The 280,822-nt window shown below is 41.7% G+C and overlaps 3 protein-coding genes across 8 annotated transcripts; 1 reads left to right on the top strand and 2 right to left on the bottom strand.

The window, feature by feature from the left end:
• Positions 1 to 33,313: 33,313 nt before the first annotated feature.
• On the bottom strand, positions 33,314 to 96,851 carry capza1b (capping actin protein of muscle Z-line subunit alpha 1b). Its single transcript, XM_059950306.1, has 10 exons — positions 96,718 to 96,851; positions 76,108 to 76,171; positions 61,167 to 61,218; positions 53,957 to 54,020; positions 51,991 to 52,197; positions 49,382 to 49,461; positions 41,754 to 41,832; positions 41,604 to 41,675; positions 37,867 to 37,929; positions 33,314 to 35,477 (listed from the first exon to the last, which is right to left on the bottom strand). The coding sequence occupies exons 1-10, from the start codon at positions 96,754 to 96,756 to the stop codon at positions 35,337 to 35,339; spliced, it is 861 nt and encodes a 286-aa protein (XP_059806289.1). The 5' UTR covers positions 96,757 to 96,851; the 3' UTR covers positions 33,314 to 35,336.
• Positions 38,908 to 40,073, bottom strand: LOC132381282 (cytochrome b-c1 complex subunit 10-like). Its single transcript, XM_059950666.1, has one exon. The coding sequence runs from the start codon at positions 39,392 to 39,394 to the stop codon at positions 39,179 to 39,181; it is 216 nt and encodes a 71-aa protein (XP_059806649.1). The 5' UTR covers positions 39,395 to 40,073; the 3' UTR covers positions 38,908 to 39,178.
• Positions 96,852 to 136,282: 39,431 nt separating the features above from the next.
• On the top strand, positions 136,283 to 269,959 carry LOC132381096 (suppressor of tumorigenicity 7 protein homolog). 6 transcript variants are annotated; one of them, XM_059950299.1, is made up of 15 exons: positions 136,306 to 136,752; positions 182,092 to 182,174; positions 191,091 to 191,253; positions 194,527 to 194,581; positions 195,570 to 195,685; positions 198,630 to 198,708; positions 201,112 to 201,266; positions 203,717 to 203,814; positions 204,654 to 204,768; positions 206,405 to 206,477; positions 211,170 to 211,272; positions 233,506 to 233,656; positions 241,735 to 241,827; positions 251,440 to 251,579; positions 269,532 to 269,959. In XM_059950299.1, exons 1-15 carry the CDS (start codon positions 136,599 to 136,601, stop codon positions 269,625 to 269,627), a joined length of 1,674 nt encoding a protein of 557 aa, XP_059806282.1. In that variant the 5' UTR covers positions 136,306 to 136,598; the 3' UTR covers positions 269,628 to 269,959. The 6 variants fall into 6 exon arrangements, with proteins under 6 accessions (XP_059806284.1, XP_059806283.1, XP_059806282.1 ...); XM_059950298.1 differs by having other exon boundaries at positions 136,318 to 136,752; positions 191,085 to 191,253; XM_059950303.1 differs by lacking the exon at positions 136,306 to 136,752 and adding an exon at positions 157,497 to 157,707.
• The last annotated feature ends 10,863 nt before the right edge of the window (positions 269,960 to 280,822 follow it).

Below are 280,822 nucleotides of genomic sequence, written 5' to 3'. Positions count from 1 at the left end.
AGAATGTCAAATAGTCAAGGCACTTTTTATTGTCATTTCGACCATAACTGCTGGTCCAGTACACAGTAAAAATGAGAAAACATTTTTCAGGACCATGGTGCTGCATGAAACAGTACAAAAACTACACTGAAACTGCGTAAAACAACACAAAAACTACACTGGACTACAGACCTACACAGGACTGCATAAAGTGCACAAAACAGTGCAGGCAGTACAGTAACAACAATAGGCACAGTAGAGGGCAGTAAGTTCGTGTCAGTCCAGGCTCTGGATATTGAGGAGTCTGATAGCTTGGGGGAAAAAGCTGTTGCGCAGTCTGGTCATGAGAGCCCGAATGCTCCGGTGCCTTTTCCCAGACGGCAGAAGGGAGAAAAGTTTGTATGAGGGGTGTGTGGGGTCCATCATAATGCTGTTTGCTTTGCAGATGCAGTGTGTGGTGTAAATGTATGTAATGGTGGGAAGAGAGACCCCGATGATCTTCTCAGCTGACCTCACTATCTGCTGCAGGGTCTTGCAATCCGAGATAGTGCAATTTCCAGACCTGGCAGTGATGCAGCTGCTCAGGATGCTCTCAATACAATCTCTGTAGAATGTGGTGAGGATGGGGGGGGTGGGAGATGGACTTTTCTCAGCCTGCGCAGAAAATGGAGACACTGCTGGGCTTTCTTTGCTGTGGAGCTGGTGTTGAGGTATCAACGGTGATCAACCCAATGTAATGAAACAAGTACCACAGTTGATTCCACTCTTCCTTTATTAGTAGCAAGCTACGAGAGAGAACATTCCATCTGCACACTCAGAGTCAGACACTTGAAGTCTTTCTGTCTAAGGACAGAGATACAAAGTTTTTATACCAAACAACAACACACACAAAATGCTGGTGGAGCACAGCAGGACGGGCAGCATCTATAGGGAGAAGCGCTGTCGACGTTTCAGGCTGAGACTCTTCGTCAGGACTAACGAAAAGGAAAGATAGTAAGAGATTTGAAAGTAGTGGGAGGAGGGGGAAATGCAAAATGATAGGAGTCGACCGGACGGGGTGGGATGAAGCTAAGAGCTGGAAAGGTGATTGGCGAAAGTGATACAGAGCTGGAGAAGGGAAAGGATCATGGGATGGGAGGCCTCAGGAGAAAGAAAGGAGGGAAGGGAAGCACCAGAGGGAGATGGAGAACAGGCAAACAACTAAATATGTCAGGGATAGGGTAAGAAGGGGAGGAGGGGCATTAACAGAAGTTAAAGAAGTCAATGTTCATGCCATCAGGTTGGAGGCTACCCAGCCGGTATATAAGGTGTTGTTCCTCCAACCTGAGTTTGGATTCATTTTGACAATAGAGGAGGCCATGGATAGACATATCAGAATGGGAATGGGACGTGGAATTAAAATGTGTGGCCACTGGGAGATCCTGCTTTTTCTGGCGGACCGAGCGTAGGTGTTCCACGTAGGTGTCTGCGTCGGGTCTCGCCAATATATAAAAGGCCACACCGGGAGCACCGGATGCAGTATACCACACCAGCTGACTCACAGGTGAAGTGTCGCCTCACCTGGAAGGACTGTCTGGGTCTGTGAGTCGGCTGGTGTGGCACCCCTCCATAACTTCCGCCACCTTCTACGTAATCCCACCACCAGCCGCAGCTTCCCCTCCCCCCCACTATCGGCTTTCCGCAGGGATCGCTCCCTACGTGACTCCCTTGTCCATTCGTCCCCCCCATCCCTCCCCACCGAGCTCCTTCCGGGCACTCATCCCTGCAAACAGAAGAAGTGCTACACCTGACCCCACACTTCTTCCCTCACCACCATCCCAGGCCCCAGACAGTCCTTTCAGGTGAGGCACCACTTCACCTACGAGTCAACTGGGGTGATATACTGTATCTGGTGCTCCCGATGTGGCCATTTATACATTGGGGAGACTGTTTCGCCAAACACTGGTGCTCAGTCCTCCAGCAGTGGTGGGATCTCCCTGTGGCCACACAGTTCAATTCCACAGACCACTCCCACTCCGACATGTCTGTCCACGGCCTCCTCTACAGTCAAGATGAGGCCACACGCAGGTCAATGGAGCAATACCTTATCTCCCGCCTAGGTAGCCTCCTACCTGCCGGGCATGAACATTCAACACATGGACCTCCGTTGATACCCCTGCCCCCCCTTACCCCCATCCCAATCTATTATTTTAGTCTGGTTCTCTTTCTCTTTTTCCCCCCTCACTATAATCTCCCCCCAGCCCTAACTTTCTTTCTCTTTTATTTCCCATAATTTTCCACCTTCCCCCTAGCCCATTTCCCTCCAGCCTATCACTTCCTAGCTCTCTACTTTATCCCTCCCCCCACTTCTTATTCCCCCCTCGACCATCCCATGTTACTTCACTCCTGATGAAGGGTTTCGGCCTGAAATGTCATCACTACCTCCTCCCATAGATGCTGTCTGGCCTGCTGAGTTCTGCCAGCATTGTGTGTTTTTATGTATAGATTTCCTGTTGTTACATCCTGCAAGTAAGACAAGGAGTTGTCAGGACAAATTGATCCTTAACATCTCAATACAAAAGAACAATCAGACCCATAGACATTCCAGCCACTGAAATCGAGAAGAATTTAATAATTTAGATCAGAGACTTCATCAAAATTAAGAAAGGAATGTAAAGAATGTCCTGCCTTATCTCCACCTTTTGTCAGAACCATAAGGTGTGAAAAGTTAGGAGACATCTTCCTGTGGGTTTTATAAATTTATAATCCTTATTTTCACTCAAAGAAGCATCTGTGAGACATTATTCAAACAGACTGCAGTTACAGACATTGTCGGTATGTAAGTTGAAATTTCAACACAAAATCAAAAGGTGTGAAAAGTCCGGAGACAACAGCTGCTCAAACTGCATCCATTCTCAAAACCAGAATACAGAGTCAACCTTAACCATTATTTACAGGAATCTGAGACTCTCCAATTCCCTTAAAACTTTATCAGAGGGACCAGGTGAGATTCTCTGCCAGGAACAATCTGTACGGAGGAGTGGTTGATGTTCAGTGGAGAGTGGTCACTCCGTGCCCTCCTGAAGTCAACAACCCAATCTCTTTTGTTTTGATAAAGGAAGCTCAGACACCTTTAGTAGTAGGACCCTAAACTTCACAAGGGCAATAAACCATTACCCATATAAGAGGTGTCTATGACCAAAGGACATGGGTTAAAGGTAAGGAATAAGAGGTTTAGAGAAGATATAAGGAATAATTTTATATTCACCTATAGATGCTGGTTGGAGTTTGGAATGTGGTGCCCAAGAGGGTGGTAGATGCATGAATTCTCTTAACATTTAAAAGCTTCTAGAGAAGCACTTAAATTGCGAAGGAAGAGCTGGTTATGGGCCAACTGCTGTTCAGTAGAATAGATGGGTAAATGGTGATCAGCATGGGTCTAGTGGGCTGAATGGCCTGTTTTCTGTGCTATATGACTCAGAGTCAATAGTACCAAATATTTATGAGGATCTTGGCAGGGCTAGTGGGCCTGAGTTATTGGGACAGGTTGGCCAGGCTTCCTTAGAACAAGAGAATAAGGGACAACTTTGTAGAAATGTTTACAATTTCAAGAAGCATAGATAAGGTGGATGGCAACAGTCTTTTCCCCAGGTTTTGGGAGACCGAAGCTAGGGGACATGCCACTCTCACGTTGCTTTTACTAATGATCACCCCATCATGTGGACTTTGTCAAAAGCCTTGCTACAATCCACGTAGACTAAGTTAACATTCCCCTTCAAATGGACTCTCACATTATTTTATAGAAATGAGGCAAAATAGTTGTGAGGTCATCAACTGTATAGAGATTGGAGGAGATAGTACTTGCTACCTTGAGGCAGATTAGGGTGAATGAGTTCCCAGGCCCTGACAAGGTACTTCCTTGGATCTTGTGGGAGGCTAATGCAGGAAGTGCAGGAGCCCGAGCAGAGATACTTAAAATATGCTTACCAACAGATGAAGTGCCGGAGGATTGGCAGATATTTAATGTTTTTCCATCATTGAATAGAGGCTTTAACAATAAGCCAACGAGCCTGAAATTAGTAGTGGGTAAATGATTGGAAGATCTTCTAAATGACTGGATGTTTATACTGTACATATTTGGATAGACAGGGAGTGATCAACATGGCATTGTGTGTGTTAGGACCTGTTTGATCAGTCTTATAGTTTTTCAAGGAAATTACCTGGAATGCTGATGTAGGTAAGGTAGGGTAGTAGATGTTGTCTACATGGACTTTTAACAAGGACTTTGACAAGGTCCTGCCAGAGAGGTTGGTCTAGAAGTGGCATGACATTCAGTATGAGGTAGTAAATTGGATTAGACATTGACTTTGTGGGAGAAGACAAAGTGATAGTAGACTGCAGGGCTGTGACTAGTGGTGTACCGCTTATATCAGTGCTGGGCCAATTGTTGTTTGTCATCCATATCAATAATCTGGGTGATAGTGTCGTACACTGGAAGGCTGTCGTGGCTCACAGCAGGATCTGAGAAATGGCAGGTGGGATTTAATGCAGACAAGTGTGAGGTGTTGCAATTCGGTAGGACCAAGCAGAGCTGGTCTTACACAGTTAATGGTAATGCACTGAGAGGTACGGTAGAACAAAGGGATCTGGGAAAATAGGTCCACAATTTGTTGAAAGTGGCATCACAGGTAGATAGGGTCATAAAGAAAATTTCTAGCACATTGGCCTTCATAAATCAAAGTACTAAGCTCAAGTGATGGGATGTTATGGTGATGTTAGTGAGGACTAATTTGGAGTATTGTGTACAGTTTTGGTTACCTACCTACAGGAAAGATATAAATAAGGTTGAAAGAGTACAGAGAACATTTACAAGGATGTTGCTGGGTCTTGAAAACCCTAGTTATAAGGAAAGATTAAGCAGAGACTTGATAGAGGTATACAAAATTATGAGGGGTAAATGCAAGGTGGCTTTTTTCCACTGAGGTTGGGTGGGACCACAACCAGAGGTCATGGGCCTATAGGTGAAAGGTGAAAAGTTTAAGGGGAACATGAGGGGAAATTCCTTCACTCAAAGGGTCACGTGAGTGTAGAATGAGCTGCCAGCACAAGTGGTACATGCAAGATTGATTTCAATGTTTAAGAGAAGTTTGGATAGGTAGTAGGTGCAGGTCGATGGGAGTAGGCAGTTTAAATGGTTCAGCATGGACTAGATAGGCCAAATGGCCTTGTTTCTGTGCTGTACTTTTCTATGAATCTATGCATGGAAACAACTTCAATCGCTGTTCCCTGAGAAACAGTAAAGTGGAATTGGACTCCTATACAAAAAAGATTCTCTGAATTTTGTAAAATTAGAACTCTGTGTTTCTGATGTAGCGTGATGGGCCAAGTTGCCGATCTTACTCGAGGCAGGAAAATGCACCAGTGATCATTGACATAGATTGGATGAGGGATAGAAAAGATAATAGCATTGGACAGCAAAAAGGTCCAGGAAACAATCTCTGTTCATATGGTCCTACTCAAACAGACTAATAGAAACATAGAAAATAGGTGCAGGAGTAGGCCATTCGGCCCTTTGAGCCTGCTCCACCATTCAGTATGATCATCCAACTCAGAACCCTGTACCTGCTTTCTCTCCATACCCCCTGATCCCTTTAGCCACAAGGTCCATGTGCTGTCTTTACGACAGTTATTTAGTTTATAATATTTTTGCTTAGTAATTCATTCGATAGTATTTTCTAGTTAGAATTAGAAGTGTTTAAAGTATATTCATTGCATGTAAAATATATCGGCATGCGATGACGTCACATCCGGTTTCGCCGCGTCTTGTGGGAAAATACCGGTTTGAAATTAGCGCGAGGGTGGGGGCTCACCACGAGGCAGACCCGAGCAGAAGTTGTTTTGCAGGCATGAGAAATCACAGTGAGAGCAACGCTGTAAGTTAATAGATAATCGATATATTGAACTAAGATGTTAATGCCTGTTAGAAGTAACGACGGTAGATAATGTTTATGCTTTCGTTAGTTAAAGAGTCGCGGATAGTTTGCATGGAAGTGTATTTAAAGTAGTCAATGGAGCAGGTAAACTCTCCCTGTATACTGCACCTTAGTGTAATGTAGTTATAGTCACCTTTGCAAGTATTTACACTTGAAATGTGATATTAAGGAAGGAACAAATACTGTATCAATCTTGTATTGTTTTATCAACAGTTTTCACCATATGTTAATGTGAAGAGTGAACAGTAAATGGTTAATCTTGCTGCGATCTGGTTCTTATTAACTGTGGTTTATCTCGACGTTAAATTCGGCGTTCGTGACACGCGAAGGAGAACGTTACAGTGAAAAAGCGGCATTATCAGGTGTTTCAAGTGCTGCAATGTCAGCTCGATCCAGCATCAAGTTGACGCCGCCCAGCGACAAGGGCGGTAAACCGACATCAAGTAAGCCCACCCAGGCGTCATCAGGTGTTCCAAGTGCTGCAATGTCAGCTCGATCCGGGATCAAGTCGATGGCGCCCAGCGACAAGGGCAGTAGAACGACATCAAGTAAGTCCACACAGGCAAGAGCCAAGGCAGAAGCCGCCAAGGTGCGACTGCGTTACGCCAGACAAGAAGCAGTTTTGAAAATGAAACAGGCCACCAGAGAAGCCGAAATCCAGAAAGAAAGGGCCGCCAGAGAAGCCGAAACCCAGTTGGAAATGGCAAAAATGTCGACAGAGTTGCAAGTGCTGCAGCTAGAAAGAGAAGAAGAAGCTGCCATGGCGGAAGCAGAGTACATAGAAGAAGCTGAAGGGTCGTGTGATCTGACCGAAGCAAGATCTACTTTAGAAAGGACCAGACTGGAACGCACAAGCGACTATGTACAATCTCAAATAGACAGGCAGGCTTGTCTCCCCTCTCCATACGTATTCGATAACTTCCCCAGCTACGAGGAACCTCAGAGAGTCACGATTGCATCACATCCATACGAGGAAGGAAATTTACCCTCACGGCTCCGTGATGAAGTCAAGAATGAAAGAACCGACAACGCTCCTTCACCCCCAAAACAGGACGGCGGGGAGGGAGAGGTTCACTCCAGGACAACAATTGTCAGCTCGAACTGTACAGAAGTTTGCGGTCAAACTCAGTCAAGCCGTTCTTGTTCCAAGATCTGCCTCACTGAGGTGTACCCTAAAGAAGCACAACAAGACATTACCAAGCGTAAAGTAACCGACGAGACGCTAGGTCAGTCAGTTTTCGTTCAAACCGAGCACGGAAACAAACTTGCACAATCAGCTCAAGATACCATTTCTTTAAAACCCAAAGACACCAAGGTCTTCAGAGATGAAGCAAATAATGGGGTTGCCCCATTGCCTTTCAGAGAACCACGCCAGCGCTCACCAGATAACAAAGAGCAGGCAGTCAAACGGTTCACGTCCTTACGGAAAACCCGGAAAAGGAAACCTGAGATGCAGCAACACACCCGATTGGCCCACGAGGTACTGTGCACCCTAATGGCAGAGGTCACAGCCATTATAAACGCACAATCTCTCCTACCTGTGTCTTCTGACCCAGAAAACCCCTTTATACTTTCGCCATCAACGCTCCTTACGCAGAAAGCAGGAGCACCTCCTCCACCAGGAGACTTTTCAGACAAGGATTTGTACACAAAGCAATGGAGACAAGTCCAGGCTCTGGCAAATCAGTTCTGGCCTCACTGGAGACAAAAATATCTACCTTTGTTGCAACAGAGACAAAAGTGGACAGAACCCCACAGGAATCTTCAAGTTGGAGACTTAGTCCTGCTCAGGGACAAGCAAATCGTCCGCAACAGCTGGCCAACGGCCAGAATCACTGCTACATTCCCTAGCGGGGATGGACATGTCAGGAAGATCGAATTGAAGACTACCGACCAAGGCGATGTGAAAATCTACCAAGGGCCAGTTACAGAAGTTATTCTACTTCTACCCAATGACTGATTAAGAGACTAAGTTTGTACTCTGCTCATTGTGACCTTACGAAGGTCAAGCGGGGAGTGTGCTGTCTTTACGACAGTTATTTAGTTTATAATATTTTTGCTTAGTAATTCATTCGATAGTATTTTCTAGTTAGAATTAGAAGTGTTTAAAGTATATTCATTGCATGTAAAATATATCGGCATGCGATGACGTCACATCCGGTTTCGCCGCGTCTTGTGGGAAAATACCGGTTTGAAATTAGCGCGAGGGTGGGGGCTCACCACGAGGCAGACCCGAGCAGAAGTTGTTTTGCAGGCATGAGAAATCACAGTGAGAGCAACGCTGTAAGTTAATAGATAATCGATATATTGAACTAAGATGTTAATGCCAATCCTGTTAGAAGTAACGACGGTAGATAATGTTTATGCTTTCGTTAGTTAAAGAGTCGCGGATAGTTTGCATGGAAGTGTATTTAAAGTAGTCAATGGAGCAGGTAAACTCTCCCTGTATACTGCACCTTAGTGTAATGTAGTTATAGTCACCTTTGCAAGTATTTACACTTGAAATGTGATATTAAGGAAGGAACAAATACTGTATCAATCTTGTATTGTTTTATCAACAGTTTTCACCATATGTTAATGTGAAGAGTGAACAGTAAGTGGTTAATCTTGCTGCGATCTGGTTCTTATTAACTGTGGTTTATCTCGACGTTAAATTCGGCGTTCGTGACACGAGAAGGAGAACGTTACAGTCCATATTTAACTTCCTCTTAAATATAGCGAATGAACCGGCCTCAACTGTTTCCTGTGGCAGAGAATTCCACAGATTCACCACCTTCTGTGTGAAGAAGTTTTTCCTCATCTCGGTCCTAAAAGGCTTCCCCTTTATCCTTAAACTGTGACCCCTCTTTCTGGACTTCCCCAACATCGGAAACAATCTTCCTGCATCTAGCCTGTACAATCCATTTAGAATTTTATACGTTTCAATAAGATCCCCCCTCAATCTTCTAAATTCCAGTGAGTATAAGCCTAGTCGATCCAGTCTTTCTTCATCAAGTCCTGCCATCCCAGGAATCAATCCGGTGAACCTTCTCTGTACTCCCTCTATGGCAAGAATGTCTTTCCTCAGATTAGTGAACCAAAACTGCACACAATATTCTAGGTGCGGTCTCACCAAGGCCTTATCCAACTGCGGTAGAACCTCCCAGCTCCTGTACTCAAGCCCTTTTGCTATGAATGCCAACATACCATTGGCCTTTTTCACCGCCTGCTGTACCTGCATGCCCACTGTAACGTTCTCCTTCGGGTGTAACGAACGCCGAATTTAACGTCCGGATAAACCACAGTCAATGAAACCAGATCGCAGTAAGATTAACCATTTACTGTTCACTCTTCACATTAACATATGGTGAAAACTGTTGATAAAACAATACAAGATTGATACAGTATTTGTTCCTTCCTTAATATCACATTTCAAGTGTAAATACTTGCAAAGGTGACTATAACTACATTACACTAAGGTGCAGTATACAGGGAGAGTTTACCTGCTCCATTGACTACTTTAAATACACTTCCATGCAAACTATCCGCGACTCTTTAACTAACGAAAGCATAAACATTATCTACCGTCGTTACTTCTAACAGGATCGGCATTAACATCTTAGTTCAATATATCGATTATCTATTAACTTACAGCGTTGCTCTCACTGTGATTTCTCATGCCTGCAAAACTGCTTGTGCTCAGGTGTGCCTCGTGGAAAGCCCCCACCCTCGCGCTAATTTCAAACCGGTGTTTTCCCACAAGACGCGGAGAAACCGGATGTGACGTCATCACATGCCGATATATTTTACATGCAATGAATATACTTCAAACACTTCTAATTCTAGCTAGAAAATACTATTGAATGAATTACTAAGCAAAAATATTATAAGCTAAATAACTGTCGTAAAGACAGCACACCCACCTTCAATGACTGGTGTACAATTACACCCAGGTCTCATTGTATCTCCCCTTTTCCTAATCAGCCACTGTTCAGATAATAATCTGTTTTCCTGTTCTTGCAACCAAAGTGGGTAACCTCACATTTATCCACATTAAATTGCATCTGCCATGAATTTGCCCACTCACCTAACCTATCCAAGTCACTCTGCATCCTTTTAGCATCCTCCTCACAGCTACCACCGCCGCCCAGCTTCATGTCATCCACAAACTTGGAGATGCTGCATTTAATTCCCTCGTCTAAATCATTAATATATATTGTAAACAACTGGAGTCCCAGCACTGAGCCTTGCGGTACCCCACTAGTCACTGCCTGCCATTCTGAAAAGGTCCCATTTACTCCCACTCTTTGCTTCCTGTCTGCCAACCAATTCTCTATCCACATCAATAACATACCCCCAATACCGTGTGCTTTAAGTTTGCACACTAATCTCCTGTGTGGGACCTTGTCAAAAGCCTTTTGAAAATCTAGATATACCACATCCACTGGCTCTCCCCTATCCACTGTACTAGTTACATCTTCAAAAAATTCTATAAGATTCGTCAGACATGATTTTCTTTTCACAAATCCATGCTGACTTTGTCCGATGATTTCACCTCTTTCCAAATGTGCTGTTATCACATCTTTGATAACCGACTCTAGCATTTTCCCCACCACCGATGTCAGACTAACCGGTCTATAATTCCCCAGTTTCTCTCTCCCTCCTTTTTTAAAAAGTGGGGTTATATTAGCCACCCTCCAATCCTCAGGAACTAATCCAGAACCTAAGGAGTTTTGAAAAATTATCACTAATGCATCCACTATTTCTTGGGCTACTTCCTTAAGCACTCTGGGATGCAGACCATCTGGTCCTGGGGATTTATCTGCCTTTAATCCCTTCAATTTACCTAACACCACTTCCCTACTAACATGTATTTCCCTCAGTTCCTCCATCTCACTAGAACCTCGGTCCCTTACTATTTCTGGAAGATTATTTATGTCCTCCTTAGTGAAGACAGAACCAAAGTAGTTATTCAATTGGTCTGCCATGTCTTTGTTCCCTATGATCAATTTACCTGTTTCTGAATGTAAAGAACCTACATTTGTCTTGACCAATCTTTTTCTTTCCACGTATCTATAAAAGCTTTTACAGTCAGTTTTTATGTTCCCTGCCAGCTTTCTCTCATAATCTTTTTTTCCCTTTCCTAATTAAGCCCTATGTCCTCCTCTGCTGGTCTCTGAATTTCTCCCAGTCCTCAGGTGTGCTGCTTTTTTTTTGCTAATTTATATGCTTCTTCTTTGGACTTGATACTATCCCTAATTTCCCTTGTCAGCTACGGGTGCACTACCTTCCCTGGTTTATTCTTTTGCCAAACTGGGATGAACAATTGTTGTAGTTCATCCATGCGATCTTTAAATGCTTGCCATTGCATATCCACCATCAACCCTTTAAGTATCATTTGCCAGTCTATCTTAGCTAATTCACATCTCATACCTTCAAAGTTACCCTTCTTTAAGTTCAGAACCTTTGTTTCTGAATTAACTATGTCACTCTCCATTTTAATGAAGAATTCCACCATATTATGGTCACTCTTACCCAAGGGGCCTCGCACAACAAGATTGCTAACTAACCCTTCCTCATTGCTTAATACCCAATCTAGAATGGCCTGCTCTCTAGTTGGTTCCTCGACATGTTGGTTCAGAAAACCATCCCGCATACATTCCAAAAAATCCTCTTCCTCAGCACCTTTACCAATTTGGTTCACCCAATCTATATGTAGATTGAAGTCACCCATTATAACTACTGTTCCTTTATTGCACCATTCTAATTTCCTGTTTAATGCCATCCCCAACCTCACTACTACTGTTAGGTGGCCCATACACAACTCCCACCAGTGTTTTCTGCCCCTTAGTGTAATGCAGCTCTACCCATATCGATTCCACATCCTCCAGGCTAATGTCCTTCCTTTCTATTGAGTTAATCTCCTCTCTAACCAGCAATGCTACCCCACCTCCTTTTCTTTCCTGTCTATCCCTCCTGAATATTGAATATCCCTGGATGTTGAGCTCCCATCCTTGGTCACCCTGGAGCCATGTCTCTGTGATCCCAACTATATCATATTCATTAATAACTATCTGCACATTCAATTCATCCACCTTGTACGAATGCTCCTCGCATTGACACACAAAGCCTTCAGGGAAGAAGTTCCCCCTACACATTTCACCTTTCACCCTTAACCCATGGCCCTTGTTCTAGTCTCACCCAACCTCAGTGGAAGAAGCTTGTTTACATTTAACCTCATCTCATTCTCCTGTGCTCCAGGGAATAAAGTCCTGATCTATTCAACCTTTCCCCATAACTCACGTCCTCAAGCCCTGACAACATCCTTGTAAATATTCTCTGTACTCTTCAGTATTGTAGCAGTTAGCATGATGCTGTTACAGCTCAGAGAGTTCCAGAGTTTGGAGTTCAATTCTGGCGCCATTCCATGAGGAGTCTCTGTATATGCTCTTGGGGGAATTTGTGGGTTTTCTGCTGGTACTCCATTTTCCTCCGACAGTCCAAAGGTGTACTGGGTAAATCAATTTACAAAGAGAAATTGTCCAATAATTGGGTTGGGATTAATCAATTTTCTGGAATTGGTGGGGTGGCGTGGCTCAAAGGGCTGGAAGGGCCTACTCTGTGCTGTATCGCTAAATAAAATAAATAAATAGATATCTTTCTTCAGGTCGGTGACCATAACTGCACACAATGATCCAAATTAGTCTTATACAACTTGAACATAACATTCCAACTCCTGTACTCAGTACTTTGATTTATGAAAGCCTGAAACGGTCTCAGCTCGAAACATCGACTGTACTTCTTCCTATCGATGCTGCCTGGCCTGCTGCGTTCCACCAGCATTTTGTGTGTGTTGCTTATAAAGGGAAATTGTGTCTAACAAATGAAGGGAAGAATGATTAAAACTTTTGCATGCAGCTCTGATGGGAATCATTAAATATTCACCATTTAGTACTACTGCTGAAATCCACTGTCACAGCCATGGGCACTTCAGTAAGCAGCATCATTTTAAGACTTTGAAAAAATCTATCAATACTAAGAAAAAAAGATTCCCGGACTACAGATTCAGATTGTGAGTACAGTTCCCCTTTAGAAAGTCAAGTCACTTTTTATTGTCATTTTGACCATAACTGCTGGTACAGTACATAGTAAAAATGAGATGACATTTTTTCAGGGCCATGGTGTTATGTGACACAGTACAAAAACTAGACTGAACTACGTAAAAAACACAACACAGAAAAAAACTACACTAGACTACAGACCTACCCAGGACTGCTTAAAGTGCACAGAACCGTGCAGGCATTACAATAAATAATAAACAAGACAATAAGGCAGTAAGGTGTCAGTCCAGGCTCTGGGTATTGAGGAGTCTGATAGCTTGGGGGAAGAAACTGTTACATAGTCTGGTTGTGAGAGCCCGAATGCTTCGGAGCCTTTTCCCAGATGGCAGGAGGGAGAAGAGTTTGTATGAGGGGTGCATGGGGTCCTTCATAATGCTGTTTGCTTTGCAGATGCAGCGTGTAGTGTAAATGTCTGTAATGGCAAGAAGAGAGACCCCAATGATCTTCTCAGCTGACCTCACTATCCGCTGCAGGGTCTTGCGATCCAAGATGGTGCAATTTCCGAACCAGGCAGTGACGCAGCTGCTCAGGATGCTCTCAATACACCCCTGTAGAATGTGATGAGGATGGGGGGGGGAGGGGATGGACTTTCCTCAGCCTTTGCAGAAAGTAGAGACTCTGCTGGGCTTTCTTTGCTATGGAGCTGGTGCTGAGGGACCAGGTGAGATTCTCCACCAGGTGAACACCAAGAAATTTGGTGCTCTTAACGATCTGTACCAAGGGGCCGTCAATGTTCAGCAGGGAGCGGTCGCTCTGTGCCCTCCTAAAGTCAACAACCATCTCTTTTGTTTTGTTCACATTCAGACAGGTTGTTGGCTCTGCACCAGTTCATTAGCCACTGCACCTCCTCTCTGTAAGCTGACTCGTCGTTCTTGCTGATGAGACCCACCACGGTCGTGTCATTGGCGAACTCAATCGGCGAAACGGAAGCAGGGACAGCATGCTGGTTTACGGGTACAATTGAAATGCTGAGGCCTTAGACCCTCACTCCTATTTATCCTACTGATGAATGTACAGTCTCTGAGAGATAAAATTGAAAACCTCAGAGCAGGATTGCTGTACCAGAGGGACATTAGGGACTGCTGTCTACTTTATTTCACAGAAACATGGCTGTTGCCCACCATTTCAGACACAACACTGCAGCCCGACAGCTTCACTATTCTCTGCAAAGACAGGACAGCTCAGTTCTTTAAAGAGAGAGGAGGTGGAGTATGCTTTATGATTAACTCATCATGGTGCACAGATGAGGCAGTTTTGTCTCAGTCCTGCTCACCTGACTTGAAACATCTAGTGGTCAAATATCATCCTTTTTATCTGCCAAGGGGGTTTTCCACCATCATCCTGGTAGCAGTGTACATTCCAGCTTAGGCCAACGTCAGGTAGGCACTGGAGAAGCTGAGCAATAAAAATCAACAGGCACAAAACAGTGCAGCCCGTTGACCTCCCTATCATTGCGGGAAATTTCAACCAGGTCAGGTTGAAGGAATCTCTGAACATATCATCCGTGGAACCAGAAGAGCCAACAAAGTTGACCACTGTTATACCAGCATCAAGAATACTTACAGTCCCATCCCACACCCACACTTTGGAAAATCCAATCATGAGGCCATACTTCTCCTAGCGTATAGACAGGAACTAAAGACCACAGCACCAGTGGTCAGGACCAAGAAGGTATAGTCAAAGAAGGTGGAGGAGCACTTGTAGGACTGCGTTGAATTGGTGGACTGGACCATATTCAGGGGGATTCATCTTCGAATCGGAATGAATACAACACAGTTGTCATTGACTTCATTAAGCCCTGTGTGGATGAGTGTGTGCTTTTGAGAACATACCAGGCATACCCAAACCAAAATGCATGGATGAACCAGGAGATTCTTAGTCTGCTGAGGTCTAGATTTGTGTGATCCAGAACTGTACAAGAAGTACAGGTATGACCTACGGGAAGGCTATTTTATGAGTAAAAGAAAGAACCATTTTCTAAACGAGGTTGGAGATGGAATCAGATGCACGTCAGGTCTGGTAGGTACTCAAGGCCATTACCTCCTACAAAGCAAAACCTAATGTCACGAATAGCTGGGATGCTTCACTCCCAGAACATCTCAACACCTTTCATGCACTCTTTGAAATGGAGAATAAAACTACACCTGTGTGAATCCCTGTAGCATCTGGTGGCCCTGGGATCTCTGTCTCAGAGGGCAACATCAGGACATCTTTCAAGAGGGTGAACGCTCGCTAGGCATCTGGTCCTGATGGTGTCCCTGATGGGACTTGGAAATCCTGTGCTAACCAACTGGCAGGAGTGGTCAAGGACATCTTCAATCACACATAGCTGCATTGGGTGTTTCCACCTTCTTCAAAAGGGTGACAAATTCAATCATATCAGTGTCCAAGACAGTAGGGTGACTTGCCTGGACTGACATCAACTGGGATGAAGTGCTTTGAGAGGTACACCATGGCCAGAATCAACTTTTGTCTAAACAAGGACCTGGAACTACTGCATTTTGCCTATTGCAACAATTGGACTATTGTGGATGGAATCTCACTGGCTTTCCATTGAGCTTTGGGTCACCTGGGCAATAGCAATACCAACTACTTATTTATTGACCAGCTCAGCACACAACACAATCATGCCCCCAGTTCTAATCAACAAGCTCCAAAACCTGGGTCTCTGTACCTCTCTCTGCAGTTGGATCCTTGACTTCCTCACGGAGAGACCACTCTGTGCAGATCAGAAATAACATTTAATCCTCGCTGACAATTAAAACTGTTGCCCCTCAAGGATACTTGCTTAGCTCACTTAGCCTACTCTCTCTACACACACGTCTGTGTGGCTAGCCACAGCTCAAATGCCACCTGTAGGTTTGCTGACAACACAACTATTGTTGATAGAATATCATACGGTGACAAGGGGGCGTACAGGAGCAACAACAACCTCAATGTCAGTAAGACAAAAGAATTGATTCAGGAAGCAAAATTCAAGGGTACACAGACCAGTCCACTTTGAGGGATGAGCAGTTTCACGTTCCTGGGTGTCAGTATTTCTGAAGATCTATCCTGGGCCCAACGTATTGATACAATTACATAGAAGGCACAACAGTGGCTATTGTTCCATTAGGAGTTTGAAGAGACTTGGTATGTCACCAAAGACAATCTCAAATTTTGACAGATGTATAGTGAAGAGGATTCTTCCTGGTTGCATCACTGGTATGGTGGGGCTACTGCACAGGATCAAAATAAGCTGGCCAGCTCCATCATGGGGACTAGCTTCACCAGCAACCAGTTCACCTTCAAATGGCGATGCCTCAAAAAGGCAGCATCCATCATTAAGGACCCCCATCACCCAGGACATGCTCTCTTTTCATTGCTACTTTCAAAGCGATGGTACAGGAACCTGAAGAAACACACTTGACGTTTCATGAACAGCTTCTTCTCCTCCTGATTTAGGTTTCTGAATGTACATTGGATCTGTAAACAGTAACTCACAATTTTTTCCGCTTTTTTTTTGCTCTGCTTATTTAAATCACTTATTTATATAATTATTGTAATTTATAGTTTATTGAAATTATTATGTACGGTGGATTCTGGTTCATTGGGACCCATACATGTTGGCCCAGTTACGCGGTTGCCCCAGTTAACCAAAGGGGAGTTTGATTCATCTCTTCCATTTACAGAAAACACCAGGCAGGATGAGTGCATTGGTTTTTGAGGGTTTGGCATTTTTTTGATGGTTGGTGTTTACGTTGAATGTATTATCTTGAGAACAGCACACTTAAGTCTGGACATATGTGGCAGCTGCAAGAGGTTTTATATCTTGAATGTGCAGATGGTCCAAATGAGCATCATGATGGCAGCTGCAAGTCGCTAGTTTCATTTACTGACTTCAGACTGTCATGCCCACCATCACAGACTAGATCTATTTTGAGATGTTGTAAATCAATACAGGATGTGCTTTCAGAAAGAGCCACGTGCTGCCCACAACCTTACTAAGCAGACTGTTAGCTTTCTCCAGAAATGAGCATCTGCTACCCGAACCATTCTATTGGTGACTTCAGTTCTGCTTTGCCTCACAATAGGAAGGACATTTACCAGAATACTGTCTGGATTGGAGGGCATCTTTTATGAGGATAGGTTGAGCCAGCTAGAGCTTTTCTCTTTGGAGTGCAGCTGGATGAGGGGGACTTGATAGATGTGTACAAGATGATAAGAGGTATAGATTGAGCGGTGAGCCAGAGACGTTTTCCTAGAGTGGAAATGGCTAATACAAGGGGCATTATTATTAAGGCGATTGAACGAAAATATAGGGAGGATGTCCGAAGAAAGTTTGTTTATATGCACAGAGAGGTGGGTGTGTGGAATGCAGTGCCGGGATGGTGGTCAAGGCAGATTCATTACGGACTCTTAGATACATGGATAATAGAGAAATGGAAGGCAATGTATGAGGAGAAGTGTTAGATGCTGTTAGTTATCTACCTGAGGTTACAAGGTTGGCACAATGTTGTGGGTCGAAGGGCCTGTACTGTGGTGTAATGCTCTTTCCCCATGTCCTACTGTATGACTTGTATACAACAGGATGCAAGTCCACAGTTAATGACTGCATCCTCCACAAATCCTGGCAAAATGTGGAGTCTATCCTTGCTGGTACTTACTGAGGAGGAAGGGGGGGGGGGGGGAGGAAGGCGTCAAAGTTGAGGGCCTTTCCTCTTTGGGATTTTGAAGTCGCTTGTTCAGACTAGAATTTCACTATACATATCTTGAGTTCCCTACTCCAACACTTTAGGTGATTATTGTAATGTTTGGTTAAAAACAATAACAGAATCAAACATGCCCTTTAAAATTATGTCAATGTTAACTGATCAGCCTTAAGAATGGAACAAATAGGCCATTCAGCATTTCTAGTATCACCTCCAGTGATGATGAAAGACTTGTGATATATTTCAAAGTCACAATGATGGGTGTCTTGTAAGGAAACTTGCAAATGCTGGTGTTTCCACACACGTAGTGCACTTGTTCTACTTGGTGATAGAAGCTATGAGTTTAATAGATGCTGTTAGAGTTATCTAACTAAGAACTTGCACTGCTTTTCAAAAATGGTAGATACTGCAACTATGGAAGTAGAAGGAATTACTTTTCAGACTGATGAATGAGTGGTGGCATCCGTCGGTCTCGAGAGACCATGGATCTGCGCCTGGAGTTTCCAGGGTGCAGGCCTGCACAGGGTTGTATGGGAGACAGGCAGTTGCCCAAACTGCAAACCTTCCCCTCTCCACGCCACCGATGCTGTCCAAGGGAAGGGCACTGGGACCCATGCAGCTTGGCATCGGTGACGTCGCAGAGCAATGTGTTGTTAAGTGCCTTGCTCAAGGACACAACATGCTGCCTCAGCTGAGGCTCGAACCAGTGACCTTCAGGTTACTAGTCTGATGCCTTGCCCACTAGGCCACACGACAACACATGGTGAATACATGCCAATTCAACATGATGTTTCCTCCTAATTTCCATCCCCTCAGACCTCCTCGACTCGTAGCTCGGGACCACCCGAAGTGATCAACCAAGCACCCCCGGCACATCTGTCTTCGTCTCCTCTCCTCGCCGAACCTTCTGGCCTCGGACCCCCGCTTGGGGTCCGTCCCATTGCCCAGCTAACAGCATCGCGTCCTCTCTCTCTCACCCCCTCGCGCTGACTCCCCAAAATGCCCGCCAACAATCAGTTTACAGACCCAGAAGAAAGAATAACATTAATCCCAATTGGTTAACAAACGAATACAATTCACGATATCAGTAATTTTAACCTAAACAAAACTGCAAGAAAAGCACTTATCATAACAAAGAAGCATTCCTACTTTTAACAAAACAAAGAAGCCATTTTAATTAACATACGCAGTAACATAAAGAAACCCCCCAATAAATAAAGAAAACCCCCCAAGAAACCCCCTTACACTCTCCCCCCACCAAATTCAATCATGTCCTCATGACTGCTAAATAACTCACCTCCCTTCCTGCCAACACAAACCCTAACCCAGGCACAAACAGTGACATTGCTCCCCTCACAGAAAACCTCACGCCCTCAGGCGCTACATAGGTCAACTTATCTGGGAGTTTCGTAACCCTCTGAGGCCTCCGTACCCCCTCACCTAAACCCTCCAGGCTCGGACACAACTAGGGATACCTCGAGTCCGCTTGCCAACTCCTCTCTCAACCTCTCACTCATGCCCCCACTGCAACTCTGAGCCCCCTTCTGCCCACAGCTAACCCTCCCCACTACACCTGACTCAGTGGGAGAAGGGCCAAAGGTCTCTTCCTCAATTGAGGGGATGTTAGCAAAAGGCAGTATGTACCACTCATCCAGCACATCATTCTTCAAATTTGTATTCTTCCTCATTTCTGCGATCGGTAGCTGCTGTTTGATCTTCTCCAAACGGAAGTACGTGGCCTGCACTGCTCCTGCAGCCTCTTCAGCCTCCTGCAATCAAGACATCAGCTTCTTCTCTGACTCCTCCAACTCTCGACACAGGCTCAACAGTTCTGACTCATGCTTCCCAGCCATCTCAATCTGGGACACAGATACTCCACCAGCTTCTTCCACCCCGACATGAAAAGCAGCAGTCAAAGATTGGTCAGCCTCCAGTTCAGTATTAGGACAGGATTTTGGAGGTGCTTTGGAGTAGCCAATGCCAATAACTACAGTTGTTACTTGATAGACAATACCCAAATCTTGTCAAGGTAGGTGCAAATTTTGTTGGAGACTTTTTCCTAGGGTGAAAATAACTAATACAAGGGGACATTATATTAATGTTTGTTGGAGTTGCAAATAGAATTGAACATGAAACTCTCAGCAACCATCTCCACTTCCCATCTTATGGTGAAAGAAAGATCATTGACAAAGCAATCAAGACGTTGAGCCTCAGACACTACCCTGAGGAACTCCTGCAGTAATGTCCTGGTGCCAGGATGACTGGACTCCACAACCAGAGTCATTTTTCTAAGGCAAAACTCCAGCAATTGGAGCTTTCCCCACTGATATACATTAACTAGGACTCCATGATGCCACCTGCATCAAATTCTTCCTTCCGTGTTAACAAAGACAGCCACCCTCACCTTCTCACTGGATTAGAACTCTTCGGTCTATTTTGCCTTAGTGAAACTTAATTTGCTTTCCTGAGGAGATTTCCTTGTGCCCACCCAATTCAACTTTGCATTCTGATGTGCCAGTCCATTGTCTCTTTGACTGCTATGATGAGGTTAAACTCAGGTGGAGGCACAACATCTCATATTCCATCTGGGTAACCTCCATCCTGAAGGTAAGAACATTGATTTCACTTACTTCTAGTAATTTTTCCTTCCTCTCTCCTGTTGTTTTCCATTCCCCACTCTGGTTACCCCCTCATTCTTCTTCTCACCTCTGGTTCACCTTCTCCATCCATTCTCCCATGTCCGCTGCCTTCTCAGCCCTTTATCTCTTCCACCTACTACAAACCAGATTCTTACTTCATCCCACTCCCCCACCCACCTTCCCCATCATCTGATTTCACCTATCAGCAGCCAGATTGTACTTCTTCCCCTCCCCACCTCACTCTGGTTTCTATTCTCTTTCTTTCCAGCCCTGGTGATGGGGCTCACCCCAAAACATTGACTATTTATTTCCCTTGATTAGCCAGAAAGAATGGCAGTCTACAGATCAGTGAATTTGAATGAATCAGGGACAGTGGAAGCAGACAGACTAATTGTCTTCATTTTTGCTGCGTGCTTGGAGATGGAGACTGCCATTTTGTGAGGAAACTTTGTTCTCCATTTTGTGAGCTTGACATGCTTGGCTTGATCAAGGTTTTAATGTCACAATGAAACTTCAGGTAATCTGCTAGACTAGAGATAATTTCCAAATAGGAAGTTATTTGTGAGATGTTCTTTGGTTGGATATAACATGTAGGTTTGTGAATGTTGGGGTTGGTGCTGGCCTGGAGTGATTCGCGTTCATTGCTGATTGCAAAGACCATGAATTACCGACTTGTTACTTAATGGGAAGAGAGCAATAAATGGATGCTGGCTTGAAGCAGAGCCAATAACAAGGTGTTAAAGTTCGGACACATGACTTGTGGTCAATGACACTGGAATGCAATATTTGAATTGGTAAGAAATGGATGTAAAATTGGGTGCTTTGTGTGTGCTGGCAGTGGGAACTTTGAAGAATAACCATCATGCGTGAGCGACCCTGCGTGAAACGTGGCGATTGAATCAGGACCACGAGGAACTCCTGGCCAGTGTAGACTTCTTTGGCTGGGCAATACCTTTGCTATTCTTTGACTACTCAGGAGAGTCGGGGATACCTAGCAGGTGGACACCCAAGGCATTTAGTGGATGAATTCACATACTTGTTAGTTTAAACAATAAAGGTACTTGTCAGTAAATGCAGATCTGTGCCTCACTGAGCCTTGTTATAAGAGGTAATTCTTGCACCACCTTCATAGATACTGCCTGATTTGCTGTGCTCCTCCAGCATTTTGTGTGTTACCATTGACAACTCTTTCCTGGGTAATGATTGAGAATTATTCATTTAACAATGATTAGCTAAATCAGATTTACCCTAACCAGAAGATACTAAGGCCAATTTTCCATATTTATTATGTGGAAACCGATCTTGCAACTATACTAGAACAAGCTTGGATAGGAGCAGGGCTAGTTCTGGAGTTTAACCCTGCTACTGTTGTAATATTGTTTGGTTCCAAAATCCTTCTTACAAACCCATGGAAATGATTGGCTGAAGATTGATTTCTGTATAATGTTAATCTGAAAGCACATCAAGGTAGATGATCGATCTGATTCTTCCTGCTGAGGATGCTTGCCAATGAATCTACCTTGTTTTTAGCATTCTACTGCTGGTCTGCATCACTACTGAGGCTGGCAGTGATCTTTGCAGCCTCTTAGCTATCAGCCGTTTAATAATATGTCAGCGTTAGCTACCAGATATGGCAGCACTGGCAGCCTTTGTTCAGAACTTCAGGTTGTAAGATGGCCTAGCTCTGTCTGTTGCATGCTGTTTGTCATCTGTCCTGCAGTTTACTAGATTTGGACCTCTCTGGTGCAACGCCTGGCACCACTCCAAGAGTAGCACCAGGCACAAGGTCCAAGTCCTTCTACACTCCTCTTTAAACCATGGTCGATCCCCGGTTTGATTGTAATGCTAGAGTGAAGGATGTGCTTGCCATTGCTACAAATCACACTTGACTTTCTACCATCAGGCAGGAGACTCCGATGCATAAAGACAAGAACGGTCAGGATGCAAAACAACTTTTTCACTTAGACCATTATGCTTCTAAACTCCCTGCTGCACTGCATTCAAAGTGTCACCAGATAATTTGTACTGTGCCCTACAATATCTAATTTATGCACTTTACTTTGTGTAAATTATTTGTAGATTTAATACTAACTTCCCCAAGTTATTGTGTGTTATGTGTACTGCTGTGCATTACGCCCTGGACCAGAGAAGCACCACCTCATTCGATGGTATACATGTATATAGTTAAATGAAAATTGACTTGATGGTGTACTTGCTTGGTGGAAAGCTATTTCCTACTGAATGCAGAACAGTTCTGAAGGGTTAAAAACCATGAATAGCAGTCATGATAAAATAATCCATCATGATAGAAGAATCAGAGGTGGACTGTGGGTAATATTAGAACTATGCGGCTAAATAGGAGGATCTTGAGCTAAAAGCAAACTCAAGAAACTTGTCCTAGGTCATTAGTGAGGGATCCAAAATATGTCTGCTTCTATGCAGCTTTAGCATTAATGACCAACAATATGATCAATAGAGACATCACATGGCAAATTAAATTCAATGCAGTGTACATATAGATCCACATGGTGCAATAAACTTCTGTTGACAAAAAATAAAATCATTAGATGATAAGGATGTTACTGTGCAACCAGTCAGTTCAGAAAGATGTTAAAGCAGAAGGAGTAATTGAAAATACCAGGCAAATAAAGAAACAGATTCCATTTAGCTAAGGTTGAAGCATTTGCAGTAAGTATAGATTGTGCGTAGTATGTTTAGTAAACCTAACTAAACCAGAAAAACAAGAATGTTTTTATAAATGAACCAACTAGTTAAATGATACTCGGAAATATCAGGATTTAAGTTCTAATCCCAATGAAGAGTGAACCAATACAACAACGCATCATTATAATTAAAGTTAGGTTATTGTTGGGATTGTGGACAGCTGTCCACAGAAAAGCTAAATAACAAAAAACCTGCAAATGCTGGAAGTTTGAAATACAAGCACAGGAAATTGGAAACTAGCAAATCAGGTAATACCTCTTCCAACAAAAGATGCCTATGTCAACTATTTCCAGTATTTCCTTCATAAGTTGTCCATCCCTAGTTGCCTGAGAAGATGGTAAGCTATTTTAGTCACCCACCAGCTGAATGGTGTGATCAACCTGACCGAAGAAAACGTTTAATGATATTCTCCTTGACCAGTTGTCAATGAGAAAATGCTAACTGGTTACAAACATTGCCGTACCATTGTTTAAACCACACACATTTAGCACAAACTAGAGTTCTCAAACAATATGTACCACAGCCATATATGTATATTTACTTAACAATGGACATCACCTAATAATTGTAAAGCATTCAACAAACATAAAACACTCCTTTCTGACTTAACATTTTACCAAAGTTCACATGCAAATGAACACCTAGATCACATGCACGAGAACTTGTTTCGATTCACAGGTCCATGGGATGTGGACATCACTGGCAATATTCACCACCAATTATCTTGTACTATGCAGGCAGTCACTTTATGTAATAATTTTATTCCACTGAAACTGACTTTAAGAATCAAGTGCTGAAATTATCTCAAATGACAATCCCTTGAACAAAAAAGTAGAGTTATAAAGTAGCTTTCACTGCTCTAAAACGTTAAGTTAGTTTGAACCTTGCAATGTTCCACAATTATCAATAAATATGGCTTAAAATTTGGGAGGGTTGTAGGTCAATGGGACTTTTTGTGAATGAACATTTACCTGACAGGCACACTAAACTGATAAGAACAGAAAATGCCGGTGAAGCAGTATCTATGGAATGAGAAATAAGGCTAACATTGCAGATACTCGCCACCCTGCAAACTGCCTTTTCCTAAAAGTTCACTTCTGGAAAGTGCTAAAGGATTATTAAAACAAAAACTTCACACAATCTTAAAAGTTTCTTCCCCCAGGCAGTTTATCTGATCAACCATTTTAATTATTCCCCCCCCCCATCTATTTGTCACTCCACTGTAAATATTTTAAACCACTTCTTATAAATAAATACATTATGATACATTCTGGTATTTATGCATTTATACACAGTTTATTCCATATCCATATTTGAACCTCTAATTTTTTTATTTAGTTCTTAGCAATTGTTGAATATATTGCTTTTTGATGCATGTCACACCCCAACCAACACACCACAGGGTTAGGTTGAGTGTATTCAGGCAGTGAGCGAATCAGCCCTCTTGTGCTTTTTGATCTTGTCACTTGAGATCCAGTGTCACACAACCCTGCCATTTTGATCTGGCCCACGCCTTCACTAACCAGGTCCAACACTTGCCTTTCTTGAATCTTGCCCCTCCTAATACAGGTCAACGGGATGGTGGGGGTTTGGCCAGGGTTAATTGGGGTGTGCCTAGGGTTTATGGGGATGTGTGCCCCCTTGGACCTTAGGATCAGGTTTGAGTGTTGGGCTGGTGGATGTATATATGTGGCTGGGAGAGTTAAGGCTGCGGAGTTTTGAGTGGTGAGGTATGAGGTGCTGTGGCGGATAGGCCTGTGTGGTGAAGCCAGGTTAATCTGGCCCATGCCTTTCATTATCATGGTCCGACACCACTTGGTTCAACGAACTGGGTGTGCACTGGGACACATCCTCAGTAATGCATCCTCACATTACCAAATTCCTAATACTGTACATATAAAAATATATGGCAAATAAAGTTGTTACTTGATTTCATATCACTAGAGAAAGCCTCGCTCCAATAAAGCTTATACTTTTCCCCTGTGGCTGCTGATATGACCTCCAAATGATTCTATCCATCAATGTGCAGTCTGGATGGTAAAAGTGCACATTGCAATGTTTTACAATGCAAAACATACAAAATGCTGGAGGATCTCTGTAAATCAAGCAGCATCAAAGGGGAAAGAGTAACCAGTTGATGTCTTGGGCTGAGACCCTTCATCAGGACTGGAGAAAAAAGCTGAAGAGTCAGAATTAGGTGGTGGGGAGAGGGGAGGAAGAAGCACAAGGTGATTGGTGAAACCGGGAGGAGGGAGGGGTGAAGTAAAAAGGTTGGAAGTTGATTGGTGAAAGATATCGAGGACTGGAGAAAGGGGAATCTGATAGGAGAGGATAGATGGCCATGGAAGTAAGAAAAGCAGAAGGAGCAGCAGAGGGAGCTGTTGAGCAGGTAAGCACATAAGGTGAGAGAGAAATGGGAAGGAGGAATGGTGAAGTGGGTGGTGGGGGGACATTATCAGAAGTTCAGGAAATTGATGTTTGTGCCATCAGGTTGGAGGCTACCCAGACGGGATGTAAGGTGTTGCTCCTCCAACCTGAGTGTGGCCTCATCATGACAATAGAGGCTGTACACTGACATATCAGAATGGGAATGGTAAGTGGAATTAAAACGGATGGCCACTGGGAGATCCCGCTTGTTCTGGCAGATGGACCATAGGTGCTCGGCGAAGTGGGTTCCCAATCTTGGATCTCATCCATATACAGGAGGCCACATCAGGAGCACCAGATACCGTAGATGACCCCAATAGACTCTCAGGTGAAGTGTTGGCTCACCTGGAAGGACTGGCAGTGAGGAAGCTGGTGTAGGGACAGGTGTAGCACTTATTCTGCTTGCAAGGATAAGTGCCAGGAAGATCAGTGTGGATGGACGATTGGACAAGGGAGTTACGTAGGGAGTGATCCCTGCGGAAAGCAGGAAGTGGGAGGGTGGGAGGATAGATATGCTTGGTAGTGGGATCCCACTGGAGATAGCTGAAGTTGTGGAGAATTATGTGTTGGATGCAGAGGCTGGTGGGGTGGTAGGTGAAGACAAGGAGAACCCTATCCCTGATGGGATGGCGAGAGATGCGGTGAAGGCAGATGTGCATGAAATGGAAGCGATGCAGTTGAGGGCAGTGTAGATAGTGGAGGAAGGGAAGCACTTTCTTTGAAGAAGGACATCTCCTTCACTCTGGAATGAAAAGCCTCATCCTGACAGCAGATGTGGCAGAGACAGAGGAATTGAGAGAAGGGGGTGGGCATTTTTACAAGTAACAGTGAGGGAAGAGGCATAGTCCGGGTAGCTGTAAGAGTCAGTGGGTTTGCAGTAGCTTATCTACTGATGTCTGCCTCCAGAGACAGAGAAGTCGAGAAGGGGGTGGGAGGTGTTGGAAATGGACCAGGTAAATTTGAGGGCAGGGTGGAAGTTCAGGGCAAAGTATATGAAGTTGATTAGCCCTGCATGGGTGCAGGAAGCAGCACAATGCAATCGTCATTTAAGATAGGAAAAGTTGGGGAGTGATACTGGTGTAGGCTTGGCACATAGACTTTTCCACTTAGCTAACTAAAAGGCAGGCATAGCTGGCACCCACGTGAGTGCCCACGGCTATACCTTTTGTTTCAGGGAAGTGGGAGGAGCCAAAGGAGAAATGATTGTGAATGAGGATAAGTTTCACCAGGTGGAGGAGAGCGATAGTGGAGGGTAACTGGTTGGGTCTGGTGTCCAGAAAGAAACGGAGAGCTCTGAGGCCTTCCTGGTGGGGCATGGAGGTGTATGGGGACTGGACATCCATAGTGAAAACAAGATGCTTTGGGCTAGAGAACTTGAAACATTTAAAAAAAAATTGAGAGCTTGTGAAGTGTCACAGATGTAGGTAGGAAGGGACTGAACTGGGGGGAATAAAACTGAGTCAAGGCATGCAGATATGAGTTCAGTGGGGCAGGAACAAGCTGAAACAATGTGTCTACCTGGACAGGCAGGTTTGTGGATCTTGGGTAGTAGGTAGAAACTGGAGATGCGGGGTGAGGGAACTATGAGGTTGGTGATGGTGTGGGAGACAATGGCCCGGTGCTCCTTAGTGGGATCCTGTTTGAGGAGTAAGAAAGAGGTGTCTGACATTTGTCAGTTGAGCCTTAGCAAAGTAGAAGTCAATCTGCCAGACCACTGTTTAGTAGCTGAGCTCTGCTGATACAATTTTTTAAACTGTACTCCATATAACTTAGTAAGATCACAGGTTGTTTTGCTTCTGTACACTTTCAGGGAGAGAAAAAATTAGCAATCAGCCCATTTGCCAAAGGCCTTATCTTTAACAATTTCCACGTCTGCAACCCTTTCAATTATGGCCTCTTGCATGTCCCCATTTATGAATTGTTCCACAATAGGTCACATCCCATTCAGCTAATCAGGTACAAAGAGCTGGATTTCTTTCCCCTTTCATGGCATTACTTAACAGCTTAAAGTATAATTGACCAAGATAGTTCTTTTGAATCAATAATGTTGCTTAGTATTAAAACTGAATGTTCTCATTATGAGGCTTAGGGCATTTTATGTTAAGAGAGCATATCATTGTATATGATTCTTCATTTTATGTAAGACTATTAAGATATAGGAGCAGAATTAGAACTATTTAGCCCATCAAGTCTGCTCCACTATTTCATCATGGCTGATCCATTTCCCTCTCAGCTGGAATCTCCTGCATTCTCTCCACATCTCTTGAAGAATCTATTAACTTCTGCCTTAAGTATACCCAATGACTTTGCCTCCACAGCTGCCTGTGGCAACGAATTCCACAGATTCACTACTCTGGCTAAAGAAATTCCTCATCTCCATTCTAAAAGGTGGACCCTCTATTCTGAGGCTGTGTCCTTTGGCCTTACACTCCCACACCATAGGAGACAACCTCACACATCCCCTCGATCGAGGCCTTTCAACATTCAATAGGTTTCAATTAGATCCCCCCTCATTCTTCTGAATTCCAGTGAGTACAGGCCCAGAGCCCTCAAATGCTCCTCACTTGACATCCTTTCAATCCTGGAATCATTCTCGTGAATATCCTTTGAAATCTCTCCAATGTCAGCACATCCTTTCTTAGAAAATGGCTCACAATACTTCAAGTGAGGACTCATCAATGTCCTAATAAGCCTCAACATAACATAACATATTCTAGTCCTCTTGAAATGAATGCTAACATTGGAGTTGCCTTCCTCACCACTGACTCAACCTGTAAATTAACCTTCAGGGAATCCTTGAATTTTCTTTCCATTTAGAAAATAGTCTCCACTTTTATTTTATCTATCGAAGTGCATGGACATACACTTCCTGACATTGTATTCCATCTGCCAATTTGCCCATTTTCCTCATCCAAGTCCTTTTGCAGCCCCTCTGCTTCATCAAGACTACCTACCCCTCCACCTGTCTCTGTATTGTCTGCAAACTTAGCCACAAAGCCACAAATTCCATTATCCAAATCATTGACATATAACATAAAAAGAAGCGATCCCAACACAGAACTCCATGGAACACCACAAGTCACTGGCAGCCAACCAGAAAATGCTCCCGTCATTCCCACTCTTTGCCTCCTGCCAACCAGCCAATGCTCTATCCATGCCAATCATTTTTGTGATACCATAGGCTCTTATATTGTTAAGCAGCCTCCTGTATGGTCAAAAGCCTTCTGAAAATCCAAGTACACAGCATCCACTGATTCTCCTTTGTCTATCCTGATTATTTCTTCAAAGAATTTGTCAAAGATTTTCCTTTGTGGAAACCATGGTGACTATGGCCTATTTTGTCATGTACCTCCAAGTACCCTGAAATCAAATCCGTAACAATTGACTCCAACATCTTCCAAACACTGACATCCAACTAACTGGCCTATAGTTTCTTTTTTTCCCCGCCCTTGACACTCTTGAACTTCTGGCATACTGCCAGTGCCTTCCACAATGAAGACCAATGAATAATACTTAAGTTCATCCGTCATTTCCTTGTCCCCCATTCCTACCTCTCCTGCATCACTTTTTCAGTGTTCTGATGTCTAATCTCAGCTCCTTACACATAATATATCTGAAGGAACTTTTCATATCCTCATTAATATTATTGGCTAGCTTACTTTCATATTCTATCTTTTGCTTATAACTTAGTTGCCTACTGCTGGTTTTTAAAAGCTTCCCAACCTTCTCACTAGTTTTGCACTGTTATACGCCTTCTCTTTGGATTTTATGTTGGTTTTGACTTCATCAGCCACAGTTGTATCATCCTGCCTTTGGAATACTTGGTCTTTCGGAGGGGTGTATGGATTATCCAGGGAGGGGTAGCACTCTGGCAAAGGGGCTTGTAGTGTCCATTCTGCAGCAGCTCACCCACCTTTGGTCCCCACCAGACACCCAGCTCTCACCTGCAGCTCTAATTAGCTATTTGCAAGCAACAGCAGCTACATGCTGGTATATTATTTCAACAGGCAGGCTAAACCCGGTGAAGTTAGCCAGTGGCCTCGTACCCAGGTGAGCTAGGGACATGCCTGTCCCAGCATGCAAAGTCAGTTCTGATGGACTGGGCGCATGAGGCCTACAGTGAGATCCAATGGCCATGGCGGCAGTAATGCAACGTCCCATGGAGAGCAAAGGCACAGATGTCATAGTCATCCATTAAAGGCCCCAGCTTGTTATGCTTGTTTGTACCACTTAATGGACTTCTGAGATGGATAGAACTGCCCCAGTGCAATGGTTTTTGCACTTTAACAATTCTCCCACACAGGTTTCCTGTCACCAGACAACCACCACCACATCTTCCTTGGGATATATCTATCCCGCACCTTCTGAATTGCTCCCAGAAATTCCAGCCATTGCTGCTCTACTGTCATCCCTGCTAATGTTCCCTCCAATCAATTTTGGCCAGCTCCTCTCTCATGCCTCTGTAATTTTCTTTACTCCACTGTAGTATTGATACATCTGACTTTAACATCTCCTTCTCAAATTGCTGTGTGAATTCCATCATATTATGAACATTTTCTCCTAAGGGTTCCTTTACATTAAGCTCTGTAATCAATTCTAGTCCATTGCACAATATCCAATCCAAAATAGCTGATCCCCTGCTGGGCTCAACCACGAGCTACTCCAAGAAGCATCTCATAGCCATTGTGCAAATTCCCCCTCTTGGGACCCAGCACCAACCTGATTTTCCCCAATCTGCCTGCATTTTGAAATCGCCCATGACCGTCGTAACTGCCCTGAACAAGCTCATCTACTTTATTCTGTATACTGCCTGCATTCAAGTATAACACCTGCAGTCCTATATTCATCACCCTTATTGATTTTGCCCCTTTTAAATTGTAATTTATCCCGTAGCTATAATTTTGCAGTATCATCAGCCTCTCTTTGCTAGCAGTTGTATTACATGACCCCATCCTCAGCCCTATCACTGCTGTCCCAACCCTCCTGCCAAATTAGCTTAAACCCTCCCGAACAGCTCTAAAAAACCTATCTGTGAAGATATTGGTCCCCTTCAGGTTCAGGTGTAACCCATCCCTTTTTGTACAGGTTGTATCTTCCCCAGAGAAATTTGAACCCCTACCCACTGCACCAGTTCCTCAGTCATGCATTTTTCTGCCAAACATCCTATTTTTACTCTCACTGGTGTATGGCACAGGCACCTGTCCAGAGGTTGCTACCCTGGAGGTCCTGCTTTTCAGCTTTCTGCCTAGCTCCTTAAAATCTCTCTTTAGGATCTCCTCACTTTTTACCTATGTCATTGTTGCCAATACGTACCAAGATTTCTGGCTGCTCACCCTCCTCCTTGAGAATGCCGTGGACCCCATCCAAGACATCCCTGGCCCTGGCACCTGGGAGACAATGTACCGTTTGGGTGTTGCTATCACGTTCACAGAATCCTGTCTCTATTCCTCTGAATATGGAATCTCATCAGTATTGCCGTCCTCTTCACCTCTCTTCAATGCTGAGCCACAGCGCTAGACTCAGTGCAGGAGACATGGTGGTGGTGCCCCGCCCACAAGTAGCGGCATAGTTAGAACAAGAGAAATGGCCACAGTGGTATTCTGCACTGGCTGCCCATTTCCCTTCCTTCTCCCGATAGTCACCCAGTGACCTGCCTCCTGCAACCTAGGGGTGACTACTTCCCTGTTGTTCCTATCGCTTCCTCATTCTTGTGTGAGAGGCTGCAGTTCCATTTCCTTAACACGTTCTTTGAGGAGCTGCAGCTCGGCGCACCTGGTGTGGATGTGGTTATCTAGGAGACTGGAGGTTTCTCAGAATTCCTACATTTCATTTTCAGAATTCCCCCAGAACAAGACACTGCCCCTGGAGCCATTTTCATAGCACTAACTCTGCCCTAACAGACGAGGAATGAAAAATAAAGAAGGGGAAACTTACCAGATACTTACCTCGCCCAAGCCTGGTGAGCCAAAACCACTCCACCACTGGCCCACTCACACAATGGCCACCCTGCTTGCGCTGCCTTAATTTTTAGTCACCTTTACTAATGAATCAGTGATTGGGCGCAGTCGAACTCCAAAAACTGCCACGAAGCACTGATTTTTAAAAACTTCAGCCGTGGATCTAAGTGAAAATATTGCTTCATCTTGTGCTCCAGCTTACTGATTGGGTGTAGTTAAGGGGGTACATAAATGCAAATTCTTGTTCAGCCAAATAAAGTTAACATGTACTGCTTGAAGAGTAGGAATTGATTTAATACAGGAGGACAAACATGATAGTCTACCTACAAAATGGTAATGACGCAGAGGTTAGGCTACCTCATTCAACAGATTGGGAGATCCAAAATTAACATCAGCTCAACAGCTATTTTGGTTTGACTATCCTTTATCCCCTTCCATGCCTGTACTTCTGGGGCATTTCTTCCACTGATGTACAACAGATCCATTTTTCAACATGAGTTTAAGAGGCTATTCTAGGTGTGCAACATCTAGTTCTCATCAGGTTTCATTTAGGTTTTTTTTAAACCAGTAGGGTAGTTTGAAACTGGTGGTAGGACGAAGGTCCTGGGTCCATTCATTGTGGCCAGTGTGGTAGCATAATCCTGTTTCACCATGTCAGCTCGTGACACTGACTACATAGAAGGTTTATAATTTTAAAGTGGTACAGATCTCTTCTATCCCTGTGGGAAGTTGTTCAGTTGTCCAATGGCCACACTGACCCCAGTCTTCAAACGTGTAAACCGTATCTATCAGAGATTCTTCTCGGTGGTAGCAAGGGTGATAATGCATACTAGTGCTGTAAAGTGAAATCCACACCAACTGTCATTGTCTATAACAGTGACAGAATATAACCAGACAACAACCCACTTGTTTTCTTCCACATACCATTTCTTCCATTCCAGTCTCCATCATAATCCCCGAGGCCCAGCTAACTGTAGGCCTCCTTTGATGAATTTGTTAATGTCACTACAGAGCTGCTGGTCCGTGTGGATCAGAACAGTGCACAGTCTTCTGAAACAATTCTCAAAGACAAGCAGATACTCCCTCATCAGCATAGGAACAGGCTATTTGGCCACAATGTTTCTGTTGAAGATGGTGACGAATGGCTGCACATCAGTGAATTTTTAGACTACAAACCTTCATACTCGAAAATTTCTACAGATGTACCGTGGAGAGCATTTTAACTGGCTAACTGTATTACCGCATAGTATTGGGGGGGGGGCAGTGGTGCTACTGCATAGGATCGAAGTACGTTGCAGGGTGTTTTAAAATTAATCAGCTCCATCATGGGCACTAGCCTCCATTGTATCCATAGTATCTTCAAGGAGCAGTGCCTCAAAAAAGGTGGCATCCATCATTAGGGACCCCCATCACCTAGGACATGCCCTCTTCTCATTGTTACCATCAGGAAGAAAGTACAGAAGCCTGGAAGCACACACTCAGCAATTCAGGAACAGGTTCTTCCCCTCTGCCATCCGATTCCTAAATGGCCATTGAACCCATGAACAGTACCATTACTTTTTATTTCTATTTTTTTTGCACTACTTATTTAATTTAATTATTTTATATATATATATTTACTATAATTCACAGTAGTTTTTCCTGTATATTGCCATGTATTTCATCATTCTGCTCGCAAAGTTAACAAATTTTGTGACATATGCTGGTGATTTTGAAGCTGATTCCGATTTACACTTCAAATGTAGAAGCAATATACAACATTCTCCAAATGAACCTTTGCCTTATGACATATTTGAGATGCAAATAAAACAGCAAGAGAAAATGACAAATGTAAGTAATTTTACTAGATTCAAAATCAATTAAAAAAATTGCTCCACTTTTTGCAACTGCACAGTTACCCGTCAAGCAGAGAATCTTGCTGATTACAATTTCATTCTGGAGATCTATTAATCTTTAAGCTCACCACCATTGTTTTATCTGACACGTGATACACCACTTCCCTCCCTCAATTTTGAAATTCCACTGGCAGTGTACGACTAAAAAAATTGCATTGTAAATTTAATAAAAGCAAAATACAGTACAAAAAATCTATTTTAAAGATAAAAAGCAAAGCCTTTTGGAGATTAAGAGAAAGGGAGTTATGTAACTTTTTTTCTTTTTCTAAAAAAAATCTTAACAGCATAGAATTCTGTAAAAATATTGGTGTGGATAATACTAGACTGCCAAATGTTCCATTGACTTTGCTTTATATTTGTTTTGTGCAAGTTAATACAGTAGAAAAAAATGAACACCTAATAACCGCAATTTAATTTGCAGTGACCTTCCTCATGGCCTCTTTATGTATTACCTATCCTTTCCATCCAGGTATCCATTTACTGATAAAAGGTAACAGCAAGTGGTCAACGGATGGAAGATCTTAAGAACTTAACTTTGCACCAGCCAGTCCAAACAGAGGATAAATTCTCAAACTTTCCACTTCCTTCACCAGTCATAACTGTAGTGGCGTGCCTCTCTTTCGATAGTAGCTTTCAGGAATGCAGCAGAACTTGCTTCACTGCATGTTGTATTTCACTAGTTGCACCTTATAACTGAGGCGTGGAAGGTTACAATGGACTGAGGCAGGTGGTCAGAATGGCTGATCAAGATGTTGGCTGCCTCAAAATTCTCATCCCATTGTTTCTTCCTTCAACTGATCAACAGTATTTGGGTCCTTCAGTTATCATTTTGAAACATTTCTGCCTAAAGGAGCAAGTTACTATCCCTCTCTGCTGGTGCTTTGACAGCATTGGTTTAAGTACTCGTATATCAAAAAAAATGAGGTAAAACAAGTGTGAGAGGAAGATCAGTATATTGAATTGTCCATGTTTCCACTCCTCTGCCTCTCTAATCCCCCTTCAACAGAGCAACTTTCCAGTCTAATTTTCCAGTTTCTTGCTGTTTGCCAATATACTGAAAAAGCATGGGTTTGACCTTGAAGGCATTAATCAACCTGGTTTACATAATGGAACCCCCTGCTGATAAAAGAACGCACAATATAATGATTAAAGACACATGATAGACATTTTGAAGCGATTAGGTGAGGAAGTGGAGCAGAAGAGAGAAGTGACACTGAATGCTGTTGCTTCAAGCTTTCTTCAGACAAGCAGTACCTTTAAGCAGAGTTACCTCGGCTGATTTCTGGATTTTGTTTTAAAAAAAGGTGCTTGAACACTGCACCATTCTGCCTTTTTGGTGATGGCATGAGATGTGGCCTCACAAAAGGGGAAAACAAAGGAGAACAATAAAAAAAGAGTCAGGAGAAGCCTTGATTTGAATTTCTAAAGCTGCAAAGCTCTGAGAATCACCAGTTACTCTTTCAAAAAGCTTGATGACTTCAAGATGAATTCTCTTACTCAGCTGCTAAAGAAATGTTTTCAAGCTATTACCTGTTCTGCTAGCTACACTTCCAGAAAGCAAGTGTATTTTAACCGTAAGAGTTACCACAAAGTCAAAGGGAGACCCAAAAAAATAACAATTAGAATCTGACCCAATACATCAAAATATCCTTACACTTCATAAATGATCACCACATGGGCTGTTCACTCAGCCAAGTGACCAATTCCTTTTTTGTCTAAAAGACACACATATTAACTGAATGACACCTTATAAAATGGCAATTGCACTGTATCTTGTAACATTCTAGTTCCATTGCACAACATAGTCAAAGTTTCTGAGAGCTTGGGAAAAAGAGGGAGAAGGCAGAGCAGGAGAAAGTAGTTAACTGGAGAGTCAGTCCTCAAATTTCGTGAGACCACACCTTGCACTTTTTATATCCTGCACATTGACATTAAGCCTCTTTTATGTTGCTTTAAGCACTTTGCATTTCTTGACCAATCCTGTAGCTCATGATCTTGTTCCAATCGACCTTTGTGCGGGTTACTGGCAAGCTCCTGCGTAAGGCTTTGAAGGTGGTATCAGACATGGCATTGTAATTCTCACAGATTGCAGTCTGAAACAAGAAAGAATTGTTAAAACTCACTGGAATAACCTCAATAGGAAAATATTTTAAAAGTGCAGAGGAAAAAAATCATTAATCCCCTTCTGAGCAGTGTTAAAACTTTGGCAAAATCCACTGTATTTAAATGTTCACATCTTAATTTAGCCAAAACAAAATTCTACCTGTTTCTTCCAATTTATTCCTATGTCCCTGAAAAGCTTCCTTCACAGTTCCATCATCTTCCAAATGAGTTAAAGAGACATTGCCTCATCTGAGCTTCAGCCATTTATGTAGATTATAGTTCTTCTCATAATTAACCAAGACTCATTTCCTATCAATCTTAGAACACAAGAACATAAGAAATATGAGCAGAAATAGGCCATCTGGCTTGTTGAGCCTTCTCGGCCATTCAGTAAGATCATGGCTGATCTGACCATGGACTCATCTCATCTGCCTTTTCCTCATAACCTTATTTCCCATATTATGCAAAAATTTATCTATCTTAATTTTAAAAAAAATCTGTCTTAAATACATTCACTGAGAGAGCCTCCACTGCTTCACTGGTCTCCTCATGGTCTAACACCCTCATATCTGGAATCAACCTGGTGAACCTCCTCTGCACCTCCTCCGAAGCCAGTATATCCTTCTTCAAGTATGGAGACTAGAACTACACACAGAACTCCAAGTGCAGCCTCACCAGTACCCTATACAGTTGCAGCATAACCTTCCTACTCTTAAATTCAATCCCTCTAGCAATGAAGGCCAGTGTTCCATTTGTCTTCTCGATAACCTACTGCACCTGCAAACCAACCTTCTGTGATTCATGCACAAGCACTCCCAAGTCCCTCTGCACAGCAGCATGCTGCAATTTTTTACCACTTAAATAATCTGTTCTTTTATTTTCCCTTCCAAAGTGGATGACCTTGTATTTACCAACATTGTACTCCATCTGCCAGAGCCTTGTCCATTCACCTATCTAGATCTCTCGATGAACAATATCCTGACATATGAGGCATCATTTTATAGGTGGGACAGGATAGAGTGGAGGGCCAAGGCTTCAGGAAAGTGCATTGAGGTACTTTCTGTGATTAAACACTGCCAGGGAAAACCAGAAACCATTGCTGACTGCAGAGGTTTGTGCACTGCTAAGGGATCATGTTGTTGCCTTCAGATTGGGGGACAATTTTATACAATCCATTACCAGCCACTCAAAGCACTTAACGTTTGTTGAAGTCAGTACCACTGGACAGTAATCATTTCGGCTAGTTATCGTTGCTCCTTTGGGCACTGGAATGATACCGACTGCCTTGAAGCAGGGACAGTGGACCATTTCAGAGAGATTATCTGCCAAGACCTCTGCTAGCTGGGCTGTGGAGCCCATCAGCACCTGACCAGGTATACTGTCCGGCCCTGCAACTTTGCATGGTTTTCCCCTGGCTAGGGTCCTTTTCACTTTGGCTGTGGACAGACAGGGTGCTTGATCCTCAGGAACAGAGGGGACTTCCCTCGATGTCACATCATTCAATTGGTCAAATCGTGTCTAGAAAGCATTCAACCCATCAGGAAGGGAGGTGGTGTTGTCCCTGATGCACAAAGTGGACGTAATCAGTTACGGGTGAATACCTTGCCACATGCGCTGCATGTCCCTGGTGTCACAACAGTCTCTGTAGATTCTCTGTGCATACTCACGCTTCGCCTCCCTAACAGGAGCGCATCGCTCTTGCTGTCCTAAGGTTTGTCCTGTCCCCTGATCTGAAGGCAACAAATGCCCTGCTCTCTAAGGAGTGCACGAACCTCCGCAATCAACCATGGTTTCTGGTTTTCCCTGGCAGTGCAGTGTTTAATCATGGAAATGTCTTCAAAGTACTTCCCTAAATGGCCAGTCACCGATCGCACATAATCATTAATGATGACTGTGGGTAACCGCCTGCCTGAATATGCTCCAGTCCATGCTTTTGAAGCAGTTCAGCAGTGTTGAGGTGGCACATTTTGGCCAGGTCCTGATCTCCCTTGTGAACTGATTTGACTTGTTCAGCCAGTGGTCTGTGTGCAGGGTTTAGGAAAAAGGATTTTCCAGCAAAAGTGGTGGAGGAGGGTTTGATTTCAATATTTAAGTGAAGTTTTGATAAGTACATGGAAGGGAGGGGTATGGAGAACTATGGTCCAGGTACTGGTCAATGGAACCGGCAGATAGTTTAGCACAGACTAGATGGGCATAAGGGCTTGTTTCTGTGCTGTGCTCTATGACTATGCTGAGAGGTAGGTAAATGGATCAATCATTTACTAGCAGAGGAGGTGAAATTTCTTCAGACGACTGAATATGATGATTCCTTAGCACTGTGGGGGGGGGGAGGGGAAACCAAAATTTATTTAAAAAAAAACACAGAAGCCAGCTACATACCTGGTAACCACTCTCAGCCACTTCAATCAGTTTCACAAGCTCCTTTGCAGTTTGGGACTCATTCTATAGATGTAAAAAAAGAGTCAGGAATATAAAAATATTTTGAATAGCATTACATCAAGCATAAATATTAGGAAAAAAATAATAATAATTTTCTTTATAGAGCACTTTTCATACAGATGATGCAGTTTAAAGTGCTTTACAATGGGATAAAGTATAAACATGAAAATAAAATCAGAAAATAAGACAAAAAGACTCTAGTTAAAAGCAAGGTTAGATAAATAGGTTTTGAGCTGGCATTTAGAATTGTCAGCTGATCAGTTGTCAATTGTCATCTACATCCCTTATAGTTTTAGGTATTGAATTCCACAGTTTAGGAGCATAGTTCAAAAAAGTTGACCTGCCAATTATCTTTTGAGGGAAATTGCTTAAATTGAAGAGACCAGTGGAAGAAGACCTGAGAACTCAAGGATTATAAATACATGGGTATTAGATTGCACATAGAGCTGATATCACACACTAACTTAGAAAATTACAGGAATTGAACCATTTTAGTAACTAAAAATAAACTTGGAATAAATATTCACTTAGCCCAAATCAGCAAAGTTAGACAAAAAAAATCTTGAGCTCTGTTATCCACGCAGAGACTCGACCCATAACCTAGTTCACAAACCCAGTACTTACTGCATTGTACAGGCCTTCCCAGCCATAACTGGCATCACAAACAAGGCCTGCCATAGAACCACAGAACATTACAGCACAGAAACAGGCCTGTTTAGCCTTCTTGGTTGTGCCAAACCATTCTTCTGCCTAGTCCCACTGACTTGCACCTGGTCCATATCCCTCTATAAACCTCTCATCCATGTACCTGTCCAAGTTTTTCTTAAATGTTAAAAGTGAGCCCGCATTTACAACTACATCTGGTAGCTCATTCCACACTCCCACCACTCTCTGTGTGAAGCCCCCCCCACTGTTACCTTTAAACTTTCCCCCCTTCACCCTTAGCCCATGTCCTTTGTTTTTTTTCTCCCCTAGACTCAGTGGAAAAAGCCTGCTTGCATTTACTCTATCTATACCCATCATAATTTTATATACCTCTATCAAATCTCCCCTCATTCTTCTATGCTCCAGGGAATAAAGTCCTAACCTATTCAAACTTTCTCTGTAACTCAGTTTCTCAAGTCGCAGCAACATCCTTGTAAACCTTCTCTGCACTCTTTCAACCTTATTAATATCCTTCCTGTAATTTGGTGACTAAAACTGCACACAATCAGACTTGGTCAGTTTATACCCTTAAATCCGTTAATAATCTTCAATCACTCTTGAATTTTCTTTTTATGTATGGGATACAGCTAACTACAACTTTCCGATCTGTAGCGTAGACCAGCAGTACACCAGCTACAGCTCCCCATGTAGTGATAATTGGAATCCAATTTTTCAGCAGCTGCCTGTGTCTGGGCCCAAGAATTTGCTCCAACATCCTGGTGGCCGTTTGTCCCCTCCCGATCGACTGTCTGCCTGCCCACATGCCGACAGAAATATTTTGATAGCTAGTTAAGCCCTGTTCCCAAGTAACACCAACATTCAAAGCTGTAAACTAAATATCTTGTTTAACTTGCTCCCATGGCAAATGGTACAGTTATAAGATTCCTTGGTGCAACTGTTGAGGAACTGTAGAAAATAGATACTCCACATCTGCACCCTGTGAGGATTTCAGCATTAGTCAGGACGTTACTAGTGAACTGCTGGGGAGGTAAAGACCTTTCATATGCATATATGGAAAAGCAGAATCCAGAATTTTCCACTGGTTAAAGAGAGATATGCAAAAGGACCTAGTGCTTTCCCAGTGTACATGACGAATGAACTCTTCTTGGACTTCTAGCCAGGTACAGGTACGTGTTTAACCGACATTTTGATGACAAACTCTGTCATTTTCATCAGGGTTGATACCTGAGCATGTTCAGTCCGTTGGTATTTATACCTCCGTCATCCTTCTCTCCAGATTGGTTAGTCCTGATCCAATCAGGTTTCCATTGTTCCAACTTGATTACAATCAAATTCCAGTTCTCATGTAGAATTCTAACAGAAGTAGAACAGCAGAAACTTGATTGGATGAGGACTAAGTATTCAGGAGGGGCAGACAACAGGGGTACGAATACCACCAGATTAGACATACCCAGGCATAATCCCTGATGAAGATGGCAAAGTTTGTCATCGGAATGTCAGTTAAAATTGAAACCTGTACCCAGATGGAAACCAAGAAGAGTTTGAAGAAATGCACATGGAATTTTTTTTGGGGGGGGGGGGGGGGGAAATTCAGGCCGTAAATTTTGGGACCTCCAAACTGTCATTCTGCATATCCTGCCACTTTACCTACCTCTTACGACCTATAATATATTATATTCAAGTTTGAGAACTACTCAACTGTATTTTGATTCACCCTCTTTGGAAGTTTGCTGGCATCATCTTTCAAGATGCTTCCAATCTCTCCTGTAAATTTTATGTTCTGCTTGGGAAAGAAACAAATGGCACTGTGCTCAGATGCAGCAGCCACTCTGGGTCCAATCAAAGGTGTATTTGTTCTTCCTGTTTTTTTTAGTCACTGCTGGACACTAAGAACATCAAGCAGGAGTGCCCCATCAGCAAGTTGCCCTATAGCAATGAAGCTGGACTGTTGCCATACAGTTGTGCCTCGACAGTGCAAGTGATGGTCTTGGACAGTTCTGTTAGAATTGCAAGACCCTGGTGGACAGTAGTAATGTAGCATTCTGCAAGTCGGGTTCACTAGTGAGATTGATGGCGGGGAGCTGTGATGTGAAGCCCCTGGCTAGCCTGTTGCAGCCGCCTAGTTGATGAGACGCCAAGGCAGTGCAGGAAAGCCTCTGTGGGTGTGCTGGAATCTGTATTGGGTTGGAGCTGGCGCCTCCTATCAGTGCTGCTCTTTGGAATTAACTCAAAAGAAAAACAAGCTGGACCAGAATTACAGTCATGCCACTCAGGGACTTGAGCTATATTATTCCTTGTGACTTTTTTTTCCCGAAATCGTACCATATGTCCTATTTGTGCTATGTGTTGTTGGTAATGTGTGTTGCACCTTGGCCCTGGAGGAACTTGTAAAAGGTGTTTATTTCCAGTATGATGTGGAAATCCAGATATAAAATTGAGGGAGAGTCTCCTCACTTCATTGGAACAATGCTGAGCTCCATTTTATATTTATTGTTTCAAAATCCATGCAATTGTGTATTGATGGAGCCATTACAAAGATCTGCAGCTACTTCCAAATAACTTAATATCACTTCAATGATATTTAGGAATGCATGTTAAATTTTTCTTTCCAGCAATGCCCACATTCCACAAAAGGACTAGACAGATAACAAACACAAGAAAATCTGCAGATGCTGGAAATCCAAAGCAATACACACAAGATGCTGAAGGAACTCAGCAGCCCAGACATCATCTATGGAAAAGAGTAAACTGTCGATATTTTGGGCTGAGACCCTTCATCTGTCCTGATGAAGGATCTGGACAGATAATATTCTTTTAGCCACATTTTCACTGATCATGGATGCAGACAGGCACCTCCCTGCAGTTTTTGTTTATATTTCAAGTTATAGTATACAACAGATGAATTGAGAGCTGAACATTACAAAAAAGTACAAGTTAATCTCAGTTAAAACCAGTAAATTTTCTGCATCATTCTGAGAATGTGCATTAATCTTAAATAAACTTTGACTTACTGTGATTTGCAAGGATTCCTGGATGTCTTTATGACTCATCAGTTGAACATTACCATCTTCATAATAGTGAACCTTGAAAGACATTACATGTTTAATACAATTTGTTTGTTATAATTGAATTTGTACAAATACAATAACAGCAAGACACACCTGAATCTTCAAAACTCCAGTAAGCTGAGCTGATGGAGGAGTAATTGTGAACTTCCACTCCGATCGCCAACGTCCGTTCCTTTAATAAGTGGATTTTAAGAATGCACATAATTTAGTAACTGAAAAAATAGACTCGAAACAAACATTCACTTAGTCCAAATTGGCAAAGGAAGACAAAGAAAAGTATAAAGTATAAAGAAACAGAAAATACAGATGGGAGCAAATTAGCAAATAGTATCAAAACAGTTTATACACCTGTTGGCACTCAAAGGAACAGAAGAGCTAAAGTAAATATTAATCCCTTGGAGATGAGACTGCGGAACTAAATATGAGAAAAAAAAGTAGTAACAGATATTCTAACACTTCCAGTGATCCTTCATGATAGCTAACACGAAAAGCTCAGATGGGCACCACAGTACTGTACTGGTTAGTATGACACTATTACAGCTCGGGGAGTCAGAGCTCAGAGTTCAATTCTGGCATCCTATGAAAGAAAGCTTGTACATTCTTCCCGTGTAGGCCTGCGTATCCTTCAAGTATTCTGGTTTCCTCACACAGTTCAAAGATGTACTGGTTAGTAGGTTAAATGGTCATTGGAAACTGCCCTGTGATTAGGTGAAGGTTAAATTGGTGGGTTGCTGGGTGCTGTGGCTCGGTGGCCCAGAAGGGTCTGTTCCGCACTGTATCTCTAAATAATAAATTCAAAAGGTTTCAGACAAGATCTTAAAACAATCTTAACATGCCTTGATAAACTGATAAGATGAAGACCAACAGTCCTGTGCTGTTCTGTGTTCTATGTTCTACCAGTCCCTTAGATCTGAAAGCTTACATCCTGGAGTCTTAAAGAAAATGGTTGCAGAGAATAACATACATGTTGGTTGTAATCTGATAAAATTCTTTGAATTCTACAGAATTCCCACAGGATTAAAAAACCACAAACATATTTCAGGAAAGAAAGAAAACTGAAAGCAAGATACTACAGGTCACATAGGCTAACATAAGTAATTGGAGAAATGCTGCAATACATTGTTGAGGTTAAGGAAGGACATTTGAGAATTGTAAGCCAAATCTACATGGTTTACTTGGAATTCTTTGATGATATAACAAACAGAATGAATAAAGTCAAATCAAAACCTGGATTTCTGTTAAGAATAAGGTGTCACATAAAAGGTAACAGCATTGGTTAACAGCTCATGGGGATGGGGTAATATATTGGTACCTACTCCTGATTCTTGTGTTCTTATGCAAATCAGAAAATTAAACGCTGCTCTATCATTTTATTGCTCTGAATAGCCTGCAAATTTTCTATCTAACTTCCATAACCAACGCCTTTTCACCACATTCAACTGCCAAATGAAATGGTGTTAACTTCTGGAGTCATGTTAGGTATTTTGCAAACATAACTTTCATTCCTCCTTGCAACTGAGAATAAGTTCAAAGTTATGGATGATATATAGAATAAAACGGTCTTAAGGTGTCAACAAATAGTTTAAGAAGTATCAGACTGATTGGACCTTTATTCTAAAAAAAACTACCAATTTACAAGCAGCACCGTGAATAAAATCTTATGATTTACTTTTGATGTGTTGATTTATGGATAAATAATTTTAAGGACACCAGACAGAATGGCTTTTTTTTTGTTACAATATCACAGGTTTCTTTTATAGTCACATGTTAAATTAAAGGAACTCGTTTCAGGCGAGAGTCAACCCAGATTATACGTTTGAACCCACAGCCTAGCTCAAAGATGAATACACCACTCAAAGTAGCAATGATTAAACACAATTTCCTCCCATCTTCTTGGTACCAATTCTCTCACTGGTTCATCATTCCACTGGGATGTCTTTCAATGTTCATTCTTCATCATTAAGGATCGCCACCACCCAGGATGTTCTGTTTTATTATTACCAGAGAGGAGTGCAGGAACCACAAGACATGCACTCAACATTTTAAGACAACTTCTACCTCTCCGCCATCAGATTTCTGAACAGACAATGAACCTATGAACAATGCCTCACTGTTTTTGCATTACCTATTTAATTCATTTTTTAGATTTAATTCAGAGGTTCACAACGAACCTCTTGCTTAATCATATTGATCCCTGGTACAAAAAAAGGATGGGAACTCCTGATTTCATTCAAATTTTTTTAATACATCTCCTACTGTAATTCGTAGTATTTAATGTATTGTAGCGATGTGCTACACACAGCGCTAAAATAACGACGCGCAGTCGGTAAGTCGTTTCAAGATAAGTTTATTCAACCTTCGTGGCGCTGGCATTTAATCCCTAACGCCCGCCCTCTCCGGGCGGAAATGACGTCAGAGGTGCATTACCAAAGTCTCTCTCCGCGCGCTGGCTATTTGTGAGCCGGTTCGCCTGCGCAGAAAGTGGGTCGCCACATAATCCCACCCCAGAACCGGCGATACACCCCCTGATGTCCACAGTCTGGATCAGCCTCTGTTTGGGAAGATCTGCCTCTGCACCGCGGTGCCTGAACCTCAACCAGCTGCGCCAAGTCCACATGGGCTGGTTTGAGTCGGTCCACCGTGAAAACCTCCTCTCTCCCCCCAATGTCCAGAACGTACATGGACCCATTGTTGTTGATCACCTTGAACGGCCCCTCATACAGCCGCTGTAGCAGTGCCTGGTGTCCGCCCTTCGTACAAACACAAACTTACAGTTCTGCAGGTCTTTGGGTATATTAGTTGGGGTCTGTCTGTGCTGTGAAGTCGGTATGGGGGCCAGGTTGCCAAGCCTTTCGCGTAGCCTGTCCAGGACTGCTGCGGGTTCTTCCTCTTGCCCCCTTGGGGCAGGTATGAACTCTCCTGGACAGCCAGGGGTGTGCCGTACACCAACACTGCTGACGAGGCGTGCAGATCCTCTTTGGGCGCTGTGCGAATTCCAAGCAGGACCCAGGGAAGCTCATCCACCCAGTTAGGTCCTCTCAGGTGGGCCATGAGAGCCGACTTCAAGTGACGGTGGAAGCGTTCCACTAGTCCGTTTGACTGTGGGTGGTAGGCAATAGTGTGGTGTAGCTGCGTTCCCAACAGGCTGGCCACAGCCCACCACAGGCTGGAGGTGAACTGGGCACCTCTGTCGGAGGTAATGTGGGCCGGTACCGCGAAGCGTGCTACTCAGGTTGCGATCAGTGCTCAGGCGCAGGAATCAGCAGATGTGTTGGTGAGCGGGACCACCTCTGGCCACCTCGTGAACCGGTCTACCATAGTTAGGAGGTACCGCGCTCCTCGGGACACTGGTAGCGGGCCCATGATATCCACATGAATGCGGTCGAACCTCTGGTGGGTGGGTTCGAACTGCTGCGGCGGGGCTTTAGTGTGCCATTGCACCTTGTTTGGCACTGCACGCATGTTCTGGCCCATTCACTGACCTGCTTGCGAAGTCTGTGCCACGCTAACTTGCTGGAGACGAGCCGGACGGTTGTCCTGATAGATGGGTGCACCAAACCATGTATGGAGTTGAAAACTTGCCACCTCCAGGCTGCCGGGATGATGGGGCGAGGTTGGCCGGTAGCCATGTCACACAGGAGGGTCCTATCACCTGGGCCTACTAGAAAGTCTTGCAGATGCAAGCCCGAGACTGCGGTCCTGTAGCTGGGCATCTCTTCGTCTGCCTGTTGCGCTTCTGCCAGTGCTGCATAGTCTACCCCCAGGGACAGGGCCTGGACAGCTGGTCTGGAGAGTGCGTTCGCCATGACGTTGTCCTTCCCTGAGACATGCTGGATGTTCGTCCTGTACTCGGAGATGTAGGACAGATGTCGCTGCTGGCGAGCCGACCAGGGATCGGACACCTTCATGAACGCAAAGGTCAATGGTTTGTGGTCCATGAATGCGGTGAATGGCCTGCCTTCTAAGAAGTACCTGAAATGCCGGATTGCCAGATACAGTGCCAACAGCTCCCAGTCGAAAGCACTGTACTTGAGTTCGGGTGGCCGTAGGTGCTTGCTGAAGAACACCAAGGGTTGCCAGCGCCCCTCGATGAGCTGCTCCCGCACCCCACCGACTGATGTGTCAGATGCGTCCACCGTGAGTGCGGTCGGAACGTCCGTTCTGGGGTGCACCAACATTGCGGCATCTGCCAAGGCTTCCTTGGCTTTAACGAAAGCGGCCATGGCCTCCTCGTCCCAAGTAATGTCCTTGCCTTTACCCGACATCAGGTGTACAAAGGGCCCATGATATGTATGGGCTGCTGAGGGGAGGAAACAGTGGTAGAAGTTCACCATACCAATGAACTCCTGCAGGCCTTTGACTGTGTTGGGCCGGGCAAAGTGGCAGATCACGTCTACCTTGGCGGGCAGAGGTGTTGCCCCGTCTTTGGTAATCCTGTGGCTCAGGAAGTCGATGGTATCGAGACCGAACTGGCATTTGGCCAGGTTGATCATCAGGCCGAAATCACTCGGGTGGGAGTAGAGCTGGCGGAGGTGGGACAGATGCTCCTGACGACAACTGCTGGCTATAAGGATGTCGTCCAAATAGATGAATGCAAAATCTGGATCGCATCCCACCGCATCCATTAGCCACTGGAACATCTGTGCGGCATTCTTCAGGCCGAACGGCATTCGGAGGAACTCGAACAGGCCGAACGGGGTGATGAGTGCTGTTTTGGGGATGTCTTCAGGGTGCACCGGGATTTGATGGTATCCCCAGATGAGGTCTATTTTGGAAAAGATTCATGCCCGGTGCAGGTTTGCTGCAAAGTCCTGTAAATGCGGCACAGGGTAGCAGTCTGGAGTTGTAGCCTTGTTCAGTCTGCGGTAGCCGCCGCATGGTCTCCAACCCCCAGCTGCTTTGGGCATCATGTGCAGGGGGGAGGCCCATGGACTGTCGGACCTCCGTACTAACCCCAATTCCTCCATGCTCTTAAACTCCTCTTTTGCCAGGTGGAGCTTTTCCGGGGGGGGGGGGGGGGGGGAGCCTTCGAGCGCAGGTGTGGAAGGGTGGTCCCTGGGTCGAGATGTGGTGCTGTACCCTGTTACCCTGTGTCTGGGCATGGCTGCCGTGAACTGCGGTGCCAGAATCGATGGAAAGTCTGCCAGGATTCTGGTGAATTCGTTGTCCGACAGCGTGATGGAGTCCAGGTGTGGGGCCAGCAACTTGGCTTCACCCAGGGAGAACGTCTGGAAAGTCTCGGCATGTACCAGTCTTTTTCCTTGCAAGTCAACCAGCAGGCTGTGAGCTCGCAAGAAGTCCGCCCCCAGGAGTGGTTGGGCCACCGCGGCCAGTGTGAAGTCCCACGTGAACCAGCTGGTGCCGAACTGCAGCTGCACCGTGCGGGTGCCGTAGGTCCGTATCGTGCTGCTGTTTGCGGCCCTCAGGGTGGGTCCTGGCTTCCTGTTGCGGGTGTCGTACCCCGTCGGGGGCAAGACGCTGATCTCCGCTCCGGTGTCGACCAAGAAGCGGCGTCCCGACTGTTTGTCCCAGACGTACAAGAGGCTGTCCTGGTGGCCAGCCGCCATAGTTATTAGCGGCAGCTGGCCCTTGCAGGGCAGGCGACAACAGTGGGCTTTTGTGCCCCACCGCTGGTGATAGAAACACCACTGTTCGCTGGCCTCCTCACTCCTGCCTCTGTGTTGTGTGTGCCCCCCTGCCGGGCCTGGTCTGGTCCGCTGTTGGGCGCGTGGCCTGGTAACCTGACCGACCGAAGCCACGCTCTCCCTCTTGGCTTTTCACAGCATGTCTGCCCGGGAAGCCACCTTCCGGAGGTCACTGAAATCTGTGTCGGCCAGCAGCAGATGTATGTCCCCGGGCAGTTGCTCTAGGAACATTTGCTTGAACATGAGGCAGGGCTTGTGTCCGTCAGCCAGGGGCAGCATCTCGTTCATCAATGCTGACGGCAGTCTGTGTCCCAAACCGTCCAGGTGAAGCAGGTGGGCACCCTGCTCACGCCGTGAGAGGCCAAAGGTCTCAATGAGCAGCGCTTTGAATGCTTCATATTTGCCTTCTTCTGGGGGCAAATGTATGAAGTCCGCAACCTGGGCGGCCATCTCCTGGTCAAGGGCACTCACCACGTGATAGTAACGCATGGATATCTGCCGAATCTGGAACTGGGCTTCTGCTTGGCTAAACCACACGCGTGGTCGCAGCATCCAGAAAGTCGGCAGTTTTAGCGAAACTGCGTGAACAGATGAAGAGTCAGTCATCTTTGGTCCAAATCCTGTTTGGACCGTCGGGGTCACCAATGTAGCGATGTGCTACACACAGCGCTGAAATAACGACACGCAGTCGGTAAGTCATTTCGAGACTAGTTTATTCAAACTTTGCGGCGCTGGCATTTAATCCCTTGTGCCCACCCTCTCTGGGCGGAAATGACGTCAGAGGTGCATTACCAAAGTCTCACCCCGCGCGCTGGCTATTTGTGAGCCGGTTCCCCCGCACAGAAAGTGGGTCGCCACAGTATTACACTGTAATGTTGCTGTAAAATAACAAATTTCAACACATATCAGTAATATTAAATCTTATCCTGATTCAATATTCCATTCATAGAGAAATTCCCAGCAGGCATCAATATGCAGCTTAATCTATCCCTAATTACCAATGCACAAACACAGATCTTCCAGCAGACAAAAGTCATCAGCATCGAGAAAACTGCCTGAACCACTACTTCCTTATTGTCCTCATTTGAAACTCAAAATACATACAATCTTGTCACTAGGTTTGTGACAGGGATAGCTAACCATAAAACAGGTGTTGACGACGTGACCTCACTCTGCAGAAACAACCAGACTTACATCTGAAACCATAAGACGTAGTTGCAGAATTAGGCCATTTGGCCCAGTGAGACTGCTCCACTATTCCAAAGACTGATTATTGACTTCAGGAGAGGGAAAGCAGAGGTCCATAAGCCAGTGATCATTAACTTTAAATTCCTGAGTGTCAGTATCTCAGAGGACTTGTCCTGGACCCATCATGTAAATATGATTGCGAAGAAAGTATGACAGCACCTCCACTTCCTCAAGAGTCTGTGGAGGTTCGGCATGTCATTGAAAACCTTGGCCTTTGAGCGAAAAGTCCTACCAAAGATAGTGGATTCGGCCCAGTACATCACAGGTAAAAACCCTCCCTACCACTGAGCACATCTACATGAAACGTTGCTGTAGAAAAGCAACATCCAAAGACCCTCACCACCCAGGACATGCTCTTTTTTCGCTGCTACCATCAGGTAGAAGGTACAGGTACCTCAGAACTCACACCACCGGGTTCAAGAACAGTTACTACTCCTTAACCATCAGGCTCTTGAACAAAAGGGGATAGCTACACTCATTTAAGGACTGTTAAATTGTTATTTCATGCTCTATATTTGTTGCTATTATTATTATCTGCATTACAGTTTGTTTACAGTTTATAGTTAACTGATGTTTACAGTTTATAGTTACTGCTCTATAGATTTGCTAAGTATGTCTGCAGTAAAAGAATCTCAGGGTTGTATGTAGTGTCAAAATGTAATCTGATAATAGATTTTACATTGAATTTTGAAAATACAAAGCAAAAAAGACATCAGGAATGCTCCGTATTGCAACATCTGCAAAATTGACATGTGACTGAAATAATGAGCTTAAGTTCAGACATGGACATTGGAACTCTATTTACTCATCATTAAGAAAAACACTTACCAAAAATTACTTGGCTGAAACTGATGGTTTTCAATGCAAGCTATAATAGTCTGCTGGCCATTAAGCGTCTTACCATATATCTGCAAAATAAAGCAAGGCAGGAAAAAAGACTGTCAAGTTTCTGTTACAATTGATTTTGGTCTATTTCTTGTATTAGTATCTGTACTAGGCATTTAATTAGCTTCCACTTGTTCAGGAAAGCAAACTATGTTTTGTGTCTTTATTCATCAATGCTCTAAAATTGTGCAGTGGCAGAATGGGAAGATACTTTTTCCATAAATATATATCAGGACATGCCAGTACCTGTAGGGGAAAGAGAATGATGTTTTATGATGTACGTGGACATAATGAAACCTGATCTTTCTTACAGATACTAATCTCACCAATGCATAATACTCCCACATATATGCAGCTTGCTATTACAGTGGAAGATAAAGCTATCCCAGTATCACGTCTGAACACATTCAAGCAATGCTCTATAATGTAGAAATAGGAGAGAGGGATCTGAATAACTTGGGCATAAAGAAACAAGCTAAGGTTGGACAAGCAAAGTTCATTTAGGAGGAAAGGAGATGTTCATTTATAGGTGCTCCATTTGGATATTATCTGTGTTGTATACAAATACATCTGAACCAAAGAGTGGACCACCAGGTAAACAGCTGATAAAACAACAGTGACATCGGCTTCAGTGTACAGGTGTTATAGTGATTCCCCCGTCTCCAGAATTACCTGTTCTGAAATTTAATAAGCGTCAGCATGTTAGCTAAAAGGCCCCCTAAACCAAACTATTTGATAGCAGAACTTAATGCTTCTTTATCTCTACAGTTCTTTCATGCTTATCCCCTCCCCCTCCCCCCTTTATCTTTCCTCTGATTGGTTTTCCACCTGGCGCCTCTAGGTCCTACCCCCTCCCCTATCTCTATTACTGGGCTTCGGCCCTCTCTTCCCCCTATTCCTGATGAAGGGTCTCGGCCCGAAACGTTGGCTACTCTTTTCTCACGGATGTTGCCTGACCTGGTGAGTTCTTCCAGCGTTGTGTACGTATTTGATAGGTATAGTTCTGAATTTGACCTCAACTACATTTTTCTTGATTTTCATAAGTCTGGATTCCCCTATAGTCTAAAAACTACGACCAGTTCTCTCTTTGAACACTCTGACCACACGTTCCTCTCTCATCCGATGCTTGCGGACAAAGTCAACTGATTGTCTTGAGCAACATTCAGCCCATAAAACAACGATAGATTGGAAACAGGTCCTCCAGTGACCTTCTGTTGGAAAGTGTAAGTTAATGAGGAAGAACAGGGCTGAGTGGCACTACATAGCATTTTCATAGAGCCAGCACAGTGGTTTGACCAGTTTCCTTCACGTGACTTAGTTTCTGATGTCTGCCATGAGCCATATACATGTCATCCTTGTTAAATATTTTATTAATGCAAATATCTCTTTTTTTTAAATCAAGGGCCCACTCCTCACCCACCTCCTTTTGCAAATTTTGATTTAATCATTGCCTCTAACTTCCAACTCCTAAGTTTAAATGGCATTTGATATCCTAATGAAAGTAACTATCAAAGTCCTAACTGACTGCAAAAGTTGCCCCCAGGTATCCTTGATTTTTTTTTTAGAAACAAAACTGTTGGAGGAATTCAGTGGGTACATGTCTATGTTAAGAAATGGAGATCTAGCATTTTGGGTTGAGATCTATTATTGGACTGAGAGAGGACAGTATAAAGGTTCGAACAGAACAGTATCTCACATTCTGTCGGGGTACTCTGCAGTCTGGCAACATAAACTTCAAGTTCTTCATTTTCAGATTATCTGCTTCTCTATCCCTTTCTCTTCTTCTTTACAAGTCAGCCCCCGCCTTTCATTTTCTTCCTCCTCCCCCACCTACTGACTGTGCACATCACCTACACACACCACCCACTGGGTCTCTTCCTCCAAAAAGCTTCCATCTGTCCATTATGCCATGTTTATTTGGTTCTTCCTCACCTTTCACTCTTATGAGATTCCATAACCTAGTTCCTCAGTGATAATCTTTAGATGCCACTTGTCAGCCTCTGTTGCTATCTCCACCCTTTTCTCCCCAATCTGACCCCTCATCTGCCAATCAACCTGTCCTCAACTTGTTTCACAATGCTTGCTCCACTCCTCATTCTAATCTCTTTCTATAAGCTATCCCTCCCTCCATTCTTCCAGTCCAGATGATGGGTCACAATCTGAAATATCAACTGTCCATTTCCCTCCACAGACATTGTTTGACCCAATGAGTTCCTTCAGAGGATTGATTTTGCTCCAGCCTCTGTACTTTATATTCTATGTCCTTTCTTTTATCCTTATTCTCTGAATTTCAACTACATATTGAATGCAAGTTTTGATATTGTACGTGTTGTTTTCAGTTGATGGATCAAGCCCATACTTAATCTCACATTTATATGCATATACACAGGAGGCTAATAACATTTAGTAGGAACCCTACAGCCAGTTATCATCTCACGTGCATATACAAATCCAATGAAGAATTAACTAACAGATGTGAACTCTGCACTTGGTAGTTAGCAGCAACAAAAATTCAGTCACACAAATTGCATTGAATTTTCAAAAAACTTAACAGTGCAGATGCCGCAGGGATAGTGGTTTTTCATATATGCGCGCACAGCGGTGTCACAGGCACTCCGCCATGATTCTATTGCAGCCTCGCCTGCCATGGGCTGGATATCACTGCTTTCTTTCCTCATGTGATCATATTTGAAGGAGATTTGATTCTTTGGGTCTGCAAATCTTCCATTACCCAGATCGCCGTGCTCTGTAATCAGGACCTATAATACAAAATCCCACACTTTAATACTTGTAACGTTTAAGGATAAATACATGCATTTGTATTTACATCCACCAATTATAAATAACATATCTTTATACCACCCCTGTTAAAAATCATATTTTCAATCAGTATATATATCCATGGCCTCTTCTAAGGCACTGCATTTTAGCATAGGGTAAAGTACAGCAGAATGTATGTAGGCCTCCGTCAGTCTCGATAGACCATGGATTTGTGCCTAGAAAGCCTGGGCAAGGGTTTTTTTTATGGAAGACTAGCAGTTGCCCAAGCAGCAAGTCTCCCCTCTTCAAGCCACTGATGTTGTCCAACGGAAGGGCATTAGGACCCATACAGCTTGGCACCGGTGTCATCGCAATGTGTGGTTAAGTGCCTTGCTCAAGGACAGACACAGAACCTCAGTCAAGGCTCGAACTAGCGACCTTCAGATTACTAGACGAACGCCTTAACCACCTGGCCACGTGCCAACACAGCAGAATATATGAAATAGAAAGAGGAGTCACCCATCTGGCACATCAAGCCTGGCTGATCTGGCTGTGAACTCAGTTCCACTGACCTGCCTTTTCCTAATGTCCTCTAATTCCCCCGAGATGCAAAAATCAACCTAACTATGTCTTAAATATACTTAATGAGGCTGTCTCTACAGCTTCCCTGGGCAGAAAATTCCATTTTCACTCCTCTCTGGGAAAAGCAGCTTTTCTTCATCACCATCCTTTATCCAATGCCTGCTCCAGGCTTCATGCCTGTGCACTTTCATTCTGAATGCTATTGTTTACTTTTATTGTTTGCATGATGTGTTTTTCCCCCCTCTCCACATTGGGTGTTTGATGGTGTTCTTTTGAAAAGAAGGGAGCTTTGGGGTTCTGACGTTTCAGGTATTCATTCTTTGGGTTTTTTTCTCTATTTTGTGGATGTCTGAGAAGAATAATTTCAGGTTGTATACTGTACATATTCTCTGATATTAAACTGAACCCTTGAACCAAACTTTCTGTCTGCCCATCTGCACCATTACACAAGACCCAATGAAAGCTTGAGGAATAATACTTAATCTTCTATCTAGGGACACTGCACCTTCTGAAACAGTTATCAACTTCTCTGAATCTTGGCAGTTCACTCTTTCTTTCTACCTGTTTCAGAACTGAGCATTTCTGTCGACATAATGTTCGTATTTTTTCCTTTATTCTATTCAAGGAGTCTGGCCTACTGGGAACATCCCACCGCCCCACCATCTTCACTACATTGCAGACAAAGCAGCTTAGTGCACTGGTAAGTGCTCCCACTAAGTAATTTGAACTCACCCACAGCAATATTCCCTTTTTTTAAAAAAAATATTTTTCCTACATCATCTCTCTTACTGAAAAGTGACTTGAAAATACCCTTTCTCAGTTCTGATAAAATGCCTATGCCTAAAATGTTAACCATTTCTTGTTCCAGCCGATGCCAATATTGTTCAGCATTTCCAGCATTTTCTGAACTTAATGTATAAATATATAATTATCACTCTTCTGTCTACAGATTGGATATTCACAGAATTTCACTGAAACTGGTATATTGCCAACATACTTAGTTGTCATTATTCTTGATGCACCACCTATCCTGGGGTACAATTTCATCAACACCAACTGTTTTCTGCTACCATGTTTTCTCCATTAAAGCAAACTGTCCATTTATTCACCATTATTTTTTACAAACCTCCCCCCACCCCCGGCCCCCCAGCCCCTCTCCAACAGTTATCAAGTTACCTGCTCCTCATAGCCTTCTAGTTTCACAGGAGTGAACTGGTCCATGTTATACCGGGCAAAGGCACTGTGAGAAGAAAAGGCAGTTTATTTTTTTATTTTAGAGATTCAGCACAGTAACAGACCCTTCCAGTCCAAAGAGCCTGCGCTGCCCAATTACACCCATGTGTCTAATTCACTTACTAACCCATACGTCTTTGTAATGTGGGAGGAAACCAGAGAACCTGAAGGAAACCCAGAAGGTCACAGGGAGAACATACAAACTGCTTACCAATAGTGGCAATTGAACCCAAGTTGCTGGCACTCTAATAGCATCAATGCTAACTGCTACATTGCTAATGACAACCTGCCTTTCATAATTATGTTTTACATTGATTATAATTATCCTGGATGCATGACTATTTTAAACAGAATGTTGATCGATATTTTCTAACATTCACATTGATTAACTATTTTTCGAACTACAAAGAGATACACCACAGAAAGAGACCCTTCAGCCCACTGAATCCAATCTGATTATCAAAAATCAGACTCAGGTTTATTATCACTGGCATGTGTCCTGAAATTTGTTAACTTAGCAGCAGCAGAATAATGCAATACCTAATAATATATAAAAAGATCACAGTAAGTATATGTAAAATAGTTACATTAAAATAGTGCAAAATAGTTTGTGGTTTCAATGTCCATTTAGGAATTGTATGGTAGAAGAGAAGAAGCCGTTTCTGAATCGCTGAGTGTGAGCCTTCAAGCTTCTGTACCTCCTTCCCAATATTAACAATGAAAAGAGGGCATGTCCTAGGTGATGGGAGTCCTTAATGATGGACACCGCCTTTCTGAGGCACTGCTGCTTGAAGATGTCTTGGATACTAAAGAGGCTATTACCCAAGACAGGGCTGACCGATTTTACAACTTCCTGTTAACCTTTTGGTCCTGTGCAGTAGCGTACTCCCCCTCACAACTCCTCCCTCATATCAGATAGTGATGTAGCCTGTCAGAATGTTCTCCACAGTGCATTTACACATATTTGAGTGTTTTAGGTGAGAAACTAAATCTCATCAAACTCCTAACGAAATATAGCTGCTGTCTTGCTTTCTTTATAGCTGCATCGATATGTTGGGACCAGGTTAGATCCTCAGAGATCTTCACACCCGGGAACCTGAGATTGCTCACTCTCTCCACTTCTGATCCCTCTATGACGATTGATTCACATCCCCTTGCCTTACTCTTCCCAAAGTCCATGATCAGCTCTCTCATCTTACTGACATTGAATGCAAGGCTGTTGCCATGATACCACTCAACTAGCGAGTTTACCTCGCTCCTGTACCCCCTCTCATCACCATCTGAGCTTCTGCCAACAATGGTTGTAGTATCAGCAAATATATAGAAGGCATTTGCTGTAACTAGCCACACAGTCATGAATATAGAGGGACAAGAATAGTGCACCAAGCACACACCTGAGGTGCACCAGTGTTGATTGTTAATGAGGAGATATTATCACCAAATGCACAGATTGTGGTCTTCCGGTTAGGAAGTCAAGGATCCAATTGCACAGGGAGCTACAGAGGCCCAGGTTCTGTAGCTTATAAATTAGGAGTGTGGGAATGTTAAATGCTGAGTTATAGTCAACGAATAGCATCCTGACATAGGTGTTTGTATTGTCCAGGTGATCTAAGTGCATGTGCAGAACCATTGAGATTGAGTCTGGCGTAGACCTATTGCAGCAATTGTTAAGTTGTAGTGGGAGTACACCATCCATTTACAGTAGTAAGAAACACAAGTAGTATCAGGAGTAGGCCATTTGGCCCATCAAGCCTGCTCTGCCATTCAATATGACCATGGTTGATCTGGTCTTGGACTCAACTCTGCCTACCTGGCATCTACTGCTTCTTTGGTAATTAATCATTCCTTAATCTTGTTCCCCTTACATTCCTTGAAATAGAGTGTTGGGAACTGTATGATAAAGCATTTTGGTAAAAGGAACAATAGTGCAAACTATCTAAATGGGGAGAAGGTTCAAACATCAGAGATACAGAGGAACTTGGGAGTCTTTGTGCAAGACTTCCAGAAGATTAATTTAGCTAGGTCTGGGGTAAAGAAGGCAAATACAATGTTAGCATTTATTTCAAGGGGAATAGAATATACAAGCAAGGAGATAATGCTGAGCCTTTATAAGACACTAGTCAGGCTGCACTTGGAGTATTGTCAACAGTTTTGGTCCCCATGTCTCAGAAAGGATGTGTTGTCATTGGAGAGAGTCCAGAGGAGGTTCAGAAGAATGATTCTGGGAATGAAGGGGTTAACGCATGAGGAAAGTTTGGCAGCTCTGGGCCTGTACTCACTGGAATTCAGAAGAATGCAAGGGGGATCTCATGGAAACCTACCAAATGTTGAAAGGACTAGATAGGGTGGATGTGGAGTGGATGTTTCCTATGGTGAGGGCATCTAGAACTAGAGGGCAGAGCCTCAAAATTGAGTGGCAACCTTTTAGCATAGAGGTAAGCAGGAATATTTTTAGCCAGAGTAGTGAATCTGTGGAATGCTCTGCCACAGACTGCAGTGGAGGCCAAGTCCAGAGGTATATTTAAGGTGGAAGCTGATAGTTTCCTGATCGGTCAGTGCATTAAAGGATATGGCGAGAAGGCAGGTGTATGGGGCTTGAGTCAGATCCAAGATCAGCCATGATGGAATGGTGGAGCAGACTCAACGGGCTGAATGGCCTAACTCTGCTCCCATGTCTTACGGTCTTATCAACTGTCCCCAGATTCTATCATTCACCTACACACCAGAGCAATTTACTGTGAACAATTAACCTACCCATCCACAAAGGTTCAGGCTGTAAGAGGAAACTGGATCCTCAGGAGAAACTCACACAGCTACAGAAACATGTAGGTTCCCTGACAAGCAGTGCCGAGGTCTGGACTGAACCCAGGCCCCTGGAGCTGTGAGGCAGCAGCTCTGTTAACTGGACCACTGTGTTTAAGAGACATTAACATTCCTCTAATAAGGTCAAATAAGCTAATGATAACTGAAACACAAATGCATGTTTGTGATGGAGATGGGGGTTGGGTGAGATAACAACAATCGTTAATTTTACCCTTGCACTCAGTGGCCACTTTATTAGCTACCCTTGTACACTTGCTCATTAATGTAGGACTTGTGCAGGATTTCCCAAAGGGTAATTTGCAGGTTGTGTCAGTGGCAAGGAAGGCAAATGTAATGTTAGCATTCATTTCAAGAGGACAAGAATATAAAATCAATAAAGCAATACTGATGCTATATAAAGCATTGGTGGGGCCTCACTTAAGAGTATTGAGAGCAGTTTTGGGCCCCTTTTCTAAGAAAGGATGTGCTGACCTTGGAAAGGGTTCATAGGAAGTTCACAAAAATGATTCTGAGATTGAAAGGCTTGTTATATGAAAAGCGTTTGATAACTCTGGGCCTGTATTCACTGCAATTCAGAAGAGTGAGCGGTGACCTCACTAACCTATCGAATGTTGAAGGGCCTCAATAGAGTGGCTGTGAAAAGGATGTTTCCTTCAATGGGCAAGTCTAGGACCAGAGGACACAGTCTCAGAATAGAGGGATGGATTTTTAGAATGGCGATGAAGAGGAACTTCTTTAGCCAGATGATGGTGAATCTGTGGAATTTGTTGCCATAGGTGGCTGTGGAGGCCAAATCACTGGGTATATTTAAGGCAGAGGTTAATAGATTCTTGATTAGTCAGGAAGTGAAGGGATAGGGAAAGAAGGCAGGAGACTGGGGCTGAGAGGGAAGATGGATCAGCCATGATGAAAAGGTGGAGCAGACCCACTTGGCCAAATGACCTAATTCTGCTCCTATATCTCATGGTCTTATAGCTAATCAGCTAATCATGTGGCAACACTCAATGCATCAAAGCATGCAGACATGGTCATGAGGTTTGGCTGGTGTTCAGACCAAAAGCAGAATGGGGTTAGAAACATGATCTTAGTGACTTTGACCAGGAAATGATTGTTGGTGCCAGACATCGTGGCCTGAGGATCTCAAAAACTGCTGATCTCCTGGGATTTTCATGCACAACAGTTTATAGGCGATGGTGCGAGAAACAAGAAACATTTAGTGCGTGGCAGTTCTGTGGGTGGAAATGTCTTCTGAATGAGAGAGGCCAGAGGAGTATGGCCAGACTGGTTCAAGCTGATCTCAAGGTGACAGTAACTCGAAATCTACACATTATAACAATGGTGTACAGAAGAACCGCTTGAACAGACAACACGGTGACCTTGAAGTGGATGGGCTACAACAACAGAAGACAATGAACATACACAGTGGCCGTTGGTTGTACATCCCTCATTATATAATTTGTTGGGACTATCAGTGAGGAATCTGCTCTGACAAAAATTGAGGCATCAATCAAGATTATTTTTGTTAAACAAAAAGTAGACAATTTAACCACACTTCCCTCAGGATTATTTTTTCATATTTCTGGTAAAAATCTTGCCTTCTTTTTTAAAAAAAAACACAAACTGACAGCAGGGTTAGCAATGCAGACATTCAAGAAATGACAATAATAAATCTGTGAGCAGTTTTGGTTATAACAATTGTCTGAGCACAAACACTGATAAGGATGAAGGTATGGAGAATGTTTTGAGTTATAGCTTTTACAAACATTCGACAGCCAGGGCTGACTGTTTCCCACTGGGTGTAAACTATTTTGTATTTGACACTTATTTAGTCTATTCTCCCTGTCAAAGTTGAAGGAAAAAGTACTGTTGTCATCCTCTTCCCATCGCTAACTCCTCTAAGAGCAGCCACTCTTTGTGGGGATCTAATTCAAATCATTACTACACTTGAACCTAATAAATAAATGCAGAATTAATTACATGACTTAGCTCCTTACGCTTGATCTACCATTCAGTATGATTATGGCAAACACTCAGCAACCACACAAAATGCTGGAGGAACTCAGCAGACCAGGTAGCATCTATGGAAAAGTATAATTTCTGGCCAAGACCCTTCACCAGGACTGCTTGTCCAGAACACTATTACTTTCTTATCTCTTGTTAATCTCCTTGCTAATCAGGAAGGAGGTACAGAAGCCTGAAAGCACACATTCAGCGATTCAGGAACAGCTTCTTCCCCTCTGCCATCCGATTTCTAAATGGATATTGAACCCATGAATACTACCTCACTACATTTTTATTTCTGTTTTTTGTACTTATTTTAATTTAATTATTTAATAGACACACACACACACACACACACGGATACAGACACACACAGCTGTCCCCTGCTTTACAAATGTTCGCTTTACGCCACTTCACTTTTACAAAAGACCTACATTAGTAACCTGTTTTCACATTACAAAGAGGATTTTCGCTTTTACAGAAAATTTTCCCATATAAATTAATGGTTCTTCGCTTTACGCCATTTCGGCTTAAGAAAGGTTTCATAGGAACTCTCTACCAATGTGGGAGTGGGGGGAACACCCGTTTATACACACACATATACACAATTAGATTTATACAGAGATAGAGATATTTATACTTACTGTAATTTAGTTTTTTTTCTATGTTTATCATGTATTCCATTGTACTGCTGCCACAAATTTAACAAAGTTTCAAGACATCTGCCGATGATATTAACCCCAATACTGATCCAAAAACATCCTGCTTCACTACCTTTTCCACCAAATTGGACATCTTCACATTTCATAGCAGATGATATTTCACCCGCCATTCATTTCATATACCTATATCCCGCCAATGCAGGGGTTCCCAACCTTTCTCATGCCAGGTTGGGAACCCCAGCTCTAAAGGCTCCCTGCACCCTGCTACCTAGCTCTACATCATCAGCAAACTTGAAATATTACAACTGGTCCTCTCATCAAAATTCTTCATTAAGCATTGATCACTGCAGTGCTTATCTCAAAGACTTAAATGCTTTAGAAAAATTCACGATGAGTTTTTTAAGGCAATGGCATTTAAGAGGTGCAATGACGACAAAAATACAAGTGGAGCTATAAGAGAAAAAAGGGACAGAGCAACTACTGCAATGTAGTTAAAATGTCATTATAGCTCCTATCAACTTTTCTCACTGGCAATCTCATGCCCATATTTATGGTAAAGACTGCCTGTTAAAGCATTACATTGTAATTATATCCTTTAATTTGTGATGGAATTACTATTACTCAATTTTATTTCTCCCAGCTCTGAAAAAAATTCGACTTTTTTTTACCCTGGAACCAACTCCAGTTCTCTGCTTGGTTATGCATCAATCAAGGGAAGCATGCAACTCAAAACTAGAGATTAATTTATACTGCACAATCAATCAACTGAAATGACTCCTACATAAAAGCAGGCTTGAATTGAAATATTGTGACGAGCAACGAGCTCCTCTTTTGCAAAGGTTTCCACTGAGACACAAAGCTTTTCCCAAATCAAAATAATGCAAAGCAAACCTCCTGACATAAATTGTACATACAGCATAGAACTTAAATGGGGTTTTTATTCACAACTATCTATACTCCTCCAAGAGGACCACATCGTAGGGCTTGGAGGCTTGTGTGCTGAAGTTAGGGTTGTACGCTTTGGCTCTTGGTAGGGTTTTCCGTGCCAAACAGTTCAAAAGGTAGAGGACAGACTAAGCTCAGGGCTAACAACCCTGACTGGAAAAACAAAACTGTTAAGGAAACAGTAATGAAGAACCCTTCAACATCTGAGTGTGATGGTATTCCTGAGCCTCCACCCGGGACTTGCACAAATGACAGTCGTAAAAACTTAGCGGAAACTACTGACACAATGAAGGAAGCCCTGAACACCACCAGAAATGGAGAACCTTCACTGCTGCCTTAAGCACCAGTGGTGTAAGAGGCTGTAAGGCAAGTTGGGGTCTATACTTCTACCAGCTGGAAAACAAAGATGTGCTTCATGATGTTGATACTACACCCCACAAATTAAAGCACAGTTGGCCTATCACCTTGCCTTGGAAATGTTTTGAACTGAACACCTAGTGATAAAGTTCTCTAATAAAATAAATAAATGGAAACATCACCATTGGATAGTAAAAATACTTGAAGTTTGACAACATACACAATTATTCAACCACCAAAAATAAAAGGTATTGCAAATGATACGTTAAAAAAAGAAAACAACAACAAGTAGATCAGTGCCATCCCACACGCCAATGTGAACGTTTCATCTCAAAAATATGAAAAAGCATGAACTTAAGACTTACTGTGCAGTTGCTTCCTTGAGAAGGCTGTCATTATTCATTAGCACACGTACATCTGGAAATTGAAAACATTTTTTTTCAAGCCAGAACTGGTAATTTAAGCCAAATTAATTTAATCTCAAAATAGTGATGAATGTAACTATTAAAATTATGAATACAGTCAATACATGTTAATACAAAAGTGTCTAATTTAAATTTGTATGTTTTAAGTATCAAGAATGCTTTGAATTAAAAGGAACAGACTCTGATGTTGCCATTGCAAACTAATCTATTGGAAATTGGAAAGAAAAAGGGGAATGGATCTATTTACAAGTTTTGACTCTGAGATTCTTAAACGTTGCTACCTGAACAACCCACAGCACACCAAAGTTAAGAATGCTGATTATTTAGCACTGCATAGTTCAGACTGATATTAAGGCACAAATCTTGCAGTAAAACGACTATAAAAACATCAGTTAAATATTCACGAAATCCAGCACAATATCTTAATGGTAATTATGTCACTATTGATCAAAAAGGAAAGAATCTGCACATATAAGATGCAAAGAAAGAAAATGCACTTATGTTCAGTTTATATTCATATACAAGTGGGTGGAGTTTAGATGGTAACAATAGCTGCCTCTTCAATGTCACCTGCGTAAACAGCTTAAATTGCTCTCTTTTAATGTTTCTTTTTCTCTTTTCACGTGGCTGGGGTTCTATCGTCAACGTCACTTACACTGTAGTTTTTCATGGTGGGTAAGCTCCCGCTCCTGGAGCTCACTGACTGGCCATTTTCTCAAAGTGCGGCATGGAAGTTATGCCTCCAGGGTGTGGCCCTGCGCAGCCTTGTGGGCAACTGATTCCAGGCCGGTGCCACCAACTGAGACGTCACAGAAGGAACATCAGGATTTTGTGGCAGCGGATACGGCAGGCAGAGGTCTCTGTACTCAAGCAAGTACATCTCACTTTCGCTTTCTCGATGGTGGGGAGAGATGGCTGCCAATTCTCGAGCCAAAGAATCTCGGAATAGACTGTAACATCATAACAACTGTTGTTGGTCACCCCTTTCTCTGTGAAACAGGTGACAGCTTTCTCTTCCCTGTTAGTGAGAGACAGCCAGTGGCATATTCAACTGTCAGGTAAACAATAGCTCTTGTTGACTGCAGATCATTTGGGTGCTTTGCTTTTGCTTGCTTGGTGGGTGCTGGCCGCTGATGAGTTTTGCTGGAATGGGTATGGGGAGAGGGGGTTCTAGCATTTTTCTGTTGTTCATTCTCTTGGGGTTTTTCTGTTTTTCCTGGATGTCTGCAAAGACTAATTTCAGGCTGTATACATCCTCTGATAATAAATGGAAGCATTTAAAATATTTCTCTCAAAACAATAACCTGATGAAGCTTATTGTAATGTAATTAAATTGCAAGACTTAACATCATTAAGTCCTCATAAAGCACCTGTCTATTAAATGTCCCAAGGTGATTTATAAGTGGGAAATCAGGCAAAAATTAATACCAAGCAACCTAAAGACATACAGTGGATTCTGGTTAATTGGTTAATCAGTGGCAGCCACTTATCTGGGACAACTCTTAAAGAACAAAAACTAATCTAGAAAATAGCTGGGATTCCCTTTGTTTATTTGTGACACTATGCTGCTTAATTGGGACAGGGAACTATTATTGAACAATTTCTAATTAGCATGAATCCCGTGAACTTGTGTAGCTGTTAAGACACTATACCATACTTACAGCAAACAGTTTTTAAAATAGCAGTTGTGTGTATTGCATTCAAAAAAGCAGTCATTTTTGTCACTGTTAGTTGGTGAGAAATAAGCAAGACAATTTAGAATTATTTTGCACACTGCGGTTTCAAGCAAACAGCCGGGAGTGAAAAGGAAATGATTTTACTACTTCAACAAGTTAGGACTATGAAGAATTTGAAGGTATTAACAATAATCTTGAATATTACAATGGTAAAGAAAATTTGGAAGATGCAATGGTTGAAAGCATTGTATGAAGGGAGTCCATTATCTACACTAGGTGTCTGCACTAATTTTGTTCATTTACAATCAAAAGAACTTGGCAGCATTTTGGTTGGTTGTCTATTGCATCCTGATGATGACAGTGAAAATTGTGCAGGAGAGTTTTTAAAGTGGAAAAGCCATTACATTGGAACAATTCCACTCTCTTGGCCTCAGAAGTCCGGGTCCACGCTATGAGTAGTCATCACAAACTGGGGTTTTCCTTGGCTGCAGTGAATAATGATGATTTCTTCTCTGCCATGAAGCATTGCAGAACCGCCTTCTTGATCATTGGATCTCACTGTTCACTTCATCAGCCCAGTTCACCAGAGCTGATTTCATGTGATAGGGCAGGCATATTTCACCAGGACACAAGGTCCAGTGGCTAACCTGTCTGTCAAAGTGGTGTACCGCGCATAGCTGACAGATGAGAGCTGTGGGTCCAGTGGGGACCAAAGGTGAATAAGGTGCTCCAGAAAGGACAGGACAAGTCTTTCATTGAAGTGTTATCCCTGGGCACCCCATACATAACAGCGTACATTGGATGAATTCCTCTGTCAATAACTATTAGGAACTAGTTGTTTTATAGAGCTACTCCTCCCTTGGGCTTGTTGTGTTCCACCAAGGGGCAGCTCATCCATCTTTAGTTCACATCTGCTCCCCGCTCTCACCTGTGACTCCAAATAACTGTTTGCTTGTGACAGTGGCCACACCCCAGTACACTGTTCATCAGGTGGGTTAAACCAGGAGAAGGTAGCTGGGAACCTCCAATCCTACTGACCCCAGCATGCAAAGTCAGTTCTGGTTGACTGGGAGGACAAGATCAACTACAAGATCCAATGGCCAAGAAGGCAGACAAGGCACAGCTCTCATGGCTATCCACTGCAGCCAAGGAAGTCTGTAGTTTCTCATACCATTGGACCAAGATTTTTGAGGCCAAGAGAGTGGAACTGCCCCTATGCAATGGCTTTTCACTGTGGAACTCCTCTCCACACAGGTTATATCATAGTAGGAAACAATGGACAACCAACAAACTGTAGTAATATTGGTAGTGTTCTAATTTGTTCTGTAATATGGCGGCTATATTTCATTAGGAGTTTGAGTTTTGGAATGTCACCTAAAACATTTGAACATTTCTACAGATGTACTGTGGAGAGCATTCTAATTGGCTACATCACTGTCTGGTATGACGGGGGTGAGGGATTACTGCAAAGGATTGAAGTAAGCTGCAAAAAGTTGTAAAACTAGTCAGCTCCATCATGGGTACTAGACAGCACATCCAACACATCTTAAAGAAGCGGTGCCTCAAAAAGGCAGTGCCCATCATTAATGAGCCCCACCACCCAGGACATGTCCTCTTCACACAGCTACCATTGTGAGGGAGGTACAGAAGCCTGAAGGCGCACACTCAGCTATTCAGAAACAGCTTTTTTTCCCTCTGCCATCCAATTTCTGAATGGACATTGAAACAACAAACACTACCTCACTACATTTTTTCATTTATGTTTTTGCACTACTAATTTAACTATTTGATATACATACACATTTACTTTAATTCAGTTTTTCCTATATTACCATGTATTGCATTGGACTGCTGCTGCAAAGTTAAATTTCACAACATATGCTGGTGATATTAAACCTGATTCTGATTCAGTGAAATATTGAATTTGTTACTCAGTTAAATGGTAGTTTGTCTATATATATTTACATCTTTTTAAACTATTCCCATCAAGCTTCTGCTAATTAGGGCATGCTTAATTAGGCCAAATATACTGGTTTTAATGTGTCCCAATTAACCAGAATCCACTGTATTTGTGCAAAAAACGTGAGCTATTACAAATTTTAAGAGAGAAACTATGTTTAGAAAATTCCAAATGGAATCAGTGCCATGCAGTCAAAGGCACAGGCAGCAAAGGAAAAACAATTAAATCAGCTAAATTTAGGAAGATGTTGAAGTTGGGTATCATACTGGATTACCACGATGAAGGACACTGAGGCCACTGATGGATTTGAAAACAAGGATAATGACTTAAAATACAGTTAACTGTAGTTGCATGTCAGATAATAAGAGCTTTTATTATTCTTTAGGAGCTTCACGTGCAGAAAGCACAGCAACCAATGTGCATGCAAAAAGGCTGCATAAACAGGAAAAAATGAATCCCTGGACACTGCATTTCAAGAAGCATACAAGAGGAGGAAACTAACGAGGGCACCAACATAACTTGGTTACCTTTCATAAAGAAACAAACAAGATATTTGGTCTGAAAATGCAGAACCAATCCCGGGATCTTGTTTTAATGTTTCACAGGTCTCCAAAAATGCACCCTTCCAAAGATTATTGTGCCAAACTAATAATTATAGTTCATAACCTTTCATTTTTTAAAGAATCACTTTGCTTACAACATAGTTCCTAAATTAAATCTAGCAAACCAATTTAGTAACTGCCAGTACAGCATTATAATCCTGTGAATTAAAAAAACAGAATTTTTGACTGTGACAAGTATAGACAGTGTTCTACAACAACACACACAAAATGCTGGTGGAACACAGCAGGCCAGGCAGCACCTATAGGGAGAAGCACTGTCGACGTTTCGGGCCGAGACCCTTCATCAGGACTACCTGAAAGGAAAGATAGTAAGAGATTTGAAAGTAGTGGGGGGAGGGGGAAATGCGAAATGATAGGAGAAGACCGGAGGGGGTGGGATGAAGCTAACAGCTGGAAAGGTGATTGGTGAAAGTGATACAGAGCTGGAGAAGGGAAAGGATCATGGGACAGGAGCCCTCAGGAGAAAGAAAGGGGGGGGGGGAGCACCAGAGGGAGATGGAGAACAGGCAAACAACTAACTATGTCAGGGATGGGGTAAGAAGGGGAGGAGGGGCATTAACGGAAGTTAGAGAAGTCAATGTTCATGCCATCAGGTTGGAAGCTACCCAGCCGGTATATAAGGTGTTGTTCCTCCAACCTGAGTTTGGTTTCATTTTGACAATAGAGGAGGCCATGGATAGACATATCAGAATGAGAATGGGACGTGGAATTAAAATTAAAATGTGTGGCCACTGAAATATGTAGACAGTGTTCTGTTTACTGAAATGGAAAAGGAAGTGATCCTGAAACTTTCTCTCGAGATGATTGTAACATCTGAAATATTTGAACTCTTAAGTATACAGGACAATAGGGTTTGGAGTACAAAAGCAGTAACATCTAACCACAACTATACAAGGCAACAGCAGAATTTTGGTCCACAATTTATTATCAATTTATAGCTCAGAGGAGCTTCACCATGATTGTCCTGAATATGAAGGATTATATTGAGGAAAGGATAAACAGGTCGGGTCTGGATGCATTTGAGCTTAGAAGTATGACCAACCTAATGAAACAAGAATGATAGGGTGAATGATGGGAGGCTGTTTCCACTCTGGGAAGGACCGGAAAGAACAGTCACAAAATAAGGGGGGAACAAAGTGAACACTGAAATGAGGAAGAATTTATTCTCTCAATCAAATAAACAATCTTTGGAATTCCCTGCCCCAGAAAGCCTGGGGGCGGAATCCAAGAATGCATTCTAATAGAGGTACAGTCGGCCCTCTTCATCCGCGGGTTCCACGTGCGCGGATTCAACCAACAATGGATCAGGAAAACCCAGAAGTTCTCTCTCTACCACTTGTTTGAGTATGTACAGACTTTTTTTCTTGTCATTATTCTCTAAACAATACAATATAACAACTATTTACTTAGCATTTACATTGTATTAGGTATTATAAGTAATCTAGAGATTATTTAAAGTATACGGGAGGATGTGCATAGGTTACTGCGGATCTAAGTCGGAACAGGTACATCCGGTATTATTTACCGTCAGTTAGTCAAAAGTTTGTCTTAGTATATATTTTACCTTTCTATGCATATAAAACACTTAAGAAATGTATATATTTCAATAATTAAACCACTGCATTGCTTAGTAATAATTGCAGCTTTCATCAGGGCAGGGCCTTCACATGCTCCATTATTCTTACTTTATCCTTTAAAACTGATCCAATCATTGACCGACTGTAGCCTAACGCTTTTCCAATGACCAATGGCATTTCACCCTTACCGATCGTTTTATTATTTCCACTGTGGCGACCCATTTCCTGGCACAGCCAAACCGGCTCACAATTAGCCAGCGTTCCGGCTAAGGGAGATAGCCTATGGGGGTTTGTGAGTAAGTGTCTTTTGGAGCATCCGCGCCCACGGGGGGCGGGTTGAGGGAGGCTTAAAAGCAAGGCTGTGTAGTTCGAATAAAGTTATCTTTGATTGCAGTTCACCGACTCCGTGTTGTTATTTTAGCGCTGCGTGTAGCACACCGCTACAATTGGTGACCCCGACGGTCCAAACGATTTTTGGACCAGAGATGACCGACGCCGCCTCTGTTCATGCGGTTTCGTTGAAACTGCCCGGTTTCTGGATGCCACAACCTCACCTATGGTTCCAGCAAGCAGAAGCCCAATTCCACGTTCGGCAGATAACCTCAGAGGACACCCGTTACTACTACGTGGTGAGCTCCCTCGACCAGGACACAGCGGCCCAGGTCGCGGAATTCGTACAGTCTCCCCTGGTGGACGGCAAGTACACGGAATTCAAAGCCCTGCTCCTCAGGACTTTCGGACTCTCACGGCTCGAGCGGGCTGCCCGTTTACTGCGCCTCGATGGCTTGGGAGACAGACCTCCATCGGCTTTAATGAATGAGATGTTGTCTCTGGCTGACGGACACACACCCTGCCTCATGTTTGAGCAGGCATTCCTAGAGCAGCTGCCCGAGGACATACGCCTGCTGCTGTCCGACTCGGATTTCAGTGACCCCCGGAAGGTGGCAGCCCAGGCGGACTTGCTGTGGAACGCCAAGAAGGTGAGTGGGGCATTCATCGCACAGATCACCCGGCCACGCTCCCAGCAGCAAACCAGTCCAGGCCCGGCTGCAGAGCTCGCTAACCCCAGAGGCAGGGGTGGGGAGCCCAACGAACAATGGTGCTTCTACCACCAGCGGAGGGGCGCAGAAGCCCGCCGTTGTCGCCCGCCCTGCAAGTTCCTGGGAAACGCCAGGGCCAGCCGCCGCTGATGGCTACGGCGGCTGGCCATCGGGATAGCCTTCTGTATGTGTTGGACAAGCGGTCAGGACACCGCTTTTTGGTCGACATCGGTGCCAAGATCAGTATCTTACCTCCGACGAGTTACGACACCCGCAGCAGGGCACCGGATCCCCCCCGAGGGCCGTGAACGGCAGCACAGTAAGGACCTATGGCACCCGTCAGGTGCAGCTACAGTTCAGCTCCAGCCAGTTCACGTGGGACTTCACACTGGCCGCCATAGCCCAACCGCTTCTGGGTGCGGATTTTTTGCGGGCTCACAGCCTACTGGTCGACCTGCCCAGGAAGAGACTGGTCCACGCCGAGACCTTTCAGACGTTCTCCCTGGGTGCAGCCCAGTTGCCAGCCCCACACCTCGGCTCCATCACGCTGTCCGACAACGACTTCACCAGGGTCCTGGCGGATTTCCCTTCGGTTCTGGCACTGCAGTTCACAGTGGCCATGCCCCGACACGGCGTACAGCACCACATCCCGACCCAGGGACCACCCCTCCACGCCCATGCTCGGCGGCTTCCCCCGGACAAGCTCCGACTGGCGAAGGAGGAGTTCAAGAGGATGGAGGAATTGGGGATCATCCGGTGGTCTGACAGCCCATGGGCCTCCCCCCTGCACATGGTGCCCAAAGTGACAGGGGGCTGGAGACCGTGCGGCGACTACTGCAGGCTGAATGAGGCTACCACACCGGACCGCTACCCTGTGCCGCACATTCAGGACTTTGCAGCAAACCTGCACGGCGCACGGATCTTCTCCTCATCCGAGGGTACCATCAAATCCCGATGCATCCGGACGACGTCCCCAAAATGGCTCTCATCACCCTGTTTGGCCTTTTCGAGATTCTCCGCATGCCGTTCGGCCTGAAGAATGCCGCACAGACGTTCCAATGGTTAATGGACGCAGTGGGACGCGACCTGGACTTCGCGTTCATCTATTTGGACGACATCCTCATAGCCAGCAGCAGTCGTCAGGAGCATCTGTCCCACCTCCATCAACTCTATGCCCGGCTGAGTGACTACGGTCTAACGATCAACCCGGCCAAATGCCAGTTCGGGCTCGACACCATTGACTTCCTGGGCCACAGGATTACTAAAGATGGGGCATCCCCTCTGCCCGCTAAGGTAGATGTGGTCCGCCATTTCCCCTGACCCACCACGATCAAAGGCCTTCAGGAATTCGTAGGTATGGTCAATTTCTACCACCGCTTCCTCCCTTCAGCTGCCCGGATCATGCACCCCGTGTTCGCCCTGCTGTCGGGTCCGGGCAAGGAGATTACCTGGGACGAGGAGCCCGCCGCCGCTTTCACTCAAACGAAGGAAGCCTTGGTGAACACCACGATGCTAGTGCACCCCAGAATGGACGTCCCTACTGCCCTCACAGTGGACGCATCTAACACGGCAGTCGGTGGGGTACTGGAGCAACTCATCACGGGTCGCTGGCAACCCCTGGCGTTTTTCAGCAAACACCTGCAGCCACCCGAGCTCAAGTACAGTGCTTTTGACCGGGAACTGTTGGCGCTCTACCTGGCAATCTGGCATTTCAGGTACTTCCTAGAAGGTCGGCCCTTCACCGCGTTCACGGACCACAAACCGCTTACCTTTGCATTTACGAAAGCGTCCGACCCCTGGTTGTCCCGCCAGCAGCGCCATCTGTCCTACATCTCTGAATACACGACGGATGTCCGGCACGTCTCGGGTAAGGACAATGTCATGCCAGATGCGCTCTCTCGCCCTACCATTCATGCCCTTTCCCAAGGGGTAGACTTTGAGGCGCTGGCAGAGGTACAGCAGGCAGATGAGGAGATCCCGAGTTACAGAACCGCAGTCTCCGGATTACAGCTCCAGGACCTCCCCGTAGGCCCAGGTGAGAGGACCCTACTCTATGACGTCGCCACCGGTCAGCCCCGCCCCTTCGGCGACGCGTTTTCGACTCCATTCATAACTTGGCGCACCCCTCCATCAGGACAACTGTCCGGATGGTTTCCAGCAGGTTCGTTTGGCACGGACTCCGCAAACAGGTCAATGAATGGGCCAAAACGTGCATGCACTGCCAGACAGCCAAGGTGCAGCGGCACACCAAAGCTCTGCCGCAGCAGTTCCACCCCACCCACCGGCATTTCAACCACATTCATGTGGATATCGTGGGCCCCCTACCAGTGTCGCGTGGAGCGCAGCACCTCCTCACTATTGTGGACCGGTTCACAAGATGGCCAGAGGCGGTCCCGCTCACCGACACCACCTCCGAATCTTGCGCCCGGGCACTGATCGCCACCTGGGTGTCCCGCTTTGGTGTACCGGCCCACATTACCTCCGACAGAGGCGCCCAGTTCACATCCAGCCTGTGGTCTGCTATGGCCAGCCTTTTGGGGACTCAGCTGCACCACACCACTGCCTACCACCCACAGTCGAACGGGCTAGTGGAGCGTTTCCACTGTCACCTGAAGTCGGCTCTCATGGCCCGCCTGTGAGGAGCTAACTGGGCGGACAAGCTTCCCTGGGTCCTACTTGGCATCCACACGGCACCCAAAGACGATCTGCACGCCTCGTTGGCCGAGTTGGTGTACTGCGCGCCCCTGGTCGTCCCCAGGGAGTTCATACCAGCCCCAAGGGGGCAAGAGGAGGAACCTGCAGCAGTCCTGGGCCGACTACGCGAGAGGCTCGGTCACCTGGCCCCCGTACCCACTTCGCAGCATGGGCAGAACCCAACCTGCGTACCCAAAGACCTGCAGAACTGTAAGTTTGTGTTTGTACGAAGGGGCGGGCATCAGCCACTGCTGCAACGGCCCTACGAGGGGCCGTTTACGGTGCTCCGGAACAACACGTCCACGTTCGTGCTGGACGTTGGGGGGAGAGAGGAGGTTCTCACGGTGGACCAACTCGAACCGGCCCATGTGGACCTGGCACAACCAGTCGAGTTTCCGGCACTGCGGCGCAGAGGCCGACCTCCCAAACAGGTTCTGGCACAGACTGTGGACATTGGGGGGGTGTATCGCCGGTTCTGGGGGGGGGGGGGGGGTGTTATGTGGCGACCCATTTCCTGGCACATCCGAACCAGCTCACAATTAACCAGTGTTCCGGCTAAGGGAGATAGCCTACGGGGGTTTGTGAGTACGTGCCTTTTGGAGCATCCGCGCCCACGGGGGTCGGGTTGAGGGAGGCTTAAAAGCAAGGCTGTGTAGTTCGACTAAAGTTATCTTTGACTGCAGTTTACCGACACTGTGTCGTTATTTTAGCGCTGCGTGTAGCACACCGCTACACCACTTTATTTTCAATCCTGATTGTTTTCCGAAATAGAAACACTGCGGGTGGCGGGTTCCGAACTCTGCCGGGTCCTAAAATCCACCGACTTGAGCATCCACATTTTTTGGTATCTACAGGGGGTCCCGGAACTAATCCCCTGCGGATAAGGAGTGCTGACTGTACTGAAATGTTTAACTTTAAGGGTTTGATGGTAATGGAGATGGGGCAGGAAGATGGATGTTGGAAGTTGGATTAGACATTATGTCATTGAATGGTGGAGCAGGTTTGAGCAGTGGAATGGCTGTCTACTAACCCTGTTTCTTCCACTTTTCAGCTGCTTTATATGTTTTGCACTTCTTTCAATTACAGTTCTGCTTTTTAAACATTGTGACTTGCCCACTTGAGGTTGACCATACATATACCATCAGCAAACTTTAGTTGCTAAATTCCACAATGTTCAAAAACACCTGGAAAGTCACACTTTCAACAGAACAGGCTTAAGCTCACTCACAAAATGGGATTACAGTAAATAAATTGGCTTTCACATATACAAGATGTTACTTTATAAATAAGCATGAATTTGAGAAGCTACAGAGCACGCACAAATCTTCTAAACTGGAAAGAAGCTTGGTATTTGTGAGTTACTCTGTTTACAAAAATGACAACTAGACTGTACGAGTATGACTGGATAAATCAGATGAATTAGAGGAGGCACGCTCACTCAACTTTAAAAATGGAGCAGAGGAAGTGGAGGTGGTCACTTGTGCCAAATATCAGAAGGGTGTGGGATAGTGCACAGTGTGGTTATAATCACATCATACTGTTGGCAATTCTATGTTAGCAGAACGGGCAGCAGCCTACCTAAGGAGATGTGAAGACAGATTTGGAAAAAACACTAGCATGTATTGACAAAAGCATTAGACAAAATGGGCAGGGCAGTTTCTTTGAAACAAAGATGTGATTAACCAGTTGGCTTAGTTTTAAGGCAAAAACAGAGAAAATAGCTTTTTCATTTTAAGAGTATTGCAGGTCTGTAGCATACTGCCCGAAAGGGGTGTTTTCAGAGAGGGTTCTTGACCAAAGTGCTTAGATGAAACACTTGATGATTGAGATACAAGGTTATGCATTGAAAACTGGAAAATGGCATTATTCTGAACAGCACAAAATCAATGAATTATATGACCACTACCTGCTATAACTTTCTATGCTTTAGGATGAGCTAATTAATTCAAGTTCTGGAAACAAATACTGTAAATGGGCGAATAGCTAACTGGGACACAGAAGTAAAGTGAGTTTGATGAATGGTTGATGTCAGCACAACTGAAAGCAAGGAAAGGAACCAAAGGGATGCCCAATGGTGTGGAATAATGTCAAGACTGGAATAGAGTTATGGGAACAAGAGGTGGGTGTCAGGTAAGCCTGTAGAGTAGTGAACTGTTACACAAAAGATAGCATTGCTTCCTGATTCAACACTAACATTCAAAGGAGAGTTTGATAAATACTTGACAACAATAGACTTGCAAGCCTATAACACTAGTGACCGGGCAAGCTCTACAGAGAAAACAGAATCAGCTTTAATATCACAGGTACATGAAATTAGTTGTTCTGCAGCTGCATACATTGCAACACATTAAAAAAAATTTTAAATTAAGTTACAAAGAATATATATGTATAAAAATTACATTAAATCAGCAGTGCAAAAAGAGAGGAAAAAAAAGTAAGGTAGTGTTTATGGGTTCAATGTCCATCTAGAAATCTGATGGAGCAATGAGAAAATGACATACAGGTGGTCCCCGTTTATCCAACGTTCATGTAACGACAGCTCGCTGTTACGAAAGACCTACATTAGTACCTGTTTTCGCTAACCAGATAAATTTCGCTTTTACGAAAAAAGCTGCCCGCTTTATATGTGTATCTACCCCGAGAAAGACTACAATAACTGTGAAGCCTTCTGCGGGCAGTTGTTTGCGCATGCATGTGTGTGCCGATTTTTTTTCTCCAGATTGATTTTGGCTCTCTGTCTTCCTGAATTGGTAAGTGAAACTACACCATATGTACAATATTTCTACTTTATATAGGGTGTATATTTATCATATCATTCCTGCTTTTACTATATGTTAGTGCTATTTTAGGTTTTGTGTGTTATTTGGTTTGATTTGGTAGGTTATTTTTTGGGTCTGGGAAAGCTCAAAAATTTTTCCCATATAAATTAATAGTAATTGCTTCTTTGCTTTACAACATTTTGACTTACAAACGGTTTCATAGGAATGCTTTATCTTTGGATTGCGGGGGAAACTGGTACATTTATTTACTGAGGTACAGCACAAAATAGGCACTTCTGGCCCTTTGAACCACACCGCCCAGCATCCCGATTTAATCCAAGCCAATTCACAGTACAATTTACAATGACGAATTAACCTACCAACCAGCACATCTTTGGACAGTAGGACGAATCCAGAGTACCTAGAGGAGACCCATGCAGTCATGGGGAGAAAGTAAAAACTCCTTTTGGACAAAGGAGGGAATCGAACCCGAGTCACTGGTACTGTAAAATGTTGTGCTGACTGCTACGCTACCATGCCGTCCCTTGGGTGAAGGGGTTCCTTAATGATGGATGCTGCCTTTTTGAGGCATCACCTTTTGAAGATGTCCTGGATGCTGGGAAGGCTAGAGGCTATGATGGAGTTGGCTAGTGTTTACAACTTTCTGTAGTTTTTTCTGATCCTGTGCAGTGGCCCTCCACACCAGACGGTGATACAGCCAGTTAAAATGCTCTCCTTGATACATACCAGGTCTCCTCTAATGGAAAATAGCAGCTTTCATGCCTTCTTTGTGATTGCATCAATATGTTGGGCCCAGGATAGATCTTCTGAGATGCTGATATCCAGGAACTTGAAACTGCTCACCCTTTCCATTACTGATTCTTTAAAGATGACTGGTGTGTGTTCCCTTGACTTCCACATTCTGAAGTGCACAACCAATTCTTTGGTCTTACTGATGTTGAGTTCAAGGTTGTTGTTGTGAGATCACTCAACCAGCAAATCTCTCACACTTGTAAGCCTCATCACCATCTGAAATTCTGTCAACAACAGTTCTGTCATTGGCAAATTTAAAGAATGGAGCTTGAGCTGTGGATCGCCACACAATCTCGGATGCAGACAAGAGTATAGCAGTAAGGAGGAGATGTTATTTCCAATCCGCAGACTGTGGTCTCCCAGTGACCAAGTCAAGGATCCAGTTGCAGAGACCCAGGTTTTGGAGCTAGTCGACTGTGATGAATGTATCCAACCAACAGCAGCCTGATGTAAGTATTACTATTGTCCAGGTGATCCAAGGCAAAGTGGAGAGCCAGTGAGATTCCACCTGCTATGGACCTATTGGGTTTGTGGGCAAATTGCAGGTCCATGCAGCGGGAGTTGATACTAACCACGATCAACCTCTCAAAGCACTTCATCATAGTAGATGTTAGTGTCACTGGCCGATAGTCAATGAATGCAATTCTTGCACATTGGTGTGCAAGTTGCCCTTTTGAAGCAGCTGGGAACCATCAACTGCAATCATGAGAAACTGAAGATGTCCTTGAACAGTCCCACCAGTTGGTTTGCACAGCTTTTTATGGCCTTACCAGGTACACCATCAGGGTCTGGCATCCTAACATTGGCTTCCGAGACAGATTACAGGGTCTCCAGATGCTCCAGGGATTTGCACAGGTGTAGTTTTATTCTCCCTTTCAAAGTGTGCATAAAAAGGCTTTGAGCTCATCTGCAGTGAAACATCACAGCCATTCATTATGTTAGCAGAACCACATGAAGTTTTTTTTCTAAAACAGTGACTTGTAAAGATCTGAAAAGCATAGGCAGGTATTATAGTGGAGACAGATTAAATTGTAGCATTCAGAAATGACCTGGAAAAGAATTTGCAGAGCTATGGGGAGAAGGCAGGGGCTAGGGGTGTGGATCCAGGTAGAATGGTACAGAGTGGACAGAACAGCCTCTTACCATGCTGCAATTCAATGGCTCAACAAGCCTCCTATGGTGATAACTCCATGAATCTAATATGTCGTCAGTACATGAGATAACGGGAATGACTTAACAGCATGGATCACTCTAATTCAGACATTAAAAGCAGCTTAAACTGTACTGTAGATTATACGTATTCTGCCTATTATATAGCAAGACATTTGGTTGATTCCTGTTTCAGGCTACTAGTCTGCTGAATAAGATCAACTAATTCAATATAAACTGCAGATCTCGGTCATTAAGTTACTGACAAGTGCACTTATGGTCATCTGAACTGTTAATCATGGTCTGTTGGTACCAATGGTAATCCAAGAAACACGAACCTATTTCTCTTCAAATGATTTGGCTGAAGACATCCTGAAACTGCCTGCTTAATGGACAAAATCAATAGGCCAGCTAAAGAATGTAATGAATAAAAACATTTGTTCCAAATTCCACGGTAAGCAACCCTTCAGCTAATGAAGAATTCTTATAGTTGCCAAAGGCACACAGAAGATATGTACAACTGTGCATATCTTACAATCAAACTAGCAACTTAAAGTTTACAAAACCAAAGTACATCTTCATTGACTTACCATTAAATACTTCATTGAACTCTCCTGGTGGTGCATGAGTGATGAAATTGGTGGCAATTTGCACCTAAGATCAAACCAGAAATATGTGTTGTTAGTAATTCTACTTCATACAAGATAATAGACAACTCAAATTTTGTTTTGAAACCTTCTTCCCAACATCGTAGTTTAGCATTAAAGCCAAAAATCCTGAAAATACTCTGCAGGATGAATACATTTCACCTTTGACTTGAAACATTAATGCTGTTCATCTGCACATAGATGATGCCAGACCTACAGAATGCACACACTATTTCCTATATTTATTTCAGACTTTCAGCATCTGCACATTTCTGATTTTCATCATTCAAGTCAACAAATTGTAGCATACAATTCTGCACTATGTTCTTCAGTGCCTATTACTGAATTTGTTCGTCATCTCTCTCATCAGCCTCTCACTGGGTGATTTCTCTCTCTGCAAGTATCTGGCTAGCAAGTGGCATCATGACAAGTTTATCAATCAGTTGTCACTGATATGGATCAGATATGTTTATGGCTCACCTTCCATTCCCTCGAATTAATACAAAGCTTTGTAATCAATAAATTACTTTAGCAATGCACTCTACTATAGACAAATTGATTAGTAAATTAACCCTCCACTGCTGTCTGTGGCAATGAATTCACCACCCTCTGGCTAAAAAAAATTCCTCCTCATCTCTGTTCTAAAGGGATGGCACTCTACTCTATTCTACATAGGCTGTGTCAAGAATCCCCAGGAATAGCTACCTCCAAGAATGCAGCCGGGCCCTGCATCGTAATGCTGAGCAGCTGCTTGGCTTGCCCAAGCCTGCCCTCACAAGTGGTCCCAGCATGTTCCTCAGTGGTTTATTCCTCATTGAGTCATGCAGAGACGAGATCAATACTGAAGGTGCGTCAGTAGAGGTCAGGAATTCCTGGCACACCAACATACAATTTTACTTTTAAAAAGCGAGGCAGATATACATCAATAAGAGATTTGACTCCACTACTAAATGATGAGTCAATACTGAGTCCACTAAGCATGATAATTTTCAAAGGTTCATTTTATTGTCAAAACATGCATGTACAACTCTGATGTTTGTCTACTCCAGACAGCTAGTAAATACAGAAAGGCCACGGGTGTTGATGGAAGAAAAGACATCAACTATCAACACCTCCCCTAAAGCACGAAAAGGAACAAAACTTACAGACCCAAAAATTCCTCCTTACCACAATAACAAAAACAGCAACAATAACGATCACTGACCCCCTACATTCTTTTATTGTTTATAACTTGCATTGCAAAATGGCATCTTTTTCACAAATACAAAAGATTCTGCAGATGCTGGAAATCCAGGGTAACTGCGAGAGCTGGAGGAACTCAGGCAACATCTATGGAAAGGAATCAATGGTCAAAACTTTGGACTGAGACTAATCATCAGTCCTGACCTGTTGAGTTCCTCCAGCATATTTGTATGAGCTACTCAGCATTTTACATTTTACATACATTCAGTATGATTTGTTGCAAAGAAACCAATCTGTGGAGGAAGGGCGAATGGGGAGTGGGGGGGGGGGAGGGTTGGGTCAAGTTTTGAGCATGGGAACCACAGGTGGGGGGGGGGGTGAAGAAGAGCAAATAGAAGAGGAAATGGAGGGAAATCAATTGGAAAATATTCAGTATTCAAAACAGATTGACAGGTTGATTAGATTTCTTGAGTTCGATCTTGCTGAACATCACAGCACGGCTTGGGAGGCTACATGACCTACTCCCATAGTTACGTTTTTTTAAAGTGGATATAAAAGCTTTAAGGCATTATTTTGACAAAGAGCAAATGAATATTATTCCAGATTCTCACTAACCTTCCAAGAGGACCATGACCTTGTTGTGTTTAGAGGTTTGTATGCATCAATGACCGAGAGAGCTGCGTTGGCTGCAGTCAGGGCTTTATGCTTCAGCTCTTAGTAGGGTCACCCTTGCTAAACAAGTCAAAGGGTACAAACCAGATTAAGAGTGCCCACCAGTCCTCCAGGTTTGGGGGGGGGGGGGGGGTCAGCTCAGGGCTATCAACCCTGACTGGCAAAACAAAATTGTTATAGAAACAGCAATGAAGAATCCTTCTACATATGAGTATGATGATACTCCTGAGTATCCATTCAGAACTTGTGTGACTGACAGTACTGAAAACCAAGGAAGCTACTGACACAATGAAGGATACCCTGAACACTGCCAGAGAAGGAGGACCTTCATTGCTGCCCTAAACACCAGTGGGGTAATGGGCAGTAAGCAATCCTCACTAACAGCATATGCCTCAAAGTCACCACAAAAATAGCAAAAGTTACTATTGTATTATTTGTTGGACTTTACCAAAGCTGAAGTTGCTATATTATTCATATAGTTCCCCAATATTACCACACATTGATTACATCATTTTGGTTAAGCCCTTACCAGAGATAATGATTAAATTACCACCTCTCTGGAGATGCTACCAAACCTACAGAGTATTTCCTCTTTTTTCTATTTTCTTTGCAGCATGAGAAATGTCTACAACTGAGCATTCAACACCAATCACTCTTTCAAAATTCATCACTAAACTCCAAGACCTGGGCCTCAATACCTCCCTATACAACTGGATCTTCCATTTCCTCACTGGAAGACCTAACTTAGTACAGATTGGCAATGTCTCCTTCACACTTACCATTGGCACAAGTGTGCTTAGCCCCGGCTCTCCTCACTCCTACCTACGGTTGTGGCCAGTTCAGCTCCAATGCTGTATCTGAGTTTGCTGATAGCACCTCTGTTGTTGGCATATAAGAGGAAAATTGAAAACAACAACCAAACAGAACACCAGCAAAACCAAAGAACTACAGGAGGAAGAAGCCGGAGACCCACGAGCCTGACTTCATTAGGGGAATGGAGGTGGAGTCAGTCTGTAGCTTTAATTCTTTTTTTGGTGTTAACTTATCAAAGAATCTGTCCTGGAACCAGCACTTAAGTGTCATCAGAAACATGGCATGATAGCTTTCTTAGAAATATGCAGAGATTTGGCAGGTCACCAAAAACTGACAACTCTCTATAGTTACAAAGTGGAGAATATCCTAACTGGTTGTACCATGGTCTGGTATGGAAACAACAATGCCCAGGAATGAAGTCTAAAGAAAGTGTTGAATATATCCCAGTCTATCACAGCAAAGCCTAACCTACCATTCAACACATTTACAACAAGTTCTGCCACAAGAAAGCAGCATCCCCCACTCCAAGAAAGACCCCCCCACTCCAGCTATGCCCTTTTCTCCCTCCAAATGTCGGACAGGGGGTACAGAAGCCTCAAGTCCCACATCAGCAGGTTCAGGAACAGTTATCACAAACATCAGGTTCCTGAATCCGCATGGATAACATCATTCACCATTATTCTGGACCTACCGGCTCATTTTCAAAGACTCTTTACAACTCATGTTCTCAGTACTATTTTTATTCAAACAACTTGTCTTATTTTGCACATTGGCTGTCAGTTTTTGTATAGATTTTCATAATATTCGAATCCACTTCTTTTTTCCTGCAAATGCCAGCAAGAAAATGAATCTGAAGGTAGTACAGTCAGCCCTCCTTATCCGCGGGGCATTGGTTCCGAGACCCCCCCGCGGATACGAAAAAATGCAGATGACACCCTTATTTAACCTGTCTCAGTGCGGAGGTCTATAGGACCCAGCGGAACCCCGGACTTTATTTAACATGTCTCCGTGCAGTGGACATCAGGACCCGAAGTCGCAGCTCTGAATCCACAGTGCTTCTGTTCACGAAAGTAATCACGATTGAAAATAAGGTGGAAGTAATAAAGCGATTGGAAAGAGGTTAAATGCCATCGGCCATTGGAAAAGCGTTAGACTACAGTCGGCCAATGATCGGAACCATTTTAATGGAGCATTTGAAAGGCCCTGCCCCAATGAAAGCTACAATTATTACTAAGCGACACAGTGGTTTAATTATCGAAATATGTATGTTTCTTAAGTGTATTATATGCATAGAAAGGTAAAATATGTACTAGATACTAAGAAAAACATTTGATTTACGCAAAGTAATACCGGATGTACCTGTCCCGACTTCAAATCCGACTTAAAGATGGACTCAGGAATGGAACTCATTCATAACCCGGGGTCTGTCTGTACTTTAAAGACATTTCTAGATTACTTATAATACCTAATACAATGTAAATGCTATGTAAATAGTTGTTATACTGTATTGTTTAGGGAATTATGACAAGAAAAAATAGTCTGTACATGCTCAAACAATGAGTGCAGGAGAGAGAACTTCTGGGTTTTCCCGATCCGCGGTTGGTTGAAACCGCGCATGCGGAATCTGCGGATAAGGAGGGCTGACTGTATATAGCAACATACAAGTAATTTGATAATAAATTTACTCTGAACTTTAAAGTATAACACTGTCAATTGAACACTAGTGCTTCCCACTGCCAGTTCAGATGGCAGTACCCAGAATCACTCTATGAAAACAATTATCTTCCATCAATAAATTAATAAGTAAAAATTTTTCTCAATTATATTTCTATGCAAAATTATGTGAAAGAATATAGCCTGGAACACACGTGGGCATTGCAAGCATATTACTTGCATTTCTCCTTAATTTTGCAATGACTCGCTGAACAAGAAACACAGGTTACTTTACAAAGGGCAACCATTACTGAGGCTTATCACAGAAAGTCTGAATACTGAAATCAGAGGAAGGGGTATAGATTTCGTACACACGGGTTACGAAATGATTAAACTGAGCACAGGCTCTGTAATCCTTTTGAACTGATGTGGTTAACTGAGGTTCAGACAATGCAGAGGTAAGCTAAAGGAAAGAGTCTGAATTCACTTTACTCAACTTCTAATTGCATTTCTCAGCTTTTCAGTCTCACCAAGTCTTAAAGGTACCAATGCGCTTTCAAATTAGAAAACTGAATTTACAGGGGATCCTTTTAGCATTTCCTTTGCAGTCAGAATATGACAATACTCTACTCTCTGATGGTAATTTAATACAACTGAGAGAGCTGGTGTACAACTTTAATAGCCATTTTGTAACAATTTTCACATCAAATGCAGCCCCTGACAGTTATCGATAGCTTGAGTTTGTTAGTGAAACAGCTGGATATTTACAGTACTTGAATGGCTTCACAACCACTTACTGTTTATCAAGAAAATTCAATTTCTTCAAGCGGTATTATAGGGATCTGACCTCACACCTTCACATTACCAGCTCTGGCTTCAAGATTATAAATTCCCTAAGTCAATAACTAAAATATCTGACCCAGAATTTGCACAAGTCTTTGAAGAACATAATGGTGCTTAAAATGCTGAACTTGGTTACACAGCCATTTCCAGCTGACATCTGCACATTCGCTTCCCCAAATAACAGCTTTCATATTGGTCAAGCTATATCTGAATGGGGACCTCACCCGAAGGTTGCATACTTCAATTTGTAAATGGTACAACTGCAGAATTTTATTTTAATCATGGAGTTGGGGTCGTAGACCAGGCATAAAAAGAGCCAGGGTACAAGTTTAGCTACAATGACAAAGACAGCAGATTAAATAATGTCAGATTCTCAGTCACCTACCAGTCTCTTCCACAAGTTACTTGCACAGGCATAGCGTGAATGCCAAAAAACAATTCTGTATTCATTGAGCTTCTAACCCTGTCCTGACATGACTTTTCACGCTACAAGTGAATGATGTTTGAGCTAAATGATGCTAAAATCCTCCCATAATTAAACATACGTATGAGGCAAAATGACTGACAAGAAAAAATCCATTCATATTGTATCTCCTGTTGAAACTTGTTCACAGTTGGACTGTTTAATTCCTTATTTTGTCTATTTCATTTAGGGTCAGGTATATGCACCATAGTGCACAGGTTCCAAAGCAGAATGAGCTTTAGAATTGCTCATTTAATCAAGGTGAAGGTGGTGGTGGAAGCTAGGCCACTAAAATGATGATTGCAGACCAGTTCATTGTTGACAAAAACAGTTCCATGAAGACAGTGTTTTGCTGCAGTTTGCCGTAGCAGAACAAAAAGCAGACATATCATTCCATTCAATGAACTGACCTTCTCTTCCTCATCATCCACTTAGGGTGGCCAAGTCAATATCAACCCTTCTGAGTTTGTGGGCCATGGCAGCAAAGTAATGCTCAAGACCATCAAGAATGTGAGTTTTTCTGAAAGGGTGCTGACATTTTTGGTCTGAAACTTCATTTCAAACAACAGAAGATATCTGTGGCAATTTCTTTTAACAAGATGGACACGACACATCAATCGCCACACAATCTTGACAGACCAGGGTTAACAAGGCAGTCCATGTCACAGACCAGGCTCTGCTGCAGGAACTAACATACATGTCCATTTACACTCTAAACATATGTTGGCAGACTGTCATCATGCACACATGCTCATTCCTCTGTCTCTCTTTTTCCTTCCACCAATCCATCCTCAAGCCTTTACACATCCTTTCCTTCTCCAATCCCCTGCTCTCACCGTTCATGGTGCCATCACCCCACACCCTATTCTATCTCATTTTCTAGCTACCTGCTATTTACATGCTCATTCCTGCTCTCAAGTGTGATACTCTCCTCTCTGCCCATCACCCTTCTCTCTGCTCCCTACAACCAAAGCTACTTGATTATCTTTCCTTTATAAGTCCATACTGATGATTTTACACTAATAACAAAAAGTTACTTGTCATTCTTAACCCACTTAGGCTATGTCCACACGACACCGGATAAATCTGTAACCGAAGCTTTTTCTCTTCATTTTTAACCTCCATCCACACTAACACGGCGTTTTCGTCCCCCGAAACCGGAGCTTTTCAGAATCGCTTTCTAGGGTGGGTATTTTTGAAAACTCTACTCGGGCAGATCAGTGTGGACGGTGTAACCGGAGACTTTTGAAAATGCTATCAGACGACAGCACGCTATTTCATTGTTTTCTTGACACAGCCTAACAATTTCAGAACAGATGGCAATGAGACTGAAGCCAGAAGAGATAGAAATGTATTCACCAAATACTTTGATCCATAACTTACTGAATAAATAAGTATACTCACTTTGCTCTGTTTTCTGTCTGCTCATATGAAGGTGATTTACCTATTTATGCAAGTACTTCTCTGACAATAGATGTGTAACAGCCTAATGTAACATTGTATGGAAATACAAGGTAACACTGATGCAGACATGTTTTATACACTAACAAGGTGCTTTATTAATGCAACAGAGTTAGTCAGTTTTTCAATGTTCGTCGTCAGCCGGGTCAATCTGTCCGTGAACTCCCTGTCGGTTGCCTCCGTACGCTCCAGTATTTGTTTTTTTTTTACTTTTAAGTTCTCCTGCGCAAGAGCCAACAGCTGTCTGTTGTTTTAAGTTTTTCTAGTCTGTAACTACACAAACACACACTTTTACGGCGAGATTCGGCACCAAACATGCTGCTTATTTTCGATAGATGTGTCCTGTGCATGCACCATTTCAATGTGGATAGAGATATTTTCAAAAACGCACAGCGTGGACCCCTATTGTTCTTATGCGAAACCGGCGTTTTCAAAATTATCCAGTCTAGTATGGATGCAGCCTTAGTCTATGAACATTTTGTAGTGCTGTGCTTCTGTTTAATTTGTTGTTAATACCATTAGTTATGTGACCATCCTTACAGCTGCAGGACATTGAACTGCTTGTTAGGGCATACTTTGAAGTTGGGTTATATAGCAAAATGTTAACTTCAGCAACCAATCTTTAGACCTGAATGTGGACTGTAGATTAAATTAAAAATGCCGTCCTGGAGTTAATTGAAAACTAGACAATGCTGATTAGCTCTCACTTTGGGTGTCTGGACACAAAGTCAGAAGCAAAGGAGGAGGTGTGAAAATCATGTTATTCAAAGGAAGCATTGTATTTACATTTTAACTATAGAGTTGTCCTTTGATCTTTAAAATATGGGGCAGAGTAAAGTCAAGATGGCGCTAAACAACGACTCCTCTGCTTGCATCTTTGAAAACAGATCTATTTCTATCTTCAATATATATTCTTTTCCTTTTCAAGGTTCTTTTGAAGACCCTGACCTGAATTTACACTCTGAATGGAACCTGCTCTCACAACCGGCAGTTTTTTGATATCCCAAGGACACGGCCTGGAAGGCTAGCATGCCTTCAGGATGGTGGATTTTCCTGGCTCTGGAGACGGGCTGATTGAAGACCGGTGCTCCTGAGATGTCCTGGGAGAACAAGGAACATCAGGGGGGAGGGGGGGGAGGGGAGGGAGAAGCCTGTGGTACATCATTACCAGGTGCACAAGTAGTCTTTGGGGTACTGCAAGTCTGTGTCTTTATTGGTACTTTGCTGCATGCTTGAGTGCTCAGTGGAGGGTGCCGTTTTTTTGGTGGTAGGGGACAGCAGGGTGGGGTCTGTTGTCTTGCTGCTGCTTGTGCATAGGAGGGAAGAGCTTGGGGGCGGGGGCTTTGGGATTCTAATGTTTAACTGTTAATCATGCTTTGGGGCACTTGTTTTCGTAGATGTTTGCAAAAGTATTTCAGAATGTATATTGTATACATTTCTCTAACATTAAATGTACCTATTGATAAAATGTCATGCAACGTTGAGTTGAAAAGGTCCCTTCCACCAAGAGTGTCTCATTTTGTTGAGTAAAACACTTCAATATCCACTAGCTACAATATCTTTCTGGTGACTTTGTTTGCATTACAACACTGCTTAAACCTCCCTGTTAAGGCTATTGCACAGAGCAGATCCCTTCAGACTCTCTGCCCCAGTCAATGGGTCAGTGAGAGGGCGACACTAATTGGGATGTCTAGGAATCTCTTTATAACTATAGTGACACAAATTCCAGTCAAAATACGTTTTTATGTTCAAGTAGCATCGAGTACTTTTTAATAGGTGGCATGCTGTACACTTTCAATTTACATGAAAAACGGCACGAATCACGACCCTAAATAGCCCCTTTAAAATAATCGTACCCTCCTACACAGAAGTTATGAATAAACAATCCGCAATAGATTTTTCTTTCCTTCTCAAAGCATTTAGAGACAGTACTAATTCCAAAATCTGCAGCTGCATTTTCTGCAAATCCCTGTATGGGTTTTTACATTTGCCAAGGCCGTGAAACTAAATCAAAGCCACAAATTTTCTTGATAATCACAAAGGGTCATTTAAACATTCTCAACATTACACAAGAACAATTTCAGAACAGAAGTAGATCACTTGGCCTTTAAGATGTTGCCGTTATTCAACATGATTGTAGTTGACCAATCCCAGGCTTCAAATCCTCTTAGTAATCTCTTAGTATCTTTCCTTTCAGTTAGTCCTGACAAAGGTTCTCGGCCCGAAATGTCGACAGTGCTTCTCCCTATAGATGCTGCCTGGCCTGCTGTGTTCCACCAGCATTTTGTGTTTGTTCTTCAAATCCTCTGCCAGTTTCCCTTAGCCTTTAATTCCCTGATTTTTCAAAAATTATCTAACACCACTTTAAATACTGTATTTCAATTAACCTAGCCTCCACACCCATCCAGGGTAGAGAATTCCAAAAATTCACAACCCTCTGCAAACCTCTGCTTGAAATGACCAGTACCTTACCTTGTAAACATGTCTCCTCAATTCAGAATTTCCCAGTAGTGAAAACCGCTCTACGTCTGATCAATCATGCCCCTCAGGATTCTGTACATCTTGATGAGGTCACCTCTCTCTTGAAAACCCCAAAGAGTACAGACTCAACCTGGTTAACCTCTCAAGCAGGTTTGGGACCTTGAAATCACAGTCAATAGTCATGCTCCTGCTTTTGAAAATTAGCGATAACTTGATTGTTGCAGGTTTCAATAAGGTGTGACATTAATATATTTCACAGATTATACTCCTGTTGTTGAACATAAATGGTACAGACTGGTGGCATTTTACGCAATCAGTACCCAATGTGCACAACACAACACACAATCTGCATTGCTGTTTTCCACTCAACTAACAGTTTTGCACGAACTACTTGCTGATTATTGGAACTGTATTGCAAAGTGCTGCAAGGGCAGAAAGCACCTAGGTTTGTGATGGTTAAGTGGTAACAATATTTGTGTCCACATAATTGACCTTAGTTTTTTTTTTAATTTTCTATCTGCCCACCCATTCAATTTGAAGAGAGTTAATGATTTCAACTACTCTTTCTGAACACAGGCATTGTCAAAACACCCCAATAGTCAAGGTATTGGAAAAATTGCACGACTCACCAGCCTAAGAACCTTTTAAAAGAATCTTACCCATCTATACAGAAGATGATATTGGATTGTGTGCCAAGGTGTAGGAGCGTGTGGACCAGGGTTGGTGTGGACCAGGATTAGGTTTAGAGTTAGTGTAATTATGTGAGCAGTGGGAAAATTATGTGTTTCTTGATCACTTTACAGAAGGTTCAATGTAATTTGACCCTGCCACTTTGATCTGGCCCACGCCTCTCACTACCCAGCTTTATTAACCTGGAGTGCACTAAGACACATCAGTGTTGTAACCTGGGGTCTTGGGTGTTTCAGGTCTTTAAATAGAAGACACCCTCACTTAGGTGACCCAGCGAGAGTTGATTAAGCCCCAGCGCGTGTTCTTCAATGGAGTAAGATAATGAAAGGTATGTCACTTTGAGGGTTAGGGTTAGGATATTTTAGACCTCATTATTTGGTTTGAAGTGATAGATTTTTTTCTGGACTTACTCAATGGAGAAAGTCTCAATCTTATCACCTTTTCAACTATGTAAAATGACCTCTTAATTCTTTATATATAGTTTTAAGTCAAGAATTAATTGAATCAAGAGAAAAATAATTATAGGCCTTATACTACAAACCTCTACAACAGTAAGAACAGAACAATAAAGGTACAGATCCATGGGAAAACATGCAAATTCGAGTAAAATAGAAAAAAAACCAAAATGATTTAAAAATTCCAACCATATGCTTTGTTCCGTGGTTAAACAGATGTTATACAAGTCTGCTCAAACACATTTCACCATCTATAATGATTTGACACCAGTGAACTTCCTGCCATCTCTGCTGAAGCATTTGAATATGACCATTTCAGGTAACAAATGCAGCACACAGCAGAAGTCAACTTCCTTATTCATTCATGCAACTGACTTATTGCATTACTTGACTGAAACTTCACAAGCAACTGACAGCGGAAAAAAAATCTAGCAGCCATCATACCAAAAATCATAGAACAACGGAACTCAGAAAATGGCCATTTTCTCCATTGTTCCAGTTTTTTTTAAAAAAAGAAAAATGTCATATTCATCCTCTGCTAGTTCCCCATTGCACAAGTTCTTATCAAAGCTCCTTCCCCTTATTCTGTCAAACCCCTTTAGATTTTCAGTACTATTAAATCTTCTCTTACTTTTCCATGCTCTGACAGCAATGCTATTTACATATGAAATAGACAATAGACAGTAGGTGCAGGAGTAGGCCATTCGGCCCTTCTAGCCAGCACTGCCATTCACTGTGATCATGGCTGATCATACACAGTTCCAAATGAAATAGTTCCAAATATTTAAAAATTATTTTAATTTAAGTGGTCATTGAGCATGCCAGGGTATGTTGAACTTTCTAAATGTTGTACAGAATTTTTAGGTGAAATGTTTTTAGCCGAAGTATTTCACTAATGAAATCTGCAAATACAAACAATCTACACCTCCAGAGCAACACACTCTGAATGCTGGAAGAATACAGCAAGTCAGGCAGCATCTATGGAAAAGAGTAATGCTTCAGGCTGAGACGCTTCTCCAGGTCTGAGAAGGGAGGGAGAATATGCCAGTTCCTCCAGCATTTTGTGTGCTGCTTTGGATTTTCAAGATCTGCAGAAATTCTTGTGTTTATAATCATCTATATCTTCTCCTACACATATAATAGTCCTGTGATAAGCAAATCTCTGAAAAGGGACTAAATTTTCCAGAAAAAGGTGCAATGTAAATGCCTGAGCTTATTTCCTACAAAAAAAGCCATGTGGAAACTTCTACCCAAACTGGGGAGATGTATATTCATTATAATTAGCTAATATCTTCCAACAATTATAGTCAAAAGGATTCATTTAAAATTTTCCTATTTCTGTGTCTGAAGTTGAGTGAAGAATCCCCTCGGTTCAAGATCGTGATAGTTGCGGTGTAATAACTGTTCCGGAACCTGGTGGTGTAGGTCCCCCCCTTATCAAAACGACAAGGCCTGCCATATTTCCCTTATTACATTGCAGTCTGTAAACACAAAGCCAAGAGACTCTGCAGATGAAGGAAATCTAAAGCAATGCACACAAAATGCTGGAGGAACTCAGCAGGCAAGGTAAGACCTGATGAAGGGTCTCAATCTGAAATGCAGTCTGTTTATTCATCACCATGCTTGACCTGCAAATATAGATGCCAATCCTTAGCTTTTTCAATAATTGAATTAATCTGATCTGAAATGTATAAAGAGAGTACAACCTTTTAATGCTAATAGCTTTACTGATTTATCAACCGATTACAAAAACCATTATGAATTAGCAGGATTCTCACATTGTAACCAGCAGTCCTCCAAACAACCCCATGCCACAAAAAGGTATCGCCTTTCAAAACACACATCTTAATGAACATCAAACACAGAAGAGCATTAATTCATAAATTGAAATAAATTTTATGTGCCCTTTTATCAATTCAGCATTTCAACAGATGCCAACTCTGTAACAGAACCACCTTAGTACTGTTTTGAAAAAGCTCACCTAGATTCTGTGCTCTTCAGTGGAGCATAAACACACAGCTACCCCGTTCAGAAACAAAATCCAACTATTCATCAAACCATGCTTTATTAAACAGCCAAATAACATGAAGCATGTCCAATCCCTGGTTGGTCATGGTTAATACTATTATGTACGGGAACACAGCCAGTTTGAAATATCCTTACTACTAAATAGCCAGCTGTGACTCCTGCTATCAAAACTTTAAAGTTAGTAAATTTTATCAAAGTACATATATGACACCATATACAACACTGAGATTCACCTTCTTGCGGGTATACTCAACAAATATACAGAATAGTATCAATATCAGGATCAATGAAAGATCAACCACAGTGCAGAAGAAAACAAACTGTGCAAATGTAAATAAATAGCAATAAATAATGAGAACATGAGATAATGAGATAGAATCCTTACAGTGAGATAATTGGTAAAGAGTATTTTATTCAAGTGCCTGATATAGAGGGGTAGTAGCTGTTCATGAACTTTGTGGTGCAAGTCCTGAGGGTCTTGTTACTTTCTACCTGATGACAGCAACAAGAGCATGACCTGGGTGGTGGGGATCTCTGCTTTCCTATGACAGCATTTCATATAGATGTGCATTAATGACTGACACTTGAGTAACAAAATCTAGTGCATCTGAAATCCTATGTAGCAACTTTAACACCTTAGGAACAGAGGTCATAGTTATTAAAGTTATGGTTGAAATAGCTGCCCCTTATATTAACATTGTTATGGCTTTTTTGAACATGATGAACAGTAAAGGCTGATTTATACTTGTGCATACGGGCTACGACATAGCCCTGATTTTCACTTCTGTGTAGGCTCTACGCCATAGCTAGTATGTGTTGGTGTGCGCCAAAACACCAGTTGGTGGTGGGGTTTCTATGCCACTGTGTTGAGTTTCTTCATGAGACACATGGATGAGGAAATGTATTTCAAACATTTTTGCATGTCGGCAGGTAGATTTGATGATCTGCTTCATCTATTTCGCATCGGTGTACAGACATGGTGGAGAAGAAGCAAATGGAAATGCAAAGGTGGAATTGTGATGCTACCAAGCAGACCAATCACAGTTGTTGTGGTCTGCGTTGCCGCAACGCACGAGTTACTTTTTCGGCATCACCCTACGATGTAGGATACGCGGTATCTACAGTGTAGATGCGACACATGAGTATAAATCATCCTTAATTCATCAGGTAATAGAAGCTTGAACAAATTTTAATTTAGAATATGAGAGAATATTCTTAATTTTTTCTAGATTCTGTTCCACTTCAGTTTAGAGACACAAGAAATTCTGCACATGCAGGAAATCTTGAGCAACATACCCAAAATGCTGGAGGAACTCAACAAGTCAAGCAGCATCTACGGAGAGTTAAACGTTTCAGGCCTAGACCTTTCATCAGTCAAAAAAGAAAGGGGGTGGAAGCCAGAGTAAAGTGGGGAGGGGAGAGCTGAGGAGCACAAGCTGGCAGATGATAGGTTTATTTCCTTCTATAGATGCTGTTTAACTTGCTACGTTCTTCCATTACAGTTTATGTTTATATAGCATATTAACATATGGAAACTTTCTCAGACACTTGCGTTATACAAAGATTTACCCTGTGCTAAAGAAGAAATGTTGGCAGGGGTGGTGGGGGAAGGTGAGGCTGAAAGTTGAGTCTATAATGGTTTGCGGGAACATCTTAAACATGAACAGAGGGATGGAGGATTTTGGGAATGAAATGTACAATATATTTGGAAATTATTAGAACCTTTTAGAAAGAGCTACTGAAGTCATCTGGAAACAAAACTGTTTGTTAAATTACTACTGTGCATGAATATATAAAAGCAAGGATGTAATACTGAGGCTGTATAAAGCTCTAATGAGGCCCCACTTGGAATATTGTGAGCACCTTTGGGGCCCTTATCAGAATCACATCAAAGGCATGTCATGAAGTTTGTTAACTTTGCAACCGCAGTACAATGTAATACATTCATTACAAATATATTTTAAAACTGAATATGTATAACAAAAAGTTAAATCAGTACAAAAACAGAAATAAAAAAGTAGTGGGGTAGTGTTCCTGGGTTCAATGTCCATTTAGATGGCAGAGAGGAAGAAGCTGTTTCTGAATCACTGAGTGGGGTGCCTTCACGCTTCTGTACCTCCTTCCTGATGGCAACAATGAGAAGAGGACACGTCCTAGGTGATGGGCACTGCCTTTCTGAGTCTTTCTTATTGAAGAAATGATTTGTTGAGATTGGAGAGGGTTCACAGAAGGTTCACGAGAATTATTCTGGGAATGAAAGGGTGAAAGGGTTATCATATGAGCAGCAATTGAATGCTCTGGGCTTGTACTTGCTTGAATTTAGAAGAGGTGGTAAGATATCTCACTTAAACCTATCAAATATGGAAAGGCCTCAAACAGAGTGCATGTGAAAAGAATTTTCCTTTGGTGGTTGAGTCTCGGGCCAGCGGGCACGTACTCAGAATAGAGGGACATCCACTTAGAACAGAAATGAGGAGGAACTTCTTTGGCCAGAGGGTGGTGAATCGGTGGAATTCGCTGCCACGGGTGGCTGTAGAAGCCAGGTCACTGGGTGCATTTAAGGTGAAGATTGATAGTTTCTTGATTAGTCAGTGTGTGAATGATTATGGGGAGAATGAGGGCGAGAGGGAAATGGATCAGCCATGATGAAATGGCAGAGCAAACTCGACAGGCTGACTTGCCAACTTCTGCTCCCACCTCCCATCCCATTATTGGATGTATGGCAGTAGGAATGGATACACTAAGTAGTACATAACAGAAAAGACAATGAATGAAGTGCAAAGACAATGATATAGGCAGGCAGAGGAATAAGAGAGAAAAACAAGAGCTATACAATAATAATGATTACACAATTGGCAACCAGTGTATTTTTGGAATCCATCTCCAATCAAATTGTAACTAAATGCATCAAAACATTTTTTTCTACTTTAATTATGTAGCAGAAAGTCTTGGTTGGCAAGGGGCACTTTAATCCAGGTATTTATAAAGTGCTTTTGACAGCAAAGTATCCCAAGGCCCTTTACCAAAAACAATTCAGCAAATTTGATATGTCTTGAAGAGAATTTCTGGGGAAAGCAACAAATGAATCAGTGAGAGACAGGTTTAACAATAAAACATCTAGTAGGGGGAGAGAGAAAAAGAAGCAAACAACATAAGGAGTCAGCTCCAGTGCTTTGGTTCCAGTCTTTTGAAGATAAAGCTACCAAGGGCAGAGGAGCTCAAGGAAAATGAACAAAAGATGAGAACTCGAAATGCACAGGGATCAAAGGAATGTGGAGCAGGAGGAGGATAGGAGCAGGACAGGAACTGCAAGGCCGTGAAACAAGTTTAAACTAAGGCTGATAAATTTATAAAACAAAGGTACAAGAGCCAAATTTGTTCAGCAAAACCACAAGTAGTTAGTGAATATGGCTTAGTGTGACACAGAAGAGCACATGTAAATAAAAAGTCAAAATTAGAGGCCAGTCAGGAAAGTACAGGAAAATTGATTTCTAACAGTAATAAGGTTTTGAGATGTAAAAGGAGCTAAACCGCACAAAGGTATCAATCAAATGAAGCCACATCCTCTTAACAATAATTTTCTAAGTCACAGTAAAAGGCTCCATTTTCTGCTCACAACAGCTCATTGAGGCACCACTACAGGATGATGTAAAACTATGGTGCTGTAAGACACAGTTTTTTCAAACCACAATTATTTTATTTAAAAGTGTACTCGAAACTAGACTGTTGAAGAACAGTTTACTGCAGAGGATGGATGGGAAACCCACAAAAGGAACACCAGTTATGTTTTTAAGTTTTAAAAATTTGTTCTAAAAGGACTGGATTATTTTCAAAGCTCTGCTACTCATTGACAAAAGCATAAGTAATTGTATCTGAATCACCACTCCCTAGACAACATTACTTTGTAGCTTTCAGTGTCCTGATTCCACTTTACAATACAAGGAAGTAAAGAGTCACACTGGAACTCTGAAAAATCCAAAAGACGAAATTCGTCACCATCGTGCAAGGCAATGAGCTAACAGTTCCAGTTCCTTTCTCAAATAGAAGTCACTAGATTGAGATGTGCCTACTATAACATATGCAGTTAAATAGTAATGAGGGAAAAGAATTGACAGCAATGTTTCTATAAAATTACGATCTTTGACATTGTACATAACTTTTCAATACTCCATACATATCCATATCATAGAACATAATGCATACATTTTACCAATTATCAATTGTTGCCACAAACATCTCAATACAGTACGCAGGCCCAGGGATGTGGAGATAGGGACAGAGAATTTTGTGCACTTTGGGTGTCTGAAACCACATACATACATTTTTACAGCTCTATGATAGTACTGAACATCACATAGAAGCCCAACATCCTTGCTCTGGTCAATGTTTCCCCCCAATCTCCAACTGAACATTCAGAGTCTCACACATTTTGAATCATTCAAGACAAGGATAAATCAAGTTTATATCCGCAGAGGATAAAATACAGCTTCAAATAAAGTCAAATGTACAGAAGTATAAGGAAGTCATGTTAATCTTCTACTTCAATTTAAAGGCAGATTAATACAACAAAAGAAGTAGATATAGCAGAGAGAGAGAATAGGGTACTCTATCCTAATCCAATAAGCTATAAAAGAGGAATGGCAGAAACTTATCAGAAGCGCTAATTGGACTATTACATATCTGACATAAAAACCCACAAATGCTGTAATGTTTTCTTCTAGGGGTGAGCAGATATAAATCCTTGGCGGAAGGGAAACAGGGCTTCGACCCAGGGACAAGCTTGCACCAACACAGAAATGTGAGCAATGAAGCCTGTCAGTGCACCAAGTCTTCCAAATTAAAGAATCTACAGTATGTGCCTTGATATCTGCTGAGTACACACAATGCTCTTATGCAGTTTGAGCACTTTGGTTGGGTATGGACAGCAAGTAAATGCTGTTCCCTGGCTAAATCTGAGCACAGAGTGGGCACTATCCCCAGACGCACCCAAGCAATGAGCATGCACTGTTCTGGGCTGTTTAGGAAGCAATCATACATGGTGCCTGGCTGTGTGTGATCAATGTGAATACATTGTCCTCAGGTAGACTGCAAGAACTGTGTGTGGCCCCTGGCTATTTATGAACAACTTGTGGCATTACAGTAACAAGCGTGCACCATCCCCTGACTTTAAGAGCAACATGTACAGTATTTCTGGCCTTAACGTGAGAAACAAGTGTAAGCTGTCTTGGGTGTAAGAAACAAATACAGAATTCCCCAGGCCAAATGTCAGACAACTCCACTGTGAATGCAAGCTAAGCGTGCGCACTGTCCTGCAATGCAGTGAGTCTGCACTGTCTCCGGGCTGAATACGAGCAGTCAGTGTGAACTGCCCTGGGCTGTGGACAAAAAATGTGCAAGCACTATTAACAGACCAAGCATGAGCACTCTCCCCAGACTGAGTGTGACCAATGAGTGTGCAGTGCCCAAAGTTAAGGGTGAGCAAGTGTGCACTGTCACTAAGTAGAGGGTGAAGAATGAGAGTGCAATGCGTGAGCAACATATATTCACTGTATCCAGCCTGAGTGCAAGAAACAGGTTTGTACTGACAACTAGTTAAGCTTGAGCAATGTGTGTTCACTGTTCTTAGGCCAACAGTGAGCAGAGTGTGCATTGCTCCAAGTTGAATGTGAGCAATGAATGAGCACTAAGCTTGCACTGTCCTGGGATGTAAGTAATGAATTCACTGTCCCTCGTCCAAGTACAAACAATAAGTGTGTATTATCTCTGTGCACTATGCCCAGGTTGTAGGTGAGCAATAAGAGTGTGGCCCAAAGAGCAAGTGTTTGTTGTCAGGCTAAGTGTGAGCAGCATTTACAACATCAAATGAATGCGAGCAATGAATGTGTTCACACTAGGCCTCGAAGCTGTGTACTGCCCTCAAACGCAATATGAACACTGAGGATGTACCTTTGGAGTCAATGGGGACAATGGGTGTGCAATGTCCCCAGGCTGGGTGTGACCATTAAAACCACACTATCCCTGCCTAGAGGGCAAGGAACAGAAGAGAGCTGGGCAGAAGGGGAAGAACAAGTCCCTGGTCCAAGTGCAAACAAATATCCAACTGACTGAGGAACAAGACGTACTGTCACCATATGGGTGTGTGACTAACAAAACTGCATAGAACCAGGCCAAAGGACGAAGAACAAGTGTATACTGTCCCTAAACTGAGCATGAATAATGATTGTGCACTGACCGAGCTTCAGTGTGACCGATGAAACTGCACTATGCCTGGGCAGAAGCACGAGGGATTAGTGGGCACCGTCACTGGGCAGAAGGGCAGGGGATGTGGGCACTGTCACCGGGCAGAAGGGCGAGGGACCAGTGGGCACTGTCACTGGGCAGAAGGACGGGGGACCAGCGGGCACCGTCACTGGGCAGAAGGACGGGGGACCAGCGGGCACCGTCACTGGGCAGAAGGACGAGGGACCAGTGGGCACTGTCACCGGGCAGAAGGACGAGGGACCAGTGGGCACCGTCACCGGGCAGAAGGGCGAGGGACCAGTGGGCACCGTCACTGGGCAGAAGGGCGAGGGATCAGTGGGCACCGTCACCGGGCAGAAGGGCGAGGGACCAGTGGGCACCGTCACTGGGCAGAAGGACGAGGGATCAGTGGGTACAGTCACCGGGCAGAAGGACGAGGGACCAGTGGGCACCGTCACTGGGCAGAAGGACGAGGGATCAGTGGGCACCGTCACCGGGCAGAAGGGCGGGGACCAGTGGGCACGGTCACTGGGCAGAAGGGCGAGGGACCAGCGGGCACCGTCACTGAGCAGAAGGGCGGGGGATCACTGAGCACTGTCACCGGCAGAAGGACGAGGGACCAGCGGGCACCGTCACCGGGCAGAAGGACGAGGGACCAGCGGGCACCGTCACCGGGCAGAAGGACGAGGGACCAGCGGGCACCGTCACCGGGCAGAAGGACGAGGGACCAGTGGGCACCGTCACCGGGCAGAAGGGCGAGGGACCAGTGGGCACCGTCACCGGCAGAAGGGCGAGGGACCAGTGGGCACGGTCACCGGGCAGAAGGGCGAGGGACCAGTGGGCACCGTCACCGGGCAGAAGGGCGAGGGACCAGTGGGCACCGTCACCGGCAGAAGGGCGAGGGACCAGTGGGCACCGTCACCGGGCAGAAGGGCGGGGACCAGTGGGCACGGTCACTGGGCAGAAGGGCGAGGGACCAGCGGGCACCGTCACTGAGCAGAAGGGCGGGGGATCACTGAGCACTGTCACCGGCAGAAGGACGAGGGACCAGCGGGCACCGTCACCGGGCAGAAGGACGAGGGACCAGCGGGCACCGTCACCGGGCAGAAGGACGAGGGACCAGTGGGCACCGTCACCGGCAGAAGGGCGGGACCAGTGGGCACCGTCACCGGGCAAAAGGACGAGGGACGAGTGGGCACCGTCACCGGGCAGAAGGGCGAGGGACAAGCTGCGTGTGAGCAACGAGCGTGCCCTGACCACCGCTCGAGGGGGAGTTCCAGGGAAGTTCTGCTTACAACGGGGCAGGAAGTTGTGCGAAGGGTTCGAAGTTTAAGGCGGTGGCCCCGGAGAACCCAGGAACACCAGGGCAAAGCTCGGGCTGTGGCGGACCGGGGACCACTCTCCTAGGCTGGGCCGGCCGGCCGGGACAGCAGGAGTATTACTGAAGCCCGAGCGGCCTACAACGGGCCGCGAGCCCTCCTTCCCCGCGCTCCACACGCCTGTCAGCACCAGCACCGTTCGGTGTCAGTGATGCCGGCGGCTGCAAAGGTGCAGCCCGCCGTTCATTCTCACCTTCTCCCTCTCGGACACCTGCTCATCATAATCGCCCATCTTCAATCCAGCCCTTCACCGCCGAGCGCGCAGCATGCTGGGAGCAGCGCGGTACTGCAGCTCTCTCTGCTACCTGCGCTCTGCTGCGCCCCCTAGGCTCAGGGATGACTTGTCTCGCCTCTGTGTGCAGATCTTTCTCCCTTGACACATGATGATGCTTCCAGTTCAAGATTGCCTTGCGGTTACAATTAGTTTTCTGCCGGGTCACCTGAAACTAATCTTGAAAAATACCCAAGACTAGTAGAGAAGCCAAGAGAATGTTCAGAGGCTCTAACCATACAATATGGGCATTGTGGGTACTCCATGGCTGAGTTGGCTGGAAGGCATCAATCACACTGTGATGTAGAGTTTTCTTTGCAGGGTCTCTGAATCCTTCAACATTGATCTTCTTGTGAGGGTTTTTCTATTCCTGTGGCCATTGAGAAGTTCAGGTTGATGGAGATGGCAGAATGGATTAGGCAGCAGTTGTCAGCGCTGTGCAGGGGACTCCTTTCTTCCCTCAAAGGATAGGCTAACAATTTGATTGAGGGTGTTGGCATGACATCTTGTTTCTTTGACTAAACAAAGTGTTAGTTGTGAGTCTCACCAAGCCCTCCTCCTGAAAAGTTCTTGCAAATAGTGTTTGAATTAAGTAAAGATGATTTTTCTTTTCTTGCTGTCCTTCTACCTGCATACAGACAGAGGCTAAAGAGCAAAGTTCTAAAGGTAAGGGCCACAAAAAGATGGTTGTGAGAGGCAGAGAAGTGTCTACAGGATTGCTTAGAGTTGGTTAGCCATTTTCAAAGACTCATCAGAGGATCTGAATGAATACATCATGGTCATCAAGGATTTTATAATAACAGTTATAGATGAGTGTGTCCCCACAAAAGCATTCAGCATCTTCCCCAACCAGAGCCATGGATGAGACCTACAATGTGCTGAGGGCCAGATCAGTGGCATTCAGGCCTGATGACCATAAGGTCCAGGTATGATTTCCAGAAAGCCACTGCATGGGCAAAGTGGCAATTCTGGACCAAACTTGAAACACTGAAAGATGTTCAACAGCTGTAGCAGGGCTTGAATGCTATTACTGCTTAAAAAGTGAAACCAGGCAATGTAGGCGACAACAAGACTTCACTCTCAGATGAGCTCGATGCCTTTTATGTTCGCTTTGACCATTAAAACTTGTGTAACACTCGCTTCAACTAGCAGCTTAATATAGGGGGTGATAACCCCCTGCCTGGCCAAACTTAAGGAATCTCGTTTGGGTGGATGCTGCGCCATGTGTCCCCCATTACTCAAAAATAACAAACAGTACACAATATGAGATTAAACGATTAAGCTTTATAACTCTTACTTTAACTATATGGTTAGTAGAGAAACAAAATATAAAAGTAAAAGGGCCCAAATCATAAGCGTTAATAATAAACAGTCTGTGCACAACGTTGGAGCTCAGTCAGTAGTGCTTCTTCCAGCATCAGTCTCCTCTGAGCGTTCAGACCCCTGCTCCGAGTCCACCCCGTCCAGCAGTCTACCAAATCTCTCTTTTTGCGTCCTCTCTCTTCATCTCTCTCTCTCTCTCTTGCAAAAACCTGCAAAATCAACTGCTTCCAGAATCACAAGACAGTGCAACAAAATCCTGATTGGCCAACATGCATCCACAGTCTTGTTATCTCCAGCCATAACCCAAACGTTGCTACAACAGAGAAATCGTTACTTCAGCAGTGAACATTACGAAAAAACCATTACATTACCAGTGAACCCTTACAGCGCGTAACACTTAAAAGAACATTCACAAGCTCTCACGGCCCCTGATGACCCAGTGATTTCAGTCTCTGATACCAATGTGAGAGCATCCTTCAGGAGGGTGAACCCATGGAAAGCACCTGGCCGAGATCTGCTCGCTAGAGTGTTCACTGATATCTTCAACATCTTGTTTTGGCAGTCTGAGGTCTCCATTTGCTTCAAGCAAACTTCAGTTATACTGATGCCTAAGAAAAATATGGTAACCTTCTTAGATTATTGTCCAGAAGCAGTTACATCCACTGTGATGAAGTGCTCTGAAAGTTTGGTGATGAAGCATATCAACTCCTGCCTGAGAAATGATTTGGATCCTCATCAATTTTCCCACCAGTGCAACAAGTCCACGGCAGATGCCATTTCATTGGCTCTCCGCTCACCCCTGGAAACTCTGGACTGCAAAGATGCCTATATCAGGAATCTCTTTATCAACGACCGCTCAGTATTCAGTAAACTAATCAACAAGCTTCAAGACCTTGGGCTCAGTACCTCCTTGTGCAATTGGATCCTCAATTTCTTCACTTGCAGACCCCAGTCATTTCTGATTGGCAATAACATCTCCTCCACAATCTCTATCAGCACAGGTGCATCATAAGGCTGTGTGTTTAACCCCCTGCTCTATCTGCTTTACTGTTATGACTGACTGTGGGGCTAAACACATCTCCAATGCCATATATTGAGTTTGCTGATGTGGACTGTTGAGGGCCGAATCAAAGCTGGTGACGATTCAGTACATAGGAGTGAGGTTGCAAATCTGACTGAGCGGTGCCACAACAACGACTTTTCACTCATTGCTAGCAAGAACAACGAGCTGATTATTGACTTCAGAGCGAGGAAACCAGAGATCCATGAGCCAGTCCTCATGGTGGGAGGGGGGGGGGGTTGTCAGAGGTGGAGAATGTTTTGTATTTAATAGTTCAGTAATATTGTTTGATAAACCACTCTTTGTTGTTTACATAATGTACTTCTGGTTTTATGTAAAAGTACATAAATGGCTTCCGTCATGTTGCTATGTCACACATGCGCAACTTACTTAAAGTAAAAAAACAATGTTCTGTTCCTGGCTCCTTTGTTTTCTTTTCAATTAGTTTTTGTGTTTTGGAGTTACAAAATATAACAATGGCCATGAGGAAGTTTTAATCAGCCCAAGACGACTACCTACCGATTAAAGCACAGCGAAATGTTAGACTTTATAAAAAGCACAGTGGGATGTTTGAGTTAAAAAAAAAGCAGCACAGCATAAGTCCTCAGCAGGGAAGACAGGGTCAAGTTTTTAAAAAAAGCAAAAATAAAAGAAATATCACAAATGGGTTCGTAAACAGTAAATACTGGGTGATAATAATAATAAATTTTTTTAAAGCAGAAATGGCTGACTACATCGAAAAAATTGATGCATTCAATTGTGCAACAGACAACTGGAATTTGTATACTGAGAGAATTGAGTAGTGTTTTAAAAGCAAGTGGAACAGCCAATGAGAACCGGGTACCAGTTTTGCTGAATGCATTGGGTTTAAAGGCATACAGTATGGTTAGACATCTAACTGGTCCAACTAAACCAGCCGAAATGAGCTTTGCTGATGGATTTAGAATACTGAGAGAATTGAACAGTGTTTTAAAGGAAGTGGAATAGCCAATGATAAACAGGTGCCAGTTTTGCTGAATGCATTGGGTTTAAAGACATTCAGTTTGCTTAGGCAGTTAACTGCTCCAACCAACCCAGCTGAAATGAACCTTGGTGATATTAAGATAAAATGCAGGAACATTTAGAACCGAAGCTATTGTTGATTGCAAAACCCTTTAGGTTTCATAAGCGGAATCAAATGGAAGGGGAGTCCATTTCAGCATATGTGGCTGAAGTGAAGAGATTGTCTGAGCACTGTAAGTCTGTTTAGTAATAAATATCGAAAGCATGAGATGAAGAGACCCTGAAAGTGAGTCCAGTGGTTGTAGGAACATTTCAAAGATGGGGCAAGAGCAGTAGAGTGAAGTTATCCCCATTTGTCCAAGACCTTGATGGTTGAGGGGTAGTAACTGTTCCAGAACTTAGTGGTGCAAGTCCTGAGGCTCTTGTATCTTCTTCCTGATGGCAGCAGTGAAGAGAGAGCGTGTCCTAGGTGGTGGTGGTCTCTGATGATGGATGTGGCTTTCCTGCAACAGTGGATATGTTCACTAAACGGGAGGATTTTGCTCTTGATGGACTGGGCCGTGTCATTTACCTTTCGTAGGATTTTTTTATTCAAAGGCGTTGATGTTTCCATACCTGGCTGTGATGCAGCCAGTCATTATACTATCCACGACACATCTATAGAAGTTTATCAAAGCTTTAGATGTCACGCTGAATCTCCACAAACTCTTATGGAGGTAGAGGCACTGTCATGTTTCTTTCATAACTGCACTTGCATGCTGGGCCCAGGACAGATCCTCTGAAATAATAGCACTGTTGAATTTAAAGTTTCTGACCCTCTCCACCCCTGGTCCTCTGTTGAAGACTGGCTCATGGACCTCTGGTTTCCTTCTCCTGAACTCTATAATCTATCCCTTGGTCTTGCTGACATTGAGTGAAAGATTGTTGTTATGGCACCACCCAATGAGATTTTCAATCTCCTTCCTTTATGTTGATTCATCACCATCTTTGAATTGACCCATGACAGTGATGTCATCGGAAAACTTGAATGTAGCATTGGAGCTGTGCCTAACCATACAGTCGTAAGTGCAAAGTGAGTAGATCAGGGGACTAAGCACACAGCCTTGTGGTGCACCAATGCTGATGAAAATCATGGAGATGATGTTGTTGCCAATCCAAACTGACAGGGATCTGCAAGTGAGTAAATCCAGTATCCATTGTACAAGGAGGTGCTGATGCCAAGCTCTTGGAGCTTGTTGATCACTTTTAAGAGGATGATGATACTGAATACCAAGCTGTAGTTGATAAAGGGTATCCTGATGTATGCAGTTTTGCTGTCCAGATCATTTAATTTGTGAAATCTTACAAGAGAGCTTTAAAAAACAGCTCCAAACTGAAATACAACTTACATTTAAAAGAGCTATATCAATGGAAACAGCAGATAGAAATACCATTGAGTTGCAGTCAGGAATGAGAGTGAAGATGAACAAAGTTTCAACACCTAAACAGAAACCGGACTGGCCAAACAAATTGTGTTACTGTTGTGGCAGGGGCTCACACACACCGGACCAAGCCATGTTTAAAGGTGAACCTTGCAGAAAATGCCACAAAGTAAGATACATATAAAGAGCACGTTGGCTGAGAAAAATGCATGGACTGCACAGGAAAGATAAAAAGTCAAGTTGCAGTTTCAAGAAGAGCACTGATTTGCTGTTGTTGATGAAAAATCTGACAATGATAAGAGTGACACGGGATTGGGTAGCCTTGAGATTTACAATGTGAAAAGTAACAGGAGACAAGTGACACACACAAAATACTGGAGGGACTCAGCAGGCCAGGTAGCATCCATGGAAAAGAGCACAGTCGATCCTGAGGGGTACCGATCCAAAGTGTCGACTGTACTCTTTTCCATAGATGCTGTCTCGTTTGCTGATTTCCTCTAGCATTTTGTGTGTGGTGCTTGGATTTCCAGCATCTGCAGATGTTCTCTTGTTGTGAGGAGGCAAGCGATGTGACTTACAGCAGAAGTGAACGGCAAATTAATTAAAATGGAATTGGACACTGGCTCAGCTGTTTCAGTCATTCCACAAAATGAGTTTGAATGGCATTTCAAAGACACTGAACTGAAGCCTGCAGATATCCAACTAAGAACATATACTAAGGAAAAGATAACTCCTATGGGAATGACATTTGTAACAATGAAATACAACAACCAACAAGCCACATTGATCTTGAATGTTTTAAAAACAGGAGGGCCATTATTGTGGGGCCATGAGTGGCTGAGATAACTACAACTTGTTTGGAGAACCATACACAACTTGCGTGCTAGATTCCTTTCAATAGAGTCCACTGAAAGTGAATTAAGAACGGTACTTGATGAAGCCACAGCAATGTTTAAGGATGACATTGGAAAATTCCAACATATTAAGGGTAAAATAGTGCTAAATTATAATTCCACCCCCAGGTTTTGCAAAGCCCATCTGGTTCCTTATACTATCTGTGATTAAGTATCCAGTGAGCTGGATTGCATGAAGGCTGAAGGTACTCTTTCCAAGGTTGATTGGAACCCATGAGCAATGCTTGTGGTCCCAGTAGCCAAGAAGAATGGGTCTATCAGGATGTGTGGTGATCCTAAAGTCACCACTAACCCAATACTGAAAGTTGATTAATACCCTCTGCCCAGGACGAAGGATATTTTTGCAAATCTTTCAGGAGGAAAACACTTCATCAAAGTGGACTTAGCCGAGGCCTACTGACAGATGGAAATGGAAGAACAGTCCAAAGTACTCAAACACTCACAAAGGGCTTTCTCACTGTAATATTAGCTTTGCATTCTGGCAGAAAGCTATGAATTAGGTGCTGCAAAGCTGCCCAGGTACTCAGTGTGTCACCTGGATGACATCATTGTTAACGGTAAGGTTAACAAAGACCATCTCCAAAATCTCAAGATGGTGTTAAAAAGATTGGAAGATTATGGCCTCAGAGCACTGTGTAACAAGCGTGAAGCTGCGGCGGATGCCCCAGGGTCAAAAAACATGTTAAAGTTGTGGTCCTTTTTGAGTTTCTTCAACTAACATAACAGGTTCCTGCCAAATCTGAATACTGTGCTCCACTCCTTGAACTCATTACTTCAGATCAAGGAGAAATGGCAATGGCCAAAGCAGTGTGAGGTGACTTTCCAAAAGGTAAAGGAGATTCTGACGACAGACACTGTGCTCACACATTACAATCCAGATTGCCCAGTGAAGCTTGCTTGCCACGCACTGTTTAGATGCCAACACACCCAGAAGAAATGTATCCAGAGCTGTCAGAACCACTTCCTGCAGTCAGAACCACTGTTAACTCCTACAACCACCATGGAGGAAGTCCCAGAACGTGAGATTGTTTCACAGCCAGAAGTCTCACCTGCTAAGCAGAATGAAGCCCCATTGTCAGGAAAGACATTATTCCACAAGGGTAAGAAATCCTCCACACCAATTAAACCCTTTGGCTTGAATGAAACAATCTAAAATTTACGATGCCGAGTATGTCTTTACAGTGGTTGTATAATATATTAGCTGAGATGCGTTCCTTGTTGTTTACATAATTCGTTACAGGTTATATGTAAGAGTACACCAAGCCACCACGTCACTAAAGTTAGAGTTGCAGTCCTGGCTCCCTTGTTTTCCTTTCAATTAGTTTTTTTTGTTTTGGGATTAAAAAACAAAACAGAGAGAGTCAGCAACTTTAAATTCCCCAGTGTTTTCATTTCAGAGGATCCATCCTGGCCCCAGCAAGTAAGTGCCATTATGAAGAAAGCGCAGCAGCACCTTTACTTCCTTATAAGTTTGCAAAGATTCAGCACAATATCTAAAACTTTGATACACTTCTATATACGTGTGCCGGAGAGTATAATGGCTGGCTGTATCATAGTCTGGTATAGAAACACCTATACCCTTGAAAGGGAAATCCTACACAGCCCAGTTCTTCACGGGTAAAGCCCTCCCCACCATTGAGCACATCGACATGGAGTACTGTTGCAGGAAGATAGCATCCATCATCAGGGACTCCCACCACCCAGGCCATGCTCTCTGCTCGCTGCCACCATTGGGAAGGAGGTACAGAAGCCTCAGGACCCATAACACCAGGTTCAGGAACAGTCATTATTCCTCAACTTTCAGGCTCTTGAATCAGAGATTATAACTTCGCTTAACTTCACTCACCCCAATATTAAACTGTTCCATCACATACTGAACCAATCATAAACTATGGACTGTCATTCAAAGAGTCTTCATCTCACATCATTGATATTTATTGCTTCTTTATTTCTTTCTTCTATATATTTGCACAGTTTCTTCTCTTTTGCACATTGACTGTTTGTCCAGGGCATGGTTTTTCATTGATTGCATGGTGTTTCTTAGATTTGCTGTGTTTGCCCACAAGAAAATAAATCCCAGGGTTGTATATGAAGACATATATTGACTTTGATAATAAATTTACTTTGAACTTATACAAACGTACTTTCTAAAGGATTCAGATGGAGTTAGCCTTCCCTACCTCTGCTTTGCCAATCACACCTTTTGAATGTTTGCGTCATCACCGGCATTGATTAAGAATTACCTTGTGTCCTGTTAGGATACAGACTGGGTGTAGAATTCCTCCTTTGCTTCATCTGTTGCTTCCATGTTGTGGCTTGTGCATTGATGACCACCGAGTTTTGGTTTACGTTGGGTGATTACATACCAGTTCAACAAAGGCCCGGTAAGCAGTTTTTGGGGCTGTACCTGTACCTGAGGAAAGATGTACTGGCTTAATGTGTGCTGGGCGCTTAATGGCTCTGGGCCTGTACTCAATAGAGTTGAGAAAGATGAGGGTGGACCTGTTGAATTCTGAAAAGCCTGGACACTGTGGATGCAGAGAGGATGTTTCCATTCAGCGAAGAGTCTAGGATCCTGCGAAGCATACTCAGAAAAAAGGGACATCCTTTTAAGGCTGAGATGAGAGAGAATTTCGTCAGCCAGAGGGCATTGAATCTGTGGAATTTGTTGGTGGAGTCCAAGTCATTTGGTGTATTTAAGGCAACAATTGATAAGTTCCTGATTGGTAAAGGGGTTAAGGGTTATAAGGAGAAAGCAGGAAAAGAGGGTTGTTAAAAAATTAGCCACCAGTGGGCCAAGTGGCCTGATTTTGCTCCTGTATCTTATAGTCCCATGCCCACAGGAAACTTGATCAGCAACAGAACGAGACGTGACAAAAGGAAACACTATTTTACACAGTGAGCTGCAATCTTCTATACACCATTGGTGGCATGTTTCCAGTGCTCTGGGATGCCTGCTACAGGTAGTGCAGGAACAGGGTGAATGGAATGGTTCAGAGAGCCAGTTCAGGTTAGATGGGGCAAGTGCCTTCATTCCACACCATTTTTTTTGATTTAGTATTGGGTCAAGAGTTCAAGCAATTCCCTTTACCAGAACCAAAGTTCAAAATTCCAGATTATATTTATTATCAAAGTACGTATATGTCAACATATACTATCCGAAGATTCATTTTCTTGTGGGCATTCACGGTAGAGCAAAGAAACATGACAGAATCAATGACAAACTGCACACAAAATGACTGACAAACAACGAATGTGAAAAAGAAGACAAAAAGTCCAAATGCAAAAAAAATAATATTAAATAAATAGAAAGAGTTGTAGAATCTTGAAAGTGAGTCCATAGGTTGTGCAATCAGTTCAGAGTTGAGAGAAGTGAAATTATCTGTGCTGGTTCAGGAGCCTGATGGGTGAAGGGTAATGACTGCTCCCAAACTTGGTAACATGGCACCTGCACCTCTTTCTCGATGGCAGCATTGAGATGAGAGCATGGCCTGGATGTTTTGGAGGGGGGTGGGGTGGACAGGGTCCTCGATGATGGATGTTGCTTTCTTGTGGCAGCTCTCCTTGTGGATGAGGTCAATTATGTGGGGTGGTTTTCCTGTGATGGACTGGGCTCCATGCCAGAAATGCCACTCAGAGAAAGGAACTGCATTTTTATATGATTATATACTGGCAAAGAGCACCCCTTCTAACTGTGCAAATCAGATATCCACAGACACACTCATGGAACCCAGCTCTGCGAACCTGCCTCAACGTGGAATTTTAAATAAATTACAATGTTCTCTTGGCAAACAGAGGAAGTCAAATAACCAAGAAGATTTGCTATTCATTTATTGTGAAACCTAATTATAGCCAAGGCTCAAATAACACTAACAAGCCTTGCCAAATGTAACATCTAAAAGCCTAGTCTGAAAGAATGTACGAGAATACTTGCAAGTTTGCAAACAAGTGTTAAATAAGGTTCCTTCCACTTTAAATAAGGAAGTTTGCTTTTTTTTTACTTCCACAAAGTCCAAAGTAAACTTTTGTTTCAGTGTTGGTCAGTAGTTTGTTAGGAAGTTCTTACACTTCCCCATATGAAGCTTGCAGGCTTCAAATCTGCCTTGAAGACTTGAATCCCATTCAGCATAAGGGAATGCTGTATTTTCGGAGATGATATCTTTTGGATAAGATGTTCATCTCTCAACTCAGCACAGCAGAATCTATGGCTCTTTTTCAAAGGAGGGTATGTGTTTTTACAGAATGTCTTGGCCAGTGTTTATCCTTTATCTAGGATCACAGAAAAACATTGCCTTATTTTTATTACAGTTTTGTAGTGACGAGAGTCCCAGATGAGGATGGTTAGGACCTAATTTTTGGAGTATTTCAGACTAGAATCGAGACATGATACAAGACTTAAATGAAGTGAGGTTTCCAAACTAGACGCTAGCTGAGAACCAAAACTGAACTGATGATTGAGCAATAAACTTCAGTTCAGGTGCTCTTTTAATATTAAATCCTTGTGCCAAAACATGGCCACCATTTAGTGGGGTGGCCTGAATCTTTAAAGGGGCTGCACCACCTCTCCATATTCCGGAAGGTTAGAGCTTCTACACCCCGGAAGCTGGTGCAGTTGGGTACATGTCATAACAGGACCTCCTCCCCTACAACCAACTCCTGACGGCCCTGGCTGCTCAGAGAGATGGTGATGGTAGTCATGGATGAGAGCCAGATCCAATGTCTCCTTTTTCAGGAACATGGCACACTTCCTTGGGTCTGAATCCTTCCCAAGGAACTGCCAAACTCCTTGAACAGTTCGCGAGTACAAAATTCTCTCATGGTGAAGACTTGATCCCCATTGACAAACCTGGGTGGTGGCAGGACCTAATGATGATTGAGGATGTAATAAAACACATTGATAAAGGTAGAGCAGTGGATGTAGTGTATATATATTTCAGTAAGGCATTTGATAAGGTACCCCATGCAAGGCTCCTTAAGAAATTAAGGAGGCATGTGACCGAAGGAGACCTTGCTTTGTGGATCCAGAATTGGACTGCCCACAGAAGGCAAAAGGTGGATGTAGATGGTTCGTATTCTGCATGGAGGTCGGTGACCAGTGGTGTTCCACAGGGATCTGATCTGGGACCCCTCCTCTTTGTGATTTTTATAAATGACCTGGATGAAGAAGTAGAAGGGTGGGTTAGTGAGTTTGCTGACAACACAAAGGTTGGGGGTGTTGTGGATAGTCTGTCGGATTGTCAGAGGTTACAGAGGGATATCGATAGGATGCAGAACTGGGCTGAGAAGTGGCAAATGGACTTCAACCCAGGTAGTTGCAAAATGGTCCATTTTGGTAGGTCCAATTTGAAAATAGAATATAATATAAATGGTAAGACTCTTGGCAGTGTGGAGGATGAGTGAGATCTTGGGGTCCAAGTCGATAGGACCTTCAAAGCTGCTGCGCAGGTAGACAATGTTGTTAAGAAGGCGTATGGTGTGTTGGCATTTATCAATTGTGAGTTTAAGTTCAAGATCCATGAGGTAATGTTACAGCTATATAAGACCTTGGTCAGATCCCATTGGGAGAACTGTGTTCAGTTCTGGTCACCTCACTACAGGAAGGATGTGGATACTATAGAGAGAGTGCAGAGGAGATTTACAAGGAGATATACATGGATTGGAGGATGTACCTTATGAGAATAAGTTGAGTGTACTTGGCCTTTTCTCCTTGGAGCGACGGAGGATGAGAGGTGACCTGATAGAGGCGTATAAGATGATGAAGGACATTGATCATGTGGATAGTCAGAGGCTTTTCCCAGGGCTGAAATGGCTAACATGAGGGGGCACAGTTTTAAGGTGTTTGGAAATGGGTACCGAGGGGATGCCAGGGGCAAGTTTTTCACATGGAGAGTGGAGGGTGTGTGGAATGCATTGCATTGTGGAATCCAGGCTTTCAATACCCGTACCCTTTTTAAATCCTAAGTTCCCCCGTTTCTCCCAGGTACTCCTGGGCAACTCCCTTCCGGTGTAAACTCAACCCCGCGGGCTGAAACAACCTCATCTGCCAACCCAGCAGACTTCTTCGAGGTAAGGGCACCCTTTTCGTCTAGGGCTGCCCTCATTTCACTATCGAGAACACCTTTAGAAGTTTCAACTTCCTCAAACAGTTCTGCCAACCCAGACAGATCATCTATGTCCAACCCTGGACCTTTTAATCGCTCTATCGGTTCCGCATCTTTATTTTCTGCCTCTAGGACCTTTCTCCTCGCTAAGGGCAGGTCTACCTCCGCTCCCTTCTCCTCTATCACTTTACTACTCTTCGTTTTACCACCCTCTAAACCCTCGTGGTACAGGGTCGGTAGAAACGTCTCGGCCAAATCAAAACTGGCCCGATTTAAACTGCTCCCTTTCTCAGCTGCCTCTCTCGACAGGCTGCGAGTGACCGCGCTTGCAGGGTAGATTTGGGACTCTAGGGGCGGGGCCACCGCACTCACCGGCCGGCGTGTCGGCATCGTGGCTGCCCAAACCTTACCACCTGCTAAATCGTTACCGAGAAGGACGTCCGCGTCCCTATTTCAACGGGTCCAGACACCAGCTCACAATCCATAACGACCTCATGTAAAGCCACCATTTCTATTCTTTTGCCGATCCCCTCTACCTTTACCATGCCCGTTTTTCGACCAAATTCTAGTACCTTACTGCTGATCAACGATAGCTCAGCCCCCGTGTCTCTCCAGATTCGTACGGGAACGGGTGTGTCTCCCTCCCTCACAGACACGGTTCCGTGTGACAGACAAGTCTCAGAGCCTTCTCGTACTCTGTCTACCCGGGGCTCTCTGGTCGGGTTTCTGATTACCACGGCACACCCGATAGGGACTGTGGCTCTCCCTTTTCCTATCTCTTTCCTTGGAGTAAAGTATCAAGAGGCAATATGCCCTTCCTTCCCACAATTAAAACAGGTCAAACCCGGAAACCTCTGGCTGTCTTGCCTTTCCCCCTCAACCTTACTGCTAGCTCCCGGTGGGACCTCTGCCTCACTCGTCGGACTTTCTCGATCGTTCCCACGGTCTCTCTGGGAACTTTTATTCGAGGAAAACTTTGTCTTGTGGGTTAGGGCATATTCATCCGCGAACCTAGCAAATTCTGAAATGGACTTATTCGGCCTCTCATTCAAATACATCCGGATCTCCTCTGGAACACAACCTTTAAATTCCTCAATCAACAGTAACTCCCTGAGATGCCCATAATCCTCGTCCACTTTTTCCGCGGTGCACCAATGGTCCAAGAGCACCCCCTTCTCATAGGCAAACTCGGTATACGTCTGATTCCACCCTTTTCGTAAATTTCTGAACTTTTGTCTATATGCTTCAGCTACTAGCTTGTAACCCCGCAGAATGGCTGCCTTTACTTGGTCATATTTCTCTTCCCCTTCCCCCTCCATGGACAACGCCACATATGCCCGCTGGGCCTTCCCTCTTAACACACTTTGTAACAATTCCACCCACTGCTCTTTGGGCCACTTCTGATTCACTGCCACCTTTTCAAAAAGCAAGAAGTAACTATCAACATCCGTCTCCTCGAATGGGGGTACTAGCCTCAATGCCCAACTGACATCAAACCGCTCCTCTCGGTCCGACCCCGGACTTCATTGCTCTTGCCTTAACTTCTCCATCTCCAAGTCATGTTTCCTCTCCTTCTCCTTCTCAGCTGCTTCCAGCTCTTTTAGCTGAAGTTCATGTTCCCACCTTAATTTTTCCAACTCGAACGGAGCTGCCCCATTAGCTGGTGCCTTTTCAGGGATATTTTCCAATACCTCAGCTGAAAACACATTCTTCCCAATATAATACTGAGTTATTGCCCTTCGCACCTCCCGCTTTTTCATCAACAACCTCACCCCTTTGAAGTTTAACAACCTTCACCAATGTTATCAAGTCCGATTTGGAGGCCCCCTCCAACGCCTCCTGAGTCGGGTTTTCTATAAATTCCCCCACGTCCATCTTTGCTGGTTTCCCGTCTGGCTATTCGTGTAACCAGATCCAAGTTTTGGACCTACAAGCCCGATTCACTGGCCCTCCAATTTGGTGTCAAATCCTGAGACGAGAACCCCAACTGTTACGAAATCCCGTAACTGGATCACTTACCAGCAAAGTTAGAGAGGTCCGTTGAAGTCTGATGGTACTATTTTTAAAAGTCTTTATTTATGAAAGGGGCACAAACGTAAGATTAATACAAACACTCAAATATACGTAGTCACTACTTAATCTAAAAGCGCAGGTCTAATTAATAACCATTAATAAGAAACAGCTCGATCGTTTGTCTGGGGGATAATATAGTGTCTGATGGAAATATAAAAGTCACTCAAATTCCTGCAGGCTTCTGGCTTTCGGGGGGGGGGGGGGAACCGCTGGGTTTCCACTTGTTGGAGAGAGAGAGAGATTGGTGAGAAAAGAAAAACTTGCCCAGGTCTTTATGAAGCAAATCTGTTGAATCAGGGGAGCAGGCTTCCCCGTTGTTAGCTAAAAGCGGTTTTCCATGGTTCTAGCCACAGACTCCAGGCCCGGAATCTAACGCATGTGGCTTCCTTCAAAATGGCTTCCCGCTACGACGGGATCGCTAGCGTGTCTCCTGGTGCGTCTGAAGGGGTTGTCCCCCCCAGACCCTCCTTTGTCCTTCCTCACGGGGTCTCTGATGTCAATCAGGTTGGGATGATGCAATCTCTCTCTCAACCAGCCCACTTTGCCCGAGGGCTTTACATGTGGTCTCCATGAGACAATAGTCAATGTCGCCTTATTTTGCATCGCGGTGGAACGCGGTATTCGGCACGTCTCTCCTATTTCCTGGGTCTATTCGGCACGTCTCTCTCACTCCCACTTCCTGGGTTTACTGACACCCCCCCCCCCTCAACTAGTGCTCTTGCGATTCTCACAAAGGAGGGGGCTGCGGACATAACAGTGCACACTCTGCAAGTCCAGCTTCAAGGAAACTTGCCCTTGGAGAATCTCGAAGGCAGTGTTCATGAGCAGAAGGGGGTAATGATTCTTCACCATGATGCAATTCGGCCTTCTATAATCAATGCATGGTCGCAGGCTCCCGTCCTTTTTCTGTACGGTGAAGAAACCAGTGCCAGCTGGAGAGGTGTTGGGCTGAATGAGTCTCAGGTCAGAGCTTCCTTTATATACTTCTCCATATCTCCTCTGACTGGTCCTGAGAGTCCATATAATTGACCCCATGGAGGACAAGTACCAGGCAGTAGAGTCGTAGGGTCAGTGCGGTGGAAGAGTTAAGGCCTTTTCCTTATTGAAAACCTCTTCCAAATCCTTGTAGATGGAAGGGATTTCTCCACACGTGGGTGCTGCAATTATCCTCGATCCTTCCTCCGAGGATGACTCCTGAGGATCCTATGTTAGTGGGGGTGAATCGGCAGACTCCAGAGTTTCCTCCATAGGTTTCACAAAGAAAACAGAGGCCAAATCAAAGTCCAAGTCCTTGCCCGTTTCCTCAGACATCAACAGCGAGACCAGCAAGGTTCTTGTGCTTCTGGGACTAGGTGCCAAGGGTATCCATTTTGGAGCCTTTTCCTTAGATGGGACCTGGCAACTGGAGCTCTTTGGCTTAGTTGCTAGAGTTCCAGACTGCTTGGGCCTCTCCTTGGCTTGTTCCTGGGCCAGCGATCTAGTTCCAGTGCACTCCTGAGTGGACAGGGTCAGGACTTGCACAGTGTTTGCTCTCAAAGGCAGGGCTGGGTTTCCTGAAGGCTACAGGTTACCCCAGAGAGAAGTCTGCCCCCCTTGTTGGCTGCTGTTCTCAGGATTCGGAACACCAAGCCAAAAACATGCCTACTTGCAGTGACTGGACCATGATGTGAACCTTCATTCCTTCCAGTTCACTGAAGGGTTATTCTGCAACAGCCAAGGGTGCCCAAGGATCAGGGGAATGAGAGGAGACACAATGATATAGAGACTAGTGTCCTCCGCACGATCCTCTATCCTCATCCGCAAGACCAAGGTCTGCTGCCGGATCTGCCCACAACCAAGTGGTTGGTCATCCAGGACAGTTGTGGGCCTGGGCTGGCTCAATGCCTGCAGCGGTACATTGAGCTGACGGGCAGTCCCCAAGTCCAGGAAATTTCCAGCTGCCCCACAGTCCAAAAAAAACTTTAATCTCCTGTCAATTTTTACCCCTGGAGATCTCTGCCCTTGGCGTCTCACTAAAATCCGTCAGGCTGGGAGTAGTGGCAGCTACCGTCACTGTCCTCCCGATACTGGATGTTCGTAACAGTTCTTCCAACAGCCGAAGCTTCAGATATTCTGCCTGGAGGTGACCTGCTTCCTGGCAGTAACAGCAGCAACCTCAGCTCTGACACTGGAGCCTCTCATCAGTGGAGATTCACATGCGGCAGATTTGCGTGGGTTCAACAGGATCCTGTGTAGGAGACTGGCTGGTCATTGTCCGAGGTTGGGGCAATAAGTGATGCATTGAGACCGGGCTGGGGCTAGTGCCTTTTGACCTCTGAGGAAGCCCCACACTTGCTCTGCCAGGTGATTATCAAGCCAAATAGACTGAGCAATCTGAGCCTCTAAATCTTCCACCAGCTGCCCAAGACAAAGGCGTCCTTTAGTTCACCTCGGAGTCCGTGGTGGTATAGAGTGACGAAGGCCTCCCCGTTCCAGCCATTCTCTTGGGCCAAAGTCCAAAACTCACCGACTGCCCACCGACCGCCCCGATGCACCTTCATCAGGTGACCTGAGGCTCGGTTAGCTCCAGTGGGATGACGGAACACCCTCCTCATGGCGGCCGCGAATCGCTTTGTCCCTTTGAATCCGAGCAAGTCTCTGACCTCTGCTTCCAATGCATGGTGGCCCAGGCCAGGTTTTCCTAGGCAAGGGAGAGATCGTGAAGGCCACCTTCCAGGCCGGCTAGAGATCAAACACCAGTGAACATTGAGTAAGGAAGCCACGGCACAAGCCCAGGTCACCAGCGAACCTCTTGGGGGTCGGAAGGTAGACAGCCTCACCCGAGTGACTCTGGCTTCCCCTCCACGATAGCTGGCACACGGTGACCTGGAGGTCAGTCATACATCTACAGTCTTGAAACTTCCTTGCTGTTGCTGGCCACAGCTGACAAAATGCCCCGATCCCCTGCTGGGTCCATGTTGGCTCAATCATACTGTGACGAGAATCCCAGGTGAGGATGATGGGACCCAAGTGCTGGTGTATCTGAGACCAGAATTGAGGCACATTACAAGACTGAAATGACAAAGACAGGGCTCTAAACTAGATGCTGGGTGAGAATCCAAAACTGAGCAGACAATTGAGCACTGAACCTCTCTTCAGATGCTCTTTGAATATTAAATCCTAGTGCCAAAACATGGCTGCCAATTAGTGGGGCAGCTTGAATCTTTTATAGGGCCCCGCCAACTATCCATATTCCGGAGAATTAGAGCGTCTAAACCCTGGAAGCTGGCACGGTTGGGTGTGTGCTGTAACAGCTGTTGAGAAACTCTGCTGAGCCCTGCATTTCCCATGATACAACACTGACCACAAGATTGTTTTGTGATGCGTTAAAGTCATGGAAGTAGCCAAACATAAACATTGGCCTTGCAGGAAGAAACACTGAGTGGTGGTCATATGTGTATTCGGTTTTGAGCAGGAGATGAGTCTTATGAATTTGGTAAGTTTATGAAGAGATAGAAAAGAAAGATATATGTTTAAGGTTTAGGCAGTGTGGTGGTAATCGTAGGCTTGATGGAGAATGAAGGGGTGTTGTCAAGGCAACTGAATGGGTTGTTAATCTTAATGTTAATTGTCTGTGAGTTTTTCATCTTATTGCGAATGTTGAAGGTGGAGAGGGTTTCTAAGGAGATAGATGATATTGAAAAGAAAAGCCACAAATTATCATTTCATGTTAGGATAATTAAACTTGAGTCTCTTTGTTCTGACTGATTAATTCTCTGTTCTTGTTAGGCAGTCCCTTTGGAGAATTGAGGAAAGCTTGTTGCCACTCCAGTTCTTAGGATTCACAAGTGACTGTAACACGATCTGCTGCTTCTGCCACTGGTGTGAGTGGGACTGGTCAATGGCTTGGGTGGTTAGTTGGTTTGGGAGATTCTGTTCTCCTTCTGCCATTTCTGGTTGGCCTTGTCAACGAGACTTGAGATGCTCAGTTGCTTTCTCCACCTTCTCCATTATGAGTGGCCTGGAGGTTCCCTTGAGGCAGTGAAGCTGTTCTATTTTTTTTAACAGAGGCTTCAAGAAAATCTTCGAGGCCTGTTTCATTCTCCTGGAAATGCTTTACAGTGCCTGCTTTGGAAAGCTAGTGTCGGGTATGTGAGCAATGTGGCCTGCCAATCGACGTTTGTAACTAAAGCCTCGCCAGCAAGGGTGTTGATGTTTGTTTCCCTGCCAATGTTTCCCTCTCCAGTGTTTTGGGGTTCTGCTGTAGGAGGTTCATTTCTCCAAAGGATACAGGAGGGCAGGATGACTGTCTCCAAGGAGACTGAACCAGGGACAAGGTATGAGGTCCTGATCTTCAAATACTCTTCTTCTCCGACAGCTGAAGTCTGTACCGGCACAGTGGTGGTGAATTTTTCAGTAAACGTCTGCCTTCATTGAGAGGCCTCCGAGGTATGAAATGTAACCTACATTTTTTCCTGCGTCTCTGTATGGATTTTTATTTTCATTGTTGTGTAGTGAGTGTTGATTGGAGGAGGAGCTTTGTCAAGTGGTCATTTAATGTCATATAATTCAGTGAAGGAGTCAATGTTGACAAGCATGTATGCAAGCACTGTGTATTACACCTTAATGAATCATGTTGGATGAACCTTGGGTCCAGAGTGGAGATGCGTGAAGATTGAACAGCTTCCCATTTATCCTGTAGATTAGCTTCACCGAAGTGGGGAGCTTGTTAAAGTGCAACATTTTCACAAGAAGATAGAAGGTTTGGACGGGAAGAAAACCCTGTTTGACATCAGTCAGTGCTGGGATTTGTCTTTGGTGGTCCTGTTGGCTAAAATCATGCTTTTTGTTTCATCATCAAGCAAATAACGAAAGAAGCAATGTTTCTGAGTGCAGCCAAATCTGAGTAGGATTTTCCATAACCCCCAGCTTTGAGTACATCTGCATGGGGTGCTGCCACAAGAAAGCAGCTTCCATCATCCCCACTATCCAGACCAGGCTCCCTTCTCATTACAGATTTTGAACAGGAGGTACAGTAACCAGTTTCAGGAACAGTTATTACCCCTACAACTATCAGGCTCCTGAACCAGTGTGTACAACTTCATTCACCATTACTCTGAACTGATTCCACAACCTATGAACTCACTTTCAAAGACTCTACAGCTCATGTTCTCAATATTATCGTCTATCTACTGTATCTATGTAAAATTTGCACAATTTGTCTTTTGGACATTGGTTGTCTTTATTTTTGTATGGTTTTTCAAAAATTCTCTTGTATTTATTTCTTTTCCTGTAACTGCTGCAAGGAAATGCATCTCAAGTTAGTATATGGTGTCATAAATGCACTTTAATAATACATTTACTTCTTCGACTTCTAGTCGACAAAAAAGCAATTAAAAAGATTAACTTTATTTGCCACAAGTACATCAAAACATACAGAGAAATGAGTTGTATGTGTCAAAGACCAACACAGTCTGAGAATCTGCTCTGGACAGCCCACAAGTGTTGCTGTGCTCTTGGTGCCAACTGCCCACTAGTTACTAACCCATGAGCCGTATGTCTTTGGAAGGTGGGAGGAAAGTGGAATCAAAATCAGGTTTAATATCAATGGCATATTTGGTGAAATTCGTTGTTATGTGGCAGCAGTAAAATGCAATACATAATGATGGAAGAAAATGTGAATTATAGTCAGTATATATTTTAAATAGTTAAATTAAATAAGTAATGCAAAAATAGAAAGGAATAGTGAGAGTAAGGTACTGTTCATGGGTTCAATGTCCATTCAGAAATTGGATGGCAGAGGGGAAGAATCTGTTTGTGAATCGTTGGGTGTGTTCCTTCATGCTTCTATACCTCCTTCCTGTGGTAGCAATGAGAACCTGTGTGACAGGGGTCCTTAATGATGGATGCCACCTTTTTGAGGCATCGCTCCTTGAAGATGTCCTGCATACTATGGAGGCTAGTCCTCACAATGGAGCTGATTGAATTCACAACCCTGCAGCTTATTTCGATCCTGTGCGGTACCACCACCACCCCCATACCAGGCGGTGACGGAGCCAGTTAAAACGCTCTCTACAATACATCTGTAGAAATCTGTGTCTTTGGTGACATACCAAATCCTTCGTCTGCTCGGTCCTCCAGCAGCGGCGGGATCTCCCTGTGGCCGCACAGTTCAATTCCACAGACCACTCCCACTCCGACATGTCTGTCCGTGGCCTCCTCTACCGTCAAGATGAGGCCACACGCAGGTCAATGGAGCAATACCTTATCTCCTGCCTAGGTAGCCTCCTACCTGCCGGTATGAACATCCAACTCACAGACCTCTGTTGATACCCCTGCCCCCCCTTACCCCATCCCTAGCTATTATTTTAGTCTGGTTCTCTTTCTGTCTCTTTTCCCCCTTCACTATAATCTCCCCCCCAGCCCTACCTTTCTTTCTCTTTTATTTCCCATAATTCTCCACCTTCCCCCCCAGCCCATTTCCCACCAGCCTATCACTTCCTAGCTCTCTACTTTATCCCTCCCCGCACTTCTTATCCCCCCTCGACCATCCCATGTTACTTCACTCCTGATGAAGGGTTTCGGACCGAAACGTTGTCACTACCTCCTCCCATAGATGCTGTCTGGCCTGCTGAGTTCTGCCAGCATTTTGTGTTTTTATTTTTTCTTTACAGACAGTGATGGGAATTGAAAGCTGACCGCCAATCGCTTGCATTGTAAAACATTACGTTGTTAAGCTATGTTGCGTTCTGCATTTTTTATTAGTTCCAGCAAAAGCAGAAACAAATTGGATTTTCTAGCAGAGAGCATTAAATTTGACCTTACTTCCTGGACTGCACACTTCTTTTTTAACCGTGTCAGACTTTAGTGTCACATGGTTTACACAGGAACACAGCAGGTAGTTCTTTGAGAAAATCAGGGAAGTGGTTTTCTAACTAGCTGCTAGCTGTGTAAGAATCAGCATTCAAAGAAATACCATTCTTTCTCCCAATCATCAAACTACAAATCAGTATTATACACAAAATGCTGGTGGAACGCAGCAGGCCAGGCAGCGTCTATAGGAAGAAATGCTGTTGACGTTTCGGGCCGAGACCCTTCGTCAGGACCTCCTCATTTTTGACCTCCTCAAATTTCCTCATGTTTGCGTTTTAAAAATCAGTATTATTATTGATTTATTAATTATTTGCATGATTGTGTTCTTTTGCACGTTGTTTGTTTGTCAATCTTTGTAATTTACTCTTTTTCACAAATTCTATTGCAATTCTTTATTTTTGTACATGCCAGCGAGAAAAAGAATCTAAATACTGTAGTGCCATACATGTACTTCGATAATAACTTTGAACTTTTGAGTACAAGGCCTTCTTCAAGAAAATAGTCACTACAAACTTGTCCAAGAACATTCTGGAATGATATCATGCTGCTACAAATTGCACGAGATGATAATTTTCCTGTATGAAACCTGAAACTTATAAGCATAATCAGACCCTGAAATATTTGTCTAACTGGTCATCTAAGCTACTAGTGGTCGTGCTTCATGACAAAGAAATGTGCATCAGCAACCTCAATCAGGCGATTTCCTGAGGCACATGTGTTTCCCAGGAAAATAAAGTTGTTTCTTCCCCAGGACAAACTGCACTGAATGATATTTTGCCTTTAACATATGAATTCCTCTTATGGAGGTTTATACACATATGGCGGAAAAAGTAACTCCCGAGTCAAAGGAGAGGCTACAGGGGTGATTGCTTAAAACAATGCATTGAAAAAAATGAAAGAGAGAGAGGCAGAAGCTCAGTAATTTCCTTATAACTTAGTTTCTCCCCCATTTTAAGTGTTTGCAAAAACTAGCTCTTTGGCTACGTTTTCAGACCTATCTCCATTGTGATGCAATATTAATTGTTGTTTACTTACTGTCGTGAGAAGACTCTTGGGAGACAATATATTCTTATGTATACAATCTCAGGATTTTTTTGTTGTATGTTTTCCATCAAGGGCACAGTGTTATCATACAGGAAACATGAAGTCTGGAGGGAGAAGGATCTGATTTACAGCACTCTGCTGGAAAATTCAGGCTTTATTGCCAGAACTAGTCTAAATAAGAAGAACATGGACGTCAAAGCAGGCAACAGCTACAGAGAGAGGAAATGATCCTGTAAATGATCCCTAGGACAACAGGGTTAGTTAGAATGATGAGGTGAGGCTCAGGCAGGCCCAGCTCACTGCTCCATGACGTTCACTCATCTCTGTGCTGAGTTGAGGCTGTGGCCCGCAAATAACGGGCTCCTGGTTTAGCTGCGGCTGTGGACTCATTCTTCATGAACTTCAATTCTGAATGTTACTTGTTTATTCTTATTGTTTGCACGATATGTTTCTTCCCCTGCACCCTAGATGTTTGACAGTCGTTTTTAAATGGGATCTATTGGGTTTCTTTGTTTTGTGGCTGCCTGTGAGGAGACGAATCTCAAGATTGTATATCAAACATCTGCAGACACTGGAAATCCAAAACAACACACACAAATTGCTGGAGAAACTCAGCAGGCCAGGCAGCATCTATGGAAATGAATAAATTGTCGATGTTTTGGGCCAAGACCCTTCTTCAGGACTGTGAAGGAAGGGGGATGATACCCTTCTTTTTTAATAATTCTTCTCAATGTTCAGCACACAATGGCCACTATTGACTCTACATACACAGACCTATCAAGGTTTAAATACCTCCATGATGTTAAGATTTGTTTTCAAATGAAAATGGCAATACAGTAGTGCTTCTATTGTTCCCTCTAGTGGCCATGTGATGCAATGGAAGCGCAGGGATAAGTCATTGGTTCCTGAGCCATCTTTCAGGTGTATAATTCAGAAAAGGTTTAATAGCACTGGCATATGTCGTGAAACTTGTTAACTTTGCAGCAGTAATGCCATGCAATACATAATAACCAAGAGAAAAAAAAACTGTGAATTACAGAAAATATATATTAAATAGTTAAATTAAATAAGAAGTGCAAAAAAAAAGAAAATAAAGCAGAGGTAGTGTTCATGGGTTCAATGTTCATTCAGAAAGCGGATGGCAGAGGGCAAGAAGCTGTTCCTGAATCACTGTGTGTGTGCCTTCAGGCTTCTGTACCTCTTTCCTGATGGTAACATGCCCTGGGTGGTGGAATGTCCTTAATGATGGACAGTGCCTTTTAGAGACATCGCTCCTTTAAGATGTCCTGGATACTTCAGAGAGCAGTGCCCATGATAGAGCTAAGTTTACAACTCTCTGCAGCTTATTTTGATCTGGTGCAGTAGCCCCCCCCCCCCCATATACCAGAAGGTGATGAATCCAGTAAGAATGCTCCCCATGGTACATCTGTACATTTGCGAGTGTCACTGACATATGTCATGAAACCTATTGTTCTGAGGCAGCAGTACAGTGCAAGGCATATAAAAATAAATACTGTGACTTACAATAAATAAATAGTGCAAGAGAGAAATAGGGAGGAAGTGTTCATGGGTTTAAGGACCATTCGTAAATCTGATGCTGGAGGGGAAGCAACTGTTACTGAATTATTGAAGGTGCACCTCCTTGTTGATGGTAGTAATGAGAAAAGGGCATGTCCCAGATGCTGTGAGTCCTTAATGATGGATGCCCCCTTTCTGAGGCATTGTCTTTTGAAGATGTTGGGAGGCCTGTGCCAGTGACAGAACCAGCAGAGACCACATTGGCTGCAGCCTCTTTCAATCCTGTGCATCGGAGGTTCCGTACCAGGCAGTGATATAGTCAGAATGCTCTCAACTGGACATCTGTAGAAATTTGCAGAAGTCTTTGGTGGCATAGAAAACGAGTGGCAGCTTCACACTGAGGCAAAGGAACTGAAATTACATGTGACTGAGCCTGCTAATTGATCTGTTCATGAGCTATAGTATCAGCCTGTGTGAGTACGCCCCACCCTGTCTCAAGAAAAGCAAAACATATATACTGTACACCTTCACATTTGAGCCTATACACCACACAGCTCATTTCCTACAAATATAATCATTATACATTTGTAATTCTCCCCTCTGACATCAAGATGAGAAGGAACAAATTGTTCATGTGCGAGCATCAAGTTACAGAAGAACATGTGAACCTGACAGGGTCTGAGGAAAAGGAGTTCGGTCTGGGGAAGTGTGAACTCATCCAATTTAGCATTCAAAGAAATTGGTATATTTGGAAAATAGTGAACAATGCATAGCTTCAAAGTACAAAGTAAACTTATAATCAAAGTACACGTATACTGTTAGTCTCTGTCGGTCAGAGATGACCATGGATATTGCATCCTAGCTGTCTAGATATGCAAGCCTGGGCAGTATGATATGGAGAGCAAGCTGTTGCCCGTGTAACAAGCTTCCCCTCTGCACGCATCTGATGAACCCAAAGGAACGGCAGAGACTGATACAATTTGGTACCAGCACTGTCGCAGGAGTTGCCAGTCAGCATTGAACTCAATGTAGGACTACCTTAAGAACTCCAGCTCCGGATTTTTCCCTCAGGGTTTACTCCCGGAGCCTTCCCCACGAGTGGGTATAGCTGCTGAGATCAGCGTTTTCCTTTTCGTAGATGAGCTGCCAACCATAGCTGAAGAGCGTCATTTGTCCAAAGCGACTGATTTTAAGGCACCGGTAACCCGACTTTGCCCCTTCTCTGGTCAGTAGAAATGGTTCTGTTGGGCCTAGTGGCAAAGCCACACATGAAGGCCAGGAGATGGGCTTGGTTGTCAGAGGCTATTTGAGGTGCACACCATTGGGAGCATTTAATAGGTAGTGGGAGCTGGTCCCTATTACTACACCCAGCCATAACAACCTTAAGGAAGCATATGTATTGAATGTCACTATATACAACTCTGAGATTAGTTTTTTGTGGGTGTACTTAATAAACCAAAAATTAACTAAAAACCATGATAGAATCAATGAAAGACTGTACCAACTTGGGCTTTCAACCAGTGTGCAAAAGACAACAAACGATGCAAATACAAAAAGAAAGATATAATAATACTAAATAAATTAACAATTTAACATCTGCCGGACGATGCTGAGGATGTTCTATGAGTCTGTGGTGGCCAGTGCTATCATGTTTGCTGTTGTGTGGTGGGGAAGCAGGCTGAGGGTAGCAGACATCAACAGAATCAACAAACTCATTCGTAAGGCCAGTGATGTTGTGGGGGTGGAACTGGACTCTCTGATGGTGGTGTCTGAAAAGAGGATGCTGTCCAAGTTGCATGCCATCTTGGACAATGTCTCCCATCCACTCCATAATGTACTGGTTAGGCACAGGAGTACATTCAGCCAGAGACTCATTCCACCAAGGTGCAACACTGAGTGTCATAGGAAGTCATTCCTACCTGTGGCCATCAAACTTTACAACACCTCCCTTGGAGTGTCAGACAGCCTGAGCCAATAGGCTGGACTTACTTCCACTTGGAATAATTTACTAATTATTATTATTTAATTATTTATGGTTTTATATTGCTATATTTCTACACGATCCTTGGTTGGTGCGACTGTAACAAAACCCAGTTTCCCTCGGGATCAATAAAGTATGTCTCTCTGTCTGTCTGTAATATTGAAACCTGATTCAAATGAGGCAAAGAGTCCTTGAAAGTGGGTCTACAGGTTGTGGGAACATTTCAATGAAGGGGCTAGTGCAGTTGAGTGAAGTTACTCCTTTGGTTCAAGATGGCTGAGGAGCAATAACTGCTCTTGAACCTAATGGTGCGAGTCCTGAGGCTCCTGTTCCTCCTTCCTGATGGCAGCAGCGTGAAGAGAGCATGACCTGGGTAAGGCGGACCCTGATGATGGATGCTGCTTTCCTGTGACAATGTCTATAGAAGTTTGTCAAAGTTTTAGATGTCATGCCAAATCTTCAAAATCTCCAAGGGAAGAAGAGGCACTGCCATGCTTTCTTTGTAATTGCACTTGCATGTTGGGCCCAGGACAGGTCCTTGGAAAGAATGAAACAGAGGAATTGAAAATTGCTGATTCATAGTATAAAGCATGTAGAGCAGGGGGTTAAACACACAGTCTTGTAGTGCACCTGTGCTGATGGAGATTGTGGAGGAGATGTTTTGCCAAGCCAAACTGATTGGGGAAAGTGGGGAAATCGAGGATCCAATTGCACAAAGAGGTATTGAGGCCAAGATCTTGAAGCTTATTTATTAGTTTTGAGGAGATGAAGCTATTCAATACTGAGCTGTAGTTGATAAAGAGCATCCTGATGTTGGTATCTTTGCCGTCTTGATGTTCCAGAGTTGAGCGGAGAGCCAATAAAATGGCATTTGCCATGGACCTGTTGCTCTGGTGGGCAAATTGGAGAGGACCCAAATTGTTTTTCTGGCAGGAGTTGATATGCTTCATCACCAAACTCTCACGGCACTTCATCACAGCGGATGTAAGTGTGACGGGACACTAGTTATTGAGGCAGGTTATTACACTCTTCTTGGACACAAATGCAATTGAAGTCTGCTTGAAGCAGTGGGGTACCTCAGACTATCAACGCCGGTGGTTAACGATCTCAGTGAAGACTCCAGCTAGTTGATCAGCGCAGGTCTTTAGTACTTGGGCAGGTTCCCCTCCTGGGCCAGATGCTGCTCGTGGATTCACCCTCCTGAAGCATTTCAGCCTCATAGACTGAAATCACAGGATCATCAGGTGCTGCAGGAGTTTGTGATGGTTCCTCCATGTTTTGATGGTCAAAGTGAGCATAAAAGGCTTGAGTCATTGGAAGCAAAGCCCTGGTGTCACCTATGTGGCTTGATTTTACTTTATAAAAGGTGCTAGCATTCAAGCCCTGCCACAACTGTCCAGCATCCTTAGTTGATTCAAGTTTAGTTTAGAATTGCCATACCGCCTGTGGGATGGCTTTCAGGAGATCACACCTGGACGTCCTGCAACTTTCTTGGTCGTGGGATGTGAATGCTCATGGCCTGACCTTTGGGTGAACAAAGATCTTTGGTTTCCTTGGTACCGAAATAAACGTAGAGTATAGGGACAGAATGCTGAATATAAACTGGGTTGGAATACTGAGGTCATACTTCGATAACTTAATGCCTTTAAAAGATTCCATTTGAAATTCAGTTCAGTGTATCACATATCAGCAATATTGTGAAGAATCCCACCCACTCTGCTCTTGAATTGTTTATCACACTCCCATCAAGGAAGAGGCTACACAGCATCCATGCCAGAATGACTGGAGTCAAACCAGTCTATGTATTTCACAGTTACTCGTACATTGTGCTTTATGCAATTGCTTTGATGTTTAATTTATTGAGAGTATTTTTGTGTTCTTTATGCTTATTGCATTTGCCATGCTGTATCAGATCCAGAATAACAATCATTTTGTTCTCCTTTACTGTAGTATACTGAAGAATGACAGTAAACAATCTTGAATCTTGATTTTTTAAAATAAGTTACAATGCTCATTTACCAGAATTAGAACTTTGCACGGATTTTTTCTATTTTGAGAACATTGAATGATCATGTATTCAACATTTAAAATATTAATAGAGAGTTAGGAAGAAAAATAGGACAATCTTATAATTAGAGCCATATAATTCAGTAATAAAATCAATCAGCACTTTTTCCACTTAGTATGTTGGAGCAGCATTAAACATTCCCCAGATGATTTACCAATTGCAGTCAGTATTGTTCCGGATCTGATTATTCTACATGGACTGGTATAGTGCCAGAGCAGGGCTTTTTACAGAATTCATATCTCTCACTGTATTTTATTTTGGCAAGAGAAACTCTTATTCCAATTCCACCCCCAAGAAAAACCTTTAAGCAGCAGTGTTTACATTCCATGAATCCTCAGACTTCCGCCCTCTTGAAAGGGTGGAAAGATTGATGGTAGCAATGTCAGGAGCTAAGGATTGACATCAAGGATCTGCCGTATACATTTACAGTACGTGGTTAGGAATTTGCGGTGTTGTGTTGGTCAGGGCACAACATGCAAGGAAAACATTCAACAATTATAAAGAGTAAAGAATTATATAAAGTTAGCATGTATTTACAACATAAACAGATTATAAAAAGTGGTTTAAAGTGCTTACAGTGCAGTGCAGATAGAGGGGGGTGGGGCTAACTAAAATGGATGATCAGATTAAATGCCCTGGGGAAGAAACTTTTAAGATGGTTGGTTTTTGTTTTAATAGCTCTAAAGCACTTTCCAGGGGGGAACTTTTGGAAAAGTCAGTTTATAATTTGGTTAGTATCGGTAGTGATTTTTCCTGCCTGCTTCTTTGTCCTGGGCACATATGGTGATTGTAGAGTGAGACTGCAGCCAATGACCTTTTCTGCTGACCTGACAGTTTGCTGTAGTCTTTGTACATTGTGAAAAGATGAAGACCAAACCAAGCAGTCTTCAGTAAAGAATAATAAATTGATAAAACAGAGCGGAAGGATATTTATCATCAGGTAGCACTCACCAATCAACCCTCCAGCTCATTCCATATAGGAAAGGTGGCTCAGTTAGTAGCATACTCAACTCTAGGCTTGTCTCACTCCAGACACTTAAACATAGACTTTGTAGTTGACGCTTCTTCTTCGGAGTTAAAGGTTTGGTCTATTGTGCCATTAACATTTAGAACATAGAACATTACAGCACAGTACAGGCCCTTTAGCCCACAATGTTGTGCTGACCTCTTCTGAACTAACCTAACCCTTCCCTCCCACATAACCCTCCTTTTTTACTATCGTCCATGTGCCTATCTACGCAAGAGTTTTTTATATGTCCCTAATGTATCTGCTCTCCCACTCCCCTTGGCAGAGCATTCCAAGAACCCACCACTCTGACATTCCCTCTATACTTTCTTCCAAACTCCTTAAAATTATGCCCCCTTGTATTAGCCATTTCTACCCTGGGAAAAAGTTTCTGGTTATGCCTCTTATCATCTTGCATTCCTCTATCAAGTCTCCTCTCATCCTCCTTTGCTCCAAAGAGAAAAGTCCTAGCTCAGTCAACTTATTTTCATAAAGGCACACCCTTTATTCCAGGCAGCGTCCTGGTAAATCTGCTCTGCACCCTCTCTAAAGCTTCCACAACCTTCGTATAATGAGGCAACTAGAATTGAGCACAATATTCCAAGTGTGGTCTAAACAGGTGGGTGTAGCCATCAGCAGGTGGATAAGATTGGACACAGATGAGTCTGTAATCTGTGACATCACAAGCTATTTCTACTGGAGTTTCTCAATTCAATGACTTTCATAATATTATTTCCTCAATCATAACATCAGTTGCAGGATTGTTCACAGCTATTTATGGTGTTCAGTTCTATTCGCACTTCCTCAATTAGTGAAGCAAATCTCGTTGCAATATCAGACAATAATCAGGTCGATGATCAGCTTTCATGCAACAGAGATTAGAGGCAACAACCTCCTCCAATCTAGGAGTGTGACCAGTGGCCCTTGACTCTCAAATGCAATACCATCAATTAACTAATTAACATCCAAGGAGTGAGTCCCCATTGATCAGAGATTAAAGCAGACCAGACACATGTGCTGAGGTGACAAAGCAAGGGAGTAGCTGACCTAAGCCACAGAATTCTTTGCACGATCTAAATGAGGTATGATGAGATACTGTCCAATGGCCTGAATGAGTGCTACTTCTGGAACACTCTCAAAGCTCAACCCCATCTAGAAAGAAGCAGGCCATAAACACAAGAGATTCTGCAGATCCAGAATAACACACACAAAATACTGGAGGAACTCAGTAGGTCAGGCAGAATCTATAGAAATCAATAAACAGTCAATGTTTTTGGCCAAGGAACATTGATGTTCCGTCATGTTCCAACGCATGAATACCTCTCAATCGGAAACCTTAAACTTCCACAGTATCGACCACTAGATACTGTGGCTGCAGTTTGTTCTATATACAAGATTCATTGCAGGAATTTATCAGGGGTTCTTCAAAAGTGGCAAGCACAAGTCAATGCTACTGCTTAAAGTTTCCCTCCATGTCGCAGCCCATCTTGACTTGGAGTTGGATCACTCTTCCTCTTCATTGCTAGTCAGGTTCCTGGAAAATGAACTACAGGGCATTGGCTTAAGGTGAGACAGAAAGGATTTAAAGGGATCTTGAAGAACAACTTGTGTCACCCAGAGCATGGAATGTACTATATGCAGGATGTGCTACCCAATGAAGTAGTTGAGGCAGGTACAATAACACCTTTTAAAAGACAGTTGGACAGATACATGGATTAGAAAGCTTTACAGAATTATGGGCAAATCACTGGCATTAGGGATTGGTTTGGAAGGGACATGGACCATTTACTGTTTCTGTGCCGTATGATTCCATGTCTCTATGCCTCTATTTAAATGCACTGTGGAAGCATCTTTACCTCATGAAATATATTAGTCCCAGAAGTTCGCTCACACAGGATGTTTAACGAATACTGTGAAAATTTTGGTGTCCAATAAGACCATAAGATATAGGAGCAGAATTAGGCCATTTTGCCCATTGAGTCTACTTTACCATTTCATCATGGCTGATCCAGTTCCCTCTCAGCCCCATTCTCCTGCCTTCTCCTCTTATCCCTTCATGCCCTGGACAATCAAGAATCTATCAACCTTCACCTTAAATATACATAAGGACTTGGCTTCCATAGATGCCCGTGGCAAAGAATTCCACAGATTCACCACTCTCTGGCTAAAGAAGAATGAATTACTAACGTTAAGTGAGATGATTTATGTCATGGGTCTTACTGTTAATCAAATTTTCATGGAATACAATTTCAAAAAGAATAATCTTCTCAACTGTAATTTGTGATTATCAATAAATATGGACCTTGCCAGCAAAGCCCACTTCTGATGAACAAAGCCAAAAACTGAAAGAAACTCTTAATATATGCTTGTTGTGTTTCTAGTAATGAGTTAATTAAACCAGAACACAATTCCAATGCTAGATATATCACTCATGAACAATTTTATTGGGAAAGGATAATTGTATTTTACTTTCAACAAGTAATTATTTTAGCATTTCTGTTAAAAGAAAATCCCATAATGGAAGTTACATATCATGAATTCCACATACATTTCTAATAGTTATGCCTCTTGCTTGTAAATAAACCAGCAAACTATTGTACCTCATCTACTGTCTTATGATCCGCATATTTGTGTTCTTGTGAATCAGCTGTATACTTCTGGGTGTGTTGGTAAATACAATGCATTTCTCCAGAGCTCTCTCCTCTGATAACTCCTGTTGCAAGGAATGGCTAACATTTCTGTCTGCACAGACAAATAATAAAACATCAACTGGTGGCATGCAGTACACAAAATGCTGGACAAACTCAATAGATGAGGCAGGGAAATAGACAGTCAACTTTTCAGACCCATCATCAAGACTGGAAAGAAAGAACAGAGAACATAGAACAGTACAGAATGGGCCTTTCAACCTACAATGTTTTGCTGACCTACAGTATATAAACCTACTCCTCATCAATCTAACCTTTTCCTCCTAAACTGCCCCAATGCTCCATTTCTCTTATGTTGTTGCACCTATCTAAGGGTCTTTTAAATGTCTCTATTGTATCAGCTTCCATGCAAAAAAAAGAAAACCTATCTCTGACATCTTTCATATACTCTCCTCTGCTCACCTTAAACGGATATTTTCTAGCACTAGCCATTGCCACCCTGGGGAAAAGGTGCTGGCTGTCCACTCTATCTGTGCTCCTCAAATATCTATACACAAATCATCTCTCATTCTCTGTTGCTCCAAAGAGAAAAGCCCTAGCTTGCTCAATCTTTCCTCTAATCCAGCAGCATCCTGGTGAATCTCCTCTGCACCCTCTCTAAAGTCTTCACATCCTTCCTATAATGAGGCAGAAAAGAACACAAAGGACACACTACTAAGAATGATACTCTAAGTGAGGTCAAAACAAGTTATAACAGTTGCATTATAAGGTTGCAACATTACTTTATGGCACTTGAAACCAATTCCCTGACCAATTAAGGCCAACACACCATACATCTCCTTAATCACTCTATCAACTCTGTGAGATCTATGGACATCTAAAGATCCCCTTGTTCCTCCATGAACCCTGTACTCTGCCTTCTACCTTCTAAAATGTATTACTTCACACTTTTCCAGATTGAACACCATTTGCCCAACTCTGCATCCTGCCAACATCCCATTGTAACTTATGACAAAATTCTTCACTATTCACAACACTCCAACTTTTCAGGATCTGCCAACTTGCTAACCCAATCCTCCACTTACTCATCCAGGCTATTTATAAAAATTGCAAAGAGCAGGGGACCAAGAACAGATCCCTGCAAAGCACCACTAGTCACGGAAATCCAGGGAGAATCTCCCTTTACTATCACTATCTGCCTTCTGTGGGAAAGCCAATTCCAAATCCATCTAGCCAAATTTCCATGGATGTTATGGCTCATTACTTTTCGAATGAGCCTACCGGGGGGACCTTGTCAAACACCTTACTAAAATCCATATACACTGCTTCCACTGCTCTCACTTCATCAATGTGTTTTGTCATGTCCTCAAGAAATTCAATTAGGCTTGTAAGGCACAGCCTGCCCCTCACAAAGCCATGCTGACTATTCCTAATAAGACAATGCTTCTCCAAATGTTCTTTAATCCTGTTCCTAAGAATCATCTCCAATAACTTGCCCACCACTGACATAAGACTCACTGGTCTATAATTCCCAGAATTATTCCTGTTACCTTCCTTGAACAATGGAACATTCGTCATCCTCCAATCTTCTGATTTCATTCCTGTGGCCAGAAACATGGAACATGTACAGCACAGTACAGGCCCTTCAGCCCACAATGACCCTTAAACCCTGCCTCCCATATATCCCCCCCACCTTAAATTCCTCCATATACCTGTCCAGTAAGATGCGAAGATCATTATCCGTGCTCCAGCAATCTCTTCCTTCACTTCTCCTAATGACTTGGGGTATATCCCATCCAGCCCTGGAGACTTATCAATCCTAATGTTTTTCAGAAGCTCCAACACTACCTCTTTCATAAGCTCAACATGCTCCAGCACATTAGGGTGTTCTACACTGGCGTCACATTTATCAAAGTGCCTATCCCTAGTGAACACTGAAGCAAAGTATTCATGAAGGCCTTCCCTTCCCTCCTCCACTTCAGGTACATTTCCTTATTTATCACCCTGCAGTCCTACCCTCATCATAGTCTTCCTCCTGTTCTTCACGTACATGTAAAGTACCTTGCTTAGTTGCACTCAAAAAGGTTTTATCATGTTTCATGCTAGCTCTCCTAAGTCCATTTTCTTATAAGAGTGCTTTCTGATTTTTGCTTCCTAAACCTTTAGTATACTTCCTTTTTCCTCTTGATTAAGTGTTCTACTTCTCATGTCAATCATAGTTCCTTTATCCTACTATCTTTTATCTGTCTCAGTGGGACAAACCTATCCAGAATCCCATGTAAAATGTTCGAAGAGTGGAGATAGCCAGTATTAAAAGGCTGGGGTGGGGGATGTGGGGAGAGAGCGGTGGAGCAAGAACTAATGTGTAATAGGTAGATCCATATTCAGATGAGACCACACTCAGGATGGAGGAACAACATCTTGTATTCCTTCTGGTTAGCCTCCAACTTGAAGACATGAACATCGATTTCTCAGAGTTCTGGTAATTGCTGTCCCTTTAACATTTCTCATTTCTGTTTCTCTCTCTTACTGCCCTCTGGTGCTTCACCCCCTTCCCTTTCTTCCATGGACTTCTATCCTCTCCTATCCGATTCCCCCTCCTCCAGCTCTTTACTACACACCCCTCCCAGTTTCACCTATCATCTACCACCTTATACTGCTTCCTCCCTTGCCCCCACCTTACTGCTTTTACTTCTCAACTCTCTTTCCAGACCTGATGAAGGGTCTCGGCCTGAAATGTTGACTGTACCATACCAGGTAGCACATTCCAGGCATCCATAACTCTCTGAGTAAAAAACTTATTCCTCACATCCCCCTTGAACCTGCCCCTCTCACCTTCAATGCATGTCCTCTGGTATTAGAAATCTCAACACTGGGAAATAGGTACACTGTCTCCTCTATCCATGCTTTTCATAATCTTGTAAACCGATATCAGATCTCCCCTCAGCCTCTGGTGCTCTAGAGAAAACAACCCAAGTTTGTCTAGTCTTTTGTGATAGCACATGTCCTCTAAATGAGGCAGCAATCTGGTAACCTACTTCTGCACACCATCTAAAACCTCAACATCCTATAGTAGGGCAACCACAAATGTATGAAATACTATAAATGTGGCCTAACCTTAATTTTATAGACTTGCAATATAGCCTCCTGACTTTTGAACTAATAGCCTCAACTAATAAAAGCAATCCCATCAGGCCCTGGGGACTTACTCACCTTAGCCATTAGGAGGCCCAACACTTCCTCTTCCTTGACTTCTAAATGTCCTAACATATTTATACACTCAGCACTGATCTCCTGGTCCTCCATATCCTTTTACTTTGTAAATAATGAAATACTCATTAAATATCTCACTCACATTATCTGTATCCAAACAAATGTACCTCCTTTTATCCTCCCACTCTCTCCCCATTTATCCTCTCGCTCTTGACATATGTATAGAATGCCTTGGAATGCACCTCAATCCTACTTGCCCAGGACTTTTAATAGCTCTTCCTGATTCCCTTCTTTAGTTCTCTTCTGGCTCCTTTATACTCTTCATGTGCTTTGTTTGATCCTAACTTCTGAAGATTTACATACCTTTCCTTTTTCTCCTTGTCTAAATTCATCACCTCTCTGGACATCCAAGGTTCTCTTATCTTTACATCCCCGTCCTTCCTTCTAACAGGAACGTACCTCTCTTGTGCTCTGTGCAATTGATCTTTAAACACCCTCCACATGTCTGATGTGGACTTGCCAGAGAAAAGATGGTCCCAATAAATGCTTCTTAGTTTCTCCCTAATGCCCTCATAATTTGCCCTACTCCAATTTAAAATTCTGCCACAAGAACCATATCTATCCTTATCTATTGCTCTCCTGCAAGTTAAGGAGTTGTGGTCACTGTTCCTTAACTGTTCACCCATGGAAAGGTCAGTCACCAGACTAATTTCATTATCCACATAAGGTCCAGTTCAGCCCCTCCTCTTGTTGGACCATCACATATTGATTTAATAAACCTTCCTGGATACACTTATTAAATTCTGCCCTGTCTAACCCCTTACATTAAGAAGGTCCCAGTCTATATTAGGGAAGTTGAAATCCCTGCATGACAAAAACCCTATTATTTTTACACACTTCTTGATCTGATTATATACCTGTTGCTCAATGTTTCGGTGGGTATTAGGCAGTTTGTAGTTCAATTCCATCAGTGTGTTTGCACCTTTCCTATTCCTGAGTTCCACCAAATGGACTCAGTGTCTGACCCCTCCATTATGTCTTCCATGAGTGCAGCTATGATAGTGTCCCTGATTAGTAGTGCAATTCCCTCTCTCTTTTACCTCCTCCTCTATCTTTTCTAAAATATTGAACAGCTGGTAGATTAATCACCCATTCCTGCCCCTCTTTCAACCAAGTTTAAAGGGAAGGAGGTGAAGAAGGGATCCAGAAGGATATGCATGGGTGATGGGCAGATTGGGAAGACAGGGTGGGGAAAGAGAAGGGGTGATGAGCTAAAATTAAAAATTCAAAGTAAACATTATCAAAGTACATATACGTCACCATATACAATGCTGAGATTCATTTTTGTAGGTATACTAAGTAAATCCAGGAAACATAATGAGATCAATGGAAGACCACACCCAACGGGATTGACAACAACCATGGTGCAAAAGAAAACAAATTCAAATATTAAAGAAAAAAATAAATAATAATAATAATAATAATAATAAATAAGCAATACCCATGAAGAACATGAGATGAAGAGTCCTTTAAAGTGAGTTCAAATGTTGTAGGAACATTTCAGTATTGGGGTGAGTGATGTTGAGTGAAGCTATCCCCTCTGGTTCAAGAGCCTGATGGCTGAGGGATAATAAATGTTCTTGAATCTGGTTGTGTGGGTACTGTCTTCCTGATGGCAGTAGCAAGAAGAGAGCATGGCCTGGGTAGTGGATGTCCTTGATGATGGATACTGTTTTCCTGTGATAGCACTCCGTGTAAATGTGCTCAACGTTTGGGAGGGCTTTATCCATGGTCTGTATCCACTACTTTTTGTAGGATATTCCATTCAAAGGCATTGGGGTTTCCATACCAGTTCATGATGCAATCAGTCAACCTACTTGCCACTACACATCTAAAGAGGTTTGTCAAAGTTTTAGATGTCATGCAAACTTCTAAAGAAGTAGAGGTACCGCTGTGCTTTCTTCATAATTGCATTTATGAGTTGGGCCCAGGACAGATCTCTGAAATGATAACAGTAATCAATTTACAGTTGTTGACTCTCTCCATCTCTGATCCCCCAATGAGCGCTGGCTCATAGACCTCCGGTTTCCTCCTCCTGAAGTCAATAATCAGCTCCTTGGTCTTGCTGACATTGAGTAAAGGTTGTTGTTGTGGCACCACTCAGCCAGCTTTTCATTCTCCATCCTAAAGGCTGATTCATCATCACCTTTGATTCAGCCTATGACAGTGATGTCATCAACAAACCTAAATGTGGCATTGGAGCTGTGCTTAGCCTGACAGACATACTGTAAGTATAAAGCGAGTAGAGCAGGGGACTAAGCACACAGCCTTGTGGTGCACCTGTGCTGATGGAGATTGTGGAGGAGCTGTTGTTGCCAATCCAAATTGACAGGGGTCTGCAGGAGAGGAAATCAAAGATCCAAATGCACAAGGAAGTATTGAGGTCATGTTCTTGAAGCTTATTGATTAGTTTTAAGGGGATGATGGTATTGAATGCCAAGCTGTTTGAATCTTTGCTGTCCAGATGTTCCCAAGGATGAGTGAAGAGCCAATGAAATGGCTGCTGTGGACCTGTCGTGTCAGTAGGCACAGTGGAGCGGATCCAATTCACTTCTTAGGCAGGAGTTGATATATTTAATCAACAACCCCACAAAGCACTTCATTGGAGTAAAGATGAAAGTGCTGCTGGATGATAGTCATTGAGGTAGGTTACCACGTTCTTCTTCGGCACTGGCATAAATGAAGCCTGCTTGAAGCAGATGGATCCCTCAGTCGACACCTCCCAGCATTTTAACACTAGGTGGCAGTATAAGAGGAAAAAAGGGGTTTAGAGTTAGAGAATTTTATGTTCATGTCATGGTATTGGAGACCACCAAGGTGAAATATAAGGTGCTGTTTTCTAATCTGTATCTTTCCTCAGTTTAGCACTTGATGAGGTCATGGCATTGTGGGAATAGGAAGTGACATTAAAATGGCTGATCATTGGGAGATCCTGGCTTTTAATAGATAGTGTACAGTGCTTGACAAAGTGATTCCCCAGTCTGCCTTTAATCTCAACAATGTAGAGGAGGCACTGGCAACATCAGATGCAATAAATGGCACCAAACGTTTCACACCAAGTTGACTACACAATGCAAGGTGTGTGTTATTTTAAGTTATCATGTTTATTTTTCATGAATTTGTAAATTTACCCATATCATACAAGTTATTTTCATATATGTGCCTCCCCAAGTCACTGTAATAAGTTAAAGAGACTTGGAGACACAAGAGATTGCAGGTGCTGGCATCTGCAGCAACAAAGTGCTGGAGGAACTCGGCAGGTCGAACAGCTTCCACGGAGGGAAATGGACAGTCAATGTTTCCGGTTAAGGCTCTTCATTTGGACTGAAAGGGAAGTGGGAAATTATCATCATCATCATTATGTGCTGTGTCCTATGATGTTGGCGATCATGATCTATGACCATGATTGTTCCTGGCAAATTTTCCTACAGAAGTAGTTTGCCATGACCTTCTTCTGGACAGTGTCTTTACAAGACGGATGGCGTCAACCATTATCAATACTCTTCAGAGATTGCCTGGCGTCAGTGGTCACATAACAAGGACTTGTGATGTGCACCGGCTGCTCATACGACCACTGCTTCACATGACCCTGATCAGGGGGCTAAGCAGGTGCTACACCTTGCCCAAGGGTGATCTACAGGATAGTGGAGGGAACGAGCATCTTACACCTCCTTTGTAGAGATGTATCTCCACCCAGCTGGTAAAAAATGTGCCAGGAAGGGGTGGAGCAGGAGCTAACAAACTATTGGTAGATCCAGGTGATGCACCATCAATAACTCTTGGAGACGTGAGGCGAGATATGGGCTTTTATTGGCTGGAAGAAAGAACAAGCAGCAATTGACCACCACACTACATCCTGGAGACTGAGGCCGGGGCGGTATCCGCAATCGCCTTTATACCGGGGTCCATGGGAGGAGCCACAGCAGCAGTCAGCAGGCGGACGCGTCCAGACAGGTATATGTAGTTCACCACACCAGGTGAGGAGGGGGAAACTAAAAAAAGTGACAGAGGTGATGGGGGAAGACAAAGGACCAGAGATGAAGTTAAAGTAGTAGTCACATTGCAGAATGACTAGTAATGCAGCCAAAGACTGGCTTGGGATAACGTGGGTCGGATGTATTGAGAATTTTGCGGCAGACCACTCCTGTTGCAACCAGCAGCTGCTCTGAATGGTGAGAGGTCTCAATCTCTTCTCATCAAAGCTGCAGTAAATCAAAACGTACACGTGTAAACTTGCATAGACATTGTTACATCCATGGAGAAGTTGGCTGCTAAGTGCAATTGCAGCCCCCTGTGTCATTGCTCCTGTCCTTTGTGGTAACCGTGAATCTTGTCCATGGGAGGTCTGTATCCGGCTTCTCACAGCTACATCTTGTCCATGGGAGGTCTGTATGAGGAGCCAGATACAGACCTCCCATGGACAAGATGTATCTGATAAACAGTGTAGCGAATTGCCTCCCCCAAACTGCTGAAAGGTCATCAACTTTAAACATTAGCTGTTTCTCACTGTGTCTGCTCAGTGGGTTTTTTTGTGCTATTTTTTGGTCTTAGATAAGGAGCCGACATAACTGGCTGAGAAGAGCAAGGTCAGATAAACAGTAGAACAACTTTGGGTGCGACAGAGAAGAAATTATTGCTCGTAAACCACATCCCTCGAATAAGATAAAAAAAAGCAAAAGATAATTCCCACAAAAAAAAACAAAACTTAATAATCGGAGACCATGGAAGAGGAACAACACAGCCTTCTACAGAACCGAATCAACAAGTGGATTCAATACTAACACGTTCTCTTGAGCAAACAGAACGCGTGAACCGGTTAAATCTATAAATCTAGATGAAAAATAGGTGAATAATTCTATTCAAAAAAAGGTAAATAGCAGTGTATTTAAATATATGACGTATGCGCTCTTGCAGTTTGGTTAGCACCTATTAAACCAGATGTTAGCAGTTCTCTACGATTCCCGCCTGTATTCATATACAGTTTCTATCAATAAGCACGTTTCATCTGTTCTTTCTAGAATACTAAACTATATTGTGAGATTGCTAAGAACCGATAAGGGAGATTCAATGTTAATATTCTCATCCTCAAGAAAACACTTCCCAAATGACGTGTCACGGCAAGAATCCAAGATCCGAAGGGTGCTTCCATCAGCTCGGGCATAAAACTTATATTCTCGGAGAAGTCAAGACAGTCGAAATAGAGTGAAATTAATTCAGCTTTAGCAGCTGGAACTAGCACAGGAGGAGGAGTCAGGAGGAAGTTGCTCAAGTGGTGCCGCGTTTAGATCAGGTATCACTTTGCAATCCTGAGTCTGAATTTCCTAACTGCAATTCACCCCTTTAAAACTTTAAATACCAGAAAGACCTAAAAGACGCTTTGTGTTTGAAAGTACGTGATCAGGACATTTGTCAAGGCATAATGTTCACACGCACCCTTTGGGACAGCGTGGAACTTCACAGCTGCCTGTTGGGGAGGACTCCTCCTGCATCCCACAATCCTTCAGGCCGATCGGATAAATATGGCGGAGGGGGGTTCGGCTGGATTCGTTGAGCGACTGAAGCGATGCGTCAGTTGGTCTTGGACCTATTTGTGGGCACTCTGGTTTGTTTTGGTGTTTGGCCTCCTCTACATCCTGCGGGCACCGCTCAAGCTGCACGAGAACCTCAGCGCAGGTAAGCGGCTGGACACATCCCCACTCCTGTCCCGTCCTCCCCGCCGTGGGTCACATAGCCAGAACCATCCGGCACCGGCACCCCTGTCTGCCCGCCTGTTGCGTCGGGGACCGGTCTCCGTGAGGAACCAGGTGTCATCCCCAATCGAGCGGCTGGCAGCCCATGATGCGCCCATTGTCTCACCCACCCCGGAAACCAATGCAAGTTTTGCCACGCAGTGTTACTGGGACCCCGGGCCGGGCAGGGGCAGGGGCACGGACTGTCACTGGGACCCCGGGCCGGGCAGGGGCACGGACTGTCACTGGGACCCCGGGCCGGGCAGGGGCAGGGGCACGGACTGTCACTGGGACCCCGGGCCGGGCAGGGGCAGGGGCACGGACTGTCACTGGGACCCCGGGCGGGGCAGGGGCAGGGGCACGGACTGTCACTGGGACCCCAGGCCGGGCAGGGGCACGAACTGTCACTGGGACTCCGGGCCGGGCAGGGGCAGGGGCACGGACTGTCACTGGGACCCAGGGCCGGGCAGGGGCAGGGGCACGGACTGTCACTGGGACTCCGGGCCGGGCAGGGGCACGAACTGTCACTGGGACCCCGGGCCAGGCAGGGGCAGGGGCACGGACTGTCACTGGGACCCCGGGCCGGGCAGGGGTAGGGGCACGGACTGTCTCTGGGACCCCAGGCCGGGCAGGGACAGGGGCACGGACATAGACTGTCACTGGGACGCCGGGCCGGGTAGGGGCACGGACATAGACTGTCACTGGGACCCCGGGCCGGGCAGGGGCACGCACTGTCACTGGGATCCTGGCTGGCACTAGTACACATGGCTACTGATTCCTCAGTCAGTGAGCATTCAGTAGTACACATTGTCACAGAGATATGGTATACAATGACACGCACTCTGGGATAAGGGCAGGCACTGGCATATGCTATCACTGAGATATGGGAACACATTAGCACATTCTCTGTGATCTGAGTGAGTACTGACACACTGTTGCTGGGATTGGATGGGTATTGGCACATGCTGATAAAAACTCATGAAAGCACTGTCCCTTGCTATCAAAAAGATCTAGGCAGCCACGGGCTAATACTGTTCTGTGCATGCACAGGCACTTGCTTTCATAGGGACTGTGTGCACGCTACCACTGTAATCTGGATGCATGTTGCCATAGGGATCTGAGCAGGCATTGGCAATATGCTGCCATTAGCATTTGTTCTCTCCAGGATCTCAGTAACCACTAGCACTTGCTGTCATTGGATTAAAAGCTGACATGGTGCACAGGTACAATATAATGTAGACATCTGTGGTGCACAGGGTCATTTTAATATTGAAACAGCATACACTAACTTAAACACACTGGCCCACTTAATGACAGAGAATTGAGAATGACTTACTCACCTATGGCTATGTGCTCTGAGATGGGTAAAGACACCAAAGTGGGTCTGCAGTGTTTGTCACAGGGTTTGTTGATGCATCGGGCAAGTGGAAAGTTTGGGTGGTGGTGAGGACCATCTTTGTTTATGTACGGGTTTTTTGTGCATTACCAACAAATGCATTTGGATTCTCAGAGAACCTATGATTCATCCAGCTACTACTTCATCCAGCTGTTCATTCCACAAACCCATCCATGTGCTTACCCAGGTTTGATAGTACAGTCATGTGTCCTTCTTGGGAACTTGACTCCGTCTCTGTCGATCTTTTGTTCCATCTGGCTTCCAGCTCCATTTTTTAGGCCGCCAGTTTGGACTCACTGAGCCACCCCTCCTTCCTTATCTTTTCTTTCACCTACCAGCTTTTCACTTAATCCTCCATCCCCCACCCACTTATTTTCCTCCTCACTTGGCTTCACCTATAACCTGTCAGCTAGTACTCCCCTTTACCCTCCCTGCTCCTCACCTTCTTATTCTGCCTTCTTCCTTTTCAGTCCTGATGAAAGGTCTCTGCATGAAACATGGACTATGTATTCCTCTCAGTTAATGCTCCCTGACCTGCTGAGCTCCTCCAGCATTTGATGTGTTATGTTATCGGGTCTTCTTTAAATCTTCCCCTGCTCACTTTAAACCTACCTCCAACCCTTCCCAAATGCTTCTCCTTTGTTTCGAGAAGGCATGAGCCAGGGATTCCCACAAGTCAGTTTGGATGTTACAAATTTTCAAGAAGGCTTTTAGAACATCCTTGAATTGTTTTCCATGGTCATCTAGTAATCTATTTCCAGCCTCATTGCAGTTTGATTGTTAGTATGCAAGTGACATAGAATGGACACTGGGACCAGTTGAGTGTAATTGCAGCATCATTGTTGGGGTTGTTGGCCCCCAACTTCCTTATCCTGCCAATGGGTTTTGTTGAGGTAATGTTATTGATAACTCTCCTCTTCAATGAGGTGCCTCCAGTAGTCTTAAAGCATTAGGAGGGCAGGGATCACGGCAGCTTGATCGCTGATAAGCTTTAGGCTAGGTTCAAGGTAATCATTTTGAAACACATTTTCCTTTGCAAGGCTATGGGACGCATTGGAAGGACTGATGATTTTCATTGTGGCATGGCTCCCAAGGTTTAGAAGCTGATCTTGTCATCGACTTTATTGTTGGAGGATGATGGCAGGTTGGCAGTAGGAATTTTGTGGATTTTAATAGGAAGGCAGTTCCTCTCAAATGCTTCAGTAAAGAAGTGAATGTTAATTTGGTATTTGGCCTCTAAGCGTGAACGTAGTGCAGTGTATTGACTTTAGTTGTGGCAGTCTTGGCTCGTATATGGAGGAAGAATAGGTTGAAGCCTACCATTTGTCCTGTAGATTAGTTCCATCCTAGCAGGAAGCTTGTTGGAGTTGAGCTGTATAATTGTGAGAAAGACTGAGAAATAATGATACTAACTTGTAGAGCACTTTCATACAGATGATGTTTTTCGAAGTGCTTTACAATGGGATTAAGTGCAAAAATGAAAATAAAAGGCAAAAAATTGTTATTAAAAGCAAGGTTAAATAAATAGGTTTTGAGCTGGTGTTTAAGTGTCGACTGAGTCTGCATTCCTTATAGTTTTAGGTATTGAGTTCCATAGTTTTGGAGTGTAGTTCAAAAAAATGCTGGCCTCTCAATTATATTTTGAGGAAGACTGTTTAAATTTAAGAGACTGGCAGAGGAAGACCTGAGAACTTGAGCAGGATTATAAAACAAAAGTGATTCTGTGATGTACTTCTGTCCCAGACAATAGAGAGCTTTAAAAATAAGTAACAGAACTTTAAGGTCAATTCTAAAAGAATTGGGATATTGATGCAGTCTTGATCAACACTAACCTACACTGTTTGAGTCTACTGTGGACCTGTTGGTGAAGAACACACCACATCTTGAAGCAGATGTAAAGTGGAAACAAATTTATGTGGACTGCCAATTTGTGAAGAATTGTTGAAATCAAAAGTTTTAATGAGCCACATGTAGTGATTGATACTGGCCCTGCATTTTTGTTGGAGTTCAAATTCATTGTGTCGTCTCAGCAAACTTCAGAGAGCAGAGAGTCGCTGTTCTGCCATGAGGACAGATGATTGAAGAAGATCCTCATAATAACTTTCTCTGTCATGAGCCACATAGAGAGCCTTCTGCAATTGCCATGATTATGTTTGCCTCTTTTCTTGAAGACAGTCAAGATGATGCCCTTCTAAGATATGAAGATGTTGTGAATTTGTGACTTTAATTTGTTTCTGTCAAACTTTAGAACGTCAGCAGTGTAACTACTTGATTCTTAGTTGGCCTGTAGCCTTAATGAATTCTGATCATGTGTCAGAGATGCTGTACAGGATATTTGCTTTGGAATAAAGGGCATTTATTCAAAGATGAGGTGTTTTTCAACTGTTGCTTTCAGCATATGCTGACTGCCTCTCTGTCCTTCATGCACTCACTTTCATTCTCTTCTTTCATGTAAGTGGCTCCCCAGGTGTATGAATCATTATTGCTCTTAGCAGCAATGAAGCATCCACATGTGCTATGGATATAAAGAAGTTGCTGGACCTCCAGTGTACTTTCCACCCATCATCTGTTCTTTGGGCCATGGGTTTTCTGTTGGAACTATAGAGCTGTTACTTTCCTCTTGAGACATAGTGAAGTTTCCAATCCAAGAATACTATGTGGCAATCAGCTAGTTTAAGATTAATTAACCTTTGAATCTCCTACTCATTCTCATGTAGCCAGTCTGACACATGAATAAAGACAGGCACTCATACACTGAAACTACTAAGACACTAGCTGACTGCCAGAAGAAAATGGGCTGGCAGTTCCACATGTCACTGGAAGATGGGAAGATACTGGTGAACATTGTCAATGGGATGTAGTCAGGCATTGGCGTGCATTGTCATAGAAACACCTGTATGCTATCACTAGAATATAAGTAGTCACTGGCCCACACTTACATAGATTAAAGCTTACTGGAGTATGAGGGGCTGCTGTACACACTGCTTCTAAAAATACAGCTAGGAAACTGGGTGCACTGTCACTGGATCATGGATAGGCACTGGCTTGCAATATCACTGGAATAAAGGCAGATTGAGATACATTGTCATTAGGCAGACTGCATACTTATCGGAAAATGGATGTGTACAGGCGGTAACAGCTGCTGCTCTGACTTAAAATACCTCCATCTGTATTTTATCTCAATGACCTGTAGTATTTAGTTAGAGCTTTATTGTCATTGCTGAGGATGGCAACATTGTAGTGCCACTCCATGCAGTGCAGAGCTGGCAATTCAATTACTAAAAATGCAATGACTAAGTTTAAAATAATATCTGAATTATTTAAAATGACTGAATTAAAAACAAACATCTCTAAAATTAAAAGCAGCCGTAGCTGCCCCATTCAAGTATTGCCCATGCCTTCAAATACAATTCCTAAATGTAATTTTGCATCAAGAATTGAACCTGGGATTTAAAAAAAAAAGCTCTGAAATATAAGTAGCTCATGCCCATGTATTGCACTTGGATTGTCCATAGTGCCTATGGACTATGGGGAATGGGGGGAGGGTTTTGTTCAGCTGCATGACTGCCCTGGGGAACAAAGGTGTTTTTTGTAGAAACATAGAAAACCTATAGCACAACACAGTCCCTTCGGCCCAAAGTTGTGCTGAACATGTCCCTACCTTAGAAATTACTAGGCTTACCTATAGCCCTATATTTTTCAGTGTGGATATCCATGCAGAGGGGTTTCTGTTTCTCCTGCCGGATGGTAGAAGATTGATCAGGTGACTACCGGGGTGGGATGAGTCCATCACAAAGTTGTGAGCCTGTCATAGACAGTGTGAGTTATAGGTGGTTTCCATATCTGCTAAAACTCCTAAGGTGGTATAGGTGCTGCTGAGCTTTCCCTACTATCATGCGGGTGTTGGTGGTCCAAGGGAGCTCCTCTGTGATGTTCACTCCCAAGAACTTAAAGCTGGAGACTTTTTCCACTGCTTCACCATTTGAGTAGTGGATCTTGTTCATGCTACCTTGATTTATTGAAGTCCATAATTTCTTTGTTTTTTTTTTGCTGTTTAATGAAAGGTTATGGTTATTGCACCATTCTTAAAGTTTCTGCATCTCCTCTCATGATGCTGTTTCAATGTTGTTTGGAATTAATCCAATCACTGTGGTGTTGTCTGCAAATTTGGTAGAGTTGGTGGCGTAGGCACAGTCATGGGTGAAAAGAGTGTAAAGGAGTGGTGTTCAGGGTTAAGGAAGTTAACATGTACTTGCCTATTCTGACTGTCTAGATGCAATTGGTAAGAAAGTCCAGAATCCAGTTGCAAATTGATGTATTGAGTCCCAGATTGTGTTGCTAATGGTCAGATTTTGGGGAGTATGGCATTTAAGGCAGAACTGTAGTCAATAAAAAGCAAACTCCAGAGGATGTTTGAAAAGTGTTGGATGTTAAAGTTTTTGATCTCAGCAATTCTTCCCTTTTGCTTGGATACCGAGGATGTGGGTGAAGTCCTTTAATGAATACTTTACTTACTGAGGAGAAGGATATGGAGGGTAGAGAGATCAGTGCTGAGCATATTGATATGCTAGGGCATTTCGAGATAAAAGGGGAGATAGTGTTGGGTCTCTTAAAGAGCATTAAGGTGGATAAATTCCCAAGGCTTATTGGGATATATTCCAGGTTATTAGGAGAGGCAAGGGATGAGATTGCTGGGGCCTTGGCCAATATGTTTGTGTTCTGTCTAGCCACAGGTGAAGCCCTGGTAGACTGGTGAGTAACTAATTTTGTTCATTATTCAAAAACAGAACCAGGTATACTCTTGGAAACCATAGACCAATGAGTCTCATGTCAACGGTAGAGAAGTTACTGGAGAGTATTCTGAGGAATGGGATTCATGAGCACTTGGAAAACCATGGCTTTGCTAGTGGGAACCAGCATGGCTTTGTGTGGGGCAATTTGTGTATTACTAACGTGATTGAATGAGGATGATTGATGAAAGTAGAGCTGTGAATGTTGTCTGCCTGGATTTTAGTAAGGTGTTTGACAAGGTTCTTTATGGGAGGCACATCCAGAAGATTAAGCTGCATGGGATCCAAGGTGAATTGGCCATTTGGATTAAGAATTGGCTTGCCTGCAGAAGACAGAGGGTAATGGTCAAAGAGACTTATTCTAACTGCAGGTCTGTGATTAGTGATGTTCCAAAGGGATCAGTACTGGGAACTCTGCTGTTTGTGATGTATATAAACTTCACCAGGCTGTGAAACTACTGAACACTCTGCCACCATACAGGTCTCGTCATCTACAAAGTGCGTTATAGTTTTTCTTTTTAACTTGTGTCGTAAATGCACTCTAGGCTGTATGTTAATCTTCTGGAATATCTTTTATTATCTTTGTTAATTATTTGTGGTAATATTTCTTTGTGTTGTGAGTGAGTTGTATATACTGTGCTGTGCACCTTGGTCCAGAGCAACATTGTTTCATTTGGCTATATACATGAATACATTGACTGTAAACTAGAACTTGAAATTGACCTGGAGGAAAATGTAGATGGATGAGTCAGTAAGTTTGCAGATGATGCAAAGATTGGTGGTGTTGTGGATAGTATCAAAGACTAGCAAACAATACAGTGGGATATTGATCAGTTGTAGACATCCTGGCTGATGAAAAAGTGAGTAATGCTGTCTTGGGTTTTAATTATTTATTTCTTCTTGTGAGCAGAAACTTGCCATACAATGATACTAGTTTGTATCCATAACAATAGAATGTTACAAGCAGATTCTGAATCACTAAAGCAAGTCAAGCAATTATAGTAGAACATATGGACATGGACAAAAACTGGTTAAAGACCAACTTAGAATAAATAACAAATGACTCATCTGTATTAATGGACTAAATGGTATCTTCCCATGTTGTATAATTCTATGAAATGGCATCAACAATGTACAAATACAAAGCTCATGGTGATGTATTAAAATGTCCCAGTTTTGCATAAATGCCATCAAACTGTTTTTGAAATCCATAATGCAAGACGCTATGTTACATTTTCCTACATGATATATATTATGTAGGAAAATATTTCGGAGCTTTGAGACCAGGTAGCTGAAAGCAGGGCCACTGCTGATAGAAAAATTTAAAGTAGGAATTTGACAGAAGCCAGAATTGGGCAATTGCAGACACCATAGAGGATTGTCAAGTAAATCTGATTATTATTTAGATGTTTATTTCTGATAGGATATTAAAATCAAAAATATTAGCAATTCGTGATTCAGTAATGTTAAATTAAGAAAGTGTTTATTTTCTTGTATTGAATGACAAGATAGGACCAAATGGCCTTTGGACCTCAGGTTCCAATTGAATCAAGGGGAGCCAAATCACACAGCAGTCACTGCTGGGGGTGGTGATGGTGTTTGGGAGGAATGATGTGGAATGGCCAAGGTGTGGTAGGAATGGGGGTACCAGTGTGGAAGGGAACAGAAGAGTGGGGGATTATTGTTTGGAGCAGGTAGGTGTGAGGTTAGGGAGAGGGGAAGAGAGCAGTGGGGGTGGACTTGAGTGTGGGGATTGAGTGATGGAAAAAGCATTTAGAATGCAGTGGGAAGAGAGGGATATAGGATGGCTGGGAGGTGAGTTGTATTTCTTGTATTTTTGAGAATTTGATTGAAAACCTCTAACATATTTGGGTAACTTAAAGGAATATTATGGAAATTCCTGTTTTTGTTGGCTCTATACATCTACTTCCAGGCTTTTAGTCGGAATCATTATAGATTCAAGCTTTGTAAGTTCTTTTTGCCTTTTCAGCATTGGGTTTTCAGACTCCTACTATGTTACCATCCTCTAATACTGAAATATCCAAATATCCACTATACTAAGTTGTGAAGTAATTTTCCTCTAATTCTATTATTTGACTTGCCTCTGGTTATCAAATAATATCCAAGTAAAATGGGTACCTTGTCTAGCCATGTTGCACACAATTAAACCTACCTTCATTCTTTCCTAGTAACTATAATTCTCCAGCCCTTGCAATATAGCAGTGGTATTACTGTTGTTCTATCATGTTTTGTCTGTGTTTATCTTCCAAAATGTCTCAGTTGGTAATGATAGGTATTCCATATTCACTTTGTTCCATTTATCTTTAGAGATCTGCCAACGTGTGTTCCAAAATAACATTATTTTTACAACACACACAAAATGCAGTTCTGGAGAGGGGTCTTGGCCCAAAACATCAGCTGTGTACTCTTACCATAGATGCTGCCTGACCCGCTGAGTTCGTCCAGCGTTTTGTGCATGTTGCTTTGAACTTCCAGCATCTGCAGACTTTTTCGTGTTTCTAACATTATTCTTAGATGCTCTTTAGCATCCTGCCATTTATTGTGCATTTCTTGGACACATCTGCCCTCCCCATATACATTAGATGAAAATTCTCCCTTGAATTTATTACCTTGTCCTCTTGTAAACAGCATGGAAATTCCCCCTCCCCCACCCATTAGCCTCATTGCTAGTTTTGCAAGCTCTAATCATAGCCCCCAACCAAAGTGTATATTAATGAAAAGTAACCTTAGTTAAGGAGCAAGTATTGTCCTAAAAACTATCAGTACCAGGCCTTGTAGGAAATGTCCATATACAAACTGGGTGATAGAAATGTGGATAGTTGATTATAAGTTGGAGTTTTTTGTATTAATCCTGGTATTAAAGCAACAAAGAATTATACAAGGGGTTAGGTTGCGGTCAGCCTTATTGGTGGAACAACACTGCTCTTGTGAATTTTAATTACTTTCTGACAATTTTTGTAGTTGACTATTTCTTTGACTTGATTATCTTGTATCCCTTGGCACGTAGGATATTCAAAAATCCTGAAGCTGGTTTTCGACCTGAAATGTCTACCATCCTTTTAGCTCCACGGATGCTGCTTGACCCATTAAGGTCCTCCACAGCTTGTTTCTTGTTCTGAAATATTCATAAGATGCATGCATGATTCATTCAGTTTCATGCACACTTGCTTCTTCTCTGGCAAGGTATCTTAATTGCTCTTTAATATTTAATTATCTGACCAGCTTCATGAAATATTTCTCAGAAGACATTATAACACACTGGAGCTGAAATAATCGTAATATATAATTGTTTTATACACACAGTGGATTCTCGGTAATTGGGCCATCGGTTAGTTAACACGGCTGCTTATTTGGGACAACTTAAAGAACAAAAACGAATTGAGAAAGTAGCTGGGATTCCCTTTGTTTATGTGGGACACTGTGCTGCTTAATTAAGGCAGGAGGCTGTTGCCAAACAGTTTCTAACTAGCATCAGTCACTTGTGTGGCCATTAGACACAAGACCATTCTTTAAATGAACAGTTTTTAAATAGCATTAGTTGCTATAGAAATTGATTAAGACCACATTATAAAATTTGGTTATGCCTATATTTGAGTTCCAGTGAATTCAGTTTCGCGCAAACCTCTTGCTACAAGCAGTAGAGAAATGTTTCACAGACAAAGGAACAACACAAGTATTGATTCTGGATTCTCCATATTGCACAGAATTTCATTTAACTGGTCTTGATTTTGTTGTGGTCATTATTTAAACCAGCCTTTTTCAACCTTTTTGCCCTAGAGGACCCGTGAAATATTTTTCAGGTCTCAGGGAAACCCTTTGTAGTATATATTTAAAAAAAAATAATATCTACAGCTCATGGTACATCAGCATGATCGATAAGTTGTAGATATAATAATCCAAAAATAATTCTCAATGCTGTTTTGAGTAGAGACTGAATTTTTAGCCAACCTTTCTTGGGGGGGGGGGGGGGTGGGGATGGAGAACAGGCAGTTAAACTTATCTTTCCTTACTTGAAATTAATCTTCCCTTCCCTTTTATAAATTTTAAAAACTCACAAGGCAAACATAATAAATTTCTGGCTTTAGCCAAAATGGGATTTAATTTTTCTAACGCAAACATGAGGAAATCTGCAGATGCTGGAAATTCAAGCAACACACAGCATTTTGTGTGTGTTGCTTTAATCTTTCTAAAGTTAGGCTCATTAGATTTAATTTAAATAAAGGTTGTAAATTTATTTTGATTAATGCTATTTATCGCATGAAAATTTATTGACAATGTTTAATAGTAAAGTTACTAAAAACTGTAAGCCAAAGCAATATGAATGAAAATATAGCTTAAGACACAACTTTGTACAAGACTTTGAAAAGACATTTTCTTACAAATTCACATGATCACATGTATAGGCCTAGCATGTGAAACAGGTGCTTGTTTTTGCTGCACAGATATCAATTCTGTGTCAAACTTGAGATAAGCACACATGGAATTCATCTTCAACCTTGCTCTTGATGCTTGTAGAAGTTGAAAGTTGCTACAAAATGTTCATTGCTTTCTTATGAATGGCAAGATACTCTTTCACAGAAATTCAGAACTTGTTCAGCGGCAGGTCAGAAAATCTTGAGTGCACAATCAGACTACATCTCACTAAGTTCTCTCTAAGTCAATTTCTCGGACTGAGCAGAAGATTCAGAGAAAGGGTCCCTCACCCAGTCGTACACTTGTGCTGAAAGAGAGGAAAAATAATGTTCGATTGTGTTTTGCAGTTCTTCTAGGTGGTTTTCAATAAGACTCGAGACTTTTTGATCCGTTCTCACTCGCAAGCCCAAGCAGCAGTGGAAACCTTTCTAGATTTCCTTTTTCAACCTGATTTATTTTCCCCCCAAATATTCAGTTTCCTTTAAAATCCAAGAATTTTGTCACTTGAAGTCAAAACATTTTCTCCAGGGCCTTGCAGAGACTTGTTCAACTGGTTTATATGATGAAAAATGTTTGCTAAGTAAAGTAGTTTCTGCAGTCATTCTTCGTCTTCAAAGCACTCAGCAAAATCTGGCCTACAATTTTCTTGAACATACCCCTGCAATTTACCTTTCAGCTCAGACATCCTGTTGAGAACTCTTCCTTTGTTAGGCCATTGGATTTCTATGTGTAGCAGTAGATTGGGTCTCTTTGTCCAGGTTTACAGTTTTTTTTAAAAAAACACTCTCGAGTGAACTGGTCTTTGTTTATTAAAGATAAACATTTTCATTGCATCATCCAGAACTTCTTTCATTTAATCTCCAAGGGTTTTTGACATCAGCACCAATCTGTGAAGAAAGCAGTGTGTTGTGACACCGTCAGGATTTTTTTTTTAGCAAGAGAAATGAAACCTCTCATGGCACCAACCATTGATGGGGCACTATCAGTACAGCTGCCAACACAGTTCTTCCAAGACAGACCTTTTGTTTCCAGATATGAAGACAAAACATTAAATATATCTTGGTCTTTACTTGTTTCATGCAGCTCTTTACAACAGAAAAAGTTTTCTTGAATTTCACCATTATCTACAAATGTTACAAGAAGACATTTATTGGTGAAATATGTTGACTCATCAACCTGGATAGAGAAGCTGTTCAGTTGTTCAGTTTATCGAACAAAACCTCTTCAGCATCATATGATATGTCATCAATATGTTGACTTGCATACTGTTTGAGACTGGCCGCCTTTTCGCATGAGCAAAAACCATGCAATATCCTATTCTCGAGCTGCTGTATGCAGATGACTGTACTCTTCTCATGTACACGGAGGACACACTACAGGCTGCAGTCACAGTTCGCCAAGGCAACAAGGGCTTTCAGGTAACAGTCAGTCTGAAGAAAACAATGGTCCTCCATCAAAATGCGCTCCCATGGTGTTTACAGCCTACCTTGGATCACCATTGATGACCACCCTCTCACCGTGGTTGAGCAGTTCCCCTACCTGGACAGCATCTCCAACAACTCCATGCTAGTAAAAGATGTTGACAATCGACTTGCTAAAGCTAGCAGTGCCCTCGGGCATCTCCAGAAACGTGGAAGAACCACCAGCTGCATCTGTCCACAAAAATCCAGGTGTACAGGGCTTCTGTCATCACAGCACTGCTTTAAGGCTCAAAAGCCTGGTTCTTGTACCGCAAACAAATCCGGTTGCTTGTGCGCTTCCATCAACACTGCTTTCACTCTATCATAGGTATCAGCTGGCAGAGTCGTGTCTCCAACAATGAGGTGCTGGAGAAGGCTCAGCTTCCAAGCATTGAAGCCACCTTGCTGCTCAGGCAGCTCCGCTGGCCAGGCCACCTGTCTCACGTGGACAACTCCAGGTTAACAAAAGCAGTACTCTATGGAGAACTCTCTCGGGGCAAGAGAGATTGTGATGCCCTGCATAGGAAGTACAGAGACCAACATAAGCAGCAGCTTTCTTAGGCAAATGACACAAAGGAAGATGGTTGTGGTGGTTGGAGGTCAATCATCTCATCCTCAGGACATCACTGCAGGACTTCCTCAGTGAAGTGTCTTAGGACCAACCATCTTCAGTTGCTTCATCAGTGACCCTCCTTCCATCATAAGGTCAGAAGTGTGAATGTTTGCAGATGACTGCATAATGTTCTGCATCATTCATGTCTCCTCAGATTGTGAAGCAGTTCATACCCAAATGCAGCAGGACCTAAACAATATCCAGGCCTGAGCTGACAAGTGGCAAGTAACATTCCAGCCACGCAAGTGCCAGGCAATGATCATCTCCAACAAGAGATGCTCTAACCATTGTTTCTTATCAACCAGTGGCATCACCATCACTGAGCCCCCTACTATCAACATCCTGGGGGTTACTATTTACAGAAAACTGTACTGGTCTAGCCATATAAACACTGTGGCTACCAGAACAGGTCAAAGGCTAGGAAGCCTGCAGTGTGCAACTCACCTCCTGACTCCTCAAAGCCTGTTCGCCATCTACAAGGCTCGGGTCTGGAGTGTAATGGAATACTTGCCACTTGCCTGGATGAGTGCAGCTCCATGACTGCTCAAAAAGTTTGACACCATCCAGTACAAGGCAGCCCATTTGATTGGTACCCCTTCTATGAGCATCTTTTCCCTCCACCATTGACAAATAGTGGCAGTAGTGTGTACTATCTACAAGATGTACTGCAAAAACACATCAAAGTTCCTAAGGCAGCACCATCCAAACCCATGACCACTACCATCTAGTGGAATGAGAAGAGCAGATACCTGGGAACACCACCACTTGGAAAACCCCCTCTAAGTCACTCACCATCCTGACTTGAAAACATATTGCTATTCCTTCATTATTGCTGGGTTGAAATCATGGAATTCCTAATTTTCCTCCTGCCCCCCTCTCAACAGCACTGTGGGTGGTCCTACTGCTCAGGGAGTGCTGCAGTTCGAGAAGGCAAGCTCATCCCACCTTCTCGAGGGCAACTAGGTATGGGCAATAAATGCTGACTTAGTTGTGATGTCCATATCAGGTAAAATTAATAAATTTTTAAAATATTGAGGTCAATGAGTGGCAACAGCTGGCTCGTGACAGACACTGCTGGAAAACACTGATCCATGGCAGATAAGCAATAAACCAATTTACAGTTTACTATTCTGTATGCAGATTTTTGACATTAGTAAATCCATTGACAGTGCTCGGGAAAGCCAAGCTTTCCTGGAATCATTTGAAATGCTAAGGCTAGTTACAAATGTACTTAGTAGTCACTTTATTAGTTACACCTGTTTCTTGATGCAAATATTTAATCAGCCAATCGTGTGGTAGTAACTCAGTGCATAAAAGCATGCAGACATGCTCAGGAAATCAGTTGTTGTTCAGAGCAGACAACAGAATGGACAAGTACTGTGACTGAAGTGATTTTGACTGTTGAATGATTTTGGTGCTGGATGGTGTGATTTGAGTATATCAAAAACTGCTGATCTCCTGGGATTTGCACACTCAGCAGTCTGTAGAGCTTACAGAGAATGGTGCGACAAACTAAAAGACACTTAGTGCAGCTCTGTGGTGGAAAATGCCTTGTAAATCAGAGATGTCAGTGGAGAATGGTCAGACTGCTTCATGCTGACAGGAATGTGACAGTAACTCAAATAACCACCTGTTACTGCAGTGATGTGCAAAAGAGCATCTCTGAACGAATAACATGTTGAACCTTGAAGTGGATGTATTACAGCAGCAGAAAACCATGAGTGTACATTCAGAGGCCACTTTATTAGTACAGGTATATGAGGTACCTAATGAAGTGGCCACTGAAAAAGGTAATTGTATTCAGAAAGGATAATATATTTTTAATCATTTTTTTGGATGTTAACACTATCTTCCATAATTGCTTTTGTAAAAAAAAGCATAGCAATGTACTACAGTGTATGGGTGTGTTACTTGAAGGTAGAGATCACTGAGATGTTGAATAGGTACATGTAGTCAGAATAGGTCATTTTGAAGTTAACTCTCTACTAATGAGATCACATTTGAAAAATTAAAAAATCTATATTCTCTCAATCATGAAACCATCCTGATTCTCCCATTGTAATGTGAATTACTGGACTCTCTGACGGTGGTGTCTGAAAAGAGGATGCTGTCCAAGTTGCATGCCATCATAGACAATGACTCCCATCCACTCCATAATATACTGGTTAGGCACAGGAGTACATTCAGCCAGAACTCATTCCACAGAGATGCAACACTGAGCATCATAGGAAGTCATTCCTACCTGTGGCCATCAAACTTTACAGCTCCTCCCTCGGAGTGTCAGTCACCCTGAGCCGATAGGCTGGTCCTGGACTTATTTCCACTTGGCACGATTAACTTATTACTTAATTATTTATGGTTTTATATTGCTATATTTATTCATTATTCTTGGTTTGTGCGGCTGTAACGAAACCCGATTTCCCTCGGGATCAATAAAGTATGTCTGTCTGTTCATAGGCTTAAATCCTTCTACATGCCTTTATTATTTCCAGCCCATGTTATTCCTGGCCAATTTTTGGCCTTTCAACTCGGCTGATTTTTGAATCCATTCAAAACTTTGATTTTCCTATTTAAGAAGACAATGGATCACCATCTTCTCAGGAAGCTCAAGAAATGGCAATTAATAGTGTCCCTGGAATAATTTTTAAAAATGTCAATTTTTAAGATTCCTACAGTGTCTCATACTAAAACCTTATCCAGTTCTGCTTTTTTTTCCTTCCTTCACCATGCTCTTTCAGACTTTTGCTTGCCATATTATCTAGTAACTTATGATGTCAAATTTAGTTTGTTGATGTGTTTGTGGAGCTCTTCTGGGCATTTTTATCATGCTGAAGGCACTAAGATTCTTGTCTTTCAAGCATCTCCTTTATCTCCCTGGCTTTCTTTTTATTGTATATATTTTTGTGGCCTTCTGTACTTTGTCCTTTCTCAACTTTGTATGTTTATTTCGCAGGGAAGTGGAACCAGGGTGATTGTGCAGAGGATGGGGCAGTTGGTAAACAAGACAAACAGAAAAAGTGAGATCTTTTGAGGTTTGTGTGGAGGAAGCTCTGTTTTAAAGTGCCTATACTTGGGAAAAGAAACAGTTTGAATTTTTTGACCAAATACAAAATTCTACTTGATAACCAAGAAAAGTAACTTAGAGTGGTTCCCAGATGGGAATAACTTGGACTCTGGCTATTTTGAAAATAAAACTGGTATGCAGTGTTCAGTTTTGTGCAGCAAAGGGAGCATATCTATGAAGGAAAATAAATGGAGTATGCTAATATAATTTCTAGGACTATCTGTTGAGTATTGTGATTTGTTAATATAATTGCTAAGTTAATGGAAATGATAGACATTAGGAATCGTTGCAATAATAAAGCTTTGAAAAGCAATATTAAAAGGTGGGTGGGATGGTGTTGAAGTGGCCTTATCAGATTATGGAGGCAGACTGTATAAGATTCCTTTTGAGCCTGACAAAACACCAATATGCCATTATGGTGCATGGATGAAGATATAGGTCCATTTTCTGTTGTAAGAAATGTTAAAGATTCAATGACACTATTTGTGAGGAAAACATCAAAGAATCTTTCCATTTTCCTGGCTACCAAAATAATTAAAGGTCATCCATCTGATTTGTGTTTATGAGACCTCGTGGACAAATTGTAGCTGTGTTTGCACATGCCAGCTATAAACTTACTTCACGTAGTTGGCAGTGAGTCAAATTCTTGTGTTTAAAACAAGATGGGTGCAATGTAAATGCAGATAACTCCAGTTTTGATATAGATCAATTGAATAGAGGCTAAAAGTGGGCAAGATTTCTCTGATCTGTTTTCATTAGCTACTTATGTTCACAAGTTTGTTTACCAATGAAAGGTCATCTAGCAAAGTAAGTAAATACCGAGTACAATGTGGTAGTTGGTCAATAAATAAACCTTGGGTATCAGAAAATACTGAAAACATGGCCAGGTAGCAACTGTGGATAGAGAAACAATGTTTTGGGTCAAAGACCCTTCATTGGAAATGAGAAAGAAAAATCAAGGTAGTTGTGGATGAGGCTGGCATGGATGGCTAGGACAAAGGGGAATATTAGTGATTAAGTTGGCTGCGATTGTTATGGGATAAGGAGAAGTCAACAGTTAAAGATGGCTGTTACAGAATGATAATGCAGAAAAAGGGATGTAGACTGTTGCAAAATGCCCAGCAGGTCAGACTGTGCTGTTACACAAAGAAAAATGGAGTTAATATCCCATAAAGATGGATGATGTACAATGGAAATGGCTAGTTTGAGAGAGAAAGTGAGTTATCTGAAATTTTGTAATATAAAACGGAGTCCGGGAGGCTGCAACACACACAAATGGAGGATGGAGTTCTATTTCTCAAGCGTGCACTAAGTCTTGTAACAGTCCCAATTGATACTAATAGACTTTGGAGCACATGCTGGAGAGCACAGAACATCAGCACCAATGGATATAGAAATATAGGGTGCATTTAGAAAGAGCAGCAAGATAGCACTCTCAGAATATCAGGAGAAGGAAACAGAATGAAAAATTTCTGGCAACTTTTGGTATAGATGTTTGAAAGACTGTGTCTTGCAATATTAAATATTAGAGTTAGGGACTGACTAAAGGTTATTCTTTGAGATATTATTGAAGGCTAGAAGTGATGGTCAAGGTAAAGAGAATAGACAGAACTTCAGAGAACAATGGTGGAAGCTTGTAATGAAAGCAGAGGCACCCATGATGATCCATTTTATACCCTAGAGGGATATCTTAAAATTGTAAGAACTTAGATAATGTTCAGGGAGAAGAAGTGTAAATTGTGATTAGTGAATCTTGATGTCGACCAAATCTCAGTCTGGACTCAAGCGGGTATAATTTGAATGGGGCACTGGTCAATTGATATCAAATAGTAAGCAATGTACAAACATAAATTCACTAACAGAAGTTTGATAGACATAAATCTGGGCAATGTTTTGTACAGGGAAGTAGAAGGATCTTGCTGATGAACTGACTGTTAGATTTGCTGTTCACTTGTACGGAGGAAGGGCATTAAGTTTACACACTATTGATGAGGATGATGATGAGCAATGGTAATGTGAAGTCCAGCCTGAAGACTTTGTCATGTTGTGTTCAACATTGGCACACATAAATTTTATGTCCCATTCCTAGATTTGTTTCAACATGATATTAGACTTTTGTATCCCTCAGTCAAATCATGATTAATGCTAACAACTATAAACACATCACACAAGCATCTGTATAACTGCATGTTGGTTTAATCCTGGGGTTAGCAATTTAGACCATCATAGATGTTCTACTTGCTTGCATTCCATTTTAAAAATAAATTCTTATTTATTTTAATTTTATACTTGATCATGGAATGAATGTGGGTAGATTTTTGTGATGGAGGGGTAATGTTAACAATTTCAAATTGTGGATAATCATAATCGTCTGAACCCTTAGTGCCTAGGTGGCACATGGGGCCTCCATGAAGGTCTTCCAGTGAACAATAAGGAATTTTTAAAAATTTCCAATATGCCACAAGGAATGATGAGTGCCAAGAATATTGCATATTTAAAAAAATATATTTGGAGCAGATCAGGTTGCAGGACTCCTAGACTTGAGAGTACAATGGAGAGTCAGCTTGATTCAGTAGATGGTCTGACTGATAACCCAGCATGTATACATTTGTGGGTTCCATGATCAGCTCTACATGTGAAATTAACAGTCACCACTAATTCTAAATTTAGTTAACTTTGATATTGCTTCAAGTAAAGCAGCCACTGCTGAGGAACCATTGATGTGTCGAATTACAGGGTTTGAATACATTTAAAATTCAAGTAGATTGTACTTTGTGGGTCTAACTAAAAATTGCTGGTTCTTGGTAATTTGTTGTATGTTATCTTCTAGAACATAATCAGTATCTATGTCACAGTAACCAAAATCTGAGTGTCAGATCATGCATTAACTAATTGGTGTGCTTTTTGCTGTCAGCTGTCTGTCATGAAATCAACAGCTGCAAAAGAAGATAACTTTAGAAAATGTTTCTAGCTGTTTATCTACACGATAATTTTAAATTAAGTAAAGAAAATGAGATTGGTTCATTTCCCTCAAATTTTGTTTTCTTCTTCCTTTTATAATGATAATGCTATTGGTAAAAGACTTATCAAATGTTGCCTGCCTGTGTGGGTATTCTTTGTGTATGAACAGAGACAGATATGGGCTGACTATTCCTATTCAGGGGTGGCATCTCAGCCTGTGGTATGTTCCATCAGGAAAGATTCACATGTATTTTCATAGTGATTATTAGCAGTGCTTTGCTTTTTCATAGGAAGGGCCAAAGTTACAATTCTAATTTCCTACGAGAGCCACTCATGAGAAACGTGCTTTATTTTAAGTACATAACCAGATACTGACATTTTAAAGATATGCCATAGTTCTTGCTGTTCACCTCCAGTGCTCCTCTATAGTTCTCCAATCATGCACCTAGCAATGTCATATTCTGGTCTGTACAATATCTGACTTCGGCTCACTTGTGCAGGACACCTGGGCTTTGAGCTGGTTATGGACCTGGATCTGGTCTGGGGCACCGTAAGTGTAGATTGAACCTGAAGGTCCCTGGGTCTCTCATCCTAATGTATCTTTTTACTGCATCTGAGATGTATAATCATTGTCAAATTCTGGTATTGATTGTGCTCTGAGGCCCAGTGCCAAGTGGATCTCAAGAGCAGCAAGGATGGCAAATGCAGGCTTTCTTAATGAAGTCTGTGGGATACATGTTGTAATTCAGGAATGCATACTGATTTTAGAATCTTTGCTGATAAATTCAAAGATTTAGTCTAGGTGCCAGCAGTACTGTCAAAACCACAATTTGGTGTTCCCAGATTTAAAAAAAAACTAGGAGAAATAGAAATTTATCAGAACCATATCTCAGATGAGAGACTTCACTTACTTTCAGAGACGGGCTGTTTGTAGATTGGAGAATATGGCAGGGACATTTAATTATTTTTTTTAAATTATAGGATTTGTTCCAGTTGATCACTCTGTCAAGCAATTGTGTAACATGGAAAAAGGCCCTTTGTTTCAACTGCTCCATGCTGACCAGGACACCCCTCTAAGTTAGCCCTATTTTTCTGGATTTTGCTCATATCCCTTGAAGCCTTTCCTCTCAATTTATTTGTCCAAGTGTATTTTAAGTATTTTTAATGTACCTGTCTGAACAACTTTATTTGGCAGCAGATTCCATACATGACCATCTTCTGGGTGGAAAAAGTTGCCCTTTGGGTCCCTATAAAACCTCTCCCTGCTCGCCATAAACCATGTCCTCTAGTTCTGGATTCCACAAATCTGGGAAAAAAAACTGAGTGCCACCTTATCGATACCACTCATGATTTTATACCCCTCTATTACATCACCCTTTATTCTCCGATGCCCCAGAGTACAATGTCCTAGTCTGCTCAACTTCTCTTCATAACTCGGTCTCTTACATCCCAGTAACATTCTCCTAAATCTATTATTGCTATAATAGGGTGGTCAAACTTGAATACAGTATTAAAAATGAGACCTCATCAGCATTCTGTGCGGGTTCTTAAATGAGGGAATTTGACCAGTTGAGCATTTGTCTGGCTACTCTAGGGCATCTCCAAGTATGACTCGTATCTTGGAATCCTAGTATTTGACAGGGTGTCTTTAATCAGCATTAGCAATTCTAATGGACAGTCTGCTATTCGTGTGATTCAAGTAGTAAATGTGGCTCCAGCGTCCTTTCCTCCCACTTGAGCGTTTTAATGTCATGGGCTTGTCTACACAACACTGTTTCCCTTTTTATATCAGATAATACTTCGCTATACGTGTCACTGCCTTGGCTTGCTTTGTCAGACACTCCTCTCTCTCTCTCTGTCAGCGAGGTTAGACGGAGTCTCTGAACTTTTGGCTCTGCCTCTTGAAAAGTGGGATGGCAAAGAAGTCATTTCTCTCCCTCCCTCTCTCGCAGTCTTTGTCCAATCTCGCTCGGTTTTCTTAAATTGCTATTCAGAAGTGTGACGCCAGAGTCCTATGCCTGCGTGAAAGATCTGGAGGCTTCTGTGGCACAGAAAGAAGGTGTCTCGCATAAAGGCGATTTTTTTCCCCCTTCTCTCCCCTCGGCTGTAGCTTCCGGCCGGATGGTTTTTGAAAAGTGAAAGACGTCCCTGATCCAGACATGTTCAACGCTGATTCTTCCTGTAGGTATTGGCCGTCGAATACGGAGCCTTTCCTTTACATTCGTTTAATGCAGTTTTATTTTATTGTGAGCAATCTCAGCGACTGAAGGCATATATTAAATAAACGAGTTGTGTAATTTTTATTTTACACAGTGGCGTCTATTTCAAAATGGGCTCATTTTGAGCTGACCGAGATAGAACCAGGAAAATGTGCAAGCCATGTGCTTATCTCTTGTACAGCTCCGACAGAGTGTTTTAGACTCGAGCCGTCCCTATCCATGGCCGAATAGCTTCCATTTTGTGGCACACCGTTTAGGTTTATTGAAATTTAAACCGGGTTTGGCAGTTATGTGGTTAAACGCTGGTCTCGTAGTTGCCGATCTTTGTTCCCTCCCTTCGGAAGCTTGGCAGAAACGAATGGAAATAATGCAGGGTGTCTGCTGCAGTGTGGCAGAAAGGATTTCTATAAAAGGAGTAAGGTCACTTATTGGACTGCTTCTTGAAGGGAAAAAGAATGGCGAGATCAGAAGGGGGGAAAAGTGCAAAATTTACAAGAGTATCATTTAGTATTTAGTATCATTTATTACTTTTTTTTACTTCTGTTATTTCCTTACATTAATGACTAGTGTAAAAGTACTTGATTGGCTTTAAACCTGAAAATAAAAAAAAACTGCTGTGCTAAAAAAAAGATCGTATACCCTGCGGATTAGAAGAGCATGGTTACAAATTTAAGTTTGTTCTGTTTAGATAGGGAAACATTGCATGGTGATCTGATCACCACCTTGAAAATGATCAACTCCAGGGTGTTTTTTTTGTTATCTTTGTGTTGTATCTTGAAATTTTATCCCACATTGACATGTACATTGAAGAAGGTAGAGAAGTGAACATGATGTATATGGATTTTAGTAAGGTGACAAGGTTTCTCATGGTAGGTTCATTCTGAAAGTCTGGAGGCTTGAGATCCAGGGAGACTTGGCTGCGTGGATTCAGAATTGGCTCACCCACAGAAGGCAGAGGGTGATAGTAGATGGAGCATTTTCTACCTGGAGGTCGGTGACAAATGGATGTGTTCTGTGATTTTTATAAATGACTAGGATGCTGAAATGGATGAGTGGGTTAGTAAGTTTGCAGATGAAACAAAGAATGGTGGCATTGTGGATAGTTTAGATGGTGGTTGTAGGTTACAACAGGACATTGACAGAATTTAGAGCTGGGCTGAGAAGTGGCAGATGGAATTTAGTCCAGAAAAGCATGAGGTGATACACTTTGGAAGGTCAAACTTGAAGGCAGACTTAATGGCAGGATTCTTCGTAGTGTGGAGGGATGTATGGATGAGGTCAACGTCTATAGATCCCTCAAAAGTTGTCACGTAAATTAATAGAGTGCTTAAGAAGGCTTAAAGGTGTGTTGGCCTTCATTAGTCAGGGATCGAGCTCATGACCATGAGGTAATGTTGCAGGTCTATAAAACCCTAGTGAGACTACATTTGGAATATTGTGTTCAGTTCTGGTTGCCTCATCGTAGCAAGGATGTGGAAGCTTCATGGAGGGTGCAGTGGAGATTGACCAGGATGCTTCCTGTATTAGAGATAATGTCTTGTGAAGAAAGGTTGACCAAGAAAGGATGTTTCTCTTTGGAGAGAAGGACGAGGGGTGACTTAGGTGTAGAATGTGATGAGGCATTGATAGAGTAGACAGTCAGTGTCTTTTTCTCAGGGTGGAAATGGCATAATTTTAAGATGATTGGAGGGAAGTAGAGGAGAATGTCAGAGTGGTGGGCAGGTGGATTGCAATGCCAGAGTGGTAGTAGAGGCAAATACGTTAGGGACATTTAAGAGACTCCCGAGATAAGCATATGGATGAAAGTAAAATGGAGGGGGTTGCGGAGGAAAGCGTTAGATTGATCTGCGAGTAGGTTAAAAGGTCGACACAATACAGTTGGCCAAAGGGTCTGTACAGTGTTGTCCTATGTTCTACATGAAAACCGGTTTCTTGAGATGACAATTACATGTAATTGATAACACTGGAAGTTATCTGTTTGCAAAAATTTCAGCGGGAGAGCCAAGTATGCTGGCAGGAAAAATAGATACACAGTTCCCTCCATAAAATCTGTAAAACTGCTGTTGACCCCTGCGGTGACATTTACGAGAACTGATACTCATATGAAGTTACTTGCACTTTTTTTATTAGTTCTCCAGTCACTTGTTTAGGTGGTTCTGAAATTTTCTTCCATTTTGAAGACCGTTAGCATGTGATACCATGAAACACATTACATATGTTTGTGATTCATGGTACCTCATAGGATCTGTCTTCAAAATTTATCTGTACACATACACCTTCAAGACTAGGTGAAATTTGTAAGTTGTCCCTTAACATTTAATGCATGATGGTATTACTATATAATAATACTGTGTAAGCTGTTAAATGATAGTACTGTCAAAGTATCAACTGATGGTGTAGTACACCAGTGGGACTGTCGTGGCTGAAGGTTTAAAAATCGTTGCAGAAAATTAGTGGACTACATGACATTGCAGCATGCCTTGGAATTTTGTCTAATTGATTTTATCCACTGTATTTTTCCATTTAAATTTAAGAAATCACTTTATTGATACTATTTAGTCTGGCCACAGTTTAAAACGTGTATGCAAACTTGGGGGTGGTGTTGGGGGGGGGGGTGAAATCATTCATAGCCAATCACGCTTCGCTCTGTTGTAATGTATTATTCCTGATGAAAGATGTTTTACTCATTCCAAATGCAGAACAGTTAATGGCGGTTGCAGCAACCATTACTTTTGATATGATTGAGTGCATGAAAAACTTTTTTCTAGTATTTTGTTTGACATATTATTAAGCGGTATCTATTCAATTCAGAATTATGAATAAAAGTGAACTTTGTTTACTAAAGGAGAAAATGTAATGATGACAATTAGTTTTGCTCTGCAAAGTGATTGCAGAGTTGTTATAAATATGTGTGAGAGCGAGCTTTTTCTGTGATCACACATTTGTGTTTCTAGTTGGCAATCATTTATTGTTCAAAGTTTTATTTCCCTTTTTCTGAGAGTTGTTACCAACCTCTGTTGCGGATTTTGGCGGTTTCTGAGCTGATACTTGAATAAAATCTTCCCATTAAGGATTAAGGGTCCAACAAGATTAAAGAAAACAATGGTTTATATGAAAGAGAATAAAAGGCAAATCTTTTCAACTCCATGAGCCAGCCTCTTCACCTGCCAGCTGCAGCCATGAGCTAGGATAAAGAGTATCACCCAGTGTTAATGAACATGATAAAGGGTGTCTCAGTCCAGATATTAAATTAGCATAATCTGTCTGAATAGGTGCAACAATAGCCTGTTTTTACAACTTTTTGAACAGCATTTTCTCCAAAGGTGTAATTACGTAATAGATAACATAATGTTGGAGAAAGATTATGCAGTTGTTAAAGAGATTTTTCAAAGAAGAACTGGGGGCTGAAAAGTTCCAGCATTTAGGCTATTGGTCATTGCTGGTATAAGAACATCAAAAGATTTCCTGAGGATGAACTATGCCTCTTCATTTTCTCGGTTTGTATGATAATTAATCTTGTATGATGTTGAGAATTGAGCAAGATTGGAGAGGTAATTGGATCATAAAATGCCTGTGATTTTTAAATTCATTCTGTCCTAAATCTTTGCGCTTAAATTGATCTGTGATATGACTTCCACAAGAGGTGACATTTCATCACCTACTGGGGAAGAGAAAGGAGCATAGCTATAGTGTGACAAATTTATATGGGAAGTGTTCATGATAAATGTGAACATAAAATTGATAATACAAATATTGGTAGGTTATGTGTTTGGTTGCCGTAGTTAGAGTTACAGAGTGTGGAAGCAGGCTCTTTGACCCAAATTGTCCATGCTGACCACTATTCCCATCTGAGCTAGTTCCACTTGCCTGTTTTTGGTCCATATCCCTCTAAACCTTTCTTATCCACATATCTGTTCAAATGCCTCTTAAATGGGTGTATGGGGTGTCCAGGGAGGGGTAGAACCTATGGTGAAGGGGCTTGTCATGTCCATTCCAGGGCAGCTCTCTCACCTTTGTTCCCTGCTGGACATTCCTCTCTCATCTGTGGCTCCAAGTAACTGTTCAAAGTTCAAAGTAAATTTATTATCAAAATTCACACGTCAATTTTTTTTTACATCTTCATTCTAAAGAGTTTTACTCCCTTTCCAAGGAAGAGAGAGTGATGATCGAATTCTTGGCATAGTATTTTGATGATTGGAACATTGTTCATGTAATTCCCTTGACAAAGTGATCCCAACTTGTTACTTAAGATGGCGTCCTTTAAGAGTTTGGCAAGTCCTAAATTGATGCACTAGATACAGGGGTTCCCAACCTTTTTTTTAAACAAATACCATTAATAGCATTAAGCAAGGAGTCCATGGACTACAGGATGGGAACCCCTGTACTAATAGATGAGGTGTTGATGCACATTAGAGAAATGCTAATTTTGTCTATATCTTGATTGTATTAAAGTGTTTCAGGATGCGGTACATTGACTTGGCTCATTTGCATGATTCACCTTGTTGCACTTGACAAAACTGTAGAATTGAAAATTTTTCCACCTTGCATCCACTGTTCTTTGCATTATGTTAGGCAAAATAATAAAAATGCAGTTTTCAATTGGCAGCAGGAGTTGAGTTGGTATCACTGGGTTATTTGCTGGCAGCATAAAATTGTACATGATGTCATTGGAATGGTTGTAGAGTTTTGAGATTCTGTATACATATTCAAAGCCCTTACGTTTAATTGAGGGATTCTGTAGACTAGTTATTTGGTGCTTTGAAGTTCTTTGAAGTTTTAAAATTTATCATCAAAAAGGAGAAATGATAATAACATGCTTGAATGATGTATCCAATTAGCTGACTTAAAAAGTGTATTGGGAAATTCCCCCTCCACCCCCCCCCCCCCCCCCATGATCTGAAACAGTAATCAGGTCTTTTTTTGACTGCTTGTGTTCTTCATCAGAGAAGAATGGAATTTGGGAATTGAACGGTGCCTTTAGTGGAAAAGTTCTACTAAAGGGGAGGATAGGATATTGAGAACAAAATAGGATTTATGTAGGATTAACATAAATAGGTGTTTGATGGTTAGCCCAGACCTTGTAACTTTCTTTGCTTTTGATTTCAGTTCCCACTCCTGTGTCTGCCACGGTAGCAGAGTTCAGAGTTCCAGGGTTCAGATTCCAGAGTTTGGAATTGAATTCTGGCACCATTCTGTAAGGAGTCCCTGTATGTCTTTCCAGTGGAATGCTTGGGTTTTCTTTGGTTCCTTTGGTGTCCTACCCAAGTCCAAAGATGTACCTGGTAGATTAATTGGTCATTGTAAATTGTCCTGTGGTTAGGTTAGGGTCAGTAGGGTTTGTTGCTTGCTGCTGGGGCAGCATGGCTCAAAGGACTGGAATGGCCAATTCTGCCCTGTATCGCTAAATAAAAATTAACGCTGGAGAACAAAAATAAATGTGTCCATTTTAAAACCTCCAGATGTGACCTCTTTCTGATGGACTGTTAAATGACAACTCTGTATTTTCATAGGTGGATGTGGGAAAAAAAAAACACTATGGTAGTGTTATAAAGGAGGGCAATAAAATTCCTTCTGATATCAAATACAAGCTGTCTGGTCATTATCAATTTTCTGTTTGTCTGAGTTCAGTGTGCAGGTTAGCTCCCATGTTCCCTATATTCATGGTATGAAAATCTTTAACCATAAAGCATGTTAAGATGTCCCAAGGTTTGAGAAGGTGCAATGGAGATGCATGTTTTTTTTCTATTATTGTCATAGACTACAGGTATTTAATGCTCAAGTATTAATCAGGACCTTGGCCTCTAAGAGTGCAAAGCTGTGAGATTCATGTTTTCTGTACTTGATTTTGTTGATTTTCCAAAACACTGCATTGCCTTCCTTAATGCAAAAATATGGTGCTGGTGAACCACAGTGTTGTTTTTCGAGCAGCTTAGAACAACTGCATTCTACAGCCTGTAATTTTCTTTTAGTAAGTAAAATACTTATGAACCATCTTAATGAACTAACAATTTCATAATCTTCTCGAGAATTTGGTGGACTTAAAGCTGATTTATACTTGTGCGTACGAGCTACACCTCAGCCTACGCTGAAGCCCCGATTTTCACTTCTGCGTCGCTCTATGCGAGCATGTGTTGGTGTGCGCCAAAACGGTAGTTGGCAGTGGGGTTTCTATGCCACTGTGATTCTCTTTGTGAGAGACATGGACGAGAAAATGCATTTCAAACATTTTCGCATGTCGGCAGGTAGATTTGATGATTTGTTTCAGCTATTTCACATTGGTGTACAGACAGGGTGGAGAAGAAGCAACCGTGAATACGTAGGAGGAAATGCGATGCTACCAAGCGGGTCAATCACAGTTGTTGCGGTCTGTGTCGCTGCGACATGTGAGTTAACTTTTTTTGGGGAGTTGCACGTCACCCTATGGCTTAGTTACCCCACACCATACCTACGGCATAGATGCGACTCAAAATTATAAATCACTCTTTAACTCTCAACCATGCAGGTAGAGCCTCTTAAAATGGATGAAGGTACATCACTGTGGCTGAAAGAGAGGGAGGAGAGGAGGACTCCAAGTCAGACTGACGTGCTGGGGAATGAATGTTCCTCTACCCAGCATCTTTTTAAGCAAATGTTCAGTTGCTGGAGAACAAGATTGAAGACCTAAGGGCAAGATTGTTGTATCAGAGGGAAATAAGGAATTGCTGCCTTCTATGTTTCTGGAACACATAGCTCACTGGACATACTGGATTTGGTGATCAGACCAGAGGACTTCTCGATACACTGAGCTCACTGGAGAAGGAAAAACGTGGGTGGTCTGTATTTCATGATAAATTCTTTGCGGTGCTTGGATGCAGTGGTTTTGTCATTCTCTGGTTCCCCAGACCTGGAATATCTAATAATTGCCAATCGTTTTACTTACCCAAGGAGTTCTCTTTTGTGTTCTTGACCACAGTTTATATGCCGACAAAGGCCGATATTAAGCAGGCACTCGAGGTACTGAGTGCTGCCACCAGCAAACAAGAAACATCCTATTCTGACACCTTTCAAATCATTGTCTGGGACCTCAATCCAGCTTGTCTGAAAAAATCTCTCCCCAGTTATCAACAGCACCAAGGGTCACAACAAATTCAACCTCTGCTATACTACGATTAGGAATGCCTACCATTTTGGGAATCTGATCACTTGGCTGTGTTCCTCCTACCTGTACAGGCAGAGGCTAAAGAGCAGGGCTCCAAAGATGTGGATAACAAAGAGTTGGTCACGGGGGTAGAGGAGTGGCTATGGGATTGCTTCGATTTGGTGGACTGAACCATGTTCAATGATTCATTGGAGGATCTGAATGAATACACCATGGTTGTCACAGACTTTATAAAAATAGTTGTAGATGGGTGTCCCCCGACAAAATCATTTGGAGTCTTCCTCAGTTATAAGCCCAGGATGAACCAAGAGATGGCGTAGTCTGCTGAGGATCAGATCAGTATTCAGGTCTGGCAACCAAGCAAAATACAGGAAGGCCAAGTACAATCTCCAGAAAACCATGTCGTGTGCAAAGTGACAATTTTGGACCAAACTTGAAGGGTGCTCCCAGATGAGCTCAATACCTTTTGTGTTCTATTGACCGTCAAAACATGGAGACCCCTTCATGAACTCCACAGCCCCTGATGACCCTGTGATAGCAGTTTCTGAGGCTGATGTGAGAGAATCCAATTGGAGGATGAACCCACGTAAAGCATCTGGCCCAGATGGGATACCTGGCCAAATACTAAAGACCTGGGCTGATCAACTGGCTGGAGTGTTCACTAAAATCTTTAACTCTCCTTTTGGTAGTTTGAGATGCACACCTGCTTCAAGCAGGCTTCAGTTATATCAGTGCCTAAGAAGAATGTGGTAACCTGTCTCAATGACAATCCCTCATCTGTGTGTGTGTGTGTGATTGTGTGTCTCCCTCTCTCTCCCTCTCTCTCCCTCTCTCTCCCTCTCTCTCCCTCTCTCTCCCTCTCTCTCCCTCTCTCTCCCTCTCTCTCCCCCTCTCTCCCCCTCTCTCCCCCTCTCTCCCCCTCTCTCCCCCTCTCTCCCCCTCTCTCCCCCTCTCTCCCCCTCTCTCCCCCTCTCTCCCCCTCTCTCCCCCTCTCCCCCCCTCTCCCCCCCTCTCCCCCCCTCTCCCCCCCTCTCCCCCCCTCTCCCCCCCTCTCCCCCCTCTCTCCCCCCCCCTCTCTCCCCCCCCCTCTCTCCCCCCCCCTCTCTCCCCCCCCCCTCTCTCCCCCCCCCCTCTCTCCCCCCCCCCCTCTCCCCCCCCCTCTCTCCCCCCCCCTCTCTCCCCCCCCCTCTCTCCCCCCCCCTCTCCCCCCCCCTCTCTCCCCCCCCCTCTCTCCCCCCCCCTCTCTCCCCCCCCCTCTCTCCCCCCCCCTCTCTCCCCCCCCCTCTCTCCCCCCCCCTCTCTCCCCCCCCCTCTCTCCCCCCCCCTCTCTCCCCCCCCCTCTCTCCCCCCCCCTCTCTCCCCCCCCCTCTCTCCCCCCCCCTCTCTCCCCCCCCCTCTCTCCCCCCCCCTCTCTCCCCCCCCCTCTCTCCCCCCCCCTCTCTCCCCCCCCTCTCTCCCCCCCCTCTCTCCCCCCCCTCTCTCCCCCCCCTCTCTCCCCCCCCTCTCTCCCCCCCCTCTCTCCCCCCCCCTCTCTCCCCCCCCCTCTCTCCCCCCCCCTCTCTCCCCCCCCCTCTCTCCCCCCCCCTCTCTCCCCCCCCCTCTCTCCCCCCCCCTCTCTCCCCCCCCCTCTCTCCCCCCCCCTCTCTCCCCCCCCCTCTCTCCCCCCCCCTCTCTCCCCCCCCCTCTCTCCCCCCCCCTCTCTCCCCCCCCCTCTCTCCCCCCCCCTCTCTCCCCCCCCCTCTCTCCCCCCCCCTCTCTCCCCCCCCCTCTCTCCCCCCCCCTCTCTTGATACTATGACTGAGGATAAGCACAGCTCCAATGGTATATTTAAGTTTGCTGACAACACTCACTATCGGCTGAATGATAAGTGGTGACAAATCAGCATATAGTAGGAAGAATGAAAATCTGCCTGAATGTCAGCAAGACAAAGTTGATGATTATTGATTTCAGGAGGAAGAAACTGATCACTGATCTCAGAGGTGGAGAGGGTCAGTAACTTTAAATTCCTAGGTGTTATAATTTCAGAGGATCATTCCTGGGCCCAGTGCCAGGGGGTCATTACGGTGAAAGCATGGCAGTATCTCTTGGAAGTTAGTGAAGATTTGGCACGTCAAGTAAATATTTGACAAACGTCTGTAGATGTGTGGCAGAGAGTATATTAACAGGTTGCATGGCGATCTGGTATGGAAACACCAATGCCCTTGAATGGAAAAGCCAACAAAAAGTAGTGGATATGGTCCAGTCCATCATGGGTAAAGCCCTCCTCACCATTGAGCATATCTGCATGGTGCACTGTTGCAGGAAGGCAGCATCCATCATCAAGAATCCCCAGTATCCAGGCCACGATTTCTTCTCACTTCAGGAGTAAAGTGCAGGAGCCTTAGGGGACACACCACCAGTTTTAGGAACAGTTATTACCCCTCAGCTGTCAAGCTGTTGAACCAGGGGGAGTAATTTCACTGAACTTCACTTGCCCCATCTCTGAACTGTTCCCACAATCTCTGTGACTCGCTTTCAAGTACTTTATCTGATGTTATAGATATTTATTTATTGCTTATTTATTTATCGTTATTATTATTACTTTCTCTTTATATTTACACAGTTTGTTGTCTTTTGCACACTTGTTGTTTGTCCTGTTGGGTGCTGTCTGTCATTGCAATTTTTGTATTGGTTGTGATTGCCTGCAAGCAAATGAATCCCAGGGTTATAAATAGTAATCTATATGTGTTTTGAATTCTACTGCAGTGTATGCCTGTGTTAATTCCTTAACTAGCTTGATGTTCTTTTTCTGATGGATCAGGCTTTTGTTTGGTACTAGGGAATTTGTAGAGAATATGCTGGTGACATTCATACATGCGCTGACTGGATGTGAAAAAGTGGTTGACTGATTTACATCAAGTAACATGATATTTAGCATATGACACCAATGTGCAGTTTCCTTTTGAGAATGTATTGAAGTGTAAATTTCTGCCGTGTCAGAGTACAATATGTGGTGATATTCATACAACATGTATAAACTGGTACGGTGCATCAACTTACGGAGATATATCACCACAGTATGCAGTTTGTTACTTCCATATAAAGTGGTGCTAGAAAGTTTGTTGCCTTTTGCTTTTGTAGCCTTTCCAGCTTCATGCATCTCTACAAATCTTCTAAAGACCTCTGAAAGTTGTTTTGATTGAGGAATGGTGCACAGAATCAGATCTTTCTTGAAACAACAGGCTCTGTCAAGTAACCTGACTTTGTGTGTCATTTTACAGAGCAGAGCACCTCTACAACCCACACCAATCTCATCTCATTGCTTGGAAAACCTGACTCCAAATAGCTTTGGTGGAAGGCATTACCCCAGAGGTTCACATACTTCTTCCAACAAATGCATGTAATATTGAATCATTTTTCTCATTAAATAAGCAAACAAGTTTAATGTTTTCTGTTATTGGGTTCTCTTTATTTTTAGGACTTGCGTGGAGATCTGATCACATTTTAGGTCATATTTAAAGCAGAAATGGAGAAAATGTTGGTGTTCACAACCTTCTGGCAGCAATGTATTACAACACCATGCAGTTTGGAAGGGTATTTCATGACATTGTGTATTAACACATTGGTATGTATTGCACATAATGCAGTAATATAGTAGTATGTATTACACTGTCCATTGTCGTATTTTTTTTTGTTATTCACCACACAGTATTGAAGTCGTTTATCATATCTCACAACATTATGTAATATTGCCCTGGCTTGTCGAAGCCCCTTGCTCTATTGAGTTGATATACTTTGAACCCTTTGACAATAAACTTATTATCAAAGTATGTAGAAATTGTACAACCTTGCGATTCATCTGCTCCAAAGCAGCCACAAAGCAGGAAACTCGAAAGAACCCAATTTAAAAAGAAGAACAACCCCCAATGTGCAGGGAAAGAGGGAACAAAACACCATGTAAACAATAAAAATAAGCAATAGCAATCTAAACCAAATTAAGTCCATGGATCTGAATCCCAGAGCAAGCCCATAGCCTGGGTCTCAGTTCATCATATAGTGGGGAAAAATGCCTTGAAGCTTGCAGACTCCAGCCATTGTTATACTGGTGTGCATATTGACTTCATGCAATACTGTACATGAAAGCACAATGTAACATCATACTGTTTATTTGCAATACTGTATTGTAGGGAACGAAACAAACTTTGTATCATTAGTAACAATCAGTAAGTATGACGTTGCAGTTAGGTGCTTAGACATTTCCACATCGCAAAAGCTGATAAATAAATTTAAGTTTTGTTTAGTCATACTGTACTGTGAAATGAAATTATGAAGTATTGTATACTAATGCAACAAAATGCCTTGCAGTGCTGTATTCCTACATGAAGCAATATATTCCTGAATGGTATTCAGTCTAGTTAGTAATTTCCAGAGAAATTAACAATACCTACTAATTCAACCAAACTGTTTGGACAGGTATTATAATTGGACCATAGACTTGGGAACAGAATTAGGCCATTTGACCCATCGAGCCTGCTCCACTATTTCATTGTGGCTGATTTATTATCCCTCTCAACCCTATTTTCCCATCTTCTGACCATTACCTTTGAAGCCCTGACTAATCAAGGATCTATCAACTTCCTCTTTAAATATACTCTATGATCAGGTCTCCAAACCCATCTGTGGCAATAAACTCTGGCTTAAGAAATTTCTCCTTATCTCTGTTTTTAAATCGATATCCCTCTATTCTGAGGCTATGCCCTCTGATCACTCGCTTACTAAAGGAAACATTCTTACCACATCTGCTCTATCTTGGCCTTGCAATATTCTATAGCTTTCAGTGAGCTCCCTCCCTTTTTCTTCTAAACTCCAGAGATTACAGGCACAAAGCCATTAAACGCTCAGCATACCTTAACCCCTTCAATCCTGGAGTCATTCTTGTGAACCTCCTGCGAATCCTCTCCAGTGCCAGCACATCTTTTCTTAGATGGAGTCGAAAACTGCTCACGATACTCCTGTGCAGTATGACCAATGGCTTATAAAGCCTCAGCATCACATCCTTGCTCTTGTATTCTAGTCCTCCTCGAAATGAATGCTAACATTGCATTTGCCTTCTTTTCCTTCGACTCAATCTGCAAGTTAACTTTTGTGGAAGCCTGCATAAGTTCTCTCAAGTCCCTTTGCACCTCCCAAATTTTGAATTTTCTCCTTGTTTAGAAAAGAATCTATACCTTATTCTTTCTACCAAAGTGCATGACCAACACTTCCCTACACTATACAGTGGCGCTAGTCAGTTTCTGACCCCTTTAGAATTTGCTCTATTTCTGCATAAATATGTCTTAATGTGATCAGATATTCACGCAAGTCCTAAAACTAGATAAAGAGAACCCAATTAAATAAATACTTACTGAGAAAAATGATCCAATAATGCATCTATTTGTTAGAAAAAGTTTTTAAACCTCCAGGGTAATGCCTTCTACAAAAGAGTCATGTGTTCCAGTCAATGAGATGAGATTGGAGGTATGGGCTGTAGAGGTGCCCTGCCCTGTAAAAAAAAAAGACAGCAAGTCAAGTTACTGACAACCTGCTCTTCTGAAGAAGCACCCTTGACCTCTCATTGTTCTTGCCAAAGCCTGACCACTAGTCTAACTCTTAGACTATAGCCACTCTGCTTACACCTTTTTATTAGCTCAAGTAAGACACCCTCCCGATGAGACTTGCTATTTTCAAATGGCTTCTGCCCTGCAAAATGTTGCTGTCTCACTCGCTACTTCAAACAATGACTCACTGCCAACAAGATTTGCTATTTTCAAATGACTTCACCCTGCAAGATGTCGCTCTCTCACTTGCTACTGCCTGGATGTCAATCTATTTTCGCTGTATTGTTTGTTGGGTGTGTCAATAATATGTCATATGATATTCAACTTTAATTGTTCAGCAACATGAAACCTGGATTGATTTGGTGATGGGAGTTAACTGGGTTAGTACCGAGAATTGTTGTTGGTGGGAGTAGAATTTAAGGGCAAAAGGGGAATACAGTATCTTCCTTTTACATGCCATCCATAGATAACAAATGGATTCTATTTTTATAAATGGCCTTAAATTGATCTTGTCCATGAGTCAGAGGATGTACAAAAATTACTTAGTATGACAACTTGTCGTATTGTAATGAATGGCATCAAAAGACTAATGAGAAAAATACTTACTAAAAGTAGAGAGAGGAATAAAAGACATTCTGTTGTACCCAAGTTTTTTTTTAAACTTAATAATACGAAAGGAACTGCCCATAAGTCCTGTATTTGTAAGCTGGAGATGGTCTCTATATTTACAAATTTAAAACCAGGTTGATGATCAAAGCTAATAGGGTCTGAGGTTTCCAAGTGGGGTTACAGAAGACAATTCAGTCAGGCAATGACAGATTTGGTCCAATCATTGCTCAAGTCCTAATTTAAAATATTCCATCCAGGTTTGATTGTCTTTCTTCACTGACAAGATTAAGGGTTGGGAAAAGTACAGCAGACAATAATGTGGATAGGATTTTTTTACCATGAGAAGAGATTAGAAAAATTAGGATTCTTTATGTGAGAGCATATTTTTAATGGGTTTTTGAAGTGAGTAACTGAATCAAAAAGGTTTAACTTTATGAATGTTTCTTATTACCAATTTGAATTTTGAATACTATGGGGAAGAACAGGGGAAATATTATAACCAGATAATACTCCAGCAAATGGATCGCACCATTGGCCATTTTCTTTAATGTTATATTCTAGAGGTCTGATTTATTTTCTCCTCATTTATCCTAAAGATGCACCACTTGATTGAGTGTTGTCCAATATCCACTTCTCCCTGGGACTTCACTCCAATGACCATTCATCATGTGTGAGCTTGTACGATGATCATCTGTAAAAGCAAATTGATAGGACTGCATGGCAGATCAGTCAGTATGTGTGAAGGGCAAAGCCAGACTTCTACTTTTCAGTTGAATTATGTAGCTACTATTGCAGATGCTTGGTCTGCTGAGGGATCAGGAATGCTTACTACTTTATGAAACTAGTTTCACCATGGACCAGTACAAAAATTGAAAGATAAGAGTGCCTTTCACAGTTTTTGGACAGCCCAAAGGTCTTGCTGGACAGTGAAATACTTTTTCTATGTTATTACTGTTTTATTGCAGAAAGTATAACTGAAATTAGATTTGGATTTATCACGTGTACATGGAAATGTACAGTAAAATACGTTGTTTGAATGTGCTGGGGGCAGTCTGCAGATGTTGCCACACATTCCAGCTCCAACATATCATGTCCACAATCTGAATCTGTCCAAATCCATAGGTCCTTGAAAGTGGCAACATTGGTAGAGGGGTGGCAGAGGCGGCACATGCCATGCCTGCCTTCATGGGTTGAGGCACAGAGTATAGGAGTTGGGGCACCATTTTCCAACTTTACATAACTGATTAGATTGCATTTAGAAATATCGTGTAGTACTGGTTGCCACTCCAGAGGAATGATGCGGAGGCACTGGCAGATGGCATTAAAGAGGGGCAAAAAGCTCTGGAGTAGTTTCTGTGCTGTACAACTGGCTGAATTGTTATTTGTAGAAGAGGATTCCAAATTTGTTTTTCTCTTTGCAATTAGAAATGTTTAATAAAATGTTCCTGAAAGAAATGCCTTGTATTCTTCGGCTCTTAGCCAGAGGAAATATTTTGTCTTTATCTATGTTAAGTCTCCCTCTTAGTAACAAAAACTTAAATCACTTCTCGACTTTCTAAATTCAAGGAACAGGCTTTAGTTCCTATAATCTCTTCTTGTAAGTTAATCCCTATATCCCAGAAAACATTCTGATTTATCTATGCTACGTTGATTGTAAGGCCAATATTGTCTATGCTGGGATATATTACATAGGTATAAGAAGTGGACTGCGTGAAGTAGAATTGAAAAATAGATTAAAAGGTTAGCCAGAAAAAAACCCACAATGACTGTCATTCAAAGAAAAGACTCTAACTTTTCAATAATGGACATTCCATTGAGGAATAAAAAAAAAAATTGCAGGAAATTTGATCCAGTCATTCCTAACTGAGAATGTAAAAGATAATAGATTTAAATGAAAATGATTGTGTTGCCAAAAATGTAGAAAGTTAACAGGATTGTGAGCTTTAAAGGAAGCAGCAAAGATTAACAAAAATATGATGACTATGGCAATATATCATGAATGGAAATTAAAATTAAATCTGCAAAAGTTTAGTATGCATTAAGAAAAGGGGTTTTTGAAATAACTGGATCTCTTGGAGACAAATGTAGGTGAAATTATAATGGAAAATAGGGAGTTGTCTAAGGTACTGATTATGTTTTGGATTTATTTGTATTGTAGAGTATATAGTAAACATAAAGCACAATAATTCTGTTTTTCTCCTCTCTCTAACATCCTTACCCTCTGGTTAGAAATCCATTTTACTCTGGTAGTAGATTAACACAGTACTATGTGGCAATCAATCTAGTTTATAATGGATACCCTTTGCCTCCTTTATTATGGAATTACCTAGAGCCATAATATTACTCTTGTATTTCATGATCAAGGACAACTTCAATCTCTCAGTGCTGTAGTTGGAGGTTCTCATCTCCTTCAAAAGGGCAACAACGATATCAGTGCTCAAGAAGAGCACGGTGAGATGCCTTCATGACTATTGGCCAGTGGCACTCACATCTACTGAGATGAAATGTGTAGAGAGGTTGGTCATGGCAAAATCAACTCCTGCCTAAGCAAGGACCTAGACCTCCTGCAATTTGCCTATTGCCACAATGGGCCTACAGTGGATACACAGTCACTGGATCCTCCACTTGGAGATGGCTTTAGATCATTTGGACAATAGTAATACCTATGCCAGCCTGCTGTTTATTGATTACAGCTCAGTATTCAACACACTCATTCCCTCAGTTCAAATCAACAAGCTCCAAAACCTGGGCCTGTGTACCTTACACTGCAACTTTCTGACCAGATGACCACTGTCTGTGCGGATTAGAACATCTCCTTGCTGACAATCAACACTGGCTCCTACTCTACTTGCATGACTGTACGGCTAGGCACAGCTGAAATGCCATCTATAAATTTGCTGATTACACAGCAGCTGTTGGCAGTATTTCATTTGGTGATCAGGAGGTGTATTCTAGGAGTTTGAGTAGACTTGGTATGTCACTAAAGACACTCCCAGTCCTGCTGAAGGGTCTCGGCCTGAAACGTCAACTGGATTCTTTTCCATTGATGCTGCCTGGCCTGCTGAGTTCCTCTAGCATTCTGTGTGTGATCCTTTTACTCTCCATTTTTTTTTTTTTTGCCACTGTCTTTGCTCCCATCTTTTTCTTATTTGGCATGAAAAAACAGCTCAAGAACTTGGGAAATGGCTGCAGGAGTAAGCAAGTTGGTCCTTTATCTCTGTTCTGTCATTTGGTAAGATTATGGCTGATCTTCTTACCCAGGTGCCTCATTCATGTCCCTTCAATGTCTAAAGCTCTTTCAATCTCTGTTTTATCTATGCTGACTGACTCAGCTATCACTTTCCTCTGGGGTGGAGAGAAATCTTGTCATCTCGGTTTAAGTTGTGGATTCCTTATTTTGAGTCTCTGAATCCCAGTTCTAGACACTGCACAGCTAGAAGCATCCCCAGTAAGTTCACCGTTCATTCTTCCAAACTTGAGTATATAGCAAATTGGTTAATCTCCCCTCTAATGGTAAGTCTGATGACTCAGAGATCAATCTGATTACATTTTTGCGCTCTATTACAGTCAGATAGGGAGAGCAGATATGTACACTGTATTTCAGATACAGTTACAACATGTGTTTTATAATGTCTGGCTAACTGGTATATTGTGTTTTTGTTTTAGTGTTTAGGGGATTACATTTGCCTCTTTCAAGTCTGAGCTGGATTAGAATCTTTGAAATCTGCAAGAATGTCAACTAGTCCATCTAATGTAGGGTTCCCATCCTCTTTCATTTCATGGATCTCTACCATTAACCAAGGAGTCCATGGGCCCCAGGTTGGAAACCCTTGATCTACTGTCTTATGGTTATTGTACACTCAGTGGCCACTTTGTTAGATATAGGAATGGAACCCAGTGTGGTTTTCTGCTGCTGTAGTCAATTCACTTCAGAATTCGATGTATTGTCTGTTCAGGGGTGCTGTCCTGTACACCATTGATGTAATGTGTGTTTATTTGAGTTACTGTCACCTTCCTGTCAGCTTGAACTAGCTTGGCTCTTCTTCTCTGACCTCTCTCATTAGCACATTAACAAGATGTTTTTGCTCACTAAAGTGCAATTCACAGTATTTTGTTTTCTGCATCATTTTCTGTACGTTGGATGGATTGTTGCGCATGAAAATCTCAGGAGATCAGCAGTTACTGAAATACTCAAACCACCCCATCTGCCACCAGTGATCATTCCACAGTCAGACTCACTTGGATCACATTTCTTCCGTATTTGAAGTTTGGTCTGAACAACACTGAACCCCTTGACCATGTGTGCATGCTTTCTAGCACAGAGATGCTGCCACATGATTGGCTGATTAAGATATTTACATTAATGAGCAGGTGTACAGGTGAATATAATAAAGTGGCCACTGAGTGTGTATACAGTTAAGTAGATAATTTGCCCTGGTCTCATAAACCCTATCATGATAAACAGTCTCTCAAAGGAGTAATCTAGCTTGCTTTAGTAAAATGTAAACTTGCTAGAATTACTTCAGTCTGACCACTAGCTACTGATCAGAAGGGAGTGATTGGTGAATTGGTAGAGGGTTGTTAGAAATTGGAGAAAATCAGACATTTACATTCATAACTTTTTTATAGACATCTAGATGTATGCACATCAGAGATCCACTTTCAATTCAGTATTTGAATTTTCTTCCTCATTCTTAAAACTTTCTCTAAGTGATTTATTTTCTATGGGACTGCTCATATGACGTGTAGACCAAGTGTAATTCTCAAGTGAAGCTATGAAAAATGATATTTGTCAGGATATCTATAGTTTTAATACCCTACACTCCATCTTCGAATGCTATTTGATTTTATAAAGTAGTTATGTTGCAAGATCCAGAAGCAGTAACCAAATGTATTTGGTGTATTGGAGTTTCCCCTGGAGAATAGTTTGAAGAGGTGGTGGATGCAGAGAACAGTTTATCAATGTCTGAAGATCTATTTGGGCAGTAATTAATTCACATACTAAAGTTACATATTAATTTCAAAGTAAATTTATGATCAAATTATGTAAATGTTATCATATGCTACTTTTTTTGGGATTAATATTTTTGCAGGCAACTGCAGGGGAAAAAAATGTAATGGAATTTTACGAAAAAACTTTACCTAGACAATGACCAACAAGCAGCCAGTGTGCAAAAGAAGACAAATGTTCACTTAAAAAAATAAATAATGCTGAGAGCATGAGTTGTCAGTGCAAGAGTAGCATACACAATGTTGGAGGAACTCAGCAGGTCAGGTAGCATGTATGGACGGAATAAACAGTTGACATTTCAGGCCGAGACTCCAGAGAAGGGGTTTGGTTTGAAACATTGACTGTGCATTCCCCTCTATCGATGCTGCTTGACTTGCTGATTTCTTCCAGCATTTTGTGCATTGTTCAAGATTTCCAGCACCTGCAGCATATCTTGTATTTATAAATGAAATAGTTTGACAAGAAGACAATTAAGGTGAAGTATTCCTTTAGTAATCTGTAGGAATTTTACTATTTTATACTCTTGCAGTATGGTATTGTATCCATGGTTTATTGAATGCACTACTGGGCTCAAGCAGCTTACCTACATCATTAAAATGAGAACTGTTGGAGGTAGTAATAACCAGGTTTACATTGTTTTCTCAGATGGCTATAGTCAATGCCTTGGCATTATTTATCGAAACATCGAGAAGTTCTCTATGGTTAATGGCTATCATGCAATCAGTATAGTGTTATCTGCTTGCTGTGTAGAAAATGGCTAGCAATATCTCATTGGCTAGGAGCTGCTATGTCATGTGATAAAGTTTAATATAGATGCTTTCCAGAGGTGTTGCCATCTCACTGGGTTATGGTACTATTTGGCACAAATTTGTTTTGTTACTGGAAGTAGTATGATGTGAATAATCTGAGATAACATATTAAACTTGCATTGCATGAAGGTGTGATTCTTAATACATGTTAAACTCAATGATTTTGAGGAATAAAAACTTTGATTCTAAAAACCTTTATCAGCGTATGTTAATTTTAAAAGATTAATTTACATTGGACTGTTTGAATATTTAAAAACAAATCATGAAATAGACATAGCTAAATGTACAGTGCAGGCAAACAAACTATCTCAAATCCCAGAAGCCAAAGAATGAGAAAAATCACAACACTATATCTGATGTGGTTCTCATGGAATTTTTGCCTCATGGATTGCAGTCTGACCCAACTAGGTCATTAATGCCATTGGCCGTTTTCTCATGAAAGCTTATAAATATAAACTAAGATCTTTGCCAGCTGCCAGTGATTTGTTTGATTCTGTTCTTGCCTAAGAGTAGGAAAGACATAGATCTGTGGTCCACTGTGAGGACTAAAGCAGAAGAGTGTGAAATACATTTCTGTGGTGGGCTAATGGGAGCACTATGTTATTGTAGTTGTCACCTTTTGGATTAAAAAAAGATGAAGTGCTTTCTCAGTATATATGCTGGACTTCTTGGGCTTCCAGCTGGGTACAGGTGTCAATTTTTAATTGATGCTTTGATGACAAACTCCGCCATCTTCATCAGGGATGATGCCTAGGCACATCTAGTCCAGTGGTATACATTTCAATGGCTTCTTCACCAGGCAGTTCCAAAGCTGTTGGTGTGGCACGATAGTTTTTTGCTCTCAAAGTCAATCCAATGCCCATTGTGTATGCAGTGTTCTGCTACCACCAATTTCTCCAGGAAACCCAAATTGATACACTTCCTGTGCTCCTTGTTGCGAGTTTCCAATGTGTACCCCGGCTGGCTGTATACGCTGCTTCACATTCACAGGGAATCCTGTAAACACCAGTCATCCCAAGTCCAAGGTAATCTTTGACCCACACAAGCTGGGATTTGAGCTACCTTGTGGGCTTGTATATGGTATTAATGCGGTATTTCTTCAGGATCCTGGTGATCCTTCTAGAAACTGTGGAAATAGGGAAGACTGGCAGTAGCGATTGGTCCCTCCTCGTTGTTGAGTTTCCTAGTTTTTTCTTTCTGTCAGCCCTTTTAAGGGCCTGATTGATTTCCTCTGCTTTATAGCCATTCTGTAGGAAAGTCAGGTGTAATCATATTTTCTTGTAGAGACTCCCCAGATCTGAAATGGTTTTTGCACGGTTAATCAAAGTAGAAAGAACTGCTCTATGTTATGAGACATGACGCATGACAGTGACTATTATTGTTGATGTAGAAGTCCATAGGAGTGGGCTTCTGATAGACTCCATGTCTGAGGCTGGTGTCCAGTTTCCGATGTATTAGAATGTATAGGAACGGGAGGTAACCATTCTCCTCCATCTCCATCCTAAGTTGAATGTTTGGGTGTATAGTATTCAGATGGTCATAGAACTGTTGGGAAAGCCTGGTGTCCATGTGGCTACACTATGAAGGTGTCATCGATGTATCTGAAGAAGCATTTGAGACATAAAGGTGATGAGCTTCGTGTTCACTCCTCAAATTCCTCCATGTAGAAATTAGCAATTGCTGCCGACAAGGGCAACCCATGCCCACTGTCTGTTTGTTCTTTGTAGTTCATCTTTAGAGGAAGTACGTCGAAGTGAAGGTGTGTTCAGAAAGGTCAATGGTACCCATATCAAACCTTGACTACAGGAGGTCCGAGGTGTCCTTGATAGGAACTCTCGTGAACAGGGATACCATATTGAAACTGACCATTATGTCCTCTGGTGTCAGCTGAATGTTGATTATTGTTTTTACGAAGTTGGTTGTATTTGTGATGACAGAGCCCTCAATGGGAGACAGCATGGTTGTTAAATGCTTAGCAGGGTAGTAAGTCAGAGAATCTATTGCGCTGATGATAGGGGGAACCCTCCTTATATATCTTTAGGGAGTCTGTAAAGAATTGGTGGTACTGACGCCTGAGGTAGAAGTGGCTTGCATATGTCTGTTGGCAGTCTGGATTTTTGTCAGTAAAGTGAAGGTCTTACCCTCAATCGAACCCGTGGGATCTCGTTGTACAACTCTGTAAGTGGGATCATCCGGAATTTGTTAGACTTTGCTGTCATATTCCTCTGAGGATATCAGGACCATTGCATTTTCTTTGTCTGCTGGTAAAATCATGATGGCTGGGTTTTGCCAAAATGTCTGGAGGGCCAGTTGCTCTCATTTTGTAATGTTTGGCTTAAAGCCCCTTTTTAAAGGGCCAAGCAGGCCTCTATCCTTGCCTCCTCCACAGTATCCAGTGGAAACCTAGCAATGAGGAGGAACCAGTTGCTAACGCCTGTCTTCCCTATATTTCCATGGGTCCTGGAAGGATTGCCAGGATCCTGAAGATATGCCAGATTAATACCATCCACAAACCTGGTAAGGAAGCTCAAATCCCAGTTTAAATGGGTCAAAGGTGGCCTAGGACTCAGGACAGCTGGCTTTTATAGGGTTCCCTGTGAATGTACAACAGCGTATATCGGCCAGATGGGGTACAGGGTGGAAACCCACATCAAGGAGCATAGGAGGAGTATCAGTTTGGGTTACCCGGAGAAATCGGTGGTAGCAGAATGTTGCAAGTGCAATGGCCACAGGATTGACTTTGCCACAAAACTACTGGCAGTGCCAATGGCTTTTGGGACTGCCTGCTGAAGAAGCCATTAAAATAAGTCTAGAGAATAAGAATTTTATAAAGTCGAAGGTCTCGCTTTAAGTAAGAACTGGAATATCATTGTAAAGGAAATGGGACAGCAGAAACCTGAATGGTTGAAGGCTAACCAATTAGGAGGAACAGATGACGAGGGTATATGTACCTTCAGACTAGTCATGCCTATGCATCCCTAATGAAGATGGTGGAGTTTGTCATTGAGATGTTGGTTAAAATCAACACCTGTACCCAGCTGGAACCCTGAGAAGAGTTTATGTGTCTTTTGGATACCACATCTAATCAGACTATAAGATGCAGCCACCTTTGTTGCAATTTACAGGAGAGCTGGAGAATTTTCCCCATTACCTTGGCTAATATTTGTCTTGCAGTTTCACTAAAAACAGAATGTCCATTATTTGATTGCTTATTTGTAAAAAGCTTGCTAAAATTGTTAGTTGCTTTCCAACTTAGTGTTGCTGTTATTGTAGTGTTGCTCCACCATCAAATGAGTGACAGCACTTCAAAAATGCTAACTTGGCTGTAAGGTACTTCAAAGAAACATGAAAGACCTGTAGATGCTGTGATCTGGAGCAACAAACAGTCTGCTGGAGGAACAGATGAAGTATCTCGACTAAAAACATTGACTGCTCATTTTCCTGCATAGCTTAACCTGCTGAGTTCCTCCAGCATCTTGTGCGTTACTTGAGAAAATCAGCGGGGTAAGTCGCATCCATAGGAGGAAACAGTGTTTCAAGTCAAATCTCTGCATCAGGGTGCAGCTTGACACTTGAGTTCCTTCAGCAGACTGTTGCATAAAATACTTCAATTTGTGCTGAAGGTAAAAAAGGTGTTCCTTAAATGTAAATCTGTCCATATTTTGTTCAAAAGGAAGAGGATAATTATGTTTTGTTTGATATAATTGCAAGTTCCCACTTGAAGTAGAAGTAGTTAATGAACGTGGCAATCCCCTGTTCCCTTTGGGCAGAAGATGCCTGCGCAGCTGGTAAATCCAACCTGATATGAGACCTCCAAACTGCTGGTACAGCAGCTTGTCACTAAGGGTCACTTAATTTGTTCCAAAAATTGTTTAAAACTTCACTGGAGTGTATGAGTGTGTACCTTTTAATTTGCAAATGGAAGCTTAGGAAGGCCCTCTGGTGCCACCTTATGGCAATCTACTGTCATTGAGTCTTGCTATGACATTTCTTTTGCCATTGCAACTTTTATATTCAGTGCTTCACAGTCAATGTATTAGATTTGAAGTTTAACCACTTGTAATGTTGAAAATGCCACAATGGGGTAAAGCAAAGTATTGTTACTGTAAATTGATGTAAAACCAGAAAATTACTTGAATTAGCGGGTTAGACAGCGATAGGAAAGAGGAGCAGATTTCATACTTTAGGTCAGTGATTTTTGATCAGAACACTGAAAGATTAACAATTTGGCATGCAAATTCTGTGTTTTTCTATGTATATCCTGCCTGACTTTTTGTTGCTGTGGTTCTGCTGAACATTGTGGGCTTGCTATGTTGGTACCAGAATGTGCAGTGATAATTATGGGCTGCCCCTAGCACAGCCTTGGGTTATGCTGGTTGTTAAACAAACACTGCATTTCACTGTATGGTTCAACACACATCTGATAAATAAATTTGAGTATTTTGAATCTTTTTGTTTTTCTGCTTACTGCAAAGTTTGAGGGGTGGAGATAGGCCAGGATACTACAATTCCACTGGTGATCTTAAAGTAGACCCAGACGGCATTTTGGAGTTTCTGTGAACTGATAAATGTATGCATGGTTTAATATTTCACTTGAGAGGGAATAGTTTGGATAGTGTTTCACTCTTGTGGTACTGGTATTGAAAGCGTTGGCTTGAATTATGTGCTCAAGTATGTGGTGTGGAGGCCATGTCATAGTGTGTATATAAAGTGGAGGTTAATAGGTGGTTGATCAGTAAGGGTTGATCAGGGAGAAGACAGGAAAGTGAGGTTGAGAGGGATGGTAAGGCAGCTATGATGGTCATACTTGATGGGCCAAATGGCCTAATTCAGTTCCTAGGTCTTGTGTCAAGTGGGAATGTGAATGTATCTTCCGACAAAAATACTGCTCATTAAACCATGACTGACCAGGATAATTCTCAATCTTATTTATGAAGTTAAGAACAACTGGACAGAATGAATAAGAAATATTAAATCGATAATAAGTACCAGTTATTCCCCCCAACTATCTTTTAAGTCCAGATGAGTGAAATATTGACTTTCCATTTCCTTACACAGATGCTGCCTGATCCACTGAGTTTATCCAGCAGTTTGATTTTTGCCTTTGTCTGCCTGCTAAACTGAAGAAATGATTTGCAATTTTTCTTGTGCTTGCGTTGTTTTTGGAATTTGTTTACCTATAAATTATTCTTGTTCGTTTCAGTAACTGCATTTCTCAACACATTGACTCCGAAGTTCTATGTGGCATTAACAGGGACATCTTCACTCATATCAGGACTCATATTAGTAAGTATTAAATCCATTATTTAAAAGCAAAATCTGTTTCCTCCTATCATACGGTAATTCCGCACCAGATTGCTGTACACAGACTGTGCACCCACTGGGATTCCCAGGGAGGAAAATCTCTATTATTAGATTCAAGTAGAATATCTTGGTTTCCTTTAATTAATGTCTTTTCCATTTTCAAAGTAGTTGACAGCTTGTAGATTATCTTGTGTTTATGACAGCATTTTAGGCATTGCCTTTATCTGTATGAATTGATTAAAACCTTAAAAATATTCAGCAGCATTCCCAGAAAAACTCAGTGAAGAAAGGTTAAAACGAATCTGTGTGTGAAACCAAAATGATCTCTTATCATATGAAAGAAGTGTTGCCGTTGGTAACGTTTTCCTTCAAATGACATTGCATGCTGAGATCACCAGGACTTTTGAATCGCAAGGCTGCAGATGCTGGAAATCCAAAGCAATGCACACACAATGCTAGAGGAACTCAGCGGGTTGGGCAGCATCTATGTAAAAGAGTTTCAAGCTGAGCCCCTTTTTCAGTACTGAGAAGGAAGGGGGAAAATGCCAGAATAAAAAGATGGGGGGAGGGCAAAGAGGTTAGCTAGAAGGTGATGGGTGAAGCCAGGTGGGTGGGAAAGATAGAGCTGGAGAAGAAAGAATCTGATAGGACAGGAGAGTGAACAGTAGGAGAACAAAGGAGGAAGGTCCCCAGGGGGATATATTAGGCATATGGGAAGAAGTGAAGGGTCAGAGTGGGGAATGAAGGAAGGGACTGAGAGAAAGAAGTTTGTTCACTGGAAGGAGAAATCGAGATTCATACCATCAGGTTGGAGGCTACCCAGACGGAATATAAGGTGTTGCTCCTCCAGCCTGAGGGTGGCCTCATCTTGGCACAAGAGGAGGCCATGGACTAACACACCAGAATGGGAATCAGAATTAAAATATTTGGCTAATATTAAGTCCTGACTTGTGGCAGACATTGTGGAGGCGCTCGACGAAGCGGTCCCCCAATTTTTGACAGGTCTCTCCGATATAGAGGATACCGCATAGGGAGCACCGGACACAATAGAAGACCCCAGCAGATTTGCAGGTGAATTGTTATTTCCCCTGGAAGGACTGTTTGGGGCCCTGAATGGAGGTGAATGTACAGGCAATGTAGCATTTAGGTCCATGACAGGGATAAGTGGAGGAGAGCTTTTATACAGATGTAAACTGTTTATATGTTTATGTGAAAATGAACAGAGGCATCTGAGGAAAAAGTTGGGAATAAAGGGGTGTGAAAGTAAGCAATAGAACAAGGACAATGGCTTATTCTGTGCCTTGTTTCAATTCTGTGTTATTCAGAGGTTCAGTGTATTTGCAATTGGGAAACACTAGCTCCATAGCCAAGTAATCTTTATTAACATTTACTCTTTGCTTAGACAAAGTTCTAATCGAGTTAATCCATCATGTCCTTTCAACATCACCACTTTCCTTTTTTCTTTCTTAAACAGTCTAAAGTTAATGTCTGCATCAGCTATCGCCACATTTTCTACATTACAAAACTTGTTCCATTCTCTTCCAAATAGCATGCACTCAATCTTTACCCCATGGTTATTCATTCCTCATCCCCAACTCGGAAAATGCTTGCTGCAATTGATATTGATGAAACTAATCACGTTGAAGACATCAGTTGAGGAACTGGAATGTTGCTTGTCTTACGGATTATGGAAGAGTTTCTGAGTCTGATCAGTGACATTTTTCTGCGGTGGTCTTCCCAGAAAAGCCAACATGAGCATGTTCTGCAGGTGAACAGTAGCGGGGACGCCAGACCTTGTGTAGGTTACTCTGTTTTAACTCTGCAAATACATTGACGTGCTTACTGCCGCACGTTCATCTGTAAGCCTTGTTCCCACTGTAAGCAGTAATAATTTTACAAGAGTGACTGGAACTTTGAATGCCCTTTGTTCCTTTATTCTTGCAGGCTACCCCCGGACAGCCGCCTACATACATAGGGTAAATGCAATTAACTTTAGCTGAGTTGTTAACTGCTACAGCCCAAGGCTCTGAAATTCTGCTCCCCTCTCCCTCTTTTAAGGTGCTCATTAAAATCTCCTGTTTGATCAAGAATTTGTTTACTTGTTTCTACCATGGGGCAGTATTACCTGCCAATTAGATGTTTTCCAGTGAAAAGATATATTGTCAAGATATATTCATCAGAACTTTCCTCTATTGAGCTATGCACAACCTTTGTAAAGTCAGGATATGCACAGAGAAAATAACTAATCATTTCTGTTCCATAAAGTCTCATACAGTCCCAGTGTGGCAATGCATGGCTGTTCCTTTATCATCATTGGTTCACTTAATGGATCTAATTACCTGACAACATTGTGCATTGTGTGTATTATCACACAGGGTGTAAGAAGGCCCTCTCATCTTGATGGTATCTGAGAAAAAGGTGTTGCATTCTGTCCTTGACAGTAATAACCATGATCTCATTAATTAGCTTAAAAGTGACAATCTGGATTTTTTTGCTATGTTGCCCATGCAGTCTTTCTAAATATGTGAATGTAGAGGTATGTGTAAACACCTATATGGATGAAGTGTGTGGAGAAATTCATATCTTGATTCTGCTTTTGTTCAATTTTCCATTCATAATCTTGAGACCAGATGTTCCTTGGAGCTGGATGCTTGGCTGAATAGATACTAGTATAAATGCTAGATATTCCTTGCCATAGCTAAGCTGGCTACGAATCAGTAACATGGAATTAAGTAGTTTATTTCATAGAGGAAGGCTGATGTCTTGCTAATGTCATTAGAAGGGCTCAGTTGTTTAATTGGTGGAGACTAGAGTCCAATTGCTTTTTTTAAAACTAATAACATTGCTGACTTGCGTGGCCTTTTTTTATCTGAATGTTCACTCAGAAATTTATATTGCAACTTTGTGTAATCGTAAGGCAGTAGGCCATTATTTAAGAACACCAGAAAATGCTGTTTTTTAAAATTAGCAGAAGATCCTTTGAGTTTTGGTTTCACAAGCACATTTCCTCTACTAGAAGCCTTTTATGAAGCCTCTACTAGTTTTCCCAGCTGCTCACCAGCTCAGTTTCCCAAGTTTTACCACCTACTTTTATACATTCGCTCTGGCAGTTCTTTGTTTGATTTAGCCACCTGTTTGGTGCCTTTTGCAAGTGCAAACATTCTTGTTTAGCTTCATTTTCAGATCACAATGTAACCACTGATGGATCATGAATTAGAACCTCCATCATTTATCCTAACTCAGCCTTGGTGTAGCCTTATCAAATTTTCCAGCTGAAAATGTTATTCTTTAAGCACTGCTGTCCATTTCCCAACTTGCACCCATTTCTATTCATCCTGTGTGTGATGACCTACTGTGGCTTCCATTCTGGCAGTGCCTTGGTCTTGATATTCTCATCCTTGTCCTTGTCCCTCACTGGCTGCACCCTTCTGTCTTTGCAAACTGCACCTATTCTATCACCTTTAGATTTCTGCAAACTTAAGTACCTCCTTCTCCTTTCTCCCCAGTCTTTATCTCTGTATCCTTAGTTCATGTGCCTTCATAACTTAGACCCCATTTTCTAGGGCCTTCCGTTGGTTGGGGTCAACCATGGCTGTTGCAACCCAGATGTCCTTGTGATATGCAAGCCAACGTAATACGGTAAGGAGAGCAAGCTGTTGCCCATGTAGCAGGCTCCCCTTTTCCATGCAGCTGATGAACACAAAAAATAGCAGAGACTCAATACAGTTAGGTGCCAGCAGTGTTACAGGACCATAAGACCATCAGGACTTGCCTGTCAGCATTGAACTCAACGTAGAACTGCCTTCGGGACTCCAGCTCTAGATTTTTCCTCAGGGGTTACTCCTGAAGCCTTGCCCATGAGTGAGTGTAGCTGCAAGGCAGCAGAGATTTGAGATCAGATTTCTTTCTCCTAAATGAACTGTCAAAGTATGACCAACAAGCCTCATCTGCCCAAAGCTACTGGTTTAAAGGCACCAGTAACCTACGTTTGCCCTTTCTCCTGACAGTATCCTTAGCCCCCTCCTTTGTGAGAATCGCCAGATCACTGTTGGGTTGAGTCAAAAGGGGGGCCCAAGACATGAGGGGGAGACGTGCAGGATGTCACATTTCTTCCCCCCCATAGCAATGTAAAGCTACGGGACATGGCCATTGTCTCTTGGAGACAGATTTGTGGATTGAGATGCTCTGCTACCTTGATGCCCTTGGGCAAAGTGGGCTGGTTGAGGGAGAGATTGCATCACCCCCAACCTGATTGACATCTATGACCCTGCGAGTCAGAATAAAAGATGGGCTGTAGGAACAACCCCTCAGACGCACCAGAAGAAACGTTAAGCGACCACGTAACAGCAGACGGTCATTGGAGACCAAGCCACGTGCGTTCAATTCCATGGCTGGAATTGGTGGCTGAAACCATGGAAAACAGCTTTTTAGCTAACAATGGGGAAACCCGCTCCCCTGACTCAATGGATTGATATCCTAAAAGACTTGGGCAAGTTTAAACCACATCACTTTTAAACCCAACAACGCTGCAGCTTGGACGAACTGATAGTGACTTATCTTTCCATCGGACAATACAGTAACCCCTAGACAACAATAGAGTTATTTCTTATCAGTTATTATTATACCCGTGCTTAGATTTAGTATTGACGACGTATATTATCTGTATGTTTGCATTAATCTTCTTTTTGTGCCCTTTATCAATAAATACTTTTAAAAATAGTACCATCAGACTTCAATGGACCTCTCTATCTTTGCTGGTAAGTGATCCAGTTACGGGAATTTCGTAACAGTAGAAACTATTTTCATGTGTAACTAAGCTACACATGAAGGCCAAGAGCTGGACTTGGTTGTCAGAGACTCTTTGAAATGCATGCATTGGGAGTATTTATTAGGAAGTGGGAACTTACCCGAACTACAACTCTCGGCTGTAACAACCTTAAGGAATCAAGTTCTAGAATACTCTTCTAACTCGGTCATTAATCTGTCTTGGTTACTGGTACTGATAACTGTTTGTGTAGATCAGTGCCCAATTTTGTCTCATTGATTCTAACCCAAGAACTAGGAGCAAGAGTAGATTGTAGCTGCTCCTTAGTCTAGTCCACCAATAAAAAGGATCGTGATGAAGGGTCTTGGCCCGAAACGTCGAATCCATGGATGCTGCCTAACCTGATGAGTTCTTGCTTTTGGTGTATGCTGCTCTGGACTTCCAAAATCAGCAGAGTCTCTTGTTTTTTTTTTAAATCATGTGTAACACTTACCCAACAGGCTGGTATATGTCTAGGGGAAAAGGAGATCCAGCCACACACCAATCCCACCGTCCATACACGCAGGTGCTGTGAGAATCGAGTTTATGCCTCACGCCCGCTCACAGTATCAAACCCACAACAAATACCGTTATGAAATACACTTTAAAGAGTTTACTAAAATTAAAAGAGTATTAGGCAATACAATATATATGCAAGGGAAAAAAAACAAAAAGGCGCCAACTTATCAAAGTTCAGTAGTTTAGTGCACATCGTTGGAGCTCAAACATCGAACCATTCGACCCCTCGTCGCTTGCCTCCGACCTCCACGTCTTCGCACCTAGGACCACACCCGGTGGTCTTCTGAGCAGTGCAGCGCACGTCCACCTTCCTCGACGTCTTCCTCCCACTCTCTCCCAAAAGCCCGCGAAAAACCCCTCCCCCAAGTTCCCAGCCTCACAAGACAAAATAACATTCCCCATTGGTTAACAAATGAATACAATTACCATATCAACAAGTATAAAGCAAAACAACTGCAAGAGAAACACTTATTATGGAAGCTTTCCTACTCTTAACAAACCAAAAAACCCATTTTGAGTAACATATTCAGGACATTGTACACATGTTTCACTTTTCCACTCTCATCCTACATCCCTTCATTCTGTTTGTAATCAGCTATTCATCACTATATTGAATATATTCAATGACTGAGCATTTACATCTCCCTACTAAAAAGTATTTTGCCCTGTTAATGTTGCTACCCAGAAACAAGTTCCTATTTTTTTCTGATTGTCTTTTTATATACTTTTTACAGGTTGGTACAATGTTAACTTCTACTTATTGATCACTATTATTATTTATTGTTGGCAACACTGAGCTGATGAATTGAAAATCTGCTGAACTGTTGGCTTAAAGTGCCTCTGAATTGTACATGGCTTTAAGGAGCATTGTAGCAACGTGACTCCATTTGTGTCAGGACTGATTTGCAAATGAGCAGTTCTCTGTTTCAATTTGGGTTTAAAAAAAGTTGGGTTCCTTTTTATTCCCAGTGTCAGGTAAGCTTCTAAGTGAGATTTTTATTTTCTTCAGAGTGACCCGTTTTTTTTTGCACACATCAAGTCAGCCAGTGAGAGGCGCCTGTTGCCTGTGGGTTGTGAAGCGGAGAATACAAGACCTCTGTTACACGGACTGCATGCTTCACCACAAAGCAGCTTGCCACAGCCTGTGTACTTCCATTACAAATACATTTTCAAATCATGCATGAAGTCATCACAAAGCACGCATTGACTGATTGCTCCTAGCACGAAAACATTACCTTTTTAACTAATAAACTTTTTGACAACATTTTATATAAAAAAAACTTTGTTCAAATCATGATGATAGATGATTTGACGGGAAAAGCCGCAGGATGAGGTCTGAACCTCGGCTGTTGACTGGGAATTTTTATGTTGGGTTCTTCAGGGCATATTGGAACCAGCTTAGGGTTCCATGATGAAGCTGCACATCCGCCATATGAATCCCTACATGTTACGGTCATGAATTGTTACAGCATGTAACAAGACATGAGTTTTAGATACAATTATTTCCAAAACATCCTAACACCAGAATGGAACAAAAAACATCAACCACTCATCAGCAGAGACTACATTGAGCTCCCGGTGAATCAGACTTCATGGAGTGGGAGTTATCAGTGGTCCATCCTCTGATTGGAGCTCCGTATAATTCAACCTACCCTGTTTGCAATCTGGTAAAAGGACAATAAGGCCATAAGACATAAGAGCAGAATTAGGCCATTCAGTCCATCAAGTGTGCTCTGTCATTCCGTCATAGCTGATCCTTGATCCCACTCAACCAGATACACCTGCCATCTTACCATATCCTTTGATACCCTGACTGATTAGGAAACTGTCAACTTTCAAATATATCCATTGACTTGCCCTCCCCTGCAGTCTGTGGCAGAGCATTTCAAATTCACTATTCTCTGGCTTAAAAAAAATTCCTGCTTGCCTCTGTTCTAAAAGATCGCCTCTCAATTTTGAGGCTGTGCCCTCTAGTTCTGGATACTCCCATCATAGGACACGTCGTCTCCACATCCACCTTATCTAGTCCTTTCATTCGGTAAGTTTCAGTGAAATCCCTCCCACCCCATATTCTTCAAAATTCCGGTGAGTACAGGCCCAGAGCTGCCAAACACTCCTTGTATGGTAACCCCCTCTTTCCTGGAATTATCCTTGTGAACCTCCTCTGGACTCTTTCCAATGACAACATATCCTTTCTAGGATATGTGGCCCAAAACTGTTGACAATACTCCAAGTGCAGACTGACCAGTGTCTTATAAAGCCTCAGCATTATTTCCTTGCTTTTGAACTCTGTTCCCCTTGAAATGAATGCCAACATTGCTTTTGCCTTCTGGGCCACAGAGTCGACCTGTGAGTTAATCTTCTGGGAGTCTTGCACGAGGACTCCTAAGTCCCTCTGAACCTTTGATGTTTGAACCTTCTCCACATTTAGATAATAGTCTGCACTATTATTCCTTTTGCCGAAATGCATTCTCAAACATTTCCCAACACTATATTCCATCTACCACTTTTTTGCCCATTCTTCCAGTTTCAGAATCTGAATCAGGTTTATTATCAACAGCATGTGGCGTGAAATTTGTTAACTTAGCAGTAGCAATTCAATGTAAGACATAATATAGAAGAGAAAACAAAATAATCTACTAAACTTAAAAAAAGGCTAAATTTGAAGAAATAAGAAAGGATCTAAAAAGCGTGGATTGGGACAGGTTGTTCTCTGGCAAGGATGTGATTGGTAGGTGGGAGGCCTTCAAAGGAGAAATTTTGAGAGTACAGTTTGTATGTTCCTGTCAGGATTAAAGGCAAAGTGAATAAGTATAAGGAACCTCGGTTTTCGAGGGATATTGGAAATCTGATAAAGAAGCAGAGAGAGGTATATGACAGGTATAGGCAACAAGGAGCAAATAAGGTGCTTGAGGAGATGGCTTCTTCTCTGCCATCTGATTTCTAAATGGACATTGAACCCATGAATGCTACCTCACTATTTTTTAATTTTTGTTTTTTTTGCACTTATATTAACTTGCCTAATAACTAAATATTATACATTATACTGTCATTTAGTTTTTTCTGTATATTTATGTATTTCATTGTATTGCTGCCATAAAGTTAATGAATTTCACGACATATGCTGGTAATATTAAACCTGATTCTCTGAACCCCAAAACATGTATTTACATAGAATATCTTACAACCTCAAGACTGTGACTAAATTTCAAATGTTCTCTGCTTCTTGCAAAGTCCTAATGGAGGGAGATGCAATAATAGAGGGCAAGTGATTGGGAGGTAAATGCACCAGCAAAGAATCACATGCTTATCTTTGCTGTGCTCACCTATGAGAACAAAGAGGTTTAACTTATCAGCTGAAAGATTGCACCTGCAACAACGCTGTAATTGTTGAGATTACACTGGAGGGTACTCCAGTATTGTGTAATTGTACCCATGATTTTTTAACCCCAAAATGACAGAGTAACCAACTGAGTCACAGCTGACACCAAGTAAAGTCATGTGGCTAAAAATGTGCAAGAGGATTAGCAGTCTAATAAATTCTCTGCCTCTGTATGTCTGATTTACTGTTTCAGATTTTTGAATGGTGGTATTTTCGTAAATACGGCACGTCCTTCATTGAGCAGGTCTCTGTGAGCCATTTGCGGCCACTTCTTGGCGCAGTGGATAATAACACGCCTACGATTAACTTTACTGCCAGCAATGGAGAAGCTGAGTCGAACAGGCAAAATGTTTCAGGTAAATACTTGATTATTTTTGTGCAACAAAGAACAGTTTTAAAAATTGAGAAGAACCCGAGCCTGATACAGGAAATATCCTTAGAATATCACCTTCTATTGGAATCTCAGAAGGAAAATCCTGCATTGGGAATGCCATAATGGAATCGTATCACTTTACTAAGAATGTTTTTGTATCATTCCTGTATATTGGGAATGCTATTGTAGAATCATCCTGTTTATTGGGAATTTCATTATGAAATCGTCCCTGCATGTTGGGAGTGCCAGCATAGAAGTGCCTATATGTTACGATCTCGAACAGGTTTATATTAATAAATCTAGTTAAAATCATACTCTTTTCTTGTCCCCTTAATGAAAATTGAGGTCAGATTTTCGACCCACGATAATAATCTGCTGCATTAAGAGCCCTTAGAAAAATTATTTTGTAGCTTATAGTAGGTAATTCATTATATAAAAAAAATCCCTCAGTGCTTTGGATCCTGGATATAATTTGACTCTCTAAGCATGCTAAAAGGTTGTTGTACATTTGTTTGTTCCATGTGCTGCATGAGACTTAATTAATAGACCCTGGAACAGCACATTTTTCAATTGCAATTTTATCCGTTTACCCATACATGTAAATTTTAACATAGAACATATGAGGTAATTCCCTCTTTTCTATATGCTATAAATGAGTTGGGTATTATGAGAAGCTGCTGAACCCCAGCACTTCATTTACTAGGATCGTTATCTCATATGCTGATGTTGCAGCAGGGCACTTCGGTGTAGGATATTAGGATAGCTGGGAAGTGGAGAGGCTTGGAAATCCAGAGCTATGGCAGGACATTTGCAGGTGAGAAGGAACAATTGGCAGAGTGCATTACTTTGTGGAAGTAGACCGGGAAGTGCACGAGTGGAGCAAGATACATTTCATCACAGCACTGCTTGTGTAGTGTTACAAATAGATAAGTCTGGCAAATGTGTGACTCCAGCCCCACCAGTCTGATTAACTGTTAACTGTCTCTTCAGTTACATGGCATGAACAAGGAAACAAAAATCATGTTCTGCCTCCAATTCCCTTTTAACACTTTAAATATATGTCCATAGATTGAGAATTGGTTAGACATGGACACGAGATTCTGCAGGCGCTGGAAATCCAGAGCAGAACACAAAATGCTTGAGGAACTCAGCAGGTCAGGCAGCCTCTATGGAAATGAACAAACAGTCGATGTTTTGGCTGAGACACTTCTTCAGGACTGGAAAGGGAGTTCTAGCTGGAAGGTGATTGGTGAAGCCAGGTGGGATGGAATGGTAAAGAGCTGGAGATGAAGGAATCTGATAGGACAGTTGGCTATTTGTTGCCAAAGGCACCTGTGGAGGCCAAGTCATTTGAGTATATTTAAGGAGAGGTTGATAGATTCCCAATTAGTCAGGGTTGAAAGGATACAGGCAGAAAGCAGGAAATTGGGGCTGAGTAGGAAAGTGGATCAGCCATGATGAAATGGAAAGCAGGCTTGATGGGCCACATGGCCTAATTTTACTCCTATATCTTGCAGTTTTATAGGCCAGTGGTCCCCAGTGCAGCTGACTCGTATTGCTTCATACCACCAGATCATATTGTTTCCTCGCGGCCTGGTGGTTGGAGACCACTGTTATGGGCAATGGGAGAAAGGGAAGGAGGGCACCAGGGTAGGTGATAGGCAGGTGAGGAAAAGAGGTAAGAGGCCAGAGTGTGGGATAGAAGAAGAGTGAAGGATGAGGAAAAAACTACCAGAAGGAGAAATTGATGCTTATGCCATCAGGTTGGAGGCTAGCTCAATGGAATATGAGGTGTTGTTCCTCTACCTGAGAGTGGCCTCGTCATGGCAAAAGAGGAGACCATGGAACAAAGTGTTAGAACTGGAATGGGGATAGGAATTGAAATGGTTGACCACTGGGTAATTCCACTTTTGGCAGATGGAGCGGTCTTGATGTGAGGCTCACTATACTTCAATGTATAAATCTAAGCATTAATCTGCTTTTGAGATAAATTAACTATTAACCATTAATTTTTGCATGGTCATAACTGAGAGAATAAAAGAAGCAAAATAAACATCCATGTCTTCCATCTTTGACCACTATTGTCAAATTTGAGCACTATCAGTGCTGGAGAGTTTTTGTAATTTCCATTTTGATATTTAGTTTGATTATCAACCAATCTAATCTGTTTTGATCATTACATTTAATCTCTTTTTGTACTAATGTGTTATTTTTTAAGTTCTTGAACTAGCTGCCTCCTGAATGAGTTTGTAATTGTTGGCTACAGCTAGCAATGTCCTCACATTCACTGTCCCATTCAGGGACTGACAGTCTCATTAATCATGAGCAGGCAAAGTTGGGACTGGAGAACTAAGACTCTTGAATCCTAAAATTTATTTCCTTATGGTTAACCATAGCACCAATCTCACCAAAACCTGACACTATCTTCATCTTTACTAATTATATTTTCACTTGGCACTGTTTATGTGTGGTAGCACGGTGGGTACTTTATTGGGCTAGATTTCAGATAACAACTTAGAGAATTTAATTGCAAGTAATTAATTAAGATAATATCAATGGAGACACGAAGCTACTGGTTGCTATAAAATTCCATCTGTTTTACCAATGGCAAGAGATTTGTGGTCCTAAATCCGGTCTGGCATACATGTGATTCCAGCATCACCTGTGAGAATGCCCCAACACTGAAGAGTCAGTTAAGAGTTAATGAAGCATGGCCAAAAAAATTCTGGTATTGACAGCAATGTCCACACGGCACAAACAAAGAAGTAAAATTTCCTCCTGAACACTTCTATTTTCATGAAACCTTTCTCTTTGATCAAGCATTTAGTTATTCCTGTCTCCCACTTCCCCTCATGCATGTTTTAAGATTTGTTTTTGGAGTTCTTATTCTCTGACGCAAATCCTCCTTTGAATCATTGTCATCATTGGACATCATACTCATGTTAACCTGGGGAAATTTTGTGAATATACGGGCAGCTTACATACAAATACAATTGGTCTTATTGAAAAACACTTTGGTTAGATTTAGTTTACTCTAGACTTTAACAGCCAGCTGATAGATGTTTTATTTCCTCTGTCCATTCATTAAAGTTATTTCAACTCAGGCTGAAGAGGTGAAAGGCCTCTTAACATTCTGCTGCACCAACCAGTCCCTACTAGGGTCTTGTTAAGAAATGCATTTATCTATAGACATTTTAGATAAAATTCTTGTCCATTCTTTTGCCATTAATTAATGTTTGAAAATTTGTCCTGGCAGAATGTAAGGTATGGAGAAACCCACTGAACCTATTTAGAGGAGCTGAGTACAACAGGTATGTCAATATTGATTAAAAATGATATTTAATGCAAAATGTGTGTGTGTGTATGAGAGAAGTTGCAATGCTTCCTCTTCACTGAAAACAAAGCTGTTGAAACTTCTACAATGGTTTCTGTAGTTCACGCTATTGGGGCCCCAAGGTCATACAGATACTTCACTTAGAGTCTTAAACCTATTGCTGCCACTATGTGCCTACGTTATGATCGAAAGCACCACTTCTTGCTGTTATGGATTCTTTGCTTTGCAGCCAACAAGTAGTAATGTTCAGTGTGTTTGGGAATTTATTCAAAGCCTGAAATGTGTCATCTACCATGTCAGTGCTTGAGATGGTATAAAGGGAGCTTTACTCCATATTTACTCTTGTTGGATCTGGCATCTGGGAATACTTGGTGGATTTGATTTGTGGTAATTTTACTCCTTGCCTGTGTTGTATCTCAGCCATGTATGTATGAATTTGACAAATAGGCAAGTGAATCTTTCTTTTGGTTTTTAAAAGAAATGTTGCACAACTCAAAAAGTACATTAATTGACACTGATATCAAAGGCGTTGTTAATTATTTTGATAGTAACTTTGGATTAATATGTTGTACACATGAATATGGGCATAGAGTGATGGAATACTACAACCCAGAAAATGGCTATTCAGCCCATCATGTCAATGCCCATGGTTTTTACCTAAAAACACTAATCTTATTTGCCCATATTGGAACTGTACTTGTTTAATCCTTGCTTATTTACTTGTCAGTGTAACAATCTCTTATGCTAGTAATTGTACCTGATTCCTGCTGAGTTCCTCCTGCAGCTTAATTTTTTTGCTTCAGATTCTAGCATCTTCAGTCTCTTGTGTGTCTGTACACTTTGATGCATTTGGGCTTCAGCCAGATGTGTGAATGAAGCTGACACATTTCTGACTGCAGCCCAATCACAGCATTATTTTGTGGATTTACTCTTTGATAATCCAATTTATTTTGTTTCTTCTTAAGATACACATGGGTCACAGGAAGAGAGCCTTTGACATATTATGATATGAATCTGTCTGCACAGGATCATCAGACATTTTTTACGTGTGATACAGATCATGCCAGACCCGCAGATGCAGGTGAGTCTGAAGTACAAGCTAACAGAAATCCAATAGCATTTGAATGCAGTAATGCTGTCACTGTGAGGTATCTTTTGTGAAACATAAGACATGGACTTCTGAGTAGAATTTGGCCATTCAGCCCATCCAAGTCTGAATTAAGACATTTAACTTAGTTTTGTTTTAAGAATGTGCTAGAAGTTGGTTGGGTATGAGTGGTGTCATGCAAGACATGATTACTTAATTTGTGAGAGTCAGGGGTTTTCAAAATCCTTGTATTTTAGACTAGCTATGCCTACCTGTGCTGGCATGCTTTTCACATGAGAAATTCATTGCGAATCAGACCCTGTGACTGCTGAGTTCAGATAGCTACAGTATAAACATACTCTTAAGGTATTACAATGCACAAGCACACTTAATGGAGGTTATCAAAACTTTCAGGTATGTAATTACGAGGCTCGGTTCCTGTTGGATTAACTTGTTATTACATTCTTTTGTTAACATCCCCATTCCAATTACACTCAGTTCACTGGAGCTTTATGATTGAGGGCATTTAAAATTTTTTAGCAGTAAGAAGTCAAACTGCCAGGTGAAATTTGAAAGGGTTTGGCCTAGTTTTTTATTAAATAAACATTGTTTTGTGTCCCATTTTCTAACCAGCACCCTGGTGTTAGTTATCGCTCCTTAGGAGATGCTATTTCAATCAAATTCCTTGTATGCCCTAGGGGGGATATACCTAGGCTTTGAGTTGCTTTTCTGCCAGCTTACCTTACATTTTGGAAATTTGGCAGATTCTTTTATGAAGTAGAGTGAAATTTGCACCCTTTTTCTGTTTAACAACTATATCAGATATACCTTTCAGTTTTAAATCTAGTTTTCTCCTTGGTATACTGTTTCCCAGCAATGTTAGCTGATTCTATTTCATTCATGGTGAAGACTTAATTGGATAGTAGATGAAACCATCTAATGGCCTGTCACTAGTGTAAATTGTATTTCTACTTCCTGCATTATAAATCTTTGCAAGAAGATATAACTTACCAGTGTCTGCTGTGAGTTAGCATTTATGCTCTGTAGTGCACGAGGCCTCAGTGATTAGGCAGATGAAAATTCGGCAGATGTTTGTCTCTACTTTGGATTGGTAAGCCTGAATTTGTAACTAGCAATCTGGCAGGTGAAAATGGATTGGATGATGATGCCTCCTAAGGGGCAATGATCTTGTGGCACACTGCTGAAATGCTTCTGTGAATACTGGTACCTTCAGGAAAAAAAAAAGCACTGTTTGCATATAGTCAATTCAAGACGGAAGAGGGAAGAAGCCTCTTGGGATAGCAATGTGTTTTTTTTTTCCCCCCAATAAATCACTGTAATGGTGGTAAAATATTTCTTGAAGTACATGTGCAGAGCATTATTTTATAATTAGTGTCAGAATTTCCTTCCATTATTTTCATATTGTTCCTGTTTCCTGAAGTGTTTTCATCTACAGGTACTTTGGCATCTGTGGGAAGGATCTGAGGGCCTACTGCTCCTTTTCACCATGAGATAAACATAAAACCAAAGTATTGATTGGTTGAGCAACATCTGTTGAAAGACAAATAAATGTTAATTTCTTGAGCATGATTCTCCATAGAGATTGCACTTGCAACTTCATTCAGATCAGACCTTTCTACATTGGTCATGCAATGAATCCAAGTTCTTCCATTTGACAGATTTCTATAGGAAGTTCACTGTACTTGTAGTCCATTTTATTTAGCACAGTGCTAACATGAACATTACCATCTTTTCTCCAATTGATGCATACTGTTTTAAATGTCACTCGTGGTTTTAGAACTTGTATTTGCAAAGCACCTTTTATAATAGGCCATCCCAAAATGCTTTAAGACAATTGGTTAGTTCTGAGCTGTAGTCATTATTTGGAATTGGGAACATGGACGATGGAAAATTACACAAATAGAAATGCCCATCTGCTTTAATTACAGACTTTAGAAAAAATATTGAGTAAGCCCTTGCAGCTTTTTTCCAACATTTTCATGGCAGTTTTGCAAATAGTTGAAATTAAGTAGATAGGACATGGGTGTATCAAAGGACTGCACCTTCAACGGTGACAAATTGGTCAGTACTTTATTTTAAAATATTCTAGTATAAAGCCCTCAGTCGGTTGTTTCAGTTGAAATTACCTGTCACCAGGCAGTACAATAATTGCATCCTTCCTTTGTAGTCACTGCAGGGCCACTGATGTGAGACCGTAGTTGTTTTGGGTTATTTACATTAATGGTTTCAGTAGGAAAACAAAGTGCTCAGTGTTGGACATTTATGTCTGTTCAGTTCTATTGCCATGCATTGGTTAAATTATTTTCCATCCACTAAACATGAAATGCCAGAAGTCAAAATTAGAAAGGTCAGACCTACCGGGTTGTGGCTTGCCTTTGGATTTGAGTATGGAACTCTGAGCCCAACTTGATTATGTGCTACCCTTCTGATGACTGCAGATTTAGCTCAAACCAGGGATTTGGGAATGCCTTGACTTGAGTGCTTAATTACTGCAACAGTCCAGATTTTCACCAAACAAAAGCTGATGGAGTAGACATTTTGATGCTTCTTCAACATCTGCCATGTTTCATGTGAAGAAGCATTAGACGGGCATCTTTCTATTGATGTGTCAGATGGCATTTTTAAGATACCATGTGTAACATTCTAACCTTGTATCCTTGGGATCATGTGGCTGTTGGCAATGCAGCATGAATCTTTGTTTTAATAGTATTAATTTTTAAATTCCTTTCTATTGAGTTGTATCTATCCATCTTAGAACATCTGTCTTTGCTAGCTGGAAAGAATTAATGATTTTCTAATCAAATGCGGGCTTAGATAATGTGATTTTTTTTTTTCTCCCCGTCCAGTTTTTCTTTTGCTATGCTGGTGAGTGTCAGATGTAAATAAACATTTTATTGACATTTGTTTTTCTTAACAGTGATGCAGAAAGCTTGGCGAGAGAGGAATGCTCAAGCTAGAATGAAGGCAGCATATCAAGCATTGGAATTAAACAATGAGTATGTTCTGTACTGCCGAATGTGATTCTCTACTTTCAATTACACACTCTTCCTGTGTTGTCTACATCAAACTCTTGAAGCTCTTTGATACACTTGACTGTTGAACCCATTTTTCTTTTCATTTATGAATGTTGCATTTTATATCTTATTAAGTGGGATTGCTACCAAGTGTATGACTTTTGAAATGGGGAAACTGTAAATTGCTCAAAGGTTGTATTAATAATGTATTCCTGAGGAAAGTTCAGTAAGTTGAATAGTGCAGTAAAAAGGTGCTCAGTTTACACTGGAAATCACTTGTAGCATAAATGTATATGAGTTTTAGGTTGCATTTTCTTATTTGACTGTTTCTGTGGTGGCTGGAAGGATCAAGGTGGGTCTAATTTGTATAGCTTTCAGAGATCCTGAAGGTGTGATAAGTGAATGTCCTTTATGTTGTAATACTTAAAGGAGTGTAACTGGTGGAACACAGAGTCTGATAAAAGATGTGAAATTGACATAGTGAATGCAGCAAAAATGGAAAGCACTGGATGTAACCCTGACTCCAAATTCTGCAGCCTTCTTATTAAAAAAAAGTAACATTTTGCTCTAAGTACATTGTATAAATATGACCTTGATATAAAAGCAATAAAGAGTGCCAGCAAAGTGGTAATGGCCACTGATAAGAATGTTTGGTGATGTGAATAAAAAGATATAAAAAGGGAAATTATCCTGCATCCTGTAAAGACCAACTTTTATCCCAGTATCTTCTACCCTCTGGACAGGATCAGCAGTTTCCATATTGATCCTGGAGAAAGGGCCACACCCATTCGTAACACCTGAAGCTTTGCCCTCTGACCAAAGCCAGTGTTAGTCTCCAGTCCTATTGGGATGCTATTGAATTTATAGCCAGAAGAATTGAAATTCTCAAATGTAATAATGACAAGCATGGGTTTCCAAAAATTGAGTTTTAGAAGAAAAGCTTTAATTGGATGAGGTTCTTTGCTGTGAAATGAGGACACTTTACTTTGCAGGCTTTGGATTAGAATATGAATGGGATGCTGCATCAGGAGTTCTGACCATGGTATGCCTTTATGCAAGATAAATAAGGACCTTGGACAAGTTATAGAGCATCTCTGACTCTTGGCCCTCAAATGTTTTACTATGGTAATGGTCACATTGCACTCAATCAGTATCCCTACTCATCTCATCACTTAAAACCTTTAAGGTCATTTTTTAAGTTATTTATTTGTGAAGGTGAATTACATGTTTTGCTCTAATTGGAAAAACAGATACAGAAAGGAGTGTGACATTTCTGTGGATTTGAACTGCTGAAAAGTTTCATCCAATGAATTTAAGGTGCCCTGCCTGTCAGCTAAATAGCTTCACTGATCCAAAACAAAATCAAGATTCAGCCTGTTTAATGTGATTCATGCAGTTGTCTCATCCTCAGTATTTATGGAGATTGAGGGAAAGCCCCTTTAATTGACTTAAATTTAAAAAAGGTTATAGTGTCAGGATGGCATTAGTTTTGCACAATTTCCAAAGCCTGTCTCTGAAGTGATTGCATTTTGTAAGTTAGCTTATCCTAATTAGAAAATTAAACTGTAAGGTATTATAATCCTCTTTCTTCATTTATTTCAAGCCACGTCCAGAAAGTTAGTTTATTGTTTATTAATTTATTATATTTTTTAAGGACCCCTGCACATGAGAAGAGAATTTTGGGTATCTGCTTTCAGCTCTTTTTAAAAGGTGGCAGGATGGGACAGCAATTAGTACTGTTGATGCAGAGCTCCAGTAATCTTGGTTCAATCCTGTCCCTGGGCACTAATTTCTGGAAATAAATAGGACTGATTGAATGGCCATGTGAACTGGCATTAAATTAATGGGCCAAATGGCCTTTCTCTTTGGCATAACAGATGGTGGGGAAATATTTGAAAGGGTGTCATCTGTAGGCAAAAGTAATAAAACATGTGAACTTAATTGGATAATTCTTTCAAGGAGTTAACATATGCACATTGAGTCCAATGGCCTTCATTCTTATGTCACATTACAGCTCTCGAAATATTAGTTTTTCGAGAAATAACTACTGTAGGGGTATCACAAATTTGGGAAAATCTACAGATGCTGGAAATCAAAGTAATACATACAAAATGCTGGAGGAACTCAGTAGGCCAGGCAACATCTATGGAGAAGAGTAAACTTGAAGTTTTGGGCCGAGACCCTTCGTCAGGACTGTAGGGGTATTTACTTTAGGTCACAGTTGTATCCCTCAGGGCAGGATAAAACTATCGAGTTTTTAATCACCTCCATCTCAACTCAAGTGAATGTGTTGCAAGGATAAATTAGCTAAATTTTTAAAAAGTTTGATGTGCACAATTGTAAATAGGCTGACTATAGTGTGTCGATTGTTTCTTTTCCACCTAGGTGTGCCACTGCATATGTTCTCCTGGCTGAGGAGGAAACAACAACAATACTTGAAGCTGAGAAATTATTTAAGCAGGCACTGAAAGCTGGGGAGGTGTGCTACAGGAGGAGCCAGCAGCTTCAGCACCATGGTCCACAACAAGAGGCACAGCACAGTAAGCTCCCTAACTATGCCATAACTTTTGATGTGTTGCTGTATAAATACATTAAGGGAAGCTTCTGCAACACTTCCCCACTTGTGCCAGCATTTCACAGTGAGTTGCAGTATACTAAAGGAATATACTAGTTTTATTGACAAGCAATGAAAGAAAAACTGCCACTGGAAATGAAAAACTGGAGCAATTCAACAAATTGAGCTGCATCTGTGGGAGCAAAGGAATTGTTGACATCTTGGGTCAAAACTCTTATCAGGGTGAGTGTGGAAAGGTGAGATGGTCAGAATAAAGAGGAGAAAGGGGAAGATGAGACAGTCAGAGCTGGTTTGTGGACTGGAGAGGGGTTTAAGATTTAAGGCCAATTGTACCAGATGGGGGAAAGGAGTGGGGACAGAGTTGGGACCCAGAGTTCTTCTAACATTTTGTTTGTCGCTACAGCATCTAGGCTTTGTCTTTCTACTGTGTTAGACAGTGTCATTCGAGATGTGTGGAACTGTGAAGTTACATTGGAAAATGTTTCAGTGTGGTTCTTTGATTTGTAACATTTTGGTTCTTGTGGTTTACGTAGACTTGATAAAAGAACAATATGTACTGATGTTTCTTAACTGCATTTGTGCAATATTTTGAATGTGATTTAATTACTGTAAGTTTGTACATTTTGATTCCACTGAGGGTTGTAATAGAGTGGTCAGAGAATTGAACTCTTTGGAGATCAGCAGGCATCATTCCCAGGAAAACCAAGTGTGACAAGTTTACATCGTTGCAATACTAACAACCGCTCCTTGTGCTTACGTTGCTTGCGTAGCTGAATGAAATAACCAAAGGTTTTCATAGAACTTGTAGCAAAGTTCAAAGTAAACTTATTATCAAAGAACATGTATATGTCCCCATACACAACCCTGAGATTCATTTTCTTGCAGGCATACACAATAATTCCTTAATTGAATAATGATCATAACAATCAATAAAAGACCACATCTGTTAGGGTGTTCAACCAGTGTGCAAAAGACAACAAACTGCAAATACAAAAGAAAGGGAAAATAAGAGTCTATAAGGTGTGGGAATATTTCAATCAAGTTGAGTGAAGTTATCTATCCCCTTTGGTTCAAGAACCTGATGGTTGAAGGGTAATAACTGCTCCTGAACCTGGTGATGTGAACCCTGAGGCTCCTATACCACCTTTCTGATGGCAGATGCAAGAAGAGAGTATCACTTGGGTAGTTGACGTCCCTGATGATAGATGCTGCTTTTCTGTATCAGTACTGCATGTGGATGTGCTCAGTGGTGGGGAGGGCTTTACCCATGATGGCCTGGGTTGTATCCACTACTTTTTGTAGGATTTTCCATTCAAGGGCATTGATGTTTCTATACCAGGCTGTGAAGCAGCCAGTCATTATACTCTTCAGTACACATCTTTAGAAGTTTGTCTAAGTTTTAGATGTCATGTTGAATCTTCACAAGCTCCTAGTAGAGGCACTGCTGTACTTTCTTCGTAATTTCACTTACATGCTGGGCCCAGGACAGGTCCTGCGAAATGATGATAACAAGGAATTTAAAGTTGCTGACCCTCTCTACCTTTGATCCTCTGAGGACTGGCTCATGAACCTCTGGTTTCTTCCTCCTGAAGTCAATAATCGGCTGCTTGATCTTGCTGATAGTGAGAAGTTGTGGCACCAGTCAGCCAGATTATCAATCTCCTTCCTATTTTCTGATTCAGCACCACCCATGACTTGGCCTATGACAATACACATTAAAAGATTATGGGATAAGCAACCTAAGGTTTGATCAGAGAGAGGCTTTCCCAAGCAACTTAAATAACTAAGTCTAATGTCATAGGGGTGCTACGGTAGTGTAGTGGTTAGCAAATCACTATTAAGCTCAGGGCATTGGAATTCAAGGCTCAGTTTCAGCGCTATCTGTAAGGACCCTGTGACTCTGTAGGTTTCCTCCGGGTGCATCAGTTTCCTCCCACAGTCAGAAGAAGTACCAGTTATTAGGTTAATTAGTCATTGCAAATTTCCTGTGATAAGGCTAGGGTGAAATAGATGGGTTACTAGGTCATGCAGCTCGTTAAACCAGAAGGGCCTGTTCCATGCTGAATCTCTAAATAAATGAAATAAATATTTGAGAGGAAATTTGATAAGTTAGGCTGGGATAACTGAAGGCTTGACTGGCAAAGGTGGAGTGATTTTAATCGTAATGATTAGAGTAGTAAAGACTTAGTATTTTGCAAGAACGGAGGAAGCTACTGAGCTAAAGAGGGGCCCAGGCCAAGAATAGATTTGAAATCCAGGATTAGAATTACAAAATTTAATTGTAATACCAGACTAAGATTCTTTGTACCATTTAATTGAAGGTTGAAGCTGATTTTCATATGGTCATCTGACATTAATAATTCACTTTCATTTTAAGGTGTGAACTTTAATGAGGACTCCATCTTATTTTGTCAGGGCGAGACACAAATGTCTTAGTTTACATCAAACGAAGGCTTGCAATGTGTGCGAGAAAACTGGGAAGAATACGAGAAGCAGTGAAACTAATGAGAGATGTACGTAACAAGGCAATATTTTATTCACAGAGCTGCAGAAACAGCTGCATCTCAGCATCATCTGTGTCTTTCACTTGTAACGGTCAAGCCTACCTTAAATCTCTTATATAGCCTTACTGTGGCCCTAAGTTTTAACTTCAAGGTGAACTTGAGTTGGATGCATTCCCACTTGTCTGCTGTTTTGGGATATCTTGTGCTTGGGTTTGGGTGGTTCTGTTGAAACTGTTGGTGAGTGGTCTCTTTGTATTGGGAGAACCCAGTGCACTAATTTGATAGAAATATTAAGGTCCCTTGGCTACTTGAAGAATGAATAGCTATCCTCATACCCTGACTAACACTGAAACAGGTGAAAAAGCATCCATCTCCCTAGCTACACCTGCAACCTGGTGGCCCAAGGATTTAAAAGGCACTACAACTGATGAACATCAAATCACTCTGTCAGTGATAAATTCCAGTAGATAGAATTGATCTTGCCTCATCTTTACACAGGTTTAATATAAAGGCTGACCAATAATAGTTGAGATGCTTTTATGAACGCATACATATCTTTTATTTACAACATATTGCTAAGTTTTCTTTTCTACACATTATCAGCCTTTTACAGGGCAGTCTGTTCATACATGGAAAGGAAGGATTCGTCTCCATGATGTTAACCATATTGTCAGATTTTCCTTTCTGTGTGGAGAGAACCTGGATAACTTACTGATAAACCATTCAAATAAGATTAGTGCACACAATCTTACATAACATGGATGTAGACACAATATTAAATGATTAGCTTTGTTATTTTCATTACATGGCATTTGATAATCAATTCTATTTACCACATTCTTTTGCAGTTAATGAAAGAGTTTCCACTCCTTAGTATGTTGAATATCCATGAAAATTTATTAGAAGCTCTTTTGGAGCTTCAGGCATATGCTGATGTACAGGTAGTCTTGGCCAAATACGATGGTAAGTAGCTAAAATTAATGCAAAAGTGTAATTATAAAACTTGGAAGTTTGTTCATTACCATGTGTTTGCATTTGTTTTTCTTCAGTACCAGAGCTTATTCACCTTGTGAAGTGCTTTTTTTCCAAACACACTATTGTCTTCCTTCACGCTCGTTGTAGAGAACATTCTGAAACTCATCTGCTGATATCAAAGAATTTCTTCAGCAGATTGCCTTCAAGTGATTGCACTTCTTTCATTGTAATGCAGCTTTAACCACATCAGAAGTATGAGCAAAGGACACCTTTTAGGTAGTTACATTTGCATTACAATAGGAGAAGAGGGCATCTTCTCGGGGTCTCCGAACTCTTTGATGCCATAGCCCTACACCATCAGACAAGGGGTCTGTGGATCCAAGGTTGGGAACCACTGTTCAGTATGAACATATAACTTTTCAGCACAGTGTAGGCCCTTTAGCCCTTGATGTTGTGCCAGCCTTTTAATCTACTAAGATCAGTCTAACCCTTCCTTTCTGTTTAACCCTCCATCTAGGTGTCCTTTGCTCATAGTCCTAATGTTTTTGTCTTATTAATCATAGTCTACTACAGTTTTGCCCATTTGCCAGGTCTGTTCTTTAACTTCCTGACCCTGTGTGCACTGTACCATAGTATTGAACAATCACTTGTTAAATTGAGTACACAACTTTATGCAAATAATAAATGTACATGGTTAAATGCTGAGTACAGAGTATAATCTGAAGAGATCAGGGCTTGCTACACCCTGCCTATGGGAGAACATTTCCTTTATCCCTTATCTGTCTGCTACCTCTCAACAGTAATGTGATGTAATCACAGCTCAGGGCATTGGAGTCTGGAGTTCAATTGCAATGCTGTCCATAAGAAGTTTGCACATGCATGTTGTGAGTGTATGGGTTTCCTCAAGAGTGCTCTGATTTCCTCCCACAATCCTAAGACATATTGGTTAGTAGGTTATTTGGTCATTGTAAATTGTCCTGTGATTAGGTTAAGGTTAAATAGGTTGCTGGGTGGTGCCGTTTGTTTTACTGGGAGGGCCTGTTCTGTACTGTTTATCTAAAATCAAATTAAAAACCTCACAGAAATCTTCATGATTCAGTTTATTTTCAAACTATTTTCAACTATTTTGAAAAGTTGCTTTTAACTGCAGAGAAGACCTGTATCTTTCAAAAATCCTATCTTAATTTGTTTCTTCAATACCTTCCTCATTGAAGAAATATACTAAGCATTGTCGGCTTGTATTGATCTGTTTTACAGATGCTATCATTGTCAGTACAGTATTTGTTTCTGTTGTTTGAGGCTAATCCCTTTGCATGCATTCTTGGATTTATTTTGTCAGGGTGAAATAGCCTTATGAACTGCAGCAAAACAGACATTTTGTCTTTGGATTAGTGTGGCAGTTTAAAGAAAATTACAAAACCACAGTTAGTTTTTACCTAAGTAGCTTTAATGGTGGACGTTAAAGTAATTGATATGAGTTTTGCGGCACGGTTTCAGATGGTTTGTATGGGAAACTGAGTCCGGGGAGTTATTGGTAGCTCACTTACATGGACTTTGTTGTGATAAAGCTGAATATCTTCCTGTATAGAATATGCACCCTGACTTATCTTGTCTTTGATTGCAGATATTAGCTTGCCAAAGTCAGCAACTATATGCTATACAGCCGCACTGCTAAAAGCACGAGCCGTTTCAGACAAGTGAGTACCTAACTTTCCCTATCCCTGTAATCTCTTCCACTGCTGCAATGCCCTAAGAAGTCATGCTCGCTGCCTATGAGAGATTTTAGAAATATATTTTTAAGCTACAGTACTGTGCAAAAGTCTTGGGCACATATATGGATGCCCAAGACTTTTGCACAGCCCTGTATCTACCCAAAAGTGGTATTCCTGGAAATTATGACTACCCCTGAACAACAGAATAAGTAAGTAAAGTTACCAACTTAAACATATCTTATGTGTGAAGATTTAGTTCTTTTGGTTTTTCTTTCTGAACCTGCCAGTTTTATTTAAATACAAGAGAATATGCAGGTGCTGGAAGTCCAGAGCAACACACACAAAATGCTGGAGGAACTCAGCAGGTCAGGCAGCATCTGTGGAAATGAGTAAACAGTTGACGTTTGGGGTCGAGACTTTCAGGTCCTGAAGACCTGCTGAATCCCACCAGCATTTTGTATGTTGCTATATATAAAATCTAATTTTTAAAATCTTAATTAAAATTTTGACTTTAGCCTCTGCCTTGATTTCATTTAATCAAGCAAACCCCGATAAACCTTATCATGACAATATCACTCTGAGCATTTGAGGAAGGTTCTGTGTGGTACGTTCAGCAATGTAAAATGTTAGAGATTCGATATCTGCAGTCTCTTAATTTATTTCTCTTCAATTAGCCTAGAGAGACTAAAAGAATGCATACTTTAGCAGCTGAAAAATGTTTTTATAGTGAATATAACTACTATATTAAATGTTTTGTGTGCTCTCTTTCCATAAAGAACATGATGAGAAATTAATAATGTAGTTTTCAAATGGTATTAAAATAGTTGTGCATTGTATTATTCTTTGAGCTGGCTTTGAGCATTGATTATGATACATATTTGTCATGATCTGAGTTGTAGTAGAGGTTTTGTGGACTGTTCCTTTTGTATTAAACCTTTTTAACTGTTACAATCTTGAGAGTGCTCAATGTCATGCAGTGCAATATGTCACTGATTTCATGCAAAGTACCGCAGTAGAATTAATAGATGACTGCAAAGCTGAGAAACTTTTCAGAATGCCCATGTAGTATAAATGACTTGGACCCATTTCAAGGCCATTGTACACTGTTAGCTCTTGGGTGTTGGCTATTAATATCTGGTGCTCTCTTTCACAGTTTCTGACCTTGTCTATATCCCCTAAATAATCAGAATTGCAAATGTTGCCTATATATTCATGTATATGTGAAATATTAACATGGTGTTGCATGAATAGAAAATGTGACATAACTGTTAATTTTTTTTTTGTTACCACCTATAATGAGGTGAATGACTACACTGTTCTATCAGTGTTATCCTCTGCATATATTACTTTGTAAATCATTGTTAAACAACTATAAAATGCAGTGGGAACAATTCTAGTAGTGAAAAGGAGCCTGAAAAGCAGGAATTGTAGTTATCTGTATGATATACTTTGTAGCAGAAAGGTGTTGATTCATAAGATTCAGAAAATTATGAAAACCATTGGCACATTTTTGTTGCTAATTATGATGTTTTATTGATTGACATCTTGTTTCCACCAATCTGTCACCTTTTAACTGACAAATCTAGAATCTGCAGTTTGATGAACTTCGTGTGGGTTGTGTATTGGAACACAAATCATCCAAATTTACATGTTTCTCAGCTGTTTAAAACCAACCAACAACTTGATTTAGTTCTTAACATATCCCTGGGAGTTTGTTATTGTGCATACTGTATCACAATTCTATCATGTTTTAAAGTGTACCAATGACTGTACAAAGAAATATTACATGCAGAGAATAATTGTTTGGATTGATCTCTGGAGTTGTTATAAAAGATGTTTTAAAGGATGAAAATAAATTTGAGATAGAAGGTCACACTGGGGTTATTGCAGTGAATTACGACTGACAGAGCAAAAGGATGATGAGACACAGGAGGCAGAAGTTTGCAGTCAGAAAATTAAGGGGAACAAGCTCTAATGTTCGGATTCAGTGCAAAGCTGGAGATTTGATTTATAGTCAAAGGCAAGGATTTTACATTGGATTTCTAATAGACAATAGCTCAGTAATCATGACAGAGTAATTAAAGTGATGTTGAAGATGATTAGGACAGGTGATGTCTATTTTCTAGGCTTGTTTTGGAAAAGCTGAAATTATATTACAGGCCTTGATGATGAGTGACAGTAAATTCAAGATATATTTAGACTTGTGGGTAGTGGCTCATGTGAATATAACCTTGCACAGTCCTTAATGTAGACCTTAGCTATGCTTAACTCATTCTGGTTATCAGTTGGTCAGTTTATCTCTCATCATAATAGCCTTCAATGTTATTTTATGTTTTTATACTCCTTATAAATCCATGGATGCGAGACTCTATTTTAGGCAGTAATACATCAGATTCATTTACTCTTTATTTAAATTATCTCACTCTTTGGTTAGGTTCCAGCCTGTACTAAGGCTGTGAATATCTGTAATCCCAAACATAGGCAGTGAAAATCCCTCAATCAAGTCTCCATGCTGCAAAATAGATGAAGAATTTTTATCACAGTTTTTTCCCAAGGTCACGTTGTTTTTCAAACACACTTGTTCTTTTATTACCTGAACCCATATTGTAGAGGTTGTCTTGGGTTCCATTGCTAATAATACGATTATCATACTTGGCTAACTTAATCAATATTTTAGTAGAACACCAACCGTTGCAACATTGTGGATTTATGTCTAGCTAATATGGCAATCTGTATTTGTTAAGTAAAAGGCAATTTTCATCCGCCTGTGTTGGGCAAAATTTTGGCAGAGTTCATATACCTCCATAAAGTCATCTGAGCATGAAGGCAATGATGCCTAAAATTGTGTTATTGATTAATAGGGCCCTCATTCTATCACTGTATATGATCATCTTCTGATCATATCACTGTGCAGTTGAAATTTCAACAACCTTTTAAATTTAGGTTGTCTCCTGGCCTTCACATGTGGCCTGATAGAACTGTTTCTACTGACAGGAGAAGGGGCAAAGGCAGGTTACTGGCACCATAAAACCAGTTACTTTGGGCAGATTGGGCTTGGCAGCTGTGGTTGGCAGCTCATCTAGAAGGAAAACTCTGATCTCAAACCTCTGCTGCCTTGCTGTGATACCCACTCATGGGGAAGGCTTCAGGAGTAAACCCTGAGGAGAAAATTCTGGAGCTGGAGTCCCTAAGGCAGTCCTACATTGAGTTCAATGCTGACTGGCAACTAATGCTGTAGTTCTGTTCCCAGTTCAGTGAAGTTCAGGCAGTAATGGATGAGTGTCAGCTTCCAGCTGATGTGTTCTAATCTTTGCCCGTTGCAGACAGTAAAACTGAATACAATTAGTCACTTAACTTGTGGACCGTTGCCAGTTTATAATGAAATCCTAGAAGTTACCTGTAGGTTGTTGTAAAAAATGTAATTGCTTATTATTCTTCAAAAGGGAAGAAGGTTTACAGTGTGCACTTATGACTCTGTACTTTCCCCAAGCACAAGGCTAATCAACACCTCCACCTGCTAACCCACTCCTCCATAACTCCATCCAGTACTATTTTATCATTTCCTGTGAGTCACCTTTATGCACAGACACTCTTGTGCCCAGTGTCACTTTATGGACATGCAATTAGTCTATGTATACAAGTTATTTTAAGCAATTATTTATTGTTGTGTTTTTTATCTTAATGGATTTTTTATGCTGCATGATCTGGAGTAACAATTATTTTGTTCTCCTTTGCACTTGTGTACTGGAAATGACATTAAAGAATTTTGAACCTTAATGGATTCTAGATAGTCAGTACGTATGACCCTACCATTAGAGTGCACATGCCAGAACGAGTATTTTTTAAATGGCATTCAAGATGTATTACAGAAGTCTGGTCTTAACAAATATTAGACACAACCATGTTTCATGATAGCAAAGAATGCCAGTAAAACAGGATATGTAACAGTAAAATTTATAGGTGGCATAGGATTGTGTTTGGTAATGCTGAGGTAATCGCTTGTATTGCTTAATTGCATGTCAGCAAAGGCATCTGTTTGTTGTCACTCTCCTTGTTTCCAGATCTTGTAAAATTATCACTTGCTTTTGGGATGCAATTGTTCCAGGTCATTTGTGAAATGTTCAGTTTAATGAAGCCCAGGCTTGGCTCTTGGCTTGCATACTGGTCGACAAAGGTGTTGCATGGAATTGCAAAAAATTTGAAATACAAGTAATAGGATATTTTGCTCAATGGTTTATGTTGTGTTTATGTTTCATATAAATCAGGTTCACACAATTCCATCAATATAATTTTTAATTATTTTTCATATTTACTAGCTTCCACTTAAGTGTATTTGCATGATTATTTCAAATCCTATTTCAGATGTTAGCATACACATTCTAACCACCCACTGGATAAAGAAATATATCCTTCATTTCCTGTTAGATTTTCTAGTAACCACTGTATATTTATGGCTGTTGGTATTCAACAGCTTCACAAGTGTAAATGTCTTTGCTATGCATAGCATATCAGACTCCTTCATAACTTTCAGGAAACCGCCCTTTGCTTTCTTTTATAAAGAACCCTGGTCTTTCTCATAAAAGAATGAGATGTTTATGGAATGGAGGAATTTGCATTTTAAATTTCTGATGTTTGAATAGCTCAACTTTACACTTCATTTTGCTTGTCTGATAACAGGTTCTCACCAGAGGCAGCCTCTCGGCGAGGACTCAGCACGGCAGAAATGAATGCTGTGGAAGCAATACACAGAGCAGTGGAGTTTAACCCACATGTGCCAAAGGTAAGCATGACAGATACCATTCGGTTCCACTAACTCAGATAACTTGAGCACACAATACATGCCCGCTCCAGAATTCGAATGTGGATTCAAGATGCACTCCAGAGATTTCATACTGCTCTGAAAAATAAAGGAATTTTTCAAAATGAAACGTTATAATGGGGTCCTTCTTTGCCTATTCAGGTAGAATCATTTGTTCTCTTGCTCTGCAAAGGCAAATGAGTTATCTCAGTTTTTCCACTATTCTTTTGTCCTACCCCAACTGCCCCAGTATAGATTGTCATTAATTACTCTGCTGTTTACAAGATCTTCCTGCGCATAAATTGGCTGCAGCAAATCCTCAGGACATGAAAGGCACTTTTAACGCAAGTGCTTTCTTTTACATTCAGTTGTTTAGTAACGTGGCAGTGTCAAATGGGGATTTCAAAATGAAATTGATGGGCAATTGAATTAAGATCATTTGCAAGCTCTGAGTGATGTATTCTCTGTCTGTGCTATATTAGTTCAGCAAGGTGATGTAAAATGAATGCTCACCAGTAAATAGAATAGGATTGGTATCTTCCATTAATTCGGCACTGATATTTTGTTTTAAGAATACTCTATACACTTCCAATTAATTGTGAGGGTTAACTGGGGAATAGTTTACAGATATGACTTAGTAATGTTTAGTCAGAATTTAGCTTTTGGACATTTGGACATAGAAACATAGAAAACCTACAGCACAGTACAGGCTCTTCGACTCACAAAGTTGTGCCAAACATATCCCTACCTTAGAAATTACTAGGCTTACCCATAGCCCCTCTATTTTTCCAAGCTCCATGTACCTATCTAAAAGTCTCTTTAAAAAAACGCTAATGTATCTGCCTCCACCACCTTTGCCGGTAGCCCATTCCACACACTCACCACTCTGAGTAAAAAAAACTTACCCCTGACATCTCCTCTGTACCTACTCCCCAACACATTAAACATGTACAACAACAACACACAAAATGCTGGTGGAACACAGCAGGCCAGGCAGCATCTATAGGAGAAGCACTGTTGATGTCTCGGCCCAAAACGTCGACAGTGCTTCTATAGATGCTGCCTGTCCTGCTGTGTTCCACCAGCATTTTGTGTGTGTTGTTGTTTGAATTTCCAGCATCTGCAGATTTCCTCGTGTTTGCACCTTAATCCTGTGTCCTCTTGTGGCAACCACTTCAGCTCTGGGGAAAAATCCTCTGACTATCCACACAATCAATGCCTATCATCATCATCTCGTACACCTCTATCAGGTCACCTCTCATCCTCCGTTGCTCCAAGGAGAAAAGGCTGAGTTCACTGAACCTATTTTCATAAGACATGCTCCCCAATCCAGGCAACATCCTTCTAAATCTCCTCTGAACCCTTTCTATGGCTTCCACATCCTTCCTGTAGTGAGGTGACCAGAACTGAGCACAGTACCCCAAGTGGGGTCTGACTAGGGTCCTATATGGCTGCAACATTACCCCTTGACTCCTAAATTCAATTCCACGATCAATGAAGGCCAATACACCATATGCCTTCTTAACCACAGTGTCAACCTGCACAGTTGCTTTGATCGTCCTATGGACTCAGACCCCAAGATCCTCCACACTGCCAAGAGTCTTGCCATTAATATTGTATTCTGCCATCATATTTGACCTACCAAAATGAACCACCACACACTTAACTGGGTTGAACTCCATCTGCCACTTCTCAGCCCAGTTTTGCATCCTATCAATGTCCCGCTGTAATCTCTGACAGCCCTCCACACTATCCATAACACCTCCAACCTTTGTGTCATCAGCAAACTTACTAACCCATCCCTCCACTTCCTCATCTAGGTCATTTATAAAAATCACAAAGAGTAAGGGTCCCGGAACAGATCCCTGAGGCACTCCACCGATCATCGACCTCCATGCAGAATATGACCTGTCTACAACCACTCTTTGCCTTCTGTGGGCAAGCCAGTTCTGGATCCACAAAGCAATGCCCCCTTGGATCCCATGCTTCCGTACTTTCTCAATAAGCCTTGCATGGGGTACCTTATCAAATGCCTTGCTGAAATCCATATGCGCTACATCTATTGCTCTTCCTTCATCAGTGTGTTAGTCACATCCTCAAAAAGTTGAATCAGGCTTGTGAGGCACAACCTGCCCTTGACAAAGCCATGCTGACTATTCCTAATCATATTATATCTCTCCAAATGTTCATAAATCCTGCCTCTCAGGATCTTCTCCATCAACTTACCAACCACTGAAGTAAGACTCAGTGGTCTATAATTTCCTAGGCTATCTCTACTCCCTTTCTTGAATAAAGAATCAACATCCGCAACCCTCCAATCCTCTGGAACCTCTCTCGTCCTCATTGATGATTCAAAGAACATCGCCAGAGGCTCAGCAATTTTCTCCCTCCCTCCCACGGTAGCCTGGGTCATAGCATATTCATTACCAGTTAAAATCGCGTATATTCAATCTACTAGTCTGTTATTAGTGTCATGACCTAGGAAAGAGTGAAAAACAAAATTTGTAATTTTTTTTACAGGTAGTTTTGCATTGAGTTGCAGCCACATAGTTGGCTGATTAGATATTTCATTGATGAGCAGGTGTACCTAATAAAGTGGCCACTGAGCATATATTTCAATGTAAAATCGCATTTGTGTTTAAATACAAAAACATTTTTTTAGAGTTTTTTTGTCTTTATGTTTTTCCTATTTGTTCTGGGAATACTATGCAATAATAGGCAATCTCAGTTTAATAATATTTGGAAATTTCACGAAGTGCAACAAAAAAAATCATTGGACCATATGGTACTTCACTTCAACATACCTGTTTGATATCCATTTAGTGTTGCTGTTTTGAATTATGATTATTAATGAAAGCGTTTAGGCATTAATGTACAAGTCTGCGGAGAGTACATGCAAGCATTGTACTGCTTTTTATTCCCATTCTGCCCTGCATATTAAAATATGAAGCCTTAGGGAAAGAACAGGGAGTTTTCAAATGAGGCTTTTACTTCAGATAGGAACAACATGTTCTGTAAGGAGCAATTAAAATGGAGGAAAAGGTAGTCATTAATCAAAATTGTCATTGAGCTCAATTTAAAATATAGGTTAATTCTGTTAGAACAAATTGGAATTTTAATCACATTTTCGTTCCTTAGCATCCAGATTTAAAAAAAATGTTTTAGCAACAGTTGAGAACTTGTGGATTGTTCAAATTTATGTTAAAATGATTTTGAAATGGATGTAATATTTTTTAGTTACTCAAGTTTTTTCAGCATTTCCTAATGAGTGTTATGAGATAAATGAAAGAACAAAGGAAGCTTTTCAGAATGTACTTTTGAAGATTTGCTGATGATTGGAATGGAGACAGAATTGAAAATTTTTTGTGTTTTCTATTACCTCCTTGAACCTTTTCACCTCACATCCTTCATTTACTCTAACAGATTGAGAAAACTTAGTCAATTCTCCTAAAGTTTACTTTTATTTGATCTGTAGGGTTGTTTGTGATATTTTACTGCATGGAAGTAGCCAAATAAATGAAAGCTCTTGAATTTAACAGAAGAAAAAAGTAGAGCCAGTGTAATGGTGCTCTGTTTCGTTTCAGACTGGAAGAAAATTTTCATTAGCGTTGACAGGGGTTGTTATTAGAGCCCTGATTATATATTAATGATCAGGCATTGGGTGTGTGAGCCCTAATTTCGAAGATTGCAGTGACATAACATTTGAACAGTAGTAAACCCAAGATGAAAATTTTCTACCTTTTTGGTAGAATTTTCACCTTCTGTTTATTAAGTTCTGACATTGTGAAGGCCCTTCCAACTTCTTAATCGACCATTATAGAAACAAAGTCAAAATATCCTGTCTAGTGTGGTCTGCCACTCTCCCTGTTGGAGCCCCAATGCACTGCAGTACTCTGTTATACCAAGCTTTTCCAAATCTCTCATCTCCTTTCTGGTATTTTTTTTCTCTGTAAATAAATTTCTCTAGCTACCTCTTAATTTGGTAAAATTGTATATTACTGTGAGTGAAGCACTCAATCACACAATAACTTGAGTGTTTTCTGCTGACATTTCATGCATATGTATTTTCCCACAGGGTTACTAGGTTGTGATGAGCTCTTCTCCTAGGAAAAATTTACTTGCTCAACTCTCCTTGGTCATGTTTTGGAGCCCTGTTGCCCCCATGATTGAAACTTGTTCTTACGGGATTTGAAAATTCCCACATTATTTCTGATTGAAGATCCATGTGTGCTGTTCTTGTATCTGACTTCTCTTTCCAAATTTTGCCCCAAGTGAAGTTGGTGAATTTGCACCTGCTGCTTGTGCGTGATCAACATTTCAAAAGTACCTCAACATTAGGCAGTGTTCAAAGTCTTTGTTTTTCAAAATTAGTTAGAGTATGGATCGAATCATGTTCTTTCAGCAGTACAGATGGGTAGTGTTTAAGCTTATTTAACCCTAGATAAAATCCTGTGCATTCCATGCCAAGAAATATCATTTGTTTTGATTTGTAACCCTGAAACCATGGCTAACTTTTGCATGAAGGAGTAATATTCATGGCACTGGACCATGTTGGTACATTGTGGGAACAAGGTTCTGAAGTACAGGGCTTTCACATAAATTAAGATGAGGGAACTGACATGAGATGAAATGTTTAACCATAGTTTTCTTTTGTGTGTTGAGTTTGCTGAAATATGAACATGACAAAGTCCAAAAGAGTCCCCCATGTTCAGTTGGGTTGATTCATGCTTCTCCATCTTGTTTTCAAATCTCTTTGGAGACCCGTACACATTCACTCAATGCATAATGAAGATTGTAACCTCTTCTGCTTAAATTCTGGGTTCTGTATTTTCCTCTATTTCATCCAATGAGCCAAGAGTAAAGTGGGACAGGACATCAGCAGTTAGCACCAGCTGTAAGATAAGGGTTTAATTCTTGCTGCTATCTATAAGGAGTTTGTATCTTCTCATGATCTTGGGTACTCTGGTTTCCTTCCACATCTAAGGACTACATTTATGGTTAATGAGTTGTGTGCATTCTACGTTGACACCAGAAGCATGCTGACACACGAAGGCTGCTCAGCACAGTTCTCACTGATTTGATTTGTATGTATACTGGTTTCACTGTATATCTCAATGTACATGTGATAAAGCTAATTTTTAAGTTGTTGTTTTTGTTTGTATAGTGCAATTTCTATATATTAATGTGCACTATTGGAGAGTGATCTTTCTGACATTAGATTCCTGCTATTATTGACTTCCTCACTAATGGCATATGACATTTCTCCATTCCTCCTCAAAGATAACGATATTCTTATCTTTGTCTTTCCCCCGCCTTCCTGACTCAATCTTTTTGAAACCTTGGAGCACATTCACCAATGCTTCTTTTAAAGTAGCTTCTCTCAACATAGCTTTAGAATCAAGCTATGAATCTTCTGAACTGTATGACTCACTCTTTGATAATTATCAGTTCACCTTCATACTGTTTTAAATAGTCTATTGTGTGACCTTTGATTCTCTGGGTACAACCTCTGAATCATAGAACTGTAAAGGCAGAAGAGAAGGTCAGTCTGCCTACTCACTTTGTACTGCTCCTGTCAGAGCATTAAATTAGTCCCTTGCTCCTCTTCTTTCTACACAACACTGCATATTATTTTCACTCATGCCTTTTATTTTCTTCTTAAAAGCTCCACTTGATTCTGTTTACACCATCCCAACAGACTGCGGTCTAAATCATTAACTCATTGTTCTGAATTAGAAGGTTTGGATTTAAACCTCATGCCAGAACAAAAACTGAATTTGGTCCTTCCGTTGAGGACGAAGAATTCTGCACTCTGACTTCTTTTAGATATGACATTACACCAAGCTACTAACTAGATATAGTTCTCCTCAGTTGTCCAGGTCAATGTTTAAACTTCAATTAATATGACTCAAAATGAAGATTATTTAGTCACGATCACAGTGCTGCTTGTGGAGTTTGTTGTGCACACATTATCCATTGCTCCCTTACAACTGTGACCATACCTCAAAAGAAGGAAAGTTTAGGAGATTTATCAGGCACATGGTGCAAGATGCTAATACGATAGAGACATTTAAGAGACTCTTAGATATGCTCGTGGATTAAAGAAAAATAGAGGGTAATGGGCTGTGTAGAAGGGATATGTTAGACTGATAGAACAGTTCAGCACAGTACAGGCCATGATGTTGTATTGACCTATATAAAACTAAGTTACTTTATTGCTATTAAATGCTCTGGTATCTTCTGAGTTGTGGCAAACGTTCTGTAAAATGGCATTTCATTCTTCATCTACTTGTAGTTCAGCCATGCATATTCAGAACATAGTTTTGGGGAATGTGTTACCAATTATAGATGTAAATCTTGGAACTCTATGTAACAGAATTATCTTCCCTGGAAGGACACCTTAGTTGAAGATGATTTATAACCACCACCTTCAGGGTAATTAAGCATGGGCATTTAAACAGTTTTTAAATGTTAAAAATGTATAGGAAAATCAGAGAATGTTAAAAATATATAGGAAAATCATGGTTCTACCCTTTGTAGGAAATCAATATACTCAGTGGCTAAGTTGCCCCCCCCAAATAAACACTGCTGTAACTTTTAACTGGTTCTTTTAACTCTTGCCTTCTGCCTTAAATATGGAAATAATCTTATTGGGGGGTGGTGGGGTGGAGATGCATCCATACCAAAGGAGGCGTTGGGCATTCCTTCCCTTCACTAGCCTGCATTTCACCTTGGACAAGGTGTAGTACCTGCCTAGCCCCCCAAACAGGGTCACATGAAGCCATAGGAATAGGTGGTGGACAGTCGTATGAAAAGCTGGTGCATATCACAGTTCCTGGTTACATGAGCACTGGTACCTGGCAGACAGTCTCTTGAGTATTGAGTATTGGGTCACCTGTCTTGCCCAGAAGAAGGCGATGACAAACCATTTCTGGGACCATAATTACCCATGTCATATGACACGGCACACAACGAATGAACAAATCTTACTGTAGGCTTCATTGCTTTGTCACTAAAGAATATAGGAAATGGAGGAGCCTGCTGAATGGACCCTGACCCGGATCTGGGCTGTACCTTCCAAATATCCGGACCTGACTTGCACTACCTTACTTTCCCTTTTCTATTTTCTAATTATGATTTATAATTTAAATTTTTATTATATTTACTTTGATTTGTACTTCAGGGAGCGCGAAGCGCAGAATCAAATATCACTGTGATGATTATATGCTCTAGTATCAATTGTTTGGTGACAGTAAAGCCTGTTCATCTTTCAGTTTATACTGCCATTTGTATTTATTATTGCTTATCTGTACCCCAATTTTTGCCTATTTTGATTCTATAACCTGTAATACCCTATCCAAAAAAATTACCGGTCTCTGTTTAGAATTTCTGTAATTACTTTGCAACCTTAATACTATTTTGATGAGAAAGGGTGACATGTAAATTCATATTGTTCTGAATATGTAAATACTTCTTCACATACACCCCATCCTATACCCACATCACCTCTGAACAAACCTACTCTAATAGTAAATCTATGCTATGTATGTTCAAGGCTCTCAGCAGAGGAAGTATCCTACCAGCTTTGTATTACTTTAATTTTCTCTGTATGATCACCCTTTATTCACAGATTTAGTAAATGGGAATACAGTCAATGTAACTTGTTCAAGTAATATAACCTTAAAACCCAGATATTAACTTAGCCATCAGGATTATATAAAATGTGTCCAATAGATTGATTTTTGTAAAGCGTTAATTAAGTGTGTTGGTATGAGCAGAAAACAGTTTTTAAGAGGAACTAGTGATGTACAAAAGCTCTAGTATCATTTAGCAATATTACTGAAGATTTTGATATAGTCCAGCAGGTGTCAGCCTTGAGCTATTTGTCTAATCTAAAACTTTGGTATTAATTGCCCTGCTATGCATTGCTTGGACCTTTACTGTTTCTGTAGAAAAAAAAGAGTCGGGTTTCTGAAAGCTTTTAACTATGGTGATGCATCTAGAACTTTTATCTTGCTTTGGGGAGAGGGGAACTTTAAATGCTTGTGTGTAGGATTTAATTTAGAAAACTCTCTGTCAGAACAGGCAAATTTGAGGGCATCCAACATTCAGAAGCCGAAGAGTGAGGCTGATAATTTAATGTAAAGGTTTTTAATAAGTGGGTTACACTGAAGCAACTCTGAAAGATGCACTTTGGCCCAATCTGTCTAGTCTGACCATGAAATTCATTGTGAACTTAATCCAATTACCAGCACTTAGTCTTGACAATTCAAGTGGTGCTTCTTGAACTTTGAAAGTCTGCCCACACCATTCCCTCAGACAATATGTTCCAGATTCCATCCACCCTCTGAGTAAAAAAAAATATTGCTCAGATCCCTTCTACACCTCTTGCTCCTTAACTTAAACTGATGCCTTCTGGTCTTGGACATTTAGAGCATTAAAGCAACACAGCATGGTAACAGACCCTTTCACATGACCAAGATGCTCACCTAAGCTATTTGCATTTGACCTCCTGTGGTCCATATCTCACAACCTTTCATACCCATGTCCCCATCCAAATGTTATTTATATGTTGTTACTTCACTTGTCTCAAGCACTTCCACAGTTCATTCCATATATCCATCACCCTTGTGTGAAGAAGTTGCCCCTCGGGTCCCTTTTAAATCTTTCCCCTCTCTCACTTTGAATCTATGCACTCTAGTCTTTGATTTCCTTTCATTGGAGGGAAAAAAATTCTGCCATAGAGGAAATAAAACTTTAATTCATCTCTGCCTGTCTGCACCTCTTTTGATTCTTTTATCTCATTGCTAGGTCCCCCTTCAGTTCCCTGTCCTTCAAGATTACAAGGCCAGCCCACCCAGACTTTCCTCATGACTGAAGTGTTCCATCCTGGGCAACATCCTGGTGAATCTCCTCTGCACTCTCTCCAGAGCAATCACATCTCCCTGTACTTTGGCATTCAGAATTGCACGTAGTCTTCCAGCTGTGGTCTAAGTAACATTTTCTGAAGTTGTACTGAGACCTCCCAGCTCTTGCTTCCTAAACCCCTGATCGATGAAGTCAAGCATCCTGTATGCTATGTTGGCAGCCTGTATAAAATGCCACTTTCAGAGATATTAGGCCTTGTACATCAAGATCACTTTGTTCCTCAGTGCTCCATAGGGCCCTATCATTCATTCATGGTGCATGTCCTACCCTTGTATGATATTTGTATTGCTAGATACACTGTAGAAGTGTGCAGCTAAGTTCAGCATCAGGCTGCTTAAGCAGGGATTTCGGTTGATTGAGTATGGTTTGGAGAGCTTCCACAAGATAAGAGAACATATCATTGAACTAATTAAAAATGCAAACCTTGAGACAGTAAATTTTTTTGTATTTTTTTTATTTGTAGGAGGCATATGTATAAAATGCATTTTACTTTTGTCAGTGGAGCTGGGCTATGGTGAGATATCCTCAAAGCAGAGAGAGTAGAAATTGAACTCTCCATGAACCAGCTTGAAATTTCTCATTATAGCTTCAACCTGTTTTCCATAAAATTGCATCTGCATGTTAAAAATCTGTTCCTAAAACAGAATTTATAGAAATAATAATTATTCTTAGCAGTATTATTGCTGTTATTTATAAAATGCTCAAAATACACTTTCCTCAGGGGAATTGCATACAATAATGGGATACATGGGAATGATTACTGCTGCGTAATCTAATCAAGCCATTCCAATTTTGTCATGGACGGCCACTTGATCCCTTCCGCTGGATTATTGGCTTGGAGTTGCTCTGTCATATCTTTTGTTGTTTATTACGTGTTGTTTTAATTCTGATTTTTTTTCTTCTTGGCGGCAGTAGCTCATTAGAGTGGACGCCAGCTGTCAGTACATGGAATTGGCTCAACCTTACTGTTGGCACAAAATCAAAAAAACAAACTCATTTAGACTGCAGTGTAAGAAAGTTTGGGCAATAGGAATATATACTAATGAAACACAAACTATTTCTCTTGTCTATAGTGAGGATGAAATACTTTACCAGGCTTGTATTTATATGTAGCATCTTGCTGACGTTTTAAAGTAGATTAGATTCTGTAGTTATTTATAAAAGTGAAAAGGTGGTAATTGCAACTTATTTGAACTATTCAGAACCAAGTCATCAGTGTTCTGATAAGTGGTCTCAGCCTGAAATATTGACTGTTTATTTCCATCCATAGATGCTGCCTGACCTCCTGAGCTCCTCCAGCACGTTGTGTGTGTTGCTCTAGATTTCTGGCATCTTCAGTACCTCATACCTCTTGTGTCTATAGTGTTCCACGTGTCCCAATTGAAACCAGTCAGGATGAGATGCAGACTCTTCTGGATTTTATAGTGGGGTAAATTCAGCAAAGAAAATTCATTGTGCTGAGTAGTTTCCAGCTGCAGACTATAGCAAAGATTTGCTGTATGGAAGTTGATTTTGTTTTCTAACTGAACAGGATTACTTTAAAGGTTATTGCATTAAAAATTGAAGTACTTTTCCCTGAAGAGTACACTGTGTGATTTTTTTTTTAATGGATTATTACAGAGCTGACTCAGTACTGCATCGCCCTTCATGCCCCTCCCTATGGGAAAAGTAGATAAATATTTGAAATCTGAGGAAGATACAGGCTTCTTGGGATTGGTTTTGAATTTCCCAAGGAAAAATGTTAAACGGTGATGTTTGAGCTGAATGGCCTCCTTTTAGGTATATAAACTTTTCTGGACTAGCTTTCTGCAGTCACTGGAATAATTAATCCATTAATTCAATTATACTTTATACAATGTTACAAGTTAAGATATTCAAAACAGTTTTAGGAGGCAAAGGCTCAAAAAAAAAATTGGATTTAATTTAGGATATCAACTCTAGTTATATTGAACTGTTGGATGAAGAATCTATGTCTACCATGTTGGATAACTCCAGAGGCAGGTGCCTTGTCCTTTGAAGGATTATCTTCAGTTGTTTCTAGTAAAAGGCAGAAGATCTGTTACAATTGTCATTTACCCTCAGTGGCCTCTTTATTAGGTACACCTGTACCCTTGCTTAGTATTGTAAATACCTAATCAGGCGATCGTGGCAGCAACTCAGTGCTTGAAAGCATGCAGACATGGTCAAGCAGTTTAGTTGCCATTAAGACCAAACATCAGAATGGGGAAGAAATGTGATCTAAGTGACTTTGACCGTGGAATGATTGTTGGTGCCAGACAGGGTGGTTTGAGTATCTAAGAAACTGCTGATCTTTTGGAATTTTCTTGCACAGAAGTCTCTGGTTTACAGGGAATGGTGTAGAAAACAAAAAAAAAAGTCTAGTGAGCTGCAGTTCTGTGGGTGAAAACGCCTTGTTAATGAGAGAGGTCAGAGGAGAATGGCCAGACTTGTTCAAGTCGACAGGCAGGCAACAATAACTCGAATAACCTTTTGTTGCAACAGTGGTATGTAGAAGAGCATCTCTGAATGCACAGCATCAAACCTAGAAGCAGATGGGCTACAGCTGCAGAAGAGCACACTGGGTTCCACTTCTGTACCCAATAAAGTGGCCACTGAGTGTATATTGAGTAAGGTGGTTATGCATGAGTGAGTGGGGAAAGTGTGAGGTCATGCACTTTGATGTGAGAATCAAAAAATAGATAATTGTCTCATTGCTAAGAGTCTGAGGAGTGAAATATAGAGGGACCTAGCTGTTCTTGTACATGAATCTCAAAAAAAAAACGTTAGCTGGCAGGTATGCAAGTAGTTAAGAGGGCAAATAGCATCTGCCTTTATTGCAAGAGCTGGATTCTAGAAATAGGGAAGTTCCTTTGCAGTTGCACCTCAAGTACCACACACCGTTTCAGGCCTCCTACTTCAGAATCGGGTTTTGCAGTTCGTTGTTTTGCAGCAGCAGTACAATTATTTTTATAAAAATCCGATAAATTACAAGAAGAATTATTAATAAATAATGCGCAAAGTGAGTAAAATAGTGGACGTGGATTCATGAACCACTCAGAACTGTGGTGGTGGTGGGGAAGAAGCTGTTCCTAAAACGGTGAGTATGTGTCTTGGATGGTGAGGGTCATTTATGATGAATGCGGTCTCTTTGAGGAATCGCCTTTTAAGAATATCCTTCATGGAGATGGTGCTGATACTAAAGATATATTAGCAATAGAAGCAGTCCAAAAGAGATTCAAAAGGCTGATAGCTGGGATGAGAGGATTATCTATCTATCTAAGCTAATCAGGTTGGTCTGGAGTTTAAAAGAATACTGGGTGATCTTACTGAACCTATAAGATCCTAAAGGGGTACGACAGAATAGGCACTGAGATATTTTCATTAGTGAGAGAGTCTTGAATGAGGGAACATGATTATCTAAAACTGAGGTACATAAAAATTTCTTTGTCTGGAATCTCGGAACTGGCCTTTTAGCCCTGTTGCTAATTTAGGAATAGCTTCTGCAGAAAGGATAGGTTGGATTGAGCTGGATGTTTCCAAAGACTTGTGCAACAAACAGAAAAAATACCACACCAGTGCAACTGTACCCAATGAAAGGGATTTTGTCACCACATGCTTACGAGGTGCTTAGTTAATCCAGCTGTGAAACTGTTTCAAGAAAGCATTACTGCTTTCATGATATTATTCGAATCAGCTATTCATTTCAGTGTTGATTTTTTTTCCCCTCTGGTACTCATTGCCAGTCACAAATCCTTTTACATGATGTGCCTTATTTTTGGAGCGGCTGGTGTAATCTGCTGTGTAGTAGCCACAGCAGGAGCTGGGGCTCAACATCAATAGAGCTGCCAGCACCTGTGCCTCAGCCTAATGTGGACTCTGCTCCCCACCCCTTACCACACCCCTCCTCCACCACTTGCTCAATAACCAACAGCAAATTGGTCTAAAGAGAATTATTTGATCTTTATCCATCCAGCTACTAATAGCTTCCAGCTTTAGCTTGTGTTACACAGGCATAGTCCATCAGCTTTAAAGTTACACCGTGCAAAATACTGCACAATTGCTTTTCAATAATTCCATCTAGTGCTTGATTGTTTTTGTTGAATGTAAGAATTACATAAAACAGCAATAGGTAAATGTATAGAAATTTTAATGTTATAATTCTTGTCTTTTTGGTTCTGCAGGAAAGCAGAAGTACATTAAGTAGTTATCCTCATAGTGTTCTAATATGCAGTTCAAAATCGGAAATGAACATTTGGTGCAGCATGCGTTGTGTGTGAGTTAGTCTTGAAGTTCTACTTCGCTCAGTGAATGTTGGTGTCCCATTGGCTGACTGTTGTTTGCTGTCTTCTTTCTACAGCTTTCTTGGTGATCCTAACCTGTTTATTTCAGTGCTGCCTCTTAAATAACATCAACCTTCTCAAACCATTACTGGTAAAAAGAGCCAGAGGGAGATTCCTTTTATGTGATAGGTTGTTATGATCATGATTGCATTGACTGAAAAGAAGACATATTCCGTAAAAACTTTCTAAAGGGAAGTGGATAAATTCTCAAAGGGGGAAAAAAATTACAGGATCATTGCATGGATCAGAAGTTGGTTGGGATGTAGGAAGCCCAGACTAATTGGGGAAAACTCTTTCCAGAAGCTGACACGTATGAGGGGTAAATGGTCTGCAGCTGAGCTGAAATATTCTATGATGCCAAAAAATGATTGTGATGTGTGTTAGACATCATGGTAGCAAATGAAAAGAAAAGTGACCAAGTTGCTTTCCAGAGAGGGGAAAACCTAACCGATGTTGGTAGTACTACTTTTTCAATAGTTTGTTTGAATGGTCCTACTGACTGCATTAGCACCAGAAGGTGCCATTAGCTTTGACGCACATTAAGTTTGAAGAAATTGAAGATTTCTGTGCATTTGGGGAATATGAAAGGAGATCATCTGCCAATTTAAAGCAGACATCTGCTCATCCTTGTGGAACAAGCTTCAAAAAATTAGAAATACAGTATACCACAAAATTTATAATGATTTGATAATCATTAGATTTTAAAATGGTGAGTCAAAAATTCCATTGAATCTACTTACTCAATCATGGCTCCAATTTTTGCATTGCTTCTACATCTGATCCTAATTCAGAGCCTGAGATTTGTGGGTCCATGTTTCCTCAGCTCCTGTGCTCAAGTGAGAGCAGTGAGCTAAATAGCCAGAGGATTCAAACTTGTCAAACTCGATCCATTCTTAATGAATTACACTACACAAAGTCCTGCAGAATTTCTCTTCAGGGTTTCCATTAAATAGTTCTACCTTGTGCATTTTTCTCTTTAGTTATTTTGCTGAACTCCGAACTTGGGTAAACCCATATTGGAACACATCTGGGATATTTTAATTTTATAACTCTTGACTTTTCTGTTTGGTTCGGTTGCTAAAATAACATGCAAACAAAGAGTTTTTACATTGGTACTCTTCCTAGTTCTAATTTGTAAAGAAAGATTTAAAGAACCCTTGTTTTCCCCAGAAGCTCCTGGGGCTAAATAAGAGCATTGTGCTAAATAGCCAAAGTATCTATGATTGTCAGGCCTTTCCTAATACATTCGACCATGCAAAGTCCTACACAATTTTTCCTTGAGTTTTCATTAAATGGTTCTGTCTTGTGCATTACTGATCGATACTAGTAAGTCGAAGTTGCGCATTAATTTTCCTGTGACTTGTATCCTACTCTGATCTGCAAACACACTTTATTTTATAAACACAAAGTATGCTGCAGATGCTGTGGTCAAATCAACACGTACAAACTAGATGGAAGAACTCAGCAGGTCGGGCAGCATCTGTTGAAATGAGCAGTCAACGGATGCTGCCCGACATGCTGAGTTCATCCAGCTTGTTTGTATGTGTTGACATTTTATTTTATTATTTTTATGGACTGCTTTCTGCTCTTTGGAAGGAGAATGCTGCATGAGAAAAACATGTTTCAAATTGTGCACTAGGGTATGTCCATCAGAATCAGGTTTGTTATCACCGGCAAGTAACGTGAAATTTGTTAACTTAGCAGCAGCAGTTCAATGCAATACATAATCTAGCAGAGAGAAAAAAATAATAAAGAAAACATAGTAATAATAAGTAAACAAGCAAATCAATTATGTATATTGAATAGATTTTTAAAAAATGCAAAAACTGAAATACTGTATATATTTTTAAAATAGTGAGGTAGTGTCCAACGCTTCAATGTTCATTTAGGAATCAGATGGCAGAGGGGAAGAAGCTGTTCCTGAATCGCTGAGTGTGTGCCTTCAGGCTTCTGGACCTCCTACCTGATAGTAACAGTGAGAAAAGGGCATGCCCTGGGTGCTAGAGGTCCATCATAATGGACACTGCATTTCTGAGACACCGGTCCCTAAAATGTCCTGGGTACTTTGTAAGCTAGTGCCCAAGGTGGAGCTGACTAGATTTACAACCTTCTGTGCAATAGCCCCTCCATACCAAACAGCGATGAAGCCTGTCAGAATGCTCTCCACAGCACAACTATAGAAGTTTTTGAGTGTATTTGTTGACATGCCAAATCTCTTCAAACTCCTAATAAAGTATAGCTGCTGTCTTGCCTTCTTTATAACTACATCGATACGTTGGGACCAGGTTAGATCCTCAGAGATCTTGACATCCAGGAACTTGAAGCTGCTCAATCTCTCCACTTCTGATCCCTCTATGAGGATTGGTATGTGTTCCTTCGTCTTACCCTTCCTGAAGGCCACAATCGGCTCTTTCGTTTTACCGATGTTGAGTGCCAGGTTGTTGCTGCAGCACCATTCCACTAGTTGGTGTATCCCATACCTATACGCCCTCTTGTCCCCACCTGAGATTCTACCAGCAATGGTTGTATTGTTATCAAATTTATAGATGGTTTTTGAGCTATGCCTAGCCACACAGTCGTGTATATAGAGAGTAGAGCAGTGGGCTAAGCACACACCCTTGAGGTGCGCCAGTGTTGATCATCAGTGAGGAAAATATTTTATCACCAATCTGCACAGACTGTGGTTTTCCGGTTAGGAAGTCGAGGATCCAATTGCATTTGCATAGGGGTGGTTGTAAAAAGCTGGTAGATCATAGGTCCTAACTCCAGCAAGTTCAAGGTGGAAACCCTTAGACTAAGCTTTCTTTCGGCTGTCAGCTTGTTGCTGGGTATAATACTAATGTTGATTGTCTCTTTGGAGGATGTGAAGGTCCAAGATCTGCGCTTATTGGACATGACCAGTTGCCCTGATTCCATACCAATTGGAGATCAGAGGATACTGTTCTGAGTCATAGATGTTGGTTTAGGATGTAAAACAGATGAAAATTCTGTTTGTAAACATGAGTGAAATTTGAGATCTGATATGGTATGATTGGTACATGTATTCTGTAGTTTAGTTCAATAGCAGTTTCCAATACCCAGTTTGACAACATCCAGAATCAAAACAAGATCATTCCTCGACGATGTTTGCGTGAAGTGAGTGGAGGGTGAATATTACATCTGATTTTCCTTCCTTTGGAAAATCCAAAAGTGCTGTAACCATTTATGACATTATCCTGTTGGCCCAATTGAACTCAGAACAGCCAGCAAATGAAATTTGGAACCTTCAGAGTTTATTATCACTCAATGTCCACTGAACAAATCTAAATTTTAGGGAGATGATAAGAAATTGTTAAGTGGAATTGTCCATTATTTTTTACCTATCTGAACCACTTTTAGATTGAGGCTATGAGCATGATTATCATCACTCTAATGAAGCACTTGGGAAACACAATTGGGGAAATGTTTATTCCTTTACCGTCATTGCAAGGGAACACGCATAAAATGCTGCAGGAACTCAGCAGGCCAGGTAGCATCTATGGAAAAGAATAAACAGTCCAATGTTTTGGGGCAAGACCCTTCATCAGGATTATTCATGCAAATGAGCTTTCTTTTCATGCAGTGCCTTGCACCTTATCAGAACAGCAATAAAGGATCACCGTCAATTGAAAGTTCCCTTTAAATCTCAGTGGGAATACCTTTACCAGATGGGCTGCAGGATCAAAGTGGTTGTTAATCATGTCCTTCTGAAGGACAGTAGGAAAATGTATGTTCAGTACTACACTCAATAGTGGGGCCAGAATAATAATGAACTAATTTAAAAGTCTTTTTCAATCTGAGGGTAGCTTTTTCAAATTTTTAATAAGTGTTTTGTTATATTCTTTCCTGTTGGCAGCAGCTCTGTGGACCACCCTCCATTTTCATAGTCTACCCATGGGGACATACTATTGATCAGCCCAACTGGGCTGTGGTCCATGCAACTATCATCTTTATTTAACCCCAATCAGTGTGCAGTTCTTAATTCTTCCGAGAGTATTTTTCAAATTTCCTATTGCTATTCATTTAAGTTATTCCATATGGTAACACATTCCATATTCTCATGATGCTGTGGGTAAAAACAATTCTCTTCTGAATTCCATTTGGATTGTTGATCACCCTGATTTAGATAACATCCAAAGACAACATTTTTGTACATTTATCGTATCAAAACCTTTAAAAACCTCAACTCCCTCTTTCCTAGAGAAAAGAGCCGCTGTGTACTCAATCTTTTTGATGAGTATGTTCTTTCAGTTGTCATATTATCCATGTCAATCTTTTTGCAGCTTCTTAAGTAGCTTCATAATCTTTTTATAATAAGTTGCCTGGACTGAGTGCTTGTGTCTAGCTCCTTTAGCCCTGATTGTCATCTTGTAATGTGATGAAACTGCTGATGATTTGAAGCGACTTTGCAATAATAAAATCAGATTTGTACTTGATACTGCTAATTAATTGAAGATCAAAACTGGGCACTGTAAAACATCTTGTTGATCTTATACAGCTGACGAAGACCAGTCCTTTGCTTCTGCACCTCCCCTTGCCCCTTACCAACCTAAACTGGTAGAATAGCAAAATAAAAAGGAAGTAGTAAAGGGAGCGAGTAATTAGTGAGCTTACTGCACACATTCAGGCAAAGAGCACAAGTCATTGACACAGTATCTCAGTCAGTGTTTTCTCAGAGCTTTGTTCTTTTCCCCTAACCTATGTGTCTGTTTATCACTGACTTTTCAAGGATGTGAAAATAACACAGTATGTAGGAGGTCATGAGATATGCCCTTTGGGAGCCCCTCTTGGTTTTAGACATCTGTGGTAATAAGGTATATAGCAGGGAAGCAGCAGCCTTGAGAGTCAGAGCATGGATTTGAGTGTCTAATCTTTGACAAATACAGCTGTTTCATTAAGTAGATATGAATGACTGTAACCTTGAAGGGTCTGTGTTTATCCCAGTGTGTGCTCGTCTCTCAATACAGTGTTAGCAGAGAAAGCTAATTGCAGAGTGAAATTGGTACTGCGTGCATGACTGATCAAGCACTGCACATCTTTGGTCATAAACGCTCAGATAGTGTCTTACTCCTCGCCCACTGTGCCTTTAGGGAGAAAAGAGCTTACGAGGGAGAAGTTTAATTTTTTTTCTTAAAATGTATACGCATAATATTGCAAAACTTTTAAATGTTTCCATTTGGAGCCCCTTTATCTTGTGATCTCAGTGGATGCTTTTGTTTCTGATTAAATCAGTAACTGTAAAATTGGCATTCTTATAGCGTTAATAATTCAGCAATTAAAGTGCATTTTTTTGAGTGGTCTAATATATTTTCATAAATATTCCTTAACCCCCTTGCCAGGGTGCTGTATATTGTTGAGCCTAATTAAGCAAATATGAGGTTTTATTTTTGGCTTCCGTTCTCGAGAAAATGGCATAATGCAGTCAAAGCCACAAGCACTGGGAAGCGGGTGAGGAGTCAGACCAGAGGTCAGGCATTCAGGCAGGGTTTCCCACAACAACTTAAATGTCCGTCAGTGATCCTTGCTCTGTAAAACAGACTGAAGAGGGATTAGCAAGGATTAGCGTCAGTATTAGCCACCTGAGTGTAAGACTTAATGCTCCAAGGGAATTTACTGAGGCAGTAAATCTACTTTATCTAAAGGGGGTCTAAAAAACCTTGAGTGCATTCCTTCAGAAAATGAATCTGGAAACCTCTCAGTGTGAAAAACGGATTAGTAAATAATCCTATCGCTTGTGACATTTTCCAAAACAAGAGGCATTAGTCAAAAATCAAAAAATATTGCAAATGCTGAGAAATGCAAAGTAAAAAAAATAAAAACGGAATTGGTGGAAATACACTACAGGTCAAGCTGCAGCTATATGAAGAGAAACAATGTTAGCTTATTAGGTCAAAGGCCCTTCATCAGAATGCTGAAAGAGAAATGCCAGTGCATTCAACAAATACATAAAAATAAAAGAGCAGATTCTGGAAATCTAAAATAAAAGAAATTTGCAGGAAATAATCACTGAGTCAGGCCACATCTGTGGAAAGAGAAAAGGAGTTAATATTTTAGTTGGATGATCCATCTTGCGTATTCAAAGCTGTCAGTTTAGATTATACAACTGATATCATGACCCAACCTACACAACCCAAAGCAAAGGAGATAGATATGATAGAGGCATAAAAGAGGCTTTTAGATAAGCACATGGAAAATGTGGAAGTTTGCTTTCTTTAATCTTTGAAACAGGTTTGATATATAATATGATAGTTAACTATTTATTTGGCAACAAACCACCTTTAATCTTCAGATTTTCAAAGTTTGGTGCCATAAAAGCATCTCTAAAGTGTAGTAGTATCTGGCTTTACAGTCTGAAAAATGGTACCTATTATAAATGTAAAAACATTGTTAACCTCAGCTCTAAGTCAGAGGAGCATGGCTATTGGTCATCAACCAAAGAAACTTGAGGATATAATCCTTCTCTGCAGCATTAGAATTGATGATAATGTCAGAAAGAAGCATAAACAAGTACATTACAGAAGAAGGGGTTTCAGTTCATACATATTCCTTCCTTTGTAATACATTAGAAGTATTTTATTGGATGCAAAGTGTTTTGAGTTGACCAAAGTGATAAAAAATGTAACAGAGGAATAAATATTTTCCCAGCTGTGTGCCAACTCTTTTGAAGAAAAAAATACCTAGTTAGGTAGTTCACTTGTCTACCTTGCCCACATTTCCCCATAACACACACATAATTTTCACTTTTTAATATTTATCCAACTTCATTTTGTCAAGAGAATACTGCACTCCAGGAGGTCAGGATGATTTTGTAGTACCAAGTTTTGAAGAATAGAGGACTCTCCTAGTGTCCTGACCAATGTTTATCTGTCAGTCAATGGAGCTAAAACAAGATTTGTGACAATTTATCTCATTGCAATTTAGTGTAATTTTGTTCTGCGAGAATTTGCTGTTATGCTTTCTACACTATAGTACTGACTGAACTTCAAAGTAGTTAATTGGCTCTAAAGTGCTTGGAAGTCTCACAGGAAGCATAGTGTATTATATAAATACAAGTTCACTTTCAAGCTCTATTTCTCCCTTGCAATTCCTCCTCTAACGCTGCATAGTGCCACCTTCTCAAAGATGCTGCCAATTGAGAGACTATAATGGCAAAGCAGTCCATAGGTGAGGATCCAAACAATGAACCTTGGGACTTGGTGACAGATTAAAATATTATTAAAACTTAGAAATTTATTCGGGCAGCCGGTATAGAGATTCAGATGACAGATGCTGTAATCTGGAGCAAAAAAAAACAAACTACTGGGGGAAACTCATGGGGCTAGCAGCACCTGGTGGCAGAGGGATAATCAATGTTTCAAGTCAAGACCCTGCCTGCATTAGTTCTGAGTGTAGAGGAGAGTTGGCCAGTATAGGAGGTGAGAGTTCATGGTGAGGCAGGTGATGGTTAGAATCAGATGAGGAGAGGGATGATGGGCAGGTGGGATGGAGTGGGAGATGCTGGCTGCTGGTGATGTAGTGACAGGTAAGGAGATGGGGCAGGTGGAACAAGGGCGGGGGGGATGGAGGGGAGGACGGAGGTAGAGATGGGTTGGAAGATTGTACTCTGCCACAGGGACTATTAAGGTTAACCTGTGAAATTGGCATAGTTTTCCAATGAAATGCATGGGTGATGGAGGGAAGATCACAGCATTAAACATTCCAGCAGCAGAAATCGAAAAGCTGTAAGTGAGCTGCTGCATTCTGTAGGACTGGCACACAGAGTACAATGCCATGCTGTAATTTTAACAATACTCTGTGTAGGTGTCACATGAATTTTGCACAATTTATGCTTTAATTTTAATGCAGTTTGCTTAACCACATTGTGCCCATATGTTTAATATTGCAAAGTTGCATACCTTAGTTTTGCAGTAGTAAGGAAATTGCTGACCCAAATATACCTTCTGACATATTCATGAGAGTTCAGTTTAGATGGAAAGTGGAACCACTGCCCATATGAAGTAAAAGTTTGATTTTTTACTTTTATCCATTGGCAGTAAGAATTTGTCATTATCTAAACTGATGTAGTATAAATTTAGTTATTAAGACATTCAGTACATTCATATTACTGCTGTTCTCTGTGTGCTTTGCAAGATGAAGTAAATGTTTTAGGGATTACTGTACTGGTACTGTATCTCTACATAATACAGTCCTTGGTAGCAACCCAGAACCTCGATGGATACATGGAATGATGTGAGGAACAAGGGAGCGATGAAAAATGGCAAAATACAGATCTGGAAAAGTGACCATATTGGAAAAATTAGAAAACCAGAGAGGGTGAAGGAGTATTGTGACATGGTGGTGTACCTGTTAGCACAATCTCTTTACCACACCAGCAATCACCAGTAGGGGCTCAATTTCCGCTGCTATCTGTAAGTGGTTTGTACGTTCTCCCCATGACCACGTGAACTTCTTTCGGGTACTCCAGTTTTTTCTCACATCCCAAAGATGAATGTTAGGTTTAATGAGTTGTTGGCATGCTATGTTGGCATTGGAAGAGTGATGACACTTGTGGGCTGCTCCAGCGCAATCCTTGTACTGTTGTTGTTGATGCAAAATTATATTTCACTGTATGTTTCAATGTTTTGATGTACATGTGACAAAGCTAATTATATTGGTTCAAAATTGTAGATGTTAATTTTTCACTGTAATAAAATTGCAATTGTACCATAGAGTAATAATTGTCCAAAATATCCATAATGAAGTTTAGTACTTTGTAAGTTTTGTGTGAAATTTGGTGAAAATAATATTTAACATTCAGATCTTCTGAAGTTCTCCCTCCCCTGTCTTTGAAAGTTATTCCCTCTATTTCAATACATTTAAAGATGTTTAGTTTGATATTGCTTTTATTTATTACTGCTTATCAATTCTTCTGTTCTTTATTTTTCCGTAGTATTTACTAGAAATGAAAAGTTTAATTTTGCCACCGGAACACATTCTGAAGCGGGGAGACAGTGAAGCAATAGCATATGCTTTCTTTCACCTTCAGCACTGGAAGAGAGTGGAGGGAGCCCTTAACCTATTGCACTGCACATGGGAAGGCAGTAAGTATCCTTTTGCGGTTTGTGCCAAAACTAATACAGTGTGATTTTCAAGTGATCTTGTTTAATTGGATCGTCTGAGCACGACGAGTCTCATGCTGTTTTTGTAATGAAGATTAACTGAATGCAAAGGGTTTCTCTGCTTTCTAAACCTGCCTGGTGTGATTATTTTCCAGCATGTGATTCTTTATGCGGAGATTTGTAGGTTAGGAGATAATCTTGATCGAGACTTAAGACCTTCTTTTGGTTAGAGAAGTGAGTTAGTAGTTTACTTTTGGTTCCCACCTTCCTGGCTATTGGCACTTGAACCGCAATCAACACCCAGTGGCAACTCTATTAGGTACAGGAGTAGAATCTGGTCTGGTCTTCTGCTACTGCAGCCCATCTGCTCTAAGGATCAATGTGTTGTGTGTTCAAAGATGCTCTTCTGTTGTGACACATTATATTTGAGTTACTGTTACTTTCATGTCAGCTTGAACCAGTCTGGCCATTCTCCTGACTTTTCTCATTGAAAGGCATTTTCACCCACAGAACTGCCACTCACTGAAAGTTTATTGCTCCTTGCATCATTCTGTATAAATTCCAGAGACTGTTGTGTGTGAAGATTCCAGGAGATCAGCAGTTTCTGAGATGCTCAAACTACCCCATCTGGCACCAAAAATCATTCCACAGTCAAAATCATTTGGATCACATTTTTTCCCCATTTTGAAGTTTGATCTGAATAACAGTTGAACCTCTTGACAATGTCTGCATGCTTTTATGCATTGAGTTGTTGGCACATGATTGACTGATTAGATAATTGTATTTATGAGCAGGTGTACTAAATAAATTGGGCACTGAATACATAGATGCAATTTGCTTGTTGATTTTGATGAGCTTGGAACTGACCGTATGGATGGTGCTTTTGCAACTTCTGTACTATTACTAACTTATTCTTATTATACTTTCACCCCTTCTAAATATTGGACATTTCCAGTCTCCTATGGCTTCATCTTAGCTGACCCACCCTTTATTATTCATAGATAGTAGTTTTAATCTCTATCATCGGTCACCATGCACATCTTTTGTAATAGACATAGAATAAGATTCAAATATAGGAAACCTTGCATACATCTCACTTCGCATTTGACGGGTTTCAAATCTAATTGTATTTAAAAAGGAAAGTGAGATGTGTAAGTCTCACTTACCTGCAAATGAGCCACAGAAGTTTGATAGCAGCAGTACGTCTATAAAATGTAACCACTCCAACAGTTGATATCATGAAATGGTAAATCGACAAAGTCGAGGCTTTCAATTTAGAATGGGTGACTGGATTAAGCTCGTTTTTATTATTCACCTACTTGGAAGAATTTAAGAGTAATTACTCAGAACAGGATTACTCTTGTACCTGAGAGGATTGAATATTATTTTTCCTGGCAACTTCTGAAAATTAAAACACAAGAGGTTCTGCGGATACTGCAAATCCAGTGCAACACACACAAAATGTTGGAGGAACTCAAGAAGGTCAGGCAGCATCTATGGAAATGAATGAACAGTTGGCATTTCAGGGACTGGAAAAGAAGGGGGAAGATGCCAGAATAAGAAGGTGAAAGGAGGGGAAGGGATACGAACTAGAAGGTGATGAGTGAAGCCATGATGGATGGGGGAGGGAAGAACGAAGTAAGTACTGGGAGGTAATAGATGGAAAAAGCTGGGGAGGTGGGGAAGAAATCTGATGGAAGAGGCGAGTGAACCACAGGAGAAAGGGAAGTTGGAGGGACACCGGGGGAGGCAAAAAGCAGGTTTAATTTAAGTTGGGTAAATCGATGTTCATGCCATCAGGTTGGATGCGACCTAGACAGAATATGAGGTGTTGCTCCTCCAACCTGAGAGTAGTTTCATCATGGCAGAAGTGGAGGCCATGGATCGACATGTCAGAATGTGAACGGGGATTGCAGTTGAAATGGTTGGCCACCGCGAAATGGTCTTTTGCTGATGGAGACAAGCTGTCCCCAATCTATATCGGATCTCAGCCATGTAGAGGAGGTCACATCGACAGCACTGGATGCAGTAGATGACCTCAGCAGATTAGCAGATGAGGTGTTGCCTCACTTGGAAGGACCATTTGGGACACTGAATGGAGGTGAGGGCGGAGGTGTAGCACTTCTGCTGCTTGCAGGGATATGTGCCAGGAGGGAGATTATTGGGGAGGGACTTGTGAATCAGTTGAGTTTAATGACAAACCAGCAACTTTAGTGATCACTTTCTAGTGCTTGGTTTATTGAATATTGTTGCAATTTTTTTTTCTGATGTGGTGGTATGGCTTCTATTGCATTGCTGGAAGAGGAGAACTGATGTAAGATGCGTGCATGAAGGGAAGCTTTTTATCCCATCCTGCCTTGTGAACCTTGGATACCTGAGTAAATGCACCCCATTGCTAAGGCAGGGATTATATACATCCCTGTCTGACACCTCTGAACAGACTGCCACTGGGACAGATCGCCTGTGATCAGGAACAAAAGAGATGAAATGAAGTGGCTATGTTGTTGAATTAATGCCTGGGCAATTATCCAGAGTACCATTGAGTGAATTTGTAGTCATTTAATAGCAATGGAATACATAGCTGGTGTTTGCACAATTAACTGATTCCTGCTTTAAAAAATGATGCACTAGTATCCTTTAGGAAATAAACCTATCACCCTTGCCTTACTTGGTCTAAATGTTGCTCTTTTCATCTTTTGAAGTGGAATATTTTTAAGGTAGCCTCCCCCCCCCCCCTTTTATAATTGCCAACCTTATCGATGATGGATACAGTGAACAAGTAATGATTTAAAAAAATATGTAACATGAAATGTTCCCTGGATAAAACTCTGTCAATACTTTGCAGAGAAAAGCTTTTTAAACATAAACTGTTATCTTCTGATCACTTGTAGCATAGAAGAAAATTATTAGCAAACTTTTTTTGTATTGTGTCACTAATGTCAAAGTGCATCACATGAATAATTATGTCAAAGTCCATTAACCATTATCCTGTAGAGAATCTTGACAGTCATTTTTGGAAATAGCAGAATCCCCAAACAGGAATGAATTAATTCAGCTGGTGGTATTGGCAGGACAATAAGTGAAATGATTTTGGTCAGTTCACTGAGGGAACTTTTAGTCCCTTTTTGATTGAATAATTCCATGGGATCTATTACACTGATTTGCGTATGTGCAAACAACCAGAATTTAAGAAGAATGTAATTGCATTTATATTCAGTCTTTCATAACCCCAGGATGTCTCACAAGCAATGTGGCACTTTTGAAGAGAAGTTATTGTGGGAAACAGTGGTTAATCTCTGTACATCTTGGTTCCACATACAGAAATGAGCAGATAAGCTACTTTAGTGATGGTGACTAAAGGATAATTATTGGCCTGGGGACTAAGAAAACCACCTCCACTGAAAATAAAAATTGGATCTTATTACACTTGTTTTGTCAACCTTAAGTTTATTAAGTCATCAGAAAGGGAATGGATCTGGGAAAAGAAATATCAACTGAAAGAATATTCATGTTAAACATTTTAAAAATTCTAAAATTTCCCCTGGAGGAGGGGAAGAGCTGTGATAATATACCTAAACTGTTTTTATATTGTCTCTCCAAATATTCACCTTATCCCCTTTCTTGTAAACAAATAATCATAAATCACTATTGCTCAGGCAGTCCCATCAGTACCGATCCACTCTTTGCCACATAAACACACTTCTATTTCCTTCCTGTACACAAAGCCCAAGGGCACTGTAAACATGGGCCTCCAAACCTTGATTGAAGGTAACTTTAGCTGGTTGGGGATGGGTGGATGGATGATTGCCTTGGAGGATTGGGAGACTTTATTTTTAGAATGTAAATTTCATTGCCTTTTCTTCTTAATCCTAATTACTGATAATCAACTGCTGTTTTAAAAAAATCTAGAGCTATTTCTTTAGAATAGATTAGTTTTATTGGGAGGATTTTAGTATGTGCTAAGAGATGCAATGTATGTGGACTGCACTTGTTAGACTTGTTATGTACACATGAATTAGTTAGAATTTGTACATATTCAGAGGTAGAACATTGCATTTGTATAATCTGACCAGTTTATTAAGGAAATTTTAAATCTGTATGTTTTCTCCATGAAAAACTGCTGGTAATAAAGCTCCTATAATTTGTAATGTGAATTAGTATATTCACTGGGATTTACTTGAGTAAAGATTTGATTGTTAGTTGCCCTTGTACATATTTACAGTCCTTTTTCTATCCTTTCTCATTGTTCCTATATATTAGACATTCCCTCTTTTCATTCCCTATAGCAATGAATCAGAATCCACTTCCTAAGTCTTTTCTTTTTGCTATTTAGCCTACTACACTCCATGGTCTGGAATCAAGTACTTAAATCTCTTCCCCCCCCCCCGTCCCCCCCGTCCCCAAGAACCTCCTTTTTTATTTCCCATATGGAGTTGCATGTAATCCAGGCCTTAGTAGAGAAAATGTCCAAAGTCAATTGGTAGGGAGCATCTTAAAGTGATCTCTTGTTTTATGACATATAGTAGATTCTGTTTCCCTAGTGCTTCAAAGACGGAAGTAATTGTACTTCAATCTTGCTATAATTTTGTTCTCTGTACCTCTGCAACCAGATGCTTGCAAACCTCATCCCATACACTGTCTGAATTTCAATACAGGTGTTCTCCCCCCCGCCTTACAGAGGTAGAGAGTTCCTATGAAACCTTTCTTAAGCCGAAATGGCGTAATGTGAAGAACCATTAACTTATATGGGAAAAATTTTCGTAGAATGGAAATTCCTCTTTGTAATGCGAAAACAGGTTACTAATGTAGGTCCTTTGTAAAAACGAAGTGGCGTAAAGCAAGCATTCATGAAGTGGGGGACACCTGTATATTATACATTCCTTTTTCCTTCCTTCCTTACATTAGGGGAAAGTCCGTTCAGTTAGCCTACCTCATGATCGAGGATCTACTTTTATAAAAATTTCTCTCACTGCCTCTGTTCTCTTAAACCTCACTGTAGCTAATCATCAGTGTTCATTTGACTGGAAAAGTCTTTCCTGGACATCAAGGCATCTCCACTCAATGGCTTCCCTATGCCGAGTGCAGAAGTGTATTGCCTCTGCAATGATATGATTTTTGTATCACAATGTGGAAGTCATGGCCAAAGTGCACTGACCAGAGATGGCATGGCCATCTACCTCACAAACAAAAGATGTTCAATGACCCAAAACGCAAAGTTAATTCTGGGTAGTTCATTTTGTCAGAGGAGCCTCTGATAGATCAGTGAGGATTTGTTCACAGCAAAGTTGAAGACTAAATTTATTATCAAATACGTGTATGTCACCATATACTATTGTGCAATTCCTTTTCTTGCAGATATTTAAATGAAAATAATGAAATACAATATAATTTCTGAAAAACTATACATAAACAATGACTGACAACCAATGTGCAAGTTTTGCAAATAAAATAAATAGATAAATAATACTGAGAACATAAATTTTAGAGTCCTTGAAAGTGTGTCTGTAGGTTATGGAATGAATTCAGTTGAATGAAGTTATGGTTGGTGGATAATAATAATTGTTCCTGAACTTGGTGGTATGGACCCAAGGTTCCTATACCTTCTGCCTGATGGTAGTAGTGAGAAGAGAGCATGGCTTGGATGGTGGGGGTCCTTGATGGATGCTGCTTTTTTGTGGCAGTGCTCTTTGTAAGTGTGCTCAATAGTGGGGAAAGATTTATCTGTGATAGACTGAGCTGTATCTATCACTTCCTGTAGATTTTACTATTCCTGAGCATTGGTGTTTCTATGCTAGGCCTTAATGGATATGCTATGGTATGGACATAGCAGTAGTTTCCTAGGACTTTAAACAGTGTAATGGTATTTCGTAATTCATTAAGGAAAGGGAGGCTGATGTTACCTGCAACCCTTTTTTAATCTTGTGCATGATATTGACATCACAGTGAATGACAGGCAGAGCAAATGTGAGCTTGAACGAGTATCTACTGTGTTGGAATGAACTTAAGGATCCCTGTCATTGCCATTGTGGCAGCATTGATACTCTTGTGTGGCACCTACAGGATCATAAGCCAGAGCAGTACTCTGGAATAGAATTTCAAGATAAGCTGGCCTTTGTTTTGACTTTCTGACCAGTTTTAGTGAATTGTGGCTAATGTAAGAGAGTCTTGTCTCTGATAATGCCCAAGGTTTTTGGATGAGACTCGTGGACAAGACATCATGTACATATCAAAAATCTAAGTTCTTTCCTAGCTTCTCTGCTGTTCAGTTTTCTCTGGAGTGGGCTGTAAGCTAATATATATAATTTATAATTTTTCCAAGTTTGGTGGACTGGGAAGATTTTCTTTCATGTTAAATACCTAACTGGACACAGAACATGAGATGGTGGGAACAACAATTCAACATAGCAGATGTCCCAAGTTTTCTCTTGTGGAAATTATTCAAAAATGAACACTGAGTTGTATGCAGCTTGCAGAACATTTAGTTGAGAGGTAGCTAGCTGGAATTACACTGAGAGGAAGCACTGATTGTGCCCTTGTCCTGCTTTCTGCACATATTAAAGCCTCAACAATGTGATGCATTGGGTGCAAATGCTAAAATCTTATTAAAAGTCTGAATTCTCCACACAGATGTACTGTCAAATCTGGTGCATAAATCCTAATATGAGAACCTTGTGGGAACATGAGTCCAGGAAAGTGTGCTTCTTAAAACAAGGTAGCATTCTTTCACAACTCTTTTCTGTTCACGTGAATCGGAGCTCTGACTTTACAAACAGTGCAAACTGCTCAGATTTCATGGTGTGAAACTTGCATCCTTATCTGTAGTTAGTAGAAGTTGGCAGATTAGTCAAATATATGAACTTTTGCTATTAAAATAGTGAGAGTGGAGAAGTAGTGTGATTGTGGAAGACCTTTCTCCAGAAGCCTCTTTATAACTCCTTCCTATTCTCTGTCACACTTGGTTTTGTGTCAACAAATCTGGAAAAATATAACCTGCTCCCCTCAACAAATTGTTGATTCTGACTAGCTGGATTATAAGCACCAATTCCTGTGGTACCCACTAGTTACAACCTGACAACTTGAGAAAGATCCTTTTATTCTCATTCTTTCTGTCAATAATCAGCTCTCAATCTATGTCAATACATTATCTCCAGCTCTGTGTGCTCTTACCTGTTGACCACATAGCATAGATAATTTGGTCTGCGTGCAAACTTCTGGAAGCAGATCTGTGTGCTGCAATTAGAGAGTAAATGCATCTAATCGATTGTTACATTCGGAAACTGGATGTGGCCATTACTACTCAAAGTACAATTTTGTATTGTTTAGTTTATATAGCATCCACACCATCACATTTAAGTGTGTGTGTGTGTGTGTGTGTCCTACGTTCTGTCATCTATTTTAATTATGGCACTCTTGCCCTACATCATTCTAATTCTAACTATCCATTTTCCTCTATCTCCTCCATGCAGTGTATATTCACCAGGGTGGGTTTCAAGATGCCATGGATAACCATGAGTTGCTCTCACTGGAGGGGGAGATGAAAATTAGCCCGTTCTGTCCATTCTAAGATAGTTGGCTGAAATCATTGCTTTTCGTTCTTTACTCTCAGATCAACTGTTTGCCTGTGGTGATTTCTTCAATCAGCTCTTCAGTGTGGCATGTGAAATCCTGAAACTAATTTAAAGTATCTTGTAGACTGGAAATCTTCCTGCTGTACACCACACTGCTCTGTTTCACTGTAAGTCTACAGGATAGTATGAGCAAGATAAAATTAATGTGTGCAATAACTGACTTTGGTATTGTGATTGGTTTCTTGATTACATCAAATTGTGTAGACACTGTATGATCAATTATTCACAAATACACATGGCCTATGTCAAGTTTACCTCATCTGAGGGTCAGTTATGTAAAACCAGACCCTTTTTTTTCAAACTCTGATCACTAATACCCAGAATCTCACAGAAGAGAAACATTCACACTGGAGATTGTGGCAGTGAATAAACATCTGTAGTTTATTATACTGAATACTGTATATCTTATCTGTGTTACTGTTCTGCTTTCAGCTTTTCGAATGATCCCATATCCCTTGGAGAAAGGTCATCTTTTCTATCCATATCCCAGCTGCACAGAAACAGCAGACCGAGAGTTATTGCCATGTACGTTTTATGATTCAACCTTTATACCTTGATGAAGATTGTTGCTTTTCTGTCTAATTTAGCAGAACCTTGAATAGAGTTTTAAATAAAAGTCGAGCTTTAATAAAGTAATGAAATGTTATTGTGTTCCTTCTTCACTTTCACCTGCACCTTTTCCAGTTTCATCACTGCTGAAATCCCAATTCATAACTTGCTCGTCTCATAGTTTAACTTTCCAAAGTTTCCTTAGCTGCTTCTATTCTCTACAAATTCCATTCTATCTAAAATCTTATAAAATTTGTTCTTTTTTTTTTTGCAAACTTTCACAATCCCCTCATTCTTTTCTTCAGCACTCAGCATATGATCTATGCTAAACACATAGAGGGTATCAAACTGTGGCACTTTATTTTTAGATGATGTTGGAATTATCTTAATCAGTGAACAAAAAAAAAACTGGCTGGACATTATAAATTATAGGGGGTATTCCCTTGCAACTTGAACAGGATTTGATCTTTTACCAATGCCACAAATAAAAACACAGAAAAGTAGTATTAGTGAAAGAGAAACTGAGCTAATATCTTGAGATGATGACCTGAAGTAGAAACGTCTTCCCTCCCTCCACAGACGCCAGTGGAAGATTTCTTGCATCTTCTATTTTTTAACTTCAGATTCTTAGTATCTGCAGTGTCTTATTTATGAACCAAAAATATGCAGATTCACTGCTCATTCTTCTTTTACACGCTCTTGCTATGTGCAAATTGTTTGCCCAGTTTACCAGAGTACACTTAAAAAGTAATTCATTGGCTGGAAAGTAAATGAACACTGTAGTGCTGCACTATGTCATATTATGTTCCTAGCATGGAAGGAGGCTGTTAGATCCATTGAGTCTGTACTGTTGCCACAAAAACAACGAATTTCACAACATATGCTGGCGATACTAAACCTGATTCTGATTCTGATTTTTGCTAGTTCTGCTCCCACATTCTTCTCATAGCCATGCTAATTCTTTCCTTTCCATCTTTACCAGTTATTCTGGAACATAGCAATTAAATCTGTCTTCACCACCATCCCAACAGTGCATTCTAAACTTTAACCACTTCATAATTTTTTTCTCATGTCATTTAAAGTTATTTTGCCTTTGTTCTTATCCCTCCATACCTTTCCTGTCCAAATGCCTTTTAAATATTGTAATAGTATCTGCCTCCATTACCTCCTAAGGCAGCTGTTACTAAATATTTACAAGTCTTTGGAAATCTCCTCCTTGAAGGCAGAAGCAGGAATCTTGGAATATTTTTAAGGCAGATTAGTTAGATAATTGGAAAAACAGGAAATTAAAGATTAATGTTGTGTTGAGAATATAATCAAGCCAAGATATTAAGTGGCATTGATCTCAATATTGTTAAAGTTGCTCATCCACTAGTCCCCTTCTGTGTCCTCTCTGACCTTGCATCTTTCCAAAACTGTGGGATACAATGCTAAATTATTGGACATTAAAAATTATCTGGGCCTTGTACAATTTCCCTGGGTTCCTTGGACTTTTTCAACAGCTTTCTCAACCTCTTTCCCCCCTACTTCCAATAAACTATGCACACATACCCGCAGATAGCTCTGTTCTTGTACCTTCTTTTGAATGTTGCCCTTTAGCTTATATTGTTTTTTCTCATTCTCTAAATAAAATGTAGCCGTTTGCATTTCTCAGCATTAAAATTCATTTGTTACTTATCAGCCTGTTCAATACTGTTGTATTCCCTTGAAGTCAACACCTCCATTTTCTGTATCATTTCCAGATTCCTATTTTGTCCTGTACACCCAAGTCCATGTCATTAGTATAGATGGAGAAAAGCAGTGATCTCTTTATCAAATCCAAGAGCATTCCACTCTCTACACTTTCCTCCAGTCCTAAATGATTCACTCTGTTTCTCTGTTTACTATCACTAAGCCAATCTTCCGTCCATGTTTTTATAGTTCCCTTTACTCTGTGGACATGCTCCTCCATTCCCTTTTATTCCATTGACTTCAATCTTAATTAAAAGCCTATTATACAGAATTTTATCATACACCTTTTCCAAGTCCACATATCCCATATCTGCCGCATTTTCCCCCATTGTGCCTCTTTTGGTTGCTCCATTGAAAAATAATTAACAAGTCTATACAGATTTAATCAGTGCACAAATGGAATTTCTTTCTGAAGTTTCTAAATTCTGCTTCAGCACGTGCCCTCAAAATCTCAGAATGGTCATAGCATGGAAGTAAGCCATTTAGCCTGTTGAGTCTTCACTGGCATGTTAAACTAGTTTCCTTTCCTTAGCCCTGTAAATTCTTTCCTTTTGAATAATTACTTAGATTCATGCTAGTTATCTCATACTATCCCGGTGGTGTATTCCAGGCTACTCGCTTTCATTGACTGTGCCTAGATTTGACCCTTCCTTCAGTGGGAACACTTCTTCACCACTCTGATATACACCTTCCATAATTTTAAGATAGCTCTACCAGATCTCACAATATCTCCCCCCCCCCCCCCCCCCCCCGCTTTTCTGAGGACAATTATCCCACCTTCTCTATCCGTATACTCCCTTCATCCCTGGAAGTGTTTTGGTAAATCTCTTTTCTATTTTGTCTAAAGCTTTCACATTTTTCCTGTTCCACAGTGTCCTGAGCTTGACACAATGAACATAAAAATTAGGTTACTTTCTGTTCTTTTAATATCATTTAATATGATAATCTGAGTTTAATCTTAACCCTGCATTGCAATCTACCCTTGGTAGTCCCTTGATAAGTATTGACTGTACCTACCTGTAGTGTTGAGGAAGAGTTTTCTAACATTTTTTTAAAAAACAACAACTCCTGTTTGTCTTAAATCCCTGTTCCTTGATTTGCCACAAAGTGGGCTTCTCAGTGAATGTCTCACAAAGCCAGAAACCCAGGTTCAGTCTTGACGCTGGGTGCTGACTGTGGAATTGTGCACATTCTCCCTCTGACCATTTTGGTTTCCTTGCACGTACTAAAGATGTGTGGTTTGGTAAGTTAATCGGGTAATATTAAATTGCCGCCAGTGGGTAGGTTAGTGGTAGTATCTTAGGGGAGGTGACGAGAATGTGGCGACAATAAAAGCTAGGATGAATGTAGGATACTGTGAATGGTTGCTGGATGATCAGCGTAAATTTGATGGGCCAAAGGGCCTATTTCAGAGCTTTATGACTCGAGGTCTTTTACTTTATACATTTAACCTAGATCCCACGTACTTTTGTAATAACCTTCAGAACCCATATACAACAAAGTACTGTGCAAAAGTTTTAGGCACATATATATATATATATATATATGCCTATATATATAGCTAGGGTGCCTAAGACTTCTTGTCAATGTGGAGTGGAAATTGAGTTTATAAATCTGGCTGGAGCAAAGGATGTTGAGAATGGCAAGGCTGGAGTGCTGTGGGTGGGTAGTGGGACAGGTGGCAGAGAAGGAGGTCAGGAGCAAATGGGTGGTGCAGGTGCAGACACACCCAGCCCTGAGGTACCAAGCAAGTAATTTGATTCCAAAATTTGGTTTTTGATCATTACTGGATATCTCTCTGGTGCTTGACGTTTCCTCCCCTCTCCCTTCCCCTTTTCCCAACCATAATTCCCCTCTCTCTGCCTCCTTCCCACTCTCAGTCCACAATAGAACCCATATCAGAATCGGGTTTATCATCACTCACATATGTCATGTTTTTTTTTGCGGCAAAAGTCTAGGCAGTATATACACATGCTTAGGACTATTGCACTGTACTGTTAGTACATATGTCTTTGATGTCTTTGTTCCAGCGTCCATTTTAGAATTACACCATTTGTCAACTCCAGTACACATTTAAACAATGTGCCCCCAAGTCCATCCTAACTTCCCCCACTTTTACATCTCCTCAGAATTCAACAAGATTCAGCCTTGCCTTTAAGTGCACACCTTTACTTTTACCCTCTCTCTTGGCTTCTGGTCCACTTCTCCCTTGTTCTGGGCTGTCCTGCATGAAAGGACACAAAGTAGAGGTTTGAAATTGTTCTAAGTTACAAGTTCAGAAGAAATGACTGATAAATGTAGTTTCCACGATCATATCTAAAGCTTTAGCTTTGAATTTTTCTTTAGTAATTAAGTAAAAAAAATGTTGAGACAATTCATGTTGAAAATTCTTGGCATACTGCAGCAGTAAAAAGGTTTTTGGCTTTACTGTTGAATAAATCAATGTAAAATTGTCTTCAGCTAAGTGAACATTTTAATCACGAAATGAGTGAGATAGAATTCAGAGTGGGGGGTGCCTTTGTAAGACCCAAGTTATTTTAAATGCTTAATGTATTATTATGAAGCTTAGAAACTGTGCCTTATCAGTCCTGGAGCTGGGTGCTCTGCTTCAGTTTGTAAAGGAAATGCTTCAGGGCACAGGTACACACTACAGGAAAGATCAGGGGTACTTTCTGTATTAACCATACAATGTATTTGCTATAGCCTTGGTGTTCAAAGGTTATATTTGTTTTTATTCAAACAGTTGGCTCAGCTCTTGCTGCTTGTATACTGTGGTTGAGTGTGTGTGTGTGTGTATGATTTTCAGAGCCATCTACAAAAAAACATATTGGGTGGTTGTGTTTTTTATTTTGAAATGGTGACTGGCTAGCAAAAAGTGAATTCCTTCCCGAGACATTGAGCCACACGGTCACTTGATTAAGAATTTAATCTCATTCCTTAGAATATTTTTGGAATCTGCTTACTGATTGAGAATGAAAGTGCAGCAGCAGTATCTTGAAGTTCAATGGAAAATGCTTATGAACTTCTTCATATCAAACAAAAACACCATCATCAACTAATGTATAATTCAACGCTCAGGAAGTGGCTATTTGACTCCTTTGATCCTTGTTTCAAAAGCTCCTCCTCTCAACAAACTTCATCTCACTGCCTCACCACATCTTTTCCTTTCCCTCTTTTACACTTTCATTGTTTCCCCTTAAACACATCTTTGCTACGTGCCATGGATATCCACATTCTAATCATGATGGCTAAAAGAAGATTTATTTCTTTGAAAGTAAATTGTGGCATCCTGAACACTGCCCCCATTTCTAAAACCTACATTTAAAAAAAAATACAACCATAGACAAATATGTAAAAAAAAACAATGTTAATCTTTCTGTCATTTATTTTTCTTGACTGTGTAGCCATTTTAACCACTGAAAATGAAATGCAGGCCAGTAGTTTAGATACATTTTTCTCATTAGGGAGAGGTGTATAAATGCCTCATGATGTCCTTTCCTGTTTAATATAAACCACTATCCCATCACCATAGCTCACAATACTTTATCTTGCAGCATTATATAAGCACTGTCTCTTGTGCCTATGGTAGTTTACTGAAAGAATTATTTCCTTAGCTGCAATTTATCCCCCATTCCTATTTAAACATTTCCATTGTCTTAGGCCTCGGTTTACATATCCCAAAAAAAATAAAAATTTGTTTTCTGTTCACTTTATTGCTGTTGACAGGCACAAGGAGTTTATTTTTTAATTTTACTTATTAAACTCCCCATAATTCTGAAAATTTATAATTGATCAGCTCTTTATTTTTCCATACATAGAACCATAGAACATTACAGCACAGAAACAGGCCTTTTGGCCCTTCTTGGCTGTGTTGAACCATTTTTCTGCCTAGTCCCACTGACCCATACCCCTCCGTACACTTCTCATCCATGTACCTGTCGAAGGTTTTCTTGAATGTTAAAAGTGAGCCCACATTTATCACTTCATCTGGCAGCTCATTCCACACTCCCACCACTCTCTGTGTGAGGAAGCCCCCCCCCCATTGTTCCCTTTAATCTTCCCCCCCTTAACCCATGTCCTCTGTTTTTTTTTCTCCCCTCGCCTCTGGAAAAATCCTGCTTGCATTTCTGCAAGGAAGAATGGTGGCCCCGTTTCTCTAGTGGTCTCTCCTAATAACCAAAACACGTCACCTCTGTACTTTATACCTTTCAATAAAAATCCTAGAGCCAATTTGGTTTATGTTTGCAACTCAATCAGCTCAACATACTTAAATTCATGGATCTCAATCCCAAGTCTCTGCTTCACTATTCCTGTAATGGCTCCTATTATTCTTGTTCTTCCTATTTTGTGTTGCCCCAAACATCTCTAGTTAAATTCCAATGGACATTGTTTTTATTTTTTAAAATTTAATAATAATATACCAAAGCCTTCCTGGGTTGGTACTATGTGATATGGTGTTGTGGGTCTCAACATTTTACATTCATTTTCAATATTGATTACTGCGGTCAATTATTAACACACCAGCCTCGAACTGTAACGGAAACAACCTGCATTTGTATATCATATCAAGCCTTTACTGCCATTGAACATCTAAGTTAGTGCAGTAAGGCAGGAAACATCTAATCATTTATACACGCTATGGTTTATGCTCTCCCATTAAGACTCTGTCAGAAACCTTGATGATCTGAAAATTAAGTAATCTTGGATTAATGTGTTTTTAATGGCTTGTCATTTTCTTTGAAGAGCTAAGTAGCCTATTTCTGTTAAGGATCTAGACAGTCACTTTGTTGCTCACTGTTGAACTTGGCTCCAGAAAGGTGTCAAGAAAGAAAGGATGGGGAGAAAGGAAAAAAGAGAACATAAGCCAGTGAAAGTAAAGAGGCTCAAACAAAGCATGTGTTGAGGAGGTTTCAAAATTTAAACTAGATTTGATTTAGATACTTTAATGTTTGTTGCTGCATATTAAATTGAATGACTACAGTCCCATTCCCCAAAACACACAAGACCATCCCTTCCTTCCCTCTGCACCCTCAGTTTGAATTGTATGACCCTTCCTCATTTGGACCAAACTACCCCATACCAATTTATTTCTCCAGGCTTTGCCCTTGCCCTCTGTCTTGCCCCAGTCTATCAGCCATGTGATCTACATCACACCCTATTATTCCCTCACCCACCTCCCAGGTGCAATCTCCCTGCCCCACAGATCTGTCTATTTGCCAGAAAGCAGTTAGAACAATTAAACCTGATTGTGGACTTTGAAATTATATCCCACTATTATATTCAGTATTTCCTCTGAAAATATCTGAACCAGAAATGGAAAAGAAAAATGGTTTGAAGGTAATTTATAATTTTTATCAGAGATTATGAGATGATACTTTCATGCAATCAAGAAAAATTAAGGAGTCAAAAGAAATCCAATAGTCTTGGACATAAATAATCAGTTCATAGGCATCTGGAAGATAAGATTTAGGTCAAAATTTCAGGTGTGTGTGGCATATTGTTTAGAGGGTAAAGGAATGGAAACAATTTGTTCCTATTTGATTGTGTTCCCATCATAGCAATCTACAGGGAGATTCTGATTATGATATGGTAGTACCGCAGACCAGAACATGACTGCGGCTTACACCAGGAGCTGTTTTGTGCTTACATTGAGAAATGATTTATGGCAGAAAATTTAGTACAGTGATCTGATTTAGAGCTAATGGAGTTGCTGCCTCACTGCAGCAGGGACCTTAGATCAACTCTGATCTGTAGCGATTTGCACGCTCTCTCTGTGACCACATGGGTTTCCTCCAGGTGCTCGAGTTTCCTCCCATATCCCAGAGATGTGCAGGTTAGTACGTTAATTGGCTGCTATAAATCACCCCTAATGTGATAGAATATAGGAGTTGAGAAAATGTGGGGAGAATGAAAACAAAACCGGATTATTGTAGGATTAGTGCATAGAGAACATGGACTGACATGTCAGAATGGGAATGGGAAGTAGAATTGAAATGGGTGGCCGAGCACCTTCACTCCCTCTGGCACAAAGAGTGGGATCTCCTGGTGGCCACTCATTTTAATTTTACTTCTCATTCCGATTCAGACACGGCAGTCCATGGCCTCCTTTAATTCTTTGAGGCCACACTCGGGTTGGGGGTGCAACACCTTGTATTCCATCTGGGTAGCCTCCAACCTGATGGCATGAACATTGACTATTCGAACTTCTGGTACTTGTATTCCTCCCCCCACCCCCCTCCCTTCACCATTCCCCATTCCTGTTTTCATCTCTCACCTCATCTCCTTACCCATCCATCACCTCCCTCCTCCCTCTGTTGCTCCTCCCCTTTCCTTTCTTCCATTGTCTTCTGTCCTCTCCTATCCGATTTCCCCCCCCCCCCCACATTCTCCAGCGCTTTATCTCTTTCACTAGTCAACTTCCCAGCTCTTTACTTTATTCCCCTCCCCTTCTCCTGGTTTCAGCTATCACCTACCACCTTGTACTGCTTCCCTCCCAGCCTCACTTGCAAACTCTGACTTCTCCCCTTCCTCTCCAGTCCTTATGAAGGGCCTTGGCTCAAAGTCAATTGTTTACTGTTTTCCATGGGTGCAGCCTGGCCTGCTGAGTTCCTCCAGCATTTTGTGTGTATTACTTTGCAAGTGGCTGACGAATAATCTAGGCCACCAATATTCTTTATTAGTGACTGTGCTTACAGATTATTGAATAATGGTGATAGAGTGCTAGCCTTTATAACTAGAGGATTAGTAAATAAAGTACAGGAGCCTCACAACCTGCACATCACCCACACCTACCTCTAACTGGTTCCCCACTTCCTTTCCTTTATTCTGTGGTCCACTGTCTTCTATCAGATTGCATCTTCTTCAGCCCTTCATCGCTTCTACCTATCATCTCTGAGCTTCTCACATCCTTCCTATTCCACCCCCACTCCACCTATCTACCAAACCCTCTCAATAGAATTCACCCATCACCACCTGACTGTGCATGCTCCTCACACTCCCCCTTTCCCTACCGCTTTATCCATGCTTTTATCCTCATTCTTTCAGTCCTGATGGAGGGTCTCAGCCCAAAACACTGACAGTTTATTTCCTTCCATTAATGCTGGCTAACTTCCTGAGTTTCTCCAGCATTTGAGTTGCTGCATGATGTTTTGTTACCATTTTGCAAAGTCCTAAGTACATCTGGTATATTGTGTATGGTTCTAAAAGAATTAATTGGCCTTGAAAAAAGGACATTGTAGATTTACAGCATGTTACCAAAGCTCCCAGTGTTAGGTTATGAGCAAATTTTTGAAAGGGTAATAGTTTTCCAAGTCTAAAGGACATTAGGCCAGAAGTAGGCCATTGAGGAGCCCTGTTCCAGGCATGGATGGAAGAATGGTTGTGAGCTGAAATAATTTTATATTTCGTGATTGTTGGTGAGTCGCTCTTGCTAGTCATCATCCCAGGGACTAAACTAGTTCAATGAGGAGACACAAGAACTTGAAACCCCCCACTCAGTGATTCAGAAACACTTCATCATTCTGCCATCAGATTTCCAAAGTCCATGATTATTACCTCATTCATCCTTACTTTTTGAACTTTTTATTTATTTTTGTAACTTAATTAATTTGGTGTCTCTTCACTGTCCTCCTATGACAAACACATTTCACATTATATAAATTAGTGACAATAGATCTGATTCTGAGTTGTTCCATCCTTAGGTTTCACTACAAATGGGCAATAAATGAGCCTTCTCAATGTAACTCAGCCCTATGACCAGGTGTCTTTGTTTATAAAGAGAATACGTTAGTCAAAGAAACAAATTGAAATGTATTTCTTAAATGAATGACTATTTTTGCTTTCCTTCCATTTCCTCAGCTTTCCATGAAGTTTCAGTGTATCCAAAGAAGGAGCTCCCATTCTTCATCCTGTTCACAGCAGGGCTGTGTTCATTCACTGCCATGTTGGCACTTCTCACACACCAGTTTCCAGAACTTATGGGGGTCTTTGCTAAAGCTGTAAGTACTCCTACCTGAGCTTCCAGCTAGTTATCCTTAACATCTTGCTTGTGAGCATACCTATTTTCTGAAGCAAAAAGTGGAAAACGGGGCTGAAATCATACAGGAAATTTAAATCACTAATCCAGGGGTTCCCAACCTGGAGTTCATGGACCCCTGATTACTGGTATTGATCCAAGGATAAAAAAGGTTGGGAACCCTTGCACCAAACTAACAGGAGATCTACCTGCCTCTGAAAGGGAAAAGTAAAGGTAATATTTTAACTTCTGTAATTTCTGAAAAAGAAGAGGCTGTTGCACTCTTGGTGTTGTCTCTGCTATTGATCAAAATTGAACTTAACACTAAGTATATTGATAATGTAGAATCAATGAAAAACTACAGACAAAGACAGACAAGCAACCAATGTGCAAAAGAAGTCAAACTGTGCAAATACAAAAAATATAATAATAAATACATAAGTAAATTTGGGTGGCAAGGAGGTGTAAGGTGCTCCTTCCCTCTGCTAGCCTGCAGGTCACCCATGGGTAAGGTGTAGCACCCGCTTAGACCCTGATCAGGGTCATGTGAAGCCATGGGAGCAGGTGGTTGATAGTCGTATGAGCAGCCGGTGCATATCACTGGTCCTGGTTATGCAACCATTGATGCCAGGCAGACAATCTCTGAAGAGTCTTAATAATGGCTGGAGTCACCTATCTTAAAAAGACACTGCCCAGAAGAAGGCAACGGCAAACCACTTCTGTAGAAAAATTTGCCAAGAACAGTCATTGTCATAGACTATGGTTGCCCACTTCATACAACATAGCACATAATGATGATGGTAATATGTAATACTAAGAACATGAGTTATAGAGGCATAGGTTGTGTACAGTGATCAATTCAGGGCTGAGGTAAGATACACTGAAGTTCGCCAAGTTTCTCCTGCACTTTCATTGATTCTATTGTGTTTTTGTTCTACGGTGAAGGCCTACAAGGAAAATGAATCTAAAGGTAGTATATGGTAACATATACATTTCTTGATAATAAATTTACTTTGAGCTTTAAAGTCAGGCAGTGTTGATAGAGTAGAATAAATAGTCGACATTTTGACTGACCTGGTCCTGATGAAGGGTCTTGAAATGTAGACTATTTATTGTCCTCTGTAGATGCTGCATGACTTGCTGAGATAATCCAACATTTGTGTGCATTGCTCAAGATTCTTCCTGAGCATCTGCAGAATCTCGTTTTTAACTCCTGAGTTTTCACTCCACATCTTGCAAAGAATTCTGGTATTAGATTGAAAATCTAATGAATCTAGATGTTTCAGTTTCCATCTCCCAAGCCTCCCCATCAGAATTATGGAATGATCAGAAGCCACACATGCATTGGCCCTCTGTTTTATTTCACCCTACAAAGCACATTACAACATGCACTGAATATTGACCAAAATTTGAGTCATGCACACAACATGCTGGAGAAACTCAGTAAGTCAAGTAGCATCCATTGAGGGGAATAAGTCCCACAGACGTTGCCTGAGTTGCTGAGTTCCTCCAACATTTTGTGTGAGTTGCTCAAAATTTTCAGCATAGCAGAATTTCTTGTGTTTATGGATTGCCAAAATATTGACTGTTTCCACACTAAATGTAAACTCATTGCTGTTTAATACCGTGAGATGTTGGCCACTGCTTTATTGTATAATAAGCTTTTCTTTAATTTATAAAATATGGTTCTATTGATCACACTTCCCAGGGTCATTATCATTGAATTGCTTGTTCATTACTTTAATTATTAGATTTTCCTGTGAATACTTTTGGATAAGCTGTGATCTTGGAAAAGAAAGCATGTTTAAGAGGTGGATTGGCATCTTGAAGATGGGAATACATTGGAACATGGGAATATATTGGAAAATTGGAATAAACCCTGAAACATATATTTAATTGTCTACTACCATTCACACCTAGAAATGATATGGTTACAAAGCTGCTTTATGATCTTTTGGTTGTGAAATTACTCATTTTTGTATTTTATTCTTGTGGTGGGTCAGGGTGGATTGTTTTGTGTGGCTGGGTATAGCCAGTTAACTCGTATAAGACTTGGTCATGGAAGTGTATACATGGGTAAGAATAAATGACTGGCGGTTGGAGGCATGGATTGTCGTTCTGGAGCTTGCTGGGAGTTTGATGTGGATTGTTAGCAAAAAAAAATCAATTAAAGTACTGTTTTGTATGTTAAAGCAGTAGCCAGCATTTCACGGTATTAACAGCAAGAAGATACCATTGAGTTTACATTTAGTATAGATGACAATATTTTAGCAATGTTCAGTGTACAGAATGTTGTAATGTGAATTGCAGTGTGAAATAAAACAGAGGGTCAGTGTATGTGTGGCTCTTGGTAATTCTCTAATAAATCTTCTGTCTTCACAAGGAGTATTAAGAGCAGGGTGGCAGCGGTGGTTAATAGCTGAGTCCTGCAATCCAAAGGGGGTGGGAGGGTGGGTGAAGAGGAAGAGAAGTTTCTAGAATGTGCTGACTCCACTAGTTAGCCAGTGTGAAACTAACCAGAGCGGTGTTGGGAGCAGGAACCAGAGTCATGTAAACTCCCACTGCCTTTTGCAAGTGTGTTTTGTGGAATGACATTACCGCACGTAATGCAGCATAAAATAATTGGTTTGTCCCTGCACTCTTTAGGTCACGGCCTTCTGTGATTAATGGGAAAACAATGGCCTCCTTTACACTGTGCCATTAACAGTTAAGTTCTGTTAAATATAAGTACATATTTCTGTACAAAAGAATGCTTTGGATGAAGCAACTGTGATAGAGCTGTTAAGTTAGTGTACCAGCACGTGAACAGGTTTAAGTGAGGCCATGTAGCGATGTGCTACACACAGCGCTGAAATAATGACACGCAGTCGGTAAGTCGTTTGGAGACTAGTTTATTCAAACTTCGCGGCACTGGCATTTGATCCCTAGCGCCCGCCCTCTCCAGGCGGAAATGACGTCAGAGGTGCATTACCAAAGTCTCCCCCTGCGTGCTGGTTACTTGTGAGCTGGTTCGCCTGCGCAGAAAGTGGGTCGCCACAGCCATCTGTTTATTTTAAGTATGAATCCCATTACAGTTGGATAATTACTGTAGTATAACCTCAGTGGCCACTTTATTAGGTACAGGACTGGAAATATGTGTCTCTTCTGTTGCTGAAGCCCATCCACTTGAAGGCTTGATGTGTTGTATGTTCAGAGATGCTCTTCTGCACATCACTGTTGTTAAGTGTGGTTATTTGAGTTACTGTCGCCTTCCTGATGGCTTCAACACGTGAACCAGTCTGGCCATTCCCCTCTGACCTCTCTCAATAATAAGGGCAGCCGCTCTCACATTACGCTCAGTAAACCTTCGAGACTGTTGTGAGTGAAATACTCAAACCACCCCATCTGGCACCAACAATCATTCCATGATCAGTCAATTGGATCACATTTTTTCCCCAACTCAACCCCCTTGACTATGTTTGCATGTTTTTAAGCATTAAGTTACTGTCATATGATTGGCTGATTAGGTATTTGCATTAATGTACAGGTGTACCTAATAAAGTGGCCATTGAGTGCATAATGAAATTAGTCATAAAATCATAGAACACTACAACACTGTACCAGGTCATTCAGCCCATCTAGTCCTGTTGACCTGTACTCAGTCCATAGCCCTCCGTAACCCTCCCATCCATGTATCCATTCAAATAGCTCATCATTGTTGAAATTGAACCTGGAAACTCATTTCACACTCTCACCACCCTCTGATCGTGGTAGCATTAGTAATGATCTTTCAAGAATAACTAGATTTGGGAATGATTCTTGGGGACTGGAAAATTGCAAATGTCACTCCACTTGTTAAGGGAGGGAGGCAGACGAAAGCAAATTACAGGCCAGTTGACCCGATCTCAATGGATAGAAAGATATTGGCGTCTGTTATTAAGGATGAGGCTTCAGGATACTTGGAGACTTGTGATAAATAGGCCAAAGGCAGCATGGTTTCCTTAAGGGGAAATTTTGCCTGACGGATCTGTTGAATAGACAAAGGAGAGTCAGTGAATGTTAATTATTTGGATTTTCAGAAGGACTTTGCCGCACATGAGGCTGCTTAACAAGATAAGACCCTGTGGCATTACTGAAAAGATACTAGCATGGATAGAAGATTGGCTGACTGGCAGGAGGTAAAGACAGAATAAAGTAGTCCTTTTCTACTTTTGGCTGCCTGTGACTAGTGATGTTCCACAGGGGTCGGTGTTGGGAGCGCTTCTTTTCATGTTGTATGTCATTGATTCCGATGAAGGAATTTATGGTCTTATGGCCAAGTTTGTGGATGATACGAGGATAGGTGGAAGGGCAAATAGTGTTGGGGAAGCAGTGTCTGCTGATTGCAGAAATGGGCAAGGGCATAGCAGATGGAATATAGTGTAGGGAAATGCACGGTCATGCACTTTTATAGAAAGAATAAAAGCTAGAATACAAAAGCTAGATGTAATGGTGAGGCTTTATAAGGCATTGGTTAGACTGCATGCAGTATTGTGAGTAATTCCAGACCCCTTATCTAAGAAAAGATATGCTGGCATTGGAGATAGGCCAGAGAAGGTTCACCAGAATGTTACCAGGTGTGGGTTAACATATGAGGAGTGTTTGATGTCTTTGGGCCTGCACACACTGGAGTTCAGAAGAATGAGGGGTATCTAATTGAAACCTATCACATACCCCAGCTATGTGGAGTACTTCATCATGTCTTCAACCTGAGCCTGAGTCTCCAGAGGGTTCCTGTGCTGTGGAAGACGTCCTGCCTTGTTCCTGTACCGAAGACATCGTGCCCCAGTGGCTCAAATGACTACAGACCGGTGGCACTGACCGCCCACATCATGAAGACCCTGGAGAGACTTGTTCTAGAGCAGCTCCGGCCTATGGTTAGACCACACTTAGACCCCCTCCAGTTCGCCTACCAGCCCCAACTAGGAGTTGAGGATGCCATCATCTACCTGTGTCTACGCCCACCTGGACAAGCCGGTGAGCACTGTGAGGGTCATGTTTTCTTACTTCCCCAGTCCATTCAACAACATCCACCCTGCTCAGCTGGGTGAGAAGCTGACAGTGATGCAGGTGGATGCTTCCCTGGTGTCATGGATGACTGGCAGACCACAGTACGTGTGCTTGCAACACTATGTGTCAGACAGAGGTCAGCAGCACTGGGGTTCCACGGGACTGTCCTGTCTCCCTTTCTCTTCACAGTCTATACCTCGGACTTCAACTACTGCACAGAGTCTTGCAATCTTCAGAAGTTTTCTGATGACTCTGCCATAGTTGGATGCATCAGCAAGGGAGATGAGGCTGAGTACAGGGCTAAGGTGGGAAACTTTGTCACATGGTGCAAGCTGAATCATCTGCAGCTTAATGTGAAAAAGACTAAGGAGCTGGTGGTGGACCTGAGGAGGGCTAAGGCACCGGTCACCCCTGTTTCCATCTGGGGGTCAGTATGGACATGGTGGAGGATTACAAATACCTGGGGATACGAATGGACAATAAACTGGACTGGTCAAAGAATACTGAGGCTGTCTACAAGAAGGGTCAGAGCCGCCATCTCTATTTCCTGGGGAGACTGAGATCCTTTAATGTCTGCCGGATGATGCTGAGGATGTTCTACTAGGCTGTGGTGGCCAGTGCTATCATGTTTGCTGTTGTGTGATGGGGCAGCAGGCTGAGGGTAGCAGACACCAACAGAATCAACGAACTCATTCGTAAGGCCAGTGATGTTGTGGGGGTGGAACTGGACTCTGACGGTGGTGTCTGAAAAGAGGATGCTGTCCAAGTTGCATGCCATCTTGGACAATGACTCCCATCCACTCCATAGTGTGCTGATTAGGCACAGGAGTACATTCAGCCAGAGACTCATTCCACCGAGATGTAACATTGAGCATCATAGGAAGTCATTCCTGCCTGTGGCCATCAAACTTTACAACTCCTCCCTCGGAGTGTCAGACATCCTGAGCCAATAGTCTGGTCCTGGACTAATTTCCACTTGGCATTATTTACTTATTATTATTTGATTATTTATGGTTTTATATTGCTAAATTTCTACACTGTTGTTGGTTGGTGCGGCTGTAACGAAACCCAGTTTCCCTCAGGATCAATAAAGTATGTCTGTTTGTCTGTCTAATGAAAGGCCAAGATAGAGTGGATATGGAGAGGATGTTTCCTATAGTGGGAGAGTCAAGAACCAGAGGACAGCTTCAGAATAGAGGGACTTCCTCGTAGAACAGAGATGAGTAAAAAATTTCTTTAGCCAGAGGGTGGTGAATCTGTGAAATGTATTGCCACAGACAGCTGTGCAGACCAAGGCTATGGGTATATTTAAGGAAGGAGGTTGATAGGTTCTTGATTAATCAGGGCATCAACGGTTAGAGGAGGAAGGCAGGACAATGGGGTTGAGAGGGATAATAAATCAGCCATGATGGAATAGTGGAGCAGGCTCGATGGGCCAAATGACCTAATTCACCTCCTATGCCTTATGGTCTGTAAGTGAAGAAGTTCCCTCTCATGTTGCCTCTTAAACATTTCACCTTTCAACCTTAATCCATACCCTTTAGTTGTAGTCTCACCCAACCAGTTGAAAAAGCCTGCTTGCATTTACCCAATCTATACTGCTCATAATTTTGTAAACCTCTAATCAAATATCCCCTCAATCTTCTAAGTTCTGGGGAGTAATGTCCAAACCTATTCAACCTTTCCCTTTAATTCATGTCCTTAAGTCCTGGCAACATCCCTGCACTCTTCCAATCTTATTTCAGTTGCTTAGCTTTTATAAGTCTTGTCTATTTTCTCCATAGAGTTCTTTTCTGGCAATTCTCAATTTTGTTTGCATTTTTCAAGGGACAAATATTTCAGGTGTAAATACTGGTTTAATAGGATAACTGGCACTGCAATTTGAATAGCTGCAACATAGGTTGACATAGTCCATCTTCTGCAATTTATTGTTGCACCATTCTATGAGCTCATGTTCTGGCCACTGCATCCTCAATGAGGTTCAAGTTCAGGGCATGTCAATGAGTAATTCTTTCAATAAAGGGTGCTCTTTGGCTGAAATTTTCATTTGTGCCTTTGTAACTGCTAAACCCAACAGTTTTAACAAATTCCTACCTGAGTTCCCAATGACCAGCCATTGTAAAGTTTAATTTCATCCAAAACACTAACAAACACTAAGCCTGTTTCACTCATTGCTCCTGTACGCATTGACCCACATTAACCTCCCTGTTAAGTCGCATGTAGAATTTCAGATCGCTCCAAGGCTTTGCCTCCCTACTTCTGGAACCCCTTACAACCTTCCGAGATAACTGTTCTGCCAATGCTAGCTTCGTATGCATCGCTGATTTTAATTACTCTCTCTTTGAAGGCCATGGCTTCAATGGCCAAGGACCCATGCTCTGGAATTCCCTTCCTTAAAGCTCTCGTTCTTTTGACTCTTTTTCTGCCTTTGAGACAGTCTGCATAACATAGCTATGTGACCAAGCTTTAAGCCACAGATTTAATATTTCCTTGACTGGCTCAGTACAGAGTACTGTCTGATAAGGCTGCTGTGTAATATTTTGGATTACTTAATACGTTAATGCTTTAATACGTTAATTTATAAATACAGCTTGTTGGTTAAGACTAAGTCTTAGAATAGCAGTTCTTCTTGACTGAGATCAATATGCTTTACTAACACCTATATTTCAGGCAAGGCATTATCAAGACCATTTCACAGAAAGTCTTACTTTCGTTGGTGTTTTAGTTACAAATTAATTAATTTCCAAACAGGCCGAACTCTCATTTTAATCTCCTTTTCCCTAAGGTGCAATCAGACTCATTGGAATTAATGCAAACTAGTCAGACTAGCAGTGATCTGCAATTCAAAAGCACACCTGAAGCATGTTTTGCAGTTGTTACACAGCAATGAAACAAAACGGCAGAGCACAGTTAACCCTTCCTGAGTAGTGAAGATCATTTCAATGTATATTTTTACCCTTTCACAAATATTGCTGCTTATCCTCATGAAAGCAAAAGTAACCATGTTACACCATAGACCCCTGCCACTGTTTATGACTCCGTATCTTTGCATACTATTCAAGTCAAGTCACTTTTTATTGTCATTTCGACCATAACTGCTGGTACAGTACATAGTAAAAATGAGTTGGTTTTTTTTTCAGGACCATGGTGTTACGTGACACAGTACAAAAACTAGACTGAACTACGTAAAAAACACAACACAGAAAAAAACTACACTAGACTACAGACCTACCCAGGACTGCTTAAAGTGCACAAAACAGTGCAAGCATTACAATAAATAATAAACAAGACAATAGGGCAGTAAGGTGTCAGTCCAGGCTCTGGGTATTGAGGAGTCTGATAGCTTGGGGGAAGAAACTCATGACATAGTCTGGTCGTGAGAGCCCAAATGCTCCGGTGCCTTTTCCCAGATGGCAGGAGGGAGAAGATTTTGTGTGAGGGGTGCGTGGGGTCTTTCATAATGCTGTTTGCTTTGTGGATGCAGCGTGTAGTGTAAATGTCCGTAATGGCAGGAAGAGAGACCCCAATGATCTTCTCAGCTGACCTCACTATCCGCTGCAGGGTCCTGCGATCTGAGATGATGTAATTTCCAAACCAGGCAGTGATGCAGCTGCTCAGGATGCTCTCAATACAACCCCTGTAGAATGTGGTGAGGATGAGGGATGGGAGATGGATTTTGCTCAGCCTTCGCAGAAAGTAGAGATGCTGCTGGGCTTTCTTTGCTATGGAGCTAGTGTTGAGGGACCAGGTGAGATTCTCTGCCAGGTGAACACCAAGAAATTTGGTGCTCTTAATGATCTCTACCGGCGAGCCGTTGATGTTCAGCGGGAAGGGCCACTCCTTGCCCTCCTGAAGTCAACAGCCATCTCTTTTGTTTTGTTCACATTTAGAGACAGGTTGTTGGCTCTGCACCAGTTCATTAGCCGCTGCACCTCCTCTCTGTAAGCTGACTCGTTCTTGCTGATGAGACCCACCACAGTCGTGTCATCGGCGAACTTGATGATGTAGTTCGAGCTGCATGTTGCAGCACAGTCATGGGTCAGCAGAGTGAACAGCAGTGGACTGAGCACACAACCCTGGGGAGCCTCCATGCTCAATGTGGTGGTGTTGGAGATGCTGCTCCCGATCCGGACTGACTGAGATCTCCCAGTCAGGAAGTCTAGGATCCAGTTGCAGAGGGAGGTGTTCAGGCCCAGTAAGCTCAGCTTTCCAATCAGTTTCTGAGGGATGATTGTGTTGAATGCTGAACTGAAGTCTATGAACAGCATGCAAACATACGTGTCTTTTTTGTCCAGGTGGGTTAGGGTCAGGTGGAGGGTGATGGCAGTGGTGTCATCTGTTGAGCTGTTGGGACGGTATGAAAACTGCAGGGGGTCCAGTGAGTGGGCAGCAGGGTCTTGATATACCTCATGATGAGCCTCTCGAAACACTTCATGATGATGGATGTGAGTGCAACGGGACAGTAGTCATTTAGGCAGGACACTGAAGACAACTTCGGCATGGGGATGATGGTGGTGGCCTTGAAACATGTTGGAACGGTGGTGCTGTTCAGGGAGATGTTGAAGATGTCAGTTAGAACATCTGCTAGCTGGTCTGCACATCCTCTGAGCACTCTACCAGGAATGTTGTCTGATCCAACAGCCTTCCATGGGTTGACCCTGCACAGGGTTCTTCTCACATCGGCCACGGTGAGACACAGCACCTGGTCATTTGTAGGAGGGGTGGACTTTCTCGCCATCATGTCATTTTCCACCTCAAAATGGGCATAGAAGTTATTCAGCGCATCTGGGAGGGATGCATCACCGGCACAGTCAGGTGATGTCCTGTAATTGGTGATGTCCTGGATGCCCTTCCACATGCGCCACGTGTCGCCACTGTCCTGGAAGTGGCTGCAGATTCGTTGGATGTATGCACGCTTTGCCCCTCTGATGGCCTGGACAGTTTGGCCCTTGCTGTTGTTAGGGCTGCCTTGTTGCCTGCTCTGAAGGCGGAGTCGCGGGTCCTCAGCAGCGCACGCACCTCCGTGGTCATCCATGGCTTCTGGTTGGCGCATATAGTGATGGTCTTGGACAGAGTAACATCATCAATGCACTTGCTGATGTAACTGGTCACTGATGCTGTGTACTCCTCTAAGTTGGTAGAGTCGCCATCAGTTGCAGCCTCCCTGAACGTGTGCCAGTCGGTGTGCTCAAAGCAGTCTTGAAGAGCAGAGATGGCTCCAGCTGGCCAGGTTTTCACCTGCTTCTGAACTGGTCTGGAGCGCCTGATGAGCAGTCTGTATCCTGGGAGTAGCATAACAGAGATGTGGTCTGAGTAATGGAGGTGGGGGCGGGGCTGTGCCCGGTGTGCGTATGGGATGTTTGTGTAAACCAGATCCAACACGTTCTCCCCCCTCGTTGCAATGTCCACATACTGATGGAATTTGGGGTGCACTGACTTAAGGTTCGTGTGGATAAAATCACCGGCGACAGTAAACAGTCCATCAGGATGTGCGTTCTGCAGTTCGCTAATAGCCCCGTACAGTTCACAGAGCGCCTCCTTAGCATTAGCACTGGGGGGAATGTAGACACCAAATATAAGGACAGAGGTGAATTCCCATGGCAAATAAAATGGTCTGCATCTCACAGCCACAAACTCCACTAGCGATGAGCAGTATCTGGAAACCAGCAGAGTTCTTACACCATTCCGTGTTGATGTAAACACACAAGTCACCACCATGAGTCTTACTGGAAAGAGCTATGTCCCTGTCCGCACGAAACAAGGCCAGCCTGTCCAGTTGAATGGTGGCGTCTGAAATTCCATCGGTGAGCCATGTTTCGATAAAAACATACACACGGCAGACTCTGTACTCCCACTGAGTATTTCGTTGGAGTCAGATGTAGTCCAATTTATTGTCCAGGGAGCGGACATTGGAGAGCAGAATGGACGGGAGAGCCGGCCGGCTAGGGTTTGCTTTTTGCCTGGCACGGACCCCTGCCCGTTTGCCTTGCTTCCGCTTCCTCGCAAATCGCTTACAACGTCTCCATCTCCGGCCACCAGCATCAGGTGACTCCGAGGATTGTAGGCCTGCTCCCCTCAGCAATCCAAGGTCACGTAATTTAACCAGCAGATCTCTGTGAAGGTTTGTTTTTGGGCGATCTCTGTATTGTAGTAGTATCTGGCAATGGTAGATAGTTGCTCTGTTATCCATGTGCCCTAATCAAAAATTGTGTATCAAACTTTAAATTAGAAAATTAAATTAAAGTAACACCAGGTCTGAAAGGCCGCTGTTGCCATGCCGCGCCGCCTCTTGGGAAGCCTGATATGATTTCATGTAATCCTATCAGTACATCTTTCAATACCTCATTCTCCCACACAATTACCTATCTTTCCCTTTGCTTATCTGTATTTATGACCTGCCACATCCACTGCATGTGATAGAAAGTTCCATGCTCTCACACTTTTTGAATCAAGAGGTTTCTCCTGATTTATTTTTAGATTTAATAGTCCCTAATTTTGGACACTTGATAAGTGCTCAGTCATCCTCTTGATTGCTACCATTTGAACTCCTTACAAGAGCATTTACTTTAAAGTACATGATCACTCTCTTGGGTGAGGCTTGATCAAAGATTGTATTTTCAAATCCTAATGCTGCTGCTAAGTTGAAGCAAAGCTCTTACTGCGGGTTTCCTGTAAGAACAAGAAATGGGAGCAGGAATTGCCCATGAGGCCTGTCAAGTTTTCTCTGCCATTCATTAAGATCATTGTTGATCTGCAGGTGGACTCAGCTCCACCTACCTGTTCCTATAACCCTCAATTCCCCTACAATGCAAAAATCTAATCATGTCCTCAATACATTTAATGAGGTAGCCTCGACACTTACTCCAGGCAGAGAACTCTCTGGGAAGAGCAATTTCCTCTTCATCGTCATCCTAAATCCACTCCCTTAAATTTTGAGGCTTTTTCTAGTCTCACCTATTGGTGGGAACAACCTCCCTACCTTAATCTCAAAGTTCAGGTTCACGTTAAATTTATGATCAAAGTACATATATGTTACCACCCACAACCCTGAGATTCACTTTCTTGAAGACCATGCTTTCTTTGTAATGGCACTTATGTGCAGAACCCAAGATAGAGCCTCTGAAATGAAAACACTGAGGAATCTAAAGATGAGAAGTTTCTCATCTACCCTTTTCATAATCTTGTAGATTTTTCTAAGATCCCCTCACATTCTAAAGAATTCCAGTGAGTATACTCCCAGGGTCTCAATCTGTCCTTATAAGCTAATCCCCTCATCTTCAGAATCAACCTGGAAACAATCCGGTTAATTATCACTGATAAACAGTGCCTTCTAAAAGTATTCAGCCTCAACCCTTTGTTTATATAAATGAGTAATACAGCCAGGAATTTTGATAAATTTAAACTGAGAATTTTTATTTGTAATTCACATGCTCCTTTTTTCGCAGTAGAAACCAAAAAAAAAACAGGGAAAATTGTAAAGCATGAAAAACTAAAAATTAGAAAATTGAAATGTCAGCAGTTCAGAAGTATTCATTCCCCTTTGCTCAGTATTTAATTGAATCACCTCTTGCAGGAATTACAGCCGGTAGTCTTTTTGGATAAGTTTCTACTAGCTTTGCAAAATGTGATTCAGGAAGATTTGGCTATTCCTCCTTGCAACATTGCTCAATCTATGCCAGGTTAGTTGGGAAGCTGCAGTGAACAGCAATCTTGATCGTGTTAAAGTCGGGATTCTGATTGGGCCAATCAAGGACTTCAGTTTCTTTATTTTTATCCACTTTTGGCAGTGTGCTTTGGGTCATTGTCCTGCTGAAAGATAAACCTCCTCCCCAGTTTAAGACTTCAGAATCAGAATTGGAATCAGGTTTATTGTCACCGGCATGTGATGTGAAATTTGTTAACTTAGCAGCAGCAGTTCAATGCAATACATAATCTAGCAGAGAGAAAAAAATAATAAATAATGATAATAGTAAATAAGTAAATCAATTGTGTATATTGAGTAGATTTTTTTAAAAAGTGCAAAAACAGAAATACTGTATATTTTTTTAAAAAAAAAAGAAGTGAGTTAGTGTCCAAAGCTTCTGTCCATTTAGGAATCGGATGGCAGAGGGGGAAGAAGCTATTCCTGAATTGCTGAGTGTGTGCAGGCTTCTGTACCTCCTACCTGATGGTAACAGTGAGAAAAGGGCATGCCTTGGGTGGTGGAGCTCCTTAATAATGGACGCTGTCTTTCTAAGACACAGCTCCCACAGGACATCTTTTGGGTGCTTTGTAGGCTAGTGCCGAAGATGGAGCTGACTAGATTTGCAACCTTCTGCAGCTTCTTTCGGTCCTCCGCAGTAGCCCCTCCATACTAGACAGTGATGCAGCCTGTCAGAGTGCTCTCCATGGTCCAACTATAGAAGATTTTGAGTGTATTTGTTGACATGCCAAATCTCTTCAGACTCCTAATAAAGTATAGCCGCTGTCTTGCCTTCTTTATGACTACATCAATATGTTGGGAGCAGGTTAGATCCTCAGAGATCTTGACACCCAGGAACTTGAAGTTGCTCACTCTCTCCACTTCTGATCCCTCTGAGGATTGGCATGTGTTCCTTCGTCTTACCCTTCCTGAAGTCCACAATCAGCTCTTTCATCTTACTGACATTGAGTGCAAAGTTTTTGCTGCGGCACCACTCCACTAGTTGGCATATCTCACTCCTGTACGCCCTCTCGTCACCACCTGAGATTCTACCAATGATGGTTGTATCGTCAGCAAATTTATAGTTGCGTATATAGAGAGTAGAGCAGTGGGCTAAGCACACACCCCTAAGGTGCGCCAGTGTTGATAGTCAGCAAGGAGGATATGTTATCACCAATCCACACAGATTGTGATCTTCCAATTAGGAAGTCGAAGATCCAATTGTGGAAGAAGTACAGAGGCTAAGGTTCTGTAACTTCTCTATCAGGATTGTGGGAATGATGGTATTAAATGCTGAGCTATAGTTGATGAACAGCATCCTAATGTAGGTGTTTATATTGTTTAGATGGTCTAAAGCCGTGTGGCAGAGGCAGAGGCGAGCAGATTTTTATCCAGGATCTATCTGTATTTCGCAGCATTCATCTTCTCACCAATCCTGACTATATTTCCAGTCCCTGCTGCTGAAAAGCATCCCCATAGCATGATGGACTACCAGCATGCATTACAGCAGGGGTGGTGTTACCTGGCTGATGCACAGTATTAGATTTATGCCACAGGAACCACTTAGTATTGAGGCCAAAAAGTTCCACTTTAATCTCATCCAATTGTAAGATCTTCTTCCACATCCTTACAGTATCTTTTAAGTAATAGTTTGCTAAGTCTTTATGGGCAAGGACATGCCTGTTTTTTTAGCTAGGGCTTCTTCCTTGCCGCTCTTGCATTAATAGTCTTTTTGTGCAAGGTCTTGGAGATTATGTAGTTTGTTTCCAGTTGCAGCCAGTTGTTTCCAGTTACTGTTGCGTCACAGTAGCCTCTCTTACAAGTGCCATTCTTCTCTGGCAACTAAGTTTAGAGGGGCAGCCTGACCTAGCCAGTGTGGCTGTGCTTTCATATTTTTTCCACGTTTGACCGAAATGTTGGAAGATTTGAAGTGAGTATTTTTTTTTACAACGTTTTGTTATTAGGATCTCCCTTGTACAACCTGAATAGCTGAGGAAAGCAGAAGCTATCTCCACTGTGCTGTGAGATTGGATTTGGACATTGACTGTTCACTTCCACTTTCTTTCTAATACATCAGGAGTTCCATTTGGATGTGTAACAAGAGTTTGTTTAGGAGTGAGATTCAGTTACAGACCTGCCAGGGAGATCAAAATGTTTCTGCTGTTTCTGGACACTGGTTTAACTCATGCTGACTATCACACATCTCCTTATGCTTCATAATGTATCTGTCTCAAACAAAGCTGTTACATGCATTTCAGCCTAATGAATAAAGTTGTTACTGTTTAAGAAGAATTCCAATTGAAACGAAGTTATGTTCTGTGTTCAATGTTAGGGGCATTTAGGAAACTCTTAGATCAGCACGTGATGATAGATGATAGAGGGCTATGTAGGAGAGAAGTTTTAGATTGATCTTAGAGTTGGTTAAAAGGTCGGCACAATATTGTGGGCTGTAGGGCCTTTTACAGTGCTGTGATATTCTTTGTTCTACTTCAGAACAATTTAAAATCATTCTCCCACCTCCTCACCTTGAAAAAATTACCTACATTTCCTTTGAAATACTTTCTTCTCTATCTTCACTTCCCACGACATAATGTTCTTCATACCAACTTGTGCTAGGCTTTAAAGTACACGACCTGTGCATAATGCACAGCTTACTATTCTAAAATCCCAGTGGTTCAGCATGTAGCTCACCAGATAACATGCTACGGGTTTGCTGCCATGTTCATTTCCCACTTTCTGGGGCTCTGGTTCCTGTTTTCCTAGTCCACCCTTCAGGGCCTCAGTTCCTGTGTTCCCTCTCCACTCCATTTCTTTCACTCTCTTTCAGCCCATCTGATGCACTGCAAAATTTAGTTGCAAGCTGTGTAACATCTAAAGGGAGTGAGTTAAAACAGAGTTGAGTATTAATAACGATAACACCTAATATTCTGGCATGTTCAGTTCATTTTTTTTTGAGATTTTAGAGTTTTAGTTCATATCTGTGAGTTGTATTCCTTTGTATTCACTGCTATTTAACTTTTCTGTCATTGAACAACATTGATGAAAAAACCATTATAGAAAGTGTAAATCTTAAATCCAAAAGGCTCCAGAAAGTGGATCAGGAGGACATGTTATCATGAAGGTTGTCAGCTGTAACGAAGGGCCAAGCTCTTATGGCAAAATCTAATTTTTGTTTTGAAATACAAACCAATTTTCATAAAGAGGAGTTGGCTTTACACTCCAATAGTGAAATAAAGTAAGCTGTTAATCAGAGCTATAAGTTACACACAGAATGCTGGGGGAACTCAGGAAGTTAGGCAGCTTCTATGGAGGAAAGTAAACTATCAACATTTCAGGCTAAGACCCTTCATCAGGATGTGTCAACTCCATAGATGCTACCTGACATGCTGATTTCTGCCAGCATTTTGTATGGGGTGCTCAAAATTTTCAGCATCTGCATAGTCTCTTGTTCCTCTGTAATCACTGCCTGACTATTTTATATATCTTTTCCATTATTTACTCAGTGTAGACTGGAGTTCATGTCCCCAAACTAAGCCCACAGAACTTGACCATGTGTTTTGGATCCGGGTTCAATATAAAAAATACTCGAGCTCTGGTCAGATTAGGCCAGATTTTTATATACAAGTACACCAGGCTTTGTTGATCAACTTCATTACCACAAATTCAACATTTAATCCACGCTGACACAGTCGTATTTTCTAAGGTATATTGATTGTTCTGTTGTATATACTATTTACTACAAATTACTATAAATTGCACATTCAGATGGAGATGTAATGTAAAGATTTTTACTCATGTATGTGAAGGATATAAGAAATGAAGTTGATTCAGTTCATTTTGGAATGTGAATTAAAAGACATTCAACAAGAATTAGTGATGAGGTGACAGAGCTTGGTGTGAATTTTGGTATCGTTCAAAGTATAGATGAATTAACTCCTGGAGGTTGTGAGGAGGGAGACTAGTCAGATCATGCCACATTCTTCAGCCTTCATCAAAACTTGCATGAAACATACACTCCTTTTAACTTAATGCCAAAGCATGGTGAATATTTTAAATAAACCAAAGACTGGTGTATTTTCCTGCCACTGTTTCAGGGCACTTGAATAACAATTTACATTGAACTTGATCTAGAGAGAAGCTACTCAAATATTCTGTCTCAGACAATTTCAATGTTAAAGTTGTAGACCACACTCCTAGTTCATTTTTCACTGCTACTTAATTTTTCTGTCTTAAACAGTATTGAGACAAGCCAGTTATAGAAAGTGTAAATTTGAAAATCCAAAAGGCTCTAGAAAGTGGATCAGGAGGGTACGTTATCATGAAGGTTACCAATTGTGACCAAGGGCCAAGCTTTTCTGGTAAAGTCTATTTTTTTGTTTTGAAATGCAATCCAATTTTCATAATGAGGAGCTGGCTTTACATTCCAGCACATCAGTAACTCATCTCACACTCCATACTCAAATTTTCATTGCTAATGGCGAATCAGGAACAGAGGAATTTAGTGATGTGTTGAACTGACCCACAGCTGAATAACAAATTATTTGCTAATATTGTGAATATCCTTGCTTAACTCCATAAGAAAGATGATTTTTTTTCTTATTTGCAACATTTCATTCACTAAAAAAGCTTTATGACCAACAACCTGCATATGGTATCTAACCTGACCCTGGAACCTAAAAGAATCCGGATAATTTTTCTTCATTGGCAGTTCAATACTTTAATTTAGAAACCTACCGTTCATCTTCCCCTGTCACAGCATCCGATAATCTTAAATAAAAAGGAATAATTTAAGCCTCCTGCCAAGAAGGTCTTTTGTGCAAAGAAAATTACACTAAGCAGATCAGCTTATAGTTTCTGGTCAATTTTATAATTGTGCTATTAGAGTACAGCAAGGTTAATGCTTTTGATCCTTGTGTCCAATATAATATTGATAGTCAGAACAAAAATGTTCCATTAACCTTGCACTGCTTGTATTTCAGTTTGTTATAGACTGACATTATTTTTATGATGGTTATGTTTGCTGCAGATTCATAGCAGAACAGTAATTATGCAGTTTTTCATTGTCATTTGACAATCTGGAGCTGATTTTTTTTGCAAATAAATTTGATGCTTCCCTTAGAAGTATGGAATGACATGTCTACGAGAGGTTTTGTGGTTTTATAACACTGCTTCTGTATATGAATCATGCCTCTAATCTCCATTTCCTTACTGTTTAATGTCTTACAGTTCTTCAGTACACTCTTTGCACCCTTCAACTTTGTGATGGAGAAGATCGAGAGTGTCTTACCCTCCAGCTTCTGGCACCTGCTGACCCGAATCTGACAGAAATAGTTCATAATAAACAGATCCAGCTCTTCTTTTCTCCCCCTAATCCAGCAACACCACAACGACCCCCCTCCACCCCACCCCCATCCCAACCTTACTCTGTGGATCTGTCAGTTGCAACAGAACACTGGCCAGGCTGAGGCATAGGAAGGGAGAAGCCAAGGAGAAAGCTACTACTGCAAGTCGAGACACTGTTACTTTTGCCAGGTCTGGATACGTTAACCTTTTATCAAAGAACTGAGGAGAAATTCAGTTTTTTTCTCACAGAAGTGGAGAGATGGACAGAAAATTAAAAGGAGAAAAAAATAAAGTTAAATTTGTGCAATGTCTCTGTGTGCCTGAACCCTGTTTTTTTTTGTTAAATCACGAAGTCATAAAGATTATAAATAACTTAGGTATTCAGTCTATCTTATTTTATCTTTCTAATGAATTTTTGTTGTGCCTTTACTCCAGATCTGATTGTATCTTCAATAATTCCAAGATTTTCACCTGGACAACATTCTCTGGAAGTTTATTCCAACTGTTGATAATATTTTTTTACAATAATTTTCTTGATACCAATTTGGATCTTGAGGCTGTCACTTTTTGTCCGACATTACAATTGAATTTAGCTTTCTCTGTCCTACGTAGTATTTGAAAGTGTGTAGGATTTGATTAATTGAAACAAAATCAAATTGAGTTCCTCTAGCACTTTGTCTTTTTTGGATTCTAGCACCTGCAGTCTCCAGTGTTACCTTTTATTCATTGAAGTTACCTGGAGTTGTCGAGCAGAACGATTTGAATGTAACATCCCAAGCCAGTGGATCAGGATAAATGCCACGGACCAAACAACTGCCTTAAGTAGTCTAAGGTTCTGTGATAATCAAATGAAGAATGCCTTTTCTCACTAAGGGAGTAGTTGCAGAATATTTGGAAAATCTTATTACTGTTAAGCAGATTGAATAAATTTTCTGAAGGGAATTGTCTAGTTGATACATACTCTCAGTGGGTAATCATTATGTATCTCCTGAACCTAATAAAGTGGCCACTGAGTGTAGATCCATGGTGTTCTGCATCCACGTCCAGATTCAACATGTTTTGCCTTCAGAAATGCTCCTCTGCACACCTCTGTTATAATGCATGTTTACTTGAGTTACTATTGCCTTCCTGTCAGCTTGAACCAGTCTGACCACTGTCCTCTGACTTCTCCCATTAACAGGGTATCTTCACCCAAAGAGCTGCTGCTCACTGGATGTTTTAGGTTTTCACACCATTCCCTGTAAACTCCAGAGACTATTCTGCGTGAAAATCCCAGGAGATCAGTAATTTCTGAGATACTCAAACCATCCTGTCTGGCACCAACAAGCATTCCATGCTCAGTCACTTTGATTGCATTTCTTCCTCATTCAGATGTTTGGTCTGAACAATATTTGAACCTCTTGACCATGTCAGCATGCTTTTATGCATCAAGTTGCTGCCACATATTGGCTGATTAGATAATTGCATTAATGTGCAGGTGTACCTTTAAGAAGTGGCCACTGTATATTAGTTCTTACAGGTTGAAAAGTTGTTTTGCCACAGTCATAGAAGGAGGCCCACACTTGGGTAGCAGGTGTGGTTTCAACTTGTTTGTTAGAAAGGAAGATAGTTGTTCTGGAAGCAGTTCAAGTGGGCATACTAGATCGATTGCTGGGATGAAAGAATCGGTTGATGAGGAAAGATTGAACAAGTTGGCCTATACTGACTTAGAAGTTTTGAAGAAGGAGGGGTAATCTTACTGAAACAGAAGATTCTGAGGTACTTGATAATTGGTACTGATAAGGGTTATTTACTGTCTACAGTAAATTATAATGTGAGGCATAATTTTAGAAGAATGAATTGCCCATTTAATATGGAGATGAATTGGGAATTCCTCCTTTCAGAGCTTTGTGAATCCTTGGATTCCTCAATCCCGGACAGATGCGGATGCTGCATATGTTGTATACATTCAAGGCTGAGAGAAGATAGCTTCCCAAGAGCTTATAGAGCTGAGGTTTATGGAGAACAAGGAATTTGATACCATGACATTATGAAATAATGGGGCAGGCTGTGAAGGGGCTCTGATTAAATTTTCTTTCCAAAACTGAAATGTTCCCTCATAACAGTCTGTTAGAAAGCAATGAGCCACATGCGGTTTTGCAACGGGTTTGTTCTTATCTATCTCTAGATTCCTATAGTTTATTATTAATTTGAATTTGAGATGAGGGGTTGGTGAAGAGGTTTAAAGAGAAAATACAAAAGCTAAAGGCTTGCTGCTCAGATATTGATAACATGTTTCCCACCTGAAAACATAGGCAACTTGGCATCAGCCGAAAGTGCCAGAGAACATATGGGGGAGGTGAAAGTGGGGGTATGATATATCATGAGTAGCTTAAAAGATGAGTTTGGTTATTGCAGGGAAGTATTCTTTTGATGCAGTATGCACCCAAATCATTGACATGGACCTTCATACCTATTGTCATTCATCTGGATTCTTGAAACTGTAAAGCTTGCAGAAACACATCGTCTTTATTAATAGATTTAGTAACTGGCTTATTTCCTCAGAACAAATGTGCTACCTGTACTCCATCCCTTTGTTGCCACACCTAAAAGAAAATCTGATTTGTTGAAACTAAAGGCGGGCATATCAGGGCTGGGTCTGGATTTTCTGTGCTATATTTATTCTCCCCTACTTCAGGTTTGGAAATTGGTGAAATTAACCCTCTTATTTGTACAGATGTGTACTAGGGATTTGATTATTGAGTAATGATGGTTTGGAAGTTCAAAACTATGTTCTAAGTGATGGGAATCAACTCCTTGAAAATAATCTGCATGATGTTGCTTGCACTTTGTGGAAAAAATAATGTATCTAAATAATGCAACTCTGCTCTATTTTTCTAAAGAAATTATCCAGCTTTTATCTGCATCCGGCGAAGTGCACATATACTTTGCTATAAAATCACATGTCACACATCAGAGTTCTGTTGTAACCCACATCATTCCAACTCTATTACACATTCTGGATCTATCAACCAATATTCTTTCCCTATCGAAATGTGCTCCATCCCTCCCTCTTTGAAGTTTACTGCATTGGATAGTAGAAATCAATGGTAAGAATTGTCTGCTATAGTTTTGTTGGTAGTATTCTTTAAGTCAGAGGCATGAATCTATTTTAGGTACCTCTTCAAATTCTTCAACATCTGGATTAATGCTCCATTTTCAGATGTGGTGATGTTGTAATTTAATTCTCATGTTGCTGATCTGGTTTTTTTATGTTCCCTCTTAGTATCACTTCACATATTATTTACGTGTGCAACTAGGTAAAGTAATATTACATTATCTTGGTTTTAATTCTGTACTCTTATTTTCCAGCTGCATTAGTTTATTTTTCACTCTGATAATCAAGGCAAAGTCAAAAATCCATTGGCACTTTAAAAAGAAAACGCACATTGTTATGGTCCGGTCCGGAGCTCGCATTCCGGGTCTAGATCTGGTCCGCGGACTCCGAACTCCGGGTTTTGTAGCCATCCCTCCTTTCACCCTTGAGCCCAGTTAGTCGCACCTGTGGATCATTGTGGCTTGTTTAGACACAAGGAGGCACACCTGATGCCCATCGGCTGGCAGAGTATATAGGGGGCTCTGGGACTGAGTGGAGTTGGTGGGGGTTGTCCTGTCTCTCTGGTTGCCCTGGCTTGGAGTTCCCCTCGTTAAAGACGAGTTCTTTGAGTAAGTCTGGTAGTCACCCTGGACCTAGTTCCCTTCCTATCCCTTACCTCTGTTGGGCAAGCCTGGCTGGACTGCCATTGCCCCGTGGGGGACTCTGCCCCTTTCCATTCCTCGCTGCTGATGGGTTGTGCCCCACAACCCGCTTAGGCCCCTGTGTTCCTGCCTGGGAGGTCTGGGCCCTGCCTAGGGGTTACGTGGCCCGCCCAGAGGTCTCTGCCCCTACCTATCTCACGTTGTTGACAGGTTGTGCCCCGCTACCTACCCAGGTGTCCCATGACTTGCCCAGGCCCCCGTGTTCCTGCCTGGGAGGTCTGGGCTCTGTCCAGGAGTTATGCGGCCTGCCCAGTGAACTAGACCCTGCCTGAACTCCAAGATCCTGCCTTGCCTGAACTCTTAAGACTCTCCCAGAACCCCAGAATCACCTTGAACGTCATGTTCCTCACGCACACCACAATCACTACATCTTGTCTATCGTTTAGTTGTTCCTGTCCTGCCCCTAGTACTTCAGTGCCTGCGTCCTGCACTTGGGTCCAGCTTCCTGTCCCCCTATGACACATATAAAGTGAATGGACATTGAACCTGTGAACACTTCCTCACTACCTTTTTTACACTACCTGTCCTCACTACTTATTTAATTGAATATATATAATATATTTTATTTCTTTTTCTCTCTATTATCATGTATTACATTGTAATGACATATGCTGGTGATATTAAACCTGATTCTAAATTCCAGTTAATTGGGTCACATCAGGGCTAGTACATTTTGGACCAGTAAAGCAGCTGCACCAATTAGCCAAAGTTTCATGGAGATATTTAAAAATGTATGTTAAAAAAAATAGACAAATTACCATTCAACTAAGTAACAAATTCTATATTTAAATGAAGAAAAGAACAAATTAGAACACTAGTTTTGTAGCACTACAGTACTATAAGACTATTAGTTCTTAACAGTTATCCATGGAGGAATTACTACAGTGTACTTACCTTGTTCTTTTGATTGTCTGTAAATGAACAGAAATGAGTGCAGATTCCTAGTGCAGATACTGGACTGCCATCATACATTACTTCTGACGATTGCATCTTCCAAATCTTCATTTTCATTGTAACATTCAAGATGATTGGCAATACCTTTAAATTCTTTGTAGTCATGAAATTGTTTCATTTTCTCTCTTGGCTGTATCTGTCATCTCCAAGCCTGAATGCTTGAAAATGAAGTGAGCAAAACTCTTCTGAATTGTCTTGCTGATTATTTCTCACCAACTATCAGTGACAAAAATATTTTTTGAACACAAGCACATGCAATATGATGGAATTTACAAATGATTCACTATATCTAACGGCCATGTCAAGTGCACCCTGCTGATGCTAGTTAGAAACTGATTGACAACAGTTTTCTGTCCTAATTAAATGGCATAGTATCCAAAATAAATGAAGAGAATCCTGGGTTCTAGATTAGTTTTTTTCTTTTTAAAGAGTTAGCCCAAATAAGCAGCTGCCCTTACTAGCTGATGGCCCAATTAACTTTAATGCACTGCTTTACACTGACTTGGCCAATATCGTCTTGGAACCAAAGTTGTGCTCTTCCTCCTCCCCCACATTATTCTGTTTTTTTCTCTTTTATTTCCAGTCCTAATAAAGGGGCTCAGTCCCAAATGCCGACAACTCATTTCCCTCCATAGATGTTGCCTGACCTGCTGAGTTCCACCAGTATTTTGTGTGTGATCCTCAAGATTTCCAGCGTCTGCAGAATCTCATGTGTTAGATATTATCTGGTCATTCATTGTTCAATACTTCCAATACCTCTGTTTTATTACTAACACACATTTAGCTTGGATTCTGTCCCTAAATGTTTGTCACACTGTTTAACTTTACACCTGTACATTTTGTTAATGCAAATATCAAATCAGCCAATCATGTGGCAGAAACTCAACATGCAAACATGATCAGAGGTTCAGTTGTTCAGCCTAGACATCAGAATAGGGTAGAAAAGTGACTGACTTAAGTGATTGTTGGTGCCTGACGGGGTGGTTTGAATATCTCAGAAACTGCTGATCTCCTGGGATTTTCATGCACAATGGGCACAAAAGCAAAAAGTGAGCAGCAGCTCTTTGGGCTAAAATGCCTTGTTAATGAGGGAGGTCAAGGGAGAATGGCAGACTGGTTCAAGCTGACGGGAAATCAAATAACCAAGCATTGCAACAGTGGTGTGCAGAAGACCATCTGTAAACACACATCAAACCATGAAGTGGATGGGCTGCAGAAGATTACACTCACTCACTCACTCACTCACTCAGTGTCCACTTTATCAAATACAGGAGATACCCAATAAAGTGACCACTGACTGTATTTCATTTTGGAAGTATTAAACTGGCAGACAAAGATTAGAAATTAAATGCTGGTCAAGATGCACACAAAGATAATCTTGAAACAAATGGCACTGGGATCTGATCCAATCTGTATTACTGATTTAAATTCAAGATCCTAAAGGAAACTAGTATCATCAACAAACAACCAAATCATAATGGCTTGTTAACAATGTGATACTGTGCTCAATATCATACTTTGTTCCCATTGCCCAATTGTTCCATGGTAATTTGAACTCGACTGTAACAACTGCACCTGTTCCGATTAAGATTCTTTATGACTAGCCCTTTCCAACAGATGTTCAGAGCTTCCTTCCTCTAACATACCTTATTTCTACCCAAAGGACATCCACCCTCATCTCTGCTATAGTTATGTTCCCATCCTTGTATGGCCTGTAAAGGTGTATATTCATCAGCTTGACTATTCAACTACTAAGATAGCTATAATTTAAAATGTACCCTTCCATAAGTTTCTTTGTTGTACTTTTGATCTTTTTATTTGATATATTTGTGGATAGCACCAAGATTGGGAGCGTAGTGGACAACGAGGAAGGCTATTAAGGCTTGCAGTGGGATCTGTACCAGCTGGAAAAATGGGCTGAAAAATAGCAGATGAAATTTAGGTGTGAGGTGTTCCACTCTGGGAGGTCAAACCAGGGTAGGACTTGCACAGTGAAAAGTAGGATTTTCATAGAACAGAGGGATCTGGGAATACAGATCCATAATTCCTTGAAAATGGCATCACAGATAGACAGGGTAGTAAAGAGTTTTTTGACACATTGGCCTTCATAAATCAAACTATTAGCTACAGAGTTGCCACACCACCCAGCAAACCCCGATTTAACCCTAACCTAATTATAGGACAACTTACTATGACCAATTAACTAAGCAACTGGTACATCTTTGGACCGTGGGAGGAAACCAGAGCACCCAGAGGAAACCCACGCAGTTACGGGGTGAATGTACAAACTACTTATAGACAGCGGCAGGAATTGAACCTGGGTCACTGGTACTGTAAAGTGTCCTAACCACTACACTACAGTGGTAGAAGCAAGCCATAAATATGATTAGTTAGTCAACATGATAGGGAATTCCTGGCACTAAATATGTAATTTGCTTGTACAGTAGATTAAAAAGAAAGGGTGATTTTCAGACATTATTTGATAATGTGACGCATGGAAAGTTACTTGTGTGGGTAGAGTAATGTATTAGCTTGGATTGACAACTCCTCAGAAAATGCTAATTAGTAATTTTTTTTTGTCACACGTACCGAGAGACAGTGAAAAGCATTGTTTGCATGCCATCCAGACAGATTGTGCCATATGTAAGTACAAGATGGTAATAAAAAAGAAAAACAGAACAGAATACACAATACAATGTTACAGAGGAAGTATAGTGCAGGCAGACAGATAAACTGCAAGGACTAAGGCAATGTAGATTGAGATATTTTAGATTATAAGAAGCCTGCTCCAAGAGTAATTAGAACGGAGTAGAAATTGTTCTTGAACCTGGTGGTACATATTCTCAATCTTCTGCCCGATGGGAGGGAGAGAAGAGAGAATGACCGGGTGCATGGTGTCCTTGATTATGTTGGCTGCTTTCCTAATGCAAGGGGTAAGTGTAGACCGAGTCAGTGGAGGATAGGATGGTTTGAGTATTGGGCTGGGTTCACAACTCTCTACAGTTCCTTGGGTTCTTGGCTGAGCAGTGATGCATCTGGATAGGATACTTCCTATGCTGCATCTGTAAAAAGTTGTGAGGGTAATCAGGAAGTCGTATTTCATTAGAATTCTGAGCAAGTCAGGACAAATTGTTGGTGATATTTCTATCTAGGACATGAAGCTCTCAAACACCACCTGGGATTTGGAGGGGTGGGAATGACTTTCCTTTACATTAGATACCATTGAAAGTATATTGGAAATCTAACCTCAGCACAGTTGATGAGACTGGGTTGTGTACTCCATTCCCCTCCCTGAAGTCAACGGGCAGTGATGATAATGCCTTTTTCAAGTTTATAAATTGTTGTGATCTAGTGCCAGAAAGATGAGTGCAGAGCCTTCAGCTGGCTATAACATAAAGACTTAAATGAAGAGATTGCATTTAAGATCTCCAAGTTTTTTGACAGTTCAAAGCTATGTAGAAAAGTTAACTGAGGGGGACACAAAATATATGCAAAATAATATGAGTCAAAAGAAGGTGGCAGATGGAGTATAATCTCGGAAAATATCATTACTAACCTTGGGTAGGAAGTAAAGAAGAAACATCTTTTTAAGATTGTGATGGGTTATTAAATATTTGTATTCAGAGTGAATGCATTTTAGTCAAATCACAGATACAATGAAAGTATTACATGTTATTGAGATAACAATGGGGTATGTGTTTTTTTAAACAATCTATTGAAGTCTAAGAACAAGGAAGACTTCCTGCATTTGTCCATGGCTCTGGTGTGAATATATGTGAAACACTGTATGAAATTTTGACCTTCGTGCTGAAAGTGGCAATATTTGCCTAAGGAAGTTGTTGTAAAGTTTTCTTAGATTGGTTCCTGGGATTGGGCAAGGTGGGTTGTCAGATGAAGAGGATCCCATGTTTACAATCTCTACATTTCAGAAGAATGAGGTTTTCCTCATTGAAATATGCTTTTGACCTGGTGGGTACAGGTGAGTTGTTTCACCTGCCAGAAAATCTACAATGTAGGGGGTATCTTGGATGAGTTGACTGTTTATGTACAATTTCTTTACCAAAAGAATGCCCCATGTCAGAAAATGCTCATTCATTGAGTATATTCAAGGCTGAGGATAATAGATTTTTGGATACAAAGGGAATTAAGAGATTGGGAATGTAGTTTGAGGATCTGCTGATTGGCAGATCAGGCTCAAGGGACCAGATGGTCTGCTGCTCCTGTTTCTTATGTTGTTAAATGCAGGGGAGTAAAAGATCAGTACATTGTTATGGTAAAAACATAAGTTGACCAGTCTGTAATTGCTTAGTGAGAGAACCTTGGAATAATCAGCCTTCGTTTTATAGGAGAACCATCACAGATCAATACCGGCAAAACAGAGGAACTGTAGGACAATTAGCGCTTGCATTACAGAGAAACCATTAACAGATTAGTGGTCATATTGTAGGAGAACCTGAGGTTGATAAGTACTCACTGTGACAGGAACCATTGACAGACCAGTACTTGCAATTCTTCCAGCTTTACTGGAACCAATTTGCAGAAGAATAAGAGTTCCAGTAAAATAACAATCTATACAGCAGATGTTAAAAATTAATATGGTAAAATAGAATACATTATGAAGTCCCTTGAGATGTGATTTATATTCCTCATGGCTCCAAATGTAAGTCTCACACAGCTTCAGTGGTCATGAGATATCCGGTCAGTTCATTTGTGGGGCATAAATTATATCCTTTGGGTCTTCATGTTCGTTTACAGCCGCTGATCGACTCTTCTCCAGACCACATGCTTACCTCAAATGCAAGTCAGGGATAAAAGTAAAATGTCCCTTCAGCTCACTCAACAGGGAATGGAACAACTTCATTTTGTAAATGTTCACTAAATAGTAAGTGCTTTCAACAAAAGAGACAGGTTTTAAATCTTTCTTTGGACTGTGAGGGTTAGACGCTGAAGACCCAAGCATTTGGTTGATGCTGTGTTCATCTACTAATGTGAGTGCCACAAGCATGGTTGGCTATTATTGATCATTTTTTACCCTTGAGAAGATGGTGATCAGTAACTTTTAACCATTACATTTCACAAAGTGAAGGTGCTGCCAGTGCTTTTAGGTTGGGAGCTCCATGATCTCCGCAGTGGTAGTGCAGGCATAGTGATGCATAGAAACATAGAAAACCAATGCTGTGCCAAATGCGTACTTACTTCAGAAATTACCTATGGTTACCCATACCCCTCTATTTTTCTAAGCTCCATGTACCTATCCAGGACTCTCTTAAAAGACCCTGTTGTATCTGCCTCCATCGTCGCTGGCAATCCATTCCACGCACTCACCACTCTCTGTGTTTTTAAAAAAAACAACAACTTACCCCTGACATCTCCTCTATACCTACTTCCAAACACCTTAAATCCGTGCCCTCTCGTGTTAGCTATAACTGTGCCCTCTCGTGATGCATTGAGGTGGGACGTTATTTGAAGATATAATTCTGCCTAGTCCCATTGACATACATTAATCATGATTATTTGGTATCAGTTGGGATAACCCATCCTCTTTTCTTGGACCTGACAATCCAGTTAGTGCTGCTCCTGTGCTCTCCCACCATGCCCACACCCCACAGCCTACTTTTCAGGCATCCAATCTGCTTTATAGTTTTTGCTATTATCAAACTTTTAGACTAAAGTTTGCAAGCCTCAGCCTCTGCCATTTTTTTAAAAAAAAGAAATTGTCTTTATTTTTGTCAATCGGTTTGGGTCTCAGTAGGGGGGAAAAAAGTGAAGAGCAGCATAATCATCATTATGTGCTGTGTCATATGACGTGGGTGAACATGGTCTTCCCATGACCATGATTGTTCTTGGCAAATTTTTCTACAGAAGAATTTTTCTTCTGGGCTGTATCCTTGCTTAACAGGTGACCCCAGCCATTATCAATACTCTTCAGAGATTGTCTGCCTGCTGTCAGTGGTCGCATAACCAGGACTTGTGATATGCACCGGCTGCTCATACAACCATCCATCACCTGCTCTCATGCTATGCAGGTACCACACCTTTTCAAGAGTGACCTGCAGGCTCACGGAGGGAAAGAGCGCCTTGCCCCTCCTTTGGTAGAGGCATATCTCCACTCTGCCACCCTGTATTATTTTAATAGTGATAGATTGGAGAAGTTGATGTACAAGGAACCTGATGACCCTCTACATGAAGTAGCAATGATTAGGAAGGCAAATAGTCTCTTGGCCCTTGTTCTAAGTGTTTTTGAATACAGTTCAAAGGTAAACACAGTATCTTCTTACACTTGGTATGGTAAAACCATACCTGGGTTATTTTTGCATTTTGTCCCCTTAGCTAAGAAAGGACATACCTGTGAAAGTCCCAAAGGCCAATTGGGCTGATGAAACGGATGATGGATCTTTTGTGTGATGAGAGATTGTCTAGGC

Source organism: Hypanus sabinus, chromosome 25 (genome assembly GCF_030144855.1).
Source record: "Hypanus sabinus isolate sHypSab1 chromosome 25, sHypSab1.hap1, whole genome shotgun sequence".
Lineage (NCBI taxonomy): Eukaryota > Metazoa > Chordata > Chondrichthyes > Myliobatiformes > Dasyatidae > Hypanus > Hypanus sabinus.
The sequence above is the reverse complement of the archived record's forward strand: the minus strand, read 5'-3'. Positions and strand labels throughout refer to the sequence as shown.

Coding starts and splice junctions, on each gene's coding strand:
- capza1b (XM_059950306.1), bottom strand. CDS start 96,756: ATGGGCGATTATGATGAGCAGGTGTCCGAGAGGGAGAAG. Junction 52,198..53,956: donor TAGAAGGCTATGAGGAGCAG/GTAACTTGATAA, acceptor TTTGTATTATAG/GTCCTGATTACAGAGCACGG. Junction 49,462..51,990: donor ATCCCTGCGGCATCTGCACT/GTTAAGTTTTTT, acceptor TTTATTTTGCAG/ATATATGGTAAGACGCTTAA.
- LOC132381282 (XM_059950666.1), bottom strand. CDS start 39,394: ATGTGGGCAGGCAGACAGTCGATCGGGAGGGGACAAACGGCCACCAGG.
- LOC132381096 (XM_059950298.1), top strand. CDS start 136,599: ATGGCGGAGGGGGGTTCGGCTGGATTCGTTGAGCGACTGAAGCGATGC. Junction 195,686..198,629: donor TGCCAGACCCGCAGATGCAG/GTGAGTCTGAAG, acceptor TTTTCTTAACAG/TGATGCAGAAAGCTTGGCGA. Junction 241,828..251,439: donor AGACCGAGAGTTATTGCCAT/GTACGTTTTATG, acceptor CCATTTCCTCAG/CTTTCCATGAAGTTTCAGTG.